This window comes from Saccopteryx bilineata, chromosome 3 (assembly GCF_036850765.1).
Source record: "Saccopteryx bilineata isolate mSacBil1 chromosome 3, mSacBil1_pri_phased_curated, whole genome shotgun sequence".
Classification (NCBI taxonomy): Eukaryota; Metazoa; Chordata; class Mammalia; order Chiroptera; family Emballonuridae; genus Saccopteryx; species Saccopteryx bilineata.
Genome location: NC_089492.1, coordinates 315,940,123 through 316,202,375, shown reverse-complemented (window position 1 = coordinate 316,202,375; position 262,253 = coordinate 315,940,123). Strand labels below are relative to the sequence as shown.

At 43.7% G+C, this 262,253-nt stretch overlaps 3 protein-coding genes and 1 non-coding gene across 5 annotated transcripts; 1 reads left to right on the top strand and 3 right to left on the bottom strand.

Moving 5' to 3' along the window:
* Positions 1-38,102: 38,102 nt before the first annotated feature.
* TRNAS-AGA (transfer RNA serine (anticodon AGA)) lies at positions 38,103-38,178 on the top strand. The gene has a single exon. It is a non-coding gene; the product is annotated as a tRNA-Ser (tRNA).
* Positions 38,179-74,127: 35,949 nt separating this feature from the next.
* Positions 74,128-186,380, bottom strand: LOC136330208 (carcinoembryonic antigen-related cell adhesion molecule 1-like). Its single transcript, XM_066266700.1, has 5 exons — positions 186,217-186,380; positions 183,888-183,992; positions 152,123-152,349; positions 149,864-150,134; positions 74,128-74,410 (listed from the first exon to the last, which is right to left on the bottom strand). The coding sequence occupies exons 1-5, from the start codon at positions 186,378-186,380 to the stop codon at positions 74,128-74,130; spliced, it is 1,050 nt and encodes a 349-aa protein (XP_066122797.1).
* A 20,760-nt stretch (positions 186,381-207,140) lies between these two features.
* CD177 (CD177 molecule) lies at positions 207,141-222,592 on the bottom strand. Of its 2 annotated transcripts, none has more exons than XM_066265345.1 (17): positions 222,524-222,592; positions 222,309-222,449; positions 221,865-222,050; positions 221,085-221,204; positions 220,777-220,893; positions 218,308-218,448; positions 217,862-218,047; positions 217,075-217,194; positions 216,790-216,897; positions 212,680-212,820; positions 212,235-212,420; positions 211,432-211,551; positions 211,132-211,248; positions 208,961-209,101; positions 208,135-208,320; positions 207,866-207,997; positions 207,141-207,603 (listed from the first exon to the last, which is right to left on the bottom strand). In XM_066265345.1, the coding sequence occupies exons 1-17, from the start codon at positions 222,573-222,575 to the stop codon at positions 207,365-207,367; spliced, it is 2,433 nt and encodes an 810-aa protein (XP_066121442.1). In that variant the 5' UTR covers positions 222,576-222,592; the 3' UTR covers positions 207,141-207,364. The 2 variants fall into 2 exon arrangements, with proteins under 2 accessions (XP_066121442.1, XP_066121443.1); XM_066265346.1 differs by having other exon boundaries at positions 222,531-222,580.
* Positions 222,593-243,838: 21,246 nt separating this feature from the next.
* LOC136330207 (carcinoembryonic antigen-related cell adhesion molecule 21-like) lies at positions 243,839-249,613 on the bottom strand. The gene is made up of 3 exons (XM_066266699.1): positions 249,451-249,613; positions 248,219-248,575; positions 243,839-244,119 (listed from the first exon to the last, which is right to left on the bottom strand). Exons 1-3 carry the CDS (start codon positions 249,611-249,613, stop codon positions 243,839-243,841), a joined length of 801 nt encoding a protein of 266 aa, XP_066122796.1.
* Between the last annotated feature and the right edge of the window lie 12,640 nt (positions 249,614-262,253).

Here is a 262,253-nt window from a genome sequence, read left to right as displayed (position 1 = left end):
GAAGGCTATAGCCGTCCACTAGGCAGGTTGGCCCCTGCTGGAACCATCAGTATACCAGGCATCCTCAGGGATGGGTGTCTGCCCCTCCCCGTAGAGACTGACTTTATGTTCTGCCTCCTGAGCCCCAGCTGCACCTGACTCTAGGGGCGCAGAGGTGACTGGACCCAAGACTTCCTGCAGTTATGCCCTCAACAGGCTGGTGCTAAAAGCACAGTGTTTTTGCATGCACTCCACTTGGGTAGGGTCCAGGTTTGGTCCATACCACTATGTGGTTTGGTTGCACAATCTCTCACCCATCCTGCAATAGGGTATGTGGTCTTGACTGTAACTGGAGTTGTGGTCATAATACTCTCAGTGGCCAGGAGGGCAGCATACACAGATGCCAACTGCTTCTCCACTAACGAGTAACAGACTTCAGTGTCTTTCCATAATTGGGATGAAAACCCAATAGGTTGCCGTAAGCACTCTGTCTGTCGCCACAAGCCCCATCCAAACCCCTCCGAGGTTACATGAACATCCAGCTCACAGGGCCTGGCAGGATCAAACATACTCAAGACTTGTGCCACCTTAACAGCTCTCTCTTTTTTTTCTGAAGCTGGAAATGGGGAGGCAGTCAGACAGACTCCCGCATGCGCCCAACCGGGATCCACCAGGCACACCCAATAGGGGGCGATGCTCTGCCCATCCAGGGCATCGCTCTGTTGTGACCAGAGCCAGTCTAGCACCTGAGGCAGAGGTTATGGAGCCATCCTCAGCGCCCCGGCCATCTTTGCTCCAATGGAGCCTTGGTTGCATGAGGGGAAGAAAGAGACAGAGAGGAAGGAGAGGGGGATGGGTGGAGAAGCAGATGGGCACTTCTCCAGTGTGCCCTGGCTGGGAATCAAACCTGGGACTTCCGCATGCCAGGCCAATGCTCTACCACTGAGCCAACCAGCCAGGGCCTTAACAGCTCTCTTAACTGCTGCAAATGCACCTTGTGCCTGCTAAATCCAATCCCAGCAAACTTCCAAATAAAGTTATATAAGGCAGTGGTCCCCAACCCCTGGACCACAGACTGATACCGGTTCGTGGGCCATTTGGTACCGGTCCACAGAGAAATAATAAATAACTTACATTATTTCCATTTTCTTTATATTTAAGTCTGAACGATGTTTTCTTTTTAAAAAATGACCAGATTCCCTCTGTTACATTCATCTAAGACTCACTCTTGATGCTTGTCTCGGTCATGTGATACATTTATCCATCCCACCCTAAAGGCTGGTCCGTGAAAATATTTTCTGACATTAAAGCAGTCCGTGGCCCAAAAAAGGTTGGGGATCACTGATATAAGGGACACAGTAATTGGGCCAAATGGGGTATAAATACTCACCACTACCCCAACAGACCTAGAAATTCCTGTAACTGTTTACTATAGTGGGCATGGGGAATGCCTGTTTCTTATGTATCAGTATATAACTGCATCAGAAATAACTTTTGTCTTACATGATCAGACAGCCTCCAAGAATTTAACAGATAATCCAGGTCTTTGTAATTTGCCCTCATGGACCTCCCAGCCACATACTTTTAAAAGGGATAGCTATCAGGATAAGGACTGCTCACTCCAATTCTGGAAGAAAGTCAATAGTTAGCATAGTGTCATCAATATAATGATACATACAAACTGCCTCTGGCTGTTTCCATTTAGCCAGGTCTGCAGCCACCAGCCCATGACACAAGGTGGGGCTATGCAAATAGCCCTGTGGTAATACTGCAAAGGTCCATTGCTGCCCTTCCCAAGTGAAGGCAAAATGGTCTTGACTCTCTGCAGCTATATCAATAGAGAAAAAGGTGTTAGCCAAATCTGCCACAAAGTGGTATGTCACCAACCTATGGCTTAACTGATCCATCAGGTTAGCTATTGAGGGAACAGCAGCAGGCAAAGGGGGAACAACTTTATTAAGTTCTCTGTAATCTACTGTCATTTGCCAGGTTCTGTTTGGTTTGTGCACAGGTCATACTGGGAAGTTGTAAGGGCTGTGTGCTGGCCTGATGATCTCTACCTTTTCTAGTTTGAGGATTATACCTGTGACTTCTTCATAATTGCCTGGCAAGTGGTACTGCTTTGTGCTAGTTACAAGTCAGGGAACAGGTAATTGCAAGGGAGAATGTGCTGCGTGTCCGCACAACACTGCCTTTATGACTTGGACCCACAGGCAGAATTCTCTGGCTGTAGTTTCCAACCACAGTCCTTGTAAAATAGCTACCCCTAAAATCTATTCAGGAATAGGAGATACATATACCTTATATGGCTTAGGAGGCAATCTTCCTATCCCCAATGGGATAGTTGTTGACTTCACTCAAACAATTTGGCCCCCACAACCATCAGTGGCCACTGGGGTCCTAGCAAACTGCTCTGGGTTCCCATAGAGGAGGGAACATTTTGCACCTGTATCCACCAAGGCCAACACTTGTTGTACATTAGAAGAGGCCAGTGGATTTAGCGGATTGCCAGTTCTACATGGGCCTTCAGTCCCTGCCTGCCCCTGTTAGATGGGTCCCTCGGCCTTTCCCCTATTCCAACTAGAACAACAAGTCTTGGAGATCCTCCTCTCCCTCAGCTGTGTCCATCATATAATCTTATAACCTTGCCACCCACACAGCAACCATTTTATTGGGAGCTGCAGGGCCATTCATCTCAGCATCTGGAACCTCTGTTCTGGATTAAGCTGCCACCAAAGCTCCAAATAAACTTTATTAGACTTGCCATCTAATTTCTCCTTTCCTGCCCTGGCTGCAATAAAATCTTCCCACGTGTGTTTGGGTAACCTTTACAGGCCCATTCCTCTTGTGAGTCAGTGTGTGTGGGCAGAAACACAGGCAGCAGCTCTCAGAGCTTTATGATTTGATGGTGCTTCACCTCACCCAAATCTGACACCATCTGTGTAACTGTGTTGATGGGCTGTCCCACATCGGGGCCTAAGTCAGCCACTAGTGACCCAGAAAAGGCGGGTGGGGCACTACACAGAATAAGATTCCTCATCCCTGCTGTAAACACTTCCCATCTGGCCCATGGGACTCAGGTTGAAAGCAGCGTTCTTCACACCTAGTTCCTGGAGGACTGCTGCAGCTCAGTATATGTCTGCCACTGACCACTGCCCCTGGCAAGTCTCATTCTGCAGGACTGTATAAATGGCAGCTATCACCCATTCTAGTAGGGTACGGTTTCCTGAGTTGTCATGGCATCTGAAGCTGCTGTCTCAAGGAGGAGTGGGTGGTAATGGTGGCTAATTTCTCCACCTCTGTTCCAGAAAGTATAATGGCATCCACCCCTTATTCCCACAATCACAGCAACCAAGCTGCCAGGGACTGAGTGGGTTTCTCCATCAGCTCTGCCTGGGTGTAGGGCTCTATAGACCACAGAGTGCTCCACTGCTTGCAAAGGTGGTTGTGCCTGCCCCTGAGGCACTCTTGGCTGCTGGGTTTTTACTTTCTGGATGACCACCAGCCAGGCTCTGAGTCTGCGGATGGCAGTTTTAGCAGAAACCGGTCTGTGGGCCATTTGGTACCAGTCCGCCAAGAAAGAATAAATAACTTAAATTATTTGTTTTATTTATATTTAAGTCTGAACGATGTTTTATTTTTTAAAAATAACTAGATTCCCTCTGTTACATTCGTCTAAGACTCACTTAGACTCACACTTGTCTCAATCATGTGATACATTTATCTGTCCCACCCTAAAGGCCAGTCCATGAAAATATTTTCAGACATTAAACCGGTCCATGGCCCCAAAAAGGTTGGGGACCACTGCTTTAAAACACCTGCTCCCGCCAACTCAGAGCCACTCTGCTTGCATGGATATTGCTCTTTCTTTAACACCCACTTTGGCTCTTGCAGCTGCTAACTCTTAGCCTGAAGCTGAAGCTCAAGCTTTTGAACCCACAGTTGTTACTCTAACAACTGTCACTCCAACGTTCAGTTTCTAGGGCAAATTGCAGCTCCCAATCTGGTAATTTCTTCTCCAAAGTCCATTCAAGTTTCAGGTGCTGTTGGTGTTTAGCCTGCATCTCACACTGCAGCTCTCAAGAGCAGTCAGCCTCCTTCTCTAGTGCTCATTCCAGTTCAAGCTGTCACTGGTTCTCAGCCTGAAGCCTGATCTGGAGCTCTTGAATCTACAGCTCTTTCTCCAGTGACCACTCCAGCTCATGCCATAGTTGATGCTCAGTCTGCAGCTCATTCCTGGAGCTCTTGACCTTGGGTAGACGCTCACACAGAGCACTTGGTTTCTTCTCACAGGGCTGTAAAAAACACTCAGCCCACAACCGCCAAAAGAAAGGACAGCCACAGAAAATCACATGCTGGAGATGCTGGAGAACAACGACGACTCCTCTACCCCACCCTTCCAGGTAGAGAAGGTTTGGATCATACAAAGCTGACCCAAATCCTGCTGACTACACCAGATGTAATTCTGGTGGTTGAGGCCAGGCAGGTTCACGTTGAATTCAGGCAGATGGTAGAGGAACTGCAGAGCCAGAAAGCATCAGGCCATACCTGTTTATTGGAGGCTCACAGAGACAGGTGAGCAAATAAACAAAGAAAAACCACTCTTCACAGTGGAGGGCAAGGGATCAGGAAAACCATCCCTCATGGTGGCAGCTGAGGGAATTGGGGAACTGCACCTCGCAGTGGTAAGAGTGATCTGGGAGAATCGCCACTAAGGGAAAACACCCATAGATTTTCAGAGACACACATGCAGCTTTCTGCCATGTGTTCATGCACTAATCGTGCAAAGTGCTTGCAGCTAGAAAATAGGTGAGCAAGCTTAACACTGCTGTTTTCTTCACAGGGTATAAATACACATTACACTAAATTGTAAACAAAGGTTCTTGAAGATGGGATGTTAGATGAGTCACCATTTAATGGAATCAGGCTAATTAGCTGATGCAGACTTCTCACACTAGAGATTAGTCAACAATCTCAGATACATAAACTCATTATCACCCATGAGTCCCATTTTCATACTACAAGTGCTGTAGTATGAAAACCACTGGTCTATTCATTAGGGCTGTATAATGGTGAACCACGCTTGGTCACAGTGAAATTGCAAAGCCTGGGAGCATTTGACCTCCTTCAGAATTCTTTGTAATTCTTTGTTCTACTCTATTATCTGGTGACTTTTAACTCTGTCATTACCAAGTTTTTAGAATGCACCTTAACAGTCTATGAAAAACCTTGCCTGTGTGGACAACCTGATATTTGTAGGCATAACATTTGGTTAAGAAGTAAATTGAGGTCACAATAAAATAAAATCTTGACTAGCATGAACTTCCATTAATGAGCTCTGCCTCTCAAACATGGATAGCCATACCCCCAACCACCAATATGAGAGAAAGTTTATGAAGGCTCCAGATACACAGGACTCAGGGGCCTGTTAGTATATAATAGGGTCACCTGTTAGTAAATAATGTACAACACTAACTTTTGGCCCTGGCCACCTAGGTTGGTCAGTTAGAGTGTTTTTTTTGAAATACCAAGGTTGTGGGTTCAATCCCCAGTCAGGGCTCATATAGAAAGCAACCAATAAGTACACAATGAAGTGAAAAAGAAATGAATGCCCTCTTTTCCTCTCTCTCTCTCATCTCTAAAGTCAATCAATCAATAATAAAAATATTAATTTTATATAAAAACAAATGCAAATATATCATGAGGTTAAATGCAAAACTTATGTAAATTTTTAAGTTAAAGGTCCAGACTTCAAAGTGTGTGTTGTTTTTTGTTTGTTTGCTTGCTTGCTTGCTTTGGGTAGGCTCCTATGACAAGCTCCCAAACATCAAGGGTCTGAGTTTGATTCTTTCTCTCATCAAGAGTCTTTAATGGAAAAAATTTAAGAACTACTAAATGGAAAATATAAAATTAATTGAGAATAATTTGATGGATCATATTGTTTAAAATGTTATTTACTGCTAAGGAAACATTATAACATATAACCATACTTGTTGAAGCCTGATAAATAAACAGGGTATTTTGTAGTCTGGATTTTGGGGACGGAGGTGCTGGGAGCTGGCTGGGAGCTGATGGTCTGCCCAACCCCCCACCTCACCTGCCTAAGTTACAAAGGGCTATGCTTCAGTACTTGTCCTGCCCACCCATGTTCCCTGGAAGGACTGGAAGCTAGTTACTTCTTTGTTTAAAGTTAAGATGGTAGGGGTCTTTCTGCACCTGGTGGTTTTCTTGGGTTGCCTTGGAAATGTCATTGAATTGCTAATGGCTCACTTTGCCTAAAAGAATAAAGAAGGATGTTTTCTGGGGGCGGCCATGTTTTTGCAGATCGGCCAGGACAGGAGTGCCAGTTGGCAAGGAGCTGTGGCATCCTCCTGAACCCATCCTGTATATATTTTTAAATCTCTATTTTTCATTCAATTTTGTATCATTTCCCGCTAGAGACCCTAGAATAGACTCGTTGCGTGGGTCGTGGCACATACTAACAAAATAATGCTGTCATTGCCATTTCTTCCTTACTGATCCTAGACTTAAAAATATATTGACCTACACCTCTGATAGTGTTGATTTAGGAAGAATGTCAGTGTATGAGGAGCCATAGTCTAAACTGGGAAATAAATAATCCTCCACACATATTACTGCTGTACACTGAGCTGTCTCAAAAAATCTTCTGACACTTTTGTCCTCCCTCTACCAAAATAATTAGTTTACCTGGAGACAAGAGCTATTTGGAGAGCTTCAGACGACCCATCAGCAGGCTGAATATATCTTTTTACAAAAAGAAATTCTGGCAACATGTAGAACCTGCTGTAATTGCACCTTGCAAAATGAACAAATAGATTGTCTTCTGTAGTTGGCTTTCTAAAAGATAAGATTAAAATTTAGCAGCTTCTGCCTGACCAAGCAGTGATATGGTGCATAGAGGATAGGCTTGGGATGCAGAGGACCCAGGTTTGAAACCCTGAGATCACTGGCTTGAGCACAATATCAGACATGACCCCATGGTTGCTGGCTTAAAGCCCAAGGTCTCTAGCTTGAGCAAGGGTCACTGGCTCAGCAGGAGGCCCCCCCCACCCCCAGTCAAGGTTCATATGAGAAAGCAATCAATGTACAACTAAGGTGCTGAAAAACTGGATTCTTCTCATCTCTCTCCCTCTCGCTCACTTAAAAAAAAAAAGCAGCTTCTAAATGCAATGTGATATCCTAGATTGGATCTTGCAATAGAAAAAGGACATTAGTAGAAAAACTGGTGAAATTTACTGTATTTTTTGCTCCATAAGACACACTTTCCCCCCCAAAAAAAGTGGAGGGGAAAATGCCCATGTGTTTTATGGAGCGAAAAATATGGTATTTTATTAAATATCTTAACACACCATTTGGTTCAGAATATTTTTTTTTTCATATTTTCCTCCTTAAAATCCTAGGTATGTCTTATGGTCAGGTGCATCTTATGGTTAGGTAATAATAATTTACCACTGCTGGTTGCTTAGTTTTGACAAATGTACTATGGTGATATACAATTAACAGTAAGGAGCCTATCGTGTGGTGACACAGGGATTGGAGTGTCCACCTGAAATGCTGAGGTCACCAGTTTGAAGCCCCAGGCTTGCCCAGTCAAGGCACATATAAGAAGCATCTATGAGTTGATGCTTCCCAGTCCTCCTCCCTTCTCTCTCTCTCTCTCTCTTTTTTTGTCTCTAAAAGCAAGAAGTAAAATCTTTAAAAAAAACAACAATTAACAATAAGGAAAGTGGGTAAGGGATATATATAGTACACGTTATGAACAAGGCGGGTTCTGTAGGTTTGTTCCTAAGTTGAATTTGTATATATGTGAATTGGAACAGGTACATTTATTTGGTAAATGCAACTTAAATGTTTGTCTTAAAATAGTATTTAATTTTCCCTTTCTGTGCATATAAATAATTAAATATTTTCAAACTTATAAAACCTATCTTGTTTGTAACCTGGGGACTGCATTTATAGAAAACTCCCTGTGCCACCTTTGTAACATGTTTATAAATAAAAATTATTCCAAAATAAAATATTTAAAATATTAAAAAGTCATTATGTTCAATAAAATATTTGTGAATTTGATGCCAAATCTACCCCAAATTCTTAAAACTGTTTCAGCCATGCTTAGGGGTGCTAAAATTTTCTCTCTGTTGCTTAAACCGAATGTTCAGAATTTTTTGTTCATTTGTCATAATAACTTTGTTAAACATTAGATCTAGTTCTATCTGGATATTTTAAGTCAGATGCCCATTTTTAAAAACACTTAATTCAACCTTTTTTTTTAGTAAGAGAGTGAAAGAAAAAGACTGGGGGGAGGAAGAGACAGACAGGGAAAGACAGACATAAAGGGAGAAAGATGAGAAGCATCAGTTCTTTGTTGTAGCACCTTAGTTGTTCATTTATTGCTTTCTCATATGTGCCTTGACCAGGGGGCTACAGCAGACCAAGTGACCCCTTCTTCAAGCCAGCGACCTTGGGCTCAATCCAGCAGCCATAATGTCATGTCTATGATTCCACACTCAAGCCAGTGACCCTGAGCTCAAGCTGGTGACCTTGTGCTCAAGCTGGTGAGGCATGATTTCTCTATAGAAGATGAGGCATGATTTCTCTATAAAAGATGCCTCCTCTAACTCTCTGTTAGTATTTCTGAAATCACCTGACAGAACTAATCCCAGACTCCTAAACACTTTGTGATACAATTTATTAGTCTAAACATTTTACCACATGGTCTCAACAAAGAATCATTTTGTTGTCCTAATTTATAACAATGATTTTCCCAGGTGTTTTATACAAAAAAGTCATAATTCTTGTCTTGATCTCTTTATTATCCCAGTTTCTGTTTTTCTAGGCATCAGATTCTTTTCTTTAAATTTTTAAATTTTATTTAGAAAATTAACTTTAACAGGGTGACATTGATCAATAAGAGTACATAGGTTTCAAGTGAACATTTCTATAGCATTTGAACTGTTCATTATGTTGTATACTCATCACCCAAGTCAACTCATTTTCTGTCACCTTATATTTGCCCTTCTTTACACCCTCCCCCATCCTCTCTCCCCTCCCCATTCACTCAAGTCCCCTTCGCCCTCCCCCATGTTTCCTTCCCCCGGTAAGCACTTCACTTTTATTTATGTCCACAAGTCTCAATTATATATCCCACCTATGTGTGAAATTATATAGTTCTTAGCCTTCTCTGATTTACTTACTTCACTCCGTATAATGTTCTCAAGGTCCATCCATGTTGTCATAAATGTCACTATGTGATCACTTCTTATGGCTAAGTAGTATTCCATTGTATATATGTACCACATCTTTTTTATCCAATCCTTTATCGAGGGACAGTTTGGTTGTTTCCATGTCTTGGCCACTATGAATAATGCTGCAATGAACATGGGGTTGCATGTGTCTTTACATACCAATGTTTTTGAGTTATTGGGGTGATACCCAGTAAGGGAATTGCTGGGTTCTATTTTTGATAAAGGACATGATTAAATTCTTAGAGAACATGGTGATTGTGCTAGTCTGCTCCTGTACAGATGATGACCAGGTGTAGAGAGATAGCCTTTTATGAACGTTACCAGAATAGAATGAGCAATGCATTGCTCAGACAGAATGACTAACCCATGAGCAGCACAAAATGAGTAACTGTGCACCACCTTCTCCCTTCCAGAGAGTTAGAGTTTGGAGAACATCCTGAGGTGACATTTGGTGATTCAAAACTGCTATTCCTAGATCCTTTCTCATTCTTTTACATTCACTCTGGAAGGAAATGACATTCTATGTAAGGCCAGATGTAGGTATCCTGGACTTATTCCTTTCATCGTTATTTGGACCGTTATGTTGCCCTATGGAGAACACAAGTCTGTAATGGAACAGAAATCGACTCAAAACAAAAGCAGGACTTAAAAGCAAGACCTGAAGTTATAAAACTCCTAGAAGATTCATAGGTCCTAAGCTTCTTCACTCAGTCTTTTTGATAACTTTTGGAATTTAACACCAAAAGCTTAGGTAATCAAGTGAAGCTACATCAAACTAAAAAGCTTCTGCACAACAAAGGAAACCATCAACAAAATGAAAAGGCTACTTACCAAATGAGAAAAATACTTGCAAATAATATATCTGTATGGCCAGAGCAGGTTCAGGTTTGATTTGGACAGATGGTAATGAAACAACGAAGCTAAGAACTGGTGGGCCATTACATTTAATCCTAACTTGCACCTGATGGGCATGAAACATACACAGTGGGAAAACACTTCCTTTTCCATTCAGGGCTCCCAAAGCCACTGACTCATCTGAGTTTCCTAGAATCAAAGGTTTCTACCTCACCAGCCTTATTCACCTCTGTTCCCCATCTCCTTCTCTCTGCACAAACTCTGCACAAATTGGCTTCTCCTTCAGCACTCCACCATCTTGGCTGCTTCTCCTCTGAAATGTTAATTTCAGGAACTGAGAGAGAGCGAGCCCCAGGTCTGCCCTATTTTATAGTGTAGAAATCAAAACCTTTAAGCCAATATACAAATAAGGAAGTCTCTGATACAAAGTCACTTATCTGAGGCATAAATGGGATTCCTCATAAGAGTGCACCACTTCACATCATGCAACAGTCAAGGGTGTGTGGGGAATAGCTTAGCTTCATAAAGATCTTAATATTAAAAGGGTGGGAAAGGCTGAGTCTTAAAACTAAGCCTTAGGCTATAATGATCCTGCCTGCTTACAGGCTGTCTCCCACACCCCACACAAACTATAAGCGAGCAAACATATATATCATATTTACAAACTTATTTGACTGACAATATCTGATTAGGGGTTAATAGTCAGAATACAGGAAGAAACAAAAGCAGGTTTACAGTTGTTCATATGTAAAATGCTACAATAATTAATAAATAATAATATAATAATAAACTTTCTTGTACTCACAGCTGTAAACCTACTTTTGACCATGCTGTATATAAATAACTCATACAATTCAATAACAAAGTGTATAAATAACTCATACAAATCATTAACAGAAAACCCTCAAACAATTATATTTTAAAAATAGATAGAAGTGAAAAGACATTTTTCCAAAGAACGTACAGATGTCCAATAGGCAGTGAAATACGTGGAAAGGTGTTCACCATCCCTAAGCAAATCCAGGCCACCATCAGACAGCACCTCACACTTGTCAGCACTGTTATTACCAAGAAGATAAGTAATACCAAATGTGGTGAAGATGTGGAGGACAGGGAACTGTTGCAACCTGTGTGACAAGTACAGTAGTACCCTGAGATACGTATTTAATTCATTCTGTAACCGAGCTCATCAATCAACTCGTATATCAAACTGCTGATAGTGGACCCATGTGCCAACACACCAACTAGTGGCAGCTTCTTGAATCATGACTCATATCTCAGAATTTCGCTTGGACCTCGAACAAAAATTTGTATCTTAAAAAATTTGTATGTTGGTCTATTTGTATCTCAAGGTACCACTGTGTATTCCAGGCTCTCAAGGTCTAATGGTATCAAATTAATGAATATAGACAAAGAACTAAAGACATAAAAGATGGGTTTCAGAAGGAAGCCACAGCTTCTTGGCAGCAGTAAAATTCCTGCTCTGGCAGAGCTGAAAAACATGGCTACTGCCATAGCCGCATCCTTCTTTATTATTCTAGGCAAGGTGGAAATGAGCAATTCAATGACATTTCCAAGGCAACCCAATAACTCCACAATGTGTAGAAAAAACTCTACCAATACTTAACATACACAACCTATACAAAGAAGTAATTTCCTTCCAGTCCATCTGGGGAACATGGTGGGCAGGACGAGTACTGAAGCACAGCCCCCTGCAACTCAGTCAGGCAGGTGAGGTGGGGGTTGGGCAGACTGTCAGCTGACAGTCAGTTCCCAGCACTTCTGTCCTCCAGATATCCAAAACTCTAAAAATCCTGTTGGCTTTTTTGGTCCTCAACAGGGAACCCTTCTGCACTGTTGGTGAGAATGTTATTTGGTGAAGTCATTATGGGGAACCCTATGGAGGTTTCTCAAAACTCAGAACCGAATTACCATGATTCAGCAATTCCATTGCAGGGCAGGTGTGTGGACCAAATGGGGGAAGGGGTCAGAAGGTATTACTTTCATTTGTAAAAGAAATGTCAAGGGGATGTACTATAGCATGGTGACTATAGTTAATATTACTGTAGTGTATATTGGACAGTAGAATTTTTATTTTATTTATTTATTTTTAAAAATAATTTTATTTTTTTAATGGGGCGACATCAATAAATCAGGATAAATATTAACTGTATTCAATAGAAATCACCTGAGTTTTTTTGTTTGTTTGTTTGTTTTGTTTTTTTTCTTTTTTTATTAGTTTTACTAGGATGACATCAATAAACCAGGGTACATATGTTCAAAGAAAACATGTCCAGGTTATCTTGTCATTCAATTATGTTGCATAGCCATCACCCAAAGTCAGATTGTCCTCCGTCACCTTCTATCTAGTTTTCTTTGTGCCCCTCCTCCTCCCCATTCCCCTCTCCCTCCCTCCCTTCTGTAACCACCACACTCTTGTCAATGTCTCCTAGTCTCATTTTTATGCCCCACCTACGTATGGGGCATAAAATAATGCAGTTCTTGGTTTTTTCTGATTTACTTATTTCACTTCGTATAATGTTATCAAGATCCCACCATTTTGTTGTAAATGATCTGATGTCATCATTTCTTATAGCTGAGTAGATTTCCATAGTGTATATGTGCCACATCTTCTTTATCCAGTCTTCTATTGAAGGGCTTTTTGGTTGTTTCCATGTCTTGGCCACTGTGAACAATGCTGCAATGAACATGGGGCTGCATGTGTCTTTACGTATCAATGTTTCTGAGTTTTGGGGGTATATACCCAGTAGAGGGATTGCTGGGTCATAAGGTAGTTCTATTTTCAGTTTTTTGAGGAACCACCATACTTTCTTCCATAATGGTTGTACTACTTTACATTCCCACCAACAGTGAATGAGGGTTCTTTTTTCTCCACAGCCTCTCCAACATTTGCTATTACCTGTCTTGTTAATAATAGCTAATCTAACAGGTGTGAGGTGGTATCTCATTGCAGTTTTGACTTGCATTTCTCTAATAACTAATGAAGCTGAGTATCTTTTCATATATCTGTTGGCCATTTCTATTTCTTTCTGGGAGAAGTGTCTGTTCATGTCCTTTTCCCATTTTTTTATTGGATTATTTGTTTGTTTGTTGTTGAGTTTTATGAGTTCTTTGTATATTTTGGATATTAGGCCCTTATCTGAGCTGTTGTTTGAAAATATCATTTCCCATTTAGTTGGCTTTCTGTTTATTTTGTTATCAGTTTCTCTTGCTGAGCAAAAACTTCTTAGTCTGATGTAGTCCCATTCATTAATTTTTGCCTTCACTTCTCTTGCCTTTGGAGTCAAATTCATAAAATGCTCTTTAAAACCCAGGTCCATGAGTTTAGTACCTATGTCTTCTTCTATGTACTTTATTGTTTCAGGTCTTATGTTTAGATCTTTGATCCATTTTGAGTTAATTTTAGTACAGGGGGACAAACTGTAGTCCAGTTTCATTCTTTTGCATGTGGCTTTCCAGTTTTCCCAGCACCATTTATTGAAGAGGCTTTCTTTTCTCCATTGTGTGTTGTTGGCCCCTTTATCAAAAATTATTTGACAATATATATGTGGTTTTATTTCTGGGTTTTCTATTCTGTTCCATTGGTCTGAGTGTCTATTTTTCTGCCAATACCATGCTGTTTTGATTGTCGTGGCCCTATACTATATTACAGTTTGAAGTCAGATATTGTAATGCCCCCAGCTTCATTCTTTTTCTTTAGGATTGCTTTGGCTATTTGGGGATTTTACTAGTTCCATATAAATCTGATGATTTTTTGCTCCATTTCTATAAAAAATATCATTGGAATTTTGATGGGAATTGCATTAAATTTGCATATTGCTTTGGATAATATGACCATCTTGATTATATTTATTCTTCCTAACCAAGAACAAGGAATATTCTTCCATCTCATTATATCTTTTTTGATTTCCCTTAACAATGGTTTATAGTTTTCATTATATAAGTCCTTTACATTCTTTGTTATGTTTATTCCTAAGTATTTTAATTTTTTTTGTTTCAATAATGAAGGGGATTATTCTTTTGAGTTCACTCTCAAATGTTTCATTGTTGGCATATAGAAAGGCTATTGACTTCTGTATGTTAATTTTGTATCCTGCGACCTTACTGTATTGGCTTATTGTTTCTAGTAGTCTTTTTGTGGATTCTTTGGGGTTTTCGATGTATGGGGTTGCTGCTGCTTCTGCCTGGATAGTAAGGGGCTCAAAGAGCTGGCAACTCCCCACTCTATTCCCACTCAGCACAGGGCTCTGGGTAAGGCTCAGTCAGTCAGAGCTGCTAGCATAATTAGGCGGGGCTTCCACCCACTCAAAGACCTCTGGCTCTGCCACTCTGTCCAGTAACACGGGCGGGCGCCCACTCCCGAGGTGCTTGGAGGAAACTCTCGCTCACTATCTGTGCGCAGACCAGGATATCAGGCCGGCAGTTTCACACTCTGAGTGAAACCCCCGCCCGCATGGAAAAGTTCCAGCATTGGAATTGGCTCTCGCTCCCTCCCTATGCACGGCTTTTTTAGGGCGCTGGGGCAGCCTGGAGATTCCACTTTTGGCCCACACAAAGGCCCCTGACTCTGCCACTCTGTCCGGTAACACAGGCAGGCGCCCACTGCCGAGGCGCTTGGAGTAATCTCTCGCTCACTATCTGTGCGCGCAGACCAGGATATCAGGCCAGCAGTCTCACACTCTGATTGAAACCCCCACCTGCACAGAAAAGTTCCAGCGTTGGAATTGGCTCTCACTCCCTCCCTATGCGCGGCTTTTTCAGGGCGCTGGGGTGGCCTGGAGATTCCACTTTTGGCCCACACAGAGGACTCTGACTCTGCCCCTCTGTGGGATAACACGGGCGCCCACTCCTGAGGTGCTCGGAGGAATCTCTTGCCCACTCTCCGTGTGCACTGACCAGGATATCAGGCTGGCCACCTCACAGTTTGAGTGAAACCCCACCCGCATGGAAAAGTTCCAGCGTTGGAATTGGCTCTTGCTCCCTCCCTGCGCACGGATTTTTCAGGGCACTGAGATGGCCTGAGATTCTGCTTTTGGCCCACACAAAGGCCCCTGACTCTGCCCCTCTGTGGGATAACACAGGGGCCCACTGCTGAGGTGCTCGGAGGAATCTCTTGCCCAATCTCCGTGCGCGCAGACCAGGATATCAGGCCGGCCACCTCACACTTTCAGTGAAACCCTCACCTGCACGGAAGAGTTCCAGCGTTGGAATTGGCTCTCGCTCTCTCCCCGTGCGTGGCTTTTTCAGGGCACTGGGGTGGCCCAGAGATTCCACTTTCGGCCCACAGAAAGACCTCTGACTCTGCTTCTCTGTGGGATAACATGGGCACCCACTCCCGGGGCTTTTGAAGGAATCTCTTGCCCACTATCTGCGTGCGCTGACCAGAAGATCGGGGAAAATGGCTGCCCCACTTGTCTTTCTTTTTCTGGGTTTGGTGCGAGTGTTAGCTTGTATTGACTGGGTTGCCACAGGCACAGTTTTTCCTCGGCTTGGATCTCCGTGCCACAGCCAGGTTTGGCCGTTTGTGCCGCGGCCTGGATCTATTCACCCCCTTTGCCGGCCTTAGTTTCTATATTCTCAGTTCCCAGTGAAAGCAGCCCTATTTAGGTTAGTGAGGAAGGCGGAGCATTTCTTACTCCCTATTTCCTTTGGGGTTTGATTATATATTTAGCCAATTTTTTGCTCAACCATATCTTCGGGTGTATTGCGAAACATCTGGAGGCTCCAAGGATAGGTTTTTCTGTTTCTGGTTGAAGATCTTGTTGAGTTTTGGGGGAGATTTATCGGTATTGCTTCCTACCGCGCCATTACTCTGATATCATCCCAAATTTTTTATTTTAAAATTCTTTTTTCAAGTGAATTTATTGGGGTGACACTGGTCAAGAAAAGTTCATAGGTTTCGAGTGTCCCATTCCATAACGCATCATCTGTACACCGCACCACACCTTCACCCCCAAATCCAGGTGTCCTTTCACCACCATTATCCCCCTTTTACCCTCTGCTACCTCCCGACACCCCTTTTCCTCCCACAATCACCCCACTGTTGTTGGTATCTATCTATGACAGAGACAGAAAGGGGGGTAGAGGGATCGACAGGAAGGGAGATGAGAAGCATCAATTCCTCATTGCGGCACCTTAGTTGTTCATTGATTGCTCTCATATGTGCCTTGACCAAGGGGCTACAGCAGAGTGACCTCTTACTCAAACCAGTGACATTGGGCTTCAAGCCAGTGACGTTTGGGCTCAAGCCAGCGACCATGGGGTCACATCTATGAGCCCCTGCGAAGCCAGTGACCTCAAGGTTTCGAACCTGGGTCCTCCACGTCCCAGGCCAATGCTTTAACCACTATGTCACTGCCAGGTCTGGCTATGAGCATTTTTTTCATTGCTTAATCCCTTCACCTTTTTCACCCAGCCACCAACCCCCATCTCCTCTGACAGCTGTCATTCTGTCCTCTGCATCTCTGAGTCTTTTTTGTTAGTTTACTGGTCATTAAATCTCACGTATAAGTGAAGTCATATGGGTGGGAGTAGATCTTAATATTTCATCACAAGGGGAAAATTTATAACTATATGTGGTGGTGGACGTCAAATAGACCTGTGGTGGAGATCATTACACAGTACTTAAATATATATATATTTTTAATAAATAAATTTTTATTAATTTTAATGGGGTGACATCAATAAATCAGGGTACATATATTCAAAGAAAACATGTCCAGGTTATCTTGTCATTCAATTATGTTGCATAGCCATCACCCAAAGTCAGATTGTCCTCCGTCACCTTCTATCTAGTTTTCTTTGTGTCCCTCCCCCTCTCCTCTCCCTCCTTCCCTCTCCCTGCCCCCAGTAACCACCACAATCTTGTCCATGTCTCTTAGTCTCGTTTTTATGTTCCACCATTGTGTGGAATCCTGCAGTTTTTGTTTTTTTCTGATTTACTTATTTCACTCTGTATAATGTTATCAAGATCCCACCATTTTGTTGTAAGTGATCTGATGTCATCATTTCTTATGGCTGAATAGTATACCATGGTGTATATGTGCCACATCTTCTTTATCCACTCTTCTATTTTTTTTTTTTTTTTTACAGTGATTAAAGCCTTTAAGCAAACTCTTGGCCAATAAAGCAAGAATCCATAAAAGAGTAGTGTCCTTAACAAGTTCACCAAGTCCAAGTTGGCCCCAACACTATGCCTAATCCCTGATAAATGCAACCCAACCCAAGTTCAGTCTGTTAGGAGCTGTCCCAAGGAGCAGGAGTCCAGGAAAAGTCCACATCCAGGAAAAGTATGCATGGCACTGGAATACTTAAATATATTGACTCATTATGTTGTACAATTAAAATATAATTTTTAATCTTAAGAACTAAAGGAACAAACAAAACATAAACAGACTCAGAGCTACAGACAGCAGATTGACAGTTGCCGGATGGGCGGGGCTTGGGGGTTGAAAAATCTGAAGGGACCCAGAAAGACAAATTGGAAACAAACAAAACCCTGCAGTACTACCCCCTCCACAACCACATCAAAATGACAGCTAAACTACAGAGGAACTACCATTCACAGCTGCCTAAAATCGAGCTGGATGGATTCCCTACAACCAGGGAATTAAGGAAAAAGTCACATGGAGACCAGAGGGAGGGGCTGAGACACCAATAGGGCTTGTCCCACACCAAGTATGGGGGACAAAAATCGGAGATATATTTCAGCTGTGGGGGTCCCCTCTGAGGAATGAGGGGTCCCAGGTCTTGGAAGACAAGTCCCCATAACCTCTGGCTGGCAAAAGGAGCAGGGACTGAGGTGAGGGAAGCAGATGGCTGCTGGAGTCGCAGGCAGTTCCTCTTAAAGGGCCTGTGCATGGACTTCCTCTGACTCACGCCCTCTGAGCCCCAGGGCTGTGGTGTAAGCTTGAAAGGCAGCAGGGATATGCAGAAAAAAGCTAAGTTACCAACATCTGAATGAGAGCTGGGGAGCAGAGGGCAGGGAGCAGCTTTCTTTCCCGCAGAGGTATTGACACCAGCCATTTTTCCGTTTCTGAGCCCCCCTCTCCAGAGCCAGCAGGCAGGCCCCACACCTGAGACTCCACCAACCTGGCTGACACTGTTAGCCCTGCTCGGTGATTCCCTGAGTCTCACCCCACATAACTTTAGGGCACACCCAAGCTGTTTTCAGTGGCTTTTCCAGACCAATGGCTTGTGTTGACTCATGTTTCAGATTTTCCTAAAAGCTCTCAAACAAGCAGCATCTGGCTTCAGTGAACCCTGTACCTCTGCTAAGTGGCCCCAGGCCTTGCTTTAGACCTTAGTCTCAGCTGGGCACCTCCAAACCTAGCACAAGCAGCAATCATCTGCAGATCACTTTGTAGCTCCTGCCAGGTGGTCCCAGGCAGGACCCAGGTGGTGACTGACCAGCGCACCAGGGACAGCTTCAGACCATGTCAAAGTACTACGACCCAGCCACCCCCACAAGTGACAGTCAAGGGGCTAACAATATAAATAGAACAGATGCAGACAACATGCTGACGATTGCCGGAAGGACGGTGGTTTGGGGAATGGGGTGAAAAGAGTGAAGGGATTAAAAAATAGAGATTAGTAGTTACAAAATCGTCATGGGGATATAAATGACAACATAGGAAATACAGTCAATATTATAATAACCATGTATGTTGCTAGGCATGTACTGGCAATTTTGGGGGAACATTGTATAAAGTATACTATTGTCTAACACTGTGCTGTACACCTGAAACTAACACAAAACAGTGTAAAGAGTAACCTGTACTGAAAACAGAAAGACCTGCTCTGCTCTTCCCTACAGGGCACAGATGGGCTTCAGGAAGGGTTCCAGTTTCTCTCTAGAACTCTCTGCTTCTAGGGTCACGAGGAAAGAGGCAGACTGCAGAACCCCACAGTCGGGTCAAGCTCTCACTCTGCATATAGACAACTATGAAGAAAAAGCTATTCCGTTTACCTATTCTCCCCATCCCACCCTCTACCCCTTGCTTCTCCTGAGTCCCCCCACCAGCCTTTGGCAGGACCCCCACCTGGACCCTCCTCCTGCTTGCTCCCCGACCTCCACAATCAGGGTACTGTCTCTTGCCAGCGCCCCTCACTGGGGAGCGTGCAAGAATGGCAGCCTCCACAGGCCGACTAGGGTCCCCTGCTTCCCCTGCCATGCCAGTCCTCCTCCTTCTCTCCAACCTGTCCACCTGCCCTGCCCCTCTACTCCCCAACCCCTTTTGCCCTGCACCCCCCTTCTGGCCCTTCTCTGGCCTCAACACCTGGGCAGACAGCTTGCCATCCACAAGGTAAGTCCTACTGAGCAGACTCCTCCCACCGTCTCCCTTCTCTTGGGCTATTCTGCAAACTGTCTTCAGGGCCCAGAGTCCCTGCCACTGGGTCTGGAACCCCTCGAAGCCTCATGACTCAGGCATCTGTTGGGTACAGGTAACAAACTTGGTGGGCAGCAGCTACAAGCAATCCTGGTGGGCCCTCCAGCTCTCCAGGTAGCCCTGTCTCAACAGCAGGTTCTCAGTGATCTGGGCATCTGGCTTGGGTCGCAAGGAAGGAGCCTTTCCTGGCGATTAGTCCAAGAAAATGTAACAAGCTCCTGTGTGACCACACTGGAGTCCCCCGCAGGCTTTCCCGGCCACCATTAGAAGGGGCGGCTGAGTTAGTGGGGCCAGGGCACCTTTCCCTGCAGGCCCCTTCCCCTCCATGTGGCCAAGCACAGTCCTTATTCAGAAGGAGCGACTGTGTCCTGTGCCTGGGACATACCCCAGTCCCCAAACCAGCCTCCTGAGGGACAGTGACTAGGGGACCCCTGACAAAGGAAAGAATGTCCAGATGGAGGAACTGTGGCAATGGGGAGACAGGTAAAGCCCTGCTGTACGATTTCAAAGTCTGGACACTGGGAGCCCTCAGGGACAAAGCACCCTGTTCACTGTGGTCCTGGGAACTCAGGGGGCATTTCCCATGCTCTGCCGTTGCGGCTGGCCATCAATGTCCAGCAGAATCAGGACCATGTTCCCGCAGTCTCCCTGGGTGCAGCTATGGTTTCTGAGGGGCAATAGTTGCGGCTGGAGGTGAAGCCTCTCTGGGGGCATCTCTCTGAGGCCTCACCCCTGCCACACCCTCCTTCCCTCCCCCCCTCAGGCCCCAAGGCAGCCAGGGCTCCTCCCTTTCCCAGCCCTGACAGCAGCAAGGAATGGCCAGACATCTGGGAACCCGAGTTCGAGTACTTCTGTTTGCCTAGAAAACTGAGACAGCTTGAAGTAGGAAGGCTGAAAATGGGCAGCACGTCCCTTTTGGAAGGTGAGTCTCGGGAGTGATGACTGTGTGGGGAGGGGACCCCTGAAAACTTACAAACAGCACAGGCTCCCTGCCCCCTTCAAGGGGGCACATCCCGGGCTGGCTCTCCCAACCACAGCCTGGTGTGGTCAGGGTCCGAATTATACTTTCTTTTGGCCCCTGCAGAATTCTCAGTCTTGAAAACCTGCTTTCTGCTGGGTGAAGTCACTCTTTGATGACACACGCTGTGACTGGCACCTTTTCCCCTGGATGCACACGATTGCAGACCAGGGGAGACTGATTCCTCCTGCTGATGGCCTGGAAATGTGGGTGGAGGGTGGAGAGCCAGACCGAGTTCAAGGACACCCTCCCCGCAAGCGCCTTCCTCAGCCACTCGCCTCCCTCCTCCGTTCCTCCATCTGCTTCAGGGGATGGGTCCTACCCTGAAGAAAGTCCCTTCTCTTTGTGACCTGAGGTGCCCCAAACACGAGCATCTCTAAGACCAGTGTCCAAAAACAGCTGTGCAATGTCCACCCAAGGACCGGAACCAGTGTCCCAGCTCCTTGAGGCCATGAGACAGGTCCTGTTCTCTAGAGCTCCCCGCTTCCCACTTGAGGCAAAGGTAAGACCGGGTTCTCCAAGGCTTAGCCCAGGCCCCGGGGCTGCAGGGCAATGGAGAGACCTGGGGAAGAAGCTGGGTCATGGCTGCGCACTCCCATCGCTCTCCATCTTGCCAACTTGCCCTGTTAAGAGATGCACCTGACCCCCAGGGGGGAGGTGGGAGCCATGTCACAGTCAACTCTCCTTCCCACGTGCTCTGGGGGGCTGTGTGTAAGGAGCTCTTCAGAAGTCCACATGCTCCACTGACACTGGGAATTCTTGACTGAGACTTAAAAGATATGCAGCTGGGTCCAGGTTTCCATAAACACATGCTTGCTCTTGGAAGCTTTATTTTTTCCCATCCAGAACGAGGTCCTTTGATTTCTTGAGGGAAAGGAAGAAAGACAAGGTCAGGGGACGTCATGGAGACCCGCCGACCGGCCCAGGGCTGCAGAGGAGGGCGCTGGTGTGAGGCCACACAGCCTCCTCGGAGCCCTGCCCTCGGCCTGCTGCTGGGGGGCCCGGAGGGTTTTGTATTTTCCAGACCTGGTAGGATTGTCACAAATGCACCAGCAATCTGCACTGACTCTTCCTCATCCCGGTGGCCCAGGACCAGTCAACCTCCTCTCGTGTTTCCTTCAAGTGTCAACTCTGGAATCAGCAAATATTTCTTGCAATGACAGAAAAATATCTGTAAAACTTGGGGTAAAAGACCAGTGAATGCAGGGCTGGATGAGTTACAGAAAGAGTACTTTGTCCTTATATATCTTATAATGGCTAAATGACATTCAGTTTATATTTTATCAGAATGTTACGTATTTTGATATTTGAGATTTTGATTCATTATCTCATAGTGAATACTGATAGATATTATCTCCATAACTAAAAGTTTTGGGGGTCCTTAGTAATTTTCCATAGTGTAAAACGTCCTGAGGTCTCACTGGAGAACCCCAGCCAGGATGTGATGTGGCCGAGTCAAGGGTCAGCTGAGCGTGGTGCTTTTCATCATCACCTGCTAGCCGGTCTCACAGGTGAGACACCTGAGACAAATGCAAAGTAATACTTCATTTTTTCCCTCTTTTCCGGTTTTGTTTCTTCTTCTCTTTCTATTATATTTTCTCTTCCTAGCTTTTCTGTTTTTCTAATTCCCCTCCCCTAGCCTAAACTTTCATAACAAAAGTTGCCCATGTAACAGCTTCCCTTCTTTGTAGGAACTGACCTTTTCTCATCAGTAAACAAAAATGAACCAGCAGCTGCCTGACCTGTGGAGGCGCAGTGGATAAAGCATCGACCTGGAATGCTGAGGTCGCCGGTTCAAAACCCTGGGCTTGCCCGGTCAAGGCACATAGGAAAGTTAATGCTTCCTGCCCCTCCCCCCCTTCTCTCTCTTTCTCTTCTCTCACTGTCTCTCCTCTCTCTAAAATAAATAAAATCTAAAAAAAGAAAAGAAATGTTTACCTGAAACTTACAAAAAAAATCCCAACACTTGAAATAGGCTTTTTGTATTGTTCAACCCATTCAAAGATGGTAATGTGCATTCTTAAAAACATATCTTCACCCCTGGCTGGTTAGCTCAGTCAGTTAGAGCGTCATCCTGAAATGACAAGGTTGCAGGTTCGATCCCAGGTTGGAGCACACATGGGAAGCAACCAATGAATGCACACCTACCTAGAACGACAAATGAATGCTTCCATTCCCCCTGCCCCTCTCACTTCTTCTCTCTGTGTCTCTGAAAACTCAATCAATAGAGTAAAAAAAATTAAGCCCATGTGGTTTGGTTGCTTTAAGTGCTGTCCAGAAGCACAGAGGCTACCAGTTCGATCCCAGCCAGCGCACATACAGGAACAGCTCGATGTTCCTGCCTCTCTCTCTCCTTGCCACTCTAAAAAATAAACAAACAAGAAATCTTGTCATCAAAAACCTGCCAATGAAAGTAATATCTGTTTCATATCAAATTGACAAATTTATTAAATGGCAATTCTCCTCCTACCACCACAGCCCGGCGGCCCGGCCTTGGCAGCCCTTGCTGTGACACAGGGAACCCACCTGTCTTCTGGGGAGGCTGAGGTGCCCCGCTGAGGAAGCTCCTTAAGGTCCAGGTGCCACTGGCAGGGACTCCAGGGCCCGGGGACAGCTTGCAGGATGGTACAAGGGCGGGCAGATGGCTGAGCAGGTGACGGGCAGGAGAGGAGGAAGCACAGGTGAGCCACCTGAGCAGGGCTCTGGAGGCCAGAGGAGGGGGGGAGGAAGCACAGGTGAGCCACCTGAGCAGGGCTCTGGAGGCCAGAGGAGGGGGGGAGGAGGGAGTGGCTGGGCAGGGGAGCAGGTGACAGCGGGCTGTGGCTGGTGGGTCCAGGAAGGGCTCAGGGGACAATCTGGGATTTGCTTGTGTCTGCGGCCACAGGATGGGAGATAACATCTAAGCTCCATTCTGTAAGCCAGACAGACTGCAGACAGGGCACCGGTGAGTCTTCCCCCTTGACCACCATGGCTGCAAGGGGAGGTTCTCATACCCAGCACGCCAAAAGCTAGAGACATGAATGGACAGGACCAGAGCACGCAGAAAACTAGCAATAAACGAACAGGGCCCCGGTGCTCCAAGGCTAACAAGACTTGGTTAGGAAAAAAGCCCTCCCTTCCCTACTCCTGAGAACAGCGGGCATGCGCATGAGGGGAGATGACCATTGAGATGGAAGCCCACCATTCTCTCAGGTTGCCGCACCTGAATAAACCTCTTCTTTTCGCACCTGCAGCTGCCTCATGACTTGGACTTGTGTTGTGGCAGGCAGCTGAAAGCATTTGCCTTTTTACATTACAAGACCTAACCCCAGAATTTGGTACCGGTGTTCAGGAGTTACTTACGAGAGCTTTGTTAAGCTGGTTAAGTTTATTCATTTAATTTTAAATCGATTTTTAATTTTTCAATTACAGTTGACATGCAATATTATATTAGTTTCAGGTGTACACCTAGTGATTAGATGTTACATCACTTACTAAGTGATCTTCCCAGTTACTCTCGTACCCATCTGACACCATTTATAGTTATTAGAATACTGACTGTATTCCCTATTCTGTACTTTACATCCCAAGACTATTCTGTAACAACCTCTTTTTAATCTTTAATCCCTTCAACCTTTTTAGCATCCCCCAAACCCCTTCCCATGTGGCAACCATCAAAATGTTCCCTGTATCTGTGAGCCTGTTTCTGTTCTGCTTGTTTATTTATTTTTTTATTTTTTATTTTTTTTCATTTATTTTGTTGTGAAATAGTGGTTTGGTGGTGATGAACTTTAGCTTTTTCTTGCCTAGGAAGCTTTTTATATGTCCTTTGATTCTAAATGATAGCTTTGCTAGGTGCAGTAGCCTTGGTTGTAGGTCCTTGCTTGTTATCTCTTTGAATATTTCTTGCCATTTCTTTCTGGCCTGCAAAGTTTCTGTTGAAAAATCAGCTGACAATCGACAATCTTATGTGAGTTCCCCTGTACGTAAGTAACTGCTTTTCTCTTTCTGCTTTAAAAGTTTTCTCTTCGTCTTTAACTTTTTCAATTATGATATGTCTTGGTTTGGACCTGTTTGGATTTATCTTGTTTGGGACTGTCTGTGCTTCCTGGACTTGTATATCCATTTCCTTCTCTAAGTTAGGGAAATGTCATTATCTTTTTCAAAAAGGTTTTCAATTGCTTGCTCTCTCTTCCCCTTCCTGCATCTCTATGATGTGAATGTTCCGGTGCTTGGAGTTGTGTCAGAGTATTTTTACACTATTTTAGTGTTTTGGACCCTCTTTTCTTTTTGCTGCTCTGAGCAGATGTTTTTGCTTCCTTATATTTCAAATTGCTGATTTGATTCTTGGCTTCACTAAGTTTAATGAGCATTTTGTAACTAGTGTTTTGAATTCTGCATCTAGGAGATCATTTGTCTCCATTTTGTTTAGTTTTATTCTGTTCTCTCATTTTGGACATGTTTCCTTTTCTCCTCAGTTTGGCCGCCACGCTGTGTTGGTTTCTGTGTATTATATCAGAGCCGCTTCATCTCCCAGGCTTGGCGCAGTGGCTAACAGGATTTGTTCCCAGTGCCCGGGAATGCTCATCTCTGGCCATTCTCAAGATGGCTTAACAGAGATGCCCCTCCCCTCCTAGAGGAGGCTGGTCTCTCTGCGAGGCCTCCTGAAGGACTGGCACTGCTAGAACATGAAAGGCAGGACAGGTTAACTAGCCCAACTTTTAAACACTGCATTTCTTCCAACTGGCAGCCTCCCTCCCGTCCCGAACTCGGAACTTCTCAGCACCTAGATACCTGGGGGAAAGGAAAAGAACATGGGCATCTTGCAAAGCATAAGCCTTTGGTCTATTTTGTCAAAACTCAGGAGGAAATGGTCAAGTTTCGCCAGCCACCTGCTATGTCACTGCCAGCAGCCACCCTAGACTTAAGGACACTCTCTCCTGAGGCCCACACACAGGTACTTTCAGCCTGACTGTAAGCACAAAGGTAGTTCATGTGTTTGGAAGGCTTCTGCCCCCAGCGGAAAAGGGTTACGCACTGGGAACTGGGGCTGGAAGGGGTCACATGTCAATCCCAGGCACTTGGCAGGGTAGGGAAGTTTCGGGGCACTGACCTTTGCCTCAGCTACCAGACTTCCTCCTCTTTTACAGGGAAGGGAATTTCTTTCACCCAAAGACAAGCAATTAACCTCCACATTCACCAGTTCAGGCCCTCAAATCCCAGTTCTCACCTGCTAGCTTCCCTTTCATACTCCAGAATATGATGAATGTCCAGACCCAAACCTCTGCCCCTACAGGAGGTAGCAGAAGGGCCTTTGGGAATCACCCAAGTTCCTATATCCTTTACAATGTTCGATCTAAGGAAAGGCTCCAAATTAGGGAAACTGCCCAAAATATACAGCTTATCAAAAGACAAATCTTAGCCACCTAAGCTAATTAGTTTAACCTATTTCAACTATGAGTTCTTGAGGTTTGCTTTATAATCGTGTCTCATAAACACATGCCTCTTATAAGTGTTTGACAATTTACAGAATGCACATCGCTTCTTAGCTGTCTAATACAAAGTTGAAATTTAGTTCTTTTTAATGTTAAACATTAAATGTTAAACAAGGATTTTTCTTTTCTTTTTTTAGGAGGAGGGGAGACAGAAAAACTACCACATGCACCCTGACCGAGATCCACCTGGCAAACCCACGCAGGGCTGATACACATGAACCAAGCTATTTTTAATGCCTGAGGCAGAGGCTCCTCAGGGTCATCCTCAGTGCTAGGAGCAAACTAGCTCAAATCAATCAATCCATGGCTGTGGGAGGTGAATATATATATATATATATATATAGAGAGAGAGAGAGAGAGAGAGAGTGAAAGGGGAGGGAGAGGGGTGGAGAAGCAGATATGTGCCCTGATAGGGAATCAAACCCAAGACATCTACACGCTGGGCCGAATATCTACCACTGAGCCAAACAGCCAGGGCTGGATTTTCCTTTTGTTTTATTTTTTTTTCTCAACTTGGTCCGTCCAGAATTTGTCAATTCTTTGGTAAGTGTGTCATGGCAATATATTTATTTGCATAAACCCATTAAGAATCTGTTCTCTCTGAATAGAACATATAAATCCTAGAATCTCAGAGTCAAAAAATAATCTTGTTTTTCCACTTCTCATCCTCCTGACAATGTGTATTCCTTTGCTTCCTACAACCAGAGTCCTCATGATGAACTCAAACCAGTAACTACCTGGTCAAGGTACCTTGATCCCACCACAACCAGCAACAGGAACAGCAAGCAGTTTTCTTTTCTTTTTTTTAATTTGGTTCCATTTTCACCTTTTATTGAGAATATAGGGCAATGCTACAGTTTGGGATCATTAAATCAACAAATGTAGAGGTACAGTATTGACAACAAGTATGACCTGAATTATGGGAGTAAGTGGTTTTCCAGTTCAGGGGGTGGGAAAGAGAACAGGTGCGGGACCTTCCAAGAAGAGAACCACAGTCCTCACGCACCAAAGGTTTTGGCTTCAACTCATTAATGGCTGGAAGGAGCCAGTCTGGTCAACCATCTTCATCACAGGAAGTCAGAATCTGCACAATTTTTCAAACTAATAGAGAACTCCAGACTGACTCATAAATTGCTCTTGATAGTACTGCACTGACTGATACATGATAATGTGACCCGTGACTATACATATAGATAGATGGAACTGAATTGAGAACACAGAAATAAACCAATCCATCACAGCCATCTGACGTCTGACAAGAGCTGACAACAGGAAATGAAATAAAGGGTTTGTTCAACAAATGATGCTACTGACTGACTATCCACCTGCAGTTCAAATTGGCCCTTTTCCTCACACTACATTCAACAATTAACTCAAATAGGTAAAAGGCTTAAATATAGGAGGCAAAAGCACAAACTCTCAGAGAAAAAGGGGCTAAGTCTGTTATTAAACAAAATGGCCCAACGCTTTCTGGTTCTGCAGTTTCTCTACCGTCTGCCCGAATCCAATGTGGGTCTTCGGCCTCAGCCACTGGCATTACAATACCTGACGGGGAATTCACATAGAAATGAATAGCAAAGACGAGGAGGTGATATCAGGTAGAGAAGACATTTTGGGCAAGGGGGGGCAGGGTCTCATACTTTAGAGGTGAAATGGATGATATGCAGGTAACTTTTAAGAGCTGCAGCATACGTCCAGGTTGCTTTTTGTTAGGGCAACCCCCAAACTATAGGACATGTGGGTAAGGTGGGGATCTACACACTCCTTGGAGCTTGAATTTCTAAAGCTAAGGTAATTATGCTAAAATTCTCTTCCTAAACCAGGTTTATCCAACTAAGTATCTTAGGAAGAAATAAGATGAGAACCACAGGTCCTTTCTTAGTCTTGTTTCTTAACAATCACCTTAAGCCTGACCAGGTGGTGGCGCAGTGGATAGAGAGTCAGACTGGGATGGGGAGGACCCAGGTTCGAGACCCCGATGTTGCCAGCTTGAGCGTGGGCTCATCTGGTTTGAGCAAGGCTCACCAGCCTGGACCCAAGGTCGCTGGCTCGAGCAAGGGGTCACTCGGTCTGCTGAAGGCCCACGGTCAAGGCACATATGAGAAAGCAATCAATGAGCAACTAAGGTGTCACAACGAAACTGATGATTGATGCTTCTCATCTCTCTCCATTCCTGTCTGTCTGTCCCTGTCTATCCCTCTCTCTGACTCTGTCTCTGTAATAAAAAAACAATCAACTTAAGAACATGTCAAGCACAAAACTTTGGCTTCTTCATTCCCACCTTTGAACCTTTACATAAAAGTTTTACATCCACAAGTTAAATTAATAGATTGTTCCATATTTTGTTGATATAATAACTGAGAATAAGTTAGTTAAATTGTTAAATCTTTTTTTCCCCAGGAAACAATGATAGTGATGTACTCCCATAATTTACCTCCTATTAAATGATTACTTGCTTACATGGAAAAAAACAAACTTCCCTCAAGATTTTCTTGCCTGATCTAATAATCAAATTGTGGGAAAGGCCCTGGCCGGTTGGCTCATCGGTGGAGTGTCAGCCTGGCGTGCGGGGACCTGGGTTTGATTCCCGGCCAGGACACACAGGAGAAGGGCCCATTTGCTTCTCCACCCCCCCCCCCTTCCTCTCTGTCTCTCTCTTCCCCTCCCGCAGCCGAGGCTCCATTGGAGCAAAGATGGCCCGGGCGCTGGGGATGGCTCCTTGGCTTCTGCCCCAGGCGCTGGAGTGGCTCTAGTCGCGGCAGGGCGTCGCCCCTGGTGGGCGTGCAGGGTGGATCCCGGTCGGGCGCATGTGGGAGTCTGTCTGACTGTCTCTCCCCGTTTCCAGCTTCAGAAAAATACAAAAGAAAAAAAAATTGTGGGGAAAATAGATGTTAGCCTTGCTTGTTGGTTTCCCAGCTGAAAGCATTTTGCATGGTTAGTGCATGAGCACGTGCTAGCAGGGCATGTGTGGAGTCTATATAAGGCTATGGGTGCTTGCCCTCAGGGCTGAGGGCGGATTGTGGATTGCCAGTTTGCTGCTGTGAGGAACCGTTTTTGCTGTTTGTTCGCCTGCTGCAGTGAGGTTTTCCCCTGCCGGTGGCTTGTCCATTGTTGTAGGACTCGATTAAATGGGAATGGGCCAACATTTTCTGGCTCAGTAGTTTCTCTACCATTTGCCCGAATCCAATGTGGACCTGACTGGCCTCAGCCACTGGCATTACACAAATACATATGAGGCAGATTAGACACAGAAAATAACCTCAAGGCACATATGAGAAGCAACTACTATGTATTGAAGCTTCCTGGCCACCCCCCCCCCCCCACCCTCACCTCTTTCTCTCTTTCTCCTCTTAATAAATAAAATCTTAAAAAAATAAAGACAGGTCGGATGACGTCAGAGTAATGGCGGAGTAGGAAGCGATACCGATAAATCTCCCCCAAAACTCAACAAGATCTTCAACCAGAAACAGAAAAACCTATACTTGGAGCTTCCAGATTCTTCGCAATACACCCAAAGGTATGATTGAGTGAAAAATTGGCTAAATATATAACCAAACCCCGAAGGAAATAGGGAGTAAGAAATGCTCCGCCTTCCTCACTAACCTAAACAGGGCGGCTTTCTCTGGTAACTGTGAATATAGAAACTGAGGCGGGCAAAGGGGGTGAATAGATCCAGGCCGCCGCAGCAAAAACGGCCGAACCAGGCTGTGGCTCAGAGATCCAAGCCGAGGAAAATCTGATCCTGTGGCAACCCGGGCAATACAAGCTAACACTCGCGCCAAACCCAAACAAAGAAAGACAAGCAGAGCGGCCATTTTACCCGGTCTCCTGGTCGGTGCGCAGTTAGTGGAAGAGAGATTTCTTCCTAAGCCGCGGAAGTGGGTGCCCGTGTTGCCCCACGGAGAGGCAGGGTCAGAGGCCTTTCTGTGGGCTGAGGGCAGAGTCTCTGGGCAGCCCCAGCGCCCTGGGAAAGCCACGCACGGGAGGGAGTGAGAACTAATCCCAACGGTGGAGATTTTCCGTGCTGGAGGCTGTTTCACTCAGAGCGAAACGCGGCCGGCCTCATATCCTGGTGTGCGTGCGCAGATAAGGAGTGAGCGATTCCTCCGAGTGCCTCGGCAGTGCGCGCCCGTGTTATCGCACAGAGGGGCAGAGTCAGGGGCCTTTGTGTGGGCCAAAGCGGAATCTTGGGCCGCCCCAGCGCCTTGCAAAAGCCGCACACGGGGACGGAGCGAGACTCAATTCCAACGCTGCAACTTTTCCCTGCGGTTGGGGGTTTCACTCAGAGCGTGAGACTGCTGGCCGGATATCCTGGTTGCAGACAGTGAGTGAGAGTTTCCTCCAAGCGCCCCGGAAGTGGGCGCCCGCTTGTGTTACCGGACAGAGTGGCAGAGCCAGTGGTCTTTCGAGTGGGCGGAAAGCCCGCCTGATTATGCTAGCAGCTCTGACTGACTGAGCCTTACCCAGAGCCCTGTGCTGAGTGGAAATAGAGTGGGGAGTTGCCAGCAATTTGAGCCTCTTACTATCCAGGCAGAGGCAGCAGCAACCCCATACCTGGACTATCAGGCTACTAATTGAGGAAGGAAAGACTAGGAGAAAGGCTCCAGGAACACGGACTCTCTCACTGTCGGAGCCTATAAATGCTAATGAGCCTCGACTCCCAACGAGAATAAAGCACAATACATGACATTGCCATAGAGACTTATCAACTGCAAACCTCTACCTGAGCGTGCCAAAGGGGCAGAACCCGGGGTACAGAGTCACCGACCAGGAAGAGGGAGAGAAAAGAAAAAGCAAGAAGATAACCTCTCAAAATCAAGAATAATCTGCAGACTTTATAACCTATCCCATTTTATTATATTTGTTCATTTGTTTCTCTTATCTTCATTCTTGAGACTTTTTTTTCCTCCTCCAATTTGGCCGATTAACTCTCTACCGGTCTTACTCTCTCCTCTCCTTGAACTACACTACCCATAAGTGTTACATCTCCCATTATCATTTCTCTTCTCTTCCTTTCTCTCTATGAGGGTTGCACTCCAAAACCCTTAACTCTTTCTCTCTCTCTCCTTTCTTTTTTCTTCTTTTAGTGGTTCCCTCTTTTTCTCTCTCTCTCTCTTTCTTTTCTCCCTCTATATTAGTTTCTTCCTTTCTCCTTTACATCTCCTCTCATTCAAACCTCAATAACAAACAAATTATCTTATCTGGGACTCAAACCTATGTTTGTGGCATTTTGGGGGGTTTTTACTTCACCTTTTTAACTCACTAGCAGTGCTCCCATCCCTGGCTCTCCATATTATCTAGTTCTTGTTCCACTAAATACAATAGTAAGTTTTTAATTTGTCCCCCCATTTTTCCATTTTCCTCTTATTCCTCTCATCATAACTCTTAGAAAACCAACACCTAAAAGCAAATCATTTTATTCTTGACCCAAATTTTTTCCTTATTTGCTTTTTGTGGGTCCATACGCTCTTTTTTTTTTTCTTTTTCCTTTTTTTTTTTTTTTCTTTCTCTCTTTTTTGCCCCTTTATTACTTTTCCCCAATTCAGGCCCTCCATCACAGGCATTGTTTGTTATAACTCACAGTCCACCACAAGATTTTCTCAAGAAAGAGGGGAGAGGAGAGGAGAGGAAAAAAAGAGGGGGGGAATAATTTCCTTTTTTTAAAAATTTTTATTTTATTTTATTTTTCTTTATTTCATTATTAATTTTTTTTTAAAAAAAACAACTCTTTTCGATTTGTTATTTTTTTATTTTTTTTTAACTTTTTATTCTTTATTAAATCTCATTAATACAATCAACAAAACCACCCTCAGATGCCATTAAGGAAGAGAAAATCGAATATCATGGATACAAAAGAAAGAGAGGTAACACAGCTAGATGAGGAAAAATCTATGGAGAAAAAATTTAATATATTGGAAACCTTGGAGCTAAATGACAGAGAATTCAAGATAGAAATCCTAAAAATCCTCCGAGATATACAAGAAAACACAGAAAGGCAATATAGGGAGCTCAGAAAACAACTCCATGAACACAAAGAATATATGTCCAAGGAAATTGAAACTATAAAAACAAATCAAACAGAGATGAAAAACTCAATTCACGAGCTGAAAAACGAAGTAACAAGCTTAGCTAATAGAACAGGTCAGATAGAAGAGAGGATTAGTGAAATAGAAGACAAGCAACTTGAGGCACAACAGAGAGAAGAAGAAAGAGACTCAAAAATTAAAAAAAATGAGATAGCCCTACAAGAATTATCTGACTCCATCAAAAAGAATAACATAAGAATAATAGGTATATCAGAGGGAGAAGAGAGAGAAAATGGAATGGAGAACATACTTAAACAAATAATTGATGAGAACTTCCCAAGCCTGTGGAAAGAACTAAAGCCTCAAGTTCAAGAAGCAAACAGAACTCCAAGTTTTCTTAACCCCAACAAACCTACTCCAAGGCATATCATAATGAAATTGACACAAACCAACAGCAAAGAAAAAATTCTCAAGGCAGCCAGGGAAAAGAAGAATACAACATATAAAGGAAGGCCCATTAGATTATCATCAGATTTCTCAGCAGAAACTCTACAAGCTAGAAGAGAGTGGACCCCAATATTTAAAGTCCTGAAAGAGAGGAACTTTCAGCCACGAATACTATACCCATCAAAGCTATCCTTCAAATACGAAGGAGAAATAAAAACATTCACAGATACAGAAAAGATGAGGGAATTTATCATCAGAAAACCCCCACTCCAGGAATTACTAAAGGGGGTTCTCCAATCAGATACAAAGAACAAAAAAAAAACAGAGCCACAAGTAAAAGCTCCAAGAAGAACACAATAAAACCAAATTTAAACTGTGACAACAACAAAAAGAAAGAGGGGGAGAAGACGGAGATTAACAGTAGCAAAGGACGATGGAGTGCAAAAGTACTCACAAAATAGTTCGCTACAATGAACAGGGTAGGGACCCTTTTCATTACTCAAAGGTAACCACCATTGAAAAAACCACCACAGAAGCACATGAGATAAAAAAGATAGCAACAGAGGAAAGATGTATGGAATACAACCAAATAAAAACAAAAGATAGAAAAACGAAAGAGAAGGATCAAACAAGACACAAAACTAACAGAAAGCAAGATATAAAATGGCAATAGGGAACTCACAAGTATCAATAATTACACTAAATGTAAATGGATTAAACTCACCAATAAAAAGGCACAGAGTAGCAGAATGGATTAAAAAAGAAAATCCAACTGTATGCTGCCTACAGGAAACTCATCTAAGTAACAAGGATAAAAACAAATTCAAAGTGAAAGGCTGGAAAACAATACTCCAAGCAAATAACATCCAAAAAAAAGCAGGTGTAGCAATACTCATATCGGATAATGCTGACTACAAGACAGGAAAAGTACTTAGAGACAAAAATGGCCATTTCATAATGGCTAAGGGGACACTGAATCAAGAAGACATAACAATTCTTAATATATATGCACCAAACCAAGGAGCACCAAAATATATAAGACAGCTACTTATTGATCTTAAAACAAAAACTGACAAAAATACAATCATACTTGGAGACCTCAATACACCGCTGACGGCTCTAGATCGGTCATCCAAACAGAGAATCAACAAAGACATAGTGGCCTTAAACAAAACACTAGAGCACCTGGATATGATAGACATCTACAGGACATTTCATCCCAAAGTGACTGAGTATACATTTTTCTCCAGTGTACATGGATCATTCTCAAGAATTGACCATATGTTGGGCCACAAAAACAATATCAGCAAATTCAGAAAAATTGAAGTTGTACCAAGCATATTTTCTGATCATAAAGCCTTGAAACTAGAATTCAACTGCAAAAAAGAGGAAAAAAAGTCCCACAAAAATGTGGAAACTAAACAACATACTTTTAAAAAATGAATGGGTCAAAGAAGAAATAAGTGCAGAGATCAAAAGATATATACAGACTAATGAAAATGACAATACGACATATCAGAATCTATGGGATGCAGCAAAAGCAGTGATAAGAGGGAAGTTCATATCACTTCAGGCATATATGAACAAACAAGAGAGAGCCCAAGTGAACCACTTAACTTCCCACCTTAAGGAACTAGAAAAAGAAGAACAAAGACAACCCAAAACCAGCCGAAGAAAGGAGATAATAAAAATCAGAGCAGAAATAAATGAATTAGAGAACAGAAAAACTATAGAAAAAATTAATAGAACAAGGAGCTGGTTCTTTGAAAAGATCAACAAAATTGACAAACCCTTGGCAAGACTTACCAAGGAAAAAAGAGAAAGAACTCATATAAACAAAATCCAAAATGAAAGAGGAGAAATCACCACGGACACCGTAGCTATACAAAGAATTATTGTAGAATACTATGAAAAACTTTATGCCACTAAATTCAACAACCTAGAAGAAATGGATAAATTCCTAGAACAATACAACCTTCCTAGACTGAGTCAAGAAGAAGCAGAAAGCCTAAACAGACCTATCAGTAGAGAAGAAATAGAAAAAACCATTAAAAACCTCCCCAAAAATAAAAGTCCAGGCCCTGACGGCTATACCAGCGAATTTTATCAAACATTCAAAGAAGACTTGGTTCCTATTCTACTCAAAGTCTTCCAAAAAATTGAAGAAGAAGCAATACTTCCAAACACATTTTATGAGGCCAACATAACCCTCATACCAAAACCAGGCAAGGATGGCACAAAAAAAGAAAACTACAGACCAATATCTCTAATGAATACAGATGCTAAAATACTAAACAAAATACTAGCAAATCGAATACAACAACATATTAAAAAAATAATACATCATGATCAAGTGGGATTCATCCCAGAATCTCAAGGATGGTTCAACATACGTAAAACGGTTAATGTAATACACCATATCAACAAAACAAAGAACAAAAACCACATGATCTTATCAATAGACGCAGAAAAGGCTTTCGATAAAATACAACACAATTTTATGTTTAAGACTCTCAACAAAATGGGTATAGAAGGAAAATATCTCAACATGATAAAGGCCATATATGATAAACCATCAGCTAACATCATATTAAATGGCACTAAACTGAAGGCTTTCCCCCTTAAATCAGGAACAAGACAGGGTTGTCCACTCTCTCCACTCTTATTTAATGTGGTACTAGAGGTTCTAGCCAGAGCAATCAGACAAGACAAAGAAATAAAAGGCATCCATATCGGAAAAGAAGAAGTAAAGGTATCACTTTTTGCAGATGATATGATCCTATACATCGAAAACCCCAAAGAATCCACAAAAAGACTACTAGAAACAATAAGCCAATACAGTAAGGTCGCAGGATACAAAATTAACATACAGAAGTCAATAGCCTTTCTATATGCCAACAATGAAACAACTGAGAAGGAACTCAAAAGAATAATCCCCTTCACGATTGCAACAAAAAAAATAAAATACTTAGGAATAAACATAACAAAGAATGTAAAGGACTTATATAATGAAAACTATAAACCATTGTTAAGGGAAATCGAAAAAGATATAATGAGATGGAAGAATATACCTTGTTCTTGGCTAGGAAGAATAAATATAATCAAGATGGCTATATTACCCAAAGCAATATACAAATTTAATGCAATTCCCATCAAAATTCCAATGACATTTTTTAAAGAAATAGAGCAAAAAATCATCAGATTTATATGGAACTATAAAAAACCCCGAATAGCCAAAGCAATCCTAAAGAAAAAGAATGAAGCTGGGGGCATAACAATACCTGACTTCAAACTCTATTATAGGGCCACGACAATCAAAACAGCATGGTATTGGCAGAAAAATAGACACTCAGACCAATGGAACAGAATAGAAAGTCCAGAAATAAAACCACATATATATAGTCAAATAATTTTTGATAAAGGGGCCAACAACACACAATGGAGAAAAGAAAGCCTCTTCAATAAATGGTGCTGGGAAAACTGGAAAGCCACATGCAAAAGAATGAAACTGGACTACAGTCTCTCCCCCTGTACAAAAATTAACTCAAAATGGATCAAAGATCTAAACATAAGACCTGAAACAATTAAGTACATAGAAGAAGAAATAGGTACTCAACTCATGGACCTGGGTTTTAAAGAGCATTTTATGAATTTGACTCCAATGGCAAGAGAAGTGAAGGCAAAAATTAATGAATGGGACTACATCAGACTAAGAAGTTTTTGCTCAGCAAGGGAAACTGATAACAAAATAAACAGAAAGCCAACTAAATGGGAAATGATATTTTCAAACAACAGCTCAGATAAGGGCCTAATATCCAAAATATACAAAGAACTCATAAAACTCAACGACAAACAAACAAACAATCCAATAAAAAAATGGGAAGAGGATATGAATAGACACTTCTCCCAGGAAGAAATACAAATGGCCAACAGATATATGAAAAGATGCTCATCTTCTTTAGCTATTAGAGAAATGCAAATCAAAACGGCAATGAGATACCACCTCACACCTGTTCGATTAGCTGTTATTAGCAAGTCAGGTAATAGCAAATGTTGGAGAGGCTGTGGAGAAAAAGGAACCCTCATACACTGTTGGTGGGAATGTAAAGTAGTACAACCATTATGGAAGAAAGTATGGTGGTTCCTCAAAAAACTGCAAATAGAACTACCTTATGACCCAGCAATCCCTCTACTGGGTATATATCCCCAAAACTCAGAAACATTGATACGTAAAGACACATGCAGCCCCATGTTTATTGCAGCATTGTTCACAGTGGCCAGGACATGGAAACAACCAAAAAGCCCATCAATAGATGACTGGATAAAGAAGATGTGGCACATATACACTATGGAATACTACTCAGCCATAAGAAATGATGACTTCGGAACATTTACAGCAAAATGGTGGGATCTTGATAACATGATACGAAGCGAAATAAGTAAATCAGAAAAAAATAGGAACTGTATTATTCCATACGTAGGTGGGACATAATAGTGAAACTAAGAGACATTGATAAGAGTGTGGTGGTTACGGGGGGGAGGGGGGAATGGGAGAGGGATAGGGGGTGGGAGGGGCACAAAGAAAACAAGATAGAAGGTGACAGAGGATAATCTGACTTTGGGTGGTGGGTATGCAACATAATTGAACGACAAGATAACCTGGACTTGTTATCTTTGAATATATGTATCCTGATTTATTGATGTCACCCCATTAAAAAAATAAAATTATAAAAAATAAATAAATAAATAAATAAAGACATACATATGTATGGGAATATCACATACTTGATAGTCAGAGATGCCACATGCAGAAGAGAATCAGAGATAGAAACAAGTATATAAGATATTCTGACCTAAGGATGATGTAAGAGGTGCCTCCTAAATATCCTTGCAAAATGATAAGAGCAGATACTTAGTAAAATGGTGCTGTTCCCATGATGTACACTAGATGGCAGCAAAAAAGCATTGCCTGGCAGTCTCAACTCAGGTGTTCAAAGATGTACACTGCATAGCAGTGTGCATGAGTGTTGCAAGGGTCCCACTCTGAGAGAGGATCCACTTACATCAGCTCTGGGTTCTTGGAATGAGTATTACCTGACAGCTTATGGAGTCCTGCAACATGAGCTCTGAGTCCTCACCAGAAAGAGTAGGGGGTTGTGTCATGTCAGCTCTAGGTCTTCTGAGCAAGGACGCAGGTCCTGTGACATCATGTTTGGCTATTTTGAGTGTGGAGAGGACCAGAGATGAGAGACTGGGGTGTCCTGTCACTACAGCACTGGGTCCTGTGAGGATTAAAAGGAGTCTCTGCCTATAAAATTAGGGTATACTGATGTATTTCCTCTGTTTCCTGTGACTGTGGGGAGGAGTCCAACTTGATAGTAAGGGGTCATGACACTTCAGCTCTGGGTCCTGGGAGCCTGGATAAAGTTCCCATCTGACAATAAGAGGTCCTGTCACATTGGCTGCACGTTCTTGAGGTTGGGACACGGTCCCACCAGAGACAATAGGCTCTGGGTTCTCTCACTGTGGGAAAATGTTCCTGTACGTGTAGTCTTGTCAGTTTGGAGAAAGATCCCACTTAAGAGAGTAGTGGATCCTGTCACTGTATGTATATAAGACATCCTGAGGCCCTGGCCGGTTGGCTCAGTGGTAGAGCATCGGCCTAGAGTGCAGGAGTCCCGGGTTCAATTCCCGGCCAAGGCACACAGGAGAAGCGCCCATCTGCTTCTCCACTCCTCCCCCTCTCCTTCCTCTCTGTCTCTCTTTTCCCCTCCTACAGCCAAGGCTCCATTGGAGCAAAGTTGGCCGGGCGCTGAGGATGGCTCTATGGCCTCTGCCTCAGGCGCTAGAGTGGCTCTGGTTGCAACAGAGCGACACCCCAGATGGGCAGAGCATCGCCCCCTGGTGGGCGTGCCGGGTGGATCCCGGTCAGGTGCATTCGGGAGTCTGTCTGACTGCCTCTCCGTTTCCAACTTCAGAAAAATACAAAAAAAAAAAAAAAAAAAAGACATCCTGAGATAGGGATTTACAGGATACTTGAAATGATAAGAGCAGATACTTAGTAAACAGACGCTTTCCCAAGAAGTACACTGATGGCAGCAGAAAAGAGCATTTCCTGGCCGTGCGCATCTGACTGTGTGGAGGTCTTCCACGCAGAGCACAGACAGTCCTGTCACATCAGCTCGGGATTCTCCGAGTGCTGGGATGAGTTCTATCCCAGAGGGTAGGAGGTCTTACGGTGTCAGCTCTGAGTCCTCTGAGTGTGGGGGGAGTTCCCTCATGAAGGAACTGGGGGTCCTTTCATATCATCTTTGGATTTATTTAGTGTGGAGCCACCTGAGAGAGTATTGAGTCTTTGACATCTCTGGATCCTGGCAGTGTGGGGAGGAGTCTAACTTGAAAGACGAGGGGTCCTGTGAGTATGGAGAGGATTCTACATAAGACAGCAGAGTGTCTAGTCACTGTGGCTCTTGGTCTTCTGTGTTTTGCAAGGGTTCTCACCCAGTAAAAATAGGGTGCCCTGTGTGAGGCAAGGTCTGTCCCTAGTTTGGGGGTCTGGTCACATCTCCCCTGGTTATTGTGAGTGTGGGAAGCAATTCCTCCCTAAGATAGCAGGAGGTCCTGTCACATCACCTCTGGGTCCTGTTAAAAACTATCTGCAGAATGAATCACTAACTGGAGGTGAGGGAGGATGTTGCATTTGGGGAACTGAGAAAGACATTATGGTTGGGACCCAGGGCTCGAGTGGTGAAAAACAAGGCTGGAGAGGCCGGCAAAGGCAGGACAAGAAGGGCCCTGGAAACCATGTTAGGAAGTTTAGACTCAAACAAAAAGAAAAAATAGGAGGAAAGTTTAGTTAAGTTTAGACTTAAATCTGAGGGAAAGTAGGAGCAGCTGAAAGGTGTAGACCGGGAGTGCCCTAACCAGATTTGAGCTTTATCAGCCTGGCGATGTGCAGACTGGCCTGGAAGGTCACAAGATGGAAAGGAGAACCAGCTGGGAGGCCACTGACAAACACGTAGCTCTGCAGCCGTCCGGTGACTGGCTGGATGTGAGCGACGAGGCAGGAACCTAGAGAACTTTAGGGTTTCTGGTACGAACACACGGCTCAGTTAAGCACTTTTCCCTCTGGGCCATCAAAGCAGTTTGGAAAAGGCCCCTTTTCTGCACCTCATACTTTCGGCACAGCCGCCAGCTGGATACGTATCTCTGAGCACCTCAAACGCTGGAACTTTACCTCTCCCTTTCTGCAGGGCCCGTTCCAGACGCTCAGCGAGTGTTGCCCGAAGCCGCAACAGCGCTGTCTGAAATTCCAGTGACTGACCTTTGCACTCCCAGCCCTCACTAGGACCGCCGTTGTAGGAAGGGCTCACTCCCGAAAAAATAACGGAACGGCCGAGTCTCATTCACAATGACGTTAAGGGCTTCGCCCTCGGGAGAACCCGCCGTGCAGCTACTCACCGCGGAGAGCAGCCCAGCTAGAGCCGCCGCGCAACGCTCAGTAACGGCAGGGAGCGGCACCCAACCAGCCAGCCAGCCCAAAGGCCTCCAATCGAATCTCCCGCGTCCCCTTCCGCCGGAAGTGACGCTTTGGCGTGCTTTCTCAGAGCCAATCAGAAGAAGGCACTCGAGGGTGGAGATTAAGCGGTTTTTACCGTGTATATTTGGGATCCGCCGTTTTCGTTAAGTCGGGTGTAGAGGGGTGTTTGACGATAGGTTTCCCCCCACTTGTTGAGCGGCAGGATAGTCTGTCAAGTTAATTTGGGGGCAGCGCTGAACCAGTCGGGCGTCGGGATCCCCGGGAAGGGGTGGGAGCTCCCCTCCAACTCGAGGTCGGCGGGGTGACTGGACGGATGGAGAAAGCTGGTGATGGGGGTCGGCGGAGCCGTGAAGACGGAAGAGGCCTCAGCTCGCGGGGTTGGCGCGACCCGGCATCATGGGGACAGAAAGGGGGTGGCAGCAGGAGGAGGGAGAGAGACGGAGCCTGAAGCGGCCTGCGGGGAAAAGGGGGGCTCGTAACCGTAAAAAGTGACCAGGACCGAGCGGGATTCGGGGTTTGGGGGGCCTTGGGAGACCTCCACTAAGGGAAGGGCTGTGTGCGCCACACGGAGGCGTGGGTCCACCCGCGGACAGAGTAGCACAGGAGGCGGTTAGACTTCATGATGGAGGAGGATCCAGAGCCAGACGGATGAGAAGCCGTGCTCCTCTGAGACCCAGTGCAAGGCCCGGTCCGGTCCGAACCTCAGTTTCCTCTTCTGTCAGTGAGAGTAACAGTCATACACGCGCACAAGATTTCCGTGCTGGTGACTTAGATGAGATGACGTGTGTGCCATTGTGCCCAGTGATACAGTGACGTGCAGTGAACAATCGTCACGGTAGCTGTTCTTACCGTTATATGGGATTTACGGAGGGCATGGGGTGTAGCAACGGAAGTAAGGCGGGCAGGGTAGAGTTTGGAGATGAAGACAAAGTCGAGAACATGGGGTGACCAGGCGGAAAGGGGCGATATAGTTACGGTTGTGATTCTCGTCAGTAGCAGGCGCCCCTGGAATGATGAGGGCAGATTCTGGACTGTGGCCGAAGTGAAGGTGGACTTGGAATGGGGATGGCACCAGAGGGAAATGAAATGTGGCAGCGCTCTCCGGAACGGGGGCGGGCACGGTGTGGTTTGGGTGGCCTGGGTTTAGGCAGCATTGCTGAGGGGCAGGGTGACTGGGTTCCCGCGGGGAGGAGGCTGTTTGAGGCGAGCGGAGCTGCGGGCCGGGCGCGCCTCTGGCTGAGCCCCTCTGCGGGTCTACCTCTCACCTGCACTGCAGCCTGCGCCACGGGGCGCCGGGGCCTCCTGCTTCCACTCCTGGCTTTCCTGATGCCGCGGTCGTCATCCCTGTACCGCTAGTCCTAAGGGCCCTCAGCAACCTGCCCTGGTCACCAGCTGCACATCTGGCCCTCTGTAGTGGTGAGTACTAGATTCACTACATTCAACAGAAGATAAGGCTGGGTGGAAAGGACTGGAGCTGTCTTCATGTCTTGAACAGTGTGTGATCGTTAAGATCTTTCTTTGCGCTTCTCTCATGACTAGGGCCTTACTCTAGCCTTAAGTTAAAATCTTTTGTATCCTTGTTTTAATCCCTTTTTCAAGCAGAGACCCTGTCTTGTAAGTATCCATACTCCTCCATAGCATACTGCACAGTTTACTTAGAGTATTGTCTTCAGGAATGTTTGTTGAATCTATTATCTTTTCCCCTCTTCTTATTAATGTTTCCCTACACATTGAGGTAAGGATGGTGCGTGTGTGTGTGTGTGTGTGTGTCTGTGAAGAATATGAAAACTTGATTCCCAGCTGTCTAAAATGCTTTGGAGAAACAAGGTAGAGTGTTATGTAAATAGAGAAAAAGCCTTTTTCTCATTTCTTATTTTAATGACCTAAAAGCTGTGGCTACTTCTCTGTGCTGACCCTGCTCACAAATGTCTACAGAGAATGAGTGCTGCATCCTGGGTTGTTGTTGTTGTGTGTGTGTGTGTATGTGTGTGTGTGTGTGTGTGTGTGTGTGTGTGTAAGGGGTAAGGTAAGGATGAAGAATGAACATATTAGGAAAAATGTCTAGTTAAAAGCTACTTCTACCCTGGGCTTCCCTGTCAAGGCACAAATGGGAGTTGATGCTTTCTGCTCCTCCTGCCTTCTCTCCCTCTCTTTCTCTCTCTCTCTCAAATAAATGAAATCTTTAAAAAATAAAATTAGCCTGACCTGTGGTGGCGCAATGGGTAAAGCATCGATCTGGAAAGCTGAGGTCGCCAGTTCAAAACCCCAGGCTTGCCTGGTGAAGGCACATATGGGAGTTGATGTTTTCTGCTCCTCCCTCTTTTTTCTCTTTCTTTCTTTCTTTCTTTCTTTCTTTCTTTCTTTCTCTCTCTCTCTCTCTCTCTCTCTCCTCTCTAAAATGAATAAATAAAATCTAAAAAAACCTAAAACAACAACAGCAAAAAAATAAAATTAAATTTAAAAAGAGTTTAAAAAAAGTAAAAGAAGCCTGACTGGTGGTGGTGCAGTGAATAAAGCATCGACCTGGAACGCTGAGGGCATGCTGGTTCAAAAGCCAGGGCTTGCCTGGTCAAGGCATATCTGGGAAGCAACTACTATGAGCTGATGCTTCCCACTCCTCCCTCCTTTTCTCTCTCTCACCTCTCTAAAATCAATCAATAAAATATATGTTTTTAAAAAGGCTACTTCTGGGGTAATTGTATACTACTCATTTATTACAGAGCTAAAATAAAGGCAGTTTTTCGGATTTTGGCTTTTCATTCAGAAATGGGCCAATTAACTATGATGTTTGTAAATCCTTACTCTCTATTATGTGCTTGTCGGGTCCCAGTGCCCTGCGTTCCTGCAACTGAAGAGATCATGATGTTCCCTCTCACTATCCATATTGTGAGAACTACCCACGTGGGCTAGTAAAAGGGAGATTTGTTAGATTTCTTTAGTAATTTTCTCTGAGCTGTTCTGCAGTTTACTTATATGATACAATGAAGTATCACTCTATTACAGCAGATATGATATCTTTTTTTTTTTTTTTTTGTATTTTTCTTAAATGAGAAGCAGGGAGGCAGAGAGACAGACTCTTGCATGTGCCCGATTGGGATCCACGCAGCATACCCAATAGAGGGCTGCTGGGGTCCAGCCCCGGGGGGGATCCAGGGGTCCCACAGGAGGAGACGGCGTCGGCGAAATCGAGTGAGAGAGCCGAATTCTTTTCTTTCTCTTTATTCTCTAGTTAGCATTTACTGCCAGGCATCTCTGCCAAATGCTAGTACAGCTCCTTTTTTATACACACACACCAAGTTACAATTACATGGTATTAATCATTGCTTCTGTTTCACTATGTTTACATGTTTCCAGATAACAGTTAATTTATATCTATAAACTACAAATCAGGTGGCAAATCATTCAAAGTACAATTAAAAAATAACTTGAATAGCGATAACATCGGTAAAAGCTTTTAAAGGATTAGTACTAACTAATAACTCAACTTTATTGTTGTTGTGAGTCAAGGGGCAAAGAGAGATTAACAGACAAAATCATTAAGGACTAGCAAATGACCACCGCTTGCTCAGGCAAATGGCCTTGAGTTTATGCAGTGTCCTAACTTTTCTCACAAGACTTCAAAAGGCTTGCTTATTAAGAAATTGACATAACATCAAGAGTAACTTTTGCTTAAAGATATATAGAGTGCACCTGCAAGATAGCTTAGTAGCAACATAATATCAGAAGGCATTAATTGCTATTGCTTCTATGGATTCTTCCATATTCCTCTTTATTATCTGAATGAAAAACCTTGGGAAAGTATATAAATCTCATGAGAATGTCTCACTGAGAAAGCCCAGCAACTGCCTTCAGTCATAAAACAATTCTCTTAGCAAAACATTCTTTTCTTGCTGACTGCATTCCCATCCCAAGCCATGCAACGGGCCATTCCATTACACTTTACCTAAGATTCTAATGTCTAGTTAAACTTTATTTATTTACTATATTCACACACTAGTAAATTCTAACTATATTCTTCTTAGAGTGTACCACTATTTGCAGATTAAATAAGCAAGAAGAAAGGAATGTTTCTTTACTCTATCACATGAAAAGGCTAGGGAGGAAAAATGATGAATTAAGTGAAGGCCAAAAGGTGCTCTGTGCACAGCCACTGCCTTCTACCCATTCACAAGTCACAATCTATTCTTTCTAACATGATTAAGAAGAAATTCTCCTACAAACTTAACCCTTTACGAGGGATATCATAGCCAGCCTCTTATGTTTATGAGCCCAGTTCAAGGGGCTTACAGGCTTTTCTGTGTAACTTACACCTTCTGTCTCATTTCCAAAGAAATTATTATAAATCTACAGGGAAAGCACAGTACTATTATCCCTGTGCCACAAATAATAGCACACACCCAGAAAAAGGGGGGATATAAGGCCAGATTAATTCAAAAGATTAAAGGGGGAAGCGTCGTTGTGCCTTTCCTTGCGGTGACTTTGTCAACCCGCAGCTGTTGGTCTTTACTGCGGTGACTCTATCTTCTTTTGCTGTAACTTTGTCAATCAGCAGTTGTGGATCTTCTCCTGCTGTGACCTAGTTAGCCAACATTAGTGGATCGGCTCTGCCCATCTGGGGCGTTGCTTTGTTGCAACCAAAGCCATTCTAGTGCCTGAGGTGGAGGCCATGGAGCCATCCTCAGTGCCCTGGCCAACTTTGCTCCAATGGAGCCTTGGCTGCGGGAGGGGAAGAGAGAGACAGAGAGGAAGGAGAGGGGGAGGAGTGGAGAAGCAGATGGGTGCTCTCCTGTGTGCCCTGGCTGGGAATTGAACCCAAGACTTCCACATGCCAGGCCAACGTTCTACCACTGGGCCAGCCAGCCAGGGCCAGATATGATATCTTTACATAGTTAAGCAGCATAGCTATATTTATTTAATAAATATTTATCAAACTCCTCTTGTGTGCCACCCACTGTATTAACAGCTGGGGATAAGTGGAAAACAAAGACATCATGAAGTTTACAGTTTAGTGGAAAAGATCATTGACAAGTAGTTACAAGTGCGACATGTGCTTTAAGGAAGTAGTTTGTTGCGGAATCTACAATGGAGAAAGAAATCTGAGCAGGAGTCAGCCAGGAGAAGGGATGTGATGAAGTTTTGGTCCAGGTAGAGGATATATTGTACAGGATTTTCGCGAAAGAGCAGGTCATGTTGGGGAAACTGAAAGGAGGTTAGTGAGATAGAGACAGCAGGTCAGAGAGGAGGAGGCATGAGGTGGGCCATCAAGATGAGATCAGTATTGTCCCTCTTCTCGTGCGCACACTTGCAGTGTGGGTATTCCTTCTCTGAAGCTTTCACTGACTTTAAGAACATAACTTGATGTTGAAGTAGTCTGAAGCTCTGTTGACCAGAGTAGATGTATTCACCTCATGACAGGTACTGCATACATGCCCTTCATATATTATCTTTCATTCTTCGGGGAGGTACTCCCATCTTTTTATAGAGGGATAAAGGGCTCAGAGGTGAAGTAACATATCCATGATCACGGAGCTGATAAGTGATGGTGATAGCACCAGGATTTACACAGAACTCTGTTGACATCACAGCCTTGGCTCCGTGTTGCCTTTGTACTAGCTATATTTTTGGGATAGACACAGGTTTTGTAATTCATGGCCTGATTTTGAGACAGTTGTGAAAGTCACATTTATTAAGGAAGTCCAGATTAGACAATATTTAAATTGAGGAATCTCAGTTCTCTTTCTAACACCAGGTTGGGTAATTTTGGAGAGTAAAAAAAAATTATAATGGAGGTGTCAAAAACACAGAACTTTGTTCTCATTTCAGCTTTGTGTTACAAGAAGAGCTTTAAAGGAATGGCAACCATGTTAGCAGTCAAAAGGGGCTGTGAAACCTCCTGAGGTAAACAGACTATGGGATATTTTTGGATGGTTTTGTGCATTCTAGAGTAAAAGATTTACGAGACCCCACTGATGAATACCTAAAGGCACTCACCAAGGGAATTAAGGAGGAGACTAAATTGATGAGGCAAGAGTGAGGTTGCTACTTTATGTTTATTTAGAAAAGTATTTTGAGGTTTTATTTATTGATTTGAAGAAAGGTAGGGAGATAGAAAGGAATGGGAAGCATCAACTCCTAGTAGTAGTTGCTTCTCATAGGTGCCTTGACTGGGCAAACTCGGGGATTTGAACCAGCAACCTCAGCATTCCAGATCAACACTTTATCCACTGCGCCACCACCGGTTAAATACTGAGGTTAATACTTTAGGATTTTTCCCCTTAAGCTTAGTGCTCAGCCAGTGATTTCCAAGCAGCAACTTCATCACTCTAGGTCGATTCCCTATCCACTGCACCACCACAGGTCAGGCATATTTTGTTTTCTTTAATAGCCTGGTGTAGTGGAATAACCCATTGCATGGCCTCAGATGGGAACACAGCCAACAAGAAAAGAATGTTTTGCCAAGAGAATTGTTTTGTGACTTGAAGCCGGGTCACTGAAACAGATCTATGTGACTGAAGGCAGTTGCTGGGCTTTTTCTCAGTAAAACATTCTCATAAGATTTTTGTCCCTTTCAAGGTTATCCCTTGAGATAAAGAGAGGAATGTTGTGGGAACCATTGAAGCAATAGCAATTAATGCCTTTTTTTTTTTTTTTTGTATTTTTCTGAAGTTGGAAATGGGGAGGCAGACAGACTCCTGCATGCGCCTGACCGGGATCCACCCGGCATGCCCACCAGAGGGCGATTCTCAGTCCATCTGGGGCGTTGCTCTGTTGCAACCAGAGCCATTCTAGCACCTGAGGCAGAGGCTATGGAGCCATCCTCAGCGCCTGGGCCAACTTTGCTCCAATGGAGCCTTGGCTGCAGGAGGGAAAGAGAGAGACAGAGAGGAAAGAGAGGGGGAGGGGTGGAGAAGCAGATGGACGCTTTTGTGTGCCTTGGCTGGGAATCGAACCCGGGGCTCCTGCACGCCAGGCCGACGCTCTACTACTGAGCCAACCGGCCAGGGTAATGCCTTTTGATATTATATTGTTATTAAGCTATCATGCAGGTGTACTCCATGTATCTTTAAGTAAAAGTTACACTTGATGTTATGCCAATTTCTCAGTAAACAAGCTTTTTGAAGTCTTATGAATAAAAGTAGGACACAGTGCGAACTTGGGGCCATTTGCCTGAGCGAGCGGTGGTCCTTTGTTAGTACACGATGATTTTGTCTGCTGATCTCTCTCTCTGCGCCCCCGACTCACAACAATATTTGGCACCTACCATGGGGTCTTAAGAAGAGATTAGGAGCAGGGTAAGTTGGACGTGCTGTGTACGCAAAACTTTCGGGAAAACTAGCAAAGTCATGGGGAATTCCCATTCATTATTGGACAATTATGTACAAGTTTTAAAATCCCTTTTAAAAGGGTCTGGGATCAGATAAAAGACAAGGTTTTGTTATGTCTTTTAAATGCTATTCAGAAACACTGTTATTGGTATACTCCTGAGCATTGTAATCAATTGAATTTGAATGTTTGGCAACAAGTAGGAAAATCTTTACGCTGTGCTCATCAGCACGGAGATCCACTTGATGCTGAAATGTGGGCTGCTTATAATCTTATTGCTACAGCCCTTAGCCGTTTGCAATCAGATGGAGATTCTGTTAAAGACTTGAGTGAGGTTATTTATAATGAGCCGGAAGAATTTGATTCAGCACAGAATGAACAGAATGATGATTTGGACAATACTGTCTCTGCTTCTGAAGTTACTGATAATGTTAATGAAATTCAGCCATCCACAGGCTTTCATCCCTCTTTCTAAAAAATGAGGGAGCCCCTATGGATGATGTTGCCTGTCTAAAACATTTATTAAGTAAACTACAATTTACACTGGAACAACGGGAGAATGGAAATCAGTACACTGCTTATCCTGTTCAAAAGCAAGATATATATGAGTCTACGGCTCCTCCGATTCAAGGTCAAGAACTAATTGGTACTGGCAGGGGAAGGATTTTTCAATTCCCTGAAATCTCTGAAATGCAACAGGTGCTTGTGCATCATGATGATTTAGAATCTAATTCTAGGAATTTTTCTGCATCTATTTATCCAATTATTTGACAGCCTTTCCCTCCTAATGATCAACATCCTGGGGGAGGGTATAATGTTCAGTTCGACCAAATTGAATTTACTTTTTTCTTCTTTTTCTTCTTCTTTTTTTTTTTTTTGTATTTTTCTGAAGCTGGAAACGGGGAGAGACAGTCAGACAGACTCCCGCATGTGCCCGACCGGGATTTACCCGGCACGCCCACCAGGGGGCGATACTCTGCCCCTCCGGGGCGTTGCTCTGCCATGACCAGAGCCACTCTAGCTCCTGGGGCAGAGGCCAAGGAGCCATCCCCAGTGCCCGGGCCATCTTTGCTCCAATGGAGCCTTGGCTGCGGGAGGGGAAGAGAGAGACAGAGAGGAAGGAGGGGGGGTGGGGGTGGAGAAGCAAATGGGTGCTTCTCCTATGTGCCCTGGCCGGGAATCGAACCTGGGTCCCCTGCACGCCAGGCCGACGCTCTACTGCTGAGCCAACCGGCCAGGGCCTGAATTTACTTTTTTAAAGCTAGTCAAACAATCTGTTGCTATGTATGGACCTCAGTCCTCATATGTTCAAGGTCTTATCTCTTCCTATTGTAATGATCATTTAATCATTCCTTTGGATTGGGATTTACTTGCTAGAACGGTTTTGGAACCAGGGCAATATTTACAATTCAAATCTTGGTGGAGAGAGGAAGCTCTTCTAATATCTCGCATGAACGCCAGAAATAATTCCCCGGGAGCTACTTTTGAAATGCTCATCAGCATTGGTGCTTATACAGCTGTGGGACAACAAACTTGTTATACCGATGCTGTTATAGCTCAGATTAGATTGCTTGTCTTAAAGCCTAGATGCAAATCACTGGAGATAGAGACAAGGGAAAAAAGCTTGCAGCTTTACATCAGTTGATACAAACTCAATTAGAATTAAGTCATATAGAAGAATCATGAAGTCCTTAGAATTCTCTAGTCTTTGTAAAAATAAAATAAATAAATACTGATTTTCTTTGGTGTTTTAGGTACAATCCTCTGAGCTATCATTTTGTTTCTTTTTTATTCTTTGCCTGGAAACTGAGGCAGGGGACATGTGTTGGATCTGACTATAGAAGATATCCCAGCAGCTGCCAAGAGAATTTTCTTGGGGAAATTCTGTTTAGTCTCATCCATCATCAGTCCCTCTGTCAGAAAATGCCCTGATTAAAATCAAGCAGGCATCTTTCTAGTCTGACTGTGCTCTGAAATCCTGGCTTTCTCTTTGGTTTGTCTGGTCTGGTTTGTCTGATTCTAATTTGTTTAGTTTTTGTTTGATTTTGTCTAAAATGTTATTTTTAATGCCTGAATTAAGTGTTTACATACAAAGATTAAAAATGCTGGCTTTTATATTGAAAAAATAGTTTCATCCATATATTTTTTGCTTTAAAATTAGAAATTATAAGGAGCGCTCATTTAAATTTAAATTGAATAGAATATAGATCCTTAAGACTTGCTAATTTGGTTAATACATTGTAAGGTATATTCAAAGTTTGAAATCAAATAAGAATTCAAGTATTAGGATTAATTAGTTATATGTTATACTTGTGTTTATGTGTTGAAAATTGTCTTGTTTGTGTGAAAAATATGCTCAAATTTGTAAAACTAAGGAATTAAATAAAATTAAGTCATTTTAAGAATTTATCTCAAGCTGCTTCAGACAGTTGGCTGCTTGTAAGGCAACATCCTGAAAAAGGAGGCACTGAGGAAAGCGGGAATTTAGTTCCTCTGATGCCCTATAATAGACTTAACTATACAAAAGACTTTTAGATATACAAGCTAATGCATCTGTTATTCCTAAGCAACATTAGTTTTCTTTTTAGCCCACTTAGGCAGTAGTCACTAAGCTGCATGGCTTAGGAGAAGTCCCTAACAAAGCCCTAAGATTTTTTTTACAACAGGAAAATAACAAGGGTCATTTCACCTCTAATAAAAACATTTATCTTATAAATAATTAAAAGAGCAACTTTTTAAATTACAGTCTAAACTTTCTGACAAGGAGTTTTTTATACTCACTATGACCAAATTTCTGTCAAAGCTCTTAAAAAGTTAAAAACGGCTTGCTCCCAGTATAAAACTAACTGTCTTTATATGCAGGAACTGCTATCCTCCTTCATGGACCCTGAATGTTTTATTTCAAAAAATTTAGAAATGTTAGCTCGGACTGTTCTTTCAAAAGCGAAAGAGTTACAATTTATGACTTAGTAGGAGAATCAAGCTTGTATTCAAGCTAATCAAAATGCTAATGCTAACACTCTTATTAATATTACACAAGGTAAACTGTTTAGATAGACAGTTTGCTAATTTACAACAGCAATGTAGGCAAAATGTAAGGGTGAAGATTTGCTCTTATCTCCACAAATACGGGACTAATAGATACCTTCCAGAAAATTAAAGCCTCAGCATAAGTCGGAAATAGAAAAAAGGGAGATTTGACAATTAAATAAACTTACCCAGGAAGCAAAAAATGTTTTAATTAAGACTAAGACTTCAAAAAACATCTTTGACTCTGTTTCTAGCAATGCTAGCTGTTGTGTCTATAACAATAAGCAGAACTAACTATTCTTACTAAGTTTATATTACTTCCATAAGCAATGTTGAATAGCCCGACACTGTATCAACATTATGTCAATCAATCTTTAGAAAAAGTTTGTTAGAAATATCCTCAATCTTTAATACTCCATTATATAAATGACATATTAATAGCTTGTAAAAATAATACTGAGCTTTCAGTCATCCTTAAAAATGCTTCTGAAATTTAAATCAGTGTAGTTTGATTGTTGCTGAAGACAAAATTCAAACATCCTATCCTATTAACATTATTACTGATTCATAATATGTAGAACATAGAGTTAAACTTATAGAAACTTTACATTTCAAAAAGTGATTCTGAATTACACAAATTGTTTCAAGAGTTACAACTTTTATTGTAGGAATGAAATTTGCCTATCTATATAACTCACATTTATTCTCATACAGCTTTACCAGGACCTATGTCTAATACAGATAATGAAGGTAATCAATTACTCATTAAATCAATAAAAATAGCTACTAAGTTTTATATAAAGACTCATACAAATAAAAAATACTTTATGCAAAAATTTAAAATAACCTGGCAAGAAACTTGGAATATTGTTAGAAACTGTCCTCAGTATAGTATTATAAATTCTCCTTTATTACCGAGAAGAATGAATCCTAGAAGACAACACAGTAATAACCTGTAACAAATAAATATTACTCATATTTCTTCTTTTTTTAAAAAAAAACTCATATATGGTTTTTTTTTTAATTTAATTTTATTTTTTTACAGAGACAGAGAGGGAGATACATAGGGACAAACAAACAGGAATGGAGAGAGATGAGAAGCATCAATCATCAGTTTTTCGTTGTGGCACTTTAGTTGTTCATTGATTGCTTTCTCATATGTGCCTTGACCGTAGGGCTACAGCAGACTGAGTAACCCCTTGCTTGAGCCAGCGACCTTGGGTCCAAGCTGGTGAGCTTTGCTCAAACCAGATGAGCCCGCGCTCAAGCTGGCAACCTCGGGGTCTTGAACCTGGGTCCTCTGCATCCCAGTCCGACACTCTATCCACTGCACCACCACCGGGTCAGGCTCATATATGGTTTTATTAATATTTATTCTTCCTTTCGATAGGCCACACCTTTGCCTAAAGAAAAGGCTGATTGTGTCATTCAGCATCTTATTGAAGCTTTTAGTGTTATAGGCATTCCTAAAGCAATTAAAACTGACAATAGTCCTGCCTATACATCTGGTAAATTTCAACAATTCTTAACATTTTAGAATATTAAACATACTACTAGAATTCCATATAATCCACAAGGACAAGCGATTATTGAACACAGTAATTGCACTCTGAAAAATATGTTACTTAAACAAAAGGGGGGAGAAGAAAGGAGGTTATCCCCTAGAATTATGTTACACAAAGCTTTATTTACTTTAAATTTTTTAAATAAAGGAGAAGATAATTTGACTGCTGCAGACAGACATTGGACAAAAAATAACAGTTCTAAGATTAATCAACCAATACATTATAAAAGTGAGTTGGATCAATAGGTACCGAGTGTAGTACAACCAACATTGGGGAAGAGGGTTTGCTTGTGTCATTGCAGAATCCGGTGAAGTCCTTTGGAGTCCTGCTCACAGAATTAAACTAACAACATGGATAAGAACAATAGATTCTTTCCATATCCGCCGATTGCTGAGATGGAAGAAATGAATTTCAAAAGAAGAATCTTAAAGGTGCTGCTGCTTGGTATTGAAAAGGCTAAAATACCAAGTTGGGTTCAACCTAAAAAGCTGACCTTTAATGGTAAAAAGATGCTAAAAGCTACTAGAAAAAAAATGCCACTAACCTGTTTTTAGCAATGATTGCCTTGGTAACAATTCTGGTAAGTAGAGCTGAAAATTTTAGTTATTAGGCATATGTCCCTAATCCTCCATTAAGTAAAGCTATTCATTAGGAAAATAATGCCTTTCCTATTTTTGTTAATAACTCTAATTGGCTTCCAGGACCTTTTAATGATAGAGGTCCCTTAGCACCTTCAGAAGAAGGCATAAAATTAGAAACTTATACAACAGGAGTTGAGGGATTACCTATATGTATAGGACATGAGCCATATTGTTTAAACATAGAAGCTCGAACTTGGCTCTCTGTTGTCGAAGATAACAGTAAAGGAGATGAAAAGAAAGTTTGTTACAAGGATATAGATTTAAAGATAATACATCTGTACATAAAACGTCATAGGTTAAAGCCCTCATAGCTCCACCTGAGTTAAATAGCAGGGTGCTGATTTAAGGTGGCATAAGAACAATAGTTTAATTACAGTTGGTAATCAAAGTAATCATACTATCATATGGCATAGAGGAGGAATGTCACCTCAAGCTCCTCATATAAAATTTGGCCCTATACAATATCATTTGTGGAAAGTAGCCACAGCACTTAAACATATGTCAGTGTAGAAAGGAAAAATCTGGAGAAAGTATCCTTCTAATCATATTATGTTAATCTTTAAGAAGAATGAAACACATTTCATATCTGCTTGTGTTAGATTACTTTATATGTTTATTATAGGTGAAACCAAATAGCTGAAATTATTCAATAACTTGCAATAAGTGTGCTTGTATACATGTATTAACTCTTCTATTTTTTTTTTAATAAAAATAGTCAAAGTCTTGACATTTTAAAAACCTGAACAGGAGTCTAGGTCCCAGTACAGATGCATCAGATGGGGCAGGGTTCCCCTTCCATGATGCTGTTACAACATCTTATTAAGTCCTTGAAGTGAACCAAGAGACTGGTTGGACTGATCATCACCATTATTATGGGACTAATAGCTGTAACCACCGCGGCTGCTGTATCTGGAGTTACATTACATCAAAGGATTCAGACTATAGACTTTGTACAAAAATGGCATGAAAGTTCTAAACAACTGTGGACTTCTCAATAACATATAGATAGTAACATTAATACTAAAGTTAATGATTTAGAACAGACTGATTGTGTTAAGAGATCAAATTGTTAGCCTGCAAAGACAAATTAAGCTAAGATGTGATTAGAATGTAACTACTTTTTGTGTTACCCCTATTTCTTAAAATCGTACTTATTTCCATTAGGAAAATGTTAAAAAGCATTTGTTAAATCATGATAATGTAACTAAAGAAATCATTAAATTACAAAGACATATTCATGAAGCTTTTCAAAGAAAATTAGAAATTTTAACATGTCAACCTATATTGAAGGGATTAATGGGTAATTTATCACAATTAAATCCTATTGAACATATTAAAAGATTTTGGGGATCCACTGTAGGACTTTTTATAATAGTATTCTATGTTTTCTTTTATATATAGTCTGTCGACAAAGCAAGAGAAATAAGGGATGAATGACAGAAGGCTGTGTTTTCTATGGTGCTTCATAACATTCAGCATAAACAAAAAGGGGGAAATGTAGTGGATTAACCCATTGCATGGCCTCAGATGGGAACACAGCCAACAAGAAAAGAATGTTTTGCCAAGAGAATTGTTTTGTGACTTGAAGGCGGGTCACTGAAACAGGTCTATGTGACTGAAGGCAGTTGCTGGGCTTTTTCTCAGTAAAACATTCTCATAAGATTTTTGTCCCTTTCAAGGTTATCCCTTGAGATAAAGAGAGGAATGTTGTGGGAACCATAGACGCAATAGCAATTAATGTCTTTTGATATTATATTGTTATTAAGCTATCATGCAGGTGTACTCTATGTATCTTTAAGTAAAAATTACGCTTGATGTTATGCCAGTTTCTCAGTAAACAAGCTTTTTGAAGTCTTGTGAGTAAAAATAGGACACAGCGCGAACTCGGGGCCATTTGCCTGAGTGAGCGGTGGTCCTTTGCTAGTCCACGATGATTTCGTCTGCTGATCTCTCTCTCTGTGCCCCTGACTCACAACAACAGCCTGGGTACAGTATTGGTCTCATCTTTTTACACTGTGTTTATAATAGTACTGTTTTCCTATTTAATAAAATGTTATCCTTTTAAAGGATATTAGAATGAAATTTAAGCTAATCTCTTTAATTTCTTTGGAGAGAAAGCTGGCTGCTGAATTATAATTGTAATAATATTATTTCAATCTAAGCAAAAATAAGTAGTTCCTTGAGATGAGGATTTATAATCTTCAACATATGAAGGGATTGGTGTTATCACAGATTGTTAGGTTCGGGTCCAGGGCCCCTTACCAAAAGCCTCAACCAGCCAGGCTGAACTTCAGGTGACCTGGTACCAGGGCAGTTCCCAGAACACTTCATCTGAGCAGTCCTGATTGATGTCTTACCTCCATCTGACCCTCGGACATCCTGCCAGTTAGTCATCCTCCCCCCCTCCAATCACTTACCTGAACATTCTGTTGCTTGGCCATCAATCACCACTCTCTCCATTGTTTAATCACCACCGGTAACAAGTTTTCTCCCTGCAGTAAGAAATACGTCCAAACTCAGATCTGTATAGGCTGAAGCTTTTCAATTTTCAGCTGCTGATGCCACTAAAGTCTCAGCCCATCTGTTCACAGGTACATGAATAAATTTCTTAAAAACTCATCAGGCCTGTGCGTCCCTCCTTTGGTGACCTAACACAGATTATTTTAAAATTCTTTATGAATAAGATATCCAAAGCAATCACGTTTTATTTCTGTATTATGTACCTCTCCTCAGAGCTATGTAATTTACATAGTGATGAATGTATACTAAAAGTATGTTGCACTGTCACAACACTGGTGACAGTAACTGTATAGTGTTGAAAAGCAAAAGCCTATCACATTCCAGGCCACATCGTGTTCGGTGTGTTTGCCCTGTCACCACATCACTGCTCTGTCATCAGTTCTGAAATAAGTGCAAAGGTTTCCTAATTTGACTTTGCAAAGTCATGGTTTTGTTTTTTTTGTGTTTTTTTTTTTTTTCACGCCTGTCCATGTCTCAGTCTCATTTTTATGTCCCACCAATGTATGGAATCCTGCAGTTCTTGTTTTTTTCTGATTCACTTATTTCACTCCGCATAATGTTATCCAGATTCCACCATTCTGCTGTAAGTGATCCGATGTCATCATTTCTTCTAGCTGAATAGTATACCATGGTGTATATGTGCCCCATCTTCTTTATCCAGTCTTCTATTTTTTTTTACAGTGATTAAAAGCCTTTAAGCAAACTCTTGGCCAATACAGCAAGAATCCATAAAAGAGTAGTGTCCTTAACATGTTCACCAAGTCCAAGTTGGCCCCATCACCATGCCAAATTCCTGAAAAATGCAACCCAACCACAGTTCAGTCTGTTAGGAGCTGTCACAGGGAGCAGGAGTCCAGGAAAAGTCCACATCCAGGAAAAGTCCTCATGGCACTGGAATTGTCACTATTCTATACTTTGCAGCTCATGTCCAAGTCCCACTGACCGCTGCTTCTAGCTGGTAATGATTCAGGTAGACTGGAAAAGCCATTTGCAGAATGCGTGGATATGGAGCTTCTGTTCTCCTCTGCCTGGAGAGATGAGACCAGGTTGCTTTTCCCTGGACCTCCGCGACTGTGGCATGGTAAAGAGAACCTTGGGATACACTAAGCTGGGTGGCAAAGGTAGATTCATAATAGAAGTTGGCAAGAGGGGGAAAGAGAGCTCTAAATTAGGAGTAGGTCCCAGCCTGAAATATAAGTGGGGCATTGAGGTAGGAGGGATAAAGGAGACACTATATATTAAGCAAAGCAGCAGAAAATAGGACTATCAACACCCACAACAGAGATCTTTGAGGGAAGAATAAAAAAACCTGACTATTCAGGCAAAAGATAGTTAAGTGGCCCTTGTGCAAATGAGATCAGTTTACCTGCTTCTTGGAAGAAATACCCTAGGCTTGTCCACAGTGTCGTAGATGGGGCCGACGGCCCTGGGCACCTTCAGCCTTCAGTGGCTAACCCCAGCATTCTGGGCAAGGTTAGGTCATAGGTGGCTGGAGCAGGGCTGGAAGAGACTGAACTCTCTCCCTTAGAGGAGCGAGGGGGAAGCCTACCTTCCAGTGTCCCTGTTTCCTCACAGCAGAGGCATGTAAGTCTGGCAGGCTTTAGCTCAATGACCTTCCTTTCCACTATTGAAGCAGGCCCCAGATGGCATCCTATGAGACCCCTTTGGGGCGTTGGAGCCTTTAAGGGTGTATCCTAAAAGCTGGTAGTTCCCCCTGATTTCTATTGGGCTTTTTCTGCCTCTAGGTATCTTAAAAGCCATGCTCAGAAGATCTCGCTGAGGGGTTTGAGGATCCCCATCTACCTATATAAATCTTTTCCATATATCTGGAGCTATTTGGAAAAAGACAAAACAGTGTTATTAGCTGGATCTAATAAAGAAGGTAGTAGTTTGCAGGCGAAAAAGATTTGGTGTCTCCTGTTCATCAGCATTCAAAAGAAATGTAATTTTTTTTTTTAAGTAAGAAGCATGATATGGTAGACCCGTAGGAGTTCCAGGATATGACTACCCCCTTTAAAATTTTTTTTTAAATTGACCTTAAAATGTTTGCTGAGTACACTTTAATAATACCTTAACTTTAAATATTGTAAGCATGACAAAATACAGTAAATGCTTTTGCTCCATATGCAGGAGCATTTTCAGTTTAGCCAGTTTAGGAAATCCAATAATAGAACAATGCATACAGACAATGAGCTATAACATGCTTAGCAGCCTCTCCTGTTCTGGCAGAGGTTACTATAGATCCGGAATATGTATCCACTGTAATGTGGACATATGACTCTTTGCCAAATGAAGGTATATGAGTAACATCCATCTGCCAAAGTTGTCCTGGTAGGGGTCCTTGAGGGTTAACTCCAAATGAAGGGGCAGTATAGGACCCTTGGACAGGATTTCCCAATCTGCCGTGCTGTGCCGGGGTCCAGCCCCGGGGGGAGGATCCAGGGGTCCCACAGGAGGAGACGGCGTCGGCGAAAATGGAGTGAGAGCCGAATTCTTTTCTTTCTCTTTATTCTCCAGTTAGCATTTACTGCCAGGCATCTCTACCAAATGCTAGTATAGCTCCCTTTTTATACACGCACACCGAGTTACAATCACATGGTGTTAATTATTACTTTTGTTTCACTATGTTTTCATGTTTCCGGATAACAATTAATTTACATCTATGAGTCACAAGTCAGGTAGCAAATCATTCAAAATACAAAATAACTTGAATAGTGATAACATCAGTAAAAGCTTTTAGAGTATTAGTTCTAAAAGGCTTGCCTCTAAAGAAATTAACGTAACATCAAGAATAGCTTTCACCCAAAGATATGCAGAGTGTACTTGCAAGATAGCCCAGCAGCAACACAAGACATTACATGGATTTCCCTACATTTTTAAATCTCATGAAAACATCTCATTGAGAAAGCCTAGCAATTGCCTTTAGTCAAAAGACAATTCTCTTAGTAAAACATTCTTTTCTTGCTGACTACGCTCTCATCCTAGGCCACACAATGGGCCATCCTACTATACCTTACCTAAGATACTATTGTCTAGTCAAATATTACTTATTTACTATATTTAAACACTAGTTAAGTTCTGACTCTATTCTTCTCAGAATATACCACTATTTGCAGATTAAAGAAGCAGGAAGAAAGGAATGTTTCTCTACTTATCACATGAAAAGGCTAGGGAAGAAAAATGTTAAGTGAAGGCCGAAGGGTGCTCTGTGCACAGCCACTGCCTCCTAACCATTCACAAGTCACAATTTATTCTTTTTATCATGATTAAGAAGGAATTCTCCTACAAACTTAACCCTTTACGAGGGATATCATAGCCAGCCTCTTATGTCTATGAGCCCAGTTCAAGGGGCTTACAGGCTTTTCTGTGTAACTTACACCCTCTGTCTCATTTCCAAAGAAATCACTATAAATCTACAGGGAAAGCACGGTACTATTATCCCTGTGCCACAAATAATAGCACACACCCAGAAAAGGGGGGATATAAGGCCAGATTAATTCAAAAAGTCAAAGGGGGAAGTATCATTGTGCCTATCCTTTGTGGTGATTTTGTCACCCCACAGCCATTGGTCTTCACTGCAGTGACTTTGTCACCCCGCAGCCATTGGTCTTCTCTGCTGTGACTTTGTCAATCAGCAGTTTTTGATCTTCTTCTGCTGTGACCTTGTCAGCCAGCAGTTGTGGGTCTTCTCCTGCTGTGACCTTGTCAGCCAGCAGTTGTGGGTCTTCTTCTGCTGTGACCTTGTCAGCCAGCAGTTGTGGATCGGCTCCCGACAGTGCTGCTTCTCGAGAAAGTTGAAACTGTTTAGACCGGGCTGCAGCGTTCTGGTGATGAATAGTATGAGACTGACTTGCTCGGTCTGTCATGGTTGCTCCATATAATTTTCTTTTGGGTAGCTTGATCAACAAGGGCATTCCTAGGCCCTGGCCAGTTGGCTCAGTGGTAGAGCATTGGCCTGGTGTGCAGGATTCCCAGGTTCGATTCCCAGTCAGAGCACACAGAAGAAGTGCCCATCTACTTCTGTACCCCTCCCTCTCTCCTTCCTCTCTGTCTGTCTCTTCCCCTCCCACAGCCAACGCTCCACCAGAGCAAAGCCACCCCGGGCACTAAGGATGGCCCCATGGTTTTTTAAGAGAACACTCAAAACAAATTGTTAAAGTTTTATATCATAATTTTATCCTCATAAGTGGTGATATTAAGCATCACATTATTGTATATACTTGTGTGTGTGTTTGGCAGTGGTTTCAGACCTGGGGGGTGCATGCTCAGAATTTTTCACTTTGAGGGTACTTTGTCCCTGCAGTTGAGATGTGTCTCCTGAAAACAGCATATAACTGGGTTTGTTTTTTGATCCAATTTGCTACTCTTTAAAAATCTGCCTCTACCGGTGAGTTCAGTTTATTTACATTTAGGGTAATTATTGCTGTATCAGGATTTCTTATACCATTTTATGTTTTGTTTTCTGGTAGCTCTGTGTCTGCTTTGGTTCTTTTCCTTTGTGTTTTTGTCAGTTGTTTTTGTTTAGTGACATTTCAAACTTTCCTCTTTCCTCTGTTCCCTCTTTTTTTAAAGTCATGTATTTCAGTTTTGGTTTTCTCATGGGTGGTTACCATTAGGTTCTTACCATATACGCAAGAACCCTTGTCTTACGGGTGTGTCTGCCCTCCGTCCTCCTTTGTTACTGCGGAACTGCATTCCCTCCCCTTTCAGGTTTTTCTTGTGACAGATTATCCTTGTTTATGTCATAAACTTGGAGTTTTTACTTGTTTTGTTTTTTGTATCTGGTAGAATAATCCCCTTGAGTATTTCCTGCAGTGGGGATTTTCTGGTGATAAATTCCCTCAGCTTCTGTTATGTCTGGAAATTTTTTTTAATGTTTATTTTATTGGTTTTAGAGATCGGGGAAGTGACAAAGAGAAAGAACATTAATTTGTTCCTGTATATGCCCTGACCAGGGATCGAACCAGCAGCCTCTACTTCCAAATAATACTCTAACCAACCGAGCTATCCAGACAGGGCTGGAAAAGTATTTATCTCTCCTTCATAATTGAAGGATAGTTTTGATGTATGTAGTATATTTGTCCAGTAATTCCTCTCTTTCAGTACTTTGAATATTTGGGTCCACTCTCTTCTGGCCTGCAGAATTTCAACTGAGAATCTGATGATAATCTGATCGACTTTCCTTTATATATTATGTTCTTCTTTTCCCTAGCTGCCTTGAGAATTCTTTCTTTGTCATTGATTTTTGACAGCTTTATTACAGTGTACCTTGCCAAAGGCTTCTTTGGGTTGTGGTAACTAGGTATTCTGTTTGCTTCTTGGATTCAAGGATCTAACTCTTTCCATCGGCTTGTAAAGTTCTTATTAATTATTTGTTTGAATGGGTTCTCCATTCCCTTCTCCCTCTTTTTTTTTGTGTGTGTGGCAGAGACAGAAAGAGTCAGAGAGAGGGACAGATAGGGACAGACAGACAGGAAGGGAGAGAGATGAGAAACATCAGTTCTTCGTTGTGGTTCCTTAGTTGTCCATTGATTACTTTCTCATATTTGCCTTGACCGGGGGGCCTTCAGCAGACCGAGTGACCCCTTGCTCGAGCCAGCAACCTTGGGCTCAAGCTGGTGAGCCTTGCTCAAACCTGATGAGCCCACGCTCAAGCTGGCGACCTTGGGGTCTCGAACCCGGGTCCTCTGCATCCCAGTTCGATGCTCTATCCACTGTGTCACCAGCTGGTCAGGCTCTTCTTTTGATATACCTATTATATTGCTCTTATGGCATCAGATAATTCTCAGTGGAGTTCTATCATTGTTTTAAATTATTTTTTTTATGTTTTAAATATATATATATTTTAGATTTTCTTTACTGATTTTTAGAGAGAGGAGAGAGAGAGTGAGAAGCACCAGCTCTAGATGCTTCTTGCATGTGCCTTGACCAGGCAAGCCAGGGGCCTTGAACCAGTGACCCCAGCACTCCAGGTTGAGGATTTATCCACTACACCACACAGGTCAGGAAAGTTGTTTTCTTAATTTCATTTTTATTTTTAAAAATGATTTTATTTATTGATTTTAGAGAGAGAAGGCAAGAGATCATAGTTGCCTCACTTTAGTTGTTCTTTGATTGCTTCTTGTATGTGCCTTGATCGGGCAAGCCTGGGATTTTGAACCAGTGCCCTCAGCATCACAGGTCAGGACACTTTTTAAAGTTCTTGAGTCTCTCTCTTCTTCCCTCTGTAACATCTCTAGTTGCCTGTCTTTAGTGTCACTGATTTTATCCTCTATCTGGCCTGTTTGATTAGCTAAACTTTCTAGCTCACTATTTAATTTATGTATCTCTGTTTTTAAAGTTTTAGTCTCTTTGATGAGGTACTAATTTTGTTCATTAATTTGTTTTCTGAACACATTAATTGCTTATCAGTGTTGTCTTGCATCTCATTGAGTATTTTTAGAGCTTCAATTTTTTAGTTCTCTTTTATCTGTATTCCAAGTTTCCATGTGGTTAAGATTACTTTCTGGAGACTTCCCATTTTCTTTCTGAACTGTATCTCTTTCTTGATTACTCATTATATTCAATGGACTCCTTCTCTGTCTGGTAGGCATTTGTGAGTAGCTCTTTCTTAGTAAACTTCCAAGAGGTTTTTCTATTATTTTTCAGTAGGTGGTACTGGATCACAAATTTTAGGTCTGTGACATCTCCTGGCTGACCCCCACTGTAATGCTGCTGCTGACCATGTAGCAACGCTTTTGGGGGTGGGGTGGCCTGGGAGGACTTTATTGCCTTCTTGGTTCTTCATCCTAGCAGTGGCGATCTTGGGCCTTTGCATGTTCTTCCCTGTGCCCAGTTCTTCAGGGAAAACAGTGGCTCTGCAGAGTTAGTTCTTGGGCATGTTGCTTATACACTCTGCACCCTGACACTAAGGGCAAAGGGAGACTTTATCTGGGAGGTTGGGGGGTTGTGGGACTGTGAAGGCTACAGGCAGACCACAGGGGCACTAGCACTGTCCCAGACTTTTGCCTTCTGCCCTTTTCCAGCACTCAGCTGGTGCTCTAGTTGTTCACTCCTGAGAGCACCCCACAATGACTCTGCTCTTCTCGGCAGCAGGAAACCCAGACACATTGGATTTCTCCCCTCTATGGAGCCCCAGGAGTTCTTGGCTGCATTTTTATCTCCCCTCCCTCCCCCTGCCACTTCCTGCCCACCCTTACATTGCTTCAGTGTGTGTATCTTTCAGATCTCCCTGTGAACCCAGCTGGGGCTCCTTCACTGAGTTATAGCTGTTCAGCTTGTTGAAATTTTAAGAGGGGGAGATCAAGGGGATCTCTCACACTGCCATTCCTCTGACGTCCTCACTGTGCTGAGTATTTTGGATGCAAGTGGTTGGCAGGAACTCTATCCTTATTGTCTGATTAAATCACATCCCCAAGTGAACATTCGACACTCTTAAGTGCTTGCCCTCATCAGGTGGGGAATATCTGCAAATAATCAGACTTAAGCTGAAGTATTATACAAAGTTAAACTGAATGTGCCAAAATTGGATTGTGTTTGACTTATAAACATGGCAGTTTCATAGGGTTCAACTTAACATTTACATAAGTGTTTTGTGCATCCTACAGATCTTTAATAAAAGTATAGAATATCACTTTTTGAATGACTACAGTTTTGAATAAGTATAGGACTAGTGCTAAAGTTTTGCTGGTATGACTTCAGTATATTTTGGAAACCTTTATTTACTCTGTTACCAAAATTGTTAAGGAAATGCATAGAGATTTGTAGAGATTTTGCTTTTTATGCTAGAGGATGATGCTTGGACTTCAGACTCTTTGAGTTAGAAAGGAACTTTAGAACCACCTAAAATAACAAAATTCCCTTAGTATACTTGCATATATTTTGCAAAAAAACTTTAAGTGATATTTTTATGGCCTTCTACCTAGCATATTGGTAGAATTATAAATGAGTACTTTCTTTCTATGAGGTAGTTTGAAAAGATATTCCAAAGGCCTTAAAAGTGTTTATTTCCTTTGAACCAGTACATCTTCTTAAGAATTTATCTCAAGAAAACAATTAAGAACATATATAAACATTTAGCCCCAAGTGTATTTATTGTAGCTTTGTTTATAATAATGAAAGATTGAGAATGATACATATGACCAACTATGGGCTTGCTCCCCATCCTGACTGCTCCCCCCTGATTTTCTCATGTTGGTCTGTGTCCCTCTTAAAATGTGGGGCTCAGACTGGACCCCATACGCCACGGTGCTCTGACCTCACAGAGAACAGTAGGCCCAAGATCTCCCTTCATCTGGATGTGGAATTTCTATCATCAGAGACCAAGTTTCTGACCATGATCTTTCTTTCTGTGTAGCTAGGGCTGCTGAGATCCAAGTACTGTCAGTGGGTGCCATTCCCCAGCCATGCTTGTGTCTTTGAAGAAGCGACAATAACTGTTATTTGCAGAGATGGTTCTTCATTGAGACTTCTTTTCTTTGCCTGATAGAGGCCCAGGTTCTAGCACTGAGAAGGATCTGAGAGCAGCATGTGAGTCACACTTACTTGCTACTGTTCTTTCTAAGAGCAGGGGGCTCATTGTTGCTGCATGTCAGCACTCCCGTCCCCATGGCCCAGCTTGAGTCACCCACCATGCTGTGCTTGACCATCACACTCTTCTCTGCTTCCCATGTGTCTATACTGTAGTTCTGTGCTGCATTTGAAAGAGCTGAAGCCACTGCTGGTGACCACATACAGGGAAGAATGCTGATACACTGTTGGAATAGGTAGTTTAATATTTGGTGATTTGTTCTTTTATAAAAAAAATTAATTTATTATTATTATTTTAATAGTGAGAGGAGAGTAGACAGAGACTCCCACATGCGCCCCGACTGGGATCCACCCAGCAAGCCCACTAGGGGGCAATGCTCTGCCCCTCTAGGGCTCTTACTGGTTGCAACTGGAGCTATTTTTTAGCACCTGAGGTAGAGGCCATGGAACCATCCTCAGCACCCAGGGCCAACTTACTCTAATCGAGCCTTGGCTGCAGGAGGAGAGGAGAAGAGAGAGAGAGAGTCGAGAGGGGGAGAGGTAGAGAAGCAGATAGTCACTTCTCCTGTGTGCCCTGATCAGGAATTGAACCCTGGATGTCCACACACTGGGCCAATGCTCTACCACTGAGCCAGATGGTCAGGGCCTGATTGGTTCTTGATTATTTTTGATTGTCATTTTTAAGGAACATTTTCTTTTTTTTTTTTTTTTTTTTTTCTGAAGCTGGAAACAGGGAGAGACAGTCAGACAGACTCCCGCATGCGCCCGACCGGGATCCACCCGGCACGCCCACCAGGGGCGACGCTCTGCCCACCAGGGGGCGATGCTCTGCCCATCCTGGGCGTCGCCATGTTGCGACCAGAGCCACTCTAGCGCCTGAGGCAGAGGCCACAGAGCCATCCCCAGCGCCCGGGCCATCTTTGCTCCAATGGAGCCTTGGCTGCGGGAGGGGAAGAGAGAGACAGAGAGGAAAGCGCCGCGGAGGGGTGGAGAAGCAAATGGGTGCTTCTCCTGTGTGCCCTGGCCGGGAATTGAACCCGGGTCCTCCGCACGCTAGGCCATAAGGAACATTTTCTGAGAAAAGTGTTATACAATTAGGTATTTTTTGACGTACCATGAATAATTGAGAGTTGTCAGAATAGAAAAACACTGTTTTGCCTTTCTTCTCCAACTTGCACATCCTATTGCCTTAGGCTTGGTAGGTTTGTGAACCTCTTAGTTTAACACAGTTCTTTCTGTTTCTTTATGTACAACCTCAACCCTGATGTGTGGTCACAGTTACTTTTTTGTTTTTTAAGGTAAAGTAAATCCAGTTACTTGGACAGCTTAATTTCTGACTTCTCACACTCAGTATTTCCAAAAACATATTGGGAATAATTCATGCCCTCTCCCTTTTGGCAAGTCATGCTGTAGCTGAGCATGTTCAAGACTGAGAAATCCTACAGTGAAGAAAACTGTTCACATTTGCTAACGCATTTTTTTCATGAGCCTGAACTGCTTACTTATCTCGTCTCTTCTCACCTTGGCCTCTGCCTGTCTCATAATGATCCAGTGATTCCACTCAGGATAATCTGGAACATTCTCTTGATATCAAGAGCCTTAACTTTATCACACCTTCACAGGTTACTGGATGAGACTCTGGATACCTTTGGTGGTCATTATTCAGCCTAACAAGTATAAGAAGAACTTCAAAATGTTCGGAATCTATATTTAAAAGCTTTTCCAAAGTATTGACTCCTTACTTACACCTCTTTGTGCTGCCCCCATGCTGTGGGAGGGTCCCTCTGACCTCTCAGCCACTGGACATTTGCACTGCTGCTGTCACACCTTCCAGTCTGGAAAGAGCATGGGGATGAGGATGGTTCCTGGTGCTGGGGAGATCACGAGCAGTGGATAACAACAACGATAGCTACTGATTACTGAGCCCTGGGCTTACAACCATTAGATCACTTAATCCTCCAACAATCCTATTAGATATGCTATGCTGAACTATTTTGCACAAAGAAACTGACTTTTAGGTTAAATCATTGAATTCAAGGCCATCTAGCTAGTAAATGATAGGATCTAGATTCAATAGCAGGTTACTCTGGTTATGAAATATACACCTTATCCGTTATGCTACCCAGCTTAAGTTGTATTTCTTGCATGTGTGTGTATTTGCTTTCAATATATCTATATAGGTCTCTGTAGTGTTTGCTGAGCCAGTTTTGATGAGAGGCTGTGTTTGCTTGTGGCCACTTACCTCCGTTCTCAGTGTCAGTCTTTCCTGACTGGTTGCTGCCACTGTTTGTTGTGTAACCCAGACCCCTGTGAAGATTTGGAATATACTGCTCACAAATATTAGGGGATATTTCAAAATGATTATGAAGTGATAAAAATAGAAGCATTTGATTTTTTTTTATTAAACAAGAGCATCAGAAAAGCAAATGACAAGTCAAAGAAAGTTGTTTGATTATGCAAATGAGATGCAAAACCAACTTTTATTTCATTGGTGAAAATGCACTACACAAAAGACTGAAAGTACTGGAGTATCTGCACGTTCCCTGATCCCTTTTTTTTAAATGATCTTTTATTTTTTTTCCACTTTTTTATTATTATTAAATTTAATGCAGTGACATTGATAAATCAGGGTATATATGTTGAGAGAAAACATCTCCAGATTATTTAGACATTTGATTATGCTGCATACCCCTCACCCAAAGTCAAATTGTCTTCCGTCACCTTCTATCTGGTTTTCTTTGTGTCCCTCCCCTCCCCCCACACTCTCTCTCTCCTTCCTCATCCCATCCCCCCATAGCCCCCCTACCCCCATTACCATCACATTCTTGTCCATGTCTCTGAGTCTCACTGATCCCTTATTTTTGTGAGTAGGGTAGTTAATACCCTGAAAGTTTCCCATGCCCCTGTCTAGGCAGTCCCTGCCTTCACCATATACCATGGACAAACCTTAGCAAAATTTTGCTTAAACAACATCAACAACAGTTAGAAGACAATTTAATGACAAGTAGAAAAATTTGAATGCAAGCTGACTATTAGATACTGGAGAGTTATTGGTTGTCTTTTTTGCCTCCATCGCTGTTTCGATTGACCCCTGGAGAGTCAGCCAGGGGAGAAGTAAGGGAGACCTGACTCACTCACTTCTGTGTGCCCTGTGCCTGTTTCTGTCAGAGACCCTGTGATGCTGCATGCCGCACTCATTTGATTCCAGAGTTTCTCCCCCACCACTGACTTGGCAGATCTAGCAACCAGCACACTGTTTTACAGAATGTCCTACATTTGAGATTTATGTATTTGCTTCATTTTAGTATCTGTACCTTGTCTCTCTAGCTCCAGTATTTCCTGTAAATAAAATGTCACCCATCAGATCTCTATCATAGAGTTACGTCCATCCATTCGTTCATTCATTCAGTATTCTGAAGAGATTGCTATAACTAGGCAGCAGGAAGACTAGTTAGGAGACTTACTGTCACCCCATGTAGGAGGGATGGTTACTTGAACCTGAGTGTTTGGGCTTTATCTATACTTTGCAGACTGACTAAAGTTGTGCTGGTGGATTAGAGATTACTGTGAGAGCAAGAGAGGCATCAGGGCAATGCTGAGATTTCCCACACGAGCACCTGGAGGGTGGAGTCGACCTTTACTGAGCAGAGGGAGACTCTCAGAGGATCAGGTTGGGAGGTAGGGAGAACGGAGACCTTGGTTGCGTGCATGTTACACTAAAGGTCCCCTGGTGATGTCTAGGATAGATTTCCCAGATTGGCTTAGCTCATTTTCTTTTAACCCCCTTGGAAAACTTAGAAAACTGAGAAGATGGCAATTCCTGAAACTGACAACTGATTCCATGTGTGAGCTGCAAGAGGGAGTGGTTTTGTGAGAGGTGGGTTGTGCCTCTCTTGACCCTTATGGCCATGGAGCTGGCGGGTCCTAGACTTGGTACAGAGACTGCAGAGGGGCTGTGGCCTGAGACCAGAGCAGCGTGTCCATTTCCCTGTTTATTTCTTCCAGGACGTAGCAGCAGCTTCCTTAGTGTGGCAGATCTCCAATCTTGCCCTTGGAGACCATTCTGGAAGCTACAGTGTCTACATACATGAGAGAAGGTAATAAAAATTAAGTTAAATGAGTAATACCTTTCTAAAAAAAGGAAGGCAAACTATGTACTGGTTCATGAACCAAGAATTATATAATTTAAAAAATTTTTTTACTTTTGATATCAAAAATAAAACAAACAAAAAAAACCCCACACAGCCTATGAGTGCCCATCATATGTCATTCAGACAAAGAACAAAGATGTTTGGGCTTCTCGAACAACCTTACTAGTGTGTAAGGCCCAGACGGGACATATTGTTCTTATGTCATTACTTACAACTCCGTGGAGATTTTAACTCCCACTGTGGCTGGCAAATAACTTTATTTCCCATGTCTGATACTCACACTGTGGGGAAAACCAGTTCCTGGCTCCCTCCTGTTGGATTTTCTTTCTTGTATTTGTGACAGCACTGGAAGTTACCATGATAAGCCCTGTGTCTCTGTGTGTGCTGTTTCAGATACATCATGAGAAGGTTCTGTGTTCCCTGTCTGGCCACGCTAAGGACATTGGCCCCAAACAGTCACCCACCTCTGGATGAAGCCCAAACCATTCCTGAATAACAGGCTATGAGGCTATTACTGGTTTTTTACTTTTAGGTTTTATTGAATCCAGGGCCTTCCCACTTAAAGATGAGGACTCAGCTGTTTCCTTTCCCACCACCACCAACACACACACACACACACACACACACACACACACTCGCTCTCTCTTTCTCTCTTTGTCTTTTCATCCTGTCTTTATAGTTTGTTTCTAAAGACCAATATTTGGTGTTAGCTGTCTTGTGTCTGTTTTATGCTATTCACATTTGAGCCAACTAACTGATTTCTTTAAATTTGAGTTTCTGAAGTACATCAGAGGTGGAGAAACTTCTTTCTGTGAGCTACAGAGGTGGAGGAAGAGTGGTCTTGTCATTAGACACTTATAATGTCACAAATAGAGTAGAAAATCCAGTAACTCCACATCCCCTCCAGGTTACCTTGTGTTGGTGCTACCATCTGGTGGTCACATTTCAAATTGCACCTCCCGATAAGGTCAAACCAGGTTTTCCAACCCAGGGTCACTTCTAGAGCCCCTAGGAAGTCAGCGTCAAGTGAAAATGCGGTTGTCTTTATTCAGAAGTCATTAAGATCCTCCCAATGATGAAAGCATAGTCTCAAGCCTACTGCAGGCCCTCCTGAGATTGCGAGCCCATGAAGCTGGCCCTCCCTAGCATTGTAAATGTTTGTTCATCCACCAAATCAATTCCAAACCAAACTCAAATCATAAAAACCTCCACACCTATAGCAACGTCATTCTTAATGGTGAGAACTAAAAGCTTTCTCGCTAAAGATGAACAAAATGTGCAAGTTTTTAAAATGCCTTAGTAAGACGTGCTCTGAAGGGTAGAAGTAGATGCCTGCTAATGTTGATGTTCTAAGACAATGACAACAGTCATGACAATCACACCAACAATAGGATCAGTTTCAATGATCAGCAATTTAAGCTAAACATGAGCTGTAGGGACATGCATGCACATTTGTGACCATTCAGGGATTTGACACATCTATGAGGCTTTTAGGCTTCAAAAATCTGGGCCATGCTGGACGTTCCCACCAGAGTAAAGGACAAGATACTGCACTTGTACCTCGACCTAATTAATGTTAGAATAATGAAAGGCACTTTGTGGAGCCTCTGGTGAGACATAGTAAGATAATTTTATGCAGACACTTAGGGTTTGGAGCAAGGCCATGCCTTCTACAGCAATAGAACAACAGCTCCTGACCAGCTTCTAGGCCTCAGGAGGGTTGGAAAATTTGACATGGGCTGTAATGTGGCCAGGAAGCCAGATCTCATCGTGATCTGGGTTCTGTCACAGACACCAACATGAGACTAGGTGGGGAGAGCAACATCCATCACAGATAGAGGTGATACATGCTGGATTAGACAAGGACAGGTGGCCGGACCATTGGCATCTACCACTCCAGCACTAGGACCTGTCACATAGCTCTCACCTGTAGGATCACAGAAAGTTCACTCTGTCTAGTCAACAAAGAAGGAAAAGGGGTCACATACTCCAAGTTCATCCCGGCCCAGGTTAGATTCCTGGTCAGGGCACATAGGAGAAGTGCTCATCTACTTCTCCAACCTTCCTCCTCCTCCTCTCCCTCCTTCTCTCTTCCCCTTCCACAGCCATGGCTCTATTGACTTCAATGAGTTGGCCTTAGGCACTGAGGATGGCTCCATGGCCTCCGCCTCAGGCACTAAAAAATGGCTCTAGTTGCAATGGAGCAATGGCCCCAGATGTGCAGAGGATCACCCCCTAGTGGGCTTGCTGGGTGGAGCCCAGTCAAGGTGCATGTGGGAGTCTGTCTCTGCCTCCCTCCTCTCACTAAATTTAATAAAAAAAATTATGATTATTTTTTATAAAGGCAGAAAAAGAATATGCAATTAGAAATTGCAATTACATTTCTAAAGAAAATGCTCTAAACAAAACAAAACAAAAATGCTGTAAGCCTGTAGCCCAGGAAGCACGTGTCTAAAGGATAGTGATTCTGGCCTGACCCAGCGGTGGCACAGTGGATAGAGTGTCAGCCTGGCACACTATAGACTCAGGTTTGAAACCCTGAGGTTACTGGCTTGAGTGTGGGCTCATCCAGCTTGAGCACGGGGTCGCTGGCTTGAAGCCCAAGGTCACTGGCTTGAAGCCCAAAGTCACTGGCTTGAGCCCAAGATCTCTGGCTTGAGCAAGGGGTCATAGGCTCAGTTGGAGCCCTCCCCCCCACCCTGGCCAAAGCACATATGAGAAAGCAATCAATGAACAACTAAAATGCTGCAACAATGAGTTGATGCTTATCTTTCTTCCTTCCTGTCTGTCTGTCCCTGTCACTTTCTTGCTTTAAAAAGAAAATGGAAAAAAGGTTAGTGATTCTGATGGAACAGTAAGGCCTCTAGGTCATAAGAAAACTACTTTCTGCACAGTGGAGAGAAACACGATATATCTTTCTTTCAGACAAGGCCAGATTTGTATTCCCATTTGGTTCCTGCAGTTTATAAAGAGGTACAAATCCCAGCCATTTATAAACAGATACAAAATAGCTGAGACTTTATACTTTATTAACAGAGCCAGGATCTGATCTACCAGAGGCTATGTTTCTGGAGTTTTCCTTGGAGGAATTACATCTATCTATAGTTACCTTCCTTTTCATCCAATGTTATCTCTAAGGAAGAAGAATATTTTTAGTATGAGAGAGACAGGAAGGGAGAGAGATGAGAAGCATCAACTGATAGTTGCGGCACCTTAGTTGTTCATTGATTGCTTTCTTATACTTGCCTTGACAGGAGGGCTCCAGCCTAGCCAGTGACCCCTTGCTCAAGCCAGCAAACTTTGGGCTCAAGCCAGCGACCATGGGGTCATGTCTATGATCCCACACTCAAGCTGGTGATTTCAGGTTTCGAACCTGAGTCTTCAGCATCTCAGGTTGACACTCTTATCTACTGTGCCACTGCCTAGTCAGACAGAAAAAGAGTATTATTTTTTAAAAAAATTATTGTGTTTACATAGATTCTAGTGTCCCCCAAATGCATCCCCCCTCCCCTGTGTTCCCCTCAACATCCCCCTTGCCCCCCTCCCCACAATGCCCTCCTCCCTTCACTCCAGGATTTTCTTTTCTGCTCTCTGAAACGCTGTGTTAGTGTATATAATTTCACCAATCTCTTTCCCTTCTCTGATCCCATTCTATCATCCCCTTTCCCTCTGGTCCCTTTGATCCCGCCTCTGTCTCTATTCCGTTCCTCAGTTCGCATTGTTCATTGGATTCCTCAAATGATATTTTTCTTTCTCTGCCTGGCTTATTTTACTTAACATAATAGTTTCCAGTTCCATCCATGTTGTCGCAAAAGGTAAGATTTCCTTCTTTTTCATGGCCCCATAGTATTCCATTGTGTATATGTACCACCGCTTTTTAATCCACTTGTCCACTGATGGACACTTGGGCTGTTTCCAGATCTTGGCTATTGTAAACAATGCTGCAATAAACATGGGGGTGCATTTCTTCTTTTGAATCAGTGATGGGATGTTCTTGGGATATATTCCTAAGAGTGGTATAGCTGGGTCAAAAGGCAGTCCGATTTCTAATTTCTTGAGGAATCTCCATACTGTTTTCCACAGTGGCTGCACCAGTCTGCATTCCCACCAGCAGTGCAGGAGGGTTCCCCTTTCTCCACACCCTCACCAGCACTTATTCTGTGTTGTTTTGTTAATGAGCGCCATTCTGACTGGTATGAGGTGGTATCTCATTGTGGTTTCAATTTGCATTTCCCTATGATTAGCGATGTTGGACATTTTGGAAAAGAGTATATTCTTGATCCTACAAAATGATTGGTATTACTTGATTTGGCCTGATTAGTTACCTAAGGGCATAAGGACTGACATTCACCACATAGTTTGCTCTGAGACAGATTTTTCTATGAGAACTAAGATGGGAGGTTTAACAGCCCCTTGAAATTAGGAAGCCTCACCCTCACACTCCACCTGCAGTTTCCTTAGCTTTGGGAGACTCTCCCCCAAGAGAGAACAAAATACCCATCAAGTCAAACTTAGTTTTATAAAGTGTGAGAAAATGGTGAGATTTTTTCTTCCTTCCTTCTTCCTCCCTCCCTCTTTCTCTCCCTCCTTCCTTCTCTCCTTCCCTCCCTCCTTCCTTCCCTCTCTCCTTCCCTCCATTCTTTCCTTCTTTCTTTCCTCCCTTCCTTCCTCCCTTACTTCCATTTTTTTCTCTTTCTGAGAGAGACACACAGACAGGAAGAGAGAGGAGAGATGAGAAGCATCAACTCATTGTTGTGTCACTTTAGTTGTTCATTGATTGCTTTTCAAATGTGCCTTGACCAGAGGGCTCAAGCTGATCCAGTGACCCCTTGCTTAAGCCAGAGACCTCAGGGTTTTGAACCTGGGTGCCCAGCATCCCAAGTAGATACTTTATCCACTATGCCACTACTGGTAAGGCAAGGGTAAGGCCATTTCTAGTTCTGTGGGCATCAGTCTGAACTAGGCCACTTCAGCCCAAGGCTTAGTTTTATTACCAACATTTCCAATTATATCCTATAAACAAAGAGGACAGAATCACACAAAACTTATGCAAATAAATTTATAGTCATGAAATGAATAATACTCAAGAAGAGCCTGACCAGGTAGTGGCGCAGTGGATAGAGCGTCGGAGTGGGATGTGGAAGGACCCAGGTTCGAGACCTCGAGGTTGCCAGCTTGAGCGCGGGCTCATCTAGTTTGAGCAAAGCTCACCAGCTTGAACCCAAGGTTGCTGGCTCCAGCAAGGGGTTACTCGGTCTGCTGAAGGCCCGTGGTCAAGGCACATATGAGAAAGCAATCAATGAACAACTAAGATGTCACAATGTGCAATGAGAAACTAATGATTGATACTTATCATCTCTCCGTTCCTGTCTATCCCTCTCTCTGACTCTCTCTCTGTCTCTGTAAAAAAAAAAAAAAGACTCAAGAAGACTAGAAATTTTTTAGAGAAATCAAACCAGAAAATCAAATGGAAAGATCAGTGTTACTACCCACATCAGAGTCCTCCTGTCCATTGTTGTCTACAGCAACAGTATTCAGGCACCTTTCACACATCCCCTGGAGGAGGGACAGAGCTCAGATGACTGTTACTTCATCATGTGCTCCCACCAATCATCACATGATACTTAGTGTCACTTCTGCTGTGGAGATGGTGCAACTGAGACCAAGCATAGGTGGGATCTGGTGTGGAATGTGACTTTTTCTTTTTTAAATTTTTTTTTATTTTTTCATTTTAGAGAGGAGAGAGAGAGAGAGAAAGGAGAGAGAGACAGGGGGGAGGAGCTGGAAGCATCAAATCCCATATGTGCCTTGACCAGGCAAGCCCAGGGTTTTGAACCGGCGACCTCAGCATTTCCAGGTCGATGCTTTATCTACTGCGCCACCACAGGTCAGGCAACTTTTTCTTTTTAAGTGAGGAGGGGAGATAGATTCCTGCATGTGCCCCAACTCGGATCCACCTGGCAACCCCATCTGGCGCCAACACTTGGACCAGCCAAACTATCCTTAGTGCCCAGAGCCAACACTCAGACCAATTGAGCCACTGGCTATGAGAAAGGAAGAGAGAGAGGAGGGAAGCGGGAGGGGGAGAAAAGCAAATGGTTGCTTCTCTTGTGTGCCCGGACTGGGAACCAAACCCGAATGTCCACATGTGGGGCTGATGCTCTATCCACTGAACAAACCGGCCAGGGCCAGGAATGTGACTTTAAGTCAATGATAATGACAATGTCAGCTCATATTTTTGAGTGTCTATTGACTCAATGCAAGTCTTCTAATGACTTTTTACTTTCAGAACAAATGCATTTAAATATGCAAAAATATTTATTCAGAATTTAGGAACATGGTGGAGAGGAGGGTCATTCATATATTACATCCAGCTTGAGGGGCACACTTTCATAAGAACTGACGGGGTTGGAGACTTTACACTGATAATTCCCAGCATCCTCTCTCCTGACAGGGTCAATAGTAAGGATTCTGTTGTCTGGGGACAGCTGCATCCTCTCTGTGAGCCACAGACTGGTGCCATTGAAGATCCACTGGGTGCAGAGTCCATTTGAGTAGCAGGTCAGGACCACAGTGTCCTCATTCTCCATGACTGTGGTGTTGCTGGCCAGGAGGGTGGGCTTTCTCACAGGCTCTGTGGGGAAACAGAAGACATAAATGGTTGAGAATGAGCTTGGAACATGGGGCCATGCTGTTTCCTCAGAGAACTCAGTCATTCACTGTTGGGGACCAAAAAATAAACAGGGTATTTTGCAGTTTAGATTTTGGGGACAGAGGTGCTGGGAGCTGGCTGGGAGCTGACGGTCTGCCCAACCCCCCACCTCACCTGCCTGATTAAGTTACAAAGGGCTATGCTTCAGTACTTGTCCTGCCTGCCCATGTTCCCCAGAAGGACTAGAAGCTAGTTACTTCTTTGTTTAAAGTTAAGATGGTGGGGGTTTTTCTGCACCTGATGGCTTTCTTGGGTTGACTTGGAAACATCATTGAATTGCTGATGGCTCACCTTGCCTGAAAGAATAAAGAAGGATGTCTTTCTGGGGACGGCCATGTTTTTGCGGCTTAGCCAGGACCAGAGTGACTGTTGGCAAGGAGCTGTGGCATCCTCCTGAGCCCATCCTGTATATATCTTTAAGTCTCTGTCTATCTTTCATTCAATTTCGTACCATTTCCCACTCAAGACCCCGGTATAGACTCGTTATGCAGGTCGCGGCAATTCACAGTCCAAGTGAGCTCTGTAAAGGTCACCAGAGGATGGGCCTGACCTCTGCAGAAGGACAGTTGTCTTTGTTCAGGTGGCAGTGTGTAAGGAGAGATCTGTATCTCCTCTCTGACTCCAGATCACCTCAGGGTGACCCCTGAACTGTTTCCATGGACATCTCTGTAGTATCAGCACAGAGACCTCCTTCCCAGCTCATGTGTTTTATAACTTTATCATCAGGTGAAAGTTTCCTCTCATGAGCTTTATTGATTCTTTCCTATAATTTCTTTGACTTCAAAAAAGATCAGGTCTCACTCCTCATGGAAGCCGTGTGTGTTGGGGAAGGCAGGTTTGTCACATCTGTCCATCTCTGGGGCCAAGGGAACTTTACATTAAGTGAGAAGACATTTATATTTTTTAAAATTATTCATTAGGCAATAAAGATGGCCCAAACCTGTCTTTATGACCTGAGACCTAGTGGAGTTTCATCTAAAATATTTCAGTCTGAATGGGACTTTACTTGCTGGCCTGTGGACTAAATAACCCTGTGAAGGAAATCTCTAGAGAGAAGAGGTTATGGTTTTAACAAAAGGCAGGGACTGTAGGAATGGAAGGAAACTACTCAATAAGGTAAAGGCCATACATGAAAGCCCAAGCTAACACAATGCTCCCTGGAGAAACACCAGAAATGTTACTAAGATCATGAACAAGACAAAGATGCTGTTTTCCCCACTTATTCAACATAGAACTGGAAGCTTGACTCGAACACTAGGCAAGAAGAGTAAATGAGAGGTATCCAAATTGGAAAGGAAGAAAAAAGATTATCTCTTTTAAAAGACAATATAATATTATATATAGAAAACACTAAATATCAACACTCAGCATAATTTCCATTTCTTTGTAACAACAATGAACAATCCCAAAATAAAATTAAGAAAATGCTTCCATTTAGCATCAGAAAGAATAGAACAAATAGAACACTTAGGAATAAACTTAACAAAGGAGACAAAAGATGTATACACTGAAAACTACCAATGTTTCTGGGAGGAAGTAAAGAAGAAACAAATAAATGAAAAACATCTATGTCCATGGATTTGAAGACCCCTCCAACCTACATATTTAATACAATCCCTATGAAAATAAATACCAATGACTATGTTGCAAAAATAGAAAAATCTACCTTAAAATTCATATGGGATTTTTAAAAAAGATTTTTTATTTATTAATTTTACAGAGAGAGAGAGAGAGAGAGAGAGAGAGAGAGCAGGCAGGGGAAGTAAGAAGTATCAACTCATAGTTGCTTCACTTTAGTTCATTGCTTGCCTGTTACTTATTTTATGTGACTTGACCAGGCAAGCCCAGGGTTTCAAACCAGCAACCTCAGCATTCCAGATCAATGATCTATCCACTGTGCCACCACCACAGGTCAGGCTCATATGGAGTTTCAAATGATCTCAATTGGTTGCAAGGATCTTAAAGAGGAATAACAGTGGAAGTCTCACACACTCTAACTTCAAAGCTTACTACAGAGCCAAAGTAACCAAAAGAGTGTGACACTGACATAAAAACTTCTATTCATCAAAGACACAATCAAATGATTTCAACAAAGGAGCCAAGACTGTTCAATGGAGAAAGCAGTCTTTTCAACAAATGGTGTTGAACAGCAATATCCACATACAGATGGATGAAGTGACCTTTGCCTTGCACCACACACAAAAATTAAGCCAGAATGAATCAGTTCCTAAAAGTAAGACCTAGAATTATAAAACTCTTACAAGAAAATATAGAAAGAAACATTATAACATCGGATCTGGCAATAATTTCTTGAATATGACACTAAGAACACAGGTAGAAAAATTAGACAAATTAGATTTTGTCAAAATTTAGAACTCTGTTCATCAAAGGACACAATCAACAGACAGAAAGGTGACCTATGGAATAGAAGAAGGTTCTTTGGTTATTATATACAGACTAGGGAGGTTAATATCCAGAATATATAAGGAACTCCTACAACTCAACAACGACAACAAAACCAAATAACCCAATTTACAAATGGGCAAAGCACATCAACAGACATTTCATTAAAGAGACACACAAATGTACAATCAGCACATCAGAAGATGCTCAACATCACCATCATTTGGAAATTTCAAATACTCTTGGGGCTGGAGTTGGTCCCTGTGATGTTGGGTGTGGGTAATTCCACTGTGCAGGCAACAGAGAGAACATTGCCCTGTGTGGTTCCATTGGTTCATTCAGAGTCTCCTTCAATCAAACTTGGCACCTCTCACTTCTCAACCAACTTGAGTCCTTAAAAGAATAAGGAGGGTCTGCATATCACAAGACAGATGCATGGGGATCTGAGTGCTCAGAGAACGTAAGGCCTCCAGCTCTACGTCTGGGGGAAAGCACAGACTTTCTCAGCTGTAAGTTAAGTATCAGGGTTTGGTCATGGAAAGACACAGGACGGGGACTCAGAGATCACCCCACACTCCTGGCTCTTCAGTGACCACTGACTGCCTGGCTGACCAGGAGCCATTCCTTCCAGCTGCACAGCCTACATCACCCAATTCGAGGTGTTTGAGGTGCTATTTTTCATGACACCCTCGAGATTGGAGTTCAAGCAGAAACAACACATGGTGACCAGGAGCATGCTGGTGGTCAGTTGATTACTCAGGCCCCTGGCCAAGCCATGGGTCAGGTCCTCCCAGGTGAATGTGACTGACATGAGCCAGTGAGCCAATAAGTGACAGAACAGAGTCCAAAGAATGAGCTAGAAAAGAGCAGGGACCAGGAGGAGCTGCCTGAGGCAGCAGAACCATGTGCTCTGCATGTGGGCATTAAAGTCATTCTCCCTGTGCTGAGGGCAGGTGAGGGCTTCTGCAAATGCAGATGGGAGGGGGGACGGACCACAAGGGGGAGATGGACAGGCTGAAATTCTGGCCCCTGTGGAACCCTTGTGCTTGTCAGTTATGAGATACAATTATAAAAGAAGTTAAAATTCTTCCATATGTGAAAGCTATTGTTAATACCCAATGGTCTAAGACTGATTTCAGGAAAGAATATTTCTCTAGAGAGCAGCAAATGGTCTGAGACATCCATTTCAGCTCCTGGAGGGACAGGGAGTCTGTCCTTTTGGTCAGAATTCCAAAGACTCTGCTTCTAAATTCCAGTCTCTGAAGAGATTTTGGATCATTCATTCATTCATTTAATCACCATTTCTTTCTAATTCATCAAAAGCAAATGAGTGTCTGTCACATGTTGTTCCTGAGCTGGTTGCAGGTGGAGAGTGGGGAGTGAGAAGCACAGTCCTTTCCTTTCTGTCCAGTGGGAGTGACACCCACACAGCAGGAAACAAAGCAGTGACTCAAGTCCAGGGCAAGGAAGTGTGGATCAGCTCCCTGAGTGGGAGGTCTGGGCACTCCCAGCACTGACTCTGATTGTTACTGCAGGAAATTTGGTTCTGGAGTAAAACCAGAGTAATTCTCCATCGGCTATCTCTCCGCAGACTAGAATCTCTCCCTGTGAGCTGGGGATGTCAGAAGAAAGAATCTGAGGTAATGGTGGGTCTAGGGACCCACAGACACCTAATAAGACCCCAGGGTGGAGGGGAAGATGGGGCTACGGCTACAGACAGACCTCCAGCGACTGATCAGCTGCTAATGGTCTGTGTGACTCTGCTTTAGTGGCTGTGTTTCCCCGTGCCTCAATTTCCCCTCAGTGAAAGAGGATAAATATTAGACAGCCAGATTGTCAATGTATCAATCATAAAATATTCACAGAATCTGACCTAACTTGGGATAGGGGAACTGCTCAAAGAAGAGGCATCTGTTATTGATCGACTCCCAAGAGAGAGAATCCCTGGGGCTGATCCCCAGTGGGCAAGGAGCTGCTGGGAGCATCTTTCTCTCTGTTTCTGCCTGGGATGCTGACCGTACTGGACCCTCCTAAGGCCCCAGAAGTGTTGGCTAATAATCTGAGCACCTTGTCCAGCTGTGCTCTCCACACACAGCCTCGGGTGAAGAACCAGGCTCCACTCTGCCCAGATGTGGCTCTTGAGGCTTAAGTCCTGGCTGGTGATCAGCTCAGGAGTCTTGTGACTAGGGCACTCGGGAAACCATTGCTGGTAGTCTGCCCTTCCCAGGAGATCAAACCCAACCTGACACCTGTTCCCCAGAGTCCCTGGAGTCAGGAGCCCTGCGACAGGGATCTGGGGAGGGACTGCTGAAGCTGAGCTTCTTTGTGAAGATTCCAGGGGGCTTCTCAGGCCAGGCCCTGACCAAGCCCTGCAGGGTCTTTCCCAGGGTCATTGTCATAGGGAGAGTCTTCAAGGTGTGGATGAGCCTGGTCTCCCTCTGCTGAGTTACTCTCGTCAGAATGGCCCTTCTCTCTGCGGTGAATGTCTGCAGGGGTGGAACCCGGGAAGGGGGCTGTGATCTTAGGAAGTTTGTCTCCACTGTGTGTGTCCTGCACTAAATGCCCAAACCCAACCTGGGCCGTGATGCAGAGAGCAGTGGAGGCAGAGCCCAGGGCTGTCCATCCTGGGGGAAAGCACAGACTTTCTCAGCTGTAAGTTAAGTATCAGGGTTTGGTCATGGAAAGACACAGGATGGGGACTCAGAGATCACCCCACACTCCTGGCTCTTCAGTGACCACTGACTGCCTGGCTGACCAGGGGCCATTCCTTCCAGTTGCACAGCCTCCATCACCCAATTCGAGGTGTGTGGAGTAGAATTCTCCCCACCCGACACCCAGGGGTCAGAGAGCAATCACTCACCGTATACACTGAGCCATCCAAATCCCACTTCATTTTTTGAATCCCCAAGGTAAGCTACCACAGTGTAGTACCCTATGTCCTCAAGGGTGACCTTCTTCAATAGCAAAGACCCATCGTAGTTAACTGTCACTCGACCGCTGTATGTAGGCCCCGTTCCACATATTCTTCGGTATCTTGTAAAAGATGCAATGTAATGCATGCCATTTGTCTTTTCCCCCTGGTACCAAATAAAACCTATCGTATCAGGTGGCTCATTGCAGATACGAAGAAGCACGTCCTTCCCTGCGGCAGCAATGGATGACACGACAGTGAGTTGGGCAGTGTTGGGCGGGCTCCAGAAGGTGATGAGTGACACTAGGAGGGAAGAGAGAAATGGATCAACATTTGGGTCTATGCATTTGGGTGGAGAGATGCAGCTATTGATCCTGAGCAGGTCTCTTTTATCTGTCAGTCTTGGTGTGCGTGTGTCTGTGTGTGTGTGTGTGTCTGAGTGTGTGTGTCTCCTGTGGTCAAGGTCAGCAGCATGGCCAGCATTACTTCAGCACCTTTGACCCTGTTATTTTTTCAGTTTCAAATATTTTTTTTTTTTTGTATTTTTCTGAAGCTGGAAACGAGGAGGCAGTCAGACAGACTCCCGCATGCGCCCGACAGGGATCCACCCGGCATGCCCACCAGGGGGCGATGCTCTGCCCATCCGGGGCGTCGCTCTGTTGCATCCAGAGCCACTCTAGCGCCTGAGGCAGAGGCCATGGAGCCATCCCCAGCGCCCGGGCCATCTTTGCTCCAATGGAGCCTTGGCTGCGGGAGGGGAAGAGAGAGACAGAGAGGAAGGAGAGGGGGAGGGGTGGAGAAGCAGATGGGTGCTTTTCCTGTGTGCTCTGGCTGGGAATCGAACCCGGGACTTCCACATGCCAGGCCGATGCTCTACCACTGAGCCAACCGGCCAGGGCCTCAAATACTTTTTTTAAAAATTGATTTTACAGAGAGAGGAGGGGGAAACGAGAAGTATCAACTCATAGTTATTTCCCTTTAGTTGTTCAATGATTGCTTCTTGTACATGCCTTGACCAGGCAAGCCCAGGATTTGAAACTGGTGACCTCAGCATTCAAGGTTGGTGCTCTATCCACTGCGCCATGACAGGCCAGGTTCAAATACTTTTCTACAGGTGTCTGCCTGGCTCACCCCCTCACTGCCCCCCAGATCCCTGCTAACACTCAGGGGCGTCCTAAAAAGACAGCTTCACTGACCAGCTCCCCTTAAACCCTCTGATTTCAGTGTCTGACTGTCCCTGCTCTGCTCTCTCTATGACACTGGTGGGTAGCTGACCTCACATCTAGATCTTTCCTTTCCCCTCCCCCCCATAGAACAGGAGCTCCATGTGGGAGGGGCTTGTCTGCTCCTGTTGTTGCCCAGGGCCCACAGCAGGCTGCACACACCTGTGGGTGAATGAGGAGTGTTCCAGGGCCCCGCTCCTCCTGGGGTGCATTTGTTTATTTCTGAGGTTAATGGTAAGGACAATGTTTACCACCCCTCATTCAGTTTTTTACTGGTGTCACCTGACGTAAATTATTATTATCATCAGTTTTCAAAATCCAATACTCAGCAATGAATAACTTAAGAAATGAACAATCGAGGTCTTCCTGCCGCTCACGACTGTCAGGTCATGAGATTTTCCTGTAGCTGAGCCCCTCCCCCACCCTAGTCTGCTCCCCTGTCCCCTCCCCTCAGGTTCAAACAGAAGCCCTCTGTGCCCCTCAGAGCGCTGCCCTCCCCAGGAGACCCCTGCCAATCTCTGTCTCACATCCTCCCCTTTACCCCCAGGGACTCTCCCCTCCTTACCGGCCAGCAGGAGCCCTTGGAAGGGAACAAGTCTTCTGGCAGTGGCTGAGGGGGACTCCATGGTGTCTGCTGCCTGCTCTGTCCCACCCTATGTGAGAAGAGCTTATGTCCAGTAAGGCTCACAGGCAGCTCTGTCCAGACTGATGGGATCTGCTGTCCCTCTGCCCTGTGAGCGGGGACTACTCCTGGGGCAAGGTAACTTCCTTGATCACGTGGGGCCGGGGGCGGGGTCTGTGCCCAGGACCTTCCCACTCTGTCCCCTCATTCCTGCCACCACTGTCCCCTCTTTCTAGTTTACTGTCCCTCTATAATTTGGTTCGCTGGGTACTGCTGAGGCCTTTGTGTGCACGCGTGCATGTGTACACACACACACACACACACACGGACACACACACACGGACACGGACACGCTCCCATGCTGTGTTTGGAAAGCACAAGCCTGGGGCGTGCCTGGCCCACAGCCCCCTGTCAGGTGCACCGTCACCTCTCCCACAGTCCTATGTCTTTCACATTTGACTTTCCTTCAGAGCACATGTTCTGGAAACCTCAGGGAAACTTGTAGCAGGGATGTCACCCCTCGCTGTACATCAGATCACAGCAATGCCCAGGTGACACCTTAGAAACGCTGTTTCAGCAGCTGTCCAGCTAACGTGGATGCCCAGCCAGAATGAGATCCTGAGATGTGGGTATCTTTTTTCTGAGTTTTGCATTTTCCACTTACCTTATTGTAAAGTCAGTAGCCACAGCCACCATCACAGCTGCCTGGCCTGTGCAGGTTCACATTTGATTCGGACAGACGGTAATGAAACAACAGAGCCAAGAACTGGTGGGCCATTAGCTTTAATCCTAGCTTGCACCCAGCGGGCAGGAAATACAAATGGTGGGAAAACACTTCCCTTTCCATTCAGGGCTCCCAAACCCACTGACTTATTCTAGTTGCCTAAAATCAAAGGTTTGTACCTCACCAGCCTTATTCACCTCTGTTCACCATCTCCTCTCTGCACAAACTGCACAAACTGGCTTCTCCTTCAGCACTCAGCTATTTTGGCTACTTTTCCTCTCCTCTACGTGGCCTTTCTCTGCTCTCCTCTAGCATGGGCTCCTCTGCCCCATTTTATAGTGTAGAAATCAAAACCTTTAATCCAACATACAAACAAGGAGGTCTCTGATACAAAGTCACTTATCTGAGGCATAATGGGATTCTTCATAAGAGTGTACCACCCCCTATCATGCAACAGTCAAGGGTGTGGGGAAAAGCTTAGTCTTAAAACTAAGCCTCAGGCCTGACCAGGCGGTGGCGCAGTGGATAGAGCATTGGACTGCGATGCCAAGGACCCAGGTTCAAGACCCAAGCTCGCCAGCTTGAGCGGGGGGCTCATCTGGCTTGAGCAAAAAGCTCACCAGCTTGGACCCAAGGTTGCTGGTTCAAGCAAGGGGTTCCTCGATCTGCTGAAGGCCCGAGGTCAAGGCACATATGAGAAAGCGATCAATGAACGACTAAGGCGTTGCAAAGAAAAACTGATGATTGATGCTTCTCATCTCTCTCCGTTCCTGTCTGTCTGTCCCTATCTATCCCTCTCTCTGACTCTCTGTCTCTGAAAAAAACAAAACAAAACAAAACAAAACAATAAAAAAACTAAGCCTCAGGCTATAATGACCTGGCCTGCTTACAGCCTGTCCCCCACACCCAATGCAAACTATAAGAGATTAAACATAAACATATTTGCAAACTTATTTGACCGACACTTATATTTTAAGCAATATTTGTGTATATATAATTTTTAACATATTTATTAAGTTATAGTTGACACATAATAAACTTAACATATTGAAAACGTACAATTTATTAAGGTGTGTCTACTGCACACAGCGGAGACATTGTTGCAATGAGGTAATGAATGTGTTCCTTACGCTTAAAGTCTCCTCAGGCCTCTTGTGATCTGTCCATTGTGCCCCTCCTCCACCCCCTTCTCCAGTGTTATGAAAACTGTCATCTTCTTTCTCTCATTATAGATTAGTTTGCGTTTTCTAGAATTTTCAAAATTTGAATCATATAGTAGGTAATTTTGGGTGGATGTTGGTTTCTTGACTCAAAACGATTATTTTTAAATATTTTTTCTTTTTTATCTCTCAGTTCTATTTCATTGTAGGGTGACCCAAATGTTTATCCATTCACCCATTTATGGGCTTTGTGTTGTTTCAATTTTGAGCTGGTTACAAGTAAACCTGCCATGAATGTTTTTGCAGAATGGTCTTTAAAACAAAGAATCAAGTGCTTGTAAAACCACTGAAGGGATAGAGAAAAGGCAGTTAGGGAGTTGTCACTGGGAGTCTGGTTTCTTGGGCGCACTGCCACAGCCCCCACTCACAGGTAAATACCTGCTTCTTCCAATAAAGCCGTGTCTGCCAGAGCCCACCTGTCAGTCAACACAGGAACAGAAATAGTGGCCCCATCTCCCTTCCAGCTTCCAGATTACACACAAGTGCATCTCAGAGTCTGGATTTAATTCACATCTGGATTCTCAATCATTAGGAAGGGGAAGAAGGTGTGTTTAACCTTTCAGGCTCTCTGATACAGGAGGGAACACAGGAAGGGTTGGAGCATAGACGTCAAGTGCCAACAGACAATATGTGGCATGTCTCAGCCCACACGCAGCTGTGTGCCTCTGGGTGAGTGTGACCCACCTCAAGAAGCCTCAGCTTTCTCATATGATAGCAAAAAAAGATATTTGGTCTTTTTTTCTTGGTCTTAAAACAGAGCAACTAAAACTATTAGAAATTTCTGGCTTGACCTGTGGTGGCGCAATGGATAAAGCGTCGACCTGGAACACTGAGGTCACGGGTTCGAAACCTTGGGCTTGCCCAGTCAAGGCACATATGGGAGTTGATGCTTCCTGCTCCTCCCCCCTACCCCCTTCTCTAAAATGAATAAATAAAACCTTAAAAAAAAAAAGAAGTTAAAAAAAAAAAAGAATTTTCTGAGTAATAGAGGTGATAAGAGTGTCTTTGTCCGGAGGCAACTCTAGGCAGGCCCCTCGATAGTTTCAGGGTTAGGGCAGGTCACCAGAAAGATCAAATCTTGATTAGAAGCTTGGAATTTTCAGCTGTCAATGTAAGAGACCTTTAAACTTGTACAGACTGTTTATGAGTTTATTTGAGCCAAACTGATAACAATTATCTGGAAGCAAAATCTCAATGGATTAAAAACTGCTCCAGAAAATAGCAGTTTTCCACCTTATTTTGCACATTACAATCAATGGCATAGGCCTAAGGGGTGACATGAAATCCATTGGTAATAGATTAGGAAGGCCAGAGAAAGCAAAGCAGAAAGAAATCTTTGTGATTGGATAAAAATTAAAATGAATAGACATGCATACTTCTTTTACATTGGTGTACAGGATGGCCAGCAGTTAATAATTAACACAATAAAAATAGCAGTGAGAAGTTTTGTGGTCTCTGTATTGATGCAGTGAGGGGTCCAGAGAAAAGGAAATTACCCTGACATTCCAAATGTATGTTATCTTAGATGCAAAAAGACAATAAGCAGGCTCAATTGAGATAAAGATTGATCTGTGTCAGGACGTGACTAACCACCGTAACTCACTTTAAGTTAGAAAATTTTAATTTTAGACAATCTTATATGGTTAATTTAGGTCTTTGAGTTTGTAAGGCCCACCATGCAGGCCTGCCCTGAGCTTGTCAGGTTTAGTATGTGTTGGTCAAATAAGTTTGTAAATATTATATATATGTTTGCTCGCTTATAGTTTGCATAGGGTGTGGGGGACAGGCTGTAAGCAGGCAGGGTCGTAATAGCCTAAGGCTTAGTTTTAAAACTAAGTTTTGCTGTCTGTCCCACTTCTCTGTATTTTGCATGTAGTATAACATTTACTTATCATGTGAGGGCTGTAAAGCTAGTAGCCACGGCCACCATCACAGCTGCCTGGCCCATGCAGGTTCGCAATTGATTCGAACAGATGGTAATGAAAGTTTTAAAACTAAGCCTTTCCCACCCTAAATGACTTTGTATCAGAGACTTTCTTGTTTGTATATTGGATTAAAGGTTTTGATTTCTACACTATAAAGTGGGGCTGAGGAGCCCATGCTGGAGGAGGGCAGAAAAAGGCCACATGGAGGAGAGGAGAAGCAGCCAAGATGGTGGAGTGCTGAGGGAGAAGCCAGTTTGTGCAGTTTGTGCAGAGAGAAGGAGATGGGGAATAGAGGTGAATAAACTTGGTGAAGTAGAAAACTTTGATTCTAGGAAACTCGGATAAGTCAGTGGCTTTGGGAGCCCTGAATGGAATAGGAGGTGTTTTCCCACTGTGTGTATTTCTTTTCTTTTTTTTTACAGAGACAGAGAGAGGGACAGAGAGGGACAGACAGACAGGAATGGAGAGAGATGAGAAGCATCAATCATCAGGTTTTCGTTGGGATACCTTAGTTGTTCATTGATTGCTTTCTCATATGTGCCTTCACCATGGGCCTTAAGCGGACCGAGTAACCCCTTGCTCAAGCCAGTGACCTTAGGTCCAAGCTGGTGAGCTTTTGCTCAAACCAGATGAGCCTGCACTCAAGCTGGCGACCTCGAGGTCTCGAACCTGGGTCCTCTGCATCCTAGTCCGACACTCTATCCACTGCGCCACCGCCTGGTCAGGCCCACTGTGTGTATTTTTTGCCCGCCAGGTACAAGCTAGGATTAAAGCTAATGGCCCACCAGTTTTGGCTCCGTTGTTTCATTACTGTCTGTTCGAATCAAATGCGAACCTGCATGGGCCAGGCAGCTGTGATGGTGGCTGTGGCTACTAGCTTTACAGCCCTCACACGATAAGTAAATGTTATACTACATGCAAAATACAGCGAAGTGGGACAGACAGCAAAACTTGGGTCATGATAATTTATAGGTTAGAAATGATCCAGAGTGTTTTTTTATACTAAAGAAACATGGGACCTATCTCCCATTTACCTGCTTTACACTTTTGAGAAAATTCAGCCTTGACTTTCATCCAAGTTTAAGATTTTATCCCATCCCTAATAGTCCATTGCTCAGCAAGATAAACGCTGACACTAAGACTTCCTAGAAATGAGACTTCCTAACATCAAACCAAAAGGTCCTTCAATGCGGTCAAAGGGAACCATGTAGATGAAAAGGGGTAACATACTGTAAAGCCAGCAGACAAGGCCACCATCACAGCTGCCTGGGCCATGCAGGTTCGCATTAGATTCGGACAGACGGTAATGAAACAATGGAGCCAAGAACTGGTGGGCCATTAGATTTAATCCTAGCTTGCACCTGGCGGGAAAGAAATACACACAGTGGGAGAACACTTTCCTTTCCATCCAGGGTTCCCAAAGCCACTGACTTATCTGAGTTGCCAAGAATCAAAAGTTTCTAACCTCACCAGCCTTATTCACCTCTGCTCTCTAACGCTAATCTCAGGAACCAACAGAGAGCAAGCTCCCGGTCTGCCCCACTTTATAGTGTAGAAATCAAAACCTTTAATCCAATATATAAACAAGGAAGTGTCTGATACAAAGTCACTTATCTGAGGCATAATGGGATTCCTCATGAGAGTGCACCACCCCACATCATGCAATCAGTCAAGGGTGTGGGGAAAAGTTTAGTCTTAAAACTAAGCCTTAGGCTATAACCACCCTGCCTGCTTACAGCCTGTCTCCCACACCCAATACAAATTATAAGCGAGCAAGCATATATATCATATATACACACTTATTTTACCAACAAGGGCACACTAAACACTTCTTTGGTTTTTATAATTTGAACATGAGACTACTAAGGCCCATTAACTTCCCGTTGGAAGCACTCAAGTGCTTCTCATAATTAATTTGATTCCTGCTAGTTGTGCAGTTGGAAGTAACTTGACGGTTTATTTAGGGACAAGGCTGTAAGAACACATTTCTGTAAATTATAATTATCATCTAAAAATTCCAGAAACCAAAGGACAGTAAGAGTTTCATAAGTAAATTTCCTGTGGCTCAGCTGCAGTTATAGAGGGCCATGTTTCCATAGCCACTTCAGCTTCCATTTGAATTGATATAGTTAGTAGTCTTTGTTGGGTTAGGGTGTAAGCCTATTATTTGGTTCTAGCATTTATGGATAGAATTCCTTTCTCAGTATTCCTTCTCCACTAACCTTCTACAACTTCCCTTATTTTCCTTAGTTTGTTTCTTTTTAATTATTCAGAAATAACCAACTTAGCCTGACTGGTGATGTGCAGTGGATAGAGCATTGATCTGGGACACTAAAGTCCCATTTTCAAAACCCTGAGGTCACAGGCTTGAGCACAAGCTAATCTGGCTTGAGTGCAACTGGCTTGAGCATGGGATCATTGACATGATTCCATGGTTGCTGGCATGAGCCCAAGGTCACTGGCTTGAGCAAGGGGTCACTGGCATGGCTGGAGCCCGCCAGTCAAGGCACATATGAGAAAGCAATCATGAATGACTAAGGTGCTGCAACTCTGAGTTGATGCTTCTCATCTCTCTCTCTTCCTATTGCTCTTTCTTTCCCTCTCTCACAAAATAAAGTAAAATAAAATAACTGCTTATTAGAAAAAACTAGTTACTTTTAATTTCTCTTATAATCACAGTTATCTCTTTTCTTCTTTTTGCAATAGCATGCATTTTAAATTTCAAAATGTTTCTGAAAAGGGAGCAGGCCTCGAGCCGCTCTCCTCAAGGTCAACCGGTCATGTTTGGGTTCCTGACTTCGTGCAGGAAAGATTTCACAACATGAGTCCAGGTGATTTTTTTTTTTTTTTGTATTTTTCTGAAGCTGGAAATGGAAATGGGGAGAGACAGTCAGACAGACTCCCGCATGCGCCCTACCGGGATCCACCCGGCACGCCCACCAGGGGCTACGCTCTGCCCACCAGGGGGCGATGCTCTGCCCTTCCGGGGCGTCGCCATGTTGCGACCAGAGCCACTCTAGCGCCTGGGGCAGAGGCCAAGGAGCCATCCCCAGCGCCTGGGTCATCTTTGCTCCAATGGAGCCTTGGCTGCGGGAGGGGAAGAGAGAGACAGAGAGGAAGGAGGGGGGGCGGGGGTGGAGAAGCAAATGGGCGCTTCTCCTATGTGCCCTGGCCGGGAATCAAACCTGGGTCCCCCGCACGCCAGGCCGACGCTTTACCGCTGAGCCAACCGGCCAGGGCCGAGTCCAGGTGATTTTAAAGTGCATTTATTAAAGCTGGGGCAGTGAAACAAGGAAGAGTCCAGGATAGAATAAGCAGCAGGAGAGAGACCAGTGGGGCTGCGTTGGCTCTCTAGAAACATGGGAAAAAGTAAGACCAGGGATGGCTGTCCTCAACTCACTGGAGAGTCGGAGGAAAGGGGCCTTGGGAACAGATTCAGGGGGGTAAGCCCGGGTTGAGTTGCCACTGCCCATCGCTCCCCTGGTACAGGTTTCATGGGGACCCTCAGAGTTTAGGAGAAAGAAAATTCACTTGAAAAGGAGATCGAAGTTGGTAAGCCCCAAGGAGAGCATGTGCTAGTTCTTTGTCTTGAGGGGTTTATCAGCTTCTCAAAGGTGGGGAGTTTAGGAAATTCTCAGGGAGATTTCAATACAATATTCACCAGCTTTTTTAGGTGGGCCCTTTCAGGGTTGTGGTCTGCACTACTTTGGTCAGCATCAGGGCAGCTTCTAATGAGACGGAAAGTCACAAAGGGAAATCAGTGCAAGAAACAAAGGCATGCCAAACTTCTAAAAAAATGTTTAAATGAAACAAGAATCAAGTCACCTTTTCTGGTTCTATCCATATGATCAGTGACGTGCCAGGGCAGGAAAGGCCACCCTAGGGGCTAGGTGCAGTACCAGCTGTTCATTGCTAGAGCCCAGGGATTCTGCCCTGGAGACCTTCTGTATCTGGCTATACACTGTTCCAACATTTTGCTCAGCTACCTGTCTTAGTCTCCCCATTCCACTCATCATGGAATTTTCCTAGCTTTTAACTAACATACCTCAAAAAGAGAAACCATTAAAAATTATTTTTGATAATAGAAAATTTATCATATGCACCTTTAACAATTATTAACCATTGGCCTGTATATTCAAATTTGAGAAAAGCCCAAAGAATAAGTACAATTCTTATTATGACTACTATTAGCAGACAGGTAAAGACAATCAAACTAATAAAGTTCAACATCAATTTGTAGGTGTACAGGCCTTATTGATGTCTTAAGGCAGCTTTCTATCACCGAGGTCAGTGGCTTCTCATCCTTAAGAGGTCTTTAATTGCTGTAGGTAGAGGCAAGTGACAGTGACAAGGACAGATGTCCTTATAAAGTGGGACACTTGATAAGTTTTCTTCCAGTGGTGTTGGAGAAAGTCTTCAACTGATGTCTTTTGAAATGGACAAAATAAGTCATGGTCTTTGAAGTCTTTGTTTCCTGGGAGTGCACTGTGAAATGAATGTCACTAATCTATCAGTTTTCATAATGTGAATAATACGTTCTGGATAATAATGCAGAATATCTTTTTTTTAAGTAAAGTTGATTTATATATCCCTTCATGTAGATGCATAGGGTGACCAGTGATTATTTAATAGGAAAAAAAATGTGATTCAAAAAAAGTAAATTTCAGGTTGAGAAATACTAATAAGAAAACCTTTTGGCCAAGGGAGAGTAGAAGCTTCTGAAAATTTACCTAGTTGTGCTTTAATTGTACCATTTTTATGTTCCACCAATCTAGAGAACTGGGGTGATAGCCGCAGTGAAAATACTACAGAACAAGCCAAGTATTACAAATGGACAGCATTATTTGCCCAGTGAAATGAGTCCCTCAGTCACTGTAACTCAGAGGGAATTCCCCAATTGGATTAACTACTCCCAATAATAATTTACCTTTTCTTAAGGCAGTAGCTCTCCTGCAAGAAAATGACTCAATCCAGTGAAAAAGAAATGTGAATCATACCTAACATATTTGTATCCTTGATAGAGCAGCATTTGGATAAAATTTCATTAGCATACCTCAATTTAATATAAAGGAAATGAGAAACATCCTTGGGACCCATGGAATGACTTTCTAGGGTAATATTTGGACAGATAGAACATCTGCTATACAATTTACAAGCTATAGTAGGAGAAGGTTTTTAGTAATAATGTTAATGAAAAACTTTATAAAGTAAATATTAGGATCCCAATATGTCAGTTCATGTACATGTTTAAGTATAAGTAATTGAGTCCCTATAGATAAAATTGATTTCTCACTGGGACCATAATCCATTTGTTTGGGTCAAAATTTCCCTTTTTGATGCTATATCTTCTTTCCTTCTTCTGTAGCTGTCCATTGAAACTGTAAAAGAGCATCTTTTATTGATTTCATAGGAAGCAAGGAGCATTCTCAGGTCTAGATGATTTGGCTGTTTAATGCTGCCTGTTCATCTGCAGCTTCAGCTAATTGATTTTCTTTTGCTTTCATAGTGGCAGATTTGCAATGTTCTAGGATTTGGATATTTTCCAATTATTTCCATTTCTGTATGACACCTAATAATTCTGCATTCTATTTTCTATTTTTTATGAGCTTTCCCAAGAAATATTATTTTAAAAATATTTTATTGATTGATTTTGAGAGAGAGAGACAGAGAGAGAGAGAGAGAGAGAGAGAGAGAGAGAGAGAGAGGTGGAGGGGAGCAGGAAGCATCAACTTGTAGTTGCTTCTTGTCTGTGCTTTGACTGGGCAAGCCCAAGGTTTCGAAGCAGCAACCTGTGTTCCACGTCAACACTTTATCCACTGTGCCACCTCAGGTCACTATTTCTATAGCATTCTACAGTTGTGAGCTACACCAAGGGCATAGCTACTATTAGTGCAAATATTGGCACTTTGATTTTTGGCCAATTGACAATCCTGAATTAGGACAGTTAATTCAACTAGTTGGAAAGAACTTATTGCAAATAAATGAAGAAATAAATATGAACATTCAAATATGTCCGTTATGGAAGTTATGGTATACCCAGCATTGTAACATACATGTTCATTTTTACAGATCCATTTGTAAGCCAAATTAAGTCAACATGATTAAGAGTTTTCTATAAACCATTCTTAGAAACAAGAAATTGGTCAGTAAAGAAAATGCAATCATGTATGTTTTTATTTTTTATTTTATTAATTTTTAGAGAGAGGAAGGGAGACAGCAAGGGACAGACAGGACTATCTGTTCCTGTATGTGCTCTGACTGGGGATTGAACCAGCAACCTCTGTGCTTCAGGACAATGCTCTAACCAACCAAGCTATCCAGCCACAGGGCTTGTATGTCCTTATTTTGCAAAGAAAGTAGTTGCTAGATTAACTGCTACAACAAGTAAAATTAATATTAGGCACAGGAGGCAAGAGCCAGTTGACTGACAGAAATGTTGGGTATAATGAGAGTTCATAGAGATTCAACAGCAGGAGAAACATAAGCAAAGTAGAATCATAAATCATAACTATCTTTCTGTTTGTTTTCATACTATGTCTATAGCAGAGATGGCTATCATGCAGGGAGGGAGCTATTTGACTACTGAGTCTAACTGCTGACAGTAATATCTTATAAATTTATAATTAAGGAGTCCCAGGCTGGGAACTTTAGATAATTCTTTAGACACTTTATGGCTTTCTTTCTTTCTTGGTTCCACTGAATTGGATCAGGTCAATTTGACTTTAATAGGAAATATATAAGCTAGGCCATTAATGAAAACTCTGGAACCCAACTGAGACAATATCGTGTCAACCCAGGAATCCTCAAAGCTGCTTTTTATTTTTGGAAGAGGAAAAATAGGAGAGCTCAGCGTCTTTCAGGGTTAGTCAGTAGTTTATCTTTAGATAAGAGATGACCAAGGCATTTTAGTTGAGGTAAGCAAAATGAAAACTTATCCTTGAGATCTTATGTCTTTTTGTAGCTAGCTGTTGCAATAGGTAAATTGTGTCGTTTAGGAAGTCTAGTAAAGTCCTAGAGCATGCAAGTAAGTCATCCACATACTTGATTACAGTGGAATCTCTAAGAAATTTAACATGATTTAAATCCGCTTTTAATATCTGAGAGAAATAGATGGGATTCTCTGAATATCCCTAGGCCATTTCAGTCCAAGTAAATTGGTGATCTTCCCAGGTAAAGGTAAAGAGACATGGACTGTCTTTTTCAACTGGAATGTTGAAAAAGGCACTACTAAATTTATTACTAAAAAATATTGGCAGTCCACAAGAATGGCTGATAATAAAGTATGTGGATTTGGAACCACAGGCTGTCTGGAAATAGCTATCTTTTTTATAGCTCTGAGGTCCTGTGCAAATCTTTGTATTTTTCCATGTGGTTTCTTTACTAGAAAGACAGGAGAATTACAGGGGCTTGTACATGCAATCTTAAGTCCTCCTTTTAAGCAATCTTGTATAATGGGATTAATTCTAGCTAGTGCATTAAGTCTTAAAGGATATATTTGAATCTTAGATAGAGACAAAATATATATTATCAATAGTTATTTTAATAGGAGTGGTTGACTTGATCTTGCCAATATCTCCCATCCAAGTTACTAACCAGGCCTGACCCTGCTAGCTAAGGAGATCAAACGAGATCAGCTGCATTCAGGGTGGTATGGCTGTCGACGACCTTGCCAATATCTGTAGAAAACTGCCCAAAGTTGCACTGGGACATCCTGCAACAAACATTCAGTCTCAAGATTATTTTCATCTTGTAGAAGTTATTATTGTCTCAATTGGTTCAGTATCTGATATATTTAGTTCCAAATATATTTCACCTTCTGGGAATAGGAAATGTGGGCATCATGAGTTTCAAGGAAATCCCTATTAGGTGAATCAGGGAAGATTTGATCAGTAAAAATGTATTTCCCCATAACATTCCCTAGTTGGAAAAGGATTGGTTCTGATTTTTAAAATAACAAGCAAGCAAGCAAGCAAGCAAGCAAGCAAGCAAGCAAGCAAACAAACAAAAAACAGTCACTGGTTGATTAGATATCCCTATCAAATTTTTACTCTGAGAAAGAAGGCAACTTAGTTGGGCATGTTAAGAACAGATAAATAGCCCAGATTCTAGAAGGACCTTAGTAATTTCCCTTTTATGGTAATTTTGATTTCTCTGAAACTGTTAGTAAGAAGGGGAAATGCCCTCTTATAGTCCCCAGAGCAATCATATGCTTGCTTCTGTTTCCTTTTTCTTTCTAAATCCCATTCAGATTTCTGTCACCATTCTTAAGGTGAACAGACTCCTCTAAAGAGTTCCCCAGTAAACGTTATTTAGTAATTCTGTTGCTTTGTTCCAGAAACCAGTAGGTATCGATATATTAATGGTAAAGGTCAGAATAGCCAGACTCACATGTTTTATTTAACGTTAACTTAAACTCCTTTGAAACCCCATCAGGGTCCCTGAGAAAATCATGAAAATCTTTAGGTATGCTCCTTAATTCTGTTCTAGTCCAAAAAATATGCATAGTCACTGGTTCCCCTGTGGCTGAGACTGACTTTTCTCTGAAGGGAGCTGCTAGAATTCCTGGATTACTCTTGACCGAATTTCTGTTCTCATTTTCCCTTAGGTCAGTAGGGAGTGGTGGTGGAAGAGATCTAGAGGAGATAGAGGGGAAAGAAGGGGGGGAGGCAAGCTCAGACAAGAAAGCACAGAGAGCAAAGGGTATAGCGGAGGAGCTGTGGAAGGGGAGGAATGGGGTGTTGGCACTTATTAGCTTTAGAAGCCTTCTTTTGTTCAGAGACAGTCTCTAAAAGTTCCTATTAACTTATTTTTTAAAAAATATTTTATTCGCCTGACCAGGCGGTGGCGCAGTGGATAGAGCGTCGGACTGGGATGCGGAAGTACCCAGGTTCGAGACTCCGAGGTCGCGCGTGGGCTCATCTGGCTTGAGCAAAGAGCTCGCCAGCTTGGACCCAAGGTCGCTGGCTCCAGCAAGGGGTTACTCGGTCTGCTGAAGGCCCACGGTCAAGGCACATGTGAGAAAGCAATCAATGAACAACTAAGAAGTCGCAACGCGCAACGAGAAACTGATGATTGATGCTTCTCATCTCTCTCTGTTCCTGTCTGTCTGTCCCTGTCTATCTCTGCCTCTGTAAAAAAAAAAAAAAAAAAAAAAAAAAAAAAGAAGCCCATAAATGGATGGGCAAGGCATAAAAAAAAAAAAAAATATTTTATTCATTGGCTTTAAAGAGAGAGAAGTGGGGGTGGAGAATGAGAAGTAGTTGCTTTACTCTAGCTGTTCATTGATTGCTTGTCATATGTGTCTTGACCGGGCAAGCCCAGGCTTTTGAACCCGTGACCTCATTGTTCCAGACTGACGCTCTATCCACTGCGCCATCACAAGCCAGGCTTAATTTGGGTTTTTTTTGAAAAAGAAAATTTATCTTGGCTCCTCCTAGAAACTTTTAAGTTTCAATAAATATAAGCTTCATATTCATTCAGTTTAATTTTAGAGCCAGCTTTTTTTTTTTCTAATTTTGCATGCTGAAATGACTTAGAAGTAAGTCAAAAGAGCTTCATTTTTGCCATTATATCACTTCTAGTTAAAGCTCTACATTTCTGAAACTATGTGTAAGTAAGTGCTTCCTAGAAGTATTCCTGTACATTTGCAGGAGTATTAATGGGAACTGAGGGCTGGTAGATTTTTTGACCTTGGAAGAAAAATTTATCATGTTAATTTTAGTGTTGTTTTTTGTTTTGTTTTGTTTTTTATACCTGTAGAATCTGAACAAATTTCTAGGGTATTGTGTGTTGAGTTGAAGCGTGCTGCTTATAGGACGAGCTCCAAGACATGATCAACTCCTGAGTCACATCAAACTCTCTCACATGTCTTGGTTTTTCTCCCTGCCTGCCTACTACAGCTGTAAGGACTCGGAGCACAAGGTAACCAACCTTTATGTGGGGGCCCATTTTTGAGTCAATTATTTAATTACAAATTGAGTTTGAGTTCCACATGAGCTCATGCATGTCTTGAAAGGTGCTTTCTGACACCTTCACAGAAATTCTAAGTCACATGAGAATACCTGATATATATTTCAGCTAGAGGAGGAAAGTTCCCCCTATCTCTAGGGCCTACCACATTCAGGCTCTCATTTACACAGCAAAAGCTTTTGTGCAGACTCTCATAAAGCATTTCCAAATGAAAGCCAAGATTAAAAAACAGCTACTATTTTTCTCCTGTGCTGAGTTTTCAATTTTTATTTGCAGCCTGGATTCTCTCAGCCATTAACTTTTAGCTCCACATTAAAGATTAAAACAAATGGCCTGACCTGTGGTGGCGCAGTGCATAAAGCGTCGACCTGGAAATGCTGAGGTCACAGGTTCGAAACCCTGGGCTTGCCTGGTCAAGGCACATATGGGAGTTGATGCTTCCAGCTCCTTCCCCCCCCTTCTCTCTCTCTGTCTCCTCTTTCTCTCTCCCTCTGTCTCTCCCTCTCCTCTCTAAAATGAATAATAATAAATAAAAAAGATTAAAATGAACAAACAGCTCTAATAATGTCAGGCCTCTTACCTAATAACAGGGCGTTCTGGAATTCCCAGAAGAATCCACCCATGCCCACTAGATGCAAAGTGAGGAGCCATGGGGCACGACGGGCCCCTGCTGGGACCTACCGTAATTCAGCTTTGCAATGTGGTTCTGAGTGGGCTGCTCTGGAATTCTGTTGCATTAACTATGCCAAGTAAATGTCAACATAAAAAAGAAACATTTAAAACTGTAGAGAATTTTTAAAAGTTTATTTGAGTCAAACTGATGATAATTGCCAGGAAGCAAAAACTCAAAATTGAGAAAAGGCTCCAGAGAACGGCAGTTCTGCATCTTATTCGATACATTACAATCAAAGCAGGAGGTGGAATGGGTTACAGAAATCTATTGGTGATAAATTAGGGAGGCAGGAGACAGTAAAGGGAGGGGGCCCTGGCTGTCTATCTCAGTGGCTCTATTGCTTCGAGTGTGGCCCTGAGTGCTGAGGATAGCTTGGTCGGTCTGTGTCATCCTCATGTGCTAAAAATAGCTTGCTACCTGAGCATCAGTCTCACATGAAGTTGCCAAATGAATCCCAGTTGGGGTGCATGTGGGAATCTGCCTCACTATCTCCCCTCTTCTCACTTTAAAAAAAAAGCAAGGGATGGAGGGGGACTTCTGGGATTGAATAAAAGTAAAATGAACAGACACGCACTTCTTTTACAATACATTGGTTGTTAAATACCAGATAGCTCACAGTTAACAATTAACGATAAAAATAACAATGAGGGCCCTGGCCGGTTGGCTCAGTGGTAGAGTGTCAGCCCAGCATGTGGAAGTCCCAGGTTTGATTCCTGGCCAGGGCACACAGGAGAAGCACCCATCTGCTTCTCCACCCCTCCCCCTCTCCTTCCTCTCTGTCTCTCTTTTCCCCTCCTGCAGCCAAGGCTCCATTGGAGCAAAGCTGGCCCAGGCGCTGAGGATGGCTCCATGACCTCTGCCTCAGGTGCTAGAATGGCTCCAGCTGAGACGGAGCAACACCCTAGATGGGCAGAGCATCGCCCCCTGGTGGGCATGCCGGGTGGATCCCGGTTGGGAGCATGTAGGAGTCTGTCTGACTGCCTCTCCGCTTCTAACTTTGGAAAAAATACAAACAACAACAACAAAACAAACAAAAAAACAATGAGAGGTTTTGTGGTCTCTGCTCCAGTGCATTGAGGAGTCAGAGAAAAGGAAATTACCCTGACATTCCAAAGGTATGTGATTACAGATGCAAAAAGCCAATAGACAGATTCAGTTAAAGTGAAATTGAGCCTGACCTGTGGTGGCACAGTGGATAAAGTGTCAACCTGGAAACGCTGAGGTTACCGGTTCAAAACCCTGGGCTTGCCTGGTAAAGGCACATATGGGAGTTGATGCTTCCTGCTCCTCCCCCTTCTCTGTCTCTCTGTCTCTGTCTCTCTCTCTCCCCTCTCTATAATGAATAAATAAAATCTTAAAAAAAAGTGAAATTGACTTTTGTCAGGGAAGGCAATGGCCCATGACTACCCGCCATGACTCATTTTTAGTTAGAAAGTTTTAATTTCAGACCATCCTATGTAGTTACCTTCAGTCTCTGAGTTTGTAAGACCCATCATGCAGGCCTGCTCTAAGCTTGTCAGGTTTAGCATGTGGTCCCTTTTTATCCACACAGTTTAATCCTCCAACCTCCAGGGAGTGAAGAAGAGCTCGAGAAAATTATCCATGTCCAAATATTTAATCAGTCAGGTCAACATAAGGAAACTTTTATTTAAAAAACCCTTAAACATGGGGTTAAGAGAGCTACTGTTGGGGTCCAGGAGTCCCTTGGGAGGGGTCATGCTGAGGGAAAAGAGTGCATACGGAGCCAATATAGGGGGAGAAAGGGTAACAGAAGCTGTTGCACACTTTGTTTTCCAAAGCCAGTTTTATACAGTGCAGAAGGATTCATGCATGCGCCTCCTCCTCCTGCTGGAGTAAACAATAGAGAAGGTAGCAAGTTATATAACCGTGGGAGCAACAGCACATGCAGGCCCACTTCTGGGTCATGTCCTCTGGCATAGCTACTGCGCAGGTGCCCCAGGCTCTAGCTGGTAATGGGACCTCACAGCTACCATGTTGGTGAACACATGGAGGTGCGGGAAGGGTGGGTGCCTGGGGCAGGGGTGGAAGCTCCATGCCTCTCCCCCATGCCTTGCCTGTGAGTCTCTTCCATTTTTCTGTTCCTGAGTTTTATCCTTATAATAAATCAATAACAGTAAGCAAAGCCCTTTCATGAGTTCTGAGAGTCATTTGAGAAAATTATAAAGCCTGAGGGGGCTCATGAGGACCCCCAAATTTGTAGTCAATCAGACAGAAATGTGAGTAGCTTGGTCACCCCATTTGCAACTGGCGTTTGAAGTGAGGCAGCCTGTGTTTCTGTCCTTGAACTTGTGTGCTCTGCACATACTTTGGGTAGTTAGTGTCAAAATTGAATTGAATTGTAGGACACACCACTAGGAATTGGTTGTTGGTGGAAGAAGAAACAACATGGCAGGTGGGATGTAGAAGTGATTATGACAATGTATGCGATCTGCCTGTATGCGGAGCTCACAGAGTTTGAGAGGACTTGACTTTCACTCCTCTCTCCGTAATACCTCTCAGGCCTTAAGAGGCCACTTTCACTCCTTTCTTTCTTCTTTGTTCTAAAAAATTGAGGCCTGAGACAGTGTTTCCCATCCCAGGAGCAGCAATACACAGGCCTGTAAATCTATAAATACTGTTGTCAACCACGGATTGGGGTCCATTGGCCCAATGCCTAGACAGCCGAAGAACTGACACCAGGTTGCGGTGAAAGGAAAGGAAGCATATATTTCAAAGTTACCAATGAAAGGAGAAGGGGCAGCAGAGGCTAAAAGTCCCAACTTTTCAGTGGTTTTTATTTAGGGTATTTTAAGGAAAATAGAGAAAAATCATGGCTGGGGCGTCCAGGGTCATGGGCTGTGAGGATTGGTCAGTTATGGTATAAGTTTCTATGATCTTTTTGAAATTAAAACACTTACTTTCTTTTATTCTAGAGAGAGAAAAACATTGATTTGTTGTTTCACTACTTTATGCATTTTCACTGGTTGATCCTCTGATGTGCCCCGACCAGGGATTTAACTTGCCACCTTGGCATATCTGGACAAAGCTGCCACCAACTGAGTACCCAGGCAGGGAGGGCTTCCATGACTTTCTTAATCTGATTTATTTCTTCCCTGGCACCATCCTGTCCGGGGCTTTGGTTATGGGGGCCCAGAGGTCTCCCTGCATGCAGACAGCCCAAAGTTCTGTAACGCATTTTGGGATTGTGTTGGTGATGTTACCTTAAAGAGCAGAAAACAGAACTATCCCTCTTGGGCTTAACAGGCTACATCTTTCTCTTATCTTGAGCAACATGTCTCCTGCAACCTGCTTTGCTGACAAATCTCTAAGCTCCAGGCTACATCTGCATTCTTCCCTATGACACATGCCAGGTTGTTTCTTTCTGTTCATTCTTTAACTAGGAATTTTAACAGCCAGCTATGGGAGCAAAAGATATGTTTCCTCTCATCTTTTAAATTTCTCTGGCTGGGCTAATAATCAAAATAGCAGAGACAAAGTAAAATGTCTATTATATGAATGGACACTCTGGGGTGATAAAAATAGAGACCCAAAGAAGTACTAGGTAGCTGTGCTTTCTGTGCCATTCTGAAGCTCAAGTGGAAGGAGGGTTATGGTTTGATCCTGTGAAAGGCAGAAAAGCACTGACCTGTGGTGGTGCAGTGGATCAAGTGTTGACCTGAAACACTGAGGCCTCCTGTCCGAAATCCTGTGCTTGCCTGGTCAAGGCACATATGGGAGTTGATGCTTCCTGTCCCCCGCCCCTTTCTCTCTAAAATAAATAAATGAAGTCTTTAAAAGAAGAAAGAAAAAAAAAAGAAAAGTGTAAAAAAAAATAAAATAAAAGACCGGAAAACCATTCACATGAAAATGCCAAAGCAAAATGTTTGTTCAACATTTCCATGTGAATGTCCCTCCTGGACCAGATCCTCCATCTAAGTTCTTTATAGACAGTTGAGGGGGGAGGTTGAAGGGTATTTTTCTAAGCCCCTTTTTTCTCTCACAATAACCAGATCAAAATCATTATCCAAAAGGCACGTATGGGGCGGCAACTCTGCTTCCCTTACAGCAGAGCCACGACACAGGATGGTTTAACAAGTCTAACTAACAGCTCCATTCTAGAATACCTGGTCATTTAGTTAAAGTCATTGAATGCCTAAATCATTACCAAACAAATAAAACATTGTTCTATCAATCTAAATGTATCAACTTTTGACTTCTTATTACAGAGAAATTAAAAGATACATTCAAATCTGCTAATAAACTGTACCATGCTTTGTTGTCCCCAGCTTCCTTCTGCTGGGGTCTTAGTTCCTGTAAAGCAACTTGATATGTGTGTAATGAGCTTGGCCAGGAGATGGTGCAGTGGATAGAGCATTGACCTGGGACACTGAGGACTCAGGTTTGAAACTCCGAGATCTCTGGCTTGAGTGAGGGCTCACCAGCTTGAGTGTGGGGTTGCCGGCTTGAGTGTGTGATCATGGACATGGCCCTATGGTCACTGGCTTGAACCCAAAGATTGCTGGCTTGAAGCCCAAGGTCACTGGCTGGAGCAAGGGGTCACTAGCTCAGCTGGAGCCCCAAGTCAAGGCACATATGAGAAAGTAATCAATGAACAACTAAGGTGCTGCCACAAGGAGCTGATGCTTCTCATCTCTCTCTCCCTTCCTGTCTGTCTGTCCCTATATGTCCCCACCCCAACCCGCTAAATTAAAAAAAATGTGTGTAATGATATTATCCACAGCGGTTCAGGAGGAACTAGGACTCCTGTGACCCTGTCTCATGTCTCACTCATGTCTCAGATTAGTGCTTATGTTATCATTACTTACTGCTTAATCAGTTCTTCTGTGGTGTTTTGTTTTTGTTTTGTTTTTTTAGTTGGTTACAGGGAGGAGAGATCAAGCTGAGGCCACTACATGTGTGGGAGACACCGTGAGGAAAGGACACCACAGACCAGCCCCCACCTTGCACACATCTGTTACACTTTCACAGGCTCCCAAGTTATGAAATAGAGTAAACTCTGTTGCCCTTCCACCAGTTTGGTCTTAGAACTATTTTAAAATAAATAATATGTGCAAAAGCTCTGACATCAGAAGGAGCAGCAGAGCTGGTGCTCTAGTTTCGCAGCTCCAGCAGTGCCTATGAATAAGGCCTGGCAGATGCCAGTGGAGGCTAAGTGCTCACTACAAGCCAGCAAGCCTCCTGGTTTTTATTACTAGCTCCACTTCTGTGTTTGTGTGTGTGTGTGCGGGGGTGGGGGTGGGTGGGGGTGGGTGTCATTCATTCAGGGCCTCAGGTTTTTTTCTGGCAAATCAACAATAATGTTTTTGAAAAACTTTGAGTATAGGCCCCCAAACAAAAGTTTCTAGAAAGTGAAAAACTTTGTTAAAAATAATAGAATCAATTCTAGACATTATTGGGGTAGAGTAAGATATGATGAGTCTAGAATAAAAATAAATTAGAGAAAGTCCAGGATAGTTTTTCAAAATCCCAGAGAACCTGTGCAAATTGAGTATGATTTTTTTCTTTTTTGACAGAGACAGAGAAAGAATCATAGAGAAGGATCGACAGACAGGAAGGGAGAGAAATGAGAAGGAGGCATCAATCATCAGTTTTCGTTGTGACACTTTAGTGGTTCATTGATTGCTTTCTCATATGTGCCTTGACTGGGGGCTATGGCAGACCGAGTAACCCCTTGCTCAAGCCAGTGACCTTGGATCCAACCTGATGAGCTTTGCTCAAACCAGATGAACCCACACTCAAGCTGGCGACCTCAGGGTCTCGAACCCGGGTCTTCTGTGTCCCAGTCCAACGCTCCATCCACTGTGCCACCGCCTGGTCAGGTGGGTATGATTTTTTAAAATTTAATTAATTGTGTTTACATAGATTCTAGGGTCACCCCGAATGTATCCCTCTTATGTGGTGTTTTTACATGTCCCTAATTTTAATGCTACCTGCCCACTTATTCCCTACCTGAAGGACTCCAGTTAAACCTGTTAACTGAGGAAATGGTGGGGGTGGGGGAAGATGAGTCTCACAGATACTGCTTGGTTTCAATATCACCCAAGCACTTTCATATTTAACTTAATTTAGTTCCACTAATGCATACAGCATGAATGCTCTAAAAAGGTCCTGACATGACTTACAGAAACAGATGGGTTGTAAACAAATAGGTTGTAAGTGCTCCAGCAGTCATGGTAACTTTGTGGCATCTCTGTACTTTCTTAGTCAATAAGAAATTTTGTGTAGGGGAGTCCAGGAGCTGTTCTGATTGTTCACCCCTTGTTCATTTGTTGATTCTGGAAATGTGTAGTGGACTCTGACCAGGTATGAACTTTTTCCTACCAGGCACTGTCCTGGACCTGGGGACTCAGCAGTGGATGAGAGACACAGGTTGGACATTACTGCTGATGTCCAACTATTCACTTGACAAGTAATATCTAAAAGGCACTTCAAGGTGTCTTATGATCTTATTTCTGACCTGAATGTGCTCCTGCAGAATTTTCCTGAATCTCTTTATGTTTTTCCAATTCCTCTCTTTCTCTCACACCCCATATCTGATCCTTCAGAAAATCCTCTGGACTCTGTGCTCAGAACAAATCCAGAAACTGACCTCTTCTTTCCATGCTGTCTGACCACACTCATCTGTCACCTGGATAAACCTGATTGCCTTCTCACTGGGCTCACCACCTCTAGACCCACACAGCCACACAGATTCTGAGTAATGTGGAGGCTAAACAAGCATTTATGCTGTTTCTTCCACATCTTAAATTTTTCTTGCTGGGTTAATCATCAAATAAACAGTGACAGATTAGCAGGAGAAAACCAAGTTTTCAATATGTGAGCATGGGGAATTCACGTAAATGTGAAAATTTCATATACTGTGTGGCAACATTGGGTATATGAGACATTCTGGACAAAAAAGAGAAAAGGAGGCCAATGGAGACATAGAGTTCAGAAGTGAGGTAGTTGAGAAGAGCAGAGCATACATGGCCGGGGAACCCTGCTGGGCAACTCAGAAACAGTGGGACACGGGGGCATCTGGCCAACAGGCCCTGTTCGAAGCCTTCCTGTTCACCATGCTTACTCCAGCTAAGTGACAGTGAGTACCCTGATTTCCTTCCAGAAGCAAGATTTTCTGTCGGGATCTCTGGCAGGAATGCGGAGATGGTTAAAAGTTCTTTCTAAGTTTTATTTTATAACAGCTTAAAATCAATATTCCAAAAAGGGAACTTTAGGCTGAAAAAAATCTTTGATTCCTTTCACTAAACTCAGATCACTCACGTCCCAATCCTGCTCTGAACCCTCCAGTGGCTCCCAGTTCACTCCAGAAAAGCCACAGTTCTGGTCAATGACCCCCTTCCCAAACTCACCTCTTCTCATCTCCTGCTCTGTCTGCCCCAAGTAGTTCACCTCATTCTTGCTGCTACAATAATAGCCCTGAAGTGTCCAGTACACAGGGGGTGCTAACAGAGACCAGCCGTTGGCTCACATCCAGGGTCTGCCACCATTGGAACAGCAGTAATAGAGGAACAATATTCTCCTCTCCTGACCACACAGTAGTTCATGACATCTCACACCTTGACTGCAGCTTGACTGAGGTGTAAGTGACACAATAAACCACACAAATGTAAAGTGTGCAATCTAATGGGTGATGACAGGCATACCCACTCCCTGTGTATCCATTCCACCCAAAAGTCTCCCACGTGCCTTTGTAGTCCCTCCCTCTGCACCCACCCAGCTACACAGTCCTCAGGCAATCACTCAATCTCTGTCTTTCTGGATAGATTAGTTTGTATTTTTTAGAATTTTATATAAATGGAATTACATAGTCTGTTCTTTTTTTGGTCTGGCATTTTTCAGTCAACATAATTATTATTATGAAGTAAAATTTATATAACAAGAATTTAATTACTTTTAAAATTTATTTACTTTTATTAAGTAAAAGGCAGGGAGGCAGAGACAGACTCCCACATGTGCCCCCACCGGGACCCACCAGGCAAGGCCCTTACCAGGCGATGCGCTGCCTGTCTGAGCAACTGCTCCACTGCTTGGCAATCTAGCTATTTTAGAGCCTAAGGAGAGGTCATAGAGCCATCCTCTGTGCCCGGAGCCAACTTTGTTAGAATCATTTGAATCATGGCTGAGAAAGGGGAAGAGGGAGAGAGATTGAGAGAAGGAGTAAGTGGAGGGGTGGAGAAGCACATGGTTGCTTCTCCTGTGTGCCCTGACCAGAAATCAAACCCGGGATTTCCCTGTGCTGGGCGGATGCTCTATCATTGAGCCAACCAGACAGGGCCAAAATTTAATCATTTTAATGTGAATAATTCAGTGGCACTTAGTGTAGTCACAATGTTGTGCAGCCAATAGCTCTACCTACCAAGTAGTAAAACATTTTCATGACCCGAAATAAAACCTTGTACCCACTGCAAGGTTGCTTCCCATTCCCCCACTCCCTAAACCCTGGAAACTACAGATCTGAATTCTGTCTCCTTTTATCTCTTGTGCCCTGCCCCATGCCCCCTATCCCACATACCCAGCCAGCCTGTACATGTGGTGCTCCCTCTTGTCCCAATGCCAGGGCACTAATCTGAGTTTTTAAGCCCTTGTCTTTCCCTAACCCATCCAAGTCTGGGAGAGTAACACGCCCACTTCACCACACCAGCTCCAGCAGCTCCTCCCTCAACAGGTAGGCCAGCCGCTCATTTATATTCCTCAGCCCCTTCCTGAAACCCCTAAAAGAGCCCTCCTGCATGGTGCCCTTAGATCCTTTTGAGCCCATATAATGCCTAACAACCCAAACCATCCAGGCTTTACAATTTCTCATCCTGACTCTGAGCAGACCCATCCTTCCACAACTCTGCTCTATGCCAGCTCTGCTTACACACAGCCCACTTCTCGCCAGGTCTCCAAGGGCCTCGCGAATACCCCAGAGGCCACACAAAGAAGGAAAAGAAAGAGAACCAGAGGAGAGATTTATTTCCCATTTCCCAGGTCTGGTTGTAGACTCTTTAAGGACAGGCACGTGGAGTTTGTAAAACAACGAAGAAAACAAAGAATGTGTTCACTGGTGTCTGGTCATCAAGTCCCAGATAAGGAGGGGGCAAAACAGGACCTGCTTGTTTAGTAGAATTGTTGAGTTTTATGACAGAAAATCTTTCAAAATCTTTGTAATCTTGTTCCCTGAAGGTGTAGTGAAAATGGGTGTGGAAAGAGGACCCTGTGATGGTTCGGCTGCTGGGAGATGTGCTCTTTCGTGCCTGCACATCTCAGATCTGGGACAAAGGCCGCTCTGAGACAACCAGGGGCCGCAGGAGGACCTGGGCGGTGAGGTCATCTCCTGTTTTGGATGCCAAGTCAGAAGGGAGGGAGAAACGTTGGAGACATTTATTTGGAGGTTATTAGCCAGATAATGAAAGATAATGGAAGACTTGAAAACATGGTAAGGATTGGCACTGTGAACAAGATGACAGGATCAACTATTACAGGTAGGTGACATCACAGTAAAACATGCCTCAGACAAATTAACTAATTTATTTAGTGCACATGCAAGAGGGAGGGGCAAACAAAGACTGACAGGAAGGGAGAGAGATGAGAAACATCAATTCTTCGTTGCTTCACTTTAGTTGTTCATTGACTGCTTTCTCATATGTGTCTTGACGGGGGGCTATCGCTGAGCCAGTGACTCATTGTTCAAGGGAGCGACCTTGGGCTCAATCCAACAACCTGCGCTTCATGTCAGTGACATTTGGGCTCAAGCCAGTGACCATGGGGTTATGTCTATGACCCCACACTCAAGCTGGTGACCTTGGGGTTTTGGACCGGGGTCCTCAGTGTCCTGGGCTAACACTCTATCCACTGTGCCACCACCTGGTCTGGCACCTCAGACTAATTCAAAGAGACGAGAAAGACTTTACTCAAGACATACGATAGGCAGTAAGATTGAACTCAACATCCCTGAAACAAAAGGCTGGGAGATTTTAAGAATGGGAGAAGGTTGAATAGGCATATGTGTTTGCTAATTGTCTTTACACAAAAGAAAAGTAAAACTTCTCATGAAATCCCAACAGGAGGTCGTTTCCCACCTTAATTGTAAAGGTTCCCACACAAGTTAGGTTCCTGCCCTCCCTCAGAGACTGGGACAGAGACACACCAGGAGGATGACATTTTAAAGGGTGGGCCCAGATCCCTGAAACAGACATTTTCTGGATGATAACACTGCCAAGAAGCTTTTAAGAAGCCCTACGTATATTTTAAAAGGGCAGGGAAAAAGAATCTACAATTACAAACTACATTTCTAAAGAAAATGCTCAAAAAAAAAAAAAAAAAAAAAAAAGGAGGTCAGCGGACCGTCATCAGGAAGATCCTGTCTAAAGGTTAGTGACTCGGAGGGAACATTAATGCTCTAGCTCTCGGTCATAACAAGCTGCTTTGTGTGTAGTGGAGGGAAACACAGCTAAACCTCTTTCACCCACGGTCCAGTTTGCATCCCCATTGGTTCCTGCAGTTTATAAAAGGTGCAAATTTTCACCCATTTATAAACAGGTCTGAAATAATTGAGAGTTTATGAACAGAGCCAGGATTTCATTTCCCAGAAGGTTGTGCTTCTGGACTTTTCCATGGAGACATTACATTTCCCACTACAGTCAGCTTTGCTTTGACCACATATCATCTTCAAGAAAGAAAAGTATCCTTGGTCCTACAACATGGTTGGAATCTTTTGATTTGGCCTGATTAGTTACTTAAGTGTAAAGGAGCTGACGTTCACCACCTAATTTGCTCTGAGGCAGGTTTTTCTATGAGAACTAAGATGGGAATTTTAACAGCCTCTTGAGTTTAGGAATCCTCTCTCTCACACTCCACCTGCAGTCTCCCTAGCTTTGGGTGATGCCCTCTTCTCCAAGAGATATGAAAATATCCATCAGGTCAAGCTTAGTTAATAAATGGTGTTGCTATTTCTAATTCTGTGGGCATCAGTTTGAACTAGGACATTTGAACAAAAACTTTTGTTATATTATCAGCGTTTCCAATGATATCCTATTTCAAAGAAAACAGTCACACAGAATTTATGAAATGAATCTATTGTCATGAAATTAAGAATACTCAAGAAGACTTTAGAAAGTTTTTGGGGGAATTCAAACAGGAAAATCAGACAAAAAGATCAGTGTTACTACCCACATTGGTGTCCTCCTGTCCATTGTCCACAAGAATGTCCAGGCACCTTCCACACAGCCCCTAAAGGAGGGACAGAGCTTGGGTTCCTGTGAGCTTATCACATGATCTCAATTGTCATCATATGACCACTGTCCATCATTTTACTTTTTTTTTCTTGTATTTTTCTGAAGCTGGAAACGGGGAGAGACAGTCAGACAGACTCCCGCATGTGCCCGACCAGGATCCACCCGGCACGCCCACCAGGGGCAACGCTCTGCCCACCAGAGGGCGATGCTCTGCCCCCCCCCCCCCCCGGGGCGTCGCTCTGCCACGACCAGAGCCACTCCAGCACCCGGGGCAGAGGCCAAGGAGCCATCCCCAGCGCCCGGGCCATCTTTGCTCCAATGGAGCCTTGGCTGCAGGAGGGGAAGAGAGAGACAGAGAGGAAGGAGGGGGAGGGGTGGAGAAGCAAATGGGCGCTTCTCCTATGTGCCCTGGCCGGGAATCGAACCCGGGTCCCCCACATGCCAGGCCAATGCTCTACCGCTGAGCCAACTGGCCAGGGCCCATCATTTTACTTTTTAAAAAATTTTATCTAGTGAATCAAATTAAGAAGGGTGACATTGATCAATAAGAGTTCTAGGTTTCAAGTGAACATTTCTATAGCATTTGAACTGTTGATTATGTTGTATACCCATTACTCAAAGTCAAATCATTTTCTGGCACCTTATATTTGTCACTCTTTACTCCCTCCCACCCTGCCTCCACATCTCCCTCCTCCTGATAACCACTTCACTTTTATCTATGATAAAAAATCTCAGTTTTATATTCCATCTATGTGTGAAATCATACAGTTCTTAACTTTTTCTGATTTACTTATTTCACTCAGTATAATGTTCTCAAGGTCCATCCATGTTGTTGTAAATGACAATATGCCATCATTTCTTATGGCTGAGTAGTATTCCATAGTATAAAGGTCTACCGTGAAAGTTCTGTCCGTTTCTATCACAACAAGTTTCAACACGTAAGCACATGTTTATTTGGCGCATGTGTGCCTCTCTATTTTTATCACTTAATGTATACATACTGATGTAGCAAATTAACTAAAACAAAGTTGATTCACGTTAGTTTTATGTGTGAAGTGATAGTGTATCCATGGCTACTGATAAAGTTCATTTACACTACTGTATTGTATACGAATTTCAACAAGGAAGAAATGCTACAGAAGCATGTAGAAATTTATTGAAAGTGTTTGGTGAAGGTACAGTTTCTGATAGGACATGCAGAAGATGGTTCAAAAAATTCGAAACAGGTGATTTCAACCTTCCTGATAAGCCACGATCTGGGCGACCATCTTTGATCGATGACAATGTTGTTAAGACCATGTTGGAGCAAGATCCTTTTCTGACAACATCAGAGATCGCAGAAAGGCTTAATTCAGCTTAGCAAACCATTTTGGACCATATTCGGAAGATAGGATTGGTGTGGAAATATATTATTTAATAAAGTTTATTGACGGTAAGAAAAATTTGTATTTTGTTTTATTCCAAAAATGGACAGAACTTTCTAGTAGACCTTATATATATGTACCATATCTTATTTATCCAATCCTCTATCAGAGGACCCTTTGGTTGTTTCCTGTGTTGTTTCCTTCTTTTGGACACCATGAATAGTGCTGCGATGAACATGGGGGTACATGTGTCTTTATGTACCAACATTTTTAATTTTTTTGGATAGATACCCAGTAGAGGGAGTACTGGGTCATATGGTAGTTCTATTCTTAATTTTTTGAGGAACCACCATACTTTCTTCCATAATGGTTGTATTTACATTCCTACCAGCAGTGAACGAGCACTGTCCATTGATTTAGAGACCTGATGTCACCTCCACTGTGGAAATGGTACACCTGAGACAACCAGAGGTTGGATCTGATGTGGAATGTGACCTAAATGCAACAGTAATGACAAGGACAGCTCACAGTTTTTAGTTTTTACTGACTCAAAGCAAATCTTCTATAAACTTTTCACTTTTATAAAAAAATCTATTTTAAAAGTGTTAAAAAATCATTCAAAGATAAATAACATAGAGGAAGGGAGAAAGGTCACCCATATTTTGCATACAACCTGAGAGGTACATTTTCATGGGAACTGATGGGGTTGGTGACTTTGACCTCACACTGATAATTTCGAGCATTTTTTTCTCCTGACAGGGCCGATGGTGAGGGTGCTGTGGCCCCGAGGTGGCCTCATTCTCTTACTGAGTCTCAGATTCATACCACTGAAAAATCACTGAGTAGAGATCTTATTTGTGTAGCAGGTCTGAGCGATGGTGTCTTTATTCTCTGTGACTACGGTGCTGCTAGCTAAGAGGAAACGGTGGGCACTCTCACAGGCTCTGTGGAGAAACAGAGGATGTGACTGACTGAGAGTGGGCTTGCGACCTGGGGACACGCTGCCTCCTCAGACATCTCAGCCACTCATTATCCACAGTGAGCTCTGTATAGGTCACCAGAGAATGGTCTTGACCTCTGCAGAAGGGCAATTGTCTTTGGTCAGGTGACAATGTGCAAGAAGAGGGCTGCACATCCTCTCTGACCTGAGATACCCTCAGGGTGACCCCTGACCTGTTCTCATGAACATCTCTATAGTATCAGCTCATATGTTTTATAACTTTATCATCAAGTGGAAGTTTTCTTTCATGAGCTTTCATTGATCCTTTCCTAGAACTTTCTCTGACTTCAAAAAAGATCAGGTCCCACTCCTCATGTAAACTTCCGTGTGTGTTGGGGAAGGCGGGCTTGCCACCTCTGTTCATCTCTGGGGCCAAGGGAACTTTATAAGTAGGAAGTCACTTACCTCCTTTTTTGTAAGTGAGAACAGAGGAGGATAGAGAAACAGACTCCTGCATGTACCCTGACTGGGGTCTACCTGGCAACCCCCATCTGATGCTGATGTTTGAATCAACTGAGCTCTCCTCAGTGTCTGGGGCCAATGCTCAGACCATTCGAACCACTGGCTGAGAGAAGGGAAGAGAGAGAGAAGGGGGAGAAGGAAGGGAAGAGAAGCAGGTGGTCACTTCTCATATGTGCCCTCACGGTGGATCGAACCTGGGATGTCCACACGCTGGGCTGACACTCTATCTACTGAGCCCACCTACCAGAGCATCACTTACTTCTTGTTAAATAATTCATTAGACAATAAATATGACCGAACCCAGGCTTCATAACCTTGGACCTGAAGAGGTTCCATCTAAAGGATATTTCAGTCTAAATAGAACTTTATTTCCTGGCCTGTAAACTGATTATCACCATGAAAGACATCTCTAGAGAGAAGAGATGATGGTTTTAACAAAAGGCAGGGACTGTAAGAAAAGAAGGAAACTACTCAATAGGCTAAAGGTCATACATGAAAGCCCAAGCTACCACAATGCTCCATGGAGAAACACCAGAAATGTTACTAAGATCGTGAACAAGACAAAGATGCTGCTTTTTCCACTTATTCAACATAGAACTGAAAGTTTGACTGGAACACTTAATCAAGAAGAGGAAATAAGAGATATTCAAATTGAAAAGAAAGAAGTAAAATTTTTCTTTTAAAAGACAACATAATCTTATATGTAGAAAACCCTAAAGATTTCAGCACACGCACACACATACACAAACTGTTAGAACTAATAAATAAGGTGGGATTGCAGGAGACCAAATCAACACAGCATCATATTCATCTTTGCAACAACAATGAGCAATCCCAAAATGGAATTAAGAGAACAATTCCATTTATAATAGCATCAGAAAGAATAGAATATTTAGGAAAAAAATAACCAAGGATATAGGAGATATATACACTGAAAAGTACAAAACATTTCTAAAAGAAAGTGGAGAAGAAACAAATAAATGGAAAGACATTCATTTATTTGCTGATGGGCTGCAAGTCCTCGACTATGTGCACATTTGATACAATTCCTATCAAAAACCCAATGACTCAGCAAGTTCCAAGAACACTAGAAGAAACGCAAAATGGTACAGCTACTTACTGTACAAAACAGTTTGGAGGTTCTTCCAGAAATAATAAAGTGACTTACCATGTGGTCCAGCAATCTCACTTCTGCTTTTATATCAAAAGAATGGAAAGCAGGATTTTGAGATGATATTTTGACATCCATTTTTATTGCAGCATTATTCATAATAGCAAAGAGGTGGAAGCAACCCTATTGTTCAGACAGAATTATGGGAAAAATATTTACAATAGAATATTATTCAGCCTTAGGAGGAATAAAGGTAATTCTATATTGCTGTGAGCCAGCTGCTACAAGTATATTCAGGTCCCGAGTGGGAACGGTAAGGAATTGAAGAAAATATACACAAAGAATTAAAAAATATAAAAGATGGCCCTGGCCGGTTGGCTCAGCGGTAGAGCGTCGGCCTAGCGTGCGGAGGACCCGGGTTCGATTCCCGGCCAGGGCACACAGGAGAGGCGCCCATTTGCTTCTCCACCCCTCCGCCGCGCTTTCCTCTCTGTCTCTCTCGTCCCCTCCCGCAGCCAAGGCTCCATTGGAGCGAGGATGGCCCGGGCGCTGGGGATGGCTCTGTGGCCTCTGCCTCAGGCGCTAGAGTGGCTCTGGTCGCAACATGGCGACGCCCAGGATGGGCAGAGCATCGCCCCCTGGTGGGCAGAGCGTCACCCCTGGTGGGCGTGCTGGGTGGATCCCGGTCGGGCGCATGCGGGAGTCTGTCTGACTGTCTCTCCCTGTTTCCAGCTTCAGAAAAATGAAAAAACAAAACAAAACAAAAAAACTTAAAAAATGTAAAAAAAAAAAAATATATATATATATATATAAAAGATGGTTCAGGAGGGCTTCACAGTTCCTGCTAGCAGAAAATTACTGCCCTAGCAGAGCCGCAAAACATGGCTACCCCCAGAAAATGCATCCTTCTTTATTTACTGGGCAAAGTGGGTCATTAGCAAATCAATTGGGTTTCCAAGGTAACCCAAGAACTGCACCAAGTGTAGAATATCCCCACCATACTCAAACATCCCAACCTTCCAGGGAATAGAAGGGGGGGGATCAATATTGAAGCACAGCCTTTTGCAATTTGCTGAGGTGGGGGGCTGGGCAGCAGCCAGTTCCCAGCACCTCTGTCCAGAGATCCAAACCCATAAAATCTTGATTTTTTAGTCCCCAACACTATATATTATGGTATGTGAAAAATGCCAGTCACAGGAAGATAAGAATGGTATGTTCCACTTATATGCGGCATCTTTTAAGATTTATTTATTTATTTATTTATTTACAGGGACAGAGAGAGAGTCAAAGAGAGGGATAGCTAGGGACAGACAGACAAGAACAGAGAGAGATGAGAAGCATCAATCATCAGTTTTTTGTGGGGACACCTTAGTTGTTCATTGATTGCTTTCTCATATGTGCCTTGACCACGGGCCTTCAGCAGACCGAGTAACCCATTGCTCGGGCCAGCGACCTTGGGTCCAAGCTGGTGAGCTTTATGCTTAAGCCAGATGAGCACACACTCAAGCTGGCGACCTCGGGGTCTTGAACCTGGGTCCTTCCGCATCCCAGTCTGACGCTCTATCCATTGCGCCACTGCCTGGTCAGGATATGTGCGGTATCTTAGGTGTTCAAATTTATGAAAACAAAATACATTGGTCATTGCAGAGTACTTGGGCGAGGAGGAGATGAAGTGTTGATTTCCATGGGTATAGATTTTCAGTTTAGTGAAGAAAAAGTACTGGAGATCTGTTTTACAACAATGAGAATATACATCCCACTACTGAGTTGTACATGGGCTGTTGGTTACAATAGTAAATTTAATGTTTTGTGTTCTGTAATACAATTAAATAAAGATTATTTAAGGAAAAATTTGGGGTTAAGGACAATGAGGGTTTTGTAAACAACCTGCCTCAACAGGGGAAGATGTGGCTTGTGATAAGTGAGTGCTTTGTGAGTTCATTTCTTGTTTCCAACCACCCATTTCAGTCTCAGGCATTTGGTGCTGGACCAACTTCTTCAGTCTCTGTGCCTCTGAAGAGCCCATGAAGGGAGAGGAAACTCAAAGCTCCAATGACTCACAGTAACCAAGAGGCCCAGGTGGAAGGGGAAAAATCTGGCAAGGCTGGGAAGACTGATGCAGGGGCTGGAGGAGGGAGGAGTGTGGAGGTCTGACAGAGCAAAGATTCAGGAGAGCTGAAGAGTCTACAGTATAAAATAAAGGACCAGCGAGACAGGGATGATGAAGAAGACATCTCACAAGAGCAGTGCTGAGAACTTTCCAAGTGACTTGCCTTGTGTGGCCATAGAAGCTCTTGTGTTTAAAAAACTTTTGCCATTTCTGAAGATATTAAAACTGAGTTAGTACCCTAAGGAACAGTTCAATGATATTAAATACATTCACACTGCTGTACAATCACCACAATCCATCCCCATAACTCTTTTCACTTTGTAAAACTGAAACACCATTAAAGAAAAACTCCCCTGGGTGTGTTTTGTCCCCAGTCTTCCAGGGTGTTTCTAATACCGCTTGTTTTCTATTTTTGGAGTCCCACACTAAGATCATCCAACCCTGGGCCTCCTTCCCTCCCTCTACCCCTCCCAGTGCCCAAGCTCCTCTTCTGCTGTTCCTGGGGCCTCAGCCAGTTTCTCATCAAAAACCGCAGGGTCTCTTGCTAACTGGAAATTGAAATCGCAGCCACAGGGCAAGCTGGTGATAAAGGTGGAGGTCTGCTGCTCTAATGCTGCAGGGCTAATGCTCCAATGGCCTGACCCTAGCTCCAGCTTTAAGAGCCACCTGCTTGGCTCAGCAGATCTGAGCTGGATACTGGAAACCTTGTCCTGACCTTACATCGGAGGTCCCTTTACCCTGGTCCCACCCCCACGGCCTTAGTCATTGCCCCTCCTTGGTCAGTGTCCTGTCTCGAAACATCTCTGATCTGATCCCTCCCAATCACCTGTCCCCTACTCCTTTCTTTGCTGGAGAAGAACTCAATCCCTTGGCTCCACCCTTCGCCTCTGCCTGTCTCAATATCCTAAATCCTTCTTTTTCTAGACTCTTCATTCCCACTAAGTACTGTCTCTTCTCACCCTGTCCTCCCTCCCGTGTTCCCTGTGGGTCTGCTTTTCTGGCCCTCCCTCCTCACCTGCGGGACAATGTGTTCCTGGAGGCTGGTATCTGCCTTTTCCCCCAGCTCCCTCGCCTGGAGCACAGCCCACCACCCCCACAGGCAGTTCCATTATCTCCCTTTGCCTTCACCCTGTCCCCCTCCCACAATGAGTGGCCTTGAAGGGACTCCCTGGCCTTCTAAACACACCCAAGACCTTGAGCGCACCCTAGTGGCACTGACAGTTCCCGCTTCCTCTGCGTTGGTTCTGAGACTCACACCCCTATTTTTGAACTAAGCCTGATACTGTTTCTCAGAATCTCTGTTTTCTCTGAAACTCATGGCTCAGACCATATAGCTTAAAAATAAAAATGTTCTTGTGTGCCTGCTGTAAAAGAAAGCTTTGATAACTAGTTTATGTGTCAATGTGGAAACATTTAGGAACGTAACACTTTTTAAAAAATTTTATTTAGAAAATTAAATTTAACAGGGTGACATTGATCAATAAGAGTACACAGGTTTCAGGGGAACGTTTCTATAGCATTTGAACTGTTGATTATGTTGTATACTGTTGGGGACCGAAAAATAAATGGTATTTTGCAATCTGGATTTTGGATAGAGTGCTGGGAGCTGACTGTAAACTGACAGTCTGCCCAAACCCCCACCTCACTGCCTGATTAAATTACAAAGGGTTGTGCTTCAGTACTAGTCCTGCCCACCCATGTTCCTAGGAAGGACAGGGGCGGGGGGGGGGGGGGGGGAGGAAGTTACTAAATTTGTTTATGTTAAGTATTGGTGGGGGATTTTCTGCACCTGGTGGTTTTCTTGTGTTGCCTTGGAAACGAGATTGATTTGCTAATGGCCCACGTAGTCCAGTAAATAAAGATGAATGTCTTTCTGGGGGCAGCCATGTTTTTGTGGTTTGGACAGTAGTGACTGTTGGCATTGAGTTGTGGCATCCTCCCCAACCTATCCTGTATATATTTTTAAGTCTGTATTTTTCATTCAATTTCGTACCATTTCCTGCTCGAGACCCTAGAATAGACTTGTCGTGCGGGTTGCAGCAGCAGTTGGTGCCCAAGGTGGGGCTCAAGAAAGGGAAAGTGAAGGTAACAAAACTGTCCCCAGAGGTGTGCACGCAAAGTAAGTAAAGCTTTTGAGAAGTAAAGCTTGAAAATAGAGTTTAGGGGGGAAAGTAATTTGGGAGTAAAAACTATGAGACAATTAGGGTAAAAAGTCAGGGGCCTTTTTCTTTTTGTACAAATGTTTTTATTTGAGAAATTGTTTAATCAGAATGAGATAAAAATAGATGAATATAAATATAAGTAAAACTTGGACTCTGAAAATAACTCGGGAAATGAGAATATCACAGCTGTGGCCATTGTAATCTTTGCAGTTCTGCAGCCCTCTGCTGCCAAAGTCTTTGTCTCAGGCCCTTGGAAATCCCTTGGGAAAGCTTTGAATCAGGCTCGAGATACAGAGGACTATATCATAATAAGTGCTGATATTGAGCCTTTTGCCATAGTGCTTGGGGAGAGGCTCCCAGGATTTTTTTTTATAAAAGGCAGGGCAAACCAAGGGAGGAAGGTCAAAGAAATGCTTCTGCCGGTGAATCTTATTTCAAGCTTGGTGACAATAAGAGCAGATCCATGGCGCCATGCCAGCCCCAAGTGTTGTTGGCCTGGGCAGGTGGTGGTGGTGAAAGTGGCAGCTTCCCAGGTCAGCAGGGCATGTGACAATACAGCCCAGGGTGCAAAAGGCACAGATGCAACCGGAAAGGGCTCCGGCCGGTGCTCGGGACCCACATACAAAAGATACGCCCTAAATACAAGGTTCCAGATGCCCCCAAGTTCCCAGGCATGCAAGAGGGAGGAGTCATGGTGGCTACTGCCGCCTTGTGCCCAAGCCGCCCTCAGCGTGGGCCAGCCATGGTCCCCTCTTAGAAGCGCAAGCCACAGCATATGCATGTGGAACAAAGGCTGGTGCAGGGCCAGCAGGTGGCTTGGGGCTGCAGTGGGCGCCCCAGGCCCAGGGTGGTCACGGTACTCGGGTGCGGGAGGGCGGGCAGAGCATTGGACGATGCCCAGGCTTCTCTAGACACCGAGCTCACAATAAAGCATGCTGGACTTGTTGGGACCCGCAGCGGCTCGCGCCTTTCAATGGGCAGCTTGCACTTGCACAACAAGGGCCTGCCACTCGGCATCCAATCTCCAATCATGAGTGGGTCCCCACAGGTGGGGGCTACTGCCAAGGAACAGAGGCAGGGAGGTGGACAGTGAAGCCTTCCCTGCCCTAGTAAACTAAGTCTGCTGCTCAGCTGGGGTTGAGATGGAGGGATCTCAGCTGTTGCAACGGCTGTTAGAATTTAAAAGTGAATGGAAGACTCAGGTGCTTTTTAAAGTTGTCCTTTTAGGCCCTGGCCGGTTGGCTCAGTGGTAGAGCGTCGGCCTGGCGTGCAGGAGTCCCGGGTTTGATTCCCGGTCTCCACCCCTCCCCCTCTCCTTCCTCTCTGTCTCCCTCTTCCCCTCCCACAGCCAAGGCTCTATTGGAGCAAAGTTGGCCCAGGTGCTGAGGATGGCTCTGTGGCCTCTGCCTCAGGCGCTAGAATGGCTCTGGTTTCAGCAGAGCAACACCCCAGATGGGCAGAGCATCGCCCCCTGGTGGGCATGCCAGGTGGATCCCGGTCGGGCGCATGCGGGAGACTGTCTGACTGCCTCCCCATTTCCAACTTCAGAAAAATACCAAAAAAAAATTAAAAAAAAATAAAGTTGCAGCTTTTTCTTATTATTGTCTAATTTTCTTGAATGTTTTAGCTACAATATTACTTTGTTTTTTCTTATCCTTTGCCTGGAAAGAGAGGGCAAAAGGTGCCTTTTTGGATATAGCTAAACAGAATCTCATGTGGCTGCCTCGCGATTTTTCAGAAAAGAATTCTGTTTGGTCTTATCCTTCTTAAGTTTCCTCTTAAAAAAAATAAAGCCCAAAGTAAAATCAAGCAGGCAACTTTCTAATATAATTATGCTTTGAAATCCTGGGGTTTCTCTCTAGTTTGTCTAAGTCTTGTGTCTTTGTTTAATGTTGTCTAAATATAATTTTTAAGGCCTAAATTAAGTTCTTGCATGCAAAAATTGGAAATGCCAGCTCTAATATTGAAAAAATAAAATGGTTTTATCCCTAAAAAAAATTTAAATTTTAATTGGAAGTTTATATTTAAATGAAATGAAATGTGAATCCTAAAGACTTGCTAATTTGGCCGGGCTGCAGCCTGCAAGGAAAGGCTTGGGTGCAAGGTTAATTCCCTCAACAAAGCTCTAGTTTTTTACAATAGAAAAATAATGAAAGTCACACTAAATTTTTCCAGCCTTAACGTACTCTTTAAATTGCCTATTAATTAATCGGATAGAAATGTTTTAATAAGTGTTGGAATGTTACTTAAAAAAGCATTTACTATATTTTGTTAAAAATAACATAAAGATGGTTATTTCTTACAATCTTTAAAGTCAAGGTATTATAAAGTATACCCACCTAATGCTTAAAGGTCAATTATAAATAATATTAAAAGAAGGAGGAAGTCATATCCTGGAACTCCTGCAAATTTTTTTTTTTTTAATTTTTCTGAAGCTGGAAACGGGGAGAGACAGTCAGACAGACTCCCGCATGCGCCCGACCGGGATCCACCCGGCACGCCCACCAGGGGGCGACACTCTGCCCCTCCGGGGCATTGCTCTGTTGCGACCAGAGCCACTCCAATGCCTGGGGCAGAGGCCAAGGAGCCATCCCCAGCACCCGGGCCATCTTTGCTCCAATGGAGCCTCGGCTGCGGGAGGGGAAGAGAGAGACAGAGAGAAAGGAGAGGGGGAGGGGTGGAGAAGCAGATGGGCACTTCTCCTGTGTGCCCTGGCTGGGAATTGAACCTGGGACTTCTGCATGCCAGGCCGACGCTCTACCACTGAGCCAACCGGCCAGGGCCTCCTGCAAAATTTTTTTTTATCATGCTTTTTACTTTAAAAAATTTCTTTTGAATGCTGATGTCCAGGTCATTCAGAAGCCAAGAGACTCTGGAATCCTACAAAAGAAGCCAAACCTCTTTCTTCTGCAAACTTCTACACTCTTTTATTTGATGCAGCTAATAAAGCTGTTTTGTCTTTTCCCAATGAGCTCCAGATATATGGAAAAAGTTTATATAGGTGGATGAGGACCCTCAAATCCCTCAGCGAGATCTTCTGAGCATGGCTTTTAGGGTCTATAATGACCAAGAGGAACAGAGAAAAGGCAGACAGAACCCAAGAAGAGATCAGGCAAAATACCAGCTCTTGGCATATGCCCTTAAAGGCTCTAACACCCCAGGGGCCTCATAAGCCTCCATCAGGGACCTGCTTCAAGAGTGGAAAGGAAGGTCATTGGGATAAATCCTGCCTGGTTTCTTGAGCCCCACCAGGGCCATGCCTTTGCTATGGGAAAAAGGGACATTGGGAGGTAGGCTTCCCCCTCGCTCCTCTAAGAGAGGGTTCAGTCTCTTCCTGCCCTACTCCAGCCACCTGTGACCTAACCTTGCCAGCCTGCTGGAACTTGACACTGAAGGATAAAGGTGCCCAGGGCCATTGGCCCCATCTCACATCACTGTGGATGAGCCTAGGGTATTTCTTCCAAGTAGCAAGTAAGCTGATCTCATCTCTTACAGACATGAGGGCCACTTACTATGCTTTGCCTGAATATTCATGTTTTTATTCATCCCTCAAAGATCTCTGTTGTGGGTGTTAATAGTCTTATTTTCTGCTGCTTTGTTTAATATATAGTGTCTCATTTATTCCTCTTGCCTCAATGCCCCATGAGTATTTTAGCCTGGGACTTGCTCCTAATTTAGAGCTCTTTCTTTCTCTCTCTTTTTTGCCAATTTCTGTTATGAATTTACCTTTGCCACCCAGCATAGTGTATCCCAAGGTTCTTCTCACCACCCCGTGGCTGCAAAGCTCCAGGGAAAGGCCCCCTGGGGTCATCTCTCCAATTTAAAGAAAACAGAAGCTCCATCTTCATACATGCTGCATATGGCTCTTTCAGTCCACCTGAATTATTGCCAGCTAGAAGCAATGGTCATTGGGACTTGGACTCTAGCTGCAAACACACATTCAGAAAAAGTGCCTTGCGGTTGGGCTGAAAGACATTTAAGACTGTAAAAATTTTATTTTAAATCTTGCTGTATTAGTTAAGACTTTGCTTAATAATCTAATAGGCTTTAATCATTTTATTATATTAGGACACTTGTTATAGTATCTGTTAGCATTGGCTATTTTAATTTTGTTGTTTATTTTATATTTTTCCAGCCTGCCTCCAAATTGGAACATGGGAATTCAAATAAGCATAGATCACAGCACATGAAATGAAGTTTAAAAAATATAAAAGGGGGATCTGTAAGGAACTGAAAAATAAACAGGGTATTTTGCAGTCTGGATTTTGGACAGAGTGCTGGGAGCTTGACTGTAAGCTGACAGTTTGCCCAACCCCCCACCTTACTTGCCTAATTAAGTTAGTAAAGGGCTGTGCTTCAGTACTTGGTCCTGCCCATCCATGTTCCTGGAAGGACTGTAGAAAAGTTACTAAGTTTGTTTATGTTAAGTATTGGTGGGGGGTTTTCTGCACCTGGTGGTTTTCTTGTGTTGCCTTGGAAACATGATTGATTTGCTAATGGCCCACATCATCCAGTAAATAAAGACAAATGTCTTTCTGGGGGCAGCCATGTTTTTGCGGCTCGGACAGTAGTGACTGTTGACATTGAGCTGTGGCATCCTTCCCAACCTATCCTATATATATATCTTTAAGTCTCTGTCTATTTTTCATTCAATTTTGTACCATTGCCTGCTAGAAACCCTAGAATAGACGCATTGCATGGGTCGTGGCAATATACCCATCATTCAAAGTCAAATCATTTTCCATCACCTTATATTTGTTGCTCTTTACTGCCTTCCCCACACCCTCTTCTCAACATCCTCCTCCCCAGGTAACCACTTCACTTTTATCTATGTCCATGAGTCTCAGTTTTATATCCTACTGTGTGTGAAATCATATAGTTCTTGGCTTTTTCTGATTTACTTATTTCACTCAGTATAATGTTCTCAAGGTCCACCCATGTGGTTGTTAATGGCACTATGTCATCATTTCTTATGGCTGAGTAGTATTCCATTTATATATACACCACATCTTTTTTATCCAATCATCTATCAAAAGACTCTTCCGTTGTTTCCATGTCTTGGCCACTGTGAATAATGCTGTGATGAACATGGGGGTGCATGTGTCTTTACATACCAGTGTTTTCAAGTTCTTGGGGTAGATACCTAGTAGAGGGATTGCTGGGTCATATGGTAGTTCTATTCTTAAATTTTTGAGGAACCATCCTACTTTCTTCCACAATGGTTGTGCTAATTTGCATTCCCACCAGCAGTGAACGAGGGCTCTTTTTCTCCACAGCCTCTCCAACACTTGTTATTACCTGTCTTATTGATAATAGCCAATTTAACAGGTATGAGATAGTATCTCATTGTCGTTTTGATCTGCATTTCATGAATAGCTAGTGAAGTGGAACATCTTTTTGTATATCTGTTTGCCATTTGTATGTCTTCTTGGGAAAAGTGTCTGTTAAGGTCCTCTACTCATTTTTTAATTGGATTGTTTGCTTGTTTGTTCCTGCACTTTGTGAGCTCTTTATATGTTTTGGTTATTAACCCCTTATAGGAGCTGTTGTTTGTAAATATCATCTCCCATTTGGTTGGCTGTCTTTTTGTTTCATTGTAAGTTTCTTTTGCTGTGCAAAAGTATTTTAGTTTGACACAGTCCCATTCATTTATTTTTGCCTTTATTTCCCTTGCCTTTGGGGTCAGATTCATAAATTGTTCTCTATAGCCAAGGTCCATGTGTTCTTCTATGTAATTTATTGTTTCAGATTTTGTATTTAGGTCTTTGATCCATTTTGAATTAATTTTTGTGCAGAGGGGTGAACTGTAGTCAAGTTTCATTCTTTTGCATGTGGCTTTTCAATTATCCCAGCAGTAGGTATTGAAGAAGCTTTCTTTTCTCCATTGTTTGTTTTTGGCTCCTTTGTCAAAGATGATTTGTTCATATATATGTGATTTTGTTTCTGGGCTCTCAATTTTATTCCACTTGTCTGCATGTCTGGTTTGTGGCTCTGTAGTATAATTTGAAGTCAGGTAGTATGATACCTCCAGCTTCATTATTTTTCCTCAGGATTGCTTATGTTATTGGGAGGTCTTTTGTGGTTTCACACAAATCTGGTAATTTTTTTGTTCTATTTCTTAAAAAATTACATTGGAATTGTGACATGGATTGCATTAAAGTTGTATATTACTTTGGGTAATATGATCATTTAACTATGTTGTTTCTTTTAATTCATAAACATGGAATATTTTTTCATTTTATTGTCTTTTTCAATTTTGTTTCAATAATGCTTTGTAGTTTTCAGTATATGTCTTTCACATTTTTTGTTAAGTTCATTCTTAGGTATTTTTTTGTTGCTGTTGTTGCAATTGTAAAAAAAAATTGTATTTTGAGTTCATTTTCTGAGGTTTCATCATTGGTATATAGGAAAACAATAGCCTTTTATATATTGATTTTGTATCCTGTGACTTGACTGTATTGCTTTATTGTTTCTAATAGTTTTCAGTGAAGTCTTTGGGGTTTTCTATATATAAGATCATGTCATCTGCAAAAATGATACCTTTACTTCTTTCCAGATATGGATACCTTTTATTTCTTTCTCTTGCCTGATTGCTCTAAGTAAAACTTCCAGAACTATGTTGAATAAGAGTAGAGAGAGTGGACAGCCTTGTCTTTTTTTTGATTCTAGAAGAAAAGTCTTCATTTTTTCACCATTTAGTATATTAGCTAAAGGTTTGTCATATATATCCTTTATTATGTTGAGGTACTTTCCCTCTATTTCAATTTTATTGAGTGTTTTAAACATAAAGGGATGTTGTGTCTTATCAAATGCCTTCTTTTCATCTACTGATAGAGTCATATAATTTCTGTTTTTTTTATTGATGTGGTGTATTAGATTGATATAGTTCTGTATTTTGAACCATCCTTGTGCTCCTTGAATAAGTCCCACTTTATCGTGATGTATTATTTTTTTAATGTGATGTTGCATTTGATTTGCTAGCATTTTGTTAAGGATTTTTGCATCTGTATTCATTAGAGATATTGGTCTGTAGTTTTCTTTTTGGTGTGTTGTCATTGTCAGGTTTTGGTATGTGGGTTATGTTGGCCCAATAAACTGTGTTAGGGAGTATTGCTTCTTCTATTTTTTGGAAGACTTTGAGAAAGATTGGTACCAAATCTTCTTTGAATCTTTGTTAGAATAGAATTTATTAGTGTAGCCATCTAGTCCTGGACTTTTGTTTTTGGGGAGGTTTTTGAACATATGTTTTTATTGTGCTATTGACATTTGTGTTTCCCATAACTGTGTGGCCTTCCCTGGGTGGAAATCAAGGCATCTGAAGGTCGAGCACCGTCTGTAGGTTGTGGGAATAAATGTCTCCTTGACTATAGCTCCAGAGGTGGTCCTTCTTTGTAGGTGGACATCATCACAGTGGCCTTTGCCTCCACCCCCTGCTTCAGTCCCGACTCCTCTATTCATTCTGGCCTCTGCCTGTCCCTTATAAGGACACTGATTTCAGTCAAGATAATCCAGGACATTCTTCTCATCTCAAGAGCCTTAACTTCATCACATCTACAAAGTCACTTTTGTCATGTAAAGGGACAATCCACAGGTTCCAAGATGAGATCCTGGCTATCTTTAGTGGCCATTAATCAGCATACAAAGAAATAACTTTAAAATGTTTAGAATTCTTATTTTAAAGCTCTTCCAAACACCATCTTTTCTAAGACCCGTTTACTTGATCATGTAAAGTGTTGTATTCTTATTTGCACTTCTATATGCTGCTCCCACCCTGCAGGAGGGTTCCCCTTACCTCTCAGCCCCTTGGCACTTATACTGCAGGCTATCACATCTGTCAGTCTGGCCAGAACATGGTAATGAGAATGGTTTATGGTGTTGGGTAAGTTGGCACATGCTCATTTGCCAGTATCCCTTTGCTTTGTGGGAAGAGCAGGCATGTTTTCTTATTTACTTCATTATTGACTCTCAAAGGATAAAATCATAACTAGGATTGAGGCAAAAGACACACACACTGAGTGTCTCAAGCATTCGATTATTTTATGTACAAATACAAAGCCAAGGAAACTCTTAATGGATATCATGGCTTTATTTCTCATGGATGAGATATGGATATTCCTAAAAGACTAAATTGGTCAAAGAAACAGTCAGTCCTGTTCTTTAACCAGATGTCTAATTGCTAATTGAGAGTCTGCCTATATTTGTGTAGGGAAAGAGGGTGCCTGTACTATGTAATCAGTTGGTGGTGAAAAGTTTAAAAATAATATCATTTGTATAGCTTATTTGTTGAAAACTGATAGCAATAATTGTGGTTTAATTACTGCTTACAGATTGAGCCCAGTATCTGTACAACCAGATTATCCTGAAATATTTCAAATACAAAATCACACTGAAAATTAATAGTGCTTGTTGATACACACATTATGAATGTACTTAATGCCAACTAATTGTGCACTTAAAAATGGTTACAATGAGTTTGACCAGTGGTGGTGCAGTGGATAGAGCATCCACCTGGGTTGTTAAGGTCCCAGGTTTGAAACTCTGAAGTTGCTGGCTTGAGAAAGGGCTCAACTGGCTTGAGTACAGGCTTGCCAGCTTGAGTGTAGGGTTATTGGTTTGAGCAGGGGAACACTGACATGATCTCATAGTTGTTGGCTTAAAGCCCAAGATTGTTAGCTTGAGCAAAGGGCCACTGGCTCATCTAGAGCCTTTCCCCACCCCTGGCCAAGGCACATGTGAGAAGCAATCAATGAACAACTAAAGTGATGCAACTACAAGTTGATGCTTCTCATCTCTCACCCTTCTTGTCTCTCTCTCTCACACACAAAAATAAAAAAAATGGTTACAATGACAAATTTTACTTACATGTATTTTACCACAATAAAAAAAAAAGTTAAGGAGCCTAACCAAGTATTGGCACAGTGGATAGAGTGTCTGGGATGCTGAAGACCCAAGTTCAAAACCTCAAGGTCCTGTCTTGAGTGCAGGCTCATCTGGTGTGAGTGCAGGGTCACCAGCTTGAGCATGGGATCAAAGACATGACACCATGGTCACTGGCTTGAATCAAAGGTTGCTGGCTTGAAGCCCAGGGTCACTGGCTTGAAGCCTAAGGTCACTGGCTTAAACCCAAGGTCACTAGCTCAGCTGCAGCCCTCTGGTCAAGAAACATATGAGAAAACAATTAATGAACAACTAAGGTGCTGCAACTATGAGTTGATGCTTTTCATCTCTCTCCCTTTCTGTCTGTCTGTCTTTCTCTCTCACTAAAATAAAAAAAGTTAAAGAAAGAAAAAAAAAAGTATGACTCTCTACTTGTTGCTATGGGCCTGACATGTAAAACTTAATAGAGTAAAAGGTTCACCCTAGCCAGATAGCTTGGTTGATTAAAGCGTCATTCCAAAGCACAGAGGTTGTTGGTTCAATCCCAGTTAAAGGCACATTTAGAAACACATTAATGTTCCTTTCTCTTTCTTCCTTCCTCTCTCACTGAAATTAATAAAAAAGTTAAAAATTTTTTTTGAGGAACCACCATAATTTCTTTCTTAATGGTTGTACTAATTTACATTCCCACCAACAGTGAATGAGGGTTCCTTTTTCCCCACAACCTCTCCAACACTTGTTATTACCTGTCCTGTTGATAATAGCCAAGGTCACAGTTGTGAGGTGGTATCTCATTGTAGTTTTGATTTTAATTTCTCTAATAGCTAGTGAAGATGAGCATTTTTTCATATATCTGCTGGCTATTTGTGTTTCTCCTTGGAAGAAGTTTTTGTTCATATCCTCTCTGTCTGTTACATTTAATTTTCTATATAAAAAAATAGAGTAAAAGGTACAAAATAAGTTGGCACTTGGAGTATGATATGCATTATTGAGAGACAGAGAAGAAAAACTCCAATCTTTAGATTTAGTAGTTGAGAAACTGAAGTAAATAAATAATACAAATGAACATAAATTCAGTAAATGGTCTCTGCTGGGTTCAAGAGTTCACTGCTGGGTTCATTGCTTGGTTCACTGCTGCTGTGTACATGGCATAAATTTTCTCATGATTTCTAAATAAAAAGGCTTATCAAGTAATGTTCATGGTTTTGTTTTATCCTCATCTTGGCTTTAAACATAAATGTCTTATGTTTAATATAAACAATATTTTTACAAAAATATAGTGGCCTGTATCTGATAAATGACATTTTGACTCTTTATAATTAATAAAATTATATTAAAATAAAATTATATGGTTTTTAAACAAAATAATCATGTTTATTTAAAAATCCAATAACCAGTTTTTTTTTGGTTTTTTTTGTTTTTTTTTTCTGAAGCTGGAAACGGGGAGAGACAGTCAGACAGACTCCCGCATGCGCCCGACCGGGATCCACCCGGCACGCCCACCATGGGGCGACGCTCTGCCCACCAGGGGGCGATGCTCTGCCCATCCTGGGCGTCACCATGTTGCGACCAGAGCCACTCCAGCACCTGAGGCAGAGGCCACAGAGCCATCCCCAGCGCCCGGACCATTTTTGCTCCAATGGAGCCTTAGCTGCGGGAGGGGAAGAGAGAGACAGAGAGGAAGGCGCGGCGGAGGGGTGGAGAAGCAAATGGGCGCTTCTCCTGTGTGCCCTGGCTGGGAATCGAACCCGGGTCCTCCGCACGCTAGGCCGACAATAACCAGTTTTTTAAAGTTTTTATTTATTTATACAGCAAGAGAGACAAAGACAGACAGGAAGGGGAGAGAAGAAAACCATTAACTTGTAGTTTTTGGCACTTTAGTTGTTCATTGATTGCTTTCTCACATATGCCTTGGTCAGGGGGCTCTAGCCGAGCCAATGACCCCTTGCTCAAGACAGTGACCTTGGGCTCAAGCCTGCGACTATGGGGTCATGTTTATAACTTCATACTCAAGCTGATGACCCCATGCTCAAACTGGTGAGTCTGTGCTCAATTAGGCGACTTTGGGGTTTCAAATCTGGGTTCTCAGTATCCCAGGTTGATGCTCTATCCACTGTGCCACTGTTGGTAAGGCCCAGTTTTGTTTTGTTTTTGTTTTGTTTTTTAAGAATAATGAGCTTGTCCTTATAGAAATGAAATGATCATAGCTTATTAACTGTACAGATATTGCCCTTTGAAAAGTATAATATGGCCTGATGAACATAAATGCTAAAATTCTCAACAAAATATTAGCAAACTAGGTTTATTGATGCATTAAAAATATAATACACTATGATCAAGTGGGATTTATTTTGGGTATGCAAGGTTGGTAAAATATTCTCAAATCAATAAACATGATGCATCACATAAACAAAATGAAGGATAAAAGCTACATGATCATATTAATAGATGCAGAAGAAAATGGATAAAATCTAGCACCATAAATGATTAAAACTCTTAGCAAAGTTGGAATAGTGGGAACATACCTCAACATAATAAAGGCCATATATGACAAACCCACAGCCAACATCATACTCAATGGGCAAAAACTAAAAACATTTTCCTTAAGATTAGGAACAAGACATGGATGTCCACTTTCACTACACTTATTCAACATTTTACTGGAAATTCTATCCACAAAAATTAGGCAAAAAGAGGAAATAAAACTTATTATTTGTTGATAACATGATATTATACATAGAAAAAAACCTCAGAGACCACCAAGAAACTATCAGACCTAATAAATAAATTTGGCAAAGTAGTGGGATATAAAATTATATTCATAAATCAGTGGCATTATACTCAGAAAATTATAGAACATTGAAGAAAGAAATTGAGGAAGATACAAATAAATTGAAGCATATACCATGTTCATGAATTGAAAATATTAACATTATTAAAAATGTCCATACTACTCAAACAATTTATAGATTCAATGCAATTCTTATTAAAATACCAATGGCATCTTTCACAGATCTAAAACAAATATTCCAAAAATTTATATGAAACTAAAAGAGAACTCAAATAGCCTCAGCAATCTTGAGAAAGAAGAACAAAGTGAAAGGCATCACAATACCTGATATCAATCTATAGTACAAGGCCATTGTAATAAAAATAGCATGCTAATGGCATAAGAACGAGTATATAGCTACTGACCTATATCAATGAAACAGAACAGAGAACCCAGAAATAAACTTATGCCATTATGGTCAATTAATATTTGACAAAGGAGGAAAGAGCGCATACAATGGAATAAAAACAGTCTATTTATAAATGGTGTTGGGAAAATTTGTGAGGTACATGTAAAAAAATGACACTATACCACCAACTTATGTTGTACACAAGAATAAACTCAAAGGACTTAAATGTAATTTGCAAAGTCATAAAAATCCTAGAAAAAAAACATAAGCAGTATAATCTTGGACATCTCTTGTAGCAATATTTTTTCTGATATATGATATCTTCTTGGGCAAGGAAAACAAAAAATTAATAAATGGGACTACATAAAACTAAAAGGCTTCTGCACAGCAAAAGAAACCATTAACAAAATGGAAAGACAACCCACTGAATGCGAGAACATATACACTGATACACGTGATGAGGGGCTAATAACCAAAATTTATAAAAAGATTCTAAAACTCAACACCAGGAAGACAAGCAATCCAATTAAAAAATAGGCAAAAAACTTGAGTAGACACTTCTCTAAAGACGACATACAGATGGGCAACAGACATATGAAAAAATGTTCAATGTCACTAATCATCGGAGAAATGCAAATTAAAACCACAATAAAGTATCATCTCACACTTGTCAGAATGGCTTTTATTAATAAGTTAACAAACAACAAGTGCTGGTGAGGATGAGGAGAAAACGGAACCCTTGTACACTGTGGGTGGGAGCGGATACTTGTGCAACCACCATGGAAAACAGTATAAAGTTTCCTCAAAAAAATTAAAAATGAATCTGCATTTTGACCCAGTGATTACACTCTTGGGAATGTATCCTAAGAATCTCAAAACACTAATTCAAAAGAATATATGCACCCTACATTTTTTGCAGCATTATTTACTACAGTCAATTTTTGGAAACAGCACAAGTGCCCATTAGTGAATGAGTGGATAAATACAACAGTGGCATATTTACACATGATCTATTATTTAGCCGTAAAAATGAAGGAAATCTTACCCTTTGTGACAGCATGGACGAACCTGGAGAGTATTATGCTAAGTGAAATAAGCCAGTCAGAGAAAGACAAACACCATATGATCTCACTTACCTGTTGAATCTAAAAAACACAATAAACTGATGAATAAAATAGAAACAACATGGACACATGTAACAGATCGACAGCAGTAAGAGGGGAGTAGGGTGAGCAGACTGGATGAAAGGTGAAAGAGTTAGACAAAAATATATATGTACATAACACATAGACACAGATAACAGGGTGGCAATAAACAAAGAGAAAAAGGATTGTGAGTAGATGGATATGGACAAAGAAAGAAAATGGGGATGGAGAGTGTAAAATGTGGTATGCAGGTGCAGATGGTATTGTACTGAACTGGGCATTGAAACCTGTAGGTTTTGTAAACCAATGTCATTCCAAAAAATTCAAATTTAAAAAATGACCTGAGTTGGGTTTTAAAAGAATTCATCTTTAAAAATCCACAGGTCTTACAATAAAGGCCATCTAAGGCAAACCCACAGCCAACATCATACTCAACGGGCAAAAATTAAAAGCAATCCCCTTAAGATCAGGAACAAGGCAGCCGTGCCCCCTTTCATCACTCTTATTCAACATAGTTCTGGAAGTCCTAGCTACAGCAATCAGACAAAAATAAGAAATAAAAGGCATCCAAATTGGAAAAGAAGAAGTAAAACTATCATTATTTGCAGATGATGATATTGTATATAGAAAACCCTAAAGTCTCTGTCAAAAAACTACTAGACATGATGAATGAATTTAGCAAGGTAGCAGGATATAAAATTAATATTCAGAAATCAGTGGCATTTTTATACACCAACAATAAACAGTATGAAAGAGAAATTAAGGAAACAATCCCCTTCACTATTGCAACAACAACAAAAAAATAAAGTACCCCAGAGCAAATTTAACCAAGGAGGTTAAAGACTTGTATTCAGAAAATCATAAAACATTGATAAAAGAAATCAGGGAAGATACAAACAAGTGGAAGCATATACTGTGTTAGGAATAGGAAGAATAAACATCTAAAATAGGAAGAATAAAACATCTATATTACCCAAAACAATTTATAAATTAAATGCAATTCTTATTAAAATACCAATGACATACTTCAAAGATATAGAACACATATTCCAAAAATTTATATGGAACCAGAATAGAACATGAATAGCCTCAGCAATCTTGAAAATGAAGAATAAAGTGAGAAGTATCACACTTCTGGATATCAAGTTATACTACAAGGCCATTGTACTCAAAACAGCCTGGTACTGGCATAAGAACAGGCATATAGATCAATGGAACAGAACAGAGAACCCAGAAATAAGCCCACACCTTTATGGACAATTGATATTTGACAAAGGAGGTAAGAGCATACAATGGAGTGAAGACAGTCTCTTTCATAAATGGTGTTGGGAAAATTGGACAGGTACATACAAAAAAATGAAACTAGACCACCAACTTACGCCATTCACAAAAATAAACTCAAAATGGAGAAAAGACTTAAATGTAATTCGTGAAACCATAAATATCTTAGAAGAAAACATAGGCAATAAACTTTCTGATATCTCTCGTAGCAATATTTTTGCTGATTTAGCTCCTCGAGCAAGTGAAATAAAGGACAGGATGAACAAATGGGACTATATCAAACTATGAATAAAAAGCTTTTGCACAGCAAAAGATAGCATTAACAAAATAAAAAGACAACCCACACAATGGGAGAATATATTCGCCAATACATCTGATAAGGGGTTAATAAACAAAATTTATAAAGAACTTCTAAAACTCCACACCAGGAAAGTAAACAATCCAATTAAAAAAATGGGCAAAAGAACTGAATAGATACTTCTCCAAAAAGAATATACAGATGGCCACTAGGCATATAAAAACTGTTCAACATCACTAAACATCAGAGAAATGCAAATTAATACCACAATGAGATATCACCTCACACCTGTCATAATGGCGCTAATTAACAAAAGAACACATAATAAGTGCTGGTGAGGATGTGGAGAAAAGGGGACCCTCCTACACTGCTGGTGGGAAGGCAGACCTGCGCAGCCGCTGTGGAGAACTGTATGGAGATTTCTCAAAAAATTAAAAATGAAACTGCCTTTTGACCCAGCTATTCCACTTTTAGGAATATATCCTAAGAATATCAAATCACTGATTCAAAAGAAGAAATGCACCCCTATGTTTATTGCAGCATTGTTTATAATAGCCAAGATCTGGAAACAGCCCAAGTGTCCATCAGTGGACGAGAGGATTAAAAAGCAGTGGTTCATATACACAGTGAAATACTACATGGCCATGAAAAAGAAGGAAATCTTACCTTTTGCAACAGCATGGATGGACCTGGAGATTATTATGCTAAGTGAAATAAGCCAGGCAGAGAAAAAAAATATCATATGATCTCACTTACATGCGAAATCTAATGAACAAAGTGAACTGAGGAACAGAATAGAGGCAGAGGTGGGGTCACAGGGACCTGAGGAACAGCTGTCAGAGGGAAGGGGAGTGAGAGGATGGAATCAGGGAATGTAAAGAGATTAACGAAATTATATATACATAACACAGAGATATAGATAACAGCACAGCAAATCCTAGAGGGAAGGGGACAGGGAGCTGGGGGAGGGGAGCAAAGGGGGTATAAAAAGGGACAAAGGGGTGGGGGTGAGGAAGTTATATTCAGTGGGACACTTAAATCCATGTAAACACAATAAATTAAAATTAATAAAAAAATTTTAAAAATCCACAGGTCCTACTCTATGGGAGATAGCTATAAGGTAGGTCAAAGAGGTGGCAGGAAGACCAACTTGGAGACTGTTACAGTTAACCCACGTTGGTGTTATGGTGACTTGGACCTGAGTGTTTGGGCTCTATCTATACTTTGCAGACTGACTGACGTTGTGCTGGTGGATTAGAGATTACTGTAAGAACAAGAGAGGCATCAAGGGCAATGCTGAGATTCCCCACACAGCACCTGGAGGGTGGAGTCGACCTTCACTGAGCAGAGGGAGACTGGGAAGATCAGGTTGGGAGGTAGGGAGAATAAAGATCTTGGTTGTGCACATGGTACATTAGAGGTCCCCTGATGATGTCTAGGATAGATCTCCCAGATTGGTTTAGCAGCTCATTCTATTTTAACCCCCTTGGAAAACACAAAATAATGGAAAAGCTGCAGATAGTAATTCCTTGATATCGAATAAGAGGTTCAGTGTGTGAGTTCTGGCAAAGGGAAGTGATTTTGTGAGATATATGTTGTGTCTCTCTTAGCACTCAGGGACATTGTTGCTGGTGAAATGTAGACTGTTGCTACAGAGGTTTCAGAGGGGTTGTGGCCCATGGCCAACGCACTGTGTTCACATCAACATTTTTCATCTGGGAAGTAGAGTCACCTTCCTTCCGGTGTCAGTTCTGCAGTGCTGCGTTCGGAGCTCATTCTGGAAGCTACAACTTAAGTCTGCTTCCAAATACATAAGTAAAACATAAAGTTATGTAGTAATTTTCTGTAAAAGAAAGGCAAACTATTTATGGGCTGGTTCATGAACTAAGGCTTATAATTTTTAAATTCTGTGAATCTGATATAAAAATGAAAAGAAAACTATCACAAAAAACATGTTGGTGCCCATCATAGATCATTTGGACAAAGCGCCAGAAAGCTTGGGCTTCTCAGACAAATCTTAATCAGTGTGTACAGATGAGAAGGAGCATATTCTTTTGGTCTGATCACCTCCAACCCAAAAGGGACTTTGACTCCCACAGTGGCTGGAACATAAAATTATTATTTTATGTCTGATATTCACAGTGTGAGCAAAACCACTTCCTGCTCCTTTATGTTGGATGTTCTTTCTTGTATTTGTGAAAACACTAGATATTGCCATGATAAAACCAGTGTCTCTGTGTGCCCTGTTTCAGGTAGATCGAAGGAAGTTTCTGCCTTCCATTTCTGGGCCACACTGAGGACATCTGTCCCAAACATAATGGCTCCTCTGGGTAAGCCATCTGAATAACATGTTTTGAAAATAATTACTGTTTTTTTCACTTTCAGGCTTTATCTAATCCAGGGGTCCCCAAACTTTTTTTTTTTAATTATTTTTATTTATTTATTCATTTTTTTAGAGGGGGGAGAGAGAGAGAGAGAGAGAGAGAGAGAGAGAGAGAAGGGGGGAGGAGCAGGAAGCTTCAACTCCCATATGTGCCTTGACCAGGCAAGCCCAGGGTTTTGAACCAGCAACCTCAGCATTCCAGGTCGATGCTTTATCCACTGTGCCACCACAGGTCGCCCAAACTTTTTACACAGGGGGCCAGTTCACTGTCCCTCAGACGGTTGGAGGGCCGAACTATAAAAAAACTATGAACAAATCCGTAAGCACACTGCACGTATCTTATTTAAAGTAAAAAAACAAAACAGGAACAAATACAATATTTAAAATAAAGAACAGGTAAATTTAAATCAACAAGCTGACCAGTATTTCAATGGAAACTATGGGCCTGCTTTTGGCTAATGAGATGGTCAGTGTCTGGTTTCATATTTGTCAATGCTAGCCGTAACAAGTCATATGACGCGCTTCCGGAGCCCTGACGCGTGCGTCCCGCATCGCTGTGCTTTGTGGCGCCACCACATACAGCACACAGGATGCATCCTGTGCTCTCTCACTGGCCACCAATGAAAGAGGTGCCCCTTCTGAAAGTGCGGCGGGAGCCGGATAAATGGCCTCAGGGGGCCGCATGTTGCCCTCGGACCGTAGTTTGGGGACCCCTGATTTAATCCAAGGTCTTCTCTCCTAGAAGATGAGGACTCAACTGCTTTCTTTCCTCTGATCAACACACACACTCTCTCTCTCCATCCTGTTGTTCCAGTATTTTCCTAAAAACCAATACATAATGTAAACTTTATTGCCTACACTTTAATTGTCTGTTTAATGCTGTTCATATTTGAGCCAAACTAGCTGTGATTTCTTTAAATTTAAATCTCTGAAGTACATCAGAGATAGAGAACCTTCCTTCTGTAAGCTACAGCAGTGGACGACAGGTGGTTCTGTTCATCAGACACATATAATGAGACAATGGAGTAGAAAAATCCCAGAACTCTGCACATCCCTTCACAGCCTCTCCAGGTTCCCTTGGGGTAGTGCTGCCCTCTGATGGTCACTTTACAAGTTGCACCACCTAATGGAATCAAACCAGTTTTTCCAACTCAAGGTCACTCCTAAGGGCAGAACTAGGAAAAGTCAATGTCAAGCGAAAATGCAAGGCTTTGTGTTCAAAAGTCATTACAAATTTCAAGATGACAAAAGCAGAGTATTAAATCTACCACAGGCCCTTTTAGGTGATGGCACAGTTTGTGAGCCCACGAAGCCAGCCTTCCCTCGCGAGGCATATGGATGTGCTCACACTCCAAATCAGTTCCATGTTGAACTGGAATCACAGAAAAACCTACAGACCTATAGCTAATGTCACTCTTAATAGTGAGAATGCAGGTTTTCCTGCCAAAGATGAACAAAATGACAAGTTTTTAAAATGCCTTAGTAAGACATGTGTGCTCCAAAGGGTAGAAGTAGATGCCTGCTAATGTCGAGGCTCTAAGACTATGACATCAATAATAACAGTGACACCAGCCACAGGATCAGTTCTAGTGATCAACAATGTAAGCAAAGCATTAGCTGTGGTGACATCGGTGACCATTTAGGGGTCTGTTGCATCACTGAGGCTTTATGGTTCCAATAGTCTGGGCCATGCTGGATGTACTTTGCAGAGTAAACAAAAAGCTCCTGCACTTGTACCTCTATCTAATCCTTATTAGAAGAATAAAAGGTGCTTGTGGAACATCTGCTGGGATGTATTAAGAGAATTACATACAGACTAGGGTTTGGAGCAAGGCCATGTTTTCTACAGCAATAGGACAACAGCTCCTGACCAGCTTCTAGGCCTCAGTGGAGTTGGAGAGTCTGACATGGGCTATAATGTGACCAGGCAGCCAGAACTCCTCATCATGACCTGGTCCTATCACACTCACCAATATAAGACCAGGATGGGGAGCAGCATCCATCACAGATGGAAGTGATACATCCTGGATTAGGCAAGAACAGATGTCTGCATCTGGCTCGCAGACAAATCTTTAGAGCGTTGGCCTGGCGTGCGGGGAACCTGGGTTTGATTCCCAGCCAGGGCACATAGGAGAAGCACCCATTTGCTTCTCCACCCCCTCCTCCTTCCTCTCTGTCTCTCTCTTCCCCTCCCACAGCCAAGGCTCCATTGGAGCAAAGATGACTCGGGCGCTGGGGATGGCTCCTTGGCCTCTGCCCCAGGTGCTAGAGTGGCTCTGGTCTTGGCAGAGCGACGCCCAGGAGGGGCAGAGCATCACCCTCTGGTGGGCAGAGCGTCGCCCCTGGTGGGCATGCCGGGTGGATCCCGGTCGGGCACATGCGGGAGTCTGTCTGACTGTCTCTCCCCGTTTCCAGCTTCAGAAAAATACAATATATATATATATAAAACATTCTCATGTATTACCATCCACTCATTTCCTATCACTCATGTTCATGGTTGCGGGTGGCTGGAACTAATCACAGCTGTCCTCCGGGACAACACCAAATTTTTATTGGATAATGCATAATGTACACGGATCATTGTATGGCTCTCATGAAATTACATTTTAAAATATGTGGTGTTCATGGTTCTCTCAGCCAAAAAGGTTCCTGACCCCTGTTATAGACCTTAAAAGCCATGCTCAAAAGATCTCGCTGAGGGGCTTGAGAGCCCTTATCTGTTTATATAAACTTTTGGAAAAAGACAAAAGCAACGTTATTAGCTGGATCAATTCAAGAAAAATAGGTTTGGGTGTCTCCTTTAGAATTCCAGAGTCTCTTCACTGCTAAATAATTCAGTATATTAGCATGATAAAAATAGATTTGCAGGAATTCCAAGATATGACTAATATTACATAAAAAGATATTATTAACAATTCCTAATATTTAAACTAAGATTCCAATATTACAGGACTATAAAACAGCAAATAAAAGAATTAACAAAAGGGCTTTAAAATGATATGTACATTTTAACATGAAAAATACTTTTATACAATAAGAGATTCTTGGTATAAACTACCTGGCTGGCAATGAGATATTAATTTTCTTTTGACTTAACAGTAATTTTAATCATGAGGGGTGCAGTGGATGCCTGAGGGAGAAGCAGACTCCAAGAACTGAGAGCTTGCTGCTTTTACACTTTTTTTTCCCCTGCAGTTTGTCCTGTATCTAAGCCTCTTAGCAAGATAATGTGGCTTTCCAGAAGCAGGACTTGAACCAATTTGCCACCTGTAAACTAACTGCCTTGCTCTGAGCAGCTAAATACAATTTTCACAAAGTTACTTTCCCAATAGTGAGTTGCGTTAGCCTATATGAGGTTTCCAATTTTCCCCACAATTCCCTGAAAATTCCCTTTTACAGTTTTTACCATTATGGTTAATGCTGTGGGTCTTCCTTATGAACTCTATGTCTTCTACATAACTGAAAGACTTGGAGAGACTCCAACAACTTCTCCGCCCACAGGAGAGTGTTGGAACTTTTCCTCATTTTTATACCAGTGGAGGGCAACAAGCCACTATCCCCAACTCACAGAGGGCTTATTTTTAATTTTAAAGAAACAGCCAATTAACTAGCAAGGTCTACACCTACAGTTTGTTCATTTTTGCCGCACACAGCAAGCTAAATCCTAACCTAACCGTGCACCTAAAGGCGGCAGGGCTTGTCTCTTGGTTTGCTGTTTACTGTTTGCCTTCTGCTCGGGTGTAGTGCTGGCGGAGACCGGAGAATGACAGAGAGGGGAGGGGGCACGTGTATGTATGTTCACCTCTCCTCTGCTGCGGCCCCACCCCATCCATCCGCACACCGTGCATTGCCGCTTGGCTTTTCTCTCACTCAAACTGCTTACTTGCTAGTCCTTTTGCTCCAGAGTTTGTAAAAACCCTTTCAGTTTGTGAGCTCTGCTTTTCTTTCATTTAAATCGCTTGCTTGCCAGCCTGTTCTGTATTGAGCAAGCTTTTAAGCCACTGTGGTGGATTCATTATTATATTTAGCCACAGGTCAATGTATGGAAACTGATCAGGACAATCTGGGTTCCCAATTATTATATTCCAGACTGTCCTTATTATCTGGGGATTAGAATTCCTGGTTGCTATTACTTATTACAAAACTGAAACTTGTTTTAGGAGAATCTAAGAATTAGTGTACCAATAAAACAAAAATATAAGACAGATAGTTAACTAGCACCTGGAATAAAAGGGTGTTTGACTATGGAGATATTAATTATTACACAAGACAAAGGGAAGAAGCCAACTGAAGAGAATAACTTCCTTCAGGGGAGAAGTCAGATAGAGCACCCTGAAGGTAGATTTTTTTTTTTTTACAGGGACAGAGAGAGTCAGAGAGAGGGATAGATAGGGACAGACAGACAGGAATGGAGAGAGATGAGAAGCATCAATCATCAGTTTTTCGTTGCGACACCCTAGTTGTTCATTGATTGCTTTCTCATATGTGCCATGACCGCGGGCCTTCAGCAGATTGAGTAAACCCCAATGGGAACCTGCATGGGCCAGGCAGCTGCTTTGATAGTGACAGCCATGGCTCCTGGCCTTACACAAAGCAACAGGTTTGCTTTACCCACAGGCTGCCAGAGTTTCAGATTAGCAAAACAAAAGATTTACTTTACCTACAGACCGGAATTATGGATTAATAAAACCACCAATCTAGAGTGGCCATACATCTAGATTGACCTTACCTACAGACTACCAGTGTTCCAGATCAGCAAAACAGGAGATCTACTTTACCTACCCACTGGATTACAGATAATAAGTCACAAGTTTACCTTACTTACAACTAGTCCCAGACCAGTACCAGTCCTAAACAGGAAAATGAAAGCAATACTATAGACTAGTAACAAACAGCAAAGTAGTCTTGAAGGCCCTACCTACTCACCGGGGACTCCACATCCCCAGAGTCCCAAATCAGCAAAGACCCCAAATCCACTCTACCTACATTCTAGTTCAACACAGTCTACAAACTAGTTTACAAACATAAAAGTGAAAGTAAGGGTTCAAAGGAAAGCCAGAAAGTTCAATAAAGCAGAAAGTTGCTCTACCTACCTCTTTGATTTTCTCTGCTGAATTATTCAAATTGTTGAATTTGGGAACCAGGAGGCATCTACCAAAGAACATTCTTGACCCCACAGGAAGACTGGGAGCCCTGAAAAGTCTCAGGTAGTGCGCCTCTCCACGAGATTCAAGCGGGGCTGAGCAGCTTCCAGGAGAGACCAGCCAATTAAGGGTATCTCGATCTGGTGATGCAAAACACTGGATTCTGGACAAGCCCCCATATGTTATAAAGTACTGCACCCCAGATTCTGAAAGGCACTGTACCTCATTTCATTGAGTTCATGTAGAAACACCCAGTCCAGATAAATTTTGAAGAGTTTTATTAGAGAAAATTTATTAAATATGCTGGCCACATATGGCTGACACGAGCATCAGGCCCAAATTGTGCAGTGCCAAAAATAGTTCAGGGGTTGCTTATATACCCTTGATCACACACCAGCAGGGGAGAGCGTGACATCATGGCACAAGCTCACAACATTTGTTTAGGGGATACACAGAAACATTAAGACTTTCAAGGTAACACAATCAAAGATGTTTACAAATCTTTCAGGATTTATCTTCCCTCACTAGCCTAGAGGTATTTTACCCTCAAGATTCCAGGAACAGGGAGGAACTGCAATCAATGCAAGGTGGTATATAAATTCTGTCTCCTATTGAAAGAGAAGAAGTTTTTTGGTTAACCTTTATTTTAGATTTAAAACTGAATGACCCATTGTTCTTGCAAGCCAGAAACTTCTACATTCTTCTCCCTCCCCTCCCTAAAGGAGAAATGAGACAGGAAAGCCTGGTAAGAAAGCCTGACCTTTTCTCCCAGAATATCAATATCAATTTTCAGCTTTTTGGTACCTTACAACAACTGAAGTTATAAAAATTGGTAGAGTTTTAGGACCAAGATGGGCTGCCTATAGTTTAAGGTCAACACTAGCTGTGTGATGCACTTATCCAGCGCTACATCACTATTTTTATTCAAAAATGAAATACTTAGGTGTGGTTGCCCATCTTGAAAATATATATTTTATAACTGATTTGGAATTGATAATTCATATTTTAAATAAAATTTCTTTTCTTTCAAATGCACTGAAAGCAAGAAATATAGACATAATAAAGGCTGAAAAACATGATAAAATCTATTAAAGCATTTCAAATGTTTGGAAAGGAAAAGGGTTTATATAAAAAAAGGTTGATGAATTAATTATGTCAGAAACCTTCAAAAATATAGAATTTGTAGATAATCATTGATTTGTTGAGCTTTCTCAGGACAGACTTTTAGAAAACATCATAATAAATTTGAAAAAAAGACTTATGGATTGTGAACATTTAAAAGCAAGTTGTTGGTCAAATAAGTTTGTAAATATGATATATATGTTTGCTCGCTTGTGACTTATATTGGGTGTGGGGGACAGGCTATAAGCAGGCCAGGCTGTTGTAGCCTAAGGTTTGGTTTTAGGACTAAGCTTTTCCCCACACCCTTGACTGATTGTATGATCTGGGTGGTGCACTCTCATGAGGAATCCAATTATGCCTTGGATAAGTGACTTGTATCGGAGACTTCCTTGTTTGTATATTGGATTAAGGGATTTTGGTTTTCTACACTATAAAGTGGGACAGACCAGGAGCTGGCTCACCCAGTTCCTGCTATCACGATTGCAGGGGCTTCCCTGATCCCTTGCCCTTCATGGGAAAAGCTGGTTTTCTGCTTTTCCCTAGTCTTCTTTTGTGGTTTGCCTGTCTTGGTGAGACACCAATAAATAGGATGGCCCCCCATCCTCTGACTCCCCCATTTCTTTATCGTCTGCCCGAATCCAATGGGAACCTGCATGTGAATGGCCACGATGGCGGCTCCTGGCCTTACACAAGTTGTAGCCAATTTCAAGATAGGAATAAATTATAATTTCTCAATTTTTTGGAGCCAGATTACTGGAATATTAAAGGAGTAGTAGTCCATGAAAATGTTCTTATTTAGTATTAAATGGTGAAAAGCAGCTGAAGAACAATGCTTTAATGTATTTAATGACATTTTAAATTACCAAATTGATATGATTATCGAGATTTGTGAAAAAAGTTTTTAAAAATTCCCAGAACTTTGCAATTCCTGAAAGTGTTCAAAGAGCTAAAAATATCATCAGAACAATTGCTGTAAGTTCAGCAGAAACAGAAAGGGCTTTTGCAAAAATAAACGTGTTCAGAGAGGAGAAGTCGCCTGTTTCTGATATATCAAATAGATGACTATTAGTCTAACCAGCCTACCTTAACTATAAAGGACTGGAACCCTACTCCTACAGTGAAAAGATGGTTAAGAATAAATCACACAGCTGATGCTGCTTGGATAAAAGTGAAGAAAATTTCAAGTGAGGATGCCAATCAAGGAGCAATATGGAAATATCTCAAATAATAGTTTTATTGCTTGTTGCCAGGTATTATTTAATATTTTTTCATTAATATAATATATATATATATTTTTGTATTTTTCTGAAGCTAGAAATGGGGAGAGACAGTCAGACAGACTCCCGCATGCGCCCGACCAGGATCTACCCGGCACGCCCACCAGGGGGCGACACTCTGCCCACCAGGGGGCGATGCTCTGCCCCTCTGGGGCGTCGCTCTGCCGCTACCAGAGCCACTCTAGCGCCTGGGGCAGAGGCCAAGGAGCCATCCCCAGCACCCGGGCCATCTTTGCTCCAATGGAGCCTTGGCTGTGGGAGGGGAAGAGAGAGACAGAGAGGAAGGAGAGGGGGAGGGGTGGAGAAGTAGATGGGCACTTCTCCTGTGTGCCCTGGCTGGGAATCAAACCCAGGACTTCCACACGCCAGGCTGACGCTCTACCACTAAGCCAACCGGCCAGGGCAATATAATATTTTAAAGCTCGCTTTTTTTTTTTTTATAACATATCTAGTTTTGTGTACCTCGTTTATTGTTCTTATTTAAGTATTAAATGGTGAAATAATAAACTACCTTTTGGTATATCATTTTTTATACTTTATACAGTCCTTAGGGCAGAGAAACAGTTGTTAAATTATTTGAATCCCACCACTGCCTCCATTGAGTTTTCACCCCAAGCCTGCCCTGCATTTTCCTCTGTCCCCAGGCTCCATCCCCTCTCCTAATCTGACTACCTCACACTCCAATGCCCTTCCTGACTCAAATTCCCAAACAACCTCAGATAATTTTCTGTTCATTGTGGCTTTAATTCTATGGTACTTCTCATCTCTCTCCACACTCCTGGACTCCCACTGGAACCCCATCTTCTTCTTGCCCTGTTCTCTATCCCATGTCCCCTCTCCCATGTCAGAACCGGAGGCCTCAGAAAGATATGAGCAGTAAAGTCATTTTCTACTGCAGACTCCATGTCAGAAGCGAGTGGAGAAATTTGGAAATATTTATTAGGATTGAAGCCCGATAAGAAAAGAAATTGGAATATTTGAAAACATGCTAAGGATTGACACTGTGAGCAAGATGACAGGATCATCTAATTACAGATTGGCGCTGTCAAAGTGAAACATGCCTTGAACAAATTGAAAGAGGCAAAACAGACTATTCAGGACAAGCAATAGGGCAGTGAGATGGAACTCAACATCCCTGAAACAAAAAGCTGCGAATAGTATAAGTACAAAAGAAGTAATCATAGGCATCTGTGTTTGTTAATTTGCTTTAATAAAAGAAAAATAAAACTTCTCATAAAATACTGGCAGGAGATTGCTTTACATCTTGGTTGTAAACTCCCCCCACCCAAATTATGCTTCTATTTTCCCCCAGATACTGGGACACAAAGCCACTAGGAGGATTACATTTTAAAGTGATCCACCTAAGCCATTGAGACAGATACTCAGGGTCATAATATGGCCAGAAGCATTTGGGAAGATTATGTATTTTTCAAAGGGCAGAGGAAAAAAAATGCAATTACAAATTGCAATTATATTTAGAAATAAAATTGTCTTAAAAAATGAAGGTCAGAAGCCTGTAGCCTAGGAAGTGCAGTAAGGTACCAAAAAGCTGAAAAATTAATATTGATATTCTAGGAGGAAAGGTCAGGCTTTCCTGTCTTGTCCTTCTTTTGGGGAGGGGAGGGAGAAGACTATAGAAGTTTCTGGCTTGCAAGAACAATGGGTCATTTAGTTTTAAATCTAAAATAAAGGTTAACCAAAAAACTTCTTCTCTTTCAATGGGAGACAGAATTTACATACCACCTTGCATTGATTGTAGTTCCACCCCCTTCCTGGAATCTTGAAAGTAGAATACCTTTAGGCTACTGAGGGAAGATGAACCCTGAAAGATTTGTAAACATCTTTGATTGTGTTACCTTGAAAGTCTTAATGTTTCTGTGTATCCCCTAAACAAATGTTGTGAGCTTGTGCCATGATGTCATGCTCTTCCTCACCCGTGTGTGATCAGGGGTATATAAAAAGCCCTTGAAATATTTTTGGGGCACATGATTTGGGTTTGCAACAACTGCCCCATATCAGTTATATGTGGCCAGCATATTTAATAAATCTCCTCCTTTAATAAAACTCTTAAAAATTTATCTGGACTGGGTGTTTCTACGTAAACCCGTGGAACTGAGGTATGAGTACTTTACAACATTTCGCACCTAATGCAGGGCTGTGGTGTTTTGCATCACCCGATAGTGACACCCCGAATTGGCTGGTCTTTCCAGGGAGCAGCCCTACCCCACTTGAATCTTGAGAAGAGGCACCACCAGAGATGTTTTCAGGGCTCCCAGTTTTCCTGTGGGTCCGGACAGTTCTCTGGTAGACACCGCTGGTTCCCAAATTCAACAATTTGAACAATTTGGCAGAGAAATCAAGGAGGTAGGTAAAGCAACTCTCTGGCTTTACTGAACTCTGGCTTTCCTCTGTATTCTTGCTTTTACTTTTCTGTTTGGTACTGGTACCGGTCAAATTTGTTTGAGACTAAAATGTAGACAAAGTGGATTTTTGGCTTTGCTGAGTTGTGACTCTGGAGATGTGGAACTCCAGTGTGTAGGTAGGACCTTCAGAGCTGCTTTGCTGAGTTGAAACTCCTGAAATATGTAGGTGAGATAAATCTTTTGTTTTGCTGAGTTGTAACTCTGGAATTTTGTAGGTAAAGCAAATCCGTGGTTTTACTGAGTTGTAACTCCAGATATGAGTAGGTAGCAAATCTTCTGCTTTGCTGAGTTGAGACTTCGGAGGTATGTAGGTAGAGTTAGTTTTCGGCTTCACTGAGTTGACACTAGTCTCCCTGTGGATTCTCCAAAGACCGAGGCATTGGTAAGAGGTCTGTTGGTCCTGCCTTAGGATTTTCTGTGATGCATTTAGTTGTACTCTGGAAAGCAGGCTTCTAGAGATGTTCGTTTGTGTTTGCACATTTAGTTGTACTCTAGAAGGACAATTAGTTTGAGCTGAACTAACCAGGTTATTCAGTCCTGCCTCGGGCTTTCAAAGATGTCTATTTTTGTTTACACATTTGTACATTTCTCTAGAAAGACAATTAAGGGGACTGAGTGGAGACCCCAAACTTCTGGAGGCAGCTAGAGATCTCATTCTTTGCTTTCCTTGTTTCTGTCTGAAACCCCTGGTATAAAGGAGTCTCTGGTGCCACAACCTACATACACATGAAAGGCCACTAGGGGGAAACCTTCCCTCATCTATGAAGCTTTGTCTTTGTTTGTCAAAATATCCAGTATTATTTTAATTGAAATAAAGTGCGCTCATTATTTGTTTGTTTATGTGAATTCCTTTGTTTAATGTCTAAATGTGTCTGTTTTTAAGGCCTGGCTTGAGTTTTTGTGTCAAAAACTGGAAGTTTCTGACTGAAAAGCAATCCTAAATGGTGTACTGTGTATTCTCTTTGTTATTGGATTCAAAAGCTTCAGGGCACTCTGACTTATCCCCTGAAGGAATTATTCTCTTCTGTTGGTTCCTACTTCTTGTCTTATGTCCTCTATAGTCAAACACCTTTTATTCTAGGTGCTAGTTAATTATCTGTCTTATCTTTCTTGCTTTTATTAGTGCATTAATTTCTGGATTTTCCTAAAGTAGTTTTAATTTTGTAATTGGTAGCCTTAGGTATTAAATATGAGAGGAGGATCAGTAGAGGAAAATAGGGACCACATCGAAGCAGCTTTCCCTTCCACTAGACTTCCAATGCGGTCACAACTTCCAGAAGGAAAAGCCTCGTTGGATGCTTTTTACCAGTATCTCTTATCGGGGCTGAAGGCTGTGGTCTGAAAGCCCACCAACCTCTCGAAGATTATTGGAATTATCCAGGATCAGCAGGAATCCCCTGCTGCATTTTTTGAACACCTTTGTGAAGCATACCGGGTGTATACCCCATAGACCCGGATGCTACCAAAAAATAGCTTGGCTATTAATTTGGCTTTTGTGACTTAGTCAGCCCCAGATATTAAAAAGGAAACTTCAAAAGCTAGAAGGGTCTGAGGGCATGAGTAAGTCCCAGTTAATTTCAATAGCCCAGAAAGTTTTTCATAATAGGGAGACAATTGAGGTTGGATAAAATAATAGCTAAAGTAGTAGTAGCAGCGCTCCAAGAGTCAAACTCTTTTAAAGATAAGGGGCCCCCATGGGAGCAAAATTAGGAAGGGGAAGAAGAAACCGATTTGAGAGGGACTAGGACTCCATTGGGAAGAAATCAATGTGCGTATTGCAAAAAAGAGGGACATTGGAAAATTAAATGTCCCATATTACAAGCAGCCAAGAGAAGTTCTAAGGTCCTAAACCTCAAGGACTGATGGGGCCACGGCTCTTTTTCATTGAACCCCGAGAGCCTGTGGTAACAGTAGGAATAGGGGGAAGGGCACTAGAGTAAGGATAAGGTAACTAAAGGAAATATGGAATAAAAACTAGTTTCAAATAATCAGATATCCACCTACTGACCAGAAAAGGTTTTTCCCATTTGATAATACAGGGTAAAAATAATATTAAAAATTAAAACTTTGCTTTAGAAAAATCTTAGAGAAAAAAAAATTAGAAATTAACAAACCACGGGTGTGGACCTTGCTAGTTATCAGTTTCTTGAAATAAATTGCAACTCCAGAAGGAGTGATAAAAGCATGAATAATAGAATTATAGGGAATAGAATTATTAGAGACAAGCCCTCCATGGGTTGGGGATGATGGCTTGTTGCTCTCCACTGGTGTAAAAAAATTAGAAAAAGGTTCCAACACTCTCCCCCGGGGCTGGGGGGGTGGGTGTTGAGGTCTCTTCAAGACTTCCAATTCCTTCCTGTGGCATAATTGTTATCTGATGAGAGAGGCATGGAGTTCATAGGGAAGACCCACTGCGTTAGCCATAATAGTAAAAATTGTAAAAAGAATTTTTAGGAAATTGCGGGAAAGATGGAAAACCTTATATAGGCTAAAGCAACCCACTATTAGAAAAATAATTTTGTGAAAATTGTATTTACTCAAAGCAAGGCAGTTAGTTGCAGGCAGTGGTTTGGATTAAAGTCCTACTTGGGAAAAACCTATTGTCTTGCTAATAGCTTAGCTGAAAAAAAAAAAGGCAGGAAAAAAAAAGGTAAAAGTGACAGACTCCACTCCCAGTTCTTGGAGTCTGCTTCCCCCTTAGGCATCCCGCCCCTCATGTTGACTTAATAGTGTAAATTACTGTGAGTCAAAAGAGTTAATATCTCTTTGTCAGCTGGGTAGTTTGTACCAAGAATCCCTTATTTTGTAAAAATATTTTTCATGTTAGAAATGTATATATTATTTCAAAGGCCTTTTTGTCAATTCTTTTTATTTGCTGTCTTATAGCCCTGTAATAATGAAATCTTAGTTTAAATATTAAAAAAGTAATAATGATTAATAATGTCTTTTTGTATACTATTTAGTTTATTATCATTTTGAAACAACATTGTTCAATGCTAGGTAATATAAGAAAAGGAGTTGTATCCTGGAACTCCTGGAAATTTATCATGCTTTTTGTTTAAAATTTCTTTTGAATGCTAATGTACTGAGTTATTCAGCAGCAAAGAGACTCTGGAATCTTAAAAGACACCAAACCTGTTTCTCTTGCAAACTTCTAACCCTCTTTTATTTGATCCAACTAATAACGCTGTTTTTGTCTTTTCTCAAAAATTTATATAGACAGAAACGGGCCCTCAAGCCTCTCAGCGAGATCTTCTGAGCATGGCTTCTAAGGTCTGTAATGATCAAAATAGGAACATATAAGGCAAATAGAGCCCAAAAGAGATCAGGAAAACACCAGCTTTTGGCATATGCCCTTAAAGGCTCCAATGCCCCAAAGGGGCTTTATAGGATTCCATCAGGGCCCTGCTTCAAGAGTGGAAAAGAAGGTCATTGAGCTGAGGCCTTCCAGGCTTCTTGGCCCCCACCTGGGGACATGCCTCTGCTGTGAGAAAAAGGGACACTAGAAGGTAAACTGCCCCCTTGCTCCATGGAGGGAGGGTTCAGTCTCTTCCAGCCCTAATCCAGCCACCTGTGACCTGACCTTGCCCAGTCTACTGGAACTTGCCACTGAAGGCTAAAGGTGCTCAGGGCTGTTGGCCCCATCTCACATCACCATGGACAAGCCTAAGGTATTTCTTCCAAGTAGCAGGTAAACTGATCTCATTTCTTGTAAGCACTAGGGCCACTTATATGCCTTGCTTAATATTCAAGTTTTATTTATCTCTCAAAGATCTCTATTGTGGGTATTGACGGTCTTATTTCTGTTGCTTTGTTTAATGTGTAGTGTCTCCTTTATTCCTCTTGTCTCAATGCCCCTATGCCTATTTTAGGCTGGGAACTTCTCGTAATTTCAGTTAAGAAGCAGTGGTCATTAGGACTTATATTTTAACTGTAGAGTGTAGAATGTGAACACAACTCCAGTGCCTTGTGGACTTTTCCTGAATATATGTGTGACTCCTGCTCTTTGGGACAATTCTCAGACTGAAGTGGGAATTCAATTACATTTACAAATAATATAAAGCAATAATAGTGTCAACATAGACAGTGAAATTACGTTAACATGTTAAGGACATTTAAGACTGTAAGAATTTTATTTTGAATCCTACTATATGGGTTAGAATTTTGTTTAATAATATAGTAGGCTTTAGTCACTTTATTGTAATAGGACACTTGTTATAGTACTTGTTAACATTAGCTGTTTGAATCTTATTGTTTATTTATATTTTTCCAGTCTGCCTCAAAATCAGAACATAATAGTTCAAATGGGGTTTTGGGACCCTTATTGCCAAAGGTTTATTCGAAATCAATTAGAAAAAGATTTTGCCAACAGGAAAGGGATAATTAGAGAAGCCAGATTTAGAATCTATTATAAAAGGCATAATATCTGAGTATTTAGTTTGTGTCCAAGTGAATACTAAGAAAAATAAGGAAATTATAAGAAAGAAACAGGGAGAAAGGAATTTTCCCAGGTAAACATCAGAAATAAACTTTAATAAATAACTGATAAATAAATAAAAGCTTTTCCTTCTAAAATAGGGCACAGTGACAGTTGTTAGGAAGTTACTATATAGAATTCTTTCCAGGTTTAGCTTGCCCATTCTAGTGTCAGGCCTGCATTTGTATCCACTGTATCAAAGCTGGTAGGAAAGGAATCCAATATTAATTAGAAACTAATTTGAAGTTACATTGTGCCAATGGACCACAAAATGTTCAGGGCAAGTAAAATGCATGAATCAAATTGTAAAGAAAAGGTAACCACCCCTTTCTTAAGTACTTGTAGGGTTTTCAGGTTACTCAGCAAGCTGTTCAAAAGGCTGTCCAAGAGGTGTTTCCAACATTGCCAGGAAATCCAGTACATCACCCAAGGACTGACCCCCACGTAGATGAGTCTACACATCATGATCCTGACCACTCCCACTGCTGCCAAAGTAGAAGGATAGCATGCCCTACTCCAACCACAACCAGAAGCTGGTTGGTCTATATATGGCAAATGCATAAAGAAACTCACTAAGGACTCCCTCTTTAATCAGACTCTTAGGAAAAAGAAAAACTGAGGTAAAATGAAAGCCAGTTTAATTGTCACTAAAGGTTAAAGGTTTTAAAATTAAGATTTCTGACTAAAAGTAAATTGTTATAAAAGCCAATTAATTTTATGTAAGTTACAAAAGGTTTGTACAGTTTATAGAAAATTGATCAATAATATCAATTTTATTGATATTATTTCTTTAGTGAACTGTATTGTTATTAATTCTGCCTGTTAAATATCTGTTACATGTTATAAGTTAATATTTCTACACAATAGCGTCATGCTCTTCAGTAAACTAAGGATTTGATTCAGGAAATAAAACCAGTGGGGATTGTAGTAAGGTACCAAAAAGCTGAAAAATTAATATTGATATTCTAGGAGGAAAGGTCATGCTTTCCTGTCCCATCCTTTCTTTGGAGAAGGGAGGGAGAAGAATATAGAAGTTACTGGCCTGAAAGAACAATGGGTCATTTAGTTTTAAATCTAAAATAAAGGTTAACCAAAAAACTTCTTCTCTTTCAATAGGAGACAGAATTTACATACCACCTTGCATTGATTGTAGTTCCACCCCCTTCCTGGAATCTTGAAAGTAGAATACCTCTAGGCTAGTCAGGGAAGATGAACCCTAAAAGATTTATAAGCATCTTTGATTGTGTTACCTTGAAAGTCTTAATGTTTTGGTATATCCCCTAAACAAATGTTGTGAGCTTGTGCCATGATGTCATGCTCTCCCCTGCCCATGTGTGATCAAGGGTATATAAACAGCCCCTGAAATATTTTTGGGGCACATGATTTGGGTTTGCAACAGCTGCCCCATGTCAGCTATATGTGGCCAGCATATTTAATAAATCTCCTCCTCTAATAAAACTCTTCAAAATTCATCTGGACTTGGTGTCTCTATGTAAACCTGCGGAATTGAGGTACGGGTACTTTATAACAGAAGAACCTGTGTAAAGGTGAGTGACTTTGAGGGAACAATATTGCCTCCAGGTCACAACGAACTACTTTCTGCATAGTGGAGAGAAACAACTAAATCTCTTTCAGCTAACCCAGTTTGCATTTCCATTAGTTCCTGCCATTTAAAAAGAGGTGAAAATTCCTAGCCACTTATAAACAAGTCCAAAATAGCTGCAGGTCCCTGAGAAGGGCCAAAATCTGATACAAGGCTGTATTCTGGAGTTTTCCATTACATTTCTCTCTACAGTCACTTTCCCTTTGATCAAATATCATCTCCGAGAAAGAAGAGTATTCTACATTCTACAACATGGCTGGTGTCACTTGCTTTGTCTGACTAGTTACCTAAGTACAGATTTTCATAAGAGACCTAAGATGAAAGTTGTAACAGCTCTTGAGGTTGGGAAGCCTCACCCTCACATTCTACCTGCAGTCTTTTTAGCTTTGGGTGATGCCCTCTTCTCCAAGAGACACCAAAATACCCATCAGGTCAAACTTAGTTCCATAAAAGTTGAAGTCTTTTCTAGCTCTGTGGGCATTAGTCTGAACTAGGATGCTTGAGCCAAAGCCTTTGTTGTGTTACCAACCTTTCCAATTTTACTCTATTAACAAAGAGGACAGAGTCACAATGAATTCATGCAGGTCTATTGCCATAAAAATGAGAATACTCAAAAAAACTTTAGAAATTTTCTTTTGGAGAAATCAGAAATGTCAGTGTTTCTACCCACATGGGTGTCCTCCTGTCCATTCTTGTCCACAGGAGCGTCCAGTTACCCTCCACACATCTCCCCAGAGAAGGGACAAAGCTCAGATTCCTGTGAGCTCATCAAATGCTCCCATCAGCCATCACATGACTTCTGCCCATCCTCTGAGGGACTTGGTGTTACCTCCACTGTGGAGATGATGCAACTGAGAGCAACTAGAGGTAAGATCTCAAGTGGAATGTGCCCTTAAGTCAATACTAATGACAATGTCAACCCACATTTTTGAGTGTTTATTGACTCAAGACTTCTAATTACTTCCCACCTTCACAACAAATCTAGTTAAATGGTGCAATGAAATTTATTCAGAATTTAATAACATGAAGAAAGGAAAGACAGTCATTCATATTTCACATCCAGCTCAACAGGGGCACTTTCACAGGTACTAATTGGGTTGGAGACTTCACACTGATAGCTGCCAGCATCCTCCATCTTGACAGGGTCGATAGTGAGGGTTCTGCTGTCCGAAGACAGCTTCATCCTATCCGTGAGCTGCAGACTCATGCCGTTGAAGAACCATTGGGTGGAGAGTGCATTTGTGTAGCAGGTCAGGACCACAGAGTCCTTATTCTCTGTGACTTCAGTGTTGCTGGCCAGGAGGGTGGGCACTCTCACAGGCTCTGTAAAGAAACAGAGAATATCACTCATTGAGAGTAGGTTTAGGGCCGGAGACCTTGCTGCCTCCATAGAAATCTCAGCCACTCACTATTTACAGTAAGCTCTGTAAAGTTCAAAGGGGGACAATTGTTTTTTATTGTGTGACAATATGTAAGGAAAAAGCTACACCTCCTCTCTGACCCCAGATCATCCCAGGTGACCTCTGACCTAGTTTCAGGAAGAGCAACAAAACCAAATAACCTGATTTTAAAATGGGCAAAGCACTTGAATAGACATTTCTTTAAAGAAGATATACATATGGGACAATAAGCATGTGAAAAGATGTATATCAGTATTAATAGGAAAATGCAAATCAAAACTTCAAGGGTTGGACTTGTTGCCTGAGATGCTGTGTGTGGGTAACTCTACTCTACAGACAACAGAGAGAACATTGCTCTGTGTGATACCTCTGAGTCCTCCAAAGCCTTCTTCAACCAGAGTTGACACTTCTTACTTTTTTTTTAAGCTAAAGAGAGAGACAGATAGGAAAGACAGGAAGGGAGAGAGATGAGAAGCACCAATTCTTCATTGCGGCACCTTAGTTGTTCATTGATTGCTTTCTCATATGTGCCTTGACTAGGGGGCTACAGCTGAGTCAGTGATGCCTTGCTTAAGCCAGTGACATTGGGCTTCAAGCCAGCGACCCTGTGCTCAAGCTGGTGAGCCTACTGCTCAAGCCAGTGACCTTGGGGATTTACATCTGAGTCCTCTGCATCCCAGGCTGGTGATCTACCCACTGCGCCACTACTCATCCAGGTGGCACTTCTCACTTCTCAGTCAATTTGAGTCCTTAAGAATAAGGAGGTGTGCGTATCACAAGACAGATGTGTGGGGATTTGAGTGCTCAGAGAATGTCAAGCCTCCAGCTCTACGTCTGGGGGAAAGCACAGACTTTCTCAGCTGTCAGTTAAGTATCAGGGTTTGGTCATGGAAAGACACAGGACAGGGACTCAGAGATCACCTCACTGACCGCTGACCACTGGGCCAACCAGGGGTCATCCCTTCAAGTTGCACAGGCCTCCATCATCCAGCCCAGGGGTATATCTATGAAGCATCATTTCCCATGACATCCTCGAGACTGGGGTTCAAGCAGAAATAACACATGGGGATCAAGAGCAAGCAGGTAGTCAGTTGATTACTCAGGCCCCTGGCCCAAGAGGTGGGTCAGGTCCTCCCAGGTGAGTGTGATTGACATAAGCCAGTGAGCCAATAAATGACAGAACAGAGTCCAAGGGATAAACTATAAAAGAGCAGTGCCAGGAGGAGCTGACTGTGGCAGCAGAACTGTGTTCTGTCTCTTTGGGCATAGAGTCATTCTCCCTGTGCTGAGGGCAGGTGAGGACTTGTGCAAATGCAGATGGGGGGACAGACCACAAGAGGGAGATGGATGGGCTGAAATTCTGGCCCCTGTGAATGACTTATGGTTGGTGGTTATGAGATAACAATTTGAAAAGAAGTTAAAATTCTTGCAAATGTGCAAAGTACCATCAATATCCAAGGCCTAAGACCAATTACAGGAAGGAATATTTCTCTAGAGAGCAGCAAAGACTCTGAGACATATGTTTCCACCCCTGGTGGGACAGGGAGCCTGTCCTTGTGCCAGAATTCCAAAGACTCTGCAAGCCACGCCCTGACCAAGCCTTGCAGGGTCTTTCTCAGGATCATGGTCATGGGGAGGGGCCCAGGGGCTGGACTGAAACTGGTTCACCGCTCCACTGAGTTACTCCCGTCAGAATGGCCCTCTCTCTGCGGTGAATGTCTGCAGGGGCAAAACCCGGGAAGGGGACTCTGATATTAGGAAGTTTGTCTCCACTGTGTGTGTCCTGCACTAAATGCCCAAACCCAACCTGGGCCGTGATGCAGGTGGAGGCAGAGCCCAGGGCTGTCTGTCCTGTGTGTGGAGTAGAATTCACCCCACCTGACACCCAGAGGTCAGAGAGCAATCACTCACGGTATACGTTGAGCCGTCCAAATCCGATTTCCTTTTTTTTTCCTGGAAGGAAAGCTACCACAGTGTAGTATCCTGCATCCTTCAGGGTGACTTTCTTTATCTTCAGGGAGCCATCTCTGTTAAATTTCTCTCGACCGGTGTCTGCAGGCCCTTTTGCATGTGCTTGTGGGATTATAGCCAGAGATCCAATAAAACTACTGTAAGTTACTTCTTCCCCCCTGAACCACCTAAATTTTACAGCATTGGGAGGCTTATTGAGGAGACGTAGAAGTGCATCCTTCCCTTCAGCAACATTGGTGGATACAATAGAGAATTGGGCGGTGGTGAGTGGGCTCCAGAAAATGAAGAGTGAGACTAGGAGGGAAGAGAGAAATGGATCAAGAATGGGATCTGTGTATTGGGACGGAGAGATGTGGCCCTGAGTCCTGAGCTGGTCTCTTCATTGCTCAGCCTTGGGGGTGTGTGGTGTGACTGTGTGTGTGTGTGTGTGTGTGTGTGTGTAACTGTGAGTGTGTCTCCTGTGGTCAAGGTCAGGAGTCAGGGCCACCATCACTTCAGCACCTCTGAATCTGTTATTTTTTTATTTTGAATACTTTCCCCAGGTGTCACCCAGCTCACCCCCTCACTGCCCTCAGACCCCTGCTGACACTCAGGGACATCTTGGGAGACACCTTGGCTGACTACCTCCTCTAAAGTCTCTCTGTCTTCAGTTTCTGACTGTCCCTGCTCTGTTCCCTCTATGACACTGGTGGGTAGCTGACCTCACATCTAGATCTTTCCTTGTCACCTCCCCCCCATAGAACAGGAGCTCCATGTGGGAGGGGCTTGTCTGCTCCTGTTGTTGCCCAGGGCCCGCAGCAGGCTGCACACACCTGTGGGTGAATGAGGAGTGAGCCCAGGGCCCGGCACCTCCTGCCCATTTCTGAGGTTGGTGGTAAGGACAATGGTCAGCACCCCTGGTTAAGTGTTTTCTGGTGTCACCTGACATAAGTTGTTATTATTACAATCAGTTTTCAAAATCTAGTATTCAGTGATGAATAACTTAGGAAATGAACAATCGAGGTCTTCCTGCCGCTCACGACTGTCAGGTCATGAGGTTTTCCTGTAGCTGAGCCCCTCCCCCACCCTAGTCTGCTCCCCTGTCCCCTCCCCTCAGGTTCAAACAGAAGCCCTCTGTGCCCCTCAGAGCGCTGCCCTCCCCAGGAGACCCCTGCCAATCTCTGTCTCACATCCTCCCCTTTACCCCCAGGGACTCTCCCCTCCTTACCGGCCAGCAGGAGCCCTTGGAAGGGAACAAGTCTTCTTCTGGCAGTGGCTGAGGGGGACTCCATGATGTCTGCTGCCTGCTCTGTCCCACCCTATGTGAGAAGAGCTTGGGGTCCAGTAAGGCTCATAGGCAGCTCTGTCCAGACTGATGGGATCTGCTGTCCCTCTGCCCTGTGAGCGGGGACTACTCCTGGGACAAGGTAACTTCCCTGGTCATGTGGGCCCGGGGGCGGGGTCTGTGCCCAGGACCTTCCCACTCTGTCCCCTCATTCCTGCCACCACTGTCCCCTCCTTTCAATTTAAAGTTTTTAAAAATATTTCAGTTCTTTTGGAAATGCTGAGGCCTCTGCGCAAACACACACAAGCACACGCACTCACACTGGAAAAGCACAAGCCTGTGGCGCCCAGGTCCCAGGCGTTCCCACAGTCCCCTGTCAGGTGCACAGCTGTCTCCTCCACAGCCCTCTCTCTTTCACATTTGACTTTTCCCTCCAGAACAGGTGTTTTGGGGCTACCTCAGGAAAACTTGTCACAGGGATGTCACCTCCACTGTGCATTGGATCACAAGGGAAACTGTAAAGTTTGTAATGCCCATGTGACACCTTAGAAATGCTGCTTCAGCAGCCATTTAGCTAAAGTGGATGCCCAGCCAGAATGAGATCCCAAGATTTGAGGGTAGAACAGCCCCTCCCTCTCTCCTTTGCACAAGAAGGTTCTGCACATTCTGACCCTGGCCGGTTGGCTCAGTGGATAGAGTGTTGGCTTGATGTGTAAGCATCTTGGGATTAATCCCCAATCAGGGCACACATGAGAAGCAACCATCTGCTTTTCTTTTCCTCCCTCTCCACCTTCTCTCTCTCTTTCCTTCCCATACCCAGTGGCTTGATGGTTTGATTGTTGGCCCTGGGTGCTGAGGATAGCTTGGTTTGTCCAAGCAGTAATCATCCCCAGATGGGGCTTGCCAGTCAGGGCTCATGTGGAAATCTGTCTCACTATCTCTCCTCCTCTCACTTAAAAACAATGCTCTCACGGGAGGCTGATCTTACTGGCCTCTGGAGCACACTGGCAATAGCAGTGCTGATGGGGGCACGTGTCCCCCTGAGAGGATGACCCGCTCACCCCAGTATTGACCTCTGTTGTTCTTGATTTTGGGTCTATCAGCACCACACAGACAGCCTTGTGGGGGTCCCTAAACCTGGGGATTATTTCTGTTTGTGACATAGAAACCCAGCTGATACCAGGTCTTTCCCGTGTTCTCAGTTGCTCTGGGAAGGTGGTTCCCTCCCAGTGGAAGGTCAGAGACAGAGGCGGATTAAGGTCAGTTGAGGCCCCAGGCACAGAAGAAAATATTGGGCCCCTTAAAAAAAAGAGACAGGGAAAATAAAAATACATGTTAACCATATTTTTAAACAAATAAAAAATATTATGTACTATTTATGTTAAAATTGTACATATGAAACCGAACTTGGTGTCATTAGAAAAAAGTATAAAGTTGGGGTTTTGCGGGGCCCTTCAGAAGTCAGGGCCCAGGGCACATGCCTGGTGCAGCCGCCCTTAAATCCACCTCTGAGGGAGAGGGGGAGGGGGAGGGTGAGGGGTACAAAGAAAACTAGATAGAAGGTGACAGAGGACAATCTCTCTTTGGGTGATGGGTATGCAACAGAACTGAATAACAAGATAACCTGGACATGTTTTCTTTGAATATATGTACCCTGATTTATTGATGTCACCCTATTAAAATAAAAATTTATTTATAAAAAAAAATCCACCTCTGGTCACAGAGGTGACTCTGTAGATGAGAAGGGTTCAGTCTGGGTGATGACTGCATAGGGGACTCTCCTATCTCAGGTTGTCACTAGTTTGACATTTGCTTTCAGGGACAGAGACCCAAGACCAGAAGTTTCAGAAAGACCTGGGTGTGAATGGGGAGGATTCCTGCATGTTCTGAGAAGACAGGACTGTGCCAACAAATCAGGTGGCTTTGTGCTCCCTGGTACTTAGGATACAATTTCAGGGAGACCCTCTCTTTCTGTGTTTATTGGTTGAGCCTGTACTTGTGACCCCTTACAGTTGGGCAGCCTCTGTCCTCTGCCTGTGGGGCCTTTCTGTGGTGACCTCACTCGCTCATTGGTGGTGCCAGGCATTGGGTGGAGAGCAGCACAGGGACTCCTGAGGAAACAGTTGCTCCTGGGCCCTGTCAAAGTAAGTACACCCAAACCTGTGGAGAATTTATAAATTTATTTGAGCCAAGCTGGCATCATATGTCTGGAAGAAAGGTCTCAAATTCTGCGAAGAAAATATAATGTATTTTATACATTATAATCAAGAGAGAGAGCTCTAATTTTGAGTGGTTACAAGTAATCCTACCATGAACATTTGTGCAGAAAGATCTTTTACACAAAGAATTAGGTGCCAGAGAAATGGAAGGGAGTTGTCACTGGGAGTGTGGATTCTCGGGTGCATTGCCACAGCCCCCACCCATAGGTAAAGAAACACCTGCTTCTCCCCATAAAGCCCTGTCTGCCTGAGCCCACCTGTCAGTCAACATAGGAGCAGAAATAGTGACCCCACCTCCCTTCCAGCTTCCTAGTTACACACACATGCATCTCAGAGGCTGAACTTAATTCACATCTGGATTCTTAATCACTAGGAGTGGAAAAAAAATAGTGTTTAACCTTTCAGTCACTCTGATACAGGAGGGAACACAGGAAGGGTCGGAGCATAGACGTCAAGTGCCAACAGACAGTGCGTGGCATGTCTGAGTCCACACGCAGCTGTGTGCCTCTGGGTCAGTGACCCCACCTCAAGTAACCTGTTCCCTTGTGAGATATCATAGAAAGATATTTGGTGTTCTTTCCTGGTTCTTAGAACAGAGCAACTAAAACTCTTGGAATCTTCTGAGTGACGAGGGTGATAAGAGTGTTTTTGTCCTGATGAGGCAACTCCTGGCCGGCCCCTCGATAGTTTCAGGGTTAAAGCAGATCACCTGAAAGATCAAATCTTGATTAAAATCTTGGAATTTGCAGCTGATAGTGTGGAAAATGTTTAAACCTGTAGAAAATATTTGTGATGTTAATTGAGCCAAACTGGTGATGATTGCAAGGAAGAAAAACCTGAAAATATGAATAAATTGAGAAAATTCTCCAGAGAATGGCAGTCATATACAATCAAATGTGTGTGCTGATGGGGTTACATGAAATCAATTGGTGATAGATTAAAGAAGCAGGAGAAGGAAATAAGGGAGAAAACTGGGATTGGATAAAAAAGAAAATGAAGAGACACTTCTTTGACATTGGTATATAGGATAGTTAGCACAGTAACAGTGACATCGGTGTACAGGATAATTAGCACAGTAACAGTGACATTGGTGTATAGGATAGTTAGCACACAGTAACAGTGACATCGGTGTACAGGATAGTTAGCACACAGTAACAGTGACATTGATATACAGGATAGTTAGCACAGTAACAGTGATATTGGTATACAGGATAGTTAGCACACAGTAACAGTGACATCGGTGTACAGGAAAGTTAGCACACAATGACAGTGACATCGGTGTACAGGATAGTTAGCACACAGTAACAGTGATATTGGTGTACAGGATAGTTAGCACAGTAACAGTGACATCGGTGTACAGGATAGTTAGCACAGTAACAGTGACATTGGTGTACAGGATAGTTAGCACAGTAACAGTGACATTGGTGTACAGAATAGTTATCACAGTAACAGTGACATTGGTGTACAGGATAGTTAGCACAGTAACAGTGACATTGGTGTACAGAATAGTTAGCACAGTAACAGTGACATTGGTGTACAGGATAGTTAGCACACAGTAACAGTGACATCAGTGTACAGGATAGTTAGCACAGTAACAGTGACATCGGTGTACAGGATAGTTAGCACACAGTAACAGTGACATTGGTGTACAGGATAGTTAGCACACAGTAACAGTGACATCAGTGTACAGGATAGTTAGCACAGTAACAGTGACATTGGTGTACAGGATAGTTAGCACACAGTAACAGTGACATCAGTGTACAGGATAGTTAGCACACAATGACAGTGACAATGAGGGGTTTGTGGTCTCTGCTCCGGTGCAGTGAGGGGTCTAGAAAAATGGAAACCACCCTGACATTTCAGAGCTGTGTTATTATAAATGCAAAAAACAAAGACTCAGTTAACGTAAAGATTCACCTGTGTCGGGAAGAATACTGTTCTACGGTATGACTACCCACCATGACTCGCTTTTAGTTAGGAAGTTTTAATTTCAGATCATCCGGTGTGGTTCCTTTAGGTCTCTGAGTTTGTCAGGATGCCCTGCAGACCTCCTCTGAGCTTGTCAGGTTTAGCATGTGGTCCCTTTTTATCCACACTTACCCCCTTTGGCCATAAGTCAACTTAAAAGATGCATTGACAGGCTTGACCTGTGGTGGCACAGTGGATAAAGTGTTGACCTGGAATGCTGAGGTTGCCAGTTCAAAACCCTAGGCTTGCTTGGTCAAGGCACATATGGGAGTTGATGCTTCCTGCTCCTCCCCACTTTCTCTCTCTCTAAAAAAATAAATTAAAAAAAGATGCATCGACAAACCAACCTATTGTTGAAATAATGTCATACTATGTTTCTAGGAAGCTTCATTTTTAAGATGTTCTAGTGTCAGCATTGCTCTTGCTAAATGATGGACCCTTGGGGATGGGGCAAGACTGTAAATTTGGATCAAGTCAAGGCTGAATTTTCTCAAAAGTGAGAAGCAAGTAAATGGGGGACAGTCAGGTCCCACGGCCTTCCTTAAGAAAACATTCTGGATCATTTCTAACCTATAAACTGTCATGACCCAAGTATTGCTGTCTGTCTCACTTTTCTACATTTTGCATCAAATAGAACATTTAATCACAGTTGAGGGCACACTATAGACCTCTTCAGTTTTCAGTCTGACCATGAGACGGGTTCCCATTCACTATGGCCCACATACTTCCCACTGGAAATACTCAAGGGTCAATTATTTTTAAATTAATTTCTGCTACTTGTGCAACTGGAAACTATAACCTTAAGGTTCATATGGGGATTCAAGTATTAAGAACAAAATTTTGTGAATTACAAATATCATCTAAAATTTCAGAGGCCAGGAGGACAGTAGAGTTTCATAAGTAAATTTCCTGTGGCTCAGCAGCAGTTATAGAGGGCCATGTTTCCATAGCCACTTCCGCTTCCATTTGAATTGATGTAGTTAGTAGTCCTTGTTGGGTGAAGGTGAAAGCACATTCCCATTATTGGGTTCTAGCATTTATACAGAGAATTCCTTTCTCAGTATTCCTTCTCTACTAATCTCCTAGAGCTTCTCTTGTTCTTCTTAGTTTGTCTCTTTTTACTCATTCAGAAATAATCAACTTATTAGGACAAAGTACTTACTTTAAATTTTTCTTAAAAACATAAACATCACTTTCCTTCTTTTTGCAATAGCTTTCCTTCCAAATTTCAAAATGTTATTGGAAAGAGGGCCAGGTACACGGTGGGTTTGCCCAAGGCTGGCTTATATTGTGTTGGTTTGTTTTTTGTTTTTTTTTATTTATTTTTATTTATTCATTTTAGAGAGGAGAGGGAGAGACAGACAGAGAGAGAGAGAGACAGAGAGAGAGAAGGGGGGGAGGAGCTGGAAGCATCAACTCCCATATGTGCCTTGACCAGGCAAGCCCAGGGTTTTGAACCAGCAACCTCAGCATTTCCAGGTCGACGCTTTATCCACTGCGCCACCACAGGTCTTGTGTTGGTTTTTGACCTTGAATAGAAAAGAACCCACCACACGAGACCAGGTGACTTTGGGAGTACATTTATTAAAGTGTGGACAGTGAAACAAGGAAGGACTTAGAAGAAGCAGCAGGAGAAAGACTAGGCAAAGCTGCTTTTGGCTCTCTAGAGAGAAGTGAGCCACGATGGAGGTGATGTTTGCTCACTGGAGAGACAGAGAAAATGGGCCTTGGAAACAAAGTCAGGGGGTTAGCCTGGGACAAGTTACTGCTCCTTATTGCTTTCCTAGTTTAAATGTTGTGGATATCCTTAGAACTTATTATAAAGAAAATTCACTGGAAACAAAATTTTCAGTCTGCATATTCCAAGGAGGACCCGCACTTGGTCTTGAAGGATTTTATCTGCTTTCCAAAGGTGGGAATTTTAGGGGAGGTCTTGGAGGATCTCAACAGAATAGTTAGCAGTTTTCCCAGGTGTGCCTTTTTAGGGTCATGGTCTCCACTGACTGTTCAGTGCCAAAGCGGAAGTTCTAATCCACATGACCATGAAAATGCCAGGAGAGGAAAGGCAACTCTGGGGACAAAGTCTGGCACCAGTTTTGCCCATTGCTAGGCACCTAGAACTTTCCACTTTAGGCACCGCCTGTATCTGGCTGTACATCGCTCAGCCTGTTTTGTTTAGCGTCTATCTCAGTTTCCTCATTCCACTTGCCAAAAATTCTTCTTAGCTTCTTATTAACCTGCCTTAAAAAGAGAAACCATAAAAAGAGCATTATTCATAATACAAATGTTATTGTATATACCTTTAGCATGTCTTAACAGTTGGGCTATATTCACAAGGTTTGAGAAAAGCTCAAACAACAAGTATAAATACTATTATGACTAATATTAGCAGATAGATAAAGACACTCAAGATAATAAAGTTCAACATTGTCTTGTAGGTATATAGGCCTTGGCAATGTCTAAAGTTGTCTGTCTCTTGTGTCTGTAGCTTCTTGTCCTTAAAAAGTTTTGATCACTGTAGGTGGAGACAAGTGTCAGAGACAGATGTCCATTACCAGTTGGTCAACTAATAAGGTCTCTTCCAGTGACTTTGGAGAGAGTCATTAATTGATGTATTTTGCAATGGACAAAATAAGTCATGGTCTTTAAAAATCTTTGTCTCTTAGGAATGAACTGTGAAATGAATGTCACTAATTTATCAGTTCTTACAAGCTGGTTATTAAGTTCTTGATAATAATGCAGAATGTCTCCTTTGAGTAAGGTTGATTCAGATGTCCCATCATCTAGATGCATAGGGTGATCAGTGAGTATTTAACGAGGAATAAAAAAAGCTTTGTGTTTACCAAAAGAAGTAGACTTTGGTCTGAGAAACACTATAAAGAGAGCTTTTGGCCAAAAGAGATTAAAAGCTTCTGAAAATTTACCTACTTAAGTTTGAACTCCACCAATTGTCTGTTCCACCAATCCAGAGAACTGGGGTGATAGGCACAGTGAAAATACTGAAGGCCAAGTATTATAAATAGACGGCATCATTTGCTCATTGTCACTGTAAGTCAGAGGGAATTCCCCAATTGGATTAATTATTCCCAATAATAATTTACCCTCTCTTGCTGCTCTGCTACAAAAAAAAGTCTCAATCCAGTGAAAAAGAAATATGAGTCATACCTAACATACATTTGTATCCTTGAGATACTGGTATTTAAATAAAATGTAATTATCATACCTCACATGGATCTAAAGAAAGTGAGAAATGACCTTGGGGGCATGAAATAATTGTTTAGGGTTATATTTGGACAGATAGAACATCTGCTATATACTTTAAGAGCTACAATAAGAGAAGGTTTTTAGTACTAATGTTTACTTTATGAAATCATCTTTTCAATGTGTTAGCTCATGTACCTGTTAAAGTATGGGTAATTCAGTCCCTATAGATCACATTGGTTTCTCATTGGGACTATATCTGTTTATAAAGGTCAAAGGTTCCCCCTTTTTTGTTGCCATGTCCTCTTTTCTTCTGCAGCTGTCCATTGGAACTGTAAAAGAGAGTCTTGTATTGATTTCATAGGAAGCAAGGAACCGGTCTCGATGGTTTGACTATTTAATGCTGCTGTCTAGCTGCAGCTTTAGCTAAATGATTTTCTTTGGATTTTATGGTGGCAGTTCTAGAATGTTCTGGAATTGTTATAATTTCCAATTGTTTCAATTTCTGTATAACATCTAATAATTCTGCGACCTATTTTACATTCTTTATGTGTTGTCCTGAGAAAGTTAAGAAGCCCTCTTGCTTCCACAGCATTCTAAAGTTGGAGCTACAGCCTGACCTGTGGTAGCGCAGTGGATAAAGCGTTGACCTGGAAATGCTGAGGTCGCCGGTTTGAAACTCTGGGCTTGCCTGGTCAAGGCACATATGGGAGTTGATGCTTCCTGCTCCTCCCCCCTTCTCTCTTTCTCTCTCTTCTTTCTAAAATGAATAAAAAATAAAAAATAAAATAAAGTTGGAGCTACACCAAGGGCATAGCTACTAGAAGTGCAAATATTGATTATTTAATTTTTGGCCAATTAATATATATAACAATTAATTCAGCTTGTTGGGAAGAACTTATTCAGAAAAATATGAATCTTCCATTATGTCTACCATGGAAGTTATTGCATATCTAGCACGGTAACATCCCTGTTTATCTTTCACAGATCCATCTACAAACCAAATGAAGTCAGCACTATGAAGGAGTTCCTTGTAAACCATTCCTAGGAAAAAGAAGGTTGTCAGTGGACAAAATGCAATAGTGAATGTATTCATTCTGAAAAAAAGATAAAGCTGCTGAATTAAGACTGTTACATTTGGCTAAAGTAATATTAAATACAGAAGGCAAGAGCCAGTGGACTGACAGATGTGTTGAGTGTTATCAGAATTCAGGGGAGATTCAACAGAATGAGGAACATAAACAAAGGAGACCTCATAACTATCTTTCTGTTTGTTTTCATAATATGTCCATAGCAGAGATGACTGTCATGTAGGGAATGGGGGAGCCCTTTGGCTACTGAGTCTATGGTAGTTGCTGACTGTAATATCTTATAAATTTATGATAATCTCTAATTTATTTTACTTAATACTTCCAACATGTTTACTTTATTTTTATGTACAAAAAGTTGGAAATTTTATTGTTAAGGAGTCCCAGGGTGGGAACTTTAGACAATTGTTTGAGATTTTATGGCCTACTTTTCTTTTTGGTTCCACTGAATTAGATCAGGTCAATTTGACTTTAATAGGATATTTAGAGCCTGGGCCATTAATGAAATATTTAAAACCCAATTGTGATGATATCCAGTCTGAACCAAGAATCCTCTAATCTAATTTCTTGCTTTTGGAAGAGAAAAATAGGATATCTCAGAGTTCTTTAGGGTTAATCAGTATCCTATATATAGATATGAAATGACAAATGTATTTTACTTGAGGTAAGCAAAATGGAAATGTCCTTTTAACCTTTATGTCCTGTAAGGCCAACAGCCACGGCCACCATCACAGCCTCCTGGCTTATGCAGGTTCGCATTTGATTCGGACAGACGGTAATGAAACAACAAAGCCAAGAACTGGTGGGCCATTAGCTTTAATCCTAGCTTGCACCCAGCAGGCAAGAAATACACACAGTGGGAAAACACTTCCCTTTCCATTCAGGGCTCCCAAAGCCAATGACTTACTCGAGTTTTTCTAGGATCAAAGGTTTGTACCTCACCAGCCTTATTCACCTCTGTTCCCCATCTCCTTCTCTCTGCTCAAACTCTACACAAACTGGCTTCTCCTTCAGCAGTTCACCATCTTGGCTGTTCTCTCCTTCACATGGCCTTTCTCTGCTCTCCTTTATAGCGTAGAAATCAAAACCTTTAATCCAATATACAAACAAGGAAGTCTCTGATACAAAGCCACTTATCTGAGGCATAATGGGATTCCTCATGAGAGTGCACCACTCCCCACCATGCAACAGTCAAGGGTGTGGGGGAAAGCTTAGTTTTAAAACTAAGCCTTAGACTATAAGGATCCTGCCGCTTACAACCTGTCCCCAACACCCAATACAAACTATAAGCGAGCAAACATATATATTATATTTACAAAACTTATTTGACCAATATTGGCACAGAGGTGAATAAAGCTGGTGAGGTACAAACCTTTGATTCTAGGAAATTCAGATAAGTCAGTGGCTTTGGAAGCCCTGAATGGATAGGAAAGTGTTTTCCCACTGTGTGTATTTCTTGCCTGCCCGGTACAAGCTAGGATTAAAGCTAATGGCCCACCAGTTCTTGGCTCCGTTGTTTCATTACCGTCTGTCTGAATCAAATGCGAACCTGCACGGGCCAGGTGGCTGTGATGGTAGCCACGGCTACTGGCCTCACATGTCCTTTTAAGCTAGTTGTTATGATAGGTAAATTGTGTCCTTTTGGAAATCTAGTAACATACCAGGGCATAAAAGGACATCATCCACGTATTGGATTAGATTGGATTCTATAAGAAATTTAACATCATTTAAATCAGCTTTTAATATTAGGAAGAAATAGGGGGGACTCTCTGTATATCCCTGAAGCATATTAGTTCATGTAAAGTGGTGATCTTCCCAGATGAAGGTAAAGAGATATTGACTGTCTTTTTCTACTGGCATGTTGAAAAAGTAATGCCATAAATCTATGGCTGAAAAATGTTAGCAGTCTATAGGAATGTTTGATAATAAGGTATGTGGATTTGGAACCAAAGGATGTTTAGAAATAACTATCTTCCTTATAGCTCTGAGATTTTGTACAAATCTCAATTTTTTATTTGGTTTATTTGCTGGAAGAAAAGAAAAATGACAGGAGTTTGTTCATGCCATCATGTTCCCTTTTTAAGTAATCTTGCATATTTGGCTTAAATCCAAGTAGTGCATCAGACCTTAAAGGATGTTGGTGAATTTAGATAAAAGGCAAAGACTTATCAATAGTTATTTTAATAAGAGTGGATTACTTGACCTTGCCAATATCCCCTAAACATTCACTCTCAAGATTATGTTCCTCTTGCCTGGCCTGCAGTGGTACAGTGGTATAAATCCAGTAGCCGCGGCCACCATCACAGCTGCCTGGCCCATACTGGTTTGCATTTGATTCGGACAGATGCTAATGAAACAATGGAGCCAAGAACTGGTGGGCCATTAGCTTTAATCCTAGCTTGCACCAGGCAGGCAAGAAATACACACAGTGGGAAAACACTTTCCTTTCCATTCAAGGCTCTCAAAGCCACTGATTTATCTGAGTTTCCTAGAATTAAAGGTTTGTACTTTACCAGTCTCATTCACCTCTGTTTCCCATTTTCCTCTCTCTGCACAAACTCTGCCCAAACTGGCTTCTCCTTCAGCACTCTGTCATCTTGGCTGCTTCTCCTCTCCTCCACGTGGCCCTTCTCTGATCTTCTTCCATGGGCTCTTTGTAGAACGTAATTACTCTTCCCTGGAACAATGTGATCTCTCCTTTTAAAACCTTTTGGCGTGAAAGCCCTCCCCCCAACACACATTAATATGATCACGCCTATCCCAAGCAAGAAGGGCAACTAATATTATCACATGGGCAACAGGCTTCCACGTGGGCAGCACCATCTTTAACAAAGTGAGCATTGCCTGACCTGTGGTGGCGTAGTGGATAAAGCATCGACCTGGAAATGCAACAAAGTGAGCATAATATATTTTATCTGCTCAACAATCCACCCCTATGCTCACTTTACTACCCACAGTCTATACCACTGGCATTCCTGTGCAAGGAAATTAAGCACATTACACAAATTAGAACAACATGACAAATCATACAATTTCAACAATTACAAAGGTACATTTCACCAGTCTCTGAGTACTTTGCCAAAAGCGCAAAATGGCCTTGGACTTCTTTCTAGCCATGGAAAAAGCTTCCTGTGGCAGGGGAAGAGCCTCCATCCAGCAAAGCCACTTCCCACCCCCATCAGGGTATTTCACATTCTCCAAAATCTGTAAGTCCATCCAACAAAGGAGCCAGTGCTCACTCTGGTCATAGTCCAGGAAATCAGTCCACGCACATGGAGCCTCAGCCACCCCCCTCATCCCTGTCATCCTGGCAGGTCTTACACTGTCCCAAAGAGGAGCATGTGGCAATGGCCGTCAGCATTTCCATCTCTGCTCCAGAGCATGATGGCATTCACCCCTATGTCCCAAAATCACAGACCTACCAGGGGTGTAGTAGGTACTCCTTGCTGCTGAGCTCTCACCTTCTGGACACTTTGGATCACAACTCCAGCCCAATTCTCCTCATCCTCCAAAGAGGAACTGAAAACATCAGCTCATGCTGCTGGGCTTGAGTCCCCGGCCTCCTCCTGCTGCTGGCTCTCCACAACATCCAGGGCAATCTGCAACTCACGAACCTGTGATCCCTTCTCCAGCGGGTGCTCCATTTCCAAATGAATCTCATGAACCTGGTCGGCCTCCTCTGGTGTTTGCTCCAGCTCCAGGATCAGCATCTCTTTCCCCTACGTTTGTCCCAGCTCCTTTCACTGCTCAGTTTGCAGGTCCCAGGCAGCCTCTTCCACAGAGCTTTTGGTTTCCTCACACATGGCTGTAAAAGTCAGCCAGCCTACAGCTCCCTAAAGGACAACATGGGGACCCATAACAGCAGCCAGTCCTCTATTCCACTGCTCAAAGGTGGTGGTGGCTCCATACCAAATTGTATCAAATCCTGTCACAGACTACACCAAATGTAAAGCCAAGAGCCACGGCCACCATCACAGCCACCTGGCCTGTGCAGGTTTGCATTTGTTTCGGACCGACAGTAATAAAACAACAAAGCCAAAAACTGGTGGGCCATTAGCTTTAATCCTAGCTTGAACCCAGCAGGCAAGAAATACACACAGTGGGAAAACACTTCCCTTTCCATTCAGGGCTCCCAAAGCCACTGACTTATCCAAGTTTTCTAGAATTAAAGGTTTCTAACCACACCAGCCTTATTCACCTCTGTTCCCCATCTCCTTCTCTCTGCACAAACTTGGCTTCTCCTTCAGCACTCTGCCATCTTGGCTGCTTCTTCTCCCCTCCACGTGGCCTTTCTCTGCTCTCCCCTCCTCCACGTGACCTTCTCCTAGAACATAATCACTTTTCCCCAGAACAACGTGATCTCTCCTTTTAAACCTTTTGGCGTGAAAGCTCTCTGCCACCACACATTAATATAATCACACCCATCCTAAGCAATAAAGGCAACTAATATTATCACCTGGGCAATGGGCTTCCACGTGGGCAGCGCCATCTTTAACAAAGTGAGCATAATATATTTTATCTGCCCAACAAGTGGATAGAGCACTGACCAGAAACATTGAGGTCACTGATTTGAAACTCTGGGCTTGCCCAGTCAAGGCACACACAACTGTTAAAAAGTACTGTACTTTAATCCTCAGGTTACATAGAGACACCAAGGCAGGATATAGAAGAAATTTTAGGAGGAGATTTATTAATAAGCCAGAGCTACTATTAGGCAGCCCGTCGCCCAGGTGATATTAATGTGTGTTCAGGGCAGGCTGTGGGCAGGCAGGATCCTTGTAGCTTGGGGCTTGGTTTTAGGACTAAGCTTTTCCCATCCTTTTTGATGTGGGGTGTTGCAATCCCATCATGCCTCAGATAAGTGACTTTGTATTAGAGACTTCCCTATTTTGTATATTGGATTAAAGGTTTTGATTTCTACACTATAAAATGGGGGGCAGAATAGGAGCTTGCTCTCTTAGTTCCTGAGATTAGCATTAGAGAGCAGAGCAAAGAAAGGCCACGTGGAGGAGGCCAGGAGAAGCAGCCAAGATGGCGGAGTATTGAGTGAGAAGCCAGTTTGTGCAGAGTTTGTGCAGGGAGAAGGAAGGAGATGGGGAACAGAGGTGAATAAGTCTGGTGAGCTAGAAACCTTTGATTCTAGGAAACTCAGATAAGTCAATAGCTTTGTGAGCACTGAATGTGAGTGGGTTTTGGAGCCCAGTGTGTGTTTTTTACTTGCCCACCAGGTGCAAGCTAGGATTAAAGATGAGGTCCCACCAGTTTTTGGCTCTGTTGTTTCTTTACCGACTGTTTGAATCCAATGCAAACCTGCATGGGCTAGGCTGCTGTGATGGTGGCCGCGGCCACTGGCTTTACAGCTACATGTGACTTACACTGGGTATAGCTAACCCAAATCATGCAGTCCCAATCATAAGCTTAAGGTTGGTTATATAGACATGATCACATACTGGTTGGGGGGAAACAAGGGGGAGCATGATACAAAAGTCATTTACTGATAAGCTTACAACATTTATCTATAGATCTTTTTTTTTTCTGTTGTTAATAACTTTATTTTTTTTCCTCTTTTTTTTAAATAAATTTTTATTAATGGCAATGAGATGACATTAATAAATCAGGGTACATATATTCAAAGAAAACATGTCTAGGTTATTTTGTCATTAAATTATGTTGCATACCCCTCGCCCAAAGTCAGATTGTCCTCCGCCACCCTCTATCTAGTTCTCTGTGCCCCTCCCCCTCCCCCTAACTCTCTCCCTCCCTCCCTCCCATGTCCTCCCTCCCCCCACCCCTGGTAACCACCACACTCTTGTCCATGTCTCTTAGTCTCGTTTTTATGTTCCACCAATGTATGGAATCATGTAGTTCTTGTTTTTTTCTGATTTACTTATTTCACTCCATATAATGTTATCAAGATCCCACCATTTTGCTGTAAATGATCTGATGTCATCATTTCTTATGGCTGAGTAGTATTCCATAGTGTATATGTGCCATATCTTTATCCAGTCTTCTATTGAAGGGCTTTTTGGTTGTTTCCATGTCTTGGCTACTGTGAACAGTGCTGTAATGAACATGGGGCTACATGTGTCTTTACGTATCAATGTTTCTGAGGTTTTGGGGTATATACCCAGTAGAGGGATTGCTGGGTCATAAGGTAGTTCTATTTGCAGTTTTTTGAGGAACCACCATACTTTCCTCCATAATGGTTGTACTACTTTACAGTCCCACCAACAGTGAATGAGGGTTCCTTTTTCTCCACAGCCTCTCCAACATTTGCTATTACCCATCTTGTTGATAATAGCTAATCTAACAGGGGTGAGGTGGTATCGCATTGTAGTTTTGATTTGCATTTCTCTAATAACTAATGAAGCTGAGCATCTTTTCATATATCTGTTGGCCATTTGTATCTCTTCCTGGGAGAAGTGTCTGTTCATGTCCTCTTCCCATTTTTTTATTGGATTGTTTGTTTGTTTGTTGTTGAGTTTTATGAGTTCTTTGTAAATTTTGGATATTAGGCCCTTATCTGAGCTGTTGTTTGAAAATATCATTTCCCATTTAGTTGGCTGTCTGTTTATTTTGATATCAGTTTCTCTTGCTGAGCAAAAACTTTTTAGTCTGATGTAGTCCCATTCATTTATCTTTGCCTTCACTTCTCTTGCCATTGGAGTCAAGTTCATAAAATGTTCTTTAAAACCCAGGTCCATGAGTTTAGTACCTATGTCTTCTTATATGTACTTTATTGTTTCAGGCCTTATATTTAGGTCTTTGATCCATTTTGAATTAATTTTAGTACACGGGGACAGGCTGTAGTCGAGTTTTATTCTTTTGCATGTGGCTTTCCAGTTTTCCCAGCACCATTTGTTGAAGAGGCTTTCTTTTCTCCATTGTGTGTTGTTGGCCCCTTTATCAAAGATTATTTGACTATATATATGTGGTTTTATTTCTGGGCTTTCTATTCTGTTCCATTGGTCTGAGTGTCTATTTTTCTGCCAATACCATGCTGTTTTGATTATCGTGGCCCTATAATATAGTTTAAAGTCAGGTATTGTAATGCCCCCAGCTTCATTCTTTTTCCTTAGGATTGTTTTGGCTATTCGGGGTTTTTATAGTTCCATATAAATCTGATGATTTTTTGTTCCATTTCTTTAAAAAATCTCATAGGAATTTTGATGGGAATTGCATTAAATTTATATATTGCTTTGGGTAATATGGCCATTTTAATTATATTTATTCTTCCTATCCAAGAACAAGGAATATTTTTCCATCTCATTGTGTCTTTTTCTATTTCTCTTAATAATGCCTTGTAGTTTTCGTTATATAGGTCCTTTACATTCTTTGTTATGTTTATTCCTAGGTATTTTATTTTTTTGTTGCAATCGTGAAGGGGGTTATTTTTTTGAGTTCGTTTTCTAATATTTCATTGTTGGCATATAGAAAGGCTATGGACTTTTGTATGTTAATTTTGTATCCTGCGACCTTACTGTATTGGTTTATTGTTTCTAGTAATCTTTTTGTGGAGTCCTTCGGGTTTTCGATGTATAGGATCATATCATCAGCAAAAAGTGATACCTTTACTTCTTCTTTTCTGATATGGATGCCTTTTATTTCTATAGGATCTTAAAAGGAAAAACATTTCTACACATCAAGACTACAAGATAACACAGGACTGGTAAATGTTGTTTTACATTTCAAAACAGTAGCAATAAATGTCATTTTACATATCAAAGACATTCCCAAATCTTCCTAGGTTTACACTTATCCTTGTTGCCACACAGTGGGAAATAAAATGTTTTAGTTTAGGATAGGAGAGAAGCTAAATGAAATTATTTTTGCTAAAAGTGTTGGGGCTTGCTTAGTTTACAAGTTTTATACATATAAAGAATTTCAAAAGGGATGATTATTAGACAGCATATAAAATGTTACAGAATGCAGGTTTTTCAAGCAAGGGGAGTAGGTTTGTGATCCCTGTGTCTAGGGGTGTACACCACTCTTATGACTCCAGGAAGAGAGGAAGAACTGTAGGAATTTTTAATTAAGATATGTAAATATCATCTCCTAAAGGCTCTTCAGGAAGGGGAAGATAAGTTCTACCTTCTTTGCTCTGTCTAGGAAGTAGTGGCCTCAGCCCTCCCAGAGAACTATAGTTAAATTATGATTTAACTATAGTTAAATCATAACTAACTAACTTTTGCCCCTTTAATCTCTTTCCCTTGGGACTCAGAAGGGAGGGATAAAGGGGGCCTGGCTCTTCTTTTTGAAATACCAGTATCAACAGTTTTTTGTTTTTTTTTATATTCTTATCTGATATCTTATTTTTTAAATATTTTTTTATTTATTCATTTTAGAGAGGAGAGAGAGAGAGAGAGAGAGAGAGAGAGAGAAGGGGGGAGGAGCAGGAAGCATTAACTCCCATATGTGCCTTGATCAGGCAAGCCCAGGGCTTCAAACCGGTGACCTCAGCGTTTCCAGGTCGACGCTTTATCCACTGCGCCACCACAGGTCAGGCAGTATCAACAGTTTTGCAGTTCCCTGACACCCTATCACGCAACAAGCAACCAATGAATAGCTACAGTGATGCAACTATTCTCATCCTCCCACTCTCCTCTTTCTGCAAAATTAATAAATAAAATCATTAAAAATTATTTTCCTCTTGTGAAAATTTAAAAAAATTATGTTCCCAATTGGTTCAGTATTTAATTCATTTAGTTCTAAATGTATTTTATTTACCCTTCTAGGTAAAGAATGTGTGAGTGCCATGGGTTTCAAGAAAATCTCTCCCTATCAGGTGAACTGGGGACAATTTGATCAGTAAAAATATATGTTGTCCCATAACATATACTAGATAGTCCCACCATTTGCGCAGAAGCTTTACTAAAAGGGAAAAGGCAATTGTTAGATGTGATTAAGAACAAAGTAGCCCCATTGTTTATAAGCATTTCATTAATTTTCCCTTTTATGGTGATTTTAATTTCTCCTATACAGTAAGAAGAAAGGGAAACACCCTCTTATAGTCCTCAGAGCAAACACACACTTGTTTCTGTTTTGTTCCTTTTTCTAAATATCATTTTGTGGTAACATACTGTTGGTCAAATAAGTTTGCAAATATGATGTATGTGTTTGCTTGCTTATAGTTTGCATTAGGTTTGGAGGAAAGGCTGTAAGCAGGCAGGATCCTTATAGTTTAAGGCTTAATTTTAAAACTAAGCTTTCCCCCACACCCTTGACTGTTACATGCTGTGGAGTGGTAGACTCTCATGAGGAATCCCATTATGCCTCAGATAAGTGATTTTGTATCAGAGACTTCCTTGTTGTATATTGGATTAAAGGTTTTGATTTCTACACTATAAAGTGGGGCAGAGGAGCCCATGCTGGAGGAGATCAGAGAAAGGCCACATGGAGGAGAGAAGCAGCCAAGATGGCACAGTGCTGAAGGAGAAGCCAGTTTGTGCAGAGAGAAGGAGATGGGGAACAGAGGTGAATAAGGCTGGTGAGGTACAAACCTTTGATCCTAGAAAAACTCGAGTAAGTCATTGGCTTTGGGAGCCCTGAATGGAAAGGGAAGTGTTTTCCCACTGTGTGTATTTCTTGCCTGCTGGGTGCAAGCTAGGATTAAAGCTAATGGCCCACCAGTTCTTGGCTTTGTTGTTTCATTACTGTCTGTCCGAATCAAATGTGAACCTGCATGGGCCAGGCAGCTGTGATGGTGGCCATGGCTACTGGCTTTACAGGTACCAAAGAACAGAAAATTAATATTAATATTTTAGGGAAAATAGTTAGGTTTCTTGTCTCCTCCTTCCTGTAAAGAATAAAGAGAAAGAAATATGAAAATTTTCTAGCTTGTAGAGACATACTGTGTAGGAAACCCCTTTTAATAGGAAGCTTAAAGGGCATTTTATAATTTGGGCTAAGCATACAGAGAGATTTTGTAGATATATTATATAATTTTTATACTTGTGTGTGATTTGCACCAACTTAGGATAGACAACAGCATTGTATTGTAAAGAGATTTTGTGCTGGGGAGACTTACCTCTGTGAGAAACAGGGTAAAACTCAGCCAGGTGTGGGGAGAGGAGGGAGAGATTAAGCAGTCTTTTTCCTGTCCTCTCTTTGCTTCTTTAATGGGCCATTCACAGACGCTTATCCCTTGGTGCTGTGTAGGCTCCAACTCCCCTCCTGAAGTTGTATAGTTAATGAATATACCTTTAAACAAAGGGATAGCAAATGAACACTAAAAGATTTGGGAATATCTTTTAATATGTAGAACAACATTTTTCACTATTGTATTACCTCATAATTTTTAATGTATAGAAATATTTTTATAAATCCTATAGACGAATGTTATAAGCTTGCTAATGAATTGTGTCATCTCTCCCCCTCCTCCTTTTCCCACAAACATACAAACATGTGTGTGATCAAAGGTATATAACCTGCCTCAGGGGCTGTGCGTAGCCTGCATGATTTGGGTCAGCCATGCCCTGTGTTAGTCATATGCCGCCTCCATATTATTAAATCTCCTTTTATTAAAACTCCTTAAAATTCATTTGGACTTGGTGTCTCTACGTAAACCCAGTGGAATGGTTACTTTATAACAATTTTAGTTTTCTATAAACTCTTATTAAGGTAAATAGACTCCTCTACAAGAGTTTTCCAGTGAACCATATTTAGTAATTCAGTTGCTTAGCTCTCAAAAAACAGCAGAGATATTCATTGGAATAGGTCAGAATAGCCAGACTCACATGTTCTAACAATTAAATTAAATGCCTTTGTGAACTCACCAGGGTCCTAGAGAAAATCAGGGAAATATTTAGGTTGATTCACTACTTCTATCTTAATCCTGAGACGGGCTTTTCCCTAAAGAGAGTTTCTAGAGTTCCTGGATTATCATTGTCTGAATTCCTATTGTCTTTTCCCCTTAGGTCAGTAGGGAGTGGTATAGAGAACAGAGAAGAGAAAAGAAGGAGAAGGGGGGAAGGCAAGGTCAGACAAGGAAGGTCAGAGAGCCAACAATATCATGGAGGAACTGCAGAAGGGGGAGGAATAGGGTGTTGGCATTATTTTATTTATTTTTATTGTTGGTTTAGATTTTATTTATTGATTTTAGAGAAAGAAGAGAGAGAGAAAGAGAGAGAGAGAGAGGAGGAGGAGGAAGCATCAACTATAGTAGTTGCTTCTCATATGTGCCTTGACTGGGCAAGCCCAGGGTTTCAAATGAGAGATATCAGCATTCCAGGTTTACTGCACCACCACAGGCCAAGTGCATATTGGCATTTCTTATGTTCAGAAGTCTTCTTTAGTTCAGAGACAGTCTCCAGATTTTTTAATTAACATCTTTTAAGAAAAGAGAATTTATCTGTGCTCCTCTTAGAAGCTTCTAATTTCAATAAAGATAAACTTTACATTCATTCAGTTTGATTTTAGAGTCAGCTTTCTTCTAATTTTGCTTGCAAAAAATTAATTATGAGTCAAAATATTTCCATTTTGGTTATTATAAGTTGACATTTCTTCTAGTTAAATCTTCAGATTTCTGTAAGTACATGCAAGTAAAGTCTTCCTATTATTTGCAAACTTGCAAGAGTATTAATAGGGTTGGAGAAAGTTTTTGGCATCAGAGGCATAATTTTCCATGTTAATTTTAGTAATATATATATATTTTTTTACAGAGACAGAGAGAGTCAGAGAGAGGGATAGACAGGGACAGACAGACAGGAACGAAAAGATGAGAAGCATCAATCATTAGTTTTTTGTTGCACATTGTAACACCTTAATTGTTCATTGATTGCTTTCTCATACGTGCCTTCCTTGACTGTGGGCCTTCAGCAGACTGAGTAACCCCTTGCTAGAGCCCGTGACCTTGGGCTCAAGCTGGTGAGCTTTTTGCTCAAACCAGATGAGCCCGTGCTCAAGCTGACGACCTCAGGGTCTCGAACCTGGGTCTTCTGCATCCCAGTCTGATGGTCTATCCACTGCGCCACTACCCAGTCAGGCAATTTTAGTAATTTTAATTTAATATCTGCATTGTCTGAATAAATTTATAGAAATATTATATGGTGGGTTGAAGTAGTCTGCTTATAGATTAAGTCCAAGAGCTATTACCAGTTCTGAGTTGCTTCAAACTCTCATAAGTGTCTCTTCCCACCTGCCTAATACCACTGTAAGGAATTTGAGCCTTAGGTAACACATTTCTATGTGTGCACCTTTTTTGAATCTCTTATACAATTACATTTGAGGTAGAATTCCCTATGGGATTCATGCACATTGTGAGGAATGCCCTCTGACACTTTCACAAAGATTCTTAGTCACCTAAGAATACCAGAGATTTGAGATATAGAGAAGAGGTGCCTCTTATCCTGAAAATCAACAAGTTCAGGCTCTCATTTTTCCAACAAAAGGTTTAGTTTAGACTCTCATAAAGAAGTTCCAAATGAAAGCCAAAGTTAAAAACCAACAAATTATTTTTCTCTTGTCTTCAGTTCTCAATTCTTATCTTTAGCCTGTATTCTTTCAAACCTTAACTTTTCACTCCAAGACAAGAATTAAAATAGAAACTCAAATAAAATCAGTCCTCTTACCCTAGAACAGGGAGTACCAGAATTCTTAGAAAAATTCACTCATGTCTACCTATGCAAAGTGAGAAGCCAGTGAAGCACAATGGGACCCAGCTTGGATCTAACATGATCTAGGTCAGCAAGATAGTTCTCCAAAATCTTAGGCTTCTCTGGAATCTTGCTGTACACATCAACATAAAAAGCATTTATACCTTTAGAGAATGTTTATGAGTTTATCTGAGGCAAACTGGCAATAAATGTTGGGGAAAAAAATCTCAAAAGGTTGAACAAGTGCTTTAGATAGTGAGAGTTTAGCACCCTTTTTTCATTATTTATTTATATTGATTGATTTGAGCCAGAGAGGAAGGGAGAGAGAGAGAGAGACAGGAACATCAATCTGTTCCTGTATGTGCTCTGACTGGGGATTGAACCCGCAACCTCTGCGCTTCAGGCCAATAGTGGAGCTATCTAGCCAAGGCTGCACCTTATTTTATACATTACAATTAAAGCAGGCAGTGTAAAATGTTACATGAAATCCATTGGTGACAGATTGGGGAGACAGAAGAAAGTAAAGTGGGGTGGGAGATATCTCTGGAATTGGATAAAATATAAAATGAACAAACACATATTTCTTTTACATTGGATGATACAGGATAGTTAGCCTTAACAATGGACACAATGATGGCAACAAGGAGGGCTCTTTCCTCTGGTGCAGCGAGGGGTTCGAGTGAAAAGGAAATTATCCTGACACTCTAACGGTTATGTTAAAGTAATAGGCACAATTAAAGTAAAGATTGACATTTGTCAGGAAAGATAATTGCCTAGGACATGACTACCCACCATGACTCACTTTTAGTTGAAAAGTTTTCATGTTAGATCATCCTCTGTAGTTACTTTAGGTCTCTGAGTTTGTAAGACCCATCATGCAGGTTTTCCTGAACTTGTCAGGTCTAGTAGAAAGCCCCACTTCACCCACAAAGCCCAACCCTCTGCAGATAATTGCCAGTGGTCCATTATTTAATCGAGAATGCCAACATAAGGAAACTTTCATAAAAAAACTTTAAACATGGGTTTCAAAGAGCTCTCATGTTGGTGAACACATGGACATGCTCAAAGGGTGGGCACCTGTATGGCCAGTAGCCACAGCCACCATCACAGCTACCTGGCCAATGCAGGTTCGCATTTGATTTGGACAGATGGTGAGGAATCAACAGAGCTGAAAACTGGTGGTCCATTTTCCTTTAATCCTAGCTTGCACCTGGCAGGCGAGAAAATACACACAGCAGGAAACACTTTCCTTTCCATTCAGGGCTCCCAAAGCTACGGACTCATCTGAGTTTTTCTAGAATCAAAGGCTCCCTCCTCACCAGTTTTATTCACCTCTGTTCCCCATCTTCTTCTCCCCCACGTACTGTCTTCTCCTTCACCATTCCACCATTTTGACTGTCTCCTCCACATGGCTTCCCTGCCCTCCTGCTACAGCATGGGCTCCTCCTCTCTATAAGAATGTGATCACTCTCCCTCAAATGACCTCCTAGCTCTCCTTTTAAGACCTTTTGGCATAAAAGCCCTCCTCCAACACACAGTATAACCAAGCCCCTTCTCAAGCAAGAAGGGCATTAATATTATCACCTTGGTGATGGGCAGTGCTATCTTAACAAAAAGAATGAACAAAACCAGAAAATACAGATTTTACAACTCATTTGCCCAACAGCACCCAAGGAAGGTGTGGCACGCCTCTCCTCCCATGCCTTGCCTGTAAGTCCCTTCTGTTTAGCTGTTCGTGAGTTGTGTCCTTATAACAAACCAGTAATAGTAGGTAAAGCCCTTTCCTGTATTCTGTGAGCATTTCAGAAAATTATAAAGCTTGAGGAAGCTCATGAGAATCCCCCAAATTGTAGTCAACCAGGTAGAAATGTGAGTAGTCTGGTCACCCCATTTATAATTGACATCTGAAATGGAACAGCCTTGTGTTACTGAGTCTTGAACCAATAGAGGATCTGCTTGCACTTCGGGTAGTTAGTGTTAGAACTGAATTGCATTGTAGGACACCTCGTTGGAGAATTGGTTGTTGGTGGGAGAAAACCCTCATTTCCTGTGAAAAAACCAGCTGGCAGGTGTGATATAGAACTGATTATGATAATGTATGTGCTCTGCCTATATTAGGTGCTCAGGAAGTTTGAGAAGACTTTCACTCCTTTCTCTACTTAAAACATCTCATACCTTAAGAGGCCACCTTTACCTTTTTCCCGGCCCTCTGTTCTCACAGATCAGGGCCTGAGACAAGTGTTTCCCACCTCAGGAGCGTGGATACAGGCCTGTAAATTTATGCATATTGTAGTCCATCCTGAATTGTTAGCCTGATGCCTAGACAGCAAAACAAACAAACAAACAACCTGACACCAGGTTGCAGTGAAAGAAAGGGAAGCATATATTTTAAAGTACCAATGAAAGGAGAAGGGGCAGCTGATGTTCAAAAGCTCATGTTCCCCAGTGGCTGACATTGAGATTCTTTTAAAGGAAAAAAGAAAAAAAAATCAGAATTAGGGGGTTCAGGCTCATGGGCTTATGAAGATTGGTCAGAAATGAGATAATTTTCTGTGATCTTAACCTGATTTATTTCTCCCGTCATCACCCTGTTTGGGGTCTTTGGCTGAGAAGGTCCAAAGGTCTCTCTACATGCAGACAAACCAAAATTCTGCAATCCATTTGGGGATTAAATTGGTGATGTTACCTTAAGAACAGAAAACAAATCTATCCATTTTGGTCTTAGCAGGCTACATCCTCCTCTTATCTCAAGCAATCTATTACTTGCAACCTGTTTTAGTGACAAGTTTCTTGGCTCCAGGCCACATCTGCATTCTTTCCAATTATTTCCATTTATTCTCTAACTAGAAATCATGACAGCAAGCTATGAGAGCAAAATAATTTTTTTCCCCTCATCTTTTAAATTCCTCTAGCTGGGCTAATAATCAAATTAACAAATACAGATTAACAGGAGATAATGTACAAATTCTATTATATGAATGAATATTCTGGCATGATAAAAAGAGAAACCCAAAGAAGTTTTGGGTAGTTGAGGATTGGATGTCATTCTGAAGCTTAAAGAGAAAGGGTTGCTGCTTGAGGTTAAATGGCAGTAGAACCATCCTCTTGGAGATGCCAAAGGAAATGTTTGATAAACAAATGTTTTTTGCTCAGCATCTCCATGTGAATGTCCCTCCAGGGGCTGGTCCTCCGAATTTTTTTCTAGGCAGTCAAGCAGGGAGGTTGAGGCTTTTTTTTCCTGAATCTTTTGCTTTCCCAACCAGATCAAAATCAAAAATTTTTTTATTTTAATTTATTTATGATCTTAACTTATTGTGTTTACATATATTCAAGTGTCCCACCGAATATATCTCCTCCCCCCCCCGTGTTCCCCTTGGTTCCCCCTTTACCCCCTCCCTCAATGCCTTCACCCCTTCCCTCCAGGATTTGCTGTCCTGTTCTCTATAATGCTGTGTTATGTGTATATAGTTTCACTAATCTCTTTTCCTTCACTGATCCCATCCTCTCATCCCCTTTCCCTCTGTCCTCTTTCCCTCTGGACCCTTTGATCCCGCCTCTGCCTCTGTCTGTTCCTCAGTTCACATTGTTCATTAAATTCCTCAAAAAGTGAGGTCATATGATATTTTTCTTTCTCTGCCTGGCTTATTTCACTTAGCATAATAGTTTCCAGGTCCATCTATGTTGTCGCAAAAGGTAAGATTTCCTTCTTCCTCACGCCGCATAGTATTCCATTGTGTATATGTACCACTGCATTTTAATCCACTTGTCCACTGACAGACACTTGGGCTGTTTCTAGATCTTGGCTATTATAAACAATGCTGCAATAAACATGGGGGTGCATTTCTTTTTTTGAATCAGTGATTTGGTATTTATAGGATATATTCCTAAAAGTGGGATTGCTGGGTCAAAGGGCAGTTTCATTTTTAATTTTTTGAGGAATCTCCATACTGTTTTCCACAGAGGCTGCACCAGTCTGCATTCCCAACAGCAGTGCAGGAAGGTTCCTTTTTCTCCACATCCTCTCCAGCACATGTTTTGTGTTGTTTTATTAATGAGCGCCATTTTGACTAGTGTGAGGTGATAGCTCATTGTGTTTTTTTTTGTTGTTGTTGTTTTTTGTATTTTTCTGAAGCTGGAAACGGGGAGAGACAGTCAGACAGACTCCCACATGTGGCGACCGGGATCCTCCCGGCACGCCCACCAGGGGCAACGCTCTGCCCCTCTGGGGGGTCGCTCTGCCGCGAGCAGAGCCACTCTAGCGCCTGGGGCAGAGGCCAAGGAGCCATCCCCAGCGCCCGGGCCATCTTTGCTCCAATGGAGCCTTGGCTGCGGGAGGGGAAGAGAGAGACAGAGAGGAAGGAGGAGGGGGTGGAGAAGCAAATGGGTGCTTCTCCTATGTGCCCTGGCCGGGAATCAAACCCGGGTCCCCTGCACACCAGGCCGACGCTCTACCGCTGAGCCAACCAGCCAAGGCCGCTCATTGTGGTTTTAATTTGCATTTCTCTAATGATTAGTGATGTTGAACATTTTTTCATATGCCTATTGGCCATCTATATGTCCTTTTTGGAGAAGTGTCTATTCATTTCTTTTGCCCATTTTTTGATTGGATTGTTTACCTTCCTGGTGTTGAGTTTTACAAGTTCTTTATAAATTTTGGTTATTAAACACTTATCAGGAATATTGGTGAACATGTTCTCCTATTGTGTGGGTTGTCTTTTTATTTTGTTCATATTGTCTTTTGCTGTGCAAAAGCTTTTCAGTTTGCTACAGTCCCATTTGTTCATCCTGTCCTTTATTTCACTTGCCTGTGGAGATAAATCAGCAAAAATATTGCTACGAGAGATATTGTCTTCTTCTAAGATGTTTATGGTTTCACGAATTACATTTAAGTCTTTTCTCCATTTTGAGTTTATTTTTGTGAATGGTGTAAGTTGGTGATCCAGTTTCATTTTTTGCAGGTAGATGTCCAATTTTCCCAACACCATTTGTTGAAGAGGCTGTCTTTACTCCATTGTATGCTCTTACCTCCTTTGTCAAATATCAATTGCCCAGAAAGTTGTGGGTTTATTTCTGGGTTCTCTGTTCTGTTTCATTGATCTGTATGCCTGTACCTGTATTCTTATGCCAGTACCAGGCTGTTTTGAGTACAATGGCCTTCTAGTATAACTTGATATCAAGAAATGTGATACCTCCCACTTTATTCTTCCTTATTCAAGATTGCTGAGGCTATTCATGTTCTTTTTTGGTTCTATATAAATTTTTGGAATAGTTGTTCTATATCTTTGAAGTATGTCATTGGTATTTTAATATGAATTGCATTGAATTTATAGATTGCTTTGGATAATATAGACATTTTAATGATGTTTATTCTTTCTATTCATGAACTCGGTATATGCTTCCACTTGTTTGCATCTTCCTTGATTTCCTTTATCAATGTTTTATATTTTTCCAAGTACAAGTACCTCTTTGGTTAAATTTACTCCTAGGTACTTTATTATTATTTTTTGTTGCAATAGTGAAAGAGATTGTTTTCTTAATTTCTCTTTCAGACAGTTCATTGTTGGTGTATAAAAATGCCACTAATTTCTGAATATTGATTTTGTATCCTGCCACCTTGCTGAATTCATTTATCAGGTCCAGTAGTTTTTTGACCTAGACTTTAGGGTTTTCTATGGACAGTATTATATCATCAGCAAATAATGATAATTTTACTTCTTCTTTTCCAATTTGGATGCCTTTTATCTTTTCTTCTTGTCTGATTGCTGTGGCTAGGACTTTCAGAACTATGTTGAATAAGAGTGGTGAGAGGGGGCACACCTGCCTTGCTCCTGATCTTAAGGGGATTTCTTTTATATTTTTGCCCATTTATTATGATGTGGGCAGTGGGTTTGTCATAGATGGCCTTTATCATGTTGAGATAAGATCCTTGTATTCCCACTTTACTGAGAGTTCTGAACATAAATGGGTGCTGGATTTTATCGAATGCTTCTCTCCAGAGTAAATCGCACCTGATTATGATGTATGATTTTTTTTCATGTATTGCTAGCTCTGGTTTGCTAATATTTTGTTGAGAATTTTAGCATCTAAGTTCATCAGGGATATAGGTCTATAGTTTTCTTTCTTTGTAGTGTCTTTGCCTGGTTTTGGAATCAGAATTATGCTTGCCTCATAAAAGAAGTTTGGAAATCATCCCTCCTCTTGAATTTTTTGAAAATGCTTGAGAAGGATGGAGTTACTTCTTCTTTGAATATTTGGTAAAATTTGCCTGTAAAGCTATCTGGCCCAGGAGTTTTCTTTGTTGGGAGTTGTTTGATAACTATTTTAATCTCATTTGATTAAATTGGTCTGTTTAGGTTTTCTGATTTTTCTATATTAATTTTTGAAAGATTATATGTTTTGAGAAATTTGTCCATTTTGCCTAGGTTGTCTAATTTTATGGCATACAGTTCTTCATAGCATTTTCATACAATCTTTTGTATTTCAGCTGTGTCAGTTGTTCCTTCTCCTTTCTCATTTCTAATTTTATTTATTTGAGTCCTCTCTCTTGGCTAGTCTGGTTAAAGGTTCATCGATCTTGTTTACCTTTTCAAAGAACCAGCTCTTGGTTTCATTTATCCTCTGTATTGTTTTTTCAGCCTCTATGTTGTTTATTTCCGCTCTGATCTTTATTATTTCCTTCCTTCTACTTCCTCTTGCCTTTACTTGTTCTTTTTCTAGTTCTTTTTGATGCAGGGTTAAATTGTTTATTCGAGCTTTTTCTAGCTTCCTATGATATGTCTGTAATGCTATGAACTTCCCTCTCAGGACTGCTTTTGCTGTGTCCCATAAATTTTAAGTTGCTGTATGTTCATTTTCATTTGTTTCAAGAAAAATTTTGATTTCTTCCTTGGTTTTATTGTTAACCCATTTGTTATTTAATAACATGCTATTTAGTTTCCAAGAGTTTGAGTGTTTTTCAGTTTTTTTATTGTAGTTGATTTCTAGTTTCATGACATTGTGACCCAAGAGGATGCTTGATATCATTTCAATCTTCTTAAATTTGTTGAGACCGCTCTTGTTCCCTAACATGTGATCTATCCTAGAAAATGTACCATGAGCACTTGAAAAGAATGCATCTTCTGCTGTTTTGGGGTACAAGGTTCTGAAGATATCTATTAAATCCAGTTGATCTAGTGTGTCCTTTAAGCCTGCTGTTTCTTTGTTAATTTTCTTTCTTGAGGATCTATCCAGTGATGTTAGTTGGGTATCGAAATCTCATACTATTATTGTGCTGCTGCTGATCTCACTTTTTATGTCCATCAAAATCTGCTTTATATATTTAAGTGTTCCTATATTAGGTGTGTAGATATTTATAATAGTTATATCTTCATGTTGGGTTGCTCCCTTTATCATTATGTAGTGACCTTCTTTATGTTTTATTATAACCTTTGTTTTAAAGTCCATTTTCTCTGATATAAATATTGCTACCCCAGCTTATTTCCATTTTCATGAAATATTTTTTTCATCCTTTTACCTTCAGTGTATGTGCATGTTTTGTTTTAAAGTGTGTCTCTTGTAGACAGCAGATGTGTGGGTCCTGTTTTCTTATTCATGCAGCTACCCTATGTCTTTTGATTGGATTATTTAATCCATTTACATTTAAGGTTATTATTGATATGTAGTTGTTTATTGCCATTTTATTCTTTAAAGCTTTATTCCTCTTTTGCTATATTCTTTTCCTCCTTTGATCTGTTTACAACAGGCCCCTTAACATTTCTTGCAGCACTGGTTTGGTTTTTTTTTTTTTTTTTTTTTTTTTTTGTCTGGGCAGCATTTTATTTCTCCTTCAATTTTAAACAATAGCCTTGCTGGATAAAAAAGTCTTGATTGTAAGTTCTTGTTCTGCATTACTTTAAATATTTCTTGCGATTCCCTTCTGGCCTCAAGTGTTTCTGTTGAGAAGTTGGATGTCATGATTATGGGGGCTTCTTTGTAAGTAATAGCCTGTTTTTCTCTAGCAGCTTTTAATATTTTCTCTTTATCTCTTAGCTTTAGTATTTTAATTATTATGTGTCTTGGTGTAGATTTCTTTGAGTTTCTCTTTGATGGAATTCTCTCTGCTTCTTGAACTTGTGTAAATTTTTTTCCTGCATTTATTTAGGGAATAATAAATAAATTATTATTTATTATTAATAATAATAATATTATTATTATTAATATATAAATATTATATATTATATAATATATATAATATATATTATATTTGCTGAACAAATATAATATATATTTTATTTATATTATAAATAAATAATATAAATATTATTTATATTTAATATTTTCAGCTTTGACTGAACAAAGTCTCTATTTCTTGTTCTTTCTCTTTTTCTTCAGGAACCCCTATGATGAGGATGTTATTTCTGTTCATGTTGTCACAGAGCTCTCTTAAAGTTTCCTCAGACTTTTTGAGTCTCTTTTCTTTTTGCTGCTCTGCTTCCATGCCTTTGTTTATCTTGTCCTCTAACTCACTGATTTGATCTTCAGCTTCATCCATCATGTTTTTTATTCCTTCCATTGTTGTCTTCATTTCTGATATTGTATTTGTCATTTCTGACTGATTCTTTTTATTATTTCAATATCCTTTTTTATACTTGCTATCTTTTTATTTAGGTGTTTGTTATGTCCATCTATTGTTGTTTTAAGATCTTTTAGCATCCTAACAATCATTATTTTAAACTCTGCATCTGGTAATTTGGTTATATCTGACTCATTCAAGTCCTTTACTGGGGATTTCTTTTGATTCATTTTGGTTGCATTTCTCTGCCTTCCATTTTGTCTGTGTATAAGAATTGTGTGGCCTCTGGAGTCCAATGGGTGTGGCCTCTGTTCCCTAGATGTTGTCTGTCTGTAGACCCACCACCCCCTTTGCCGCAGCCTTGGGTGTTCAAATATGGGCATTGCTGGTGCTGGCCCATTGAGGCTGTTACTGCGGTTTCTTCCTCTCCTCCATGGGAGGGGCTCTGTTCATGTGCCCAGGTCTACAAGCCTTGGCTGGCCTTGGCTTTCACTCCGCCTTCACAGGTGGGGCTGTGTGCTGCACCCAGGGCTTCAAGCCTTGGCACTGTGGGCAGGGCTGTGCACCTATGCTCAACTGCAGGTCCCCACCTGTTCCCCAGCTTTTTCCCCACCCCCACGGGAAGAGCTGTGCTTGTGCGTCAGGCTGCAAGCCTCAGGTTTGAGGGCCTGGTGGGTTGTGTGCCCACACTCAGCTGTGGGTCTCTGCAGTTCCCAGGCTTTTGCCTTTGCCCTGAGGGTGGGATTGCAGGCAGGACTGCTCTTGCTTACCTGGCCCTGCAGCTCGGCTGGACTACTTTCATGCATCACCTCCGCCCCCACCGGGTGAGACTGAGCTCACACTGGGCTTCAGTCGTGGCTGGCCCAGCTTCCACATCCCGCTGCTGCTCGCCTTCCATCGAGCCCTCAGCAGTGTGGGTGGAGGTGCTGCAGCTCAGATCTAAGCACTCAATACTGTATTCCTGAAGGCTTCCTCCTTCTAAGCAACTCTGTTCTGAGTGCTGCGGGAGAACTTGTTTGGCTGGTGTCATGCTTTCCTTTGCTGTTATTGCTGGTTCCAGGGGAAATATTCACTTTAGATTTGGGGGGAGGGTGACACAGCCCAGGGGTTAAGGTGGCTGTCCCTCAAAGTGTTTCTCCCTGTGCCTCCTAGATTACACTCTCTTCCTGCTACTTCGGTCCTCTCATCTCTTCCCATCCTGTGGAGCTCCGGGTGAGTGGTCGAGAAAGAGGTTTTCTGCATGTTCCCTTTATGAAGAATCCTTGGTCTAAGAAATCTGTCTCTTTCTCAAAACCAGTATCCTGACTTGTTTTGCAGCTAAATACTGTCCATATGCTTCTTCTAGGCTCTGGGGCTACAGGCCAGGGCTTTGTTCCTGGGGCCCAGGACCTTCCCCTCTCTGCTAAACTCACTTCCCGCCACACAAGTCTCTCAGTGCTGCTGTTGCTCCCAGGAGCTGGGCAGCCCTTCTCCACATTTCCTCTTTTCCTACCAGTCTTAGTGTGGCTTCTTCAGTGTTACTTGGTTAAAGAGTCCTCTTAGTTTAGTCCAAAGTTGGTTTTTCTAGATGATGGTTCTTAAAATTAAGTTGTAATCCACTTTGCTTCTGGGAGGTGGAAATTGGTACATTCGCCTACTCCATTGCCATCTTGCCCCCTCTTTCTTTATGTCTTAATTTTTGTATTTTAATTATGATGTGTTTTGATGTAGGCCTCTTTGGGTCCATCCTTAATGGGACTCTGTGCTTCTTGAACTTGTGTGAATTTTTCCTTCATCAATTTAGGGAAGTTTTCAGCTATGATTTCTTCAATCAGATTCTCTATCCCTTGTTCTTTCTCTTCTCCTTCAGGAACCCCTATGATGCGGATGTTGTTTCTCTTCATGTTTTCAAAGAGCTCTCTTAGAGTTTCCTCAGATTTTTTGAGCCTCTTTTCTTTTTGCTGCTCTGCTTCTGTGCTTTCATTTATCTTGTCTTCTAAATCACTAATTCGATCTTTAGCTTCATCCATCCTGCTTTTAATTTTTTCTAGTGTAGTCTTCATTTCTGATATTGTATTTGGCATTTCAGACTGGTTCTTTTTTATAATTTCAATGTCCTTTTTGATGCTTGCTATCTTTTTATTTAGGTGCTCATTATGTTCATCCATTGTTGCTCTAAGATCTTTGAGCATCCTAACAATCATTATTTTAAACTCTGCATCTGGTAATTTGGTTATTTTCATCTCATTCAGATCTTTTTCTGGGCATTTCTCTTGTTGATTCATTTAGGTTGCATTTCTTTGCCCTCCCATTTTGTCTGTGTATAGGCTCCTCCTTTGGACGAGTTGTTTGTGTAGCTCACTGAGTCTAGGGTTGGTATTGTCTGCCTCCAGTTTCCAGTTGTATTGTTTCTAGAACTTCTTTGGTTGGTATCAGCTGTTCTTTATAAACTACTGTGGGCTATTTGGTCACTGTTCTTTTTGCTATTTGTTTTGATGTCTTTATACCTTAACTGGGTGAGGTATGGGGAGCCCTTCCTTAAGATATTACTCTAACAAGGGTTGTTAGGTCCTGAACTGATGCTCTTCATATCTGACTTCTGGATGTGCCCTCCTTGGACCTTCTTGGCCAGAGCCTGGCACAGACCAGTGGGGATCATTGCCTATGACTAGCCTTTATCTACCTTTTTGGAGCAACAGGCGATCCAGATCCTGGCCTGCCTCTGCTGAGCCTGGGTGCCATTGTTAATATCAACTTAGGCTGGCTTTTATCTACTTTTGGCCTGGAGGATGTTTGTTTAAATGTTCAGGATCCCCTGAGATCTACTTACTGCTGCCTCTTCTTGGTGGCTACTTGTTGGGCTCAGTACTGTAAATCAGGGGTTAGGTAAGGTATTGCATGTGGCTTGCCCCTTAGCCTCAGGTGTTGTTCTATCCAGCCTTCTTCTTTATTTTATTTTATTATTTTATATTCTTATTTTTTAGCCCTCAGAAGGGTGTGGCCACAGGAGTCCAATGGGTGTGGCCTCTGTGTTCCCAAGGAGTAGTTTGTCTGCAGGCCCACCACCACTGCTGCTGCCTTGGGCATTCAGGCATGGGCATTGCCAGCGCTGGCCCACTGCTGTGGTCACTGCAGCCTCTGCCTCACCCCCGTGGGCAGGACTGCACTCACGTGCTGAGTCCACAAGCCTCGGCAAGTTTCCTGGCCTCCACCTTGCCCCTATGGGCAGGACTGGCTTGTGTGCTGGGCCCACAAGCCTTGGCTGGTTCCTCGGTTTCTGACTTGCCCTCATGGGTGGGACTGCAGGCAGGACCACTTTTGCACACCCGGCCCATGGCCGCTTTCTCGTGCCCCGTCCACAGCCTGCCTTCTAGCAAGCATTTAGTAGTGTGGGGGAGGCAATGTAGCTCAGATCTCATTACTCAACCCTGTATCCCTGATGGCTCCCTGCTTCTAAGTGACTTGTTACTCTGACTGCAGCAGGAAAGCTTCCATTTGGCTAGTGACCTGCTTCCCTTTGCTGTCAAAATCAAAATCTTGACACATGTAGGCAGCAACTCTGCTTCCCTTACAGCAGAGCCATGACTCTTGAACTGAGGTGCTTTTTTAAAAATTAAATTTATTTGGGTGACACTGGATAACATAATTATACAGGTTTGAGGTGCCCAATTCCACAACACATCCTGTTACACCATATTGTGTGTTCACCCCCCAATTCAAGCCTTCATCTATCACCATTTGTCCTCCCTATACTCACCTCTATCTTCCTGAAAAGCTAAGTTCTAGTATATCAAATTATTGAATTCAAGTCATTGAGTACCTAAGTCATTACCAAACAAGATAAAAGGCTGACACATTGTTGTATTAACCTTAAAATCTAAGTGAATTGACATTTGACTTCTGATTACAGAGAAACTAAAAGATACATTTGAATCTGCTAATCACAATATCTCATGCTTTGCTGTCCACAGCTTCCCTCTGGTGGGGTCTTACACCTGTAGAGTAACCCAGCATGTTTGTAATAATATTATCCACAGCTTTTTAGGAGGAAGTAGGAGTCCTGTGACCCTGACTCATGTCTCAGATTACTGTTTATGCTATTATTACTTGCTTCTTAATTGGTTTCTTTGTTGTGTTTTTATATGTCCCTAAATTTTATTAGGACCGGCCCAGTTAATTGCCTACCTGAACAACTCTAGTCATGCCTGTATCTTAGAGGTAATGAAGGGGGAAGTCTCATAGAGGGATTCCTGTTCAATATCACTCAACCACCTTCATGCTTAACTTAGTTTTGTTCCAAAAATGCATACAGCATGAATACTCTAGAAAGCAGTGGTTCTCAACCTGTGGGTCGCGACCCCGGCAGGGGTCGAACGACCAAAACACAGGGGTCGCCTAAAGCCATTGGAAAATACATATTTATTTTAAAAAACTTTGTACCCACTGCAAGGTTGCATCCCATTCCCCCACTCCCTAAACCCTGGAAACTACAGATCTGAATTCTGTCTCCTTTTGCCTCTTGTGCCCTGTCCCATGCCCCCTATCCCGCATACCCAGCCAGCCTGTACATGTGGTGCTCCCTTTTGTCCCAATGCCAGGGCACTAATCTGAGTCTTTAAGCCCTTGTCTTTCCCTAACCCATCCAAGTCTGGGAGAGTAACACGTCCACTTCACCACACCAGCTCCAGCAGCTCCTCCCTCAACAGGTAGGCCAGCTGCTCATTTATATTCCTCAGACCCTTCCTGAAACCCCTAAAAGAGCCCTCCTGCATGGTGCCCTTAGATCCTTTTGAGCCCATATAATGCCTAACAACCCAAACCATCCAGGCTTTACAATTTCTCATCCTGACTCTGAGCAGACCCATCCTTCCACAACCCTGCTCTATGCCAGCTCTGCTTACACACAGCCCACTTCTCGCCAGTTCTCCAAGGGCTCCGCAAATACCCCAGAGGCCACACAAAGAAGGAAAAGAAAAAGAACCAGAGGAGAGATTTATTTCCCATTTCCCAGGTCTGGTTGTTGTGGACTCTCTAAGGACAGGCACGTGGAGTTTGTAAAACAACAAAGAAAACAGAAAATGAGGACACTGATGTTTGTTTACGGAATCCTAGGTCATAGAGTGGCTGAAAAAAGGTCATTCAGTGTAGGCCTGCAGGTGGCTGACATGAAAGGGGCCTGTTTGTTTATTAGAGTTGTTGAGTTTTATGACAGAACATCTTTTAAAATTTCTGTGATCTTTTTTGTTGAAGGAGCAGTGAAAATGGATGTGCAATGAGGACCCTGTGGATGGTTTGGCTGCTGGGAAATGCCCCCATTCAGGCCTGCACATCTTCTCAGATTCTGGGTAAAAGCCACTCTGAAGCAACCTGGGGCCCCAGGAGGACCTGGGCAGTCAGGTCATCTCCTGCTGTGGACGCCAAATGTAAGGCAGGCAAGAAAATTGGAAACATTTATTTGAAGGATTGTAGCAAGATTAAGAAATTGGAAGATTTAAAAATATGGTAAAGTTTGACACTGTAATCATGACAAGATCAGCTAATTATATGTAGGTGATGTCAAAGTAAAACATGTTTCAGACAAATTTTATTCTGTGTTTTCTTTTTTGTTATTTAGAAATTAAATTTATTGGGGTGACATTGATCAATGTAAGTACATAGGTTCTAGGTAAACATCTCCATAGCATTTGAACTGTTGATTGTGTTGTATGCCCATCACCCAAAGTCAAATCATTTTGTGTCATCATATACTTGTCCCCATTACACCTTACCTCCTCCACCCTCCCCCTAGTACCCACTTCACTTTTATCTATATCCATGAATCTCAGTTTTATATCCTGCCTATCTGTGAAATTATACAGTTCTTAGTTTTTTTTTAATTTATTTATTTCACTCAGTATAATGTTTTCAAGGTCCATCCATGTTGTCAGAAATGTCACTATGTCATCATTTCTTATAGCTTAGTATTTCATTGTATATATGTACTACATCTTCTTTATCCAGTCCTCTATTAAAGAACATGTTGGTTGTTTCCATGTCTTGGCCACCACAAGTAATGCTGCAATAAACATGAGCATGCATGTGTCTTTATGTACCAACATTTTCAATTTTTCTGAGTAGATATTCAGTAGAGGGATTGCTGAGTTATATGGTAATTCTTACTTTTTGGTGTACCACCCAAATGCCTTCCATAATGGCTGTACCAGTTTACATTCCCACCAGTAGTGAATGAGGGTTCCTTTTTCTCCACAGCCTCTCCAACACTTGTTATTACCTATCTTGATGATAACAGTCAATCTCACAGGTGTGAGGTGGTATCTCATTGGAGTTTTTATTTAAATTTAGCTAATAGCTAGAGAAGATGAGCATCTTTTTATCTATAGTTGGCCATTTTTATGTACTCTTGGGAGTAATGTCTATGTTTTAGCCCCATTTTTTAATTGGATTATTTGCTTGTTTATTGCTGAGCTTTGTGAATTCTTTATATATTTTGGATATCAATCCCTTATCAGAGATGCTGTTTATAAATATCATCTCCCATTTGGTTGGCTGCCTTTTCATTTCATTGTCAGTTTCTTTTGCTATACAAAAGCTTTTTAGTTTGGCATAATCCATTCATTTATTTTAGCTTTTACTTCTTTTGCCTTTGGGGTCAAATTAATAAAATGTTCTCTATGATCAAGTTCCCATGAATTTAGTACTTATGTTTTCCTCAATATAATTTATTGTTTCAGATCTTATATTTAGGTCTTTGACCCATTTTGAATTAATTTTTGTGCAAGAAGACAAACTTAGTCAAGTTTCATTCTTTTGCATGTGGCTTTCTAATTTTTCCAGCACCATTTATAAAAAGGATTTCTTTTCTCCATTGTGTAGTTTTGGCTCCTTTGTCAAAGATGATTTATCCATATATATGTGGTTTTACTTCTGGGCTCTTGATTCTGTTCCACTGGTCTGTATGTCTGTTTTTCTGCCAACACCATGCTGTTTTGATTATTGTGGCTCTCTGTAGTATAATTTGAAGTCAGGTAGTGTGATACCTCTGGCTTCATTCTTTTTTCTCAGGATTGCTTTGGCTATTTGAGGTTTTTTATGGTTCCATATAGACCTGGTAATTTTTATTTTGTTTCTTTAAAAAATGACATTGGACTTTTTGGATTTTATTCATTGATTTTTAGAGAGAGGGTAGAGAGAAAGACAAAAAGTAAGAGGGGAAATATGCTTGGTATAATTTCAATGTTCCTAAATTTGTTGATGTTAGTTTTGTGGCCTATGCTTGAGAATGTTCCATGCACACTGGAGAAGAATATATAGTTGATGTTTTTGGATAAAATGCCCTATAATGTCTATTATGTCCATTTGGTCCAGAGTGTTTGGGTTCACTCTCTTCTGGCTTATAGAGTTTCTGCTGAGAAATCTGATGATAACCTAATGGGCCATCCTTTATATGTTATGGTCTTCTTTTCCCCAACTGTCTTAAGGATTTTTTTTTTGTCACTGATTTTTAACAATTTTATTACAGTGTGCCTTGGAGTAGGTCTGTTTGGGTTGTGGTAACTCAGTATTCTGTTCGCTTCTTGAATTCCAGGCTCTACCTCTTCCCATAGGCTTGAGAAATTTTCATCAATAATTTCTTTGAATAGGCTCTCCATTCTCTTCACCCTCTCTTCTTTTTCTGACATACCTTTTAATCTTCTATTGCTCTTTCTGATGGAGTCGGACAATTCTTGTATAGCTTTCTCATTTTTTTTTTTTAAATTCACGAGTCTCTCTCTTCTTCTCTCCATAGTATCTCTAGTTGCCTGTCTTTGATGTTACTAATTCTTTTATCAGGTTTGTTCTATTAGCTAAATTTGCTACCTCAGTCTTCATTTATTGAGTTTTCATAAGTCTGTTTTATAAGTTTCAATCTCCTTGGTGAGGTATTTATTTTGTTCACTAATTTGTTTTTTGAGCTCATTAAGTTGCTGATGGGTGTGTTCTTGCATCTCATTGAGTATTTTCAGAACTTCAATTTTGAATTCTCTATCATTTAACTCCAAAGTTTGCATATGATTGAGATTTTTTTTCTGGAGATTTTTTATTTTCTTTTTGAACTATGTCTCTCTCTTGTGTAGCCATGGTATTCAATTTCTTCATCCTTGATGGCATTTAGAGTGTTATTGTTAAGAACCTTAACTGAAAAACAACTAAAAAATATTTTAAAATTAAAAATACAATAAAAATTATAAAAATTTAAAAAATTATGACAAGAAAACTACAGAAAAAAAGATTGAAAACAAACAAAAAATAAAAAACACTCACAAAAATATGAGTAAAATATATAAAAATTAAAGAAAATTAAATTCAAAAGAGAAAAATGAAGAAAAAATAGAAAAAATAAATTTCAATTTTGAGAGGTTTCTTCTATTAGGTGTTGCTGCATTACAACTTTTAGCTCTATGATGTTTCTGTGCTGTCCTCCACTGAGATGTTGCTGTTGCAATGATGTAGGCAGGGCTGCAGTCGCCTTGTTGGGTGGGGCGTGTTGTGAGGGCTTTGGCCTTACAGCTTTGGCTTTATGGTTTCAGCTTTCCAGCTTTATGGTTCTAACAATGGTGATCTCAGGCTTTTAGGTGCTCCTCCCCACATCTCAACAGACCTGGGGACCAAACATGGAGCACCTCTGTTCTTCAAAAGAGAGAGTGGCTCGGAGAGCTAGCTGTGGGGTTTGTTTCTGCCATTCTCAGTACTGCAAGGTAAAGGAGGCAGGGTTTGGGAGTCTGGGGCCACACTTTAGCTTTTCATGTCTCTGCCAAGTGTGGACTGCATGCAGACTGCAGGAACACTGGCCATGATCTTGTGCTCTGGCTCCTTTGGTTTATCTCCCCTCTGCTTCTCTGTCTCACTACTCCCCCTGGCAGAAGGAGATCCAGTCACTCTGAGTTTCCCTCTTGGTATTCTTCAGACAAAATTCAGAGAGCCTGAGCTTCTCTCCTCCCCATAGTCCAGCAAAGAAAAAAACCCCAGTCACTCCAGGTTTGTCTCTTCTTCTCTCCAAAGCCCACCATGAGTGCATTTTATCTTCTGCCCTTCCTTTTCACCCCATCCTACCTTTAGTCCATTTGGTGTGTGGGTCTTTTAGGTGCACTTGTGAGCCCAGCTGGGTTTCCTTTGCTGCATTATAGTTGTTAAATTTGTTGAAATTTCAAGTGTAGAGATCAGGAGTATCTCTCATGCCACCATTATTCTGATGTTATCTCAAAATTAGATGTTTTTGTTTGTGTAGACAGGTGAGATCACATAGGCTTAAACTTTATGATCAAAATTCTTTCTTTAACGTGGAATCAGACTGTATTGATACATCCCTAAAAACATATTTACTTACTTCAATTTGTATTGAAGCCTTAAGATCTCCAGGGGTCACATAAAGGTTGCCCAGGAGTGTACCACATAGGTTCCGTGTACAGGTGCTCAAGATGTACAAGCCAATAGATGCCCAGTTGAGTCTGGAGGCAAGGGGAAGGTGTTCTAGAATCAGGGGAAATTCTTGTGAGGTCAGTCATTACCTCTCAATTTTTTTTGGGGGTATTGCCACTTATTTTGGTAAGTGGGTTTTGTTAAAGGTAGCAGAGGAGTGTAAAGGAAGTCTGAATATAATTGGAGAGGAGAGGAATTTAAAAGACAATTACTGTGAAGGAGAAAAGAAAATTTGGAGGATCATGACATTTTACTTATCTTTACCTACCTACCTACCCACCAACCTAGAACACATACAGGAAGAGTTCAAGTATTTTGGTGATCATTACATGAGAGGCACATGTGCTGTGTTGAATTACTTATAGCAAAGAATTCCTTTCAGCGAGGTGGCCGCAACAGCTGGTAGGGACATCCCTCCAACTGGCTATTCCAACATAGTATAATGCTGACCCAAACACTGCTTCTGGCACTCAAGGAGTGCAGGAATTGAAAGGAAGAGTTTGGAAACTTCTTTAGAAATTTGATGAAGTACTTTGATGTCTCTCCTAATAAATTTAGGGCTTATATTCTGTACAGCTTTGTTATTTTATTTTTCTAGTAATTCACTTTTATTGAACTTTAGAAGTGTGCAATGGATTAAAAATATTCATTTCAAAGATAAATTGTATAGTTTTTCTTATACATCTAATCCAAATGTATTAATGAGAGACTATAATGTAGTGTCCTAGGCCAGGCAGGTTCCCATTGGATTTGGGCAGACAGTAAAGGAATAGCAGAGTCAAAAGCTTTGGGCCATTCCCATTTAATAGATTCTCACAATGGCAGATAAGCAAAGAGGCAGGGGAAAACCGGTTCTTACAGAAGCAAGCAAACTAACAGCAAAATGGCCCCTTGCAGTGGTGGGCAGACAATCCACAATCCACCGTGAGTCAAAGCACCTGTAGCCTTACACAGGCTATGCACATGTGGCTTTTGCACTAATCATGCAAAACACAGTGACCAAGCTGTTTTCCCAAAAATCCACCCCTTTTAGGGTTGCTTGCCTCACAATCTGTGTAACAAGTATCTTCTGCAATGGTCCCTGTTGAGGAGTGTACATCATATAAATAGACTACAGCAACCAAATTACAAAGGCAAATGCTGGCCCTGGCCGGTTGGTTCAGTTGTAGAGCATCGGCATGACATGTTGATGTCCTGGGTTTGATTCCCAGTCAGGGCACACAGAGAAATGACCGTCTACTTCTCCACCCTCCCCTTCCACTCCCCTTCTCTCTCTCTTTCTCTCTCTCTCTCTCTTTCTTCCCCTCCTGCAGCCATGGCTCAATTGGTTTGAGCGTGAGTTGGCTTCAGGCACTGAGGATGGCATGGTGGCCTCTGCCTCAGGCACTAAAAGAAAAAAAAGTGGCTCAGTTGTTGAGCAATGAAGCAATGGCCCTAGGTGGGCAGAGCATTGCCCCCTAGTGGGCTTGCTGGGTGGATCTAGGTTGAAGCACATGTGGGAGTCTGTCTCTCAGCCTCCCCTTCTCTCACTAAAAATAAAATAAAAGAATAGAAAAACAAAGGCAAAACAACAACAAAAATAGCAAAGACACATGCTATGACAATAATTATAAAGGTGTCCTCACAATATCTTCCTGACCATTCTGCCCAGGTAGTAAACTGGAGGCCCACCTCTAGCCCACTACCCTATGCTCCATGGGAGGGCCTGTATAGTCCAGGGCTGTGTCCATTGAAGCTGTAAAGCATCCTTGGTGCATCTCTGCAACTGGATGAGGGCAGCTGAGTGGTATAGGAGGACCTCCACAGATGCTTAGCCCCCTCATCAGGGTCTCTCATTACTGTGCACAAGCATCATTTCCATCTAGCAAGGGAGCTAGTGTCCCCCCATTTGTGTCACATTCTGCTCAAGAGTCTATTGTCCTGCTCAATGACCAGTCCACGACAGACAGCTCAGCTGTCTGTGCAAATCACCAACATAAAGGTTCATTATAGTAGGCTCCTAGCCATACAGCTAGCTCTTTATTAATGGACCTCAGTGCCTTTCCATAAGTGCTCTTTCTGCTGCCACAAGCCTCATACAAACCCCTCAGCAAGCTCACAGGGCCTGGCGGGGTCAAACATATTCAAGGCCTGTGCCACCTTGACAGTTCTCTTAGCTATTGCAAAAGTACCTCATGCCAGCTAAGGCCAATACCTGCTGAACATTAGAAGGGGACCAGTGGATTGCCAATTTTTTTGTGTGTGACAGAGATAGAGAGAGACAGAGAGAGAGACGTATAGGGACAGACAGACAGGAAGGGAGAGAAATGAGAAATCAGTTCTTTGTTGCAGCTCCTTAGTCTCCTTAGTTGTTCATTGATTGCTTTCTCATATGTGCCTTGACCAGGGATCTACAGTGGAGTGAGTGACCTCTTGCTCAAGCCAGTGACCTTGGGCTCAAGCCAGCAACCTTGGGCTTAAGCCAGTGACTTTGGGTTTCAAGCCTGTGACTTTTGGGCTCAAGCTAGTGACCATGGGGTCATGTCTATGATCCCACGCTCAAGCTGGATGAACCCACACTCAAGCCAGAGACCTCGGGGTTTTGAACCTGGGTCCTCTGTGGTCCAGTCTAATACTCTATCCACTGTATCACTGCCTGGTCAGGCATGGATTGCTAATTTCACATGGGCCCTCTGGCCCCCGCTCATCCCCATTAGACAAGTTCCTCAGCCTTCCCCCTATTCAAACTGGAACAATAGGTCTTGGGGATCTTCTTTTCCCTCAGCTGTCTCCATTATATAATCCTGCAACTGTGCAACCAGAATGTCAGCCATTTTCTTGGCAGCTGCTGGGGCTGCCTGCTTTGCCCTCTTTTTTAAGTGGTTGAAACCTCTGTTCTGACTTAAGCTGCCACCAAAGCTCTAACAAGACTCTATTAGACCTGCCATCCAATTTCTCTTTATTTGCCCTGGATGCAATAAAAATCTACCCACATCTGTGTTTTTGTAACCTTTACAGGCCCATTTCTCTTGTTAGTCTGGAGGTGGAGGGGCACAGCATGGGTTACAGCCCACATGCCTTATGATTTTATGCTGCCTCCACCTCCCCCAAATCTGCCACTGTCTGTGTAACCACATGGATGAACTTCCCCACATATAGGCTCAAGATAGCCACTAGTGACCCAAAAAGGGCTGACAGGGTGCTACAGAGAATAAGGTTACTCATCCTTTCCATAAATACTTCCTCATCTGGCTCACAGGACCTCAAGTGGAAAGCAGCATTCTTCATACCTAGTTCCCAGAGTACCTGCTGCAGCTCAATATACAACCGCCACTGACTCACTGCTCCTGGCAAGTCTCTAGCATTCTGCCAGATTGTACAAACAGTAGCCATCACCCGTTCTAATAGGGTATGGTTTCCTGAGTTGTCATGGCAGTTCTGAAGATGCTGCTTCAAGGTGGAGTGCGTGGTAATGGTGGCAAATTTCTCCATCTCTGTTCCAGAAAGCATGATGCCATCCACCTTTATGTCCCACAACTGCAGCAACCAAGCTTCCAGGGACTTGGTGGGTTTCTGCCTGAATTTGCCCCCAACTGTATCAATTCTGTCTGGGTGTAGGGCCAGATCACAGAGTGCTCCACTACTTATGGAGGGGATTGTGCTTGCCCCTGTGGCACTCTTGGCTACTGGGTTTTTACCTTCTGGTGACCATCAGGCAGGCTGTGAGTCTGTGGTTGGCAGTTTCAGCCCAACCTCCTCAGAAGAGAAGAAATTGGAAACACCTGCTACCACCAACTTAGAACCACCCTGCCAGCATGAATGCAGCTCTTTCTTCAGCGACTGCTTTGGCTCTTGCAGTTGCCAGCTGTTAACCTGAGGCTCAAGCTCTTGAACCTGTAATTATTTCTCTAACAACTGTTGCTGCCAATGCTTGGCTTCCAGGGCAAACTGCAACTCTTGGACCCATATTTCCTTCTCAAGTGACTGTTCCAGTTCCAGGCACCATTGGTGTTCAACCTGCATCTTACACTGAAGTTCTCAAAAGCAGTCAGCCTCCTCTAGAAATTGTTGTAAGCTGCTGTCATCACTCAGTCTTCAGCTCATCCAGGAGCTTTTGACCTTGTGCAGCCTCTTGCACAGAGCTGCAAGAGGCTCTTCTTCTCTTAGGGCTGTAAAAAAACCCCAAAAACAAACCCATGGCCCCCAACAGGAGAGCCACAGGGAATAGCCACTCCTCTATTCTACCTTTCAAGGGTGTCAGTGACTCCATACCAATCTGATATGTATCCAGCCCACTATGCCAGATGTAATGCCAGTGGCCATTATAAGGCAGGTTCCCGTTGCATTTGGGGAGATCGTAAAGGAACTATGGAGCCAGAAAGCTTTGGGCTATCCCTGTTTAATAAGTTCTCATAACAGCAGACAAGCAGATAGGCAGGGGAAAACCACTTCTCACGGCAGCAGGTGAACAAACAGCAAAATGGCCCCTCGCAGTGGTGAGCAGGCAATCTGCAATTCATCCTGAGTCAAAGCAGCCGTAGCTTTACATAGACTCTGCACACGTGGCTCTGCACACGTAGCTCTCACATTAATCATGCAAAGTGCAAGCAAGCAAGCTTAACACAGCTGTTTTTCCAACAGAAACCAACCATCTTATATTTTTACTTAATACCCGCAGTCACATATATAGCATATATGTAATCCAAACATTTTCCTATATCAATCACCTTCAATTAAAAAGTGGCTCTCCTGAAGAGCAGAATAAAGACTCATCCTCCAGGTAAGGGATTATTGTGTATATTTAGTGAAGAAAAAAAAAATAAAATATTTATCAACATGAATTTGCCTGCAAACAGGGCAAGGTATATCTTTTCACATGGATAAAGCAACAGTGTGATGATCATCCTGATTTTCCTCTCTCCACCATTTCATTTTGAGCATGAACAAATAAACTGTTATTATGCTTTTTTTCTTCATTGATTTGATGAGAGAGAGAGAAGCATCGACTCACCATTCCAATCAGTTTTTCCACTTAGGTGTGCACTCACTGATTGCTTCTCATACATGCCCTGACTGGGGATCGAACCTGCAACCTCAGTGCACTGGCGCAGCACTTTATCCACTGAGCAACCCAGCCAGAACCATAGCATGCTTATTTGAGTTCTGAACAATACATAGTTCATGACATTTCAAAGATAAAAAAAACCCCAATGTTAATTTAGATAAAGTGCTATTTTCTTGAATGTTACAAAATGGCCACTAACATTTTCAATTTCAACTTTAGTTCACATTATGCCAGGCATTTTTAATAACAACTGGTCCTCTCCCATGGACAGTTTGGGGACTGTTTTAGGTCACAACTGTGCGACAGGCTGACAGGATTTTGCTTTTGGGCATTCTAGACAGTGGTGTGCTTACTGAACAGTATGTGAGAATGACCAGGGAGCTTATTACAAATGCAGCTGTCCAGGCCTAGTCACAGGAAACCAAGGCTGGAGCCCAGGTCTTTGAATTTAGATGCTCCCACCCCATGATTTGGATTCACCCAACCCACACCTGTGCTTGGGATCCTCTGTTCTAATACAACAACCACTGCTTTGCCAGTTGTCACCCCATTGTTCCCTGGCTGAACTGTCCATGCACCTGCTCCTGTCTTCAATCCCAGCTGCACCAAAGGAATACCTCTTGAAGAAGACAGTATTCGGGCTGACCCTGAAGGACTTGGTAGATGTAATACTAGTGGTCGAGGCCAGGTAGGTTCACATGGAATTCAGGCAGACAGTAGAGGAACTGCGGAACTGGAAAGCATCTAGCCATTCCCTGTTTATTGGAGGCTTATAGAGACAGGCGAGAGAATAAGCAAAGGAAAACCACTTTTGCAGTGGAGGGCAAGGGAGCAGGAAAACCGCCCCTCACAGCGGCTGCTGTGGGAATCAGGTAACTGCACCTTGCAGTGGTGGGAGAGCTATCTGTGAGAATCGCCCCTGAAGGAAAGCACCCATAGCTTTCCTTTTATTATTATTATTATTATTATCATTATTAATTATTATTATTATTATTATTAAACTGAGAGTCAGGGAGGCAGAGCAGGCTCCTGCCTGCGTCCTGACTGGGATCCACCCAGCAAGCCCCTATGGGGAGATGCCCTGCCCATCTGGGGCTGCTGCTCTCTTGCTCGGCAACTGAGCCATTTTAGCACCTGAGGTGGAGGCCATGGAGCCATCCTCAGTGCCTGGGCCAACTTGTTCAAACCATTTGAGCCATGGCTACAGGAGGGGAAGAAAGAGAGAGAGGAGAGAGAAAGGGAGTGGAGAAGGAGATGTTTGCTTCTCCTGTGTGCCCTCATTGGAAATTGAACCCCAGACTTCTGCATGCCAGGCTGATGCTCTACCACTGAACCAATCAGACAGGGCCCATAGCTTTTCATAGAGACATACACATGGCTTTTTTCCACATGCTCATGCATCAATAATGCAAAGTGCTTGCAGCAGGGAAACCAGCCAGCAACCCTAACACAGCTGTTTTCCCCACAGTGGATTGGAACATGCAGACAGAGAGAACTGGAGGAGAAGCACAGATATAGGCAAGTATAAGAAAAGTATAAGGAATATTGTGGTGGGCTGTAGAGAGAGGCCCAGTTTGGTGAAAAATAGGTTGGCACACTTGTATCACACTCCACCCTCCTTCACCAATAGGAAGCACTCTTGCAGTGAGCCCAGAGGCAGCCTTATAACCCTCATGACCCCAGAATGTTCCAGACACATAGCCAACAACCAATCACAGTTTGTCCATGAAATATCATCTCCGGGCTGGAAAGTGGAGTAAGGGATGAGGGAGAGAGGAAAAGATTCACTTTGAGCAAGATCAAAGCAGGCACTGAGTATGTTGCTACGGAATAAAACGTTGTCCTGATATCTACAGGGTTTTGAACAGGGGACCTGATGTGGTCAAAGCTGTGCTTTGATGATTGCATGGGACTCTGCAGGTAAGAGAAAGGGTTGAAAGCTAGAGTCAGTATGGAGGTAAAATAGTCAGGAAATCCTAATATTCCATCAGGTTCGGGAGAGAGAGCGAAGTTGGCAATGACTTTGAGGTTTGGAGTCTTCGTAACTGAGGGATGGGTTGGCACCATTCACAAGAATGGTAAAGACCAAAGGGGAAACAAGGAGGGAAGGCCATGCTAATGTTGGTTTGGAAATTTTTAATTCACGCAGCCAGAAGATCACACATGTAGAGGTTTACAGCAAGCAGTGGAACTTGCAGGCAGGGAGAAGAGAGGTCAAGCTAGAAAAAGCCACGGAGCCCAAAGGTAATGATAAGACACTTTGACAATATTGGTGCTCAATACGCAATGTGAAGGCCTAGTGGGCTCCCCCACCCCCATCTGCACTGCCACTTCTACTACCCCTCCCCCAGCTCCCGCAGGCAAGAACCACGCTGGCTTCTCCACCCTCTCGCATACCCACTAGTGACTTGTTGGTTTTCAGCTGCCTGAAAGGGAGGCAGGCTTGATTTCTTTGAAGAGACTGCAAGTTGGTTTCGCTTAAGGTGGTGTCCACATCCCAGTTTCTGCCTGCAGGCCGCAGCAAGGTGACCACTGAGAGGCGATGGCTCGGGTGGCTGCTGTGGCTTCATGTGGGAGGCCTGCAGTGGCCTGTGACTTGAAACGAGATTGATGGTGCTCAGCCAGTGCCCCCTGGAGATGCATCACATCCCCAAACCATCTCTGCCATGGGCACAGGCCCTGGCTCCCAGGGGGTGGTCTGCAGGAGGCCTAACCTCTTGGGGCCACCTGCAGAAGAGAAGGAAGGCCCATCTGGCTGGTAGTTCCAGGCAGGAAAAAGCCAGGGACCACATTTACTTCGGGCCTGCCCTGGGTGGACAGGGTGGGTAGTTAAGCACCTAATTATGTTAGCGGCGGAGCTGAGATTTAAACTCAGTAGTGGAAAGGAGTTTAGAAATGAGGAAATTGGGGCTCACAGAGAAGTGATATACCCGGACCTCCCAGGGATTGGGCGGCTGAGCTGAGACTTGAACTAATTTCCACTAATTCCCCCCCCCCCCGTCTTTCATTTCTTTTTTTCTTTCCTCTCTTTTCCCCTCACTCCTTTCTCCTTCTTTGCCTCTTACTCATCCACTCATCCGTTCCTCCACCATCCTCCCTTCCTTCCTGTGATATTTATTAAACACTCCCTGAGGACATTCACGACCGTGTGTGGGGCAGCTGTGTTAGGCTTGCTTGCTGGTGTACTGGCTGCAAGCCCTTTGCCTGATTAGTGCATGAGAATGTGGCTGCACCACGTGTGTGGGGCCTGTATAAGGGTACAGGTGCTTGCACTCAGGGCGATTGCAGATGTGCAGATTGCCTGCCTGCCACTGTGAGGGACCATTTTTCTGTTTGTTTGCCTGAGAGGCAGTTTCTCCTGCCTGTGTGCTTGTCCACCGTTGTGAGACTCTATTAAACGGAATGGCCCAACCCTTTTCGACTTCGTAGTTTTTCTACAGTCTGCCTGAATCCAATATGGACCTGCCTAGCTTCGGCCACTGGCATTACACAGTGATAAAAAGGCAGGTGTCTCTGCCCTCTGGTGCCCACTTTGGAAGGGCCCTCTTTTCATTGCATTTTGAAACAGAGCTGTATGCCATGGCTGACATCAGGACCAGCTGCAATAACTAATGACCTCCTTCCCTGGAAAGCTGATGTCTATTCCATTGAGATTCCTTCCCTGGGACCTCCCCTGAAATCCCAGCCTTTGGAAAGCAGATCAAAGCCTTCAAGACAAAGAACTCAATTTTCATTTTCTCTCTGTCTGTCTCTCTGTTTCTCTCTCTCTCTCTCTCTTCAGGCCCCAGGAGAGTTGAACTGGGGTGTGTCAGTGGCTTACAAAGCTCCCAGGTGGTTCCAATGGGTTACCCATGTTCTAGATCACGCTGCCCACTAGAAATGTAACATGAGTAAATAGCATTAAAATGTTTTTATTATTCACACTAATAAGTAGAAGGAGATAAGAGAAGTTAATTTAATATCACATTTTATTTAGGCCATATATCCAAAATGCTAATTAAATGTGTGATCCAATGTTAAAACATGATTCATGAGATATCTTATAAGTTCTGTATCAAGTCTGAACTCTGCTGAGCATTTCACACGTCGGGCACAGATCAATTTAGACTCACACATTTCAAGTGACGAGCGGCCACCATGCTACACACTCACCTGGCACAACAGGCAAGCCGCACTTCACAGATGGAGAAACTGAGACAGAGATGAAGGGACCAGCCCAAGCCCCACAGCTGCTAAGTGGCAAAGGAGACACGAGCCCAGATGTGCGGGGTGCAGCCTGGGATCCCTTTCTTCCCACACCAGCGCCAGGTGCTTCCTGATTTCCACACTGTAATGCCGGTGGCGGAGGCCAGGCGGGTTCTCACTGAATTCAGGCAGATGGTAGAGAAACTGTGGAGCCAGGGAGTGTCAGGCCATACCAGTTTATTGGAGGCTCACAAAGACAGGCGAGCAAATAAACAACAAAAGGAAAAGAGCTAACTAACAAAGGAAAAATCTGCTTTTTGCAGTGAAAGGCAAGGGAGCAGGGAAAAACCGCAACTCATAGTGGCAGGAGAGCAATCTGGAAGAATCGCCACCCAGGGAAAGCACCCTCAGCCTTAACAGAGAACACGCACACACGTGGCGCTGCCACGCATGCACACACCAGTCAGGCAAAGCGCTTGCAGCTGGTAAACCCCTGAGCAAGCCTAACCACAGCCATTTTCCCCACACACATCCTGTCTGGGGACTGCACCCAAATGTGGAGAGGGGCAGCAGAGAGCAAGCCCTCGGTGTCAGCACCCCATGGCTGAATGACCACTAGTTTGGGGCTCCAGGATCCCCACTCCTCGTGGGGCTGGAGGTATTCTGGGGATGATTTCTCTGTCACCCATCCTCCCTTCTCCAGGCCAGTGGCGAGGATGTGGGCCTCTTTGCCCAGAACTCATGCCTCGCCCAGCATGGGGCTCAGGGCACAATAGGGGACATCTATAGGAACCTCTGAAGACAGCCAATCGGTAGGACAGAGATTTTCAGGAGCCCCAGGAGAGCAGCCTCTGGGGCAGTGGCTACTCTGCTCCCATGGCTTGGACACTCCCTCCTTTGGGGCAGTGGCTACTCTGCTCCCATGGCTTGGACACTCCCTCCCCTGGGGCAGTGGCTGCTCTGCTCCCATGGCTTGGACACTCCCTCCCCTGGGGCAGTGGCTGCTCTGCTCCCATGGCTTGGACACTCCCTCCCCTGGGGCAGTGGCTGCTCTGCTCCCATGGCTTGGACACTCCCTCCTCTGGGGCAGTGGCTGCTCTGCTCCCATGGCTTGGACACTCCCTCCTCTGGGGCAGTGGCTACTCTGCTCCCATGGCTTGGACACTCCCTCCTCTGGGGCAGTGGCTGCTCTGCTCCCATGGCTTGGACACTCCCTCCTCTGGGGCAGTGGCTACTCTGCTCCCATGGCTTGGACACTCCCTCCAGGTGGCTTTCCTCAGCAGAACCCTGTCAGGTCCTTGGCAGCTGACTCTCTGTGGCCTCCCAGACACTCCCTTGCTGTTTTAGTTTCTCCACCTTTTGAGGTATGGCTTGTGTATTACTGTCTGTCTTTCCCACTGGATGGATGGTAGCTCCAGGCAGGTGAGCTCTGCCTCCACCTAATCTGCTGACCCCCAACCGGAGGCGGATTTAATGGCGGGCACACCAGGCATGTGCCCTGGGCCCCAACTTCTGAAGGGCCCTACAAAACCCCAACTTTACACTTTTTTCTAATTTAAGGGGCCCAATATTTTCTTCTGTGCCCGGGGCCTCAACCGACCTGAAGCTGCCTCTACTCTCCACACCCCCCCCGCCCCCCGCCCTATGCCTGAGAGGGGCCGACACACAGCTGCTCCATGGACCCTTGTTAAATGAATTCGTGGTGCAGATCCCAAATTCAAGGAATCTGAAAAGGTTACTGTGGCTTCTAAAGCCTTCACACTTTGAACAGGGACCAACTTGGGTCTGGAAGAACCCAGTACCAAAGGCATAGGAAGAGAAAGCCACGGGGTCATTTCTGGAATCAGATTAATAGGGTTTATTTCTATTTTCTCAGTAGAAGTTGCATAATGCTCCACCTCCATCAGTTTAGTGCAGCCCCCTGGGCGGGTCTCTGGTGATGGTGAAATTCACTCAGGCACGTGGGGCCCAGCTCCCCACCCAAGGCATCTCCCAGGTGGAGGGGAATGTGTAATGTCTGACGCCAGGTGGCAACCAGCACTTCAGTGTATTATAGACACGTAGCCTCTCTAAATTTTCTGACATGTCACCCACCCTGGAGTCTGGCTCCTGGAGGACCCAGACACATCACATGGCTGCCACAGCTTGGGCAGCACTACATGAGTGGGGTATCCCCTTTCTAACACCTCCCTAGCCAATGTGTCAACGAGCACTTTATGGAAGAAGCCCTTTGAAGTCTTGTAATCCTATTTGAAGTTTCAGAAGTATACCCAGAGAATATATGCTCAGAAGTGTCCAGTGGATGTGATAGCCTCTGGCCAAACAGAGAAAGACTCCAGATCTAAGCTTTGGGGCAGTAAGAAAAATCTGGTTTCCAGAAAAGGTCAATATACCTCAGAACTAAGTTCAAGAATATTTATCAGAAAACTTCCAAAATATCTAGCATCCAACATAACAACAACAAAATTAGTGAACTTGAAGACATAGCAAGACACAAAATGACCGACAAGAGAATAAAGATTGAATACTAATGAACAGAACCTCTGGGAGCTGTGGAAGAACAAGCAGCCTAATACGTGTGCTGGCCGGTGGGATGAGAGTGAGCTGGCCGGTGGGATGAGAGTGAGCTGGCCAGAGGGATGAGAATGAGCTGGCTGGTGGGATGAAAGTGAGCTGGCCGGTGGGATGAGTGAGCTGGCCGGTAGATGAGAGTGAGATGGCAGGGATGAGAGTGAGCTGGCTGGTGGGATGAGAGTGAGCTGGCCAGAGGGATGAGAATGAGCTGGCTGGTGGGATGAAAGTGAGCTGGCTGGTGGGATGAGTGAGCTGGCCGGTAGATGAGAGTGAGATGGCAGGGATGAGAGTGAGCTGGCTGGTGGGATGAAAGTGAGCTGGCCGGTGGGATGAGTGAGCTGGCCGGTAGATGAGAGTGAGATGGCCAGGGGGATGAGAGTGTGCTGGCCGGTGGGATGAGAATGAGCTGGCCAGTGGGATGAGAGTGAGCTGGCCAGAGGGATGAGAGTGTGCTGGCTGGTGGGATGAGAGTGAGCTGGCCGGTGGGATGAGAGTGAGCTGGCTGGTGGGATGAGAGTGAGCTGGCAGTGGGATGAGAGTGAGCTGGCTGGGATGACAGTGAGCTAGCCGGTGGGATGAGAGTGAGCTGGCAGGTGGGATGAGAGTGAGCTGGCTGGGATGAGAGTGAGCTGGCCGGTGGGATGAGAGTGTGCTGCCAGGTGGGATGAGAGTGTGCTGCCAGGTGGGATGAGAGTGTGCTGGCCGGTGGGATGAGAGTGAGCTGGCCGGTGGGATGAGAGTGAGCTGGCCGGTGGGATGAGAGTGAGCTGGCCGGTGGGATGAGAGTCAGTGGCCGGTGTGATGAGAGTGAGTTGGCCGGTGGGATGAGAGTGAGCTGGCTGGGATGAGAGTGAGCTGGCCGGTGGGATGAGAGTGTGCTGCCAGGTGGGATGAGAGTGTGCTGCCTGGTGGGATGAGAGTGTGCTGGCCGGTGGGATGAGAGTGAGCTGGCCGGTGGGATGAGAGTGAGCTGCCAGGTGGGATGAGAGTGTGCTGCCAGGTGGGATGAGAGTGTGCTGGCCGGTGGGATGAGAGTGAGCTGGCTGGTGGGATGAGAGTGAGCTGGCTGGTGGGATGAGAGTCAGTGGCCGGTGGGATGAGAGTGAGTTGGCCGGTGGGATGAGAGTGAGCTGGCTGGGATGAGAGTGAGCTGGCCGGTGGGATGAGAGTGTGCTGCCAGGTGGGATGAGAGTGTGCTGCCTGGTGGGATGAGAGTGTGCTGGCCGGTGGGATGAGAGTGAGCTGGCCGGTGGGATGAGAGTGAGCTGGCCGGTGGGATGAGAGTGAGCTGGCCAGTGGGATGAGAGTGTGCTGGCCGGTGGGATAAGAGTGTGCTGCCAGGTGGGATGAGAGTGTGCTGCCAGTTGGGATGAGAGTTTGCTGCCAGGTGGGATGAGAGTGTGCTGGCCGGTGGGATGAGAGTGAGCTGGCCGGTGGGATGAGAGTGTGCTGGCCGGTGGGATGAGAGTGAGCTGGCCGGTGGGATGAGAGTGTGCTGGCCAGAGGGATGAGAGTGTGCTGGCCGGTGGGAGGAGAGTGAGCTGGCCGGTGGGATGAGAGTGAGCTGGCCGGTGGGATGAGAGTGTGCTGGCCAGAGGGATGAGAGTGAGCTGGCCGGTGGGATGAGAGTGAGCTGGCCAGAGGGATGAGAGTGAGCTGGCCGGTGGGATGAGAGTGTGCTGGCCAGAGGGATGAGAGTGTGCTGGCCGGTGGGAGGAGAGTGAGCTGGCCGGTGGGATGAGAGTGAGCTGGCCGGTGGGATGAGAGTGTGCTGGCCAGAGGGATGAGAGTGAGCTGGCCGGTGGGATGAGAGTGAGCTGGCCAGAGGGATGAGAGTGAGCTGGCCGGTGGGATGAGAGTGAGCTGGCCGGTGGGATGAGAATGTAGAATGCGTGGAGGAAGAAGGCAGCTCTGATTACACACTCAGGACCTTCCCAGCTTCCCAGCTGCCTTGCAGGGGAGCAGATGAGGAGTGGTCCTCATGCTGGGGCAGTTTGTCTTTATTGTCATTAGCATGCCATGTCACTATGATTAAGTAACAGATGGGAATTGTGTGTCCTCTATATTGAAGACTCTGGTTTCTGTCTGGACAAAGGAAGGGGCGGATGTGAGGAGGAGAATGGTGGACTCTGCTGGACACCGTTTCCTTTTCCAGACTCACTTTCTCCCTCTCTCCCCACACACGCTATTGCGGTCAGATCCATGGGGACCACATTTATCCTTGGAGTCTCCTGCTTTCTAGCTGCTGCAGTCAATGGGAACCATAATAGGAGACCAGAAGGTGACACTGAGTGAGGCCACCAATCCCCCAGCTCGCTCCCTCTAGTGCTGCTGTGGGCTGGACAGATTCCACAGCCTGAGATCAGCACTTTTGTCAGGAGGCAGCCCTCTCTAACCATCCCGCTACCTCTCTCAGGATTCTAGTAATGGTGATGACTTCTCCTCAGCCTTCCAGGCATTGGGTGGTGACAGACCCTGTGACATCCGCCTCGAGAAACTGTGCATATTCTCTTGTTTCTCTACTTCACACAAACCTATATGTCCAGTGATTCAAATAGGACGAAGCCCCTGTTTATGCAGGAGAACTGACTCCGAAGCAGAATCCCCATTGGTCAAAGTGCATCTTCACTTCCCTGGTCATGGTGATGCCAAGACACCCATGGCTGCAGCACCCTGAGGGCTCTGCTACCCAGGCTGGAACGGAGGTGTGCACCAGTCCCGCGAAAGACGCGCCTGAGAGGGTCCATCTTTCACTGGATCCCTGTCCTCCCACACGCCAGATCTCCAGGGGTCCTGTCCTCCTCTCCCATAGAGAAACCCCAGCACTGGGAGAAAAGATGGTGTCTTTATTTATCAGATACATGTGGTCACTGTTTGAATGTCCAGTCTCCCACAGGGATGGTTCAGCTGCTCCCAGGCCCTTCCATATGTTATTACCAGGTCACAAAGCGTGTTGTGTGCATGTGGATGAGAATTCATGGAGAGGATCAAAAAACAACTCAGTGTTTTGTTATGAGGTCAGAAGGAGGGTTGGGCTTAGGGGTCAGCAGGGGCTAAGGATCATGGGGAAATGAAGTCAGCCAGCAGGGAGGTTGTTCCATACCAAAAAGCTAGAGATATCCCCAGCCCTACCTCCCAAGCCAGGTAGGGAGCAGAAGCAGCCCTGGCTATGATACGATTATTCTCACCCTCAGGGAACTCAACTGCGACGAACTCCCCAATATTATTGGTGTGGTTCAACAAGGAGCTGGAAGCTGGGACCATGCAGCCCTGAATGGCAAGTGCGGACGAAAACCCACCTGGAAAGTGAAGGCTGTGTCAGAGGGGTTTCAGAGTAGTAAAAACTTAAATTCTTAAGACCCAGGAATCCCAGACCCTACCACTCCCCACCTCAGACCAGAGAACAGGCTCTTAGGCCACTCTACTCAGAGCGAGAAATCTGGGTCCGCAGCCCCTCTACCCACAAGCCCTTGAGCCAGGGCCTCAGGCACACTCCCTGCATAGCACCAAAATCCAGGCCCCAACCCCCTTTATCCTTGGGACCTGGCCTTCAGCTCTCACCTCCGCTGAGACTGATTTGACCTTTGTAACAATGAGTGGTGCCTTTGGGGCATATGACATTTTCAGAGCTTGAACAGGAATGACCCAACTGCACGCAGGATGGACAATGCAGGTCTCCTGGGACGGGGGCAGCTGGGGAGCAAAGAGAAGGTTGGGGTGCACAGCTCTTCTCCCAGCTGCAGCCATCCTCCTTGAGCCCAGAGCCTCTGAGTCTCTGGGGTTCCATCTCTCCATATCCTTGGTCACCTGATCCCTCTGGGCTCTCCTACCTGAACGAGGGAGAGAGTTCAGCAGGACACTGCTACTCTGGGCCCTGTTGCACCCGTTGGAGGAGCAGAAATGGGCATAGGAGGCGATGAGCAATCCAGGGGGCCTCGAGTGGATGGAGACAGTCTGGGAATTCTGTTTCTTACTCTTGCTGCAGCCTTTGCTCCCCACTATGAGTGATCTGGTTCCTGTGGGAAGAAAGAGTGACAGCTGGGCTGGGAAAGGGCGGCTCTGAGGGAGACAGGGACCAGCGATTCCTGGATGCTCAGCAGGCGGAGAGTGAGAGCAGGTTCCCTGAGTACAGAGCACAGGGCATCGCAGGTGCGGATAAGGCTGGAGCCTGAGCCTGGGTCCCTCCCCCCCCCAGCTCTGTCACCTCTCAGTTCTTATTCAACGTCACCTTCACAGTGGAGCCTGCCCTGATCTCTAGTTTTCTAAACTGCGATCTTCACCTCACTCTGCCTATCTCCTTCCCCTGCTGGATTTTCTGCTTCCCCGCTGGCACGTAAAGCCACAGGAAGGCCGACCCAAGGGATTCCACAGAGGCTGGTACACAACATGTGCTCAATGAGGCTCACAGCCACTGATGTTACTATGCACCAGCCCTGTTCTCAGCTCTTTTCATAAACCATAGAATATACTCTTATGACTACCCAGCACGTAGCCCCCAGTTTTCATAAGGGGAAACCGAGGTGCAGAAAGAAGAGTGGGGTGTAGAACTGCAGACATGGGGAGAATTAGGCAGAAAGTTTAGGAGACAAAACCCAGAGTGGGAGACCCAGGACACTGTGCAGTAGCAGGGCCCACCCTGTAGCATGGCCCATGCACCTGTGTCGATGAGCAGAAGTGTCTCCTGACACACCTCATCCAAACCACATGTCACCTTCCTGGGTGTATCCCATTGCACGGGTTCCCGAGACAGATTTTGTTTAAGTTGGAGCATTACTCCCCGTTGACAAGTCCGAGTAGCTGGAGAGAAGAAATTACCAGAGTCTGTGTAAGTCCAGGAACTAGCATGTCTGTCCTTCTTGGTCCCATTCCTGGGAGGGTGATCATGTTCTTGCGCCATACTCCAGGTAACCTGGACACAGTCACTCAGTCTGAGGTTTAGAAGGGACCTTTGAAGTCTGAACATGACCCTCATTCTTTATACCGCCACTTCTGCTCCAGCACCTGCAGGGACCTTCCTTGACACCCCTGAGGAAGGCTGCCCCTCCCTTGGGGTGTGAGAGACAGATGGCTTTTCTTTAACATGAGCCAATCTACTGCTCTCACTGGGCATCAAGGTCCTCATCTGAATATCAAGGAGTATAGACTGACACCTTATTTTCTCTTAACTGAGAAACCCTATGTTCCAAACAAAAATACTCCAATGCATATTGTGCACTGAACATCGACTATATGTCACTATATGTGAGTGCTTTTCACGGATTAGCCCATTTAAGTTTCCCAAGGAGCTCCCTCATCTGGGTTACCTTATTTTCTCAAAACAGCGCCCAAAGTAGGTGGTGTTTTCTTCCTCCTCCCCATGTTCAAGTTGGAAAACAGAGGCTGAAGGGCTGGGAAGTGGCTTTCCCAGTGGCCCGGAGCTAGTAATCAGCTGAGCTGGGCTCTCTGGGGCCAGTGATGGGGAAGACGGTGATTAATGAGCACTCTCTACCTCCTTGGCTTCTAAGTCCCTCCGAAGTCCTATCTGTCTGAAAACTGGGAACCCAGACTCTCACTGAAGGCCATCACCTGACCAGCAGGGATGTGTCCCTTGATGCAGAGACTCCTGAGCTGATGATGTGGTATCCGCCAACGCATGTCACGTTCACAACGGCCCCACGCAGCCGGACGCTCACCTGCCGCGTCACAGACCACAGCATCCTCCCGCTGCCCTGCTGCCCTCCTCCCTGCCTGGCCCCACGCCCCCCGCCCCACCCTCCAGGTCTTGGTCAAGCACAGCTCCTGTCTTGCAACTGCTCAAGTTGAGAACATTGCTGTCATTGTTAACGATTCTCTGTCTCACACCCCGTGTTGCACTCATCAGGATATCCTGTTGGCTTAAGCTGCCAACCACCTCCACCTCCAGAACCTGACCACTTCTCACCTCCTGTGCTGCTTCTCCCAGGGTCCAGAGAGACCCAAGGCCACAGAGGATATTTGCTGAATTCACTCACTTTTCTCAGTGAAGCTTCATGGACTGGGTGCCATGAGCAGATGAGGAAACTGATGCTCAGACAGGGAAGGGCCTCACGCCACTATCCTAAGTCCCACTCTTCTCCCCACCACCTGTGCTTCTCACTGAGACTGTCCAAGACATTCTCAGTCTGCCGGTTGCACCGATTGGGCTGGGTCTGTGGGAGTGAGTGGGGCATTGCCTGTGTCCTTGCTTGTCTCTTCCTGTCCCTGTCACACCTGAAGCTCCTTCAGGTTTCTCTCCGGACTTACAGCGTGGCTGCAGGTCTGCTTTCGTACCATGGTGGTGGATCGATGAGCATGGGTTGGGATGGTGGTGGAGAGGTGAGGACCCAGTGCTGCTCAAGAGCTTAGTCAGGAGTGTGGAGTAGTAGAAATGAAGAAACGAGTCAATCCCGGAGTGAGACCACACACTCTGCACTCCCTGCCATGCCCAATAGGTAAAGCAGAATGCCAGCCCAGTGTGCCTCTCAGACTATTGTCACTACTCCTGGAAACCCCCACCGGGACAGCCCACCCTAACTTAGTAGGCCAATACCCAGGTCACTTAAAACATACACCAGTGGGTTCCTGTCTTATATCTGTCCCCTGGTCCATGCACCATACTCTTCCTTTCCGCTGAACACCATTTACTCTCATCCTTACCCCACACCAGCCAAGAGGACAAGCCCTGACTTTGCCTGAGTGATTAATCAACTTCTCAATTATAGTGGGTGTCGGTAATGACAAAATGGGTTCAGATGTCTAACTTTCACAAGGGTCATTTTCCCTGAGGCTGCAGAGCAGGGCACAGCACCATCTTCTGGGTGTGCACTCACCTTTTCCATCACAGCTTTCCCTCACAGACACGTGCCCGATTTCCTGAGTCTCATTCAGCAGGTTGCAGGTTGCTTGGGGCATGCATCCCTGGACTCTCAAATCGGTGTTTATGTTCCCTGTGGAAAGGGCCCAGACAGAGTGGGAGAGACTGAGGTTTAGACCATCTAAACCTGAGAGTCCAAGCCACCCTCCTCTGATTCCCAGGCCTCATCATCCCTCCTTTAACACAGACTCAGGGCTTGGTCCTCAGACCCTCCCTGCAATCAGTGTCCAGCCAGGACCCCAATATCGCAGCCTACCTCCCCTGAGCTGGAGGACCCCGTTGTAGCAGTGCGTGTTCCCCACGGGGCAGGTCATCTCTGGTGCAGATTCACAGCCTTCCGTAGTAAAGCAGACGGGGCACCGCACGGATCCTGGGGCTGGGAGGTGAGAGAGAGAGGAAGGGCTGACTGAGCAGGTTCTGCGTTTGGATCCAGTGCCTTCTACCCCCCTGCATTTGCAGGCCCTCGAATTCAACCTCTTCAATCTCCAGACTTGCCCTCTTTGGGTTGCTCTTAAGTAGCACTGTGGTGCAGGTATTTGAGGCTGTGGTTGCGAGAAAGCAAGGGATGGACATGAGATGGGGAGAGGCAATGAGGACCGAAGCTAAAAGGGTACCCTGGGAGGACCCAGGAACGACTTGCCCCACAGCTCCATTACACAGTCTTGGGAGAAAGATGCTCAAAGAGCAAGAAAATAAAAACCATCACCCCATCCTCGTTATGGTACAGACAAGGACAGTGGAAGTTATAGGGCAATTGCACTATGGAAGAGAGCATTCCAAAACACTGAGTGAAACATGAGTGAGCCAAGCTCAGCTGTACAGAAAAAGGAGCATGGTCCAGGTTTGAGCCATCGCCAGAGTCTGAGGTGGGGGTTGAACTCAACAGAGCAGTCAGTCCAGTTTGCAGCAACACTGTTAGCAGAGCTGTGCAAGGGGAGGGAGCCCTGGCAGTGTGGACAGGCCAGGGGACAGAAAGGGTCTAAATGAACTGTCCCTCTGTGATCAGCTCCTCCCACAGCCCCTCTCCTCTCCTTTCCTCCTCTCCCTCCTTGTCGGCACCTGCAGTGGTGGGCAGAGTCCAGAGCGGGAGGGTGCTGGACAGATCATTGCAGAAATCGTTGTGGCGACACACATGGGTGTAGGAGACGACAGAGAGACCAGGGCCTGCCCTGTGCACGGTGACCTGGCTCTCTTGATTCTCCCTCTGTGTACAGCCCTTGCTGAGTACTAGAAGCACTTGGGGTCCTAAATGACAGAAAAAGAGACGAGGTAAGAGTCAGAACTCCAGGGTCCTAGAGAAAACGTCTGACTGTGGTGAGACACTAGAGAGGAGGCTACCGGGCACCTGAGGTCGTGCACTTGCTGGTGGGAGGGACAGCTCCTGCTATACGGGGAGGGGTCTCTGAGCCCCCACACAGAAGGCTGGCGGGGCTGGTCAGGAGGAGGATATCCCTGCACAGGTGAGGATGGGGGGTCAGGGTTGGGACTCCGGGTCCCTTCTCACCATTCTCAATGAGCATCAGCGTGTCTTGGCAACCCTGGCCGTCCCCGCAGACCTCCTTGCCAGCCGTCCACTGCAAGGGCAGTTCTGATGTATCCCTCACAGTCTTCAGGCTTCCCCACTCACAGGTCAGGGCCTGCACCCCTGAGATAGACACAGCAAATCCATCATAGCGCCCCCTCCTGGGAAATCCCCTTCCATGTTGCATTCTCCCCTCAGGAGGCATCAGGAGGGTGAGGCCCAGGAGCGCTTGGTGCAGGGCAGGGTTCATGTCAACAAAAACTCTCACTTTTGTCCTTTCTCCCAGGAAACCGAGCTCTTGTATCTCTCTCCTCATCCAAGGAACCAGGTAACGAGTGGGGAGAGGAGTTTTGTTAAAGGAGTTGGTGCCCAGCCTACTGGTTTCGCTGGCTTAATGGTTGGGAATCCCGATTCTTTCCACCTCCCTCAAACCCAAGAGTCCAGGCTCCACTTCCTCCCAAGATCTAGAGTCTTTGCTTCCCCACCCCCACCTCAGGAGTCCAGGTTGCAGAGCCATTACCAGTTACACACCGAGTCACCTGGACCCCCAGTCCCTGTCAGCCCATGTCTCCAGCCCTCGTTCCTGCTCAGACAGCTGTGGGGTCCCCACCCCAACGCTGTATCAAGGTAGTTTGCGGAAGGCAGTTTCTTCATTTCTCCTGGGAACATGGACACCTTCCGGCCCCAGGTGGGGAAATGGCCCAACTGCCTGTGAGGACACTGTGGGGCGAGTCTTGGCTGGTCGCCAAGATTCTTTACTCTAACCTCAGCCCCTCACAGATTCCTACTTCTCCTTTTTCTCTTTTTTCAAATATTGCTTTCATTTTTTTCTTCTTTTCATGATTTTTCATCATGATTTTTTTATTCCTCGTCCTCCTTATTCTTCTGTTCTCTTCCCTTCCATCACAACTTAGCGTAGAGTCTCCAGGTCCTGCAGCAGAGGGAGCTGAGGTTGGCAGTGGGAGACTGAATATCTAAGGGAGAACTAAGATATCGCTGGACAAAGCATTGTTTCTCTGCTAACCAGATGAGAACAGTCGAGTGCTGGACAACCAGCTGGCCAGCAACACAGCATCAGCAACAGCTGCCTCATGAAGTTGGTGTATTTATTACTCTGGTGCAAGTATTTCAGCTTCATCTAACCTGAAGCCACCAATTTTGAAATGTATCTACCAGCTTGCCAATCCCTATATATTTAACAATCGGTTTTACAGACCTGCACAACCACTTTAGCCCTCTGATAGGAGGGAGACAGAAAAGGACAAGGGACATTACTCAGTGAATGCAGAGTCTGCAGGGAAAAAGAAAAAGTGAGAACAACAGTAGAGGAGAAAGAGAAGTCAATGTGTATCTTGCAATGGTTTGTTTATTTCTGATATTTTTATATATTTTATTTTTATTAGTTTGCTGTGGGTTTCTGGTACCTCTCACTATGTCTACACCTGTAACTTGGCCTATCGTGGGTGTTCAGAAGTCATTTACTGATTGAGTGAATGAATGAATGAATGAATGATGAATGAAGAGGAGGGGAACATGGCAACAGAGCCATCCTACATTGATAGAGCTTGTACATGTTTGAAACACTCCCTGCTCCTCGGTGAGACACAGTGTTGCTGTGTGAGTGGTGCCGTCTGGAGTTGTGCTGGCCTGAAACAGGGTCCCTCAGGGTAGAGGGGAGAGAAGGTGCACAAGAGGCACATAGGGTCACAGGTCATCATTAAAGAGTCTTATTTTAGTTGACATATATTTACAGAGCCTGACCTTTGTGCCGGGCCTGTCGTAGTCACTGGGGATACAGAAGACCACCAAGAACAAGGACCCTGCTCTTTGTGCTCACAACTTAATGAGGGAGACAAGACATGAAACAAATACGTGAGCACAAACAAATCTTAGACGGTGCTGGGTGTTGGACGAGGGAGGTGAACACATGTGACTGAACTGGGATCAGGGAGGGCCTGCCTGAGGAGGTGACCTTTGATCTGAGAGCAGCAAGAAAAGAATGAGTCTGCCATGAAAGACAGGTGGCAAGAGTATTCAAGGAACAGGTGAGAGCAGATGCAAAAGGCCTGAGGTAGGATCAATCTTCGTGTGTGTGAGGGTTAGAAAGACCGCAGGTGCTGAACTGTAGGGGCTAAGAGGAAGACTGACAAAAGGTAGGAATGGAACAGCTGGCAGGAGCTTGGTAGGGTGAACCGAGTAAGGAGACTAAATGTGGTATGGATGTTGTGTGTGCTGTGCGGTGTACGAGTTTTGTGGTGTGTGTCTGGTGTAAGAAGCCACATGTGTGGCTCAGTGAGTGTGGTCTGTCTGTCAAGTGTATTGTGTGCTATGTGTCTGTGTGATATGTGGTGTGCCTTGAGTTAAATTTTATTTGTTTCAGGAACGCCTTCTGGACGATGAATGTTAGCTGGTCTGAAAGATGAGGAGCAAAGACTTAAAGAGGATTCCTCAAAAGGAGGGACTCAGACTCTTTCTCCCAGTGCAGCACCTTTCCATGGCTCCCAGCCCTCAGGAGAATGGCTAAAGTGTCCCTCTGGCCTCTGGCCCCTTGGCCTACCACCGGGCCACCTCCCCGCCCTCTCCACTCTCTCACCCATATCCATTCCATTCACAGCAGGTCCTTTCCTGCCTCCTCAGCCTTGATACACTGTGCTTTCTGATTGGAATAACTCTCCCGAGGATGGCCACACCCAGCTTCTTTACCTGACAAGTGGAATTCACTCCTAGTTCCAGCTGCACCCCTTGCACTTGTGACACTCCCAGGAGGAGCTGAGGAGCCCTTCTTGAAAGCGGTACTGGTTCCCACCACCAGGCCTTGGACATGCTGTTTCCTCTGCCTGTTAATGTCCTTTTCCTCTTCTACTAATCAACTGCACTTGATCTTCAAGACACAGCTCACAGGGCACCTCTTCTGTGAAGCCCTCCTAGATAGCCCACCCCCAGGACATTATTATCTTCTTCCTCAGAACTCCCCAACCCTGCTCACCAGAGCCCTGTGACCATCTGCGTGTGTGATGTCTCTCCTCATCCTGGAGGCTCTATAGGGCAGGGACCGGGTCTGAGTTCTCTGGCATCGCCATGAGAGACCTTGCAATCCTGCACACACTCACTTCCCATCCTCAGCCAGCCCCTATGTTGCCTCAGGCTGGGAACCGTGGTGTCAGTGACATCCAGGCCCTGTCCACCAGGCTCCCAGTCTAGTCAGAGAGACCCAAGGCCACAGAGGATATTTGCTGAATTCACTCACTTTTCTCAGTGAAGCTCCAAGGACTGGGTGCCATGAGCAGATGAGGAAACCGATGCTCAGACAGGGAAGGGCCTCACGCCACTATCCTAAGTCCCACTCTTCTCCCCACCACCTGTGCTTCTCACTGAGACACTCCAGGACATTCTCAGTCTGCCGGTTGCACCGATTGGGCTGGGTCTGTGGGAGTGAGTGGGGCATTGCCTGTGTCCTTGCTTGTCTCTTCCTGTCCCTGTCACACCTGAAGCTCCTTCAGGTTTCTCTCCGGACTTACAGCGTGGCTGCAGGTCTGCTTTCGTACCATGGTGGTGGATCGATGAGCATGGGTTGGGATGGTGGTGGAGAGGTGAGGACCCAGTGCTGCTCAAGAGCTTAGTCAGGAGTGTGGAGTAGTAGAAATGAAGAAACGAGTCAATCCCGGAGTGAGACCACACATTCTGCACTCCCTGCAGCGCCCAGAGGATGAAGCGGCATGCAAAGCAGCCAGCCCTGCATGCTCCTCAGAGAATCCCCTCGACCCCCTCACTCCCACCTAGACCATCTACCCTCGTTTTGTGGGCAATTCCTGTGTCATTTAAAACACACACCAGTGAGTATCAGTCCTATATATGTCCCTGGACCACACATCTTCCCTCCCCTTCCTCTGGACCTCTTACAGATATGTTCACCTCAAAGTACTGACCAAGGCAACCCCGCACTGTACCCATCCCTCAGTGAGTAATACACTTCTAAATCACTTTCAGATGCTAATTTTGGGAAGTGGTGCATGGATGTCCAATTCTCACAAAGTCAGTTTACCCCAAGGTTTCAGAGCAGGCACAGCCTTGTCCTCCGGGCATGAGACTCACCACAGCTTTCCCTCACAGACAGGTGCCCAATTTTCCGAGTCTCATTCAGCAGGTTGCAGGTTGCTTGGGGCATGCATCCCTGGACTCTCAAATCGGTGTTGATGTTTCCTGATGAAAGGGGACAGACAGAGTGGACAGGAGAGAGATGCCACCGATGAGACTATGCAATGCCAACCTCTTGGGGTCCCAGGCCAAAGCATCCCCCCCTCACCACAGTCTCAGGACTCAGGACTCAGACCCTCCCTGCCTTCAATGCCCAGCCAGGACCCCAATATCGCAGCTTACTTCCCCTGAGTTGGAGGACCCCGTTGTAGCAGTGCGTGTGCCCCGCGGGGCAGGTCATCTCTGGTGCAGACTCACAGCCTTCCGTAGTAAAGCAGACGGGGCACCGCACGGATCCTGGGGCTGGGAGGTGAGAGAGAGGAAGGGCTGACTGAGCAGGTTCTGCGTTTGGATCCAGTGCCTTCTACCCCCCTGCCTTTGCTGGACCTCAGATGCAACCTCTTCAATCTACCCAGACTTGCCCTCTGTGGGTTTCACGATGTGGCTCTAGAGTGCAGGAATTTGGGGCTATGGTTGGGAGTAAGAGAATGTGGACATGAGGCCTGACAGGACGGTGCCCCGAGAGGAACTTTGGCAGATTTCACCCACCACTTCTTTTACATAGTTCTGGAAAATAAAATGCCCAGAAGAGTAGAAAAATGTGAACCATCACCCCATCCTGATTTTGATACAGGAAAAGACAGTGCAAAGTTACCGGATAATTTCACTTTGGAAGAGGACATTCCATGACACTAAGTGAAACATGAGTGAGCCAAGCTCAGCCATACTGAGAAAGGAGCATGGGCTAGGTTTAAGCCACAGCCAGAGTCTGAGGTGGGGGTTGAACTCAATAGAGCAGTCAGTCCAGTTTGGGGCCCAAACTGTTAGCAGAGCTATGCAAGGGGAGGAATCCCTGGGCAGTGTGAACAGGCCAGGGGACAGATAGGGGTCTAAATGAACAGTCCCTCTGTGATCCACTCCTCCCACAACCTTTCTCCTCTCCTTTCCTCCTCTCCCTCCTTGTCGGCACCTGCAGTGGTGGGCAGAGTCCAGAGCGGGAGGGTGCCTGACAGGTCATTGCAGAGATCCTTGTGGCGACACACACGGGTGTAGGAGATGACAGAGAGACCAGGGCCTGCCCTATGCACGGTGACCTGGGTCTCTTGATCCTCCCTCTGTGTACAGCCCTTGCTGAGTACCAGAAACACCTGAGGTCCTACATGATAGAGAGAAACAGACTAGGTGAGGATCGGGACTCCAGGGTCCTAGAGAAAACGTCTGACTGTGGTGAGAGGCTGGAGAGGAGGCTACTGGGCACCTGAGGGCGTGCACCTGCTGGTGGGAGGGACAGCTCCTGCTCTAAGAAGAGGTGTCTCTGGTTCTCCACAGAGAAAGCTGGCAGGGCTGGTCAGGAGGAGGATATCCCTGCACAGGTGAGGATGGGGGTCAGGGTTGGGACTCCGGGTCCCTTCTCACCATTCTCAATGAGCATCAGCGTGTCTTGGCAACCCTGGCCGTCCCCGCAGACCTCCTTGCCATTCGTCCACTGCAAGGGCAGTTCTGATGTATTCCTCACAGTCTCCAGGCTTCCCCACTCACAGGTCAGGGCCTGCACCTCTGAGATAGACACAGCAAATCCATCATAGCGCCCCCTCCTGGGAAATCCCCTCCCATGTTGCGTTCTCCCCTCAGGAGGCATCAGGAGGGTGAGGCCCAGGAGCGCTGAGTGCAGGGCAGGGTTCATGTCAACAAAAACTCTCACTTTTGTCCTTTCTCCCAGGAAACCAAGCTCTTGTATCTCTCTCCTCATCCAAGGAACCAGGTAACGAGTGGGGAGAGGAGTCTTGTTAAAGGAATCGGTGCCCAGCCTACTGGTTTCACTGGCTTAATGGTCGGGAATCCTGACTCTTTCCACCTCCCTCAGACCCAAGAGTCCAGGCTCCGCATCCTCCCAAGATCTAGAGTCCTTGCTTCCCCACCCCCACCCCAGGAGTCCAGGTTGCAGAGCCATTACCAGTTATACACCGAGTCACCTGGACCCCCAGTCCCTGTCAGCCCATGTCTCCAGCCCTCGTTCCTGCTCAGGCAGCTGTGGGGTCCCCACCCCAACGCTGTATCAAGGTAGTTTGCGGAAGGCAGTTTCTTCATTTCTCCTGGGAACATGGACACCTTCCGGCCCCAGGTGGGGAAATGGCCCAACTGCCTGTGAGGACACTGTGGGGCGAGTCTTGGCTGGTCGCCAAGATTCTTTACTCTAACCTCAGCCCCTCACAGATTCCTACTTCTCCTTTTTCTCTTTTTTCAAATATTGCTTTCATTTTTTTCTTCTTTTCATGATTTTTCATCATGATTTTTTTATTCCTCGTCCTCCTTATTCTTCTGTTCTCTTCCCTTCCATCACAACTTAGCGTAGAGTCTCCAGGTCCTGCAGCAGAGGGAGCTGAGGTTGGCAGTGGGAGACTGAATATCTAAGGGAGAACTAAGATATCGCTGGACAAAGCATTGTTTCTCTGCTAACCAGATGAGAACAGTCGAGTGCTGGACAACCAGCTGGCCAGCAACACAGCATCAGCAACAGCTGCCTCATGAAGTTGGTGTATTTATTACTCTGGTGCAAGTATTTCAGCTTCATCTAACCTGAAGCCACCAATTTTGAAATGTATCTACCAGCTTGCCAATCCCTATATATTTAACAATCGGTTTTACAGACCTGCACAACCACTTTAGCCCTCTGATAGGAGGGAGACAGAAAAGGACAAGGGACATTACTCAGTAAATGAAGAGACTGCAGAAAAAAAGAAAAAGTGAGAACAACAGTAGAGGAGAAAGAGAAGTCAATGTGTATCTTGCAATGGTTTGTTTATTTCTGATATTTTTATACATTTTATTTTTATTAGTTTGCTGTGGGTTTCTGGTACCTCTCACTATGTCTACACCTGTAACTTGGCCTATCGTGGGTGTTCAGAAGTCATTTACTGATTGAGTGAATGAATGATGAATGAAGAGGAGGGGAACATGGCAACAGAGCCATCCTACATTGATAGAGCTTGTACATGTTTGAAACACTCCCTGCTCCTCGGTGAGACACAGTGTTGCTGTGTGAGTGGTGCCGTCTGGAGTTGTGCTGGCCTGAAACAGGGTCCCTCAGGGTAGAGGGGAGAGAAGGTGCACAAAGAGGCACACAGGGTCACAGGTCATCATTAAAGAGTCTTATTTTAGTTGACATATATTAACAGGGCTGAACTTTGTGTCAGGCACTGTCCTAGTCACTAGGAATGCGAGGGTGAGTGTGGATGCTTCCAGTGCTTCTGCTTTGCTCTTGCTGTTCCTGTCACACCTGAAGCTTCTTCGGTTTTCTTTCTGACCTTCTCTCTTATGCAGGATGGGTCCTGGGGGCTCTAGTCCCATGGGTGGGGGGTGGAGGTGAAGGTGGGTGGCCGTGGAGGACAGGAGAGATACCAGGGTTACTGCAGGTCAGAGTGCAGAGAAGGGAACTGAAGTTATAAGTCTCTCCCAGTGTAAGAACCAGGCACTCAGCACACCCTGCCGCGCCCAGTGGATGAAGTGGCATGCAATGCAACCAGCGCTGTGTACCCCTCAGATAGTCCCCTCGGCCCCCACACTCTCACCTAGAACATCTACCCTAGTTTTGTGGGCCATTCCTGGTGTCATTAAAAACACACACCAGTGAGTTTCCGTCCTATATATGTCCCTGGGCCACACATTTTTCCTCCCCTTCTCTTAACCTTTTACATATATGTTCACCCCAAACTACAGACCAAGGCAACTCTGCACTATACCCATTCCTCAGTGAGTAATAAACTTCTAAATCACTTTCAGATGCTAATATTGGCAAGCTGTGTATAGATGTCCAACTCTCACGAAGTCAGTTTACCCCAAGGCAGCAGGGCAGGCACAGCCTTGTCCTCCGGGCATGGGACTCACCATTGGTATCACAGCTTTCCCTCACAGACAGGTGCCCAATTTCCCGAGTCTCATTCAGCAGGTTGCAGGTTGCTTGGGGCATGCATCCCTGGACTCTCACAGTGCTGTTGGTGTTCCCTGTGGAAAGGGGCCAGACAGAGTGGGAGAGACTGAGGTGCTATCTCATAGACCATCTAAACCTGAGAGTCCATGCCGCCCTCCTCCGGTTCCCAGGCCTCAGCTTCCCTCCCTCAACACAGACTCAAGGCTTGGTCTTCAGACCCTCCCTGCCTTCAATGCCCAGCTAGGATCCCAATATCTCAGCCTACCTTCCCTGAGTTGGAGGACCCCGTTGTAGCAGTGCGTGTTCCCCACGGGGCAGGTCATCTCTGGTGCAGATTTACAGCCTTCCGTAGTAAAGCAGACGGGGCACCGCACGGATCCTGGGGCTGGGAGGTGAGAGAGAGGAAGGGCTGACTGAGCAGGTTCTGCATTTGGATCCAGTGCCTTCTACCCCCCTGCATTTGCTGGACCTCAGATGCAACCTCTTCAATCTACCCAGACTTGCCATCTGTAGGTTTCACTGATGTGGCTCTAGAGTCAGGAATTTGGGGCTTGTGGTTGAAGGAGTAAGCGAATGTGGACATGAGGTGCCCCAAGAAGAACTTTGGCACATTTCACCCACCACTTTTTTTTTTACATAGTCCTAGAAAATAAGATGCCCAGAAAAGCAGAAAAATGCGAACCATCACCTCATTCTGGTTATGATACAGAAAAAGACAGTGCGAAGTTACAACATAATTGCACTTTGGAAGAGGAAATGCCAAAACACTGAGTGAAACATGAGTGAGCCAAGCTCAGCTGTACAGAAAAAGGAGCATGGGCCAGGTTTGAGCCATCACCAGAGTCTGAGGTGGGGGTTGAACTCAACAGAGCAGTCAGTCCAGTTTGCGGCCCAGGACTGTTAGCAGAGCTGTGCAAGGAGATGGAGCCCTGGGCAGTGTGGACAGGCCAGGGGACAGATAGGGGTCTAAATGAACTGTCCCTCTGTGATCCACTCCTCCCACAGCCCTCTCCTCTCCTTTCCTCCTCTCCCTCCTTGTCTGCACCTGCAGTGGTGGGCATAGTCCAGAGTGGGAGGGTACTGGACACGTTATTGCAGAAATCGTTGTGGCGACACACATGGGTGTAAGAGACGACGGAGAGACCAGGGCCTGCCCTGTGCACGGTGACCTGGCTCTCTTGATCCTTCCTCTGGGTACAGCCCTTGTTGATTACTAGAAGCACTTGGGGTCCTAAGTGACAGAGAAAAAGACCAGGTGAGGATCGGGACTCCAGTGTCCTAGAAGAAAGGTATGACTGTGGTGAGAGTCTGGAGAGAAGGGTACTGGGCACCTGAGGGCGTGCACCTGCTGGTGGGAGGGACAGCTCCTGCTCTAAGAAGAGGTGTCTCTGGTTCTCCACAGAGAAAGCTGGCAGGGCTGGTCAGGAGGAGGATATCCCTGCACAGGTGAGGATGGGGGTCAGGGTTGGGACTCCGGGTCCCTTCTCACCATTCTCAATGAGCATCAGCGTGTCTTGGCAACCCTGGCCATCCCTGCAGACCTCCCTGCCAGCTGTCCAGTGGAAGGGCAGTTCTGTTGTGCTCTTCACAGACTTCAGGGTTCCCCACTCACAGGTCAGGGCCTGCACCCCTGAGATAGAAACAGCAAATTTGTCTTGGCTCACCTTCCCGGGAAATCCACCCCATGTTGGTGTGCTCACTCACAGGGCACCTGCAGGGTGAGGCCCAGGACGGCTGTCAGCAGTGCAGGTATCATGGTCAAGGCAGTTAGAATTCTTTAGCTTTTTCTTTTTGTCCCCAGGAAACTGAGCCTTTTATAGCCGCTCTTACCCAAGGCAGACAGGAAAGGGGTGGGGAATAGACATCTTTGCAAAAGGACACTGAGGCTGCTCCCTTAGTCCAACTAGCTTAAAGGCTGAGAAACCTGAGTCCTTCCCCTTTTCTCAGATCCAAGACTCCATGCGTCCCTCCTCCCTAAGACCTGAGATTCAGGCCCCAGGGATCTTAACAGTTAAAAACTGGGACATCCTTACCCCTACCCCCTTTGGTTCACATACAGCCTTCATTCCTCTTCAGTCTCCTCTATGGGTCCCCACCCCCATCCTCTTCATGGTTCAGGATGGCCATTTCTCATTTCTCATGGCAGCTTGACCACCTCCCAGTCCCAGGTGGGGAGATGGCCCAACCGCCTGTGAGGACACTGCGTGGTGAGTCTTGGCTGGTGCCCAAGATTTTGTTACTCTAACCTCAGCCCCCAACAGATTCTTACTTCTCCTTTCTTTATCTTTTTGCCCCTCTTGTTTTCATTTGTATGCCTTTATTCATGATCTTTGTCATGCTTTTTCTACTCCTTTTCCTTATTCTGTCTCTCCCCTGTCAGCACAGCGGCCTGTCGTTCCTGCTGCCCAGAAGAGAGATAAGGTATGACAGGGAGAGGCTGACTAGCACTGGGAGACCTCGAATATTCTTTGATAAAGCAATGTTTCTGTGCTAGACACAGGTGGGAACAGTGAAGTGCTAAAAATCCAGGTTTCCAATAAAACAGCATCAATAGCTCTTGCCTCATAATGTTGGGCTATTACTATGGTGCCAGTATTCCTGCTACCTCTGTATTTGAAGCTATCAACAGTTTAATAACCAGATTCCCAAATGTCTAAATATTTCACAATTGGTTTTGCAGTAGTGTGCAACCAGCTTAGCCCACAGGATAGGAGGGAGATAGGAGAGGACCAGGGCCATTTGTCAGAGACTACAGATGAAAAGAAAGGGTGAGAAGAACAATAGAGAAGAAAGAAAAATAGATATTTACATCACAGTGAGGTTTAGTTTTTGACATTGATATACATTTTATTTTTATTTTGTTTGTAAGTTCCAAATTTGCCGCACTGGCACAGAGGTGTTTTCTTTATCTCCACTGTCTGCATCATTAGCTTGGTGTATCATGAGTGTTCAGTAGATATTTACTGATTGAGTGAATGAATGAATGGATGAATTAATGAATGAAGAGGAGGGAAACTTGACAACAGAGCAGTCAGTATATTTATATAAGTTGTGTACTCTTGAAATGCTGTCACCTCCCCAATGAGTCACAGTGTTGTGTGTGAGTGGTGCCCTCTGAAGTCAAGCATGGCCTGAAACAGGGTCCCTGGATGTAGAAGGGAGGGAAGATTGACAAAGAGGCACATAGGGTCACAGGTCACCCACTAAATGTCTTCTTTTAGTCAACAAACATGTACGGAGGCTAGACTTTGTGCCAGGCACTGTCCTCGTCACTGGGGATACAGACGACCAAAAGAACAAGAGCCATGCTTTGTTGCGCTCACAGCCTATTGAGAGAGACAAGACACTAAACAAATACGTGAGCACAAACAAATGATGCTGGGTGTTGAACAAGTCATGTGAATGTAAGTGACTGAACTGGGATCAGGGAGGCCTGCCTGAGGAGGAGGTAACCTTTGAGCTGCAAGGAAAGTGAAAAGAAAAAGCCTGTCATGAGAGACAGGTGGCAGGGGTATTCTAGGAATAGGTGAGAGCAGATGCAAAGGCCCTGAGGTGGGATCAAACTTTTTGTATGTGAGGGTTAGAAAGAAAGCAAGTGCTGGGCTGTAGGGGCTAAGAGGGAGAGTGGTGGAGGATAAGAGAGATAAGGCTGGCAGAGGCTCAGCCAGGGAGGGAAATCGGGAGAATAAGATAACCGTCCTGGGAGCTCTTCTTCTTTGGCAAATGCAAAGGTTGGTTTGGGGTTTCTTAGTAAAAAGTTTGACAGTTCTTGGTGTACACTTCTGTTGGCTACTCAGCCTGATTCTGTTGCTCTCTACTTGTGGGGCCACAGCTCATTCACTTTCCCTCTCTGAATTTTATCCTGTTTCTCTGTAAGGCAGGTGTAATGATTATCTGCATGTCATAGATGGTGGTGAGGATTATATTGATATTATCCAAAATGGGTTCTCAACAAATGATAAAAAAAAGCAAGTTGATATTATGAGTCCTTAGTCTGTCTAAGTCCTAGCCCACACTTTGCATGTTTCAAGTCATTGATTCATGACCACAATGATGTGGGGATTCTACTAATCGTTCATATTTATAGGTAAGGAATCTGACCTCCCAAAAGTTAAATAACTTGCCCAAGGTCAACAAAGTGGCAGATATAACTGCCTTCCAAAGACCCATGCTCCTTTCAGGGTTAGAGCTCTTACTAAGTGGTGACGACCCAGCAAGACCTCCACTTTCCAGCCATGCTTCCCTGTAGCTCGACCATGTGACTATTTCATACCAACAGAATGTGTCAGAAATGACTAGTGTCACTTCTGACCCTGAGTGATTTAAAAGCAGGAGTGCCTTAGGCCCTGGCCGGTTGGCTCAGTGGTAGAGCGTTGGCCTGGCGTGCAGAAGTCCCGGGTTCGATTCCTGGCCAGGGCACACAGGAGAGGCGACCATCTGCCTTTCCATGCCTCCCCCTCTCCTTCCTCTCTGTCTCTCTCTTCCCCTCCCGCAGCGAGGCTCCATTGGAGCAAAGATGGCCCGGGCGCTGGGGATGGCTCCTTGGCCTCTGCCCCAGAGTAGCTCTGGTCACAACAGAGCGATGCCCCGGAGGGGCAGAGCATTACCCCCTGGTGGGCAGAGCCTCACCCCCTGGTGGGTGTGCCGGGTGGATCCCGGTCGGGCGCATGCGGGGGTCTGTCTGACTGTCTCTCCCCGTTTCCAGCTTCAGAAAAATACAAAAAAAAAAAAAAAAAAAAAAGCAGGAGTGCCCTTCCTCCCATCTATGTGGCCATAAATAGTGACCTTAGAGTCACACGAAAAAAGATGGCTCAAACATCATCAGCCTCAGTCCCTGAAAGAGTGAGTGAAACAGACCACACCTCTACCCCACAAAATTCTCCACCAAGTTGGCATGTTGTAAGTGAGAAATAAATTTCTCTTATGTTAAACTGTTGTGGTGAAAATGGTCTTATTTATGGAGTCTCAGGAAAAGCATTCCAAAGGACTCATGTACGGGGTTGTGAAGCTTTCTTGGTAAGATGTATTCCGGGCTGAAATGAAGGCTGTCTGCAGGTTCCCAGCATCTCATTTATGTCCATTGAATCATAGAAAAAGTCCAATCTTGTCCTGATTAAGTCCAGTGCAAAGACCAATATTCAGGAAATCCATGCCGTGGTTCAGTACAGTTTGTCCCTGTCCCTATCTGACCAGTATAAACTTTTTGGTTGCACCCAGGCTGGTGCCACACTGAGGCCAACATCTGGAGCCCCCAGTTAGACCCCGTGCTGCTGCTGAGCCCCAGACAGCCATTAGAGCTGCATGGCTTCTTGGAGAGCCCACAAGCAAACAGGGTGAGTAAGTGTTTTCAAGGCAGGAAGGAAAAGGGAAGGTCTTTTCTCAACTTTGATTTTATTCCTTAAACTAACCAATTAACTTCTTAATCTATTGTGGGCTTGTGTTGGTTGCTCCCACTAACCAATCAGATTCTTCTTCTAGGTTAGATGGCCTCTGTGGGGGTCATCTTGGCTTCCACTGCACATTCCCTGAAGTGGAAGCACAGAAGCACCTTCCCCCATAGTCTGCAAATGGACTGGTTGCACCCTGAAGAGGTTGAAAAACTGTCCCTCCTCCTTACATGAGACATAGAGAGATGTTAATCCTTTTAGCAAGGCAATCCCTGGGGCAAATGCTATAGCTTCCCCCAAAAATGGAATGCTGGGACTTCTTACTGAAGCAGCCTTCTCATTTTTATTAATGTTATTTTTTGATTCCCTCTTCCTTAATTTATTATGCTCAACATCTGAATCCCTCTGCTTACTTTTTTTACTAATATTTAGCTATCTAGCCTAATGAAACCCCAGAAACTTAATTTGATGACGTATTTGTTATAGAAATGAGAATTTCTAATACACTGCACACAGCTAGGAAGTGCTTCCTTGGGATGGATGTCCTGGAAGCAGAACTGGAGACAGAGCTTCTTCGTCAAGTGCTTTCCTGAGGGAGCATTTTCAAGAGAAGGGGAGTGAGGAAAGGAGGTAGGGTGGACAGGGAGACTAAGGAAAGAGGTGTTTTGGCTGAAATTACACTTTAGTTCAATCTGACATATTGCACCACAGAGTTGCACCTGTCATGAAAGAACACCACCGTTTTGCACCCCCATTCTAGTCAGTCATAGGCCAAAATCGTGCCTCTGAGTGGAGAGAGTGAAGGCTGAGTGGCTAGAGGTCCCACTGAGTAAAGGCATTGTGAGGTGTTCTCAGCCCATGCCAGCTGGCCAAGGGCATCTGGGTGGGACACAGTGCTCACACTAGAGCTGGAGACAGATTTACCTTCAGAGTCCAGTTCCTAACTGCTACCCCTGCACGAGGATCTTCTGTGAATTTCTAAGAATACCAACTTTATAGCAAGAACAGGATTACTAACAATGATAAACACTACCTCTCCTCATCAATGCTATAGAGTGCATTGTTAAGAACCCTAAGACATTCACCCAGCACTGCAAGTCTGGGTCCTTTCCTTTCCTTTCTTTTCTCTTCTTGTCCTTGGGAGCAACAATCAGTGGCAACAATCTTTGCTCCCATGGAGATCAGGAGCCAGACACTGATAGACAGATCTTGCCAAGGCCTCTAAGTCAGTTCTGGGTCCCTTAGTTCACAGTTTGGCTGATTCCTTCCACTTTCTTCTTTTGGACTGGAGGCTGCACTAAGCAGGTATGGGTCATGTCAGAATTTCTTTTTAAGATTTATCTACAGATGACAAAGTCAGACCTCTTTAACGTTTCTGTGGGGTTGCTTCCATAATTATGTCCAGCAAACACATTTCCTCCTCCCTTCCTCAACCTTCCTTAATGACTAGAGGAATAAGTACTTCTCCTTGAGGTTTCCCCTGCCTCTGTCACTGCCCTAACCACCCCGGGCAGAGACTGTCCCCATCTGTCTTCTCATCTCTAAATCGTGGGGGAGGCTCAACTAGGGCCCTGTCCACACAGGAGGTTTCTTGAGGGTTAAGAAGGTTTATACCCACGTGTCTTCAAAGGGTTATTTGTTTTTGTTCCCTAGTGTTTTTATTTTGAAAATATTTAACCTACCAAATAGCTGCAAGGACACTCATCTAGTCACATTCATGAACTGTTATCATTTTGCTGTGTTTGCACACACAATTTAAAAATATTTGTAAAATTTAAACACAAGTTGTAGACACTATGACTCTTATTGCTAAGTGCATCAGCAGGTACCTCTTAAGAATAAAGAATAAAATCCTCGTGCTGCCCCGAGACCAGTATGATGCCCCAGTAATTTACATTGCTACAGTACGGTCAAATATACACTCCATTTTCAATTTTCCTCCATTATTTCAATAACATCCTTTATACTGATTCTGTTTTTGGTCAGGGAGGCAATCCTGGGGCATGGCTGCCTTTGCCATCTGTGGTCCCCTTCAAACTAGACGTGCCCACACTTTGGTTCCCTGTGAAAGTCACTTTCCTCTTTTTCTGTGGAATGTCCCACAGCCTGGGTTTGTCTGTTTCTGCACAATGAGAGTCACTGATCGTTTCTGACGGTATTTCCCATGGGGAGCTGCACCTTCCCAGTGCATCACAGTGAGACTGTAATGTCATTTTGTTGCATATTGGGCTAAAAACTAAGTAAACATGGGGTAAGCCATTGACGTTCTGTGAACACACTCGTCGCCAGCAGTGAGGGGACCCTTCTGTTTCCTTGCACACACTATCCCAGCATCATTTTTAAAGAATTCATCTTTATCAACGCTGACTACACAACGGCACATCATTAGCTGGCCTTAGGGGAATCCAGAGAAAGTTCCGCGGGCCCAGGAAGAAACTGAGAACAAAGGATGCTTCTGGCAGCTCCTTCTCCATGAAGGATCAGCTCAGGGAAGTTTCTCTTGGGGTCAATAACACGCTCCTCATTTGAGCAGCTCCCCTACCCCAAGATTTAGGTCATACACTGTGAATATTTTATGGTTAATAGAACTGACGACCTGGAAGCCAAATATTTATCCTTCTTCACTGAGGAAAACCTGAGGCACAGGGAGCTACACTTTCTAAAGAACAGTCACACAGACCATGAGCAGCTGATCAGAGACACCTGAGACCTGTCTGCAGCCATCCCTTGTTCTCTGCTCCACCCTGGGGGCTTTCTTAGGTGTCTGTATCCCTAGGCCAACCACTGAATCAGATCCTTTCTCCTTAGGTGTCCCCAGCTCAAGGGAGAGATTCTGGTCTGGGGAGAGACAGCAAATGGAGAATCACTCTGTTTTTACTCCAGAATCAAATTTCCTGCAGTAACAATCAGAGTCGGTGCTGGGAAGGCCCAGGCCTTCTGCTCTGGGGCCGATCCACACCTCCCTGCCCTGGACTTGAGTCACTGCTTTGTGCCTGACCTGTGGTGGCGCAGTGGATAAAACATCAACCTGGAAAGCTGAGGTCGCTGGTTCAAAACCCTGGGCTTGCCTGGTCAAGGCACATATGGGAGTTAATGCTTTCTGTTCCTTGCCTCTTTCTCTTTCTATTTTTCTTTTTCTCTTTTTCTCTCTCTCCTCTCTAAAATCAATAACGTTTTTGGTTGGTTTTTAGAAAAAAACATCTTAAAAGAAATGAAATCACTTCTTTGTTTCCTGAGGAGTGGATGTCACTCCCACTGGTCATAAAAAGGACTTTGCTTCTCACTACCCACTCTCCGCCTGCAGCCAGCCCAGGGACAACACATATTCGACACTAAGTTGTTTTTGATAAATTAGGACAAAATAAATGGTGAGTGAATGAATGAATGATCCAAAATCTCTTCAGAGATTGGAATTAGATTTAGACTTCTTGTTATTCTGGCCACATGGGACAGACTCCTTGTCCCTCCAAAGGATGAGACCTATGTCTCAGATGCCTTTCTGCTCTCAAGATAAATATTTTTTCCTGCAATTGCTCTTATACCCTCAGTATGAATAATAATTTTCACATATGCAAGAATTTTCAGTTCTTTCCAAATTTCTATCTCAAAACCACCAAACACAAGTCATTCACAGAAGCCTGAATTTTAGCCCGTCCATCTCCTCTCTTGCCATCCACCCCTCACCCCGTCTGCATTTGCACAAGATCTCACCTGTCCTCAGCACAGGGAGAATGACTCTATGCCCAAAGAGAGAGAACACAGTTCTGCTGCCACAGTCAGCTCCTCCTGGCCCCTGCTCTTTTCTAGCCCACTCCTTGGGCTCTGTTCTGTCACTTATTGGCTCACTGTGCTCATGTCAGTCACACTCACCCAGGAAAACCTGGCCCACCTCTTTGTTCAAGTTCCTGAGTAATCAACTGATCCCCAACTTGCCATTGGTCCCTACATGTTATTTCTGCTAGAACCCCTCTCAGGTAGGTCCTGGGAAATGGTGCCTCATAGAAACCTATTTCAGTTGAGTGATGGAGTTCTGTGCAGCTGGAAGATACGGCCCCTGATTGGCCAGGCAGTCATCAGTCAGTGAGGAACCAGGAGTGTGGTGTGGTCTCTGACTCCCAGGCTTATGTGTTTCCCATGACCAAACCCTGATACTTATCTGACACCTGAGAGAGTCTGTGCTTTCCCCCAGACGTCCACTTGGAGGCCTTATGTTCTCTGAGCGCTCAGATCCCCGTGCATTTGTCTTATGCTACACAGACCTGCCTTATTCTGTTTTATTAAAATTTTTTATTAATTAAAATTTATTGTGGTAACATGGATCCAAGTGTCCCACTCAGTGTAACTCCCTTGCCACCACCTCCTTTTCCCTCATTGCATCCCCTTTGCCGCCCCCAACTCCCTTTCCCCTTTCCTCTGGGACATGCTGTCCTGTCATCTATGTGTTATGTACATGTAATTTCAATAATCCCTTCACTTTTTCTGATTGCATTCCCTCATTCCCCTTTTCTCTGACAGCTGTCCCTCTGCTCCCTTTGACCCCGCTTCTGCCTCTATTCTGTTTCCGTTCACTTTGTTCGTTAGATTCCACATATAAGTGAGATCATTTGATATTTGTCTTTCTTGCCTGGCTTATTTCACTTAGCATAATAATCTCTAGGTCCATCCATGCTGTTCCAAAAGGTAAGATTTCTTTCTTTTTCATGGGCGCATAGTATTCCATTCTGTATCTGTATCACTGCTTTTTAATCCACTTGACCACTGATGGACACTTGGGCTGTTTCCAGATTTTGGCTATTGTAAACAATGCTGCAATAAACATGGGGGTGCATTTCTCCTTTTGAGTGAATAATATGATATTCTTAAGATATATTCCTAAAAGTGGGATGGCTGGGTCAAAAGGCAGTCCCATTTTTAATTTCTTGAGGAATCTCCATGTTGTCTTTCAGAGCAGCTGCACTAATCTGCATTCCTCCTAGCAGTGCATAAGGGTCCCTTTTCTCCACACCCTCACCAGCACTTATTATGTGTTGTTTTGCTAATGAGCGCCATTCTGATAGGTGTGAAGTGGTATCTCATTGTTGTTTTAATTTGGATTTCTCTGATGATTAATAATGTTGAACATTTTTTTCATATGGCCATCTGTATGTCCTCTTTGGAGAAGTGTCTATTTAGTTCTTTTGCCAATTTTTAAATTGGATTATTTACCTTTCTGGTGTTTAGTTTTAGAAATTCTTTACAAATTTTTGTTATTAACTTCTTATCAGGCATATTGGCAAGTATATTCCCTCATTGTGTGGGTTGTCTTTTTATTTTGTTCATGGTATCTTTTGCTATGCAAAAGCTTTTTAGTTTGATATAGTCCTTTTTTTTTATAATCGGAAATTCTCTCTTTTTTAAAAAATTTTTTATTTATTCATTTTAGAAAGGAGAGAGAGAGGGAGAGACGAGAGAGACAGAGAGAGAGAAGGGGGAGGAGCAGGAAGCATCAACTCCCATATGTGCCTTGACCAGGCAAGCCCAGGGTTTTGAACCGGCGATCTCAGCATTTCCAGGTCAATGCTTTATCCACTGCGCCACCACAGGTCAGGCCTAGTCCCATTTTTTTATTTTGTCTTCATTTCACTTGCTCGTGGAGATAAATCGGCAAAAATATTGCTATGAGAGATGTCGAAGAGTTTACTGCCAATGTTCACTTCCAAGATGTTTGTTGTTTCATAACTTACATTTAGGTCTTTTATCCATTTTGAGTTTATTTTCATGAATGAAATAAGTTGGTGGTCTAGTTTAATTTTTTTGCATGTACCCGTTCAACTTTTCTATCACCATTTATTAAAGAGACAGTCTTTTTTTTTTTTTTTTTTGTATTTTTCTGAAGCTGGAAATGGGGAGGGACAGTCAGATAGACTCCTGCATGCGCCCGACCAGGATCCACCCGGCACGCTCAACAAGGGCAATGCTCTGCCCACCAGGGAGCGATGCTCTGCCCCTCCGGGGCGTCGCTCTGCCATGACCAGAGCCACTCTAGCGCCTGGGGCAGAGGCCAAGGAGCCATCCCCAGCGCCTGGGCCATCTTTGCTCCAATGGAGCCTTGGCTGCGGGAGGGGAAGAGAGAGACAGAGAGGAAGGAAGGGGGGGGTGGAGAAGCAAATGGGCACTTCTCCTATGTGCCCTGGCCAGGAATCTAACCCAGGTCCCCCGCATGCCAGGCCGATGCTCTACCGCTGAGCCAACCGGCCAGGGCCAAAGAGACAGTCTTTATTGCAGTGTATGCCCTTACTTTTTTGTCAAATATCAATTGTCCATAAAGGTGTGGGTTTATTTCTTGGTTCTCTGTTCTGTTCCATTGATCTGTATGCCTGTTCTTAAGCCAGCAACAAGCTGTTTTGATGACAGTAGCCTTGTAGTATAACTTAATATCAGGAAGTGTGATACCTCCTACTTTATTCCTCATTTTCAAGATTGCTGAAGCTATTCATGTTCTTTTTTGGTTCCATATAAATTTTTGAAATATTTGTTCTGTATCTTTGAAGTATGTCATTGGTATTTTAATAGGATTTGCATTGAATCCATAGGTTGCTCTGGAGAATATAGACATTTTAATGATGTTTATTTTTTCTTTCCATGAACACGGTCTATGTTTTCACTTGTTTTTATCTTTCTTGATTCCTTTTTTCAATGCCTTATAATTTTCTGAGTACAAATCTTTTACCTCTTGTCCCTGGCCACTCAGCTCAGTGGTAGAGCATCAGCCTGGCGTGCAGGAGTCCTGGGTTCGATTTTCGGCCAGGGCACACAGGAGAAGCGCCCATCTGCTTCTCCACCCCTCCCCCTCTCCTTCCTCTCTATCTCTCTCTTCCCCTCCCGCAGCCATTTTAGCAAGGTTGGCCTGGGCACTGAGGATGGCTCCATGGCCTCTGCCTCAGGCGCTAGAATGGCTCTGGTTGCAAAAGACCAATGCCCCAGATGGGCAGAGCATCACCCCCTGGTGGGCATGCTGGGTGGATCCTGAAAGGATGCATGCGGGGATCTGTCTGACTGCCTCCCCATTTCCAGATTCAGAAAAATACAAACAAACAAACAAAAAATGAAAACAAACAAACAAAAACAAGTCTTTTACCTCTTTAGTTAGATTTACTCCTAGATACTTTACTTTTTGTTGCAATAGTGAAGGGTATTGTTTCCTTAATTTCTCTTTCATTCTGTAAGTTGGTGTATAAAAATGCTACTGACATCTTAATATTAATTTTATATCCTGCCACTTTGCAAATTCATTTATCAGGTCTAGTAGTTTTTTGACTGAGACTTTAGTGTTCTCTGTGTTCAGTATCATGCCATCAGCAAATAATGATAGTTTTACTTCTTCTTTTCCAATTTGGATGTCTTTTATTTCTTCTTCTTATCTGATTACTGTGGCTAGGACTTCCCAAATTATGTTGAATAAGTTGATGAAACAGGGCACCTCCACCTTATTTGTGATCTTAAGGGGATTTCTTTTAATTTTTGCCCTTTGAGTATGATGTTGGCTGTCGGTTTGTCATACATGGCCTTTATTATGTTGAGGTATGTTCTCTGTATTCCTACTTTACTGACAATTTTGATCATAAATAGGTGCTGAATTTTTTCAAATGCTTTTAGTGCATCTATTGATATAATCATGTGATTTTTATCCTTCCTTTTGTTTATGTGATGAATCATATTGATTGATTTGTGAATATTGTACCAGCCTTGCCTCCCCAGAATAAATCCCTCTTGATCATGATGTATGACATTTTTAAGGTATTGTTGGATCTGGCTTGCTAATATTTTGTTGAAAATTTTAACATCTGTGTTCATCAGGAATATTGGCCTATAGTTTTTTTTCTTTGTAGTGTCTTTACCTGGTTTTGAAATGAGGATAATGCTTGCTTCATAAAAGGATCTTGGAAGTCTCCCCTCCTCTTAAATTTCTTGAAATATCTTGAGAAAGACAGGTATTAGTTCTTGTTTGAATATTTGGTAAAATTTGATGTGAAGCCATCCGGTCCAGGACTTCTGTTTGTTGGGAGTGTTTTGTTAACTTTCAATTTTATTTGTTGTAATTGGTCTGTTTAGGTTTTCTGATTCTTCCAAATTGAGTTTTGGAAGATTGTATATTTCTAGGAATTTATTCATTTCACCTAGGTTGTCCAATATTTTGGCATATATATCTTCATAGTGTTTTCCTACAATCTTTTGTTTTTTTTCAATGTCAGTTGTTACTTCTCCATTTTCATTTCTAGTTTTATTTATTTGAGGTCTCATTCTCTTTTTTTATGAGCCTGGTTAAAGGTTTGTGAGGGTTTTCTGGTGATAAATTTCCTCATCATTTTTATATTTGTAAATGTTTTTATTTCCCCTTCATATTTGAAGGATAGCTTTGATGAATATAGTGTTCTTGGCTGGTCATTCCTCTCTTTCAGTACTTTAAAGGTTGGCGTCCACTCTCTTAGACTTGTAGAGTTTCTGCTAATAAACATGATGATAGCCTAATGGGCCATGCTTTATATGTTATATTCTTTTTTCCTCTAGCTGTCTTGAGTATTCTTTCTTTGTTGTTGTTTTGCGATAATTTTATTAAGATGTGCCTTGGAGTAGTTCTGTTTGGGTAAGGTAACTCAGTGTTCTGTTTGCTTCTTGGATGTGAGGCTCTAGCCCTTTCCACACGTTTCGAAAATCTTATTGGTTATTTGTTTCAATATGTTCTCCATTCCTTTTTCTCTCTCCTCTCCTGATATACCCATTATTCTCCTATTGCCCTTTCTGATGGAGTCCGACAATTCTTGTAGGACTTTTCAATTTTTTTTTTTAGTGCATGAGGTTCTCTCTTCTTCTCTCTGTGGTATCTCTAGTTGCCTGTCTTCAATGTCACTAATTCTTTCTTCTATCTGGCCTGTTCTTTTAGCTGAATTTGTTACTTCAATTTTCAGTTCATGTATTGCGTTTTTCATCTCTGTTTGGTTCTTTTTTAAAGGTTCAGTTTCCTTGGTGAAGTACTCTTTTTGTTCATTAAATTGTTTTTTGAGCTCACTAAATTGCCTTTTAGTATTTTGTATCTAGTTGAGTCTTTTTAGAACTTTAATTTTCAAATCTCTGTAATTTAGCTCCATGGTTCCCATGTAATTGAGATTTTTTTCCTGAATATTTTTCATCATCTATTTGAGCTACATCTTTTTCTTGTTTATCCATTATATTTGATTTCTTTTTCCATGATGGCTTTTGAGAGTGGTATTGTTAATAACACTAACAAGAGATAACTAAAAAATTTAAAATTTAAATTAGAGTGAAAAAATAAAAATTCTATAAATATTGATAAGTGAAACAAAAACTACAGAGAATAAGGAGCAGTAATTAAATAAAATATAAAAATGAAAAAAATTAAGTCAAAAACAAGCAAAATGGCACAAAAATGTATGAGTCCAAAATGTAATCATTTGACAATAAATGATATTCAGATGAGGAGAATGAAAGAAAAAGAGAAGAAGAAAAAAGAAAGGGGAAGTGAAAAAAGAGAAATAAAAGAGAAAGTGTCAGAAATAAAACCCTCAGAACAAACAAATAAAAAATATAACAACTATGGATAATGGAGTTCAAATGGAAAATAAAGAAAGAGAAAAAAGGAAAGAAGAAAAATGAGAAAAATCAGGGAAAAATGTATTTTCCAGTTTTGAGAGGAAACCTTTTCCTTTTTATGGCAGGTGTCGTTGTACAACAAGTTTTGCCTCTGTGGGGTTCTTGGGCAGAGTTCTGCTAAGGCGTTGTTGTTGTTGTTGTAATGACATAGATAGGGCCGCAGCTGTGTTGATAGGTGGGGCTTGTTGTTAAGGCTTTGCAATTTTATGGCTCTAGCAACGGCTGTCTCAGGTCTCCAGAAGTCTCTCCCCACGTCACAACAGGATAGGGGATCAAACACCCAGCACCTCTGCCTCTCATCAGAGAGAGGGGCCTAGAGACTCAGCAGTGTGGGATTTGCTATTGCCAGTGTTCCCACAGCAAGGGAGCAATAAAAAGCCTGGACCTTCCTTCAATACCACTGAAAGCACGGTCCTGGGCAGGGCAGGGTCTACATGCAAGAGAGCCAGAGCTTCAGGAGTGGGAAGGGCGAAAACCTTCGATTCATGCAGGCCTAACGCTGTGGACCTCGTGGTAGATGAGCACACCTCAGTGCACCTCTGGCTGATCTACATGAACTATTCACACACTGATCTTAGGAGCTGCTGTATGCTATATGCATACCTAGCACCTGCAATCGCACAGATGCAGGCAGATGCTGGCACTGGGAAAGTTCCTGCTATGTGCCCAACCAGTGCCTGTCATCTCAGATGGAGCCCTGTGATGCAGGCAGATGCCGGGAACTGTTGTGGTCCTGATCTTGTTTGCGCACCTGCCTTCACTCAGCTCCTTCCCCTCTGTCCCTCAGTCTCTCCACTTCTCCTGAGCTGAGTGTTTCTAGAAATGTCCCTTGTGGATTATGTGAACTTTCCTGTTGTACTTGAGTCTTGATTGTTATTGGTCATTCTATGTGGGGTTGACCACAGACTGATAGACTGTAATGCCTTACCTTGTCAAAGCATTCAAGCTGCTGTACAGGTGCTGACCACAGAACATGGAGTTCACCTCAGTTGAGTTTTGTGCCTGACAAAATCTCCCTTTGATATGCATCCTGTGAAGTAAATTGTGTGAATAGGTAGAAAAAACTGCACACCATGGCTGGCATTTACTAGCACTAGACCAGGCAGCATGTCAGCAAAAGTCTCAAGGCACGTTGATATTTGCCTCTGTCTGCCTCTGCTTGCTGGCTGCTGTTAGGCTCAGTTACTGAATAAACCTGTGGTGGAATTGGAAGGGTTTGAGTACTTTATCTCCCATGAAGGGAAGGTGCCAGTCAGTCTTGAGGAAAGTTGGTGGGTGTGGTTCCCAACCCCGTGCCACAGGTCTCATTCTGTCCTGGATTTTGCCACAACCTCAGCACAGTAGAGCAACCAAGAGTGGAGTGGGCAGGGTCTCTGGTGCCTGGAGGGTGGCTCTGCTAGCAGCTGGAAGGGAGGTTGTATTGAGTCTCCTGTGAGGGAACATCACTGGTCAGATTCAAGGGAAAGTGGGTGGAATGGCCCCCAGCCTTAAAGCTAGAAATCTGAGTCACTGTCACTACCTTCATTTGTTTAGACTTCCCCATTCCTGGCGAAGACCCTGAGTCCTCAGTGGGACCTAATTTCCGGAGCCTGAGGCAAATGGGATTTCTGAGACTGGGGCTTCTGCTTTCACTCAGGCTGATGACATACAAAGGGGAGAGTTCCACCTAAGAGAGATGGCAGCTATAGTACTAGAGACTGGCTAAGCATAGGAATCCTGGTGGCTATGCCCCTGTGTCTCTCCCCAGAGCCACAAACCTGAGACTCTCCTCATGTGACTCTAGTCTGACCAGCCTCCCTTTGCCAAAGCCCAGGATAATTGACCTTAAATTAAATGAGATTTTGTGCGTGGAAACTTTTAGGAATTGAAGCATCTCTGTAGACTCCCATCTCTTTCTGGTATCAGAAACTTCACTACTTTTCACAACCAAATGTTATGTGGCTGCCTCTTCCTTGCTCTGGTGCTCTGGGCTGGGGAACCAGCTTGAGGTTTAAGCCCCAATCTTTTCAGAGCAAAAGTCCTCGCAGTTGAGATGAGCAGCCATTCTTGGGAGTGGGGCCAACCTTTTTCTCAACTTTGCCCTTCCTACCAGTATTGATGTAACCTTTCCTGTAATCCTCGGTTTTAAGACTTGAGTTGGTTATTACGGATTATTTTTCTTAAGTTTCATTTGGTCTTGAGAGGAGTGAGAGTAACATTTACCAACTCGGCCACTATCTTGGATCAAAAAACGAACCACGGTGTTTAAGGCAATGTTATCAAAAGATGATGTTCACGGAAGTATGGAGCCTGTGACAGAAAGTAAACCAACCTCCTCATGAAGTGTCCTGTTAACCTCAACTGACATCTTATTTATTGCAAAACTTTCTGAACCAAAGTATTAAGTGGTTTGATCTTTTGGTGGATGTTCCTTGTCTTTATTGAAATCAGTGCTTTGAATAGCACTAATGTAGGATCTTGTGATCTGTGGTGAAGACATCGTAACTTGGTGTGATTGAGATGTGAATGACAGGAGGCCTTTGAGAACTTAAAAAACAACCTGATTTGATTTGTTTTGTTTGGTTTTGAGAGAGAGGGACAGGAAGAAAGAGAGAGGTGGAGGAGAGAAATGAGAAATATTGATTCAGAATTGATTCACTTTAGTTTTTTTATTGATTACTTCACAGAGTGCCTTGACTGGGGTCTGATTCTGAACCTGTGACCCCTTGCTTAAATCAGTGACTTTGGGATTATGTGGATGATCCCACACTAAAGCCAGTGATTTGTACTGAAGTTGGTGACACACACTCTAGCCAGGGAACTTGAAATTTTGAACTGGGGCCCTCAGCTTCCCAGGTCTAAGTTCTATCTACTGTGTCACAACTGGTCAGTTGACCTGATTTGGATTTTTAAAAGTTATCTCTAAGAAAAAAAAATTATCTCTAAGGATTTATAGGCCTTACTCTGGAAAGAGCGCTATAAAGTGAAGGGGGAGGTAGGCAAGATGAAACTAATTAAGGAGACTATTACTACAACCCCATGTACTGATGGTACTGGGATCTGAGTGTTTGGGCTCTATCTCTACTTGGTAGACCGACGGAAGCTGTGCTGGTGGATTAGAGATTTCTGGTAGAGTAAGAGTGACATCAAGCATAATTACAAGATTTCTGACTAGAACACCTTGAAGGAAGTAGCTGACCTTACCCAAGAAGAGGAAGATTCTCTAGTCCTGCAACTGAAGATCATTCTTGGAAGCTGCAAGTTGAGTCTGCTTCCCAATACATGAGTAAAAAGAATAAATAAAAATTAAGTTAAATAAGTAATAGTTTTCTAAAAAAAGCAGGCAAAACATTTATCAATTGGTTCACAAACCAAGGATTATAATTATTTAATTCTATATTCCTGATATCCAAAACAAAACAAAAAAAAACAAAGACAGAGCATGTCAGTGCCCATTATGTCATTTGGACAAAGAACCAAGAATTATTGGCTTCTCAGCCAAATCTAAATCAATGTGTAAGACCCAGAGGAGGCATATTGTTGTGATGTGATTGCCTACAATCCCATGGAGACTTTAAATAGCATTGTGTCTGAAATATGAAATTATTTTCTCATAGCTGACACTCACACTGTGGGCAAATCCAGCATGCTGCCCCCATTTGTTGGATGATTTTTCTTGTATTTGTGATGATGCTGGATGTTGCCATGGTAAGCCCTGGGTCTCTATGTGTCTTCTTTCAGATAGATCACAAGAAGTTCTGTGTTCCCTGTCTGGGTCACACTGAGAAGATCAGCCCCAAACAATGACATCTGCCCCGGGGGGCACCAAAGCCATTTGTGAATAACATGCTTTGAGGATAATTACTGTGTTTTCTCTTTTAGGCTTTATCTCATCCAAGGTTTTCCCTCTTGGAAGATGATGACTCAGGTGTTTCTTCCTCATAACCAACACATACCCACACACAGGCGCACATATAAACACACACACGCACGCACACATGCACACACATGCACACACATTCTCTCCTTCTCTCACTTTCTCCCCATCCAATCACTCTCATATATTTTTAAAGAACAATATTTAGTGTAGACTTTTTTGTGTCTGTTTAATGCTACTGATATTTGAGCCATCTCTCTGTGAGTTCTTTCAATTTGAATCTCTGAAGTGCATCAAAGATGAAGAAACTTCCTTCTGTGAGTTACAGACTGGATGAGTGGTGCTCGTGCTCATCAGATACTTAGGTGAGACAAACTAATTACAAAAAGCCCCAACTTCTTCATCCCTTCATAAGCCCTCCCGGTAACTTTGTGGTGGTGCCGCGTTTTGGGGGTCACAGTAAAAATTTCATCTCTCTTTAGGGTCAAACCAGTTTTCCAAACCGGTGGCACTTCTAGGGGAAGAACAAGAAAGAGTCAGAGTCAAGTGAAAATTTAGGCTCTTTGTTTAGAGTCATTAAGAATTTTAAGACAACAAAAGCAAGAGTGTGAAACTTACCACAGACCCTTGTAAATGATGGCACGGATTGTGAGCCCATGGAGCCAGCCCTTCCTAATGGGCAAATGTGGGTGTTCATCTTCCAAACCAATTCCACACCAAATTCAAGTCATAGAAACCTACAGACATACAGCCATGTCATCCTCAAGGGTAAGAACCAGAGGCTTTCTTACTAAAGGTAAACAAAACTTAGTTCTCTAAATGCTCTGAATGGTGGAAGTAGATGACTGTGAATGTTGATGTTTTAAGACAATGGCATCGGTGATGACAGTGAGAGCAGTGACAAGATCAGCTCTCATGATCAGCAATTTAAGCAAAGCAGGGGCTGTGGAGACATCTGTGACCATTCAGTGATCTGCCACATTTATGAGGTTTTTATAAATGTGCAGAGTCAGGGCCATGCTAGACATATCATCCAGGTTAAAGACAAGATACTGCACTTCTGCCTTCACCTAATCGATGTTAGAGTAATGAAAGCTGCTCTGTGAAGCCTCTGGTGAGTCCTAGTAATAGAATTTCATACAGACAACTAGGCTTTGGAGCTAGACCACGCCTTCTACAGCAATAGAACCACAGCTCCTGACCAGCTTCTAGGCATCAGTAGAGCTGGATAGTCTGATGTGGGCAGTAATATGACCAGGTAGTCAGAACGCTCATCATGACCTGGGTTCTATAACATCAGCCAACATAAGAACACATGGGGAGACCAGCATCTGTCACAGACGGAAGTGATACATGCTGGATTAGACAAGGACAGGTGGCCCAGACCATTGGCACCTACCACTCCAGCACTGGGACCTGTCACATAGCTCTCACCTGTGGAGTCACAGAAAGTTCACTGACTAGTCAACATAGTAGCTAAAGGCTTGGTTCCAAGTTCCTCCCAGCCCTCAATCTCGCTCGTCCAAAACACACACCTCAGCCAGTCCCGAGCCCCTTCCAGCTCCTATTCAGACTCCCTCACTGACACACAAACCCGCTGGGACATGGCTAACATGTTGACGCAGCTGCGGCAGTTTTAGGGAAAGTGGGGTGAGATGTGGTTTCTACAACTATCCAAGGCCATGTGGAAACAGCTGCTGCCAAGCCATTCTTTGAATGACAGCTGCACATTTCACTAGTGGGTCAGAACTGCAGAGTAGATACTGCTGGCCCCCAGCTGGGTTTTCTCCCCAAGCATAGCCTGTATTCCCCACCGTCCCCAGGCTCCATGACAACCCCTTGTCTAGTCCGACTACTCCACGCTCCAGCTTTCTTTCTGACTCAAACCCCATAATTGCCTCAGCTCATCGCCTTCTGTGTTCATGGAGTCCTCAGTCCTCCAATCCCCATCGCTCTTCAGACTCCCGTGTCTCAGTGGACGCTCATCTCTTTCTCCCCTGGTCCCCTGTCCCACATCCTCTACCCCATGTCAGAACCTGGAGCACCGGAAGGATATGGGCAGTGAGGTAATCCTTACTGTCCATGCCACGTCGGAAGCGAGGGAGGAACTTTGGAAACATTTATTTGGACGGTTTTAGCCAGAAAAGAAAAAAAAAAGGAAGGCTTGAAACATGGTAACAATCAACACTGTGAACAACATGACATGATCAACTGGTGACAGTTCGGTGATATCAGAGTAAAACATGCCTCAGGCCAATTCAAAGAGGCAAAAAGGATTTATTCAAGACTTGCAATAGTGCAGTGAGACTGAACTCAACATCCCTGAAACAAAAGGCTGGGGGATTTTAAGGACAGGAGAAGGAGTCATAGGCATGTGTGTTTGCTAATTGTTTTTACACAAAAGAAAAGTAAAACTTCTCCTGAAACCCTGACAGGAGGTCATTTTACATCTTGGTTGTATAGGTCTTGGTGCGAGTTAGGCGCCTGCCCTTCCTCAGGTACTGAGACAGAGGGACGTCAGGAAGATGAAAATTTAAAAGGATGGACCAGGCCCTGGGGACAAATATTCTTTGTGTCAAGACACTGGCAAGAGGCTTTTAAGAAGACTTATGTGTATTTCAAAAGGGCAGAGAAAGAATCTACAATTACAAATTGCAACTACATTTCTTAAGCAAATGCTCTAAAAATATGGAGGTAGAGGCCTGCCGTCAGGAAGAACCTGTCTAAAAGTTTCTGTTACTGGTAAAGACATGCCAATTTCCTGCCACTCATAAACAATGCAGAGTAGCTGAGACACCCTGAGCAGGGCCAGGATCTGACCTCCCAGAAGGCTGGGCTTCTTGAGTTTTCCATGGAGTCACTTTCCCTTGGATCAATCATCATCTCTAAGGAAGAAGAATATTTTTGATCCTACATGGTTGGTGTCACTTGATTTGGCCTGGTTAGTTACCTAAGTGCAGAGGAACTGACATTCACCACAAGTATGCTTCGAGACAGGTTTATCTATGAGAACGAAGAAGGAAGTTTTAACAGCCTCTTGTGGTTAGGAAGCCTCACCCTCACACTTCACTTGCAGTCTTTCTAGCTTTGGGTGATGCACTGTTCTCCAGGAAATACTAAAATACACATCAGGTTTAATTTAGTTCCACAAAGAATGAGGTCATTTTTAAATGTGTGGGCACCTGTCTTAACGAGGACACTTGAGTCAAAGCCTTGGTTGTATTGCCAATTATATTCTATTACAAAGAGGACAGGGTCACACTGAACTTATGTGAATAAGTCTGTTGCCATGACAGTAGGAATGGTCCAGAAGACTTCAGAAGTTTCTTTGGAAAAATCAATCAGGGAGCTCAAACTGAAAGATCACTGTTGCTATATACATCGGTGTCTACCTGTCCATTCCCGGTGTCCACTACAGTGTCCACACACCCTCCACACATCCCCTGAGGAAGGGTCAGAGCTCATATTTCTGGGAACTCATCACATGCTCCCAACGGTATCAGTTACTGCCCATCCTGTGAGGGACTTGCTGTCACTTCGTTATATAGATGGTGCAGTCAAGACCAACCGAAGGTGGGATCTGGTGTGGAATGTGACCTTAAGTTATCAATAATGAAAATGTTAGTTCACAATTTTGAATATTTATGGACTCAATGCAAGTCTAAGGACTCTCATCCTTTACAACAACTCTATTAAAATGGGGTGCAGGCCCTGGCCTGATGGCTCAGTGGTAGAGCATTGACCTGGTGTGTGGAAGTCCCAGGTTCAATTCCTGGCCAAGGCACACAGAAGAGGCGCCCATCTGCTTCTCCACACTTCCCCCTCTCCTTCCTCTCTGTCTCTCTCTTCCCCTCCCGCAGCCAAGGCTCCACTGGAGCAAAGATGGCCCGGGCGCTGGGGATGGCTCCATGGTCTCTGCCTCAGGAGCTAGAGTGTCTCTGGTTGCAACAGAGCTACGCCCCGGATAGGCAGAGCATCGCCCCCTGGTGGGCGTGCCGGGTGGATCCTGGTCGGGTGCATGTGGGAGTCTGTCTGACTGCCTCCCCATTTCCAGCTTCAGAAAAATACAAAAAAAAAAATGCAAAGAAATTTATTCAGATTTTAGGAACATGGAGAAGGGCAGGATGGTCACTCATATTTCACATTCAGCTCAACGGGCCAGCTTTCAGTAGAAGACTGGGGGTTGGACACTTCACACTGGTAACTGCCAGCATCCTCCCTGCGGACAGGGTCTATAGTGAGGACTCTGTTGTCTGGGGACAGCTTCATCCTGTCCGTGAGCTTCAGTGTCACAGCATTGAATAACCAGTGGGTGGTGATCCCGTTTGTGTAGCAGGTGAACTCCACGGCATCTCTATTCTCTGTGACTGTGGTCTTGCTGGCCAGGAGGGTGGGCACTCTCAAGGGCTCTGCAGAGAAACAGAGGATGTGAATGATCGAGAGTGGGCTTGGGACCTGGGGCCACGTAGCTTCCTCAGAGATCTCAGCCACTCAGTTTACACTGAGATCTGTAATGGTCACCAGAGGATGGTCCTGACCTTTACGGAGGGACGTTTGTCTTTGTTCAGGTGACAGTGTGTAATGAGAGGGCTGAACCTCCTCTCTGACACCAGATCATCCCAGTGTGACCACGACCTGTTCCCATGGACATCTCCGTGGGAATTGCTTCCCAGACCATGTGACTTATAACTTCATCATCAGGTGGAATTTTTACTCATAAACTTGTATTGATACCTTTCTAGAGCTTTCTTTGTCTTCAAAAGGATCAGCCCCTCTCTTTATGTAAACTTCAGGTTTACATAAAGAAGAAGAGGTTTACATAAAGAAGAAGGCAGGCTTACCAATTCGATCCATCTCTCAGGCCAAGGGAAATTTATAATGAGTAAGAAGGCATTTAACTCTTTTTAAATTATTCATTAAGCAGCAACAGATCATCAACTACTTAGATATTTCACGCAATATTTATAAAAATACCAATTACTTGGTTATTGAAAAAATAAATGTTCCAACTTAAAAGTCATATGGAACTTCAATGGACCCTAAATATTTGTAATGATTTTTAAAAAAGTACAAAAAACAAAATTGGAAACCTTAACTTCCTGGTTTAAAAGCTTACTACAGAGCTAAAGTAACCAAAATAGTGCGACACTGGCATAAAAACTTTATCAAAAAGGACAATCAAATTGTTTGGACAAAGAAGCGATGTGAAAAAGGATAGTCTTTTCAACAAATAGTACCGAACAACAATATCCACCTGCAAGCGAATGAGTGGACCATTTACTGATACTACACACAAGAGCTAAGTCAAAGTAGATTGAATCCCAAAAATAAGACCTAAAACTATAAAACTCTTAAAAGAAAATAAAGGGAGAAGAATAATAATATTATATTTGTCAAAGAGTTCTTGAACATGACACTAAAAACACAGGACAAAAACATGAGATAAATTAAATTTTGTCAAAATGGAAAACTTCTGTTCATCAAAGGACACAATCAACGGAGTGAAATGTGATCTAAAGACTAAGAGAAAAGCATTTGAAACCTATATACAAAATGAGAGTTTAATATCTACAATATAAAAAGAACTCCTACAACTCAACAACAAGACCCAGTAACCCAATTTAAAAATGGACAAAGCACTGGTAAAGACATTTTATTAAAGGACATATACATGGCCAATAAGCACATGAGAAGATGCTCAACATCACTGTCATTAGAAAAATGTAAAGCAAAGCTCTCGGAGTCAGAACTGTTGCTTGTGATGTTGGGTGTGGGTAACTGCGGTGTCAGGAACAGAGAAAACATTGCCCTGCGTGCATCTAAAGATTCCTTCAATCAGAGTTGCCACCTCTCACCTTTCAGCCAACTTGAGTCCTTAAAGCAATAAGGCAGGTCTGTTATCGCAAGACAAATGCATGAGGTCCTGAGCACTAAGAGAACATAGAACCCCAGTGTATGTCTGGGGAAAAGCGCAGACTTTCTCAGGTTGGAAAGACACAGGACTACGAGTCAGAGACCAACTCACACTCCTCCTGGTTCTCACTGTCCGCTGACTGCCTGCTGACCAGGGGCCATTCCTTCCAGCTGCACAGCCTCTATCACCTAGTCGAGGTGTATGAGGTGCTATTTTCCATGACACCGTCGAGACTGGGGTTCACGCAGAAATTACACATGGGGACCAAGAGCAAGCCAGTGGTCAGTTGATTACTCAGGCTCCAGGGCCAAGAGGTGGGTCAGGTCCTCCCAGGTGAGTGTGACTGACATGAGCCAGTAAGCCAATAAATGACAGAACAGAGTCCAAGGGATGAACTAGAAAAGAGTAGGGCCAGGAGGAGCTGACTGTGGCAGCAGAACTGTGTTCTGTCTCTTTGGGCATAGAGTCATTCTCCCTGTGCTGAGGGCAGCTGAGGACTTGTGCGAATGCAGATGGGGGGATGGACTGCACGGGGGAGATGGACGGGATGTAATTCTGGTTCTCGTAGTCCCCTTGTGCTTGGTGGTTATGAAATAATAATTTGAAAAAGAGGTAAAATGTTTCAATATGTGAAAATTATTATTAATACTCCAAAGCCTAAGACCTATTTCAGGAAGGAATGTGTCTCTAGAGAGCAGCAAAGGGTCTGAGACCCAGATATCAGCCCCTGGGTTGACAGGGAGGCTGTCTGTGTGGCCAGAATTTTAAAGACTTTGCTTCTAGATGGCAATCCTCTGCAGAGATTTTCATTCATTCATTCATTCATTCATTCATTCAATCATCATTTATTTCTTTCTAATTTATCAAAAGCAACAGAGTGTCTGTTCCATGTTGTCCCTGAGCTGGTGCAGGTGGAGAGTGGGTAGTGAGAAGCACAGTCCTCTCCTTTCTGACCCGTGGCAGTGACACGCAGACATCAGGAAACAATGAAGGAAGTGATTCAACTCCAGGGCAGGGAGGTGTGGATCAGCCTGGAGCGGGAGGTCTGGGTGCTCCCAGCACTGAGGCCTGTTTATTACTGCAGGAAATTTGGTTCTGGAGTAAAACCAGATTGTTTCTCAATTTGCTGTCACTTCCCAGACCAGAATCTCTCCCTGTGAGCTGAGGAGGCCAAACAGAAATGCTCTGACCAGTGGCTGGTCTAGGGACCCAAAGACACCTGGAGCAAAGGGAGGAGGGGACAGGGCTATGGCTGCAGACAGACATCGAGTGACTCTGCTCAGCAGCTCGTGGTCAGGGGACCCTGCTTTAGTGACTGCATTTCCCTGTGCCCCAGTTTCTCCTTGAAGGAGGGTGCATACTCAGTTTCTAGGTGGTCAGTGTATAGACCTGAATATCGGGATAAGGGAGCTGCTCAGAGAAGAGGCATCTGTTATTGATCGACTCTGAGAGAGAAACCCCAGGGCTGATCCTGGTGGGTGCGGAGCTGCCAGGAGCATCTGCTTCCCTATTCCAGCCTGGGGGTGCTGACTGTCCTCTGGATCATCCTAAGGCCCCAGAAGTGCTGGCTATTAATCCGGGGAGCTGCTGCAGCTCTGCACCCCACACACAGCCTCAGGTAAAGGACCGGAAACTTCACCTGGCCCAGATGTGGCTTTTTTTTTTTTAATTGAGAGAGAGAAAGAGAGAGACAGAGAGAGTCAGAGGCAGACACGGACAGACAGACAAATAGGGAGAGAAATGGAATGCATCAGTTCCTTGTCTCAACAGCTTAATTGTTCACTGATTTTTTCTCATATGTGACTTGATCTGGGGGCTCCAGTAGAGCCAGTGACCCCTTGCTCAAGCCAGTGACCTTGTGCTAAAGCCAGCAACCTTTGGCTTCAAGCCAGCGAACATGGGGTCATGACTATGATCCATGCTCAAGCCAGTGACCACATACTCAAGCTGGTCAACCCATGCTCAAGAAGGTGACCTCAGGGTTTTGAACCAGGGTACTCAGTGTTTCAAGCTAATGCTTTCTCCACGATGCCACCACCTAGTCAGGCCCACATGTAGCTTTTGAGGCTAAGTACTGGATGATGATCACATCAGGAGTCTTGTGACTCGTACACACGAGAATCTGTTTATTAGAGTCAGCCCTTCCCAACAGGTAAAACCCAAACTGACGCAAAGTCCCCAGAGTCCCTGGAGTCAGGAGCCCTGGGAGAGTGTTCTGGGGCCGGGCTGCCTGAGCTGAGCTTCATCGTTAAAATTCCAGGCATGTACTCAGGCGAGGCACTGATGTAGCTTTGTTAGGGTCATGGTCATGGGTAGGGACCCAGGGTGTGGATGAGACTGGTGTCACTCTGCTGAGTTACTCTCATTAGAAAGGCCCTTCTCTCTGTGGTGAATGTCTGCAGGGGTGGAACCGGGGGAGGGGATAGTGATCTTAGGAAGTTTGTCTCCACTGTGGGTGTCCTGCACTAAATGCCCAAACCCAACCTGGGACGTGATGCAGAGGGCAGTGGAGGCAGAGCCTAGGGCTGTCCGTCCTGTGTGTGGAGTAGATTTCACCCAACACAGCACCCAGAGGTTAGAGAGCAATCACTCACCATATACAGTGAGCCGTCCAAATCCGATTTCTTTTCTTCCATTCCGAAGGTGCACTACTACGGTGTAGTCTCCTGAGTCCTTCAGGGTGACCTTCTTCATTATTAGAAATCCATCATCTTTGTGTTCCTCTCGATTGCTGAATATAGGCCATCTTTTAAATGTTTTTTTCAGAGGTGTTATTATATATACAATCCTGTTATTCTCATTTTCCCCTATCCCCCTGTACCACACATAGCTCTCAGCATTGGGAGGCTTATTTCTCAAACGCATAACCACATCACTCCCTTCAGCAGCAAATGTTGGCACGATAGCGAGTTGGGCGGTGGTGGGCGGGCTCCAGAAGGTGATGAGTGACACTAGGAGGGAAGAGAGAAATGGAGCAGTATTTAAGTCTGTGCATAGGGATGGGGAGATGAGACCATTGATCCTGAGCAGGTCTCTCAGCCTTGGTGTGTGTGTGAGTGTGTGAGAGTGTGTGTGTGTATGTGTACCATGCTCAAAGTCAGCAGCATGGCTGCCATTATTTTAACACCTGTAAACCTGTTATGGTTTTTTTGAATACTCTTCTCTGATGTCTGTTCGATTCAGTCCCTCACTGCCCTGAGACCCCTGCTGGTACTTAGAGAAGGTGGTCAGCAAAGGTGTGACCCAAGGATCTAAAGATCTTCTGTTTCCAATTTCTGACCTGTCCCTGCTCTGTTTTCTCAATTGCACTTGTGGGTGGCTGTCATCAAGTCTAGAGATGTCCTTGTCTCTCTTCTTGCCATAGAATGTGAGCTCATATGGAGGGGCTTGTCCGATCCTGTCCCCCAGTGCCTGCACAGACTGCACATACATGTGGGTGAATGAGGAGTGTTCCCAGGACCCTGCACCTCCTGGGGGTAATTGCCTGTTTCTGAAGTTGATAGGAAGAGCAATGTTTAGCGCTCCTGGTCCACTTTTTTCTGGTGTCACTCGACATAAATTCTTATATTCATCACCAGCTTCCAAAATTCAATGTTAATGGATGAATAACTAGGAAGTAAACAGCAGTCGAGGTCTTCCGTTCCCTCACCCCTTCCAGATCATGAGATTTTCCTGTAGCTGGGCTCCCTCCCCCATCCTACTCTGCTGCCTGTACTGTCCCCCAGTTCCAAGCCATCTGTCCCCTCTCAGAGCACTGTCCTCCCTGGGAGACCCCAGCCTGTCTCCTTCTCCCACCACCCGCCCAGCCCAGGGATTGTCTTCTTACCTGCCAGCAGCAGCCCAGGCCAGGGGACAAGTCCTGTGCGGGGAGTGGCTGAGAGAGCCTGCATGGTGTCCACTGCCTGCTCTTCCCTCTCTCTGTGAGAAAAGCCTGAGATCCAGGAAGGCTCGTAAGGGCTTCTGTGCAGACTGATGGGATCTGCTGTCATTCCTTAATGTACCCTGAGCTTCCTCCTGGGGCAAGATAACTTCCCTGGTCACGTGGGTGGGGGGTGGGGTCTGTGACCAGATCCCTCCCTCTCCTCCTCATTCCTGCGTCATCACTGTGCGGGTAGAATAGCCCCTTCCCATCTCTTGGGAAGTGGGATGGTCTGTAGATCCTGTACATGTAGATTCTGACTCAGCAGGAGTGCGGTGGGCCAGAGACCCTGCCTCTAACAAGCTCTCACGGGAGGCTGATCTTACTGGCCTCTGGAGCACACTGGCAATAGCAGTGCTGATGGGGGCACGTGTCCCCCTGAGAGGATGACACTCTCACCCTAGAATTGGCCTCCGCTGTGTCTTGTTCTTGAGTCTGCCAGCACCACACAGACAGCCCCAGGGGTCCCCACACCGGAGGATTATTTCTGTGTGTGACACAGAAACCTAGCTGGACACCAGGCTTTCCCCATGTTCTCCTGCTCTGGGGAGGCTGGATTCTCTCCCACCACGAGGGTCACAGATTTGACGTTGGAGGTGAAAAGAGGTCAAGATGGGCAGGAGTGTAGAAAGGACCTTTATTCTTTCTCAGGGTGTCACCAGGCAGGCCTCTGCTTCCAGGGACAGAACCCGGGACCAGGTGTCTCAAGGGACCTGCAAGTCCTGGTATGAAGAGAGAGGTGTCTTGTGTGTCCTGGGAAGAGAGGACTGTGTTTGGTGGTCAGGTGGCCGGGGGCTCCCTGGTGTTTGGTGGGTGGTTGCAGGGAGACCCTCTCCATCCTTCACTATAGGTTGAGCTTGTCCTTGTGACCCCTTACCGCTGGCAGCCTCTGCCTTCTCCCTGGGGGGCTTTCCTGTGGTCACCCTGCCTTGCCCAGTGGTGGTGCAGGGCCGGAGGTGGGGAGCAGCACAGGGACCCCTGAGAGAGCAGGTGCTCCTAGGCCCAGTTTAGGTAAGAAAAGTATAAACGTGTACAAAGTTTTTATGACTTTACCTGAGTAGTAATGATATCACATGCCAGGGAGCAAGTTCTCAAGTCCCGAGGAGAACAGCAGATTTGCAGCTTATTTTATACAATATAATGAAAGACGGAGTAAGGGAGTGCATGAAATCCATTACAAGGTGAGAGAAAGCAATGCGAGGAAATTTCTAGAATGGGGTCAAAGGTGAAGTGGAGAAACAGATACATTTTTACATTGGTGAGTACTGGATAATGAGCACTCACAACAGAGATGGTGTGCAGGGAACCAGATGCCCGGGGCTCTGCGGTCTCGTACTCTGTGCCAGGGGCTGATCCTTGGAATGGTCTGGCAAAGAATAGTCCTCTGACCTGTCAAAAGCATGTTATCCAGGTTGCATAAGAACAGGCACAGGGGCCACTTAGGGTAGAGGGTGACCTTTGCTCCAGAAGCCGTGGGTCTGGGACGTGAGTACTTGCCATCACCTGCCCAGCTGGAATGTTAATCAGACCATCCTGTGGGGGTTCTTTTGGACACTGAGCTTCTCAGGCCAGCCATGTGGCCTCTGAGCTGGTCGGGTTTAATGCACAGCCCATTTTCATTCATGTTTTCCGAGAAGGAGCAGGGAGGGGGACAGAAGAAGGTTGGTGGAGGGGCCCAGAAGGGCCGTTAGAGCAGGAGATGGAAATTAGACTCCTTCTTCACCCCCCTAGTCAAAGCCCAGTTCTTTTGTGAATTTCCTTTGTGTTGCCTGTGTGTCTTAGTGCCACTACCTGGAGGTCAGGAAGTTGGCTGCAGTGAATGTCAGGTGCTGCACTAGGGATGGTGACCAGGTTCCAGAGGTGAGAGTTGATCCGGAAGCCTGGACGAGGTGGGCTCTGACCTCCAGGCTGAGAGACCGCTCAGCCCGGCTCCTGTGGGCAGTAGGGCCTGACTCCATCCCAGGGCAGGGTGAGCCCAGTGAGAGCAAACATTGTCCAGAGTTTTGTGAGTGCAGTGTCAGGAGAACTGTTTCTTCAGGGGGATGTGATGTTTCGGGAGAAGCTCTGTGTCCCTGAGGTCTTTAAGGAATGGCCTGGTGAGTGCTCTCCTGGGGCTTTTGGGAGAGGGGGTTGGCCTGGAGGGCTGGTCCCCACAATTCCCCGTGTGTTCCCTTCACAGCAGTGGGCATTGAATCCAAGTCACCTGTGTCCCTGTCTGCTATTGGCTGAAGGCTCCGCCATGGATCCAGGAGCGGAACAGTTCCCCATGGAGAGTCTCAAGGGGCCCCTGTGGGTCCCTGGGTTAGAGGAGGAGAGTCCCCTGTTCGATCTGCACTCCCTCTGAGATGGAAGCAAGCACAGATTTGGGGTCTTTGTGTCCCATCCTGCTGAGAAATTCCCCTTGTTCCCCAGGACATCAGGGACCATAGGCCAGTGCCCACAGCCCAGGGACTTTGGGATTGGGAGTCATCCTTCATCCCCTGATTCCTCTGAGGTGAGGTGGCTCCTCCCTGGTGGTAACTGCACCTGCAGTGCAGGACCCAGAGTCTCTGTCAGGTCAGGTCTCTGTGAGAATGAAAGACACAGGCTGCTGCCCAGCCCCGTGGAGATGAGACGTCACTTACAGTGTGGGGTGGGCAGGACTGGGCCTTTAGGGGAATGAAGGTGGGTTCCATACCCCACTGATGAGAGATCCCTGTCCTCTCTCCTGACTGCATGAGAGGGAAAGATCCGGCCCTGGGACATCCCTGGCACAGGGTGGCCTCTTGCCATGTGGACACCAGTGCTTTTGTGTCTATAAATTTGGCCAGATTAATGCACCAGACAAGTTGTTAAAATAAAGACAATGAATGTATTCTTCACTCTTAAAGACTTTCCAGGTCCCCTGGAAACCTCCTCATCCAGTCACTCTCTCACCTCCTTTCTCAGTGCCATGGAAACTCTCATTTTTTATAGTCATTATACATTAGTTTCTATTATAATTTTAGGAATTTGAATTACATAATAGGTAATTTTGGTGTAGGTTGACTTCTTGAATCGACATGATTATTTTGAAATAGCTCTTTCCTTTTTATGCCCTGGTTCTATTCCATTGTCAGGATGGCCTAGATTGGTTTATTCACTCATCTATTCCTGAACTTTGTGTTGTTTCCAATTTTGAGTGGTTACAAGTAAACGTGCCATAAACCCTTATGGAGAAAATTTTGTTAATTTTGTATTTTTAAAGAAGATATAGTTATTGATTTTAGAGGCAGGACAGAGAGAGAAAGCTAGCAGGGAGGAACAGGAAGCATCAACTCATAGTTGCTTCTCATAGGGGCGTTTATTGGGCAATCCTAGGGTTTCAATCGGGACACCTCAACATTCCTGGTCGGACCTTTATCCACTGCACTACCACAGGTCAGGCCAGAGACACTTTTTTTTTAGAAAAGTTTTTAGAAATTGATATTTAGTGAGAGAGGAAGGGAGAAAGAGAGAGTCATCAATAGGCTCCTGTATGTGCCCTGACCAGGGATTGAACCAGCAGCCCCTGTGCTTTTGGTTGATGCTCTAACCAATTAAGCTTTAAGCCAGGGTCAGGCCGAAAAGTCTTTAACAAAAAGAATTAAGTGCTTGTGAAGCCACTACAGACCTAGATAAAAGTTAGTTAGAAAGCTGTCACTGGGAGTCTGAATTCTAGGGCGCATTGCCACAGCCCCCACCCACAGGGAAGGGGAGGAAATACCTGCTTCTTCCCATAAAGCCGTGTCTGCCAGAGCCCACCAGTCAGTCAACACAGGAGCAGGAATAGTGACCCCACCTCCATTCCAGCTTCCTAGTTACACACACGTGCATCTCAGAGGCTGAACTTAATTCACATCTGGATTCTCAAGTACTAGGAATGGAAAACATAATGTTTAACCTTTCAGACCCTCTGATACAGGAGGGAACACAGGAAAGTTTGGAGCATAGACGTCAAGTGTCAGCAGACAATGTGTGGCATGTCTCAGCCCACAGGCAGCTGTGTGCCTCTGGGTGAGTGACCCCACCTCAAGAATCCTGTTCCCTTGTGTTGTTTCATAGAAAGATATTTGGTGTTCTTTCCTGGTTCTTAGAACAGAGCAACTAAAACTCTGGGAATCTTCTGCGTAATGAGGGTGATAAGGGTGTGTTTGTCCTGCTGAGGCAACTCCTGATGGCCCGTAGATAGTTTGCAGTGAGGGCAGGTCGTCAAAAACACCAAGTCTTGATTAGAATCTTGCAATTTGCAGTCGTCAAAGTAAGAAAACTTGAACTTTGTAGAGAGTTCTTAGGAGTTTATTTGAGCCAAACCGATGACAATAGCCCCACAGCAATATCTCAACTGACTGAGAAAATGGTCCCCAGTAGAGTCCTTTTGCTCCTTATTTTACATGTTACAAGGGAAGCTATAGGCCTGAGGGGTCACCTGAAATCCGCTGGCTGTAGTTAAAAAAGGCCAAAGAAAGCAAAGCAGGAAGAAATCATTGGGATTGGATAAAAAAAAAAAAAAAAGAGACAAATTTCTTTTGCATTGGTGTGGGCAAGATAGTTAGCAGTCAATGAACATAATAAAAATAAAACTGAGGGCTTGTGTGTACTCTAATCTGGTCAGGGAGGGGTCCAGAAAAAAGGAAGTAAGGCTGACAGTGTTAGGTGTGTTATCAATGCTGAAAGATAATAGAAGACTCAGTTATGGAAAGGACCAACATTTGTCAGAGAAGGTACCTGCCCAGGATATGATTAACTATCATTACTTGTTTTTTTGTTTGTTTTTTTTTAATTTAGAAAATTACTTTAACAGGGTGAATGGATCAATAAGAGTACATCGATTTCAGGTGAACATTTTCATAGCATTTGAACTGTTCATTATGTTGTATACTCATCATCCAAGTCAAATCATTTTCTGTCACCTTATGTTTGTCCTTCTTCACACCCTTTCCCCCCACCACCTCCCTCACATCTCCCTCCCCCATGTGCGCCTCGCCACACACCCTTCCCCTGGTAAGGACTTCACTTTTATCTATGTGCATGAGTCTCAGTTTTATATCCCACCCATGTATGAAATCATACAGTTCTTAGACTTTTAAGATTTACTTATTTCACTTAGTATAATGTTCTCAAGGTCCATCCATGTTGGCCTAAATGTCACTATGTCATCATTTCTTATGGCTGAGAAATTTGAAAGGAAAGCTATTGCAAAATGAAAAAAAGAGAAGTTTGTGTTTTTTAGAGAACTTAAAATAAGTACTTTGTCCTAATAAGTTGGGTAATTTTGAATGAGTAAAAAGGGAGTATTTTTCCCCACCGAGAAGGAAGGAAGAGGGCCGGAGCCGCAAAGTGTGGAATAATAAACGGCTTTATTGAGTACAGAGCGCACACCCCGCCCGGCAATGTTCCCTGGCCCCAAGGAAAGAAAGAGAAATGGAGGTGCAAGATGGAGGCTAGGGAAGTTGCACAGATTAAAGCGCGTGGGAGATATTTAAAGGGTCCCTCTAGGGAAGTGGAGCTACTATGACGTGTTGAAATTTCACTGGCTGGCAGACGATCGCTTCTTTCCAAATGGTTGCTGGGAAGCTTCCTTTGGCGGGCTTGATTGTGGGCGGGTCTGAGTTCCTACGTGACCATCCTTCTATCCACCGACCTTACATTCTGACCTTTTGTGTTAAATAGAAAAAGGGGCGCCGTTTGTTCATCTGGCTACTTCCTGCTGAATAGGGGCGTCGTGGGGAGGGGGAGATCAGAAGGTGGTGGCTTTGAGGGGTGTCAGGAGGAACATCTGTTTCGCTGTGACTGGAGAAACTTCGCAGATGCGGTCCTGTAAGGATTTTAAAAAAGAGAGGAGTAATAGGGGAATTTGCAGGGTCCAGCCTTTTGGTGAGCTGGAGATGGATGAAGTTCAGTGGTTCCGACTGCCAGAGGTCCTATAAGGAGGCAAGCTTGAGGCAAAACTGCATGTCAGGAGTGGCGTAATAAGGGGAAAGGAAGAGAGTCCCATCCATTCCCATAACCGAAACCTGTGAGGGAACTAGAAGTCCAGAGTATAAAGGCAAAAACAGAGAAGGCAGCCCCCATGTCCACAAGAAATGAGATGGACTTACCCACTTGTTGCAGAACCCTGGGTTCTCCGAGTCCAGGCCGTGTCCTAGGAGTTTGAGTGATGCACCCACCTGGCTGGATTGGCCTTCCATTTGGGTGGCTTGTCCTCCACGTAGAGGCGCTGAGGAAAAAACCTGTTGCCCAAAGCGGCAATCACTCTGCCAGTGACTGGGCTGCTTGCAGTCAGGGCAGGGCTCAGTGGGCAGCCGTAGGCAGAGGCCCTGCCGGGGCCAGTGGTCCTGCTTGCCACACTTAAAGCAAGCTGCTGGTGGCTCTGCTGGTCTCAGGGTTGCCACAAGAGTTGGGGTTTGGAGCGTAACCATCTGCTGCATGCGGGGCCTGGCGAACAGCCTTGGCCTGCTTCTACTAATTGGGACCGTTAAAAACTTTAAATGCCATGTTCACAGGTTCCGGATAGGGGTTTGGGGGGTTGGGAATAAGAGGAGGGGGGCTCGTGCAGAGCCTGGCACCCAGATCCTGCAGAAAACGCTGGAGCCAAAGGCAGGACAGGGCAGGAACTTCCTGTAAGAAAATTGGGGTTGGACGTCCTGAAAACCAGTGTAAGAGCCAATGCCAGGCTGAGAAAGGCCTGACGGAGGTGGGACTAGAGAACACAGTGAAGGGAGGGGCCCCTGGCCAGCAGGGGAGGAGAAAGAGAAGGTAGTAGATGGCGAATAAGAAACAGGTTTTTGCAAAGGGAGGGGACGGGGCTCTCAGAGGGAAGAGAGACGTGAGCACAAAAGACGTCCTCAGAAGGACCAGATAAAAGTCCTGAGAGAGGGAGAAAGAGAGAGAAAGAGTGAGGGAGAGAGGCGCCCCCGGGGGTCAGGCAGGAGGGAAAGAGAGTTTGGAGTCCGCGGAGAAGGAAAGATTAGGAGTAGAGGTTTTAGGTGAGGTTTCTCTGGCCAGAAAAAGGCCTGTGTGGTGGAACAGGCAGCACAGAGATTAAGGACAGGTGCACAAATAATTACAAGCCGTGAATGTAAGAGATCTCCAATCAGTTCCCAGCTTTTTTGGCATAGTTAAATTGGTGAGGGTGTTAACACTGAAAGTCCCTTCAGGAGGCTAATTGAGTGGGTTCTGTGGCCTGGCCACAGCAGAGAAGAAGAACAGTTTCTTCTTCCTTAGGGAGGGAAATTCCTGTGCCCTCACAGCCGCGCTCAGTTTTCGGAGTGGTCAGACCTGAGCATTAGCGTCCTAAGAACTCAAGGTTCAGCCATGGATGAAAGTGGATGTGCTTGGGGAGGTCTCCACAAGCACACGCTCACTCGGACAGACGGACGGACGGAAAAGACTTCCCTGACGTAGCTACGGTTTCGGACAGGGAGTCTCGGAGGAAAGAACTGAGAGGAAAGCTGGAGGCAGGGGACTTACCGCACTGTGCGCCGAAGTGGGTTGGAGATCGGAGATCCTGGTTCTTCCTCCTGGTTCTTTCTCAGAGGGGAGGAGAAAGGAGAGGTCCTTGCGGACTTCTAACTCCTTCCGGGTTTTCGGCACCAAAAATGTAAGGTATTTTTCCCCACCGAGAAGGAAGGAAGAGGGCCGGAGCCGCAAAGTGTGGAATAATAAATGGCTTTATTGAGTACAGAGCGCACACCCCGCCCGGCAAGGTTCCCTGGCCCCGAGGAAAGAAAGAGAAATGGAGGTGCAAGATGGAGGCTAGGGAAGTTGCATGGATTAAACTGCTTGGGAGATATTTAAAGGGTCCCTCTAGGGAAGTGGAGCTACTATGACATGTTGAAATTTCACTGGCTGGCAGACGATCGCTTCTTTCCAAATGGTTGCTGGGAAGCTTCCTTTGGCGGGCTTGATTGTGGGCGGGTCTGAGTTTCTACGTGACCATCCCACTATCCACCGACCTTACACACCTGATAAGGTCTCTCCCAATAATGTTGAAGACAGTCTTAACTTCATGGCTTTTTCAGTGACCAATGTGTCATGATTTTTAAAGTCTTCATTTCTTGGGAGTACACTATGAAATGAACATCACTAATTTTTAAGTCTTTATGAGCTGATCAATAAATTCTTGATATAATGCAGAATGAACACTATAAACTGATGAACAAAATAGAAAGAAAGGCAGGAGCACAGAGAACAGATGGACAGGTGTCAGAGGGAATGGGGAAAGGGGGACAGGATCAAAAAGTTAAGAGATTAGCCAAGATCATATATACATAACACATATATACAGACAACAGTGTGGCCATAGACAGAAGAAAAAGGGGAATGGATCCAGGGAGAGGGGTAAAAGGGGAAAATGGGGGTGGAAAGATACATTGCATGGGGGACAGGGGCACCGGTGCAGTGTGCAGTGGGTGTTATATTGAGTGGGACACTTGAAACCATGTCAACAAAATAACTTAGATATGAAAATTCAAAAAAGAAAATCAAAAACAGCTCAGTGTTTGGGAATGAGCTCGGAGGGCGAGTTGGGGTTAGGTGGTCAGCAAGGGCTAAGAGTCTTAGAGAAATGGAGTCAGCAGGGAGGTTGTCCCAGACAAGAAACATAGCGATAGCTTCAGCTCTACCAGCCAAGCCAGGTAGAGAACAGAAGCACCCTTGTTTTGAAGGCATATTCTCATCGTCAGAAAACTAGATTGCAAAGAACTTCCCAATATTATTGGTGTGGTTCAACAAGGAGTTGATGGCTGCACCATGCAGCCATGAATGCTAAATATGGAGGAAAACCCAAATAGTAAGTGAAAACTCTGTCAGAGTGGTCCTGGAGTATGAAAAATTAAACTTTTTAAGACTCAGGAATCCCAGACCCTACCTCTCCCCACCTCAGAACCAGAGAAGAGGCTCTTAAGCCAATCTACTCTCAGAGCCAGAAATCTAAGTTTTCAGCCCCCTCCACCCACAGGCTCATGAGCCAGGGCCTCCGGCTCACTCCCTGAATAGCACCAAAATCCAGGCCCTAGCCCCGTCATCCTTGGGACCTGGCCTTCAACTCTCACCTCCTCTGAGACTGATATGACCTTTATAACAATAAGTGGTGTTTTCAGGCATGTGACATTTTCAGACTTTAAACAGGATCCACCCATCTGAACACAGGAGAAACAATGCAGGTCTTCTGGGACAAGGACAGCTGCAAAGCAAAGAGAAGGTTGGGGTGCACAGCTCTTCTCCCAGCTGCAGCCATCCTCCTTGAGCCTAGAGCCTCTGAGTCTCTGGGGTTCCATCTCTCCATATCTTTGGTCACCTGCATCCCTCTGGGCTCTCCTACCTGGATGAGGGAGAGAGTTCAGCCTGAAACTGCCACTCTTCGCCTGTTGCACCTGTTATATTGGAGGAGAAAAGGGCAGAGGAGGCTAAGAGCACTGTGGTGGGCTTCAAGTAGATGGAAGTAGTCTGGAAATTCTGTTTCTTATCTTGCTGCAACCTTTGCTCCCCACTATGAGTGATCTGGGTCCTGCGGGGAGAAAGAGTGACTGCTGGGCTGGGAAAAGGCAGCTTTGAGGGAGACAGAGACCAGCGATTCCTGGATGCTCAGCAGGCGGAGAGTGAGAGGAGGTTCCCTGAGTACAAAGGCACAGGGCATCAGAGGGATGGATAAGGCTGGAGACTGAGCTTGGGCCCCTCCCCCCCCACAGCTCTGTCACCCCTGAGTTCTTACTCAGCGTCACCTTAACAGTGGAGCCTGCCCTGATCTGTTTTTCTTTCCTTTTTCTTTCCATTGAAATTTAATTGGGACGAAACTGGTTAACATAATTACATAGGTTTCAGTTATCCAATTTACAACACGTGTCTGTACACCATTATTGTGTTCATCCAAGCAGAGAAAGCCCAGCAGAACCCAGAGGGTAGAGTCCATTTTCCATTACTCTGTATCCATGTGCAGACTCTCTTTGGAACAGGCACAGGGCGTTTGTATGAACAACAAAGAAAGAAACAGAGAAGAACGGGAAGTCTACCCTGATGTGGGTACACCCTGCAGGGAGCTAAGTGGTCACATGGCATAAAGGCACTGGGTGGGTACATGCTCAGCTTGGCATCTGTTCATCTACCAGAGATGGGTTCCCACTCTGGTACAAATTTAAATTTTTTTTTTATTAATTTTAATTTATTGTATTAACATGGATTCAAGTGTTCCACTCAATGTAACTATCACCCTCATCGCATTGTCTCCCATTTCCCATCTTTTGCCCCCTCTCCCCGTCACTCCCTTCCTCCTCCGCTGCCTTTTAGTAGTCTTTACATTCCACTCACGGTCAAGGTTCTATGACAGAACATCTTTGAAAAATTGTGCATCAACTGCCTTACACAGGAGGTGAAATGTATGTGGAAGTAGAACAATGTTGGTGGTTAGGGTCCTCCCCGCCCTCTAGGAGGTTGTTGGTCATTTATCACACATGTAATTTGCTCAGAGCTGCTGGCAATGTTAGTGGTGAGATCTTAGAGAGTTCCTTTTCCCAGATGGAGCATCTTTTGGAATCTATGGGGAAAATTTCAGACAAGAGAATAAGGAATGAACAAGTAAGGTACCTGGGTGCCTCTAAATCACATGCAAGTGGGTAAGGTATTCAGATTGTGGACACATTCTCTGACAGTCCTGGAGGCAGAAGGCCACAATGGGTGGCACTGTGCTGGGCCCTGGTGCGTGTCTGTGGGACCTGATCTTTTTCAGACTCTTTGGGATCTGTTTTGTCTTTTCTAGTTCCTGGAGGCTGTTCTCTTTCTTGGCTCATGTCCCCATCTCATGCACCTTCCCTACCCTGTTCTCATATTCACATCTGCTCTTTTCATTCTGTCATTTACTCTCTCTCTGCCTCTTTCTCTGTCTCATAAGAACACCTGAGATTCCACCAGGGACAATCCAGAAAGTCCAGAGTACTCTTTCCATCTCAACACCTGTAATTTCATCACACCTGCAAGTTTTCTTTAACCAGGGATGTAACAGTTACAGGTTCCAGGAATGTAACTTGGGGTATCTTTAGAGTGCCAAGAATATTTTTATCACAGTATTCAGAACACTTCAAGATATCTTCATATTGTAAAAAGCTTTAAAAACTACCCTGTTGCAGTCCTGGGTACTTGATCAGGGTAAGTGTTGTCCCCATAGTTGTAGTCCTCATGGTCCAAGCCCTGGAGGAGGGTCTCATTGTTTCTCACCTTGGATATTTGTGTTGTCTGACATCCTTTCAGACAATCCGTTTTGAAGGTGTGGCACTGGAGTGAAAATAGAGGTGGGCACTAGTTCACAGGCTGTTTGGCCAAGATCTGCTCCTGAGGGTTTGTGGTTTGCTCAGGTCAGATCTGTGACTGTGAAAGAAGCCAATCCTCCAGTTCTGAAGTCATGACAGACACAGAAGCTAACAGACACAGTCCTTACGTCTTTCTAGGATTTAGTCAGGAGCAGACTTAATGATGGGCATATGAGGCATGTGTCCTGGACCCTGACTTTTGAAGGGCCCCACAAAACACCAACTTTTTACTTTTTAAAGGGCCCAATATTTCCTTCTGCATCCAGGGCCTCAACCCACCTCAATCTGCCCCTAGATTTAGTTATTTTATTTGTGAAAGACAAAGCTTTAGAATTTCTAATGAACAATTTGAGTGCATTTCTCATGAATGACTTCCAAATATTTCTGACAAATTGGTGATGTGTCCAATGAATCAGCCACCAACATTCTTAAAACAGGTGATTTCTATTGAATACAGTTAATATTTATGCCTGACACAACTGAGTTTGAGTTTCAAAAGAAAATGTAGTATGGACTACAGATTATAATCACCCTTGTGGTTAACAGAGAGTTAAACCAGAAAGAAAAACTGGAAGGAGCAAAGAAATAGTCCAGTTTGCTTAACCTTACAAAGATACTATGTCTGAAGCCTTGGAACCTCTGATTTACCCTCATTTCAGGTTGTCTCTGATTGGGATGACAGAGGTGAGAGAACTTCCTCAGAAGGCTGAGTCCAAAGAGAACACAATGAAGGGGATCAGAGCAACTGCTTCTTTGAAAATTATTAGCAACGAATCCATTGTTTGGAAGACTCAGTATGGTAAACTGTTCATACTCCCAAATTAATGTATAGATCCTATGTAATATATTATAATCTCAATGTTGTTTTTTAAAGAAATAGAAAATATTAATCTCAATTCATATGTTATCTCAAAATACACTAAGGAGCCAAAACAATCTTCAATAAAGCAAAGTTAGAGTCTTACATTTCCCGATATCAAAACACATTATAGGAAATTGAGTGGAGTAATGGTGACATGAGAGATACTCCTGATCTCTCCCCTTGAAATTACAACAAATTGAACAACTATAACTCAGTGAAAGAACTGCATCTGGGCTTGTAAGTGCTCCTGAAGTATCCATGTACTGAATGGACTAAGGGGACTCTGGAGAGGAGAGAAGCCCAGAGTGACTGGGTTTTATCTGCTGGGGCAGTGTTGAGGGGAGTGACCTGTGGTGACTTTGCTAGGAGTAGTGGACAGGTCAAGTTGAAGAGGGAAAGATACTAAACCAAAGTGATGGCAGAATGAGGGGTAACAGCCAGTGTTCCCATGGTCTGTCCACAGCCCACACTCAGAGCAGAGACAGTGAACACCATATTGCAGTCCCCAGCTTTCCAGATTTTGCCTCCCTTACCTCACAGGTATGGAG

What these genes read in the sequence shown, in the direction of transcription:
- LOC136330208 (XM_066266700.1), bottom strand. Translation starts at nt 186,380, where the DNA reads ATGGGCCGGGTGTGCAAAAGTGGTCCTGCCTGCAGTCCCACCCATGAG. An exon ending in GAGGCTTGTGGACTCAGCAC is followed by an intron (nt 183,993 to 186,216) that starts GTGAGTGCAGTC and finishes TCTGAGCTGCAG; the next exon opens with CACCTCCACCCACACTGCTG. An exon ending in TGTGAGCTCAGTCTCACCCG is followed by an intron (nt 152,350 to 183,887) that starts GTGGGGGCGGAG and finishes TGTAAAATTTAG; the next exon opens with GTGGTTCAGGGGGGAAGAAG.
- CD177 (XM_066265345.1), bottom strand. Translation starts at nt 222,575, where the DNA reads ATGATACCTGCACTGCTGACAGCCGTCCTGGGCCTCACCCTGCAGGTG. An exon ending in GGAAAGCTGTGATACCAATG is followed by an intron (nt 218,449 to 220,776) that starts GTGAGTCCCATG and finishes TGTCTATCTCAG; the next exon opens with AGGTGCAGGCCCTGACCTGT. An exon ending in GGAAAGCTGTGATGGAAAAG is followed by an intron (nt 209,102 to 211,131) that starts GTGAGTGCACAC and finishes TCTTCTCTCCAG; the next exon opens with CTACTCGGACTTGTCAACGG.
- LOC136330207 (XM_066266699.1), bottom strand. Translation starts at nt 249,613, where the DNA reads ATGACAGCAGATCCCATCAGTCTGCACAGAAGCCCTTACGAGCCTTCC. An exon ending in GCCTGGGCTGCTGCTGGCAG is followed by an intron (nt 248,576 to 249,450) that starts GTAAGAAGACAA and finishes CTTCCCTCCTAG; the next exon opens with TGTCACTCATCACCTTCTGG. An exon ending in TGGACGGCTCACTGTATATG is followed by an intron (nt 244,120 to 248,218) that starts GTGAGTGATTGC and finishes GTTTCTCTGCAG; the next exon opens with AGCCCTTGAGAGTGCCCACC.